This window comes from Toxorhynchites rutilus, chromosome 3 (genome assembly GCF_029784135.1).
Source record: "Toxorhynchites rutilus septentrionalis strain SRP chromosome 3, ASM2978413v1, whole genome shotgun sequence".
Taxonomy (NCBI): Eukaryota; Metazoa; Arthropoda; class Insecta; order Diptera; family Culicidae; genus Toxorhynchites; species Toxorhynchites rutilus.
The window spans coordinates 250,108,641-250,396,998 of NC_073746.1; the positions used below are offsets into that span (position 1 = coordinate 250,108,641).

Below are 288,358 nucleotides of genomic sequence, written 5' to 3' on the forward strand. Positions count from 1 at the left end.
CTGTCCTCAAATAATGACCAGTAGAGAGAGGCGATCTGTAATTAGATAATGTTGCCTCGTTCCGACGGCGTTGGGCTCGGATATGGTATGATTGGGGACGTTGATCGCGGTTGGTTACTTTTAATTGACCTCTTTCGCACCTACTCGACGCAACAATCAATCAATCGCCATAACTATCAAATGATATTTACCCGCAGACTGACCTCAAGTATACGCACAAATACCTGCGGCAAAGTACTCTCAAATTGCGCTTCCTCCGATTGTGATACAATTAAGTCGTAATGTGCGATGGACGGTGAACCAAAATTCATCGCATCGGGGCATAGAAACGATTGTTTACAAAATTTACCATAGTAATGCGGAATCAAAACCTGGACCAATTAACAGGCAATTTTTCAAATCTCCACATTCCCTGTACAGAATTTTGCAACGCTGTAAATATGTTCGTGATCCTTGGAACTGAGCTTCATGTTAATTGGCTGTAGACTAAGTGAAGGTACGCTAATTGACCAAAATTAGGGAAAATTATGCAAGTAACACTAAGAAAAACTTTCGTGAGAATGCAATCCCTTCTCAATGAAACTTTCCATGCAATTTAATGACACAGCAATTGATTTTGTCGAGCGAAAGCTGGCTAGTTAATTTTTCAAATTCATCAATCTCAATAATATTGCGAACGTAAAAAATTAATTCCCAAGTTGAGGTGGGAAACAAGACATTGCAATGGGAATGATATTATTTCATTATATTTATTTCGATTACGTGCAAAGGACCAAAATCCCCATTTTCGTAGAATTCAGGGGTGACATTGCGCATTTCAAAACGAGTGATTATTGTTCGTTTCGATCACTTTTGCCATCATGAATCTCGAAGCGAGCTCGAAACGAGCGAAATGAATAAGGCAGTAGTAGAGTTTCGAGCAAAATTTGACATTACGTAACATTGTGTTCGAGCATTTTTTAACTCGAAACGAGAACAAATGTCTCGACAAGAAATGGTTGATCGTCGTATGAGAAAATGCTAGTGAAACGTTGATTTTAATACTAAACCTTACATCTAAGAAAATTTCAATTGCATTTCCTGTGGTTTTGACGTATATTTGTACAAGTATGTGAGTATAAATACAATACTTTATTTCAGCACTATGGAATCACAAAGAAATACAATAAGCATCACATTTGCAGTACATTTGATCATTTTCCGTAGGCCTTAGAATGGGTAAATGAGTACCATTAATACACCGGGTATCTTGAATTTGTCGAAGAAATATTGCTTTGTTTTATTAAACGATGTTGTATCCGATTCGATCCATTTTTCGCATAAGCTTCTTCCCAGAAGTGGCATAATTTCATTGAACGCTGATGAAACTGTTGGTTGCGTCATATCAAGTAAAAAGTTTTCTCCTTCATTACATTAATTTGGTACTACCAGAAGCCAGAAGATTCAAAACGGCCGCTAATTTCAAAGCTGTAGGAGTAGAAGTGCTTCTGAAAGTTGTTTGGAACACGGTTGTATGCAAAATATTTTTAAATGCTTCTCGACTAAGTCTGATATACCGCCGAAACCTTGGTACAAAAGAATAATTATTATCATTTATATTGGAAACGTATATAAGACAAACTCACTCATTTTCACTCAGCGAAAGAGAGTCACTTTTATCCCTCAACCCCCGCCTCTGTGGAATAAGCGTGCTCTCTTCTTCACTATCACTGTCGTAAAAAAACATTTCGCGATCTTTTCTTTTTAATCACAATTCTAATATAATATCAAATTAAATTTGTTTTTCGGCATTGATATTTGCAATAGCCGTGAAGTTTGCTTTGTTTACAAAACCCAAAAATTTGACATTTCTCTTCGAAACAAATTTTGCTCGAAATCTAGTACACCCAGGTTTTTTTTTACGCGGTTTTTTTACGCGGTTTTTTTTACGAGGTTTTTTTTACGCGGATTTTCGAATTAATGCGGTTTTTTTTTACGCGGATTTTCCAATTAACGCGGTCACCGCGTAAAAAAAACTGAGCAATATCAAATCTGTCCGTCATGCTTCCTGAGACCATATGACGGAACTTAGTGCTATTGACGGATATTAGTGCCGCACATAGCCAGGTTCGATGCATCTGTAGCGAACACAGATTCAATTTGCCCGCGTTGTTCACCACCGCCTATGCCAGTTTCGATGGGAACGACCACGTCAAGTCGGAGGACAGATTTTGCAACGCAAATGCCTGACAGAACAGAAAGAATTAGACCAGAAGCAGTTAGAGTTGGAACAGAGGCAATTAGCGCTGCAGAGAAAGCATTTTCAGGAGAAATACAAGCTGGGTCGCTAGCTGATGAATCTGCAAGTGCAAGAAGAAGTATCTCGAGATAGCATAAAGCTTGTGCAAGAATGGGTTGATGAGCACACCACTGCGAAGCAGAAATCCTCCGTACGACCATCGTGTGCAACGAAGTTTCATCCAACCCCACATAACGGCTGGGGGAAGAAAGATTCATGTACATGTATTTAAGTCCGCTCGTCGAGAGCCACACACAATGAAATTCATGCATAGCATGTAATTATGCAAATATGCAATATTTTACCAAATTTTAAAGTTCAAATTTCAGCTTTGCTACGAATTCATAGAATAAATTGTATTGCTATCCGGAACGGTGTGGACCTGGTTGTTTCAATAACACAAACATTTAGGTAAGTACTTGTATTCCCTCGTTTACGCATTTGCAGTCCAAAATGGCTTTTTTCTTTATGCAGTCCGAAATGACATCTCCGCAGCAAACGAACAAAAAACAGCGAAAGTCCATCACGTTGGAAACAAAACTGGACGTACTGAAATGTTTGTCAGGTGGACAATCTATTGCCGCTGTCAGCAGAACGTTCCAGTTGAGCGAATCGACAGTACGTACTATAAAAAAAAGCGAGGAGACTATCAAGAGAGCTGTGGTGGGCAGTGCAGATTACACCGCCAAGCGTTCTTCGTACATTCGAGACCCAATAATGAACAAAATGGAAAAAGCGTTGCTTATATATATAGAAGACATGTCGCAGAAGCGTTGTCCCTTGGACCAAGGAACCATCATGGCTAAAGCTTTGCGGCTTTATGGGAAATTTCAGGAAGAAGAGCCGTCGAGCTTCTCTGAAAAGAAACTGGAGTTTTCCGCTAGCAAAGGTTGGTTCTACAGGTTCATTCGGAAGCACTCGATAAGGAATGTGCAGATTAAAGGCGAAAGTGTTTCAGCAGACTTCAAGGCAGCCAAATCATATCCAGCCGAGTTTAAACAGTTGATCGAAGATGGTAAGTACCACCCCGATCAGGTGTTTAATGCGGATGAAACTGGAGTGTTTTGGAAAAAAATGCCGAGTAGGACCTATGTGACAAAGGCGGAAAAGTCGGCATCTGGCTTCAAGGTTGCTAAAGACCGGATTACATTGCTTTTTTGTAGCAATGCCTCAGGAGATCGAATGCTGAAACCACTGCTTTTGCATAAATCTGTACGTCCAAGATCCATGAAGTGTTTAAACTTCAATGATCTACCAGTACATTGGATGTCGAATGCAAAAGCCTGTGTAACGCAGGAGATTTTCAGGAGATGGCTAGAAGAATACTTTGTGCCGGAAGTCAAACCTTATCTTGCTAAAAAAGGACTGGTGTTTCGAGTGCTTCTCGTAATTGACAACGCTCCTGGGCATCTGCGCGTCGAGCACCCGAATGTGCAAATTGTATTCCTTCCACCGAATACAACATCTTTATTCCAGCCGCTCGATCAGGGCATTATCGCCACGTTCAAGAGGCATTATATTAAAACTACCTTCCGCTACATCTTGGATGAAATCGATACAGGCAATGCATCGACCATAATAGAAGCGTGGAAGTATTTTACAATGCGTGAATGCGTAGAATCCATTGAAGTTGCAGTGAAACTGTTGAAGAGGTCAACGTTAAATGCCTGCTGGAAGCCATTGTGGCCTGACTGTGTACATTCTTCGATGCCAGCAGGTAACGAAGAGGGCGAAATACTTCTTCTAGCCCATGCTGTTTGCGGTGAAGGATTCGATGATTTTTCCACAGCAGATATTGCGGAAATGTTAAGGGAACCATTTTTCGAGGATGAAGATTTACTGGATTATGTGAATAATTCAGCAAATATTGATCATGACGAGGAAACGGAATTCACCGAGAGCAAGATTAAGGAAGGTTTGCAACTTGGTGAAACGCTTGCTGATTTTTTTGTGACAAACGATCCTTGTATCGAGCGAGCCATCTCCTTCCGTAACGATCTAAGGCACTGTTTACTACGATACACCGAGCTGGTAAAATACGAGAAGAAAACTACCGAAAATGCACAGCTAAACGGCGAGGAACCACAACCTGTCGATAGCCCGTTGAAACGCCGACGATGTGGTGTTATCTACGATAGCGATTAAGCATTGTACGATACATTCTATCAGTTTTTGGTTGAATCTGTGTTCTATTAATTTAAAAAACAAAGATATTAAACATTTGTTTTTTTTTAATTAATTTTTTATGTTATTTTTAATTTTGAGCATTTAAACCATAAAATTTACCTTAGGCTGGACAACTACTTTGTCACACTCCACCTCGCTTCGTCATACCCCCTAAAATCGCTCATCTAATGAGTTACAATAAATGTTTACTCGAATTCGGATTTTCCAATTAACGCGGTTTTTTTTCTCGGATTTTCCGATTTTTGCGCGTAAACCTGAGCAACATCACTTCTCTCTCTCAGTTCATATCTCTCCCTTTCAAGCTCCCCCAGAGCGTATGCCGCACCCCATCACGATTCTCAAGAGGATTTTTATGTGACCTTTTTTTCTTTACGGGGAGTTTCCAATTAACGCGGATTTTCCAATTAACACGGTTTTTTTACGCGGATTTTCGAATTAACGCGGTTTTTTTTACGCGGATTTTCCAATTAACGCGGTTTTTTTACGCGGATTTTCCAATTAACGCGGTTTTTTATACGAGGTACGTATCCCCCGCGTAAAAAAAACCTGGGTGTACACTGAAAATAAAAAAAAAATAAAAAACAAGATACATAATATTAAAATCAATTCGATTCGAGTTTGAATTATCTCGAAACGAGTTACTCGTTTCGGAATGCGCAATGTCACCCCAGTTTATGGGTAATTTCAGCATAAAGGGGTGTTCAATGATATAATACCAGAGACATTTTACGAGAATGCTACAAAAACATCAGATTCATGATTCCAATTGATTTAAAATTCGCATTATCTATTGCAAAGACGCAGTCCGGACTGGCCAAGGATTTCAATTTCAAATTCAACTATCCACTTTTAATTAAAAAAACATTTAATTCATATTGTGATTTCAGGTCCGAGATCCGAGGCACACGCAATTGATTTTTAATTTCAAATTCCTCAAGTGTTAAAATGAAGATATGGCATCCAAATAAAATATAATTGCCCACCATAATAATATGAGTCCGGCATGGAAGTGAGAAACTATGAGCGGTACTCGAAAAGAATCTTGACATTGAAACTACCAACACCTTTTGAACCATATTACAAACAATAATTATGCGCTCTGAAAGCGAACGATAGATTAATTGTCTTCAAAGTTCGAGGTAGTTCAACATTTACATCCACGACGTCTTCATACAATTACTGTTTACAATAGCTGCACATATATTCAAGCTCTCTTTTCTCGAGCCAAACTGTTCCACAATTTGCTCATTCATATGATATATGGTTTTTGTCACAATCACATCCGTCCAAACCTTCAAGAGCTAATTACTTAATTTATCTATTTCTTGAGACCTTAAAAATGGTTCAGTCGCTGCAGCTCTCTTCCCACAGTCTGAAATATTCTATGCAAGATGCAAAAACTGTTAGTGCGAAAAAAAATCTAAATTGACAAAAACAAATCCACAAAACAAACCGCAAGCTGTTGGTTTTTCACTCACGCGCATTTATGTTCGGCAACGGTTAAATTTCACGGCTGATTTTAGACAGAGAACACACATCGGAGAAGATCACACCATTGTGTACATTTGCCTCAGAACGATATGCGTGGGAGCAAATACGAATCCTCCTTGAACTTCCGACTGCAGCATGTATGGATTGATGCGCCGACGGTAAAAGGAAAGGCAAATATCGCGCGAAATGCGTTATGGACTCAATTAATGATTTATATTAAACGATACGATAGAATATTTGCAGAATAACAAAACACTTCACTCTGATGAAGCTAAGTCATGGCGAAGAAAAAATATTCTGTGGTGAATTTATAGAATGATTCACGCGTTTCAATGATGGTCGTGATCAATTCGTCAAAAGTATTCATTGAAATAGTGAAAATTGAACAGAACGTCTCCGAAACATCACTGTCACATTTGGACCGAACATTATCCTGTTATCCATTATCCTATCCATTATCCGAATATCCTGTTAACAAATTGACGACTACGATGGGACTACGACTTGGAGAATAAAAATCATCGCATATGTGAGGTCCAAACGCGTTTTTCTCGAAATCATGTTCTTTCCAGCTGACGGCTCATTTATTTCTAGTTATCTATACAACCGATGTGACTGATTTTTTGTTTAGTGTAGATTTGTTTCGATGTTTTGATTTTCCGATTCTATATGAACGTTTATAAAAAAAATTTGATAGCCAACATTAACACATTTTTACGTATTTTAGTCAAATTCCATGCTTTTGGTCTTCCAGACCCGAACTCCGAACCTACACATTTTGCTTCCTCTCACATTCAGGAAAAACGCCTTCAGTTATGCAATAGGAAACGTCTGCGATCTATTCCGCTTCACATACTTGTTGCATGACATTATTCAGCATGATACTTGTTTAGGTTGGTATTCACTAGCAAACAATCTTCAGTTTATTTATAACATAAAAAGTAGAAGAGTCTGAACCTATGGGCACGGACGGTAGTTTGACGTAGGACTGTGATCAGAACGGTTGTTTTTTTTAATGTAATTCTTTTCATTGTTCAGAGATCTGTTAGTTTAACTTAGACACATAACAGGGTGGAATGGTAGATGACGTATATGTGGATCAGCAAACAAAAAAAATATCGTCATTGATTACATCGAATGTGAATTTTATGGGGAAGAAACAAAAAACAATTTAAAAATACTTACGATTCCGTTGTATTTGAGGTAAAATATACACATGAGACGATTTCGTTATATTTTGAGGTGAAATGAAATTCGTTCGAATCAAATCTATCCATTCGAACATTCGAAAATTAAACAATTCAAACGAAACGCCTATTCCAGTTCTCGTATAAATGAAATTTTTCATCTGCCTATCAAACGCCACTTTTTTCTTGCGAATCCCGTTCGTTTGTTAAATCAGTATTCATGTTTTTCGGATAATTTGAGCTCAAGTCGTATTGATTCTTCTGCTCAATCAATCATAGAAGGAATTGAATCATTGAGAATAATGAATATAAGTCATAAAGATTATTAATATTCCATTTCGTTTCATTTTTGTGATGCGATGTAATGCCGGTCTCAAGAAGTCCTTGAATGATAATTGATGCCACCCTCCTAGTATTGATATCATTTTCGCTGTAAATTTGCCCATGTTGCCGCAGCCCGGAAGACACTCGCTTAAGATGTTCGTCACCCCGTCATATACAGAAGTCATTCACTAACTGGACTATCTTCAACTGGACTTATCTATAACTGGGCGTACGTTAGCCCAGTTAGCAAAGCAGTTATGTATCAATAATATGTCATCTTCAATTTGAAGTATAGCTTTCGCTGTTTTGCAGTCCAGTTAGCGATTGGAATTCGATAATTGTATTGATTTTTCGGCCCAATTAACCCCTTCACGTATAACGTCGAACCACACTCGTTACGATTAGACTGTGCCAGAACGTACAAAATCGAACCTCACTCGTGGTCTTTCGATGTGAAATGGATACATGCTTTAGGCGTGTGATGATGCGGGAATACTACGATCGTAAGTAAGATGCACACACTCAACAGAGTATCGGGACTATTCAATGTGCTCGTGTTTGGGCCCTGTTGTTGGAAATTAAATCATACGGCAAGGGGTTAACTAACGTTCACTGTATGGGCGACACTTTCCTCGTTGTATCGATGAAATCTTGCATGAAATTTGAGTGATGTATGAAATCTTGCATCTGATTTCTCATTAGATTCAAAAAAGGTCTTGCTAACTTGTTTGATAGAACGAACTATTGCACACAATTTTATGTTGCATACAACATTCATGAGAACGAAAGAAAAGTTGAAAGAAAATATGCATAACACATTATTCACCATCGCATTCGCTCGCAAAACATACCTCTGTTATTTGTTAAATTGCTCACTTGTTTAATTTTTTCCACTGTTGAGGCCTGAGGCGAAAAAAATGTTGGATAAATTTGCCGTCTAATGGTATATGTTATAACATATATTGAATAACGATTCTGCGTAGTATGCATTTGAAAACTCTTAATAAAACGTTACATTTTTCGTAGAGTATAGAAATCAAAGAAGTGTGCGTCGAAAACGCTCAACGTAGAATTGAATACACAAAAAAAATCGAATAGCTAAATATTAGGCTGTCAAAAAAGTCCTGCGGTATTTCCGCGAGGTGTCGTTGTAAGCGCGTAGTTCTAGTTGTATCCATTGTATCGAGTCATACTATAGCTTGTTGGAAACGTATTTTTGCGCGCTATAATATAGTCCTTGACAGTGTTTTGTTTGGTTAAGTCGTTCGTGAGTTATAGTGTCGCAAATATGGAGCAAAATAAAGAGAAAATCCGACATACTTTACAGTACTACTATGACAAAGGCAAAAATGCATCTCAAGCTGCCAATAAAATTTGTGCAGTTTATGGACCCGATACAGTTTCCATTTCCACCGCACAACGATGGTTTCAACGTTTTCGTTCTGGTGTAGAGGTCGTCGAAAATGCGCCACGCTCCGGAAGGCATGTCGTCGAAAATTGCGACAAAATCGCTGAATTAGCCGAGAAAGACCGGCATAATAGCAGTGACTGGCGATGAAAAGTGGGTCACTTACGACAACGTGAAGCGCAAACGGTCGTGGTCGAAGCCCGCTGAAGCGGCTCAGACGGTGGCCAAGCCCTCATTAACGGCCAGGAAGGTTCTGCTGTGTGTTTGGTGGGATTGTCAAGGAATAATCTATTATGAGCTGCTTCCCTATGGTCAAACGCTCAATTTCGACCTGTACTGCCAACAACTGGACCGCTTGAAGGTAGCACTCATGAAGAAGAGGCCATCTTCGATAAACAGAGGCCGCATTGTCTTCCATCAGGACAACGCCAGGCCACACACTTCTTTGGTGACGCGCCAGAAGCTCCGGGAGCTCGGATGGGAGGTTCTTTTGCATCCGCCGTATAGTTCGGACCTTGCACCAAGTGACTACCACCTGTTTTTGTCCATGGCGAACGAGCTAGGTAGTCAGAAGTTAGCCACAAAAGAGGCCTGTGAAAATTGGCTATCCGAGTTTTGACGTAGGACTACGTCTTTCATTTCTATACCGGGGTGTAAAATCTAAGTTTCGAAAACGAAAGCGTTACGCCGGACACCGAGATTTTGGGCGTTAATAGCTCTTAAACAACTGAACGAAATGGTATGATACACACTTCATTCGAAAGATAAAATGTCTACGCGTTATATACTTGTTACTTTTTCATCCAAAAACTTGTTTCAATAGCCTTAAAATTGCTTTCAAAACAGGCTATTGAAATCACCAATCGGTATATAAGCGAGCGCCGCTCGTAAACCCACTCAGTTATAATTGAACAGCGATTGGAGCATGTTGTGGCTGTTGTGGTGAAGCTCTTCGTTTATCATGAAAGCGCGGATGAACGGTGTCATCAAGAGCCTGTTTGTGCACCTTAGGCCAGAAGAGAATCCATCAGGAGGTGACTGATGCCACAAACGGTTCCCCGGGAAGAGATCGGAGCAGCCGCCACACACACACATACACGCGCGGAACTCTTCGTTTGGGTGCCATTCAGCATCGAGAAAATTCCGGAAAGATTCAATCGTTGCTGAAAAATAATCTGCCAGTTCCCCTGGGAATTGAAAAATACATTCATGCGAAAAAGTTTATTTTAATGTTTTCTAATCATATAACACAGCGACCAAATACATTTGGTTTTGTGATTTTTCAATCAAGTGCAATCAACAAGTGGTTATCAAGTTAGCATTAACCACTGGTGGTGGACTTCGAGAAAAATCGAGAATAATCCGGAAAGACGTTACTGCAAAATAATCTGCCAGTTCCCCTTGGAATTCAAAATTACATTCAAGCGTAAGAGTTTATTTTAACGTTTTCTATCCATGTTATACTGCGACCAAATACAATTGGTTTTGTGATTTTTCAATCAAGTGCTATTAACAGGTGGTTATCGAGTTAGCATTAACCACTGGTTGGCTTCGACTATCGAGGAAAATCTGGAAAGAACTAATCGTTGCTGAAAAATACTCTGCCAGTTCCCCTGGGAATTGAAAAATACATTGATGCGAAAAAGTTTATTCTAATGTTTTCTATCCATACAACACTGCAACCAAATACATTTGGTTTTGTGATTTTACAATCAATCGCAATTAACAGGAAAGCTTCTGAAAATTATTCTTCCCCATCAGTAAAAAATTTTCGTATCCAATATTGTATGCGCGCGCAACGGAAAATTTTTCGCATCGTGAAAATTATATAATTTTCAATCGATTATTGCTCAGTTGCCGAAAGTTTCAAACTCAGAGAGTGCATTCCCTTCTAGTTTGCCTTTCAAATTGCCATCGTAAACCACACCTTCTCTTAATTCAATCACGCACAAAAAGCATACTTAAGCGATATTCTGGTGGTGAAACGCACCATTCTTTGTGTGGACACCGACTGGACAACATCGTTGCTGGACGAGCTGGACGGCGAGGGATCGGGTGCCTTTCTCAAGGCAATGAGGGTGGAGATGTAATGCAGGAGTTAGAGTAGAGTTCCAAGGGCCTTTCTCAAGGCTAGAGACGAATGAACTGAGTCTCTATAATACAAAACCATTCTATCCATGAAACGCATTCATTTTTCGTGAGGACATCGACAAGACAACATCGTTACTGAACGAGTTGAACGAGCTGGACGAGCTGGATGGTGAGGGATCAAGGGATTCATTACCTGGCCTGACCTAACCTGAAACGCATTCAGTTTGTTTGGGACTGTGACGGAGCGCAGAAAAGCCGATCCATCAGAAGAAGAGAAGACGACCGAGAGAATACCAGCATCGAAAAATTGGTTCCGCATGAGACATCGGAGCAACCGCCACACACATACACGCGCGCCACTCTTTACGTTTGCTGGTTATCGAGAAGAATTCGGAAAGAAGTGATCGTTGCTGCAAAATAATCTGCCAGTTCCCCTTGGAATTGAAAATTACGTTCAAGCGAAAGAGTCTATTTTAACGTTTTCTGTCCATATAATACTGCGACCAAATACATTTGGTTTTGTGATTTTTCAATCGAGTGCAGTTAACAGGTGGTTATCGAGTTAGCATTACCCACTGGTGGTGGACTTCGTGGAGAATCCGGTAAGATACCGCTGCTGTAAAATAAGTTGCCAGTTCCCCTTGGCATTGAAAATAACATGCAAGCGAAAGAGTTTATTTTAATGTTTTCTAACCATATAACACTGCGACCAAATACATTTTGTTCTGTGATTGTTCAATCAAGTGTAGTTAGCAGGGAAGCTTCTGAAGATTATTCTTCCCCATCAGTAGGATATTTTCGTACCCAATAAAGGGTGTGTCACATCAAATTGCATCACGGAAAAAACGCTGTAGAAATTCGCCCAGTAGACCGATCCTTTTGAAAATTTTAGACAGTAAAATAAAAACTATTAAACAACTTTTGGCATTTTCTTTTTATTCATACTTCGAGCCCAAGCCCGTATGCTCGCACCTTCCTCTTTACCCCGTCCATAAGGTTCTGTACAACGTCAGGTTGTAGTTTTTTTTGAACAGAAATCCATTTTCTCTTGAAGTTCGCCTCCGATTTCACAACTTTTGGGTTCTTCCGGAGGGCCTGCTTCATAATCGCCCAATATTTCTCTGTTGGGCGAAGCTCCGGCGCGTTGGGTGTGTTCATTTCCTTTGGCACGAAGGTGTCCCCGTTGGCTTCGCACCACTCCAACACGTCCTTTGAATAGTGGCACGAAGCGAGATCCGGCCAGAAAATGGTCGGGCCCTCGTGCTGCTTCAATAGTGGTAGTAAGCGCTTCTGTAGGCACTCCTTAAGGTAAACCTGCCCGTTTACCGTGCCGGTCATCACGAAGGGGGCGCTCCGCTTTCCGCAAGAGCAGATCGCTTGCCACACCATGTACTTTTACCAAACTTGGATAGTTTCTGCTTGCGAATCTCCTCCGGAACGCTGAATTTGTCCTCTGCGGAGAAGAACAACAGGCCCGGCAGCTGAGGAAAGTCCTCTTTGACGTAGGTTTCGTCGTCCATTACCAGGCAATGCGGCTTCGTCAGCATTTCGGTGTACAGCTTCCGGGCTCGCGTCTTCCCCACCATGTTTTGCCTTTCGTCGCGGTTAGGAGCCTTCTGAACCTTGTATGTACGCAGGCCCTCCCGCTGCTTGGTCCGCTGGACGAATGAACTTGACATATTCAGCGACATCCCGGACCGAACTTCTCGGATCACGTCTAAACTGCTTAACTACGCGCTTGTGATCTTTTTCATTGACGGAGCATCCATTTTTGCCGTTCTTCACCTTCCGGTCGATGGTTAGGTTCTCGAAGTATCGTTTTAGTACTCTGCTGACCGTGGATTGGACGATTCCCAGCATCTTACCGATGTCCCGATGTGACAACTCCGGATTCTCGAAATGAGTGTACAGGATTAATTCACGACGCTCTTTTTCGTTCGACGACATTTTTCCAAATTTATAAAAAATTGACAGTGAAGCATGATCTATAACGTGATCTATACACTCTTATCTGATTTTAAAGCGAAAGCTGAAGATATAATTCCTAAAAATTAAATTTCTACAGCGTTTTTTCCGTGATGCAATTTGATGTGACACACCCTTTATTGGATGTATAAAACCTTGTACCTCCAATGTAACGCTCTCGTTTTCGAGGTTCCCCAAATATTCATTTATTCATTCATTCAGAATGGATTCAGATTCAACAACACTAAATCAACGATAGTCCTACGTCACCATTGCGGTTATACCATAGATATAACCAACTCCCTGTTTTTTGCCAATAAGGAAGCGAGCTTCTATAACAGGGGTATTATGAAGTTGACATCTCGTTGGGAACAAGCCATCGAACAAAACGGCTCATATTTGACTTAAAACAGATGATTGTAACTAATTTTATGAACAAATGAAAATTCAAAAAAAAACCGAAGGACTTTTTTGACAGCCTAATATATAGTGATGGTTCACTCAATAATCACACAAGGGTAAAAACAACTAGCCAATGGTGGAAAAATAAAGCAAAATAATTTTTAAAATATAAATTTATGTAGGGGCTGTCTACACACCACGTGGCCGGGGCGGTGGGGGGTACGAAAATGTCCACGCTTGTTCACGAAAAAAGAGAGATAATTTAGATAATGTCCACGTGGACAAGTGATTTTTTTTATTTAGGTTGAGGAAAAAGTAATACATTATTTCTGGGTGAAATTCAAAATCTTGTTTAATATGCTTCGGATTGTCGAATTTGGGTCAAATATACACCGTTTTGTTGGGAAATTTGTTGTTATTCTAAAGGTACCACCATAATGCCTCTTTCATAGAAGTCTTGGTCCTTATCGGAGAAAAACTCTAGCTATAGATTTTTACAATCTTCTTTTGATCCCAATTTCTTATCACTCAGGAAGTTTTACAATACAAGAAAAAGGTGGTAATCGCTCGATACCAGGTCCGGACTATATGGTGAATGCATTAGAACATCCCAATCAAGCTCCCGGAGTTGTGTGGCCTTGCGTTTTCCTGATGGAACACAACACCTCCTCTGTTGGACAATTCCGGACGTTTCTCCCCAACCGCTAGCTTCAAACGATTAATTTTTTCGCTGTAGAGATCTGAATTTAGTGTTACTTTACGCCCATACTCAGCACTCTTTATTTTCAATAAAATGGTCTGAGAGTTGCTGTCTCGTTGGTGAAAAATACGAGCTTGCCGCTTTCAAGTTGGACGACTAAATTTACAACCGCTGGGTCCCGGATTTCATGAGTTTGATCGAAATCGACTTGCATTCTGAAATCCTTTTGACATTAATTCAATCACGCTATGAAAAAAAATACAATCTTACACCCAAAATTGATTTTTAGCTCATGTTTTGTTATCCCGATTTATGACATTAAAAGAGACATAACATAACAGAAAATGTCATGACTCACAAATACTGGTATTTGTATAATATACATGGTACAGCAATATAAGATTAATACGAGCGAGCGAAACAAAAGACAAATAAGCTTTCCGCATACTTTGCCACATACACGGCCCAGAGCGAGATAAATATGTTCTCCTTCATGCGCTCTTTTTTTACTCTTAGAAAACATTTTTGAAATTTTAAAGAAAAAATACCAAAAAATTTTTTGGATAAAAATGTCGCTGAAAAAAAAATTATTTTAAAAATTTAAATTCATTTTTGTCAAAAACGTATTTTTTTTAAATTCCCAAAAATATAGATATGAATAGTCCTTAAAATTTCCAACAAGTCGTACATACATCGGAAGATGGGCACTTTTACTGGGAAAAAGTTTTTTTAACAACAACTTTTTTATATTTTCTTTGAAAAAAATACAACTAATCCTAATTTTGTTTAAAGTCAAGATAGCGATATAGTGTATTCGACAAAGTTTTAGATCTTATTAAAATGTGAACTTTTGTCGAAGACCTCAACTTTCTATATTTTATAGTTTTTGGAATACAGGCCTTTTTTTTTGAAGACTCCTGAAAAAAATAATGTATTGCTCGCTTAAAAATTATCAAAAAAATTTTTGAAAAAAAAAATTCATTAAAAAAAAATTTTTTGAAAATTAAAAAAATTGATATAAATAGCCCTTAAATTTCCTACAAGTTTTCCATACATCGGACGATGAGCACATTTACATGGAAAAAGGTTTTCGAACAACAACTTTTTCATGTTTTTCTCTAAAAAAATGCTATTAATGTTGAACTCGTAACATTTCTTGTATAAAATATCGCATTTTAAATGCTCTGCTAACTTTTCTCTATTTATAAACATGTCAAGAACATGTCAAACGTGCAAATTTACACACAAAAATGTTACGAGCAAAACATAATTTTTTTCAGGAATCTTCATACAAAAAGGACATATATTCCAAAAACTATAAAAGATAAAAAGTTGATGTCTTCGACAAAAGTTTATATTTTAACAAGGTCTAAAACTTTGTCGAATACACTATATCGCTATCTGGACTTTAAACAAAACTAGGATTAGTTGTATTTTTTTCAAAGAAAATATAAAAAAGTTGTTGTTAAAAAAACTTTTTCCCGTGCTCATCTTCCGATGTATGTACGACTTGTTGGAAATTTTAAGGGCTATTCATATATACATATATTTTGGGAACTAAAAAAAACGTTTCTAATTTCCAATAATTTCCTACATTTCATCCTTCGACAAGAATTTTGTAGGTATCATAGTTTTTAAGTTATAAATTTTTGTAAAAAATTGAGACAAAAAATTTGGCTTTTTCTAAAAAGTAGCCTAATGGTTTTTCGAATATTTCAAGTATGCTAAGTTGCTTAAATGACCCATGTCTTTACACCCACAACGTTTCACTACTATCTGAGATGGTGCTGCCAACTCCTAAGACGAGGCATGAAATTCGTCATGTGAAAAAATACGATCAACGAAGGAAAATATTAAGGAATTATCAACTTTAATCAACTGTTAGGTGGTCTGCTTTGGTCTCCTCAAACACCTTGGTTTTTTTAAGTTACTGATTACAATATTTTTAAATTTTAAATTTGTGACTTTCCGTGGCGTTACTACAAGATAAGATCGCAATTCTTTCCTTGCTTTTTTATTTCCTAGAACATTCTTTCAGTCTCAATGGCTAAAGTAAATACACTTCCGAAAGAGCCCCAATTCGCATGTGTTATAAATTTACACATGTTAAGCTCACGTATAATCAGAATTTTACTTCATATGCAAATACGCATTCTATATATACAGCCATTCCATGCCAAACCGATATAGTGGTCCGAAAAATCCATTTTTTCGCATTTGCCAAAAATGACTATTTTCAAAACTTCATAACTTTTGATCTACTTTACCGATTCAGATGATCAACATATCAAATTAAAGCCAATGAGCTAGTCTTGTTTGAAAAAATATCACATTCTGAATAAAAATGGATTTTGTTCTCGTAATTATTGATTATATTTGTTTTTTACAGCTTACATCGTTTCGGGACCAAGGGCGCCATATTTTTTTATATTTTTTCCTGAATGCTCATAATACATACACATAATATATCCGAATACCAGAGTGGTGTTGCTTTTCGTTTTTAAGTTATAATTTTTCAAAGTTAACATGTTTCCAGTTTTCGTTCAATATTTCTATGTGACTAGACTGGATGTATGTAACTATAATCCAATTAATTGGAAAGTGTGTTATTTTTTTCAGAAAAGGCTAGCTAGTAGGCTTTAATTTGGCATGCCGATCATCTGAATCGCTCCAGTAGTTCAAAAGTAATACATTTTTGACAAAAGTCATTTTTTGGGAAAAAGGGAAAAATTATTTTTTAAACCATCGGGTGACGTTGAAAAATCATAACTCAAAAACGAAAAAAAAAATTCCGAGATATGTTATGTGAAAAATTCTCATGTCCTTGGTCCCGAGACCATGAAAACTATAAAAAACGAATACAATCAATAATGACAACACCAAAACCTGGAATTTTTGCAAGCGTAGCATTTTTCCTAGAATTACTAGCTTTTAGTTTGATATGTCGACCGTCTAAATCGGTTCAGTAGTTCGCAAGTTATGAATTTTAGAAAAATGTCATTTTTGGAAAAAAAAAAAAGGGAAAAATTCGATATTTCGGATCACCCAAAAATACGGGTCTCATGTTTTGCGATAAAGAACAAAACTACCACTTTTCACGAAAATCTGAGAACCACTATATCGGTTTGCCATGGAATTGCTGGATATTTATATTTGCAATTGTTCATCGGAACACATCCTTTATACATTTTACTTCAGTACAGGCAAACCTTTTTTTGTGCGGGGGATAGGGACCGCACGATATTGCGATGGGACAGTTTGCCTTTTCGGTTGCGCGTGGCTGTTTTGTGCTTTTAGTTGCATGTCGAAACGTGTTGCTGTCACAAATCATGTCATGCAAACACTTAGAAAAACTTAGAGCATTTGATGGGAGGAGGGGAATGATTTCAGAAGTGACAATTGAGACGCAAATATGCTTTTTTTACACTGAAATTCATATAAACCATCGAAAAAACTAAATGAACGATAACTTCGTCAAATATGCTTCTTTTCATATACCGCACAAAATAAATCGCACAAAAAAAACCGCACAACAAAAGACCGCACAAAAAAAATCGCACAAAAAAAATCGCACAAAAAAACCGCACAAAAACAGGTTTTACTGTATTGAATTGTATTTATTTTTTTTTTCAAATGTTTTCTAAGACTCGTGTCAGTGAAGCGCTACACAGTCGGATAAGTGAATTGATCTATTTACATACCAAAACGGTGTGCTTTGCTCTTCTCTCACAAACACTATTAGTCCATGAAATACACGTGATTGTACCTCTACTACTACAATGGCTTCGTTCCACCTTCGCCCTAAATTTCTCTTCGCTACACAGAGTATATGGACATCACCGCTGGCCACTTCACCACCAATACCCCTAACGCCAAAAACGAAATCGTCAATATATCAAAGTGGTTTGTTTACCAAATGTGTAAACTAAGTTCATGATGTTTCGGATATGTCGAAACAGACTAGCACTTATTGACGGTGCCATCTATTGACAAACAGCGGGAACTTGCTGCGATAAATGATAAAAATATTAAAAAAATATATTGAGATATTAAAAATTATTTAATAATTTCATATACTACTAAGATCAGAAAAAAAACGAATTCTAAACGAACTAAAAATACCGACAGTAATATGAAAACCGACAACATTTCAAAATAAAACCAATTCCCTAATATTATTCATTTGATTATCGCTACATGATATCGTTTAAACAAAATAGGAAGTTAGGAATTTGAAAGTGAATATCTAAAATATCTATAATCAGTCAATCAGATCTAGTTTAAATTTAAATATTGCTGGCTTCCAAAATTGGTTTATTTGGCATTAACTTTTGGTGTTAGAATGAAATTGAATGTTGAAATGTAGCAGAAGTGTTACGGAACGATATTCTTCCGAAAACATTAGAGTTCGTCTTAGATAATCATTATCATTAGTCGTCGAAAACTTTTTTTTTTTTTTTTTTTGTTTGAATTGTACAGGGTTTTCCATTTCGGGCTTCCGAAAGTATACAGCCCTGCGCTGACAACCGTTTGACATAGCTGTCAACCAAAGCGTCATATCGTTAGTTGAATGTCTGCCATTTTACAATATGGATCGTTTTAGCATCGCACAACGTGTTAATTTTGTTAAATTATACTATAAAAATGATGAAAAACCGGCAAATGTTTTTCGAGCATTACGGACGGATTTTGGTCGTCATGGACGGCCTACAGAGCACACAATCGCTAATGTAGTGCGTAAATTCGAACAAACTGGATCCGTAGCGGATATTGTGAAACCTGTGCATCATCGTAATGTGCATTCGGCCGAAAATATTGCTACTGTTGCTGCCAGTGTGGAGAATGACGCGAATGTTTCGATTCCACGGCGTGCTCAGCAATTGGGCTTGTCAAACACATCATTGTGGCGAATTTTGCATTTGGAATTGCACCTACATCCATATAAAGTCCAACTGGTACAATAATTAGAGCGTGGTGACCATGGAATGCGTCGGGCATACGTCGATTGGGTGAACGAACAACAGCAGCAAAATGCTGAATTTTCGCATCAAATTTTCTTCAGCGATGAGGCACATTTCGAGCTCGGTGGCTATGTGAACACCCAAAATTTCCGTATATGGGGTTCAGAAAATCCACACGTGATTGTTGAGAGGCCATTGCATCCGCCAAAAGTCACTGTTTGGTGCGCATTATGGTCTGGTGGAGTCATCGGGCCGTATTTCTTTGAAAATGAGGACGGCGAGACGGTAACTGTGAATGGTGAGCGCTATGGCCGCATGTTAACCGATTTTTTTTGCCACAAATTGAAGATATGGATACGGATGACATGTGGTTTCAGCAGGACGGCGCCACGTGCCACACAACACGACCGAACATGGCCATATTGCGAACGAAATTTGAGGGACGCATAATTTCGCGTTTTGGTGATGCCAATTGGCCGTCCAGATCATGCGATTTGAACCCGCTAGACTTTTTTTTTGTGGGGTAATGCGAAAGACCGTGTCTATGCCAACTCTCCGCAAACTCTTGAACATTTGAAAGACAACATTCGTGAAGTTATGACCGAGATACCGCCCCATATGTGCCGAAAAGTCATCGAAAATTACCTGTTCTGGATCAAGGTGTGCGAGGAAGCCCTAGGTGGACATTTGAATGATGTTGTATTTCACACATAATGGCATAAACCAAACTTTGATTTGAAATAAAAGTTTCATCGAAATTCGAATTCTAAGTGTGTTTTATTTCAATTTACTTTCGGAATTTAAAGTTGGAAAACCCTGTATAACGCATTCAAAGACGGCCGAGAAGAGAAGAAACGATTTCCATCCACTTCTTCAACTGATGAAAACATCGACACAATAAAAAGTAATGGTACTCGGAAATCGTTATTAAGGTTTGAGAGGGCTAGTTCATGAATTAAACATCTCTCACGAGTTCGTTCGTATTATTTTGGTTGATGTTTTAGGCACGAGTAAAGTCGCAGTACGACTAGTGCCAAAAGAGCTCAATTTCCTTCGAAAATTTCATCGCAATCAAGTGACTGAAGATATGCTTGAACGGTAAAATTCTGATCAAACGTTCATCCAAAGCATAAAAACTCTTCAGATATGACTTTTTCCTATTTCCGAAACTCAAATTAGGGTAAATGATCTTGGTTGGTCCGATTTAGGGTGTTTTTTCGCAACTAGTAAATGCAAATCGATTTTTCTTCATGAAAATCACATATAATCGATACAAGTTTGGGTTTGTTGAAAAGCTCCAAGTCTCTAGTTGCTGATACTACCATAAGGCGTTGAAATTATTCAAATATTTATGTTTTGTAACGATGATCATGGTTTGACCACCTCTGATCATGGTTAGTCCAAAAAAAGATCATGGTTTGTCCGGCTTTAGAAATCACCATTTTTGAATGAAAACATTCGAATTCTCAAGTACCGTTTTGTCTCAAATTCCGAACACTTAAGCTTTGGTGGTCATTAAACAGTGTCTCATTACTCAATGGTACTCTTTCGCGAAGTTAAATTGCTTTTTGGTTACAATAGAGCCTTCTATTTAACTTGACTACAATAAAATTGTTTTACAAATGAATATTCATGGTGAAAAAGTAAAAATATGTTGAATCACTTTTGTCTCAAATTCCGAACACCATTTTTGTCACTGATTAATATTCCGAACAGCCAAGATGCATTTCTTAAAAAAATCATACTTTTTGAACTACTGGACCGATTCATATGATCGATATATCAAATTAAAGTCAATAAGCTTGTCTTTTCTGGAAAAATGTTATGTTCGCAAAAAAATTTGCTTTCGTAATTATAGATTGTATTTGATTTTTATAGTTCACATCGTTTCGGGACCAAGGGCGCTATATCGGTATCGATATCTGTAATTGATGTTAAAATGAAGTATATAACCAAAAAAAATGTCCAGGTTTTGATTATTAAATTATTTATAACATGAAAGTTCAGTAAATTCACACTGATAAATGAAATGTTCGCAATTTGAATCATGCGTCGAAACTTGATTCATATTCCGAACACTTATTTTAATGAAGATTTCTGCATTTTCTGTTTTTATCCATTTATTTTAGATTATTTTAGATACAAATTCTAGCACTTATCATAAAAACAACAAATAAAATAGTTGAAAAAACTACTAAAACTGAAAAATTAACGATTCTGTTTTTTTCAGAATTTGCCAACGTAAAAATTTAATCATTGGTTTTGACTGTCACTTTTTAGCAAATGCTCAATATTATAAATTATAGGCTGTATAGATACCTGTAAATAATGTTAAGATGAAGGCTATAACCCAAACAATTTCAGGGTTTTGATTATTCAATTATTTATAACATCAAAGTTCAGGAAATTTACATTTGAAATTAAGGGTTCGGAATTTGAGTCATGCGTAGAAATTTGATTCATATTCCGAACATTACTTCAATACTAATTTTAATGAAGATTTCTGCATAAAATATCATTCTTTTTCACCCAGTTAATGAAGGTTCTTACATTCTCTAGCACTTAACATGAAACAACTACAAAAACTGAAAAATGAACGATGCTAGTTTTTTACGGAATTTGATTTGATTAAATGTTTGCGTTTAATAATTGGTTTTGACTGTCACTTTTTTGCAAATGTCTAATATTATGAATTATAGGCTGTGTTGATACCTGTAAATGATGTCAGAATCAAGCCTATACCTTAAAGAATGTCTGTGTTTTCATTATTCGATTATTTATAACATAAAAGTTTAGTAAATTCATATTTAAAAATGCAGTGTTCGGAATATGAGACAAAACGGTAGATGTTGCATTTATCATTGCTTGAGTTTACTGTCATCATATTGATCCATTCATAATTTAGGCTTTCTTCAGAATATTGCATTTTCTTGGGCATTTTAAAAGTGTTCACCTCAATACAATCAACATGCGTTATAATCCAGGAATGGTCTGAATACGTGCGAAATAATAATCTGGTGATCGATTAAAAGTTAGCTCGAATGAGGGGCGCATTGACACCAATAGGTGGTGTATTTTATAATCCTTTAAAATATGTGATTCCGTAAAAATATACTATAAAACTACTGTAAATCATGAAAAAGACAATTTAATTTATATGTTTTGAAACATTCGAATAGCTGATTTGACAAAGGTGTGCTTGATTAGAGCATTCAAAAAAGTGGACAAACCATGATCATATTTTCGACTGGACAAACTAAAATCATTTACCTTACCACTTCGTGGGGTACGTTTCGACAGCATTGAAGACATACAAACGAATTCTCTTCGTTGTTCATTGGAACCAGTGTATTACTTAAAAAGCGGCCTAATTTGAAGGCGATAATATAAATTTAAACGAAAAATACATCATTTTCTTTAAAAACACGGATTCCCGGTACGATTAGTCCATTGATATGGTGAAATACAAAAACGGAAGACTTCTAACGTAACGATGTTTGATTCCAGCCAAAGAAAAATATTAGCTAGCGATGGACAATATTTTCAATGATTCATTTGTAACCATTTCATCACAGTGAAGTTATTTTTCATTGGAAAAACAGCGAAAACTTATAACATCCACGAGATTACCGAAAACAAAACAAATATCCACTCACGTAACGAATTTCCCCAAAAAAAAATAATATCGAAACAACATTCGGAAAAGCAAAGAACACTCACCAAAAATAGTACTATTATAATATTTTACTCATTCGTTATTTTATTCATTTTTTTACAAAATAAATAATTTATTTACATTAGACAATATTCTATTATACGATAAGACCTTATTCAATACAAATTGAGGGATATGAAACTACAGCACTAGGTATCTGAGCAAAGCTACAACTCAGGATGATTTTTTGCTCGAATGGAAGTTCTGAGTGGAATTAATGGTAATATCTAGAACGAACACGACTTGGAATGCTAGGAGACTGATGAAGGGGCTAGTAAGTCAAATTCGATGGGGAGTGGGGAAGAGGTGAGTATTAACCTAGAAGTTTGGATCATAATCTCGGTAGTATCGCCGCGAGTTTGTGTTGTAATGACTATTGGGTGGTGCCGGAGCTTGGTGATACGGAGGATACATGGCCATCACCGGTGGCGGAGGTTCATGCATCATGAAGGCCGCGTCGTGAAACCGATGGTGGCCCGATGGCGCGTATTGCGAACCTTTCATGGCGTAGTCGTCGTAGTAATAGTTGTCAGGATGACGCTGCGAACGCCAGCTGTCGTAGATATTCGACGCACTGCTACCATGCATGGAGTTGGAGAAGCGCTGGGGGGAAGAACAACATTCGATTAAAATGTAAAAGCTAAACATGGATGACCAAGTCCCAAACCTTAGGTTTTACATCGTGTCCGTTATCCTCCCAGGCGTCATCCAGATTGTACAGATCTTCTGAGCCAAAGTTGTCGATTCCACCCATGTGATTCTTATTCAGTTCATTCAGCATGTCAGCCGTCAAGGGCGTTGGAGCCTTCTTTTTGGCAGCTTTTTGACGATTGATGAGCTGGAAAAAAAGGAAAAATGTACAACCTTCTCCCAGTCGAACAAATTATTTCATTTACCACAGTGACACCGAATAGTATAACGAACAGAAGTGAAGCCAATCCAATGACGATAACGGCAATTGCCCACTGGGGTAGAAGCAAATCTTCCTCGTCGGGAGCTACCGTCGGATGATACTGTCTCGGGATGACTAAAAATGGAAGAGAAATTAGAAATTGTTGACATCATCGAAACGCATCATTTTCATACCGGTGAAATCAGTTGATACCGGATCCACCTTGAATCTACCTAGCAGGAAAACCTCCTTCACGCGAGGTACTGCCGACGCGTTCTCGTTCATCCGACTGTTTTGTACCTGTGAATTTTCTCCGTCCTCTTCGTCCTCCAGATCCGTGCTAGGTTCGATGGTGGTTGTCGGCATCGGGGCTGGTGTCAACGCGTCGTGGAACATTTTCTTAATCTCCAGCGTGTTAACATCTCGCGTAAGATCGGACAGTTCCACGAAATAATCCACCAGCACGCTACCCTTGCTGAAGCTGTCGATGCGTACCTTTTTGTACCAGGTGCTAAGATTCTGGGCTTTGCTGTAAACCTCATTCAGTTGAGCCTCTACGTCTCTGGCAAGCTGCTTCCATTCGGCGGTGTTGTGGTCCAGCAGCTCAGGCACCCACTTGACGCCATCAACGATGCGAATTGTACCGGCCAGGTCACATTCTGAGTGACACAAACCAGGCTCGGTTGGTCTGTGACAAAGAACAAGATGTAATAAATAAATCGAGGACCATAGATCAAGTAAAGGACCTGGTTGAATAAGAAAGCATAAAGTGCCCCCAAACCTAATCTAACTCTATGGAAAATATATGATGATGATGGTCCCACCTCATTCCCCTACAAAGGTTTGAGCAGGACGAGTTATCTTATTGATAATAATTGAGTTACTGTATTTCTTTATTACATCATACTAACCAGTGAGCACATCAAATTGAAAAGAAAACGGACTGGTTATCCCGCAGACATAGATTACTAATCGAAAAAACAATTCAAGCCTTTCTCTAAAGTATTCATTCCATGGCATGTCGAGAGAATTTCCAACCCGGGAAGACCCTAGACAGATCGGGAATTGAACCCAATGCCTATGTCAATATTAGCCATGAACTTACAAGGGAAATCCCGCTTTATCAGATCCCAGGCCACTGCCCCATAGGATCTATGGCGAAAAACGTACTTTTTACTTTTTTGCACGCCATTCTCAATAGCTTCGAGATAAAAATTTGAAATAATACTCATACATCTTACTATGATGTATCGAGAAATATCGTAAAAAATAATTTCATCAAAAAGTCAAGGACAAAAACTTGTTTTGATATTTGGAAAAAAATGGAGATTTTGAGATTCAATACTGCTTTAATTTACATTTAAATGTGTTTTTTGATTTGTGTGTTTTTTTTTCCTGAAAATTTCGAGCATTACGCGGTACGACAACATTTTTCCATGTCTGCAATTTATTTTAATTTTCCTAAAATCTATAATTTTATTGTGTTCGTGTATTCGTAAAACTGCTCCCAAACCTTATCACCAATGCTATGGTAAATGTTGTATCGGGTACCAAATTAGAAAACAAGGTAATTTTTCTGACGAATTTCATGCCAACTCGACTAGTCGTTGGCAGCACCATCTCATAGCAGTGAAACGTTGTGGGTGTAAAGACATGGGTCATGTCTTTGCATGCTGCAAATTTTCGAAAAAAATATAGACTACTTTTTGGAGTCAAATTTTTTTTTCTCAATTTTTTACAAAAAATTATAACTTAAAAACTATGATATCTACAAAATTATTGTCAAAGTATGAAATGTAGGAAATTGTTTAAATTTTTTTTCAACTTTTGAACAATTTAAACTTAATTTTCGTAGTGAATTTCGTTTAGTAAACATATTATTTTCACTACCATTTGTGCTTCTATACCTTTTTGGAACAAGATTTTCAATAATTTTGATCGAAATTTCAATACGCGCAGTCTACATCTTAGTGTTTACCCAACCTTAATGACAATATATTGACCACCTGTTTTAAATCATCCAGATAAGGTAGTACGTTTGTAAACTTATGCCTTAATCAATTTGCCGGTGTAGTGTTTCGGAAGATTTTTAAACACGATGCAGTAAGGAAAGTGCTTAAACGAAACTGAGCGTAAATTAAACTTTTCTGGACTACTATTTGGAGTTTCAAAAGAGTTAAGCTAACAGATTTCTGAACAATGAAAAGAATTTCATCCGAAAAAACAACTGTTCTGAACAATCACAGTCCTACGTCAAACTTTCGTCCGTGCCCCTAGGCTCAGAGCCTTCTACTTTTTTAACAGTGCATTTAAAATGTTATTTTTTTCTAAACACAGGGTGGCGCATAAGTCATGCAACCGATTTGCACAAAAAAAATTCGTATAAAAAAATGTCTCACGATACATAATTTTTATTCTCGAATAAAAAAAGATATAAAATCGACAACTGAATCGCTTAGGAACCAACATGCTCGATAGTTGCAGCGCGATCGTTATTTTTTTTCCTTCAGAGAGCGTTGCGTGACTTTTGCGCCACTCTGTAGTTCATTCATTTTCCAACAACTTTGCCAAACAACATGTTTTAATCAGGATTTAGAGTTAAGATTTCTCGTAAGAAAGTTCGATGATTTTGAAAACGCTCAGTCGCACTTTAAGTTGATCATATGATAATGACAATTATAATTTAGGTAGCTTCCATCATATGTACCAAGTTTCAATAACATCGATGAGGCTCGCGTCAAAATTTGCTGTTTTTCGGCTGATTTGGCGTGGAAATGCTCCATAATCTCTTAAAAAAACCATATAAGTATTCAGACACTTTCAATTCACCAGTACAATGAAATAATTTTATGAAAAATTGCAGACGGTCAAAAAATGGAATGATATTTTATTACCGTGCAAGACTAAACAATTTATAGAAAAATTCACAAACATAAAAAACACATACGAACACATTTGAATACAGTAGTACTGCGTTTCAAGAAAAAAAACATTATTTCGAAATAAAAAAAAAAATTGTGCCGCGCAACACCAAAATTCTGAAAAAAAAAATCACACAAATCTAGAAAAGCTGTAGGAACAAATATAAATACAAATTAAGGCAGCGCTGAATCTCAAAATCCCAAAAAGAATTACATAATTTAACTACTCAATTTCACAAAAAACACCACAACACTTGCTGCTGTTGTTGTATTATTGTAATCGGAATTCAATTCGGATTCTGATTTTGAAGAGTACATTCGCGTTAACGGCATTAAGCTTCGTCTGCTTTCATTGTGTTCGAAAATGATTATGGACTTTCAAGTGGAATAATCATGCCAAGTGGAATTTCAAGTGGAACAATCATGGAATAATGGAAGTTTACTTTTACGTATCAATATGTATTGTCTGTAATAAAGTAACACTTTTTTTCGGGAATTGGGAAAAATTTCCAAACGGAAATTTGTCTAATAATAACTTTGTATTATGATGGTGATTGTTCGGGAAATTAACAAAAAAAATATAGACAAATAGTTAGGTAAATGTCAGGACTATATTTGTAAAGTATTCAAATAACATGAAGTAGAAATTTTCATTCAAATTTCAACGATTTAAAACTGCCTTCGGCCCTGCTAATCTGGTAGAGTAACCGAATGTGAGCATATATAGACCGAATGTAAACAACTCGGTCTATATAACGCACACCAACAAATCATTCGTGAACCTGAAAACGTTTTTTATTACAGAGTCAGGTAGGAACTAACCCTGGTTCAAAAATGAATTCGCTATAAGCGTTGTTTAAACCAAGATAGAAAGTTCTTTTTTTCGTTCAAAATGACTGAAATTTTTCAAAATGCGGTTGGAAAAACTGATCTTAACTATTCATTGAAAAGAGGGTGCATGCCGATTCAAACTTATATGACCATATTGACGTGACATGATGATGTTCCGGATCAGGTTTCCGAAAAAAATTATGACTTTTTTATGATCAGAAACAAGTCCCATCATGCGACATATCGAACTTCACGAATTGTCACAACTAGCACATTGTTGACCATTCCAGGGGTTTTTGGCCATATTAGGATAATCTGGATGGTCACCGGATGACCTGCATAACAAACTTTAAATTGATATATGAAAAAGGCCCAAATTTGTCATTTGGTACCCTATTCAATATTCTCCATAGAGCTGGTGATTTGACTTGGGGCACTTTTTACTTCCTCACCCACCAGGGCCCTATCATCTTACCTCATCGTTGTTGTAGTTGTCGTTGTTGTACTGGTGGTACTGGTCGTGCTGGTTGAAGATGCAGCAAGTAATTTCTCCAAAAACTCCTGTTGCTTCTGTTGTTCCAGGAGCTTCTCGATGGACAGTGGGGTAGTCGATGGCGTTGGCCAGCCGGTGAACTCGGTTGTGGCACGTGTGGGTGGTCCCTTGTGAATGGTTATAACAGGTGCACCTGGTCCTTTTGCGACTACTGGTTTCGCAGTTGTTGGACGTCCTACGCCAGGTTTTTTAATGCCCGGTCGGCTGGGGAAAACTACTTTGAAATTGCTGTTTGCCGCATTGCTAGGAGTGGTTGATTCCGTGCTCGACTCTTTAGGAACCAATGCCGAAACATCGTTGAATTTGATTTTGCTCAGTAAACTGGTTGGATCGATGATTTCGGGTTCAGGTTTTTTATCCTCCTCGGAAGGTTTATATCCTGGGGGCAAGAATTTGCTTATGTCTTCACTGAACACAATCGGTGGTTTGGTGGATGATTCTTCCTTTGGTGGCTTGTATCCAGGAGGAAGTAATTTACTAACGTCGTCGAACACTATTTTAGGTTCATCCTTTGGTGGTTTATAACCCGGAGGAAGAAATTTACCAATATCGTCGTCTACTACAGATGACGACGGTGTCGTTGTTGGTTTTTTCGTTGTTTTGAATGTTTTATACCCAGGTGGTAATAGCTTACTGACATCGTCTTCCAGGACGACGACTTTAGGTGCCTTTGTAGTGGGACCGATTTCTGCCTGTGCATTAAATCCGGGCGGCAAGAATGAACTGACATCTACATTCTGAGCTTTTTTCAAGACGTCCAAGGTACCATTGGGCTTATCGTTTACCTTGACCTTACTTATCAGCTCCTTCAGATTATTCGTTGTCTTCACTTCCTCCTCCGTTCGGTTGACCCTGTAGTCTTTCGGCAGTAAAGAGCTCAGTTCCTGGATTGGTACATTACTCTTATATGATCGACTGATGTTCGCTGGTCGGAAACGTCCGCCAAGATCGGCCTTCAATGGTTCTTCGTTCAACGTGTCCTTCGAAGCAGCAGCGGACGTTGAACTGCTCGTTCCAAACTTTTTCTTATGTTTATAATCGGCTGGTAACAGCTGGTCGTCCACAGCGATATCGTCAAAATTGATCTTCTTGACTATATTTTCCGTTGCATTATTAGATTTCACAGGTGCAGCTGGCACTGGTTTCGATTTCTTAGTTGTTGTAGCTCTGCCATTAGGTTGGAACTTCCGAATAACGACAGGTGGTAGCGAAGTTGACCCAGGCAATCTTACGTCTTCGGTAGCCATTTCCTTCAGCACTGGGAATTTTCCCGTAAGAACCCCGCTCGAAAGTTCGGACTGTACTCGGTCTAACTTGTCGATGATACTCTCTGTAGACTGCAGCTGTGCATTCACCGTCTTCTCAGTGGTTGTTATTTCCGCCTCATCGGATAAAGATATTACCGTTTCTTGTGGAGAAATCGTACTCTTTTCTGCATCTTGGATCCTTGGTGTGGTAGCTTCAGGTTCATCATTCTCGTTACTGTTCTTGGAGTCGAGCTCAGACAAGCTCTGCTTCTTTTCCTCCTGTTCGACCTGTGGGAAGGGCAAGAATCTAGCTCCCGAAACACTCCTGCTCGTTTGAACCGAGGCAACAACAACCCAACTTTCCGTGGTTGCGTTCGAAGTAGTCTCCGTCTCCAGAGAACTGTTGGCAAGTCGTTCAGTTGTGGTGCTCAGCTCCTGAGAGGTCGATTCCGTTGTCGTGGTTGGTGTTTTACTAGTCGTGGAAGTTGTTTCAATTGGAGCTGCTTTTGTAGTTTCCGCTACCACCTCTTCTAAAGATGAAACAGTTCCAGACTGTCTCCTTGGATCTTCCTCCGAGAAGATCAACATGTCGATGTCGTCCTTTGAATCCTCCAGCTCTGGAGCTGGTGCAGGCTGAATCTCTGACTGGTCATCTGGTTTCACCGTGGTACTAATTGGAGGATCTTCTTCGTCATAAAGATATTCATCGTCATAAGCGGACTCAGTGTCCTTCTTATCACTTTGACCCGAGGCTTCTGAGGGGATATCCTTCCGCGGTTCCTCTGTATAATCCTCCCCCTCCTCTCCCTCCTCTTCGGAATCATCGTCGAAGGTCTCGGCGTCTCCATTTGGTAAATAGAAGTTATCGGTCAAAATCACTGTATGATCCTCGATTTTTTCCGCATTGCTTGGTCCAGTACCTTCCTGCAACACGTCGTAATACTCGTTTTCGTTGATGTTGTTCAAACTACCTCCGCGTTCCTCGTTTTCGTAATCTTTCCCCGTGGAGCTTGTGGGTGCACTGTGGGTCGTACTGGTGACCAGTTTCTTCTCGTCCTCGTTCGCACTGATCGAATTGTTCTTCTGTGACGTCGGTTTGAAGTCCTTAATTTCCTTGTTGTCATCCACGAACTCGTTGCTATCCTTAGCATCCTCTGCGTAGTCGTCGTAATCGTAGATCACCTCGGCCGACTTGGCGGACCCATTGTGGGTGATATTAATCGATGGGATCACTGGACGAGCCGGAAGATGAATGAAGCGAGAGTGCGACGGTGGCTTCGCCGTCGTTGTTGTCGATGTGGTGCTAGTGGTGCTAGTGCTTTTGGATTTGATGGAATTGATGAATGTCCCCCGGGCGGATGTGCCGGTGCTGTACGAGGGAACACGCTTCGAGTCGAAGGCCTGGCGGAATGTAGTCGGTGCCGGCGGTCTGTGGAAGAAAGGGAGAGGTATGAGTATCAACTAACAATAACGTCGATTCATAGTAAAAACAAAAAATGGCTTAGTAATCATTTGTTTGAAATTGCATCTGAATCAATTCTCAATGAATGAATGAATGGATATTTTGAAAGTTTGCCGAACATTCTTCTTGTAAGTGTGTCAACTCTTTTGAACTGGATGGTGGTCCTGAAAAGGATCGAATGGTTTGCGTAGCGATGTAGAAACAACTGAAGATGGTTCATATATGATTCATTCCTGTTGATTATTCAACTGGATCAATTTCAGACAGTGGTTCGATGTGGCTATTGGCCTTAGCTGTAGTTTTCCAGTGTCTGCGACGAGGTTTCGTATCACGGAAGGCATATTTTCGATCGTCCTAGGGTAGCAGCAATCTCTCGCTGAGTTTTTCTTTACCATTTTCCTAACCATTGACATTCCGTTCAGTTATAGCATCGATTAATTTTCTTTCAAATTACTCCTATAATTGACGTTTGAATACATCAGGATCGAAAGTTATCGAGATGTTGCACGATTTGACGCCATGTTCATTTTTCATGCCATTAAATGTTTCTTTGGGAGTTCGCATTGAGATTTTCTATTCCCATTGGCTTGGGGTTCTCGAATACTTCTTGCATTATGTCCCAAATCGAGAAACCCAAATCGAAAAGGATGGTCACAAGTCTTTAGGTAGAAAGAGTAGTAAATTTTCATTACATCATACTTATGCTACCTTTACTGCATGTAAGGTGGTAGAGTCCTGCTGAGCGTCCCATTTTCGGTTGCGATTGGCATTTATTTTAACATCTTTCTGTATAAAAAGACGCCCTACCGAAGATATGGCACCCCCAAACCATGGTATATTTTGAAACCGCGAAACTGTTGGGATTGATGCTGCGTATATTCAGTAATTTCTATGCCATTATCCACGTTGTTCAACAGCTCTATTCAATCCGGAAATTTCCCCAAAGCACGAAAACAATCATTTGTCATCTTTGTGTATTAAAAATATGTAAGAGAAATTTGAAAAATTATCGTAGAATCGCTTACTTATGTGCTAAAGGCTGCCCCGACTCAAATTGCATCATTTTCAAATGGATGTAACTTTTTCAACATTGGGTATTTTCCATTGAAAATTTTGTGTAAAATTAGCTCAATGCGTATTGTGTAGGTTCCATAAGGGGATGTGCGAAAATGGAGTCGAAAGAACAACAGCAGCGTAGAAGAATTTGCGCACGTACCTCCTAAATCTGGATCTCTCTCCTCGTACCATTAGCAGTAAGCTGGGAATGGTACAATCTACAGTGAGTCGTGTTTCAAATTGGTATAACGAACGCTTGACCATCGCTCGGAGGGAAAAAAGGTGGCCTAAATGGATTTCCGTATAGTGTAAAGCAGGGCTCGGGATAGTCAAGGTTCTATGGAGCCATCGGCCTTCGCATTCAATTGGAAATGAGTTGTTGCTTCTTCCAGCAATTTCTCTGTCAACATTAATCAAGAGCCACTTGGGCGTTTCCGTTGCTTTCTGCTCTACGATGGTCCGTGTTCATTTCATTTTTCGCCGTCAAATGAGTTTTACCGCATATTGAAATGGCTATCCCTCCTCCTCCCCCCAGACTGAATTCGTTTCTCTCTCTCATTTGCAAATTGTGGATGAACTCACGGTGGTTAAACAATGAAGCCATCCATTAATGGTGTAACTACTTTTTGCATCGGAAATCAAGCTTTCGTTCCACTTCATATGGGCGATAAAATAATTGTACACAACGCGGGCAACGAAGTACATTTCAGGGTGGAGTAATAGTGGTAAAGTAAAATCAGGTTGAATGGAGAGACTGATTTGTATTCACTCGGCACGTCAATTGGAACAAATATTTGCCTCAACTCATTTGACTCAGTAGCAAGAGAGAGGTGGACGTTTATGGAAGTAGTCCTACTCGAAGCAAAGCGACTGAGAGCAAAGTCGATTGTCATGTTTCGTCTTCGAAAATTGTGTACAAGATCACATGCGCGTAACTCAAGCTTTTGAGAGAAATCCGAACATTTCAGTTAGAGATGTGGCGAAGAAACTAAATGTAAGCAGAAGTTTCATGCAAAATATAAAAAGAAACGTGAAGGACGCGTACAAAGTCCAAAAGTCAACGAATCGCAATGAACGGCAGAATACGGTGGCAAAATCACGTACACGAAAGCTCTACACATAGAGGAAAACAGGGTAAAACCGACACCCCAAAGGTTTTCCAGACATTCCCAAGATCTGCCATGTGTCTTCGATTTCAAATCTTTACCGAACCTCTCTTCAACTGTTTATGAACCATTCTACAGTATCTGTTGATCATTTTTTGAATAGTTTCAAATTATTAAGAGATAAACATCTACGTGAAATATGCCGATGAACGATGATCGAAGGGATACTATGACCTCTGCCAGGCTTTTTGTTGACATGCCCGATTCAACGTTGGTTTTGGCTGTGTTATCAGTTCAGATCAGTCGTATTGTCTTTCGAATATAAACACGAGGCATCTACAGAAAAAATAAGAACACATTTTTCCTGTCTGTAAAACACAAACCAGGTGTCGGTTTTGCCCTGACTGAAAGTGTCGGTGCTACCCCGAATGGACTCCACATTTCAAAACAATGTTTTCGAGCATTGATAAACAACAACACCACCTACCATCTCACATACTATACTGAACAATGATCTACGATGAATGAAGCTCATAAAAGTATCGACTTTTCCAAAATTTTCCGACTTAAACACTTAAACTCCACGAGCGAAATTTTACATTGACTGTCTCCTGTTTGCTAATCTGTTTTGTTGTTTGTTTTGACAGCAAAGCGACTTCCGCAACTGTGGAATGACTCGAAACGTAAGAAATGACAAGTGCGTACTGGAGACATCGGAAAATTTTCAGAAAATTGCTTCTTTCAGAAAATATCCGGGGGTGTCGGTTTTACCCATATTGTCGGGTTTTCTCTGATTTCCCCTAGATACTCCCACATTGCCTCGTTATGGATGACGAGAAATATGTCAAAGCTGACCACCAGCAGCTCTCGGAGCTCCAGTTTTTTACTGCTCATCATAAGTTTGCTGTTCTTGAGGACGTTCGAAGGTAGAAGATATTGAAGTTTTCTACAAAAACAAATAAAAAGCAATTTGGCAAGCAGTTTTTTTTTGCTCGAATGGGAAGCGGAGCTCCCTATTCGTGACAACCGGTGCGATCAATGAATAGTTTTATCTTATGGAATGTCTCCGAAAGCGTCTACTAGTTAAACCGAGGAAAATATGAAGAAAACCTGGGTTTTCGCACAAAAAAGTAGGTCCAAACGTTGTGCAAGATATTATGAATAGTATGAAGAGGAAGGTTCGTGCATTTGGATATGGAAAGGAAGTTAAATAACAAAACATGGTAAAAGTTGAATAATATATTTAATTTGATTCCCTGAAACTTTGAAGATGATCGGTTGAATGGGTGAATTTGGTCAAACCTATTGAATTTTTCCAAACCTCGTGATGCAATTTGATTCGGGATAGCCTCTATGTAGGGGAGATGGGAGTAAGACGGAAATGTTTAAGAAAACTTTCGAAATAATTGTCCAAGTGTTTTATAAAAATGTGTTTTTTCATGGTTTTTACTGAAATTAAAACAAGTCGAAAAGTAGAACATTTTTATCGATGCGGGTATAACGGACATGTAGTGGGGGGGAATATGGACAGGTTAATAATATACGGAGCGTAGAAATTAATCGCTCGCGAGAGGAATAATTTCCATGATGCATTGGATGTGACTGTCCATTTCAACCCCAACAGTGCAATTACTTGAACAATTTAAATTTACCATTTACTTTTCCGTACATACCTAATATCGCTTCTCTGTCAACTCACAAACCGAAATATAACCATCAGCGAATTCAATTTTGCAATTGAACCACTCAAAATGCTTAATATCGAAGCCGCAAAAATTACATCCACACGCGGAATCATGTTTGATTTTCGGTTTTTGTTTCCCTATTTTAAACCGTCATAGGACGGTTTAAATATTCTAGAATAGCATGTAGAATGGGTTCCCATCAACAGAAATTTGAAATTCATAATGCAACTATACAAATCAACCTGTCCATCATACCCCCACTGTCCGTCTTACCCGCGGTTCCCCTACAAGCTCTTCGAGGTAATTGTGCTCGAATTCATGCACCATGCATGAACGAATTCCCAGATTCCTATATTTTCGAGCAGTTATGGACACCATGTCGGCCGAGCGACGAAAGGTGCTACAAAAATGCTGGAATATTACCTCACCTTGCCTCCCGCAGGCAACAATGTCTATAGTTTCAGCTATAATTCTACAAGATAACTTGAACAGAGCGATCACTGTAGCTTTGCTTTCTCTCTTTCTCGCTAAGCTGTCATTCAAAACACGAAAGCAAGTGCTACATTTAAAAACAAAACATTGAAGCAGTGGTTGAATGGTTGCAACAGTAAAAGGTAATTTCCCAAATCAAATGACTTGCTAACACGGTAGGCTTATATTTTCATTATTCTCAAAAGTAAACTTCATCTTATTTCAGCTGTTGCGGCACAAATGTCATGCACCAAACCCGTCCTGGAGAACATGCAGCTGGAACACTAGTGATTGAAGAATGATTAGCGAGGATGTGAATAAGATGAAACGATTAATTACGATATATTACGGCTAATCTGAGGAGGATAAATAGAATGGTATTACTAGCGAAGACGATAGAAGATTAGGCTTTAAAATTTATTTTATTTCAGCTGTTGCTGCCGCACTTTCTCCCTCATTATAACGTATGAAAATCCTGGCCGGTGATGTTAACGAATTGAATGAGGGGGATGCTTCGAATGATGATGGTATTACAAGAGTTGAATGATCAGCTTATCGTCTTATCGTCTTATGCGTTTAATAAAATGATTATAAAGAACGCTTTTCTGCACTTTTTATTTTAATTTTCTTAAACACAAACAAAGCTATAATAAGATTCAAGCAGTGCTGCGATTGGTCGACGTGGTGCCAGATTGGCACATCCTTGGCTCATAATTGGTTGTTGAATACGAAGGGTAGGTCGACAAAATCATTGCAAAATGGCACGATATCGGCATCGTTGTCGACACCATTTGTTGGGACCGATTCGACACAACAATGTAGAGTGGGTTGGTACGTATTCAGATTCGCACAGCACAGCGTTGGTTTGATCGATTTCGTTCTGGTGTAGTGGCTGTCGAAGATACACCCCATACTGGTAGGCCAATCGTCGTGGAAACCTATAAAATCGTTGAAATCATCCAAGTAGACCGGCATGTGAGCACTCGCTCGATTGGCCAGGAACTGGGTATAGACCATAAAACCGTTTCGAGCCATTTGCAGAAGATTGAATTCTAAAAAAAGCGAGATGTATGGGTGCCACACGAGTTGACGCAAATAAATCTTTTAGACCGAATCAACGCCTGCGATGCACTGCTGAAACGGAACGAACTCGACCCATTTTTGAAGAAGATGGTGACTGGTGATGAAAAGTGGATCACGTACGACAACCTAAAGCGAAAGAAGTCGTGGTCGAAGCGCGGTGAGCCGGCCCAAACCATCACCAAGCTCGGATTGACGGCCAGGAAGGTTTTGCTGTGTGTTTGGTGGGATTGGAAGGGAATCATCCACTATGATCTGCTCAACTATGGCCAGACCCTCAACTCGGTTCTCTACTGTGAGCAGCTTGACCGTTTGAAGCAGGCGATTGACCAGAAGCGGCCAGAAATGATCAATAGGAATGGTGTTGTTTTCCACTAGGACAACGCTTGGCCTCACACATATTTGATGACCCGCCAGAAGCTACGGGAGCTCGGATGGGATGTCCTATTGCACCCACCGTATAGTCCGGACCTGGCTCCAAGTGATTATCATCTCTTCCGGTCCATGCAAAACGCTCTTGGTGATACTAAGTTGGCCTCAAAAGAGGCTTGCGAAAATTGGCTGTCTGAGTTTTTTTGCAAATAAGGAGGGGGGTTTTATAAGGGGGGGATAATGAATTTGCCTTCTAAATGGCAACAAGTTTGCGAACAAAACGGCGCACATTTGACTTAAATTGGATAATTTGAGGTATGTTAAATAAAGAGTCAAATTTCGATCAAAAATACGACATTTTTTTCCCCAACCCTATATATTTGAATCATGTAACTAAGGCATCTCGATGACCTCAATTCTGATCAAGGTTTGTCCGATTCACTGATGTTTGTTTGTCCACATGATTACTATGGCAACCGCTTGGCGCGCTGCAGTTTGTTTGTTTTGTTTTGTTGTCCTACGTGCGAAGCAGAAATAACGTTTCTTTGTGTTGAGTGTTGTTCACCTTAAACCAGTTAACTGTGATTGACGAGTATACTCGTCATACGTATAAATCAGTGACCATTAGCTATTTAAATAGCATTTTTTGAGAAAAACTAAACATATTCTTAAATTGCATTATATTTAGAATATTTTGAGGCTATGCCGGAAAAAACTTACAAATAGAAAATATATAAAATTCTAGATGATGTCTTGCATCCCCGTATGCACTGGTTGAAAAAGTTCACCAGTTCGCATAATGAATTTATTTATGTGCAATAATAATGTTTTTTAGATGTTATTATTGCTACAACTTAAGATCAGGAAGGAATCGCGTTACTGGTGTTCGATTTGCAAAGTCCCGTTATGTATGTAAAATGGGTGGGTTATATCATAGATATAACCCACCCATTATTTAAATTCGATGATGAAATTTTTTTCCATACATCCATTGCCACCCTACCTTCCATGCACCATGAAGCACCAGAACCATACGAACTACACAAGGCAAATGATTCATATTCAGTTACTGCAACCGAATCTGACACAACTTTGTTGGTGAATGCTACCTAGGCGAACGAACAGCTAGCTAGATACTCAGAGAAGGGTTGCCAGATTATATTTTTATTTTTAACGCTTCTATCCCTTGCGTTTTTCTGCTCTCAGTTCAGAGCAGAATGTATTATATCTCGCTGGCGCCGAAAATATGTGTATGTTCAATAAACGCGAACAAAAACAAAAAATTCCATTAGAGTTTGTATGTCGCGAAAAAAAATGATTTTCACGTGTCAAGCTACTACCCACAACAGTTTCCCACTTGTGGCGCAATTTGCACTCATGTAGATCGAAAAGTGTTACCTGCAACACCGATCCAGTGAGAAACAAAACATTTCTCGTTTTAGCTCTTCTCCCATTCGTCGCTCGCCGCTAATAGTGACCGTATGATGTCGTAATTATTTACAGTAAAACCTGTTTTTGTGAGGTTTTTTTTGTGCGATTTTTTTTTGTGCGATTGTGTATGAAAAGAAGCATATTTAACGAAGTTATCGTCCATTTAGTTTTTTTCGATGGTTTATATGCATTTCAGTGCGAAAAAGCATATTTGAGTCTCAATTATCCACTTCTGAAATCATTCCCCTCCTCTCATCAAATGCTCTAAGTTTTTGCAGGACATCATTTCTAACAGCAACACGTTTCGACATGCAACTAAAAGCACAAAACAGCCACGCACAACCGAAAAGGCAAAGTGTCCCATCGCAAAGCAGGGAAACAAAAGGAAATTGAACTGTGAGTGGCGTGAATTTGAGTTATTTTCTTGGGGGAAACTTTTTTATGCGGTTCCTATCTACCACACAAAAAAAGTTTTTTTTTTCAAAATGTGTACCGAACACGATTTTTTAAAGCTGCTGGTGAAGTTTTGCATGATTTTTTATGCGACTTTTTGTGCGGTCCCTATCCCCCGCACAAAAAAAAGGTTTGCCTCTATGTATCATTCATCGTTTTGCACTTGTATGTCCAACTAAATATGTTCACTATAGCTAGAAAGAGAAGATGTATGCGGTTCAAACTTGTATGGAGGACTCGAGCGTTGTGTCCGTTAATAGGTACACCTCGGATATGCAATCAACAGACTTCATTCCTTGCTTCGGTTATTCATTTGGTGCGACAAAAGTGAATACTGTCATTCAGTATCTGAATCATCCACGCATGTTAGCTTATTTATTCGTAAATGGTAAGTAGCATGACACATTGTGGTTCATTGGATATTGATAGATTTCCAAACACTGCCCCTTTGCCCAGGATATAATTTTCAAAATAGAGAACCGATTGCAAACGATTCGATCGATCACATAATTTTGCAACCCTGCTGAGGGTCCTAGCACCCTATGATATGCAAGTGCACCACGAGTGAGACTCGATGTTAAAGTTTTTGGAACAGAACGTCACACTAGTACAAGCACCTGCCGAATGGTACCGCTGTAAAATACAGCCAATTGATTACATCAAATGAATGATTCGATTGCTTTAACAAGAAAATGAAATAGTATTTCATCTGCTGCATAACCTACAAAAATATCATTATTGAAAACTCCTCAAACTCACCGGCCTGCGAAGCGATTCCTCAGCACAACACTCTCTACCGTGGTACTCTTGGCTGTGACCGGCTCGACCGTTGTTGTAGATCGATATCGGCTCGGCCTCTGTGTACTTCTGTATCTGCCACCACTGCTGCTGCTACTACTGCCATTATTCGATTCTTGATGCTGATTGCCAGTGTTCGGTTCCTCGGTCTTGGATCTAATGCCGTTCCGGGCCGCCGAAGGTGGAATACGTTGTCTTTGTGGCACCGGTGCCGATCCCGGGAAGCCTCGCGATGGCGGCGAATCGTCGCTGCCAAAGGGACGCGCCCGTTGTGAGATGTACGAAAGCTGTCGGTCACGTGTTCCCGTTTCCGCCGCAGATGGACGCTGCGAAAATAAAGGCAAAAAAAGCACAATGAGAAAACCGAATTTATTCGAATGCTATCTGTTCTGATCCACAGGAAGGCGGTTTCCGATAGAAATTAATTTCACTTATTCATTTATTTTGGGCTGTCGGTACTCCGTTCGTGGGATGGTGGAAGTAATAAAAGCAATCAGTGTCATATGTACTCTGAATGGGGCAATCGAATGAAGTTTCATTGTTACTGCCACCACGATAATGCTAATGGTTTCGTGCATTGTAAATAATCATTAAACAATATTTGTTCGATGAAACGATTCTTCATTCTCGCAACCCGACTGCACTCCTACTACATTCCACAAAACCAACCCGCTGGGGTTGAAAATCGTGATAATGGAATAACCGTAAACATAATAAACAACTTATTTGGTATTGTTCGCTCAGCGTAAGCGTGCTTCCAAGTTTCCAATCGGTGCCATTTGTGACTCCGTATCGCAAAACCGATCATTACCGGTCGGGCCCAAATCCGTATGACACCATTTGATCACTGTTATTACGTTTAACCCCGTCGAAAGCGTCGCGCGGAGCACGCTCCTATGGATTGCAATAGGAATGGAATTAGAGGTCAAATTTGGAACGACCACGGGGTACTGAAGTACGGTGCACCTTCAGACCATGACACGTTTTATTTATTCGTTCCTCGAGGCGTGTGTAACTGTCCGTCCACATACGACCAATCTAGACCAGCAGCAGCCCTTCAATGTCATCGAGTTGGAACCAAAAAAAAACGTGCATTGTGCGGTAAAGTAGTAGCGCATATTTTATCTACGTGATATTTTCTGCACCGAATGTTTGTTTCGCATGGGCGGAGGAAAAAGGCTTCGGGGCAATCTCACCGAAAAAATATGAAGCGTTTCTAGATTTCAATCAAATCTAATCTAGTGGCATCAGTCGCACGATCTCGGCGACCAGACGCAAGTCGAATGACGGTTGAAAGCTGGCAGTATAGAGGGTGTATTTTTCGAACCACGAAATTGACAATTCTGTACATACAATTACACATCAGGAATCGCTGGCCATCAGGCAAAAAAAGAAAATTGTCTCATTGCCTGTTTCGTAATGTTTTACTTTCTTGCTATAATAGTCAAGCGATGTTGCCACATTTAAATATGTACCAGGGGGGTCAAATATCTTTCTTATCTGTCCTTTTTTCCCAAAAATCTGTACCATCGAAAATATTCGTTGTAGAGAGAAAAATTATGTATAAGCATCAAAAAATATTCATTTATTTACTACAAATACTACATTTACATTTTCAAGTCATTCGTGTGTTTGATGATGCTGATACATAGTTTTTTTTTAATCTAGATTGCACACTCTCATTTTTTTAAATTTTCGAGCTGCCACCACGATGCTTGATGAAATCCTTTAATCTCAAAATAGCGTTTATCGTATCGTTGCTGGACCGATTTCAGAACATATTTTGTTTATTATATTAAACTGATTATATTAAAAAAAATCGCTCGATAGTTGCCGAGGAGTGAGGCATAATGAGAACGTTACAAACAAGACATCGAAGTGCCGAACAGGCGAGCGAACCGTCAATTCTTTTTTGCATCCAATTTTTGTCCACCAACCCTGCACGTGCTCGTTTTCTGAAATTGTGATTTCCTTACATAGTAATTTTATCTTTAGGCTACAGAATTAATTCTCCACATCTTGTACATTCTCATTGTAGAATCTTGGGAACGCTTCTAACACAACGTTTTTTTTTTCCAAAATATATATTTTTATAAAGGCTCATATGGCGTTAGCCTCACGGGACCGGGAGTTCAATACAATTTTTCTTATTGTCTATGTTAGTAATATGTAACCGATTACTCGCGGTTGGCTCGAGGTTAGTATGTGTTAGTAAGTGTTTTCGTAATTGGGATGTTGCTGTCTCCAATGCTCTGTACGTGTGCCCAACACGGGATACTTCCTATTGGGATGCAGCTGACCATTAATCAGCAACGCCCCCCTAGTCTGTACCTCATATCTAGCGTGGTGCGTCTTTCTCGACTCGAGGAATCCAGGATAGAATGGTCACTAGCCGGCGCAATCATCAGTTCGTGTAGAGTTGTCATGAGCGGTACAACCTTTGGCTCTTGTTGAATGATCAGTGGACTGCACAACCTTTGGCCCGTGTATCTGTAAAGAGTGTGTGTATGTATTGCCGCGACTAAGTAAAAGTTCATCGATCGGATAGGAGGGATATGAAACGGGGACACAACGAAGGAAACATCATTAAACGTTGACATCGGCGTTTCTGAGGAACAGGTATAGATGAAGCAGAAGATCAGGATCACGGCTACCTAAGATATCCCGGACGGGGATATCCGATTGTCTGCCTTGTGCTCTCAGTACTCTAGAGAGCTGAGAGCGAGCAGCATGGAACCGGATACACGACCAGACAACATGCTCGATGTCGTGGTAGCCATCGCCACAATCACAAAGATTGTTTGCCGCGAGCCCAATGCGATAGAGATGCGCGTTTAGGTTGTAGTGATTGGACATAAGCCGAGATATCACGCGAATGAAATCACGACCTACATTCAATCCCTTGAACCATGCCCTCGTCGAGACCTTAGGGATAATCGTGTGTAACCAACGACCGAACTCATCTCCACTCCACATGCGCTGCCAACTTACTAGCGTATACTGACGAGGAATGTGGAAAAATTCATTATAAGCAATTTGCCTTTCAAAAAGAGTGCCTTCTAAAGCGCCCACCTTAGCTAGCGAGTCCGCTTTCTCATTCCCCGGAATCGAGCAATGAGAGGGAACCCATGCTAAGGTAATCTTGAATAATTTTTCGACCAAAACACTCAATAGTTGTCTTATTCTTGTTAGGAAATAAGATGAGCGTTTATCAACCTTCATTGAGCGGATTGCCTCTAATTAGCTGGGACTGTCTGAAAAAATAAAATAGTGGTCGATGGGCAATGTTTCAATGATCCCCAGTGCGTAGTATATCGCACCCAGTTCAGCAACATACACGGAACAAGGATCTTTGAGTTTGAAAGAGGCACTGGAATTTTCACACAACGTTAATGCTAGTCAAATTGGAAAAGTTTCTGGGATTTAACATTGCCGTGGGCTTAAGTGTCGAATCATCAATATCGAATCTTTTTCTCATTTGCTTGATCAGCTCCACGAAAAAACTGCGACAAATATCCTTTGAAATAATCTGCCTTTCGCTGTCCATTGTTCTGATAGTTTCTTCTGCTGATCTTCATATTTAACTAGCTGACCCGGCAAACTTCGTCCCGCCAGCATTTGTTTTTTGTTATCAATACCTTCAAACATTCACATTTTCTTACTATGAGCAAGTTCATGGGTCCAATCGCAGAACTGTTCATTGATTGATCTATTAATCGACCCCGTTGAATTTACCTTTTACTACAAAAATCCTAGTATTTGTAACAAAACTCTTCATTATAATATCAGATTATTTTCAGACACAATTCTCGTTCAAGATTTTTCAACCACTTGCAAATAACATGTTTATCCGTTACATGGAATAAATGTTTTATACAGAAAATATGATAGAATAAAGACAGCCCTAAATCGGACAATTCCTTCCTCGAGTTCTGCTCTTATCAACACATTCGGCGATCCTTTTTTTGGTATAGATAGAAGAAGATATAGGAGTGCGTTTCATCAACTTAAAATCCATTTCCAATTTCGCTAGCGCAAACATCAAATGGACTAACAGCACTTGTCACTATGTAATTGTAGAGTATATGGGAATTTAATTTTCCGAGTTTTCCCTTATTCCTTCAGAGTTTTCCGAAAATTTTCAATTGTCATCTTTGGAGGGGTGTCATACCATCATAGAAACATTTCTCATACCCAAAATCCCTCACATCCCAAATTGTGCTTGATTAGTTCTCGAGTTATGCAGAAATTTGTGTTTCATTTCTATGACAGCCTAAGGGAGGGAGAGCAGTGTCTATTCACCATGGAAACGTTTCGTGTCCCTTAAAACATTCGCATGACAAATTTGGCTCCATTTGCTTGGTTAGTTTTCGAATTATGCTGAAATTTGTCTTTCATTTGTATCGCAGTTCCCCCTTAGAGAGGGGAGTGGAGTGTCTAACCGCCATAGAAACATTTAGTGCACTCTAATACCTCAATATGCCCAATTTGATTTCATTTGCTTGAATAATTCTCGAGTAATGCAGAAATTCGTGTTTCAGTTGTATGGCAGCCCCTCCTTAGAGAGGGGGGTGGAGAGTCTAACCACCATAGAATCATTTATTGCACCCTAAAACCTCCATATGCCAAATTTCGTTTCATTTGCTTGATTAATTCCAGAGTAATGTAGAATTTTGTGTTTAATTTGTATGGACAAATGCACAAATGAGGAAAGGCGCGAAAAGGGACCGCACAAAAACAGGTTTGCCTGTAATACTAACTAGGGACCGCACAAAAACAGGTTTGCTGACGCCATATGAGCCTTAATAAAAATATATATTATGGATAAAACAAACATAAAATTCCTCGCAGATATTGGTGAGAATGATCAAATCAAAATCTTCCAGCTCTTCATGTAGCATCGTAAATTCAGGTTTTCAGCCTGGAACAAACGATTCAATATGTTGAACCGGGGCAAAACATATGTCGCACCGTTCGACGCGAATCCTTTCAGACGATCCTTGTACGGAATTTCGTGTCCCTATGAAACTGATCAATCATTGCATTATAAATGGTTTTATGATCAGCAGTACCTAGCGATACTGCGGCGTAAAAGTCGTCATGTACCTCAATGTTGCTTTGTTCCAATATAAGAAATTTCACAAATGGAAAAAATCTGTACCAACCTGTACTTTTTGACGAAAATCTGTACGTACGTACGTAACGTACAGAATTTGTACCAAGAATAACGAAAAAATCTGTACCATTCCAGATAAATCTGTACGTGTGGCAACACTGTAGTCAAGTGCTTGAATTTCAAATTATAGCGCAATATCATGAAATCTGATATTTTTATGACATTTCATAGACTGGTATACTGACGTTTTTCTGCAATTTTTTGAAAGAAAGTACATTACTTTGAAACGTTTGCAGCTTCAATGATAGCTCGGATTTTTTTTTTGTATCAACGGAAAAGTTGTTCGAAAAACTAAACAAAGCGCATCTCTTTCATTGGATACTGTAATTTTTTATCATAAAAAACAAAAAAAAAGATTTTTGTTACATGAAAAACTTAAGTAAAAATATAAGCTTTCAATTGAACACTGTTCGCTATTGCGCAAAACAGCGCAAATTAACGTTTTAATGAAAAAATCGATGGCAATCTTTTCACTATATTTTTTTAAAATTGAAATTTTATCTAGGATTTAACTTTTGCGCAACACTGATATGCTTGTAAAGTTACAATATCGGAGTTCTACGGAGTTCTGATTCATATTTCATATTCAAGCGCTAGCGAAAATCTAAACATAATCTGGGTTCAAAACACATGTCATGCCACAAAAAATATTCAGATAAGCACAAATCGGTGTTTCAGCCCAGCAATACCAATCAATGGTATTTTTGGAATTGAATTGATTTCAGTTCCATTTCAAAACATACAAATGAACATTCTCTTATGTTTTATCAACAATAGATGAACGTAGATCCCAGAATAAAGGGTATAATCTTATTTCGACCTCCGGTTTGCTGATAATAGTATTGAATGACAAAAAATATGGAAAACTCATACGATATTGGGTACAGGTGTCTTACCAGCGAAAGTAGAATATCGCATTCCGATGCCGATGGTGACTTCCGGTTCGATAAAACGGATCTAAAAGACCGGAACAGAGCTGCGATTTGTCGTGAGCATCAAATGATAGTACTCACACAATGATAATCCACAAATTTTGTACTTCGATTATACGATTATACCTTGATTTTGACCATACCAAAGCTAGTCGAAGTCGAAGGCATGAGAAGAGTATTACCACAACACTAGCAAATGGTGAGCTTCTACTTGACAGTATAAAATTGAGTTCCTTGGTGAGTGCCCTGTTGCTGAAATATCGGAATGGGGCGAGACTCGGAGGCCTGGTTGAATGGGTTGGTGTTTCGATACTCACGACATTCACTTCTTTGTGTTTGTTCTCTGCTACTAGGGAAGCCAGATGTGAAGCTGTGAGCTTCGTTTAGAATACTATTTTGTAGGGTTTGTTTTTTCGAACATGTATTTTCTATTCCTCTTTTGTGATTGTCTTATGGTTTTTAGAGGAATTTCTCAATTTTACTTTGACATCGTTTACTGTTTGGAAATCGTGTGATTTATACATGAAAACTAGAAAAAAAACCGTTTTCATTGAGTCAAAACGTTGTCACGTCACGCTGGACGCTTTCTATGACAATTGTTGAATCAGGAAAAAAAAAGATGATGAATCTGATAACAGTTATGAAGAAAAAGAATAAGAAGAAGAAGAATAAAAAGACGGAGATGATGATGATGATGATGATCGTTTAATTTGTAATCCAAAGATTTTTTTTTTAAATTTTTAGCTGAATTTGAATGATTTTATGGGTCATCCATAAACTATGTGATCTGTTTTTAAATAGATAGGACGTCCAATGGAGTTGCGTGTGATCAAAGATAATAAAATTTTATGAAAAAGTATGTAAGAAATACTGCGGGGGAGAGTGCCATGAAATCCCAAAAAATGGATCACGTGCTTTATGGACGGCCCCAAATAAAAAATGAATGCTAGATTTGTGCTCGGCATCCCGAAAATATATAAAAACCATGTTTTTTCGCATTTAATGAATTTTTTTTTTGCTTCGTCAGCCTTTGTATGAAGTCGCCCCACTGTGCACTGAGCTTCTATAATATTATAATCTTTAGTTCAATGTCAACCATTTGCTAGCCGCTCTAATATCCGCAAACAACTCTCAGTGCCCAACAAACCTACCTCCAATTAGTCTCTAACCGCCCACACACCTTGAGTTTCAGCCGATTATATTTACCGTAGTCGGCAGTAGCAACAGCTGTTACTTCGCTGCTCACCCGCACCCGGCAATCTAAAACGGCATTATTTGAAATGAATAACGAAAGCCAATGATATATCGGAGATCAGACGCTTTGTTCAAACGCACCGCGAGATACATATGACTCATTCCGGTTATGTTAAGATTTTTTATTCGGACATTCAGAATTCCACTGCGAGGACAGGACCTTACAAATTGACCGGGCGTTTAAGAGACGGGAGAAAACAAATGGTAATGAACCGACGCCTTCAGGCTTGTTGTTAGAGTAAATGTCAAAATCCTAAATCGCAATAATCGCACAAGGTGATTTATTATTGACCCTATTGATTGGAATTAAACACGATATTGTAACTGATTCATTTCTCGCATTCTATAACTCACACGGTTCGAACCTCCTTACGTCATCTGATTGAGTTGAATCAAACACAAGAACTATGGACTAACTGTTTTGTGTTTTGAACGAAAAGAGGGTATCCGTTAAAACTGTACCGAGATTTATTCGAATAGCTGACCGGCTTCGTATTTTACACCATCGCTGTCCAGGTGTGATACACCTACTCCAATGATTCTTTTGCTCTCATTCCCTACAAATTAGTTCACGCCTGTCTTCCAGCGTCACGTATGGACACTTAATATTCAGAACCCACATCGAACATTCTCAGCAATTTGTTCGATTCCCAGCCCGGTTGGTATAAATCGCTTTCGACACGTCTGATGAATTAGAAAGTGTGTCAACAAACAGTAAAAGAACGCTCAAACGATCGCGCGTAGCCAAATAAATCGTCGCTCTGATGGCGACTCATTTGTAGATAGGGAATAGCGCCACCCACGCGTCATGCGGGGAAAAAGTAATCACCACCCACAGCACGCTCTGTTCTAGTTTATCTTCTGTTTTTTTTATTCTTTTCCTACTTTCTCAATCAATTCTCAGACATCATGAGTAGCTGACTGTAATTCGCTCGCGAATGATTGGGGGGGTAATTGAAAGTGGTAATCTACGCAAATAAGTTCGCCTCATTAGCGCCATTCAACCTCCACTCCACTCCTGGCACCTATGATGAATACGGATATCCTTGGTTTAATTGACGACACAGATTGAATTTAAAATGGGTCGTAAATCGATACACGACACACCCTCGTGCCAATGGAATTTCTGTTTCGGCAATAGAACTGATTTGGGTTTGCTGACACCCGAAAGGCGAAAGGCGCGAGCCCGTGGTCTCCAACAGTGCGGCGACTGTTTATGACTTCCTATTGCTTAGCAATAATTCGTATTTTATGCGTACATGTGGAACTAATTGTGTCTGTGTGCTGTTGTACCCAGCGTTGAAAACATGAAACAAGCCCTAATGTCGTACCGTTCGAAAAGTGGCACTGAATAGACCAGGGATTCTTGCCATACGAATGAAGCACAAATTTCTGCATTATTCGAGAATTAATCAAGCAAATGAAACCAAATTAGGCATATGGAGGTTTTATGGTGCAATAAATAATTCTATGGTGGTTAAACACTCTACCCCCCTCTCTAAGAGGGGCTGCCATACAAATGAAACACAAATTTCTACATCACTCGAGAATTAATCAAGCAAATAAAACCGAATTTGGCATGTGTAGGTTATAGGGTGCAATAAATGTTTTTACGGTAGTGAGACACTCCATCCCCTCTCTAAAAGGGGGCTGCCATACAAATGAAACATAAATCTCTGCATTACTCGCGAATTAATCAAGCAAATGAAACCAAATTAGGCATATGGAAGTTTCAGGGTGCAATAAATGATTTTATGGTAGTTAGATACCCCTCCCCCCTCTCTTAGGGGGGGCTGCCATACAAATTTCTGCATTACTCGAGAATTCATCAAGCAAGTAAAACCAAATTTGGCATGTAACGTAACGGAGAAAGATGTTATTTGCAAGTGGTTGAAAAATCTTGAACGAGATTTGTGTCTGAAAATAATCTGATATAATGTTTTGAGTTTTGATAGAAGTGCTAGAAATTTTATAGTAAAAGGTAATTTTAAAAGGTAGATTAGAAGATCAATCAATGAATAATTCTGCGATTGGACCCATGAACAGCGCTTAGTGAGAAAACGTGGATGTGATAACGAAAATTAAATTTTGAGCGGGACGAAGTTTGCCAGGTACGCTAGTAGACGATAAGAAAACACGAACACAAAAAAATAATTGTTGAAAAACAAATAAATGGTCTGAAATGGCAGCGACAATATTACCAATAGTTGCCTTTAAATGATCTAAACACGGGATGTATCAATTTACGTAGCAAATGAACATAAAAACAACGGAAATTAGTTCAAAAGCAAACACGTGCTAGCTCGTGATAAATGGCCAATGCTATACAGAGTACAGAGTACATCAACAGAATGCAATCCACACAGAACGCAATTAAAAATTAGAGTGATACGATAGAATCCGCATAACAAAACAACTTCGATTGAGATCATAGCTCATTTAGATGATTATCATTTAGAAAAATAAGAGAAATTGCTATTAGAAAAACACTGCAACAAAAGTTTCGTTATATTGTGTGTTTTCACGAGTCCATGTGATAAATATTGTAATAAATAATGTTGAAATCGTACATATTGGAGAGGAAAAAAGATTTATTACTTTAAAAATATGTAATTCGAACATATCACGCAATTTTATTTTTTTTTTGAGCGTGATATAATCAGGACATTGATATATTACAAAAAAAAATATCTCAATACAGGCTGTCACCGTTAATGTGATATACTTAATTTATGTCATAAATTTAAAACACATAAATCTTTATTGTCTGGTTTTTTTACCATGGTAAAGTAGTAGAACTTCAGTGGAATTAGTTCAGTTCAAATCTTTCGTCTCTGTAATCGATCACGGCCAGCGCCAGCAAACGCTTTTCGATTATCACAGTCCGCAAGCACGATTCCGATGAGCATTTCGCCTCAGATCTTCACCAAACGATTTGTAAAAGTGAACTCATAAAGCATATTTCTTTCCTAGCATGTGTCCCCAAATTCTGAAGTCCAATTGATTCAAATCATGAGATGATGCGGCCCATTCAGAGATGCTGACTAAACGCGGAAAATTTTCCTTACATCCCTTCTGAACAATCGACGTCTTATGTGTCGGTGCTGAATCCTGATGAAATATTCTTTTCGAACTAATTCTTTGGCACAAGGTAACAAATGGTTTTTAATGACGGGTTATAAGTAGTACTCTCTGTTGATATTAATTGTTTTTAGTGGATAATGCTCCCCGAACCATAGCTGGAGTATTCTGAAATCGTTCCACTCCTCTTTTATCGGCTGAGATACATCAAAGTTATTCATTTTTTCTTGTTTAGATCTGTCAATATTGTCGGAAATATTTTTGCGAGACAATCCGTGAATCTTCTGTGTTTTAAAAGATCACTATCCAAAGTTAATTGATTATTTTATGCGTAAAGACTGGAACGCGCAAATATTGGTCGACTTCAAATTGGTGTATTTCTGTTAAAAATGTATTGAAAAAAAATTGAAATGCTGCATTCGGTAGTTGAATGTATATACAATGGTTGCTAACAAAGAGGTACATATGAGGTGGAGCAGTAGGCAAAATATATTTGTAACAAAATATAGTGTCGTCATTATTTGCGTTCAGTATGGAATGCATGTGGAAGAAACAAAACACTTTTAAATAACTCACGGTTTCACGATGTTATGACCCAAAATTGCTCATAAAATCTTGTTAATGATGTTTTTTAATAGATGACAATTGTATTGTGTGGGGGATCTCCGTAGCCACATTGATTGCGTGTTCGCTTAGTAAGCGATCGATCGTGAGTTCAAAACTCAGGGATAGAGATCGATTCATCCATACAACTGCTCTGTTCTGCGAGACACATCGGGCTGCTGTTCTATTAATAACTCAACAATGATCATATCAACTGTCTCCGCTGCCCGGTCTAACTGGATAATGGAAGAACAGAAAGAATACTCTTACGCCTAAATTGCTACTGTGTAAATGTGTACCATATGCAATGGTATAGAAGGAAATACTCTAACGCCGAAAAATGGCAACTGTGTAATGTGCTAATTATAGATATGATAACCATGTGACATGTATACGATTAAAATTCGACTCTGTTACAGCTAAAATGCTAATGAGCCTGAAATAAACAAATGGGTTAAAAAAAATTGTATTGTGTGTTATATTCATCCTTTAAGAGGTATTTTTAAACCTCTAGAATAGCAACATTTTCAATGAAATGTTGTTTAATTTATTTTTTTCCCAAATCACATATACCGACATGGTAAGCCTTGAAAATATCGTCAAGTTATCGCGAAAATAATGAAAATTTGTTTGTTTCTATGAAGATGAGAGAGTAAAAAATACACACAAAATATCACTTTTATTCATCTTCTTTAACATGATTCTACATGACACTACACAATGCCATATTATCCTCATATTCAGCGAGAGCTCCAATAAAATATATGTTTTTAACTGATGAGAAACTTACTGAAAATAGCGTTTTTACATGGATATGGAAGGCAATTGAATGTAAACACAAATATTGACGTCTAGATTCGAGAAGTAGCTGTGGCAGCGCATGCTATCACGCGCACTACGGTCGCAAATACTGCCATCTGCTACACCTATAATTCCTGCTCATGGGATTGCTATTATGAGTTATCGCTGCTCTTCAGTTTTCAAAATGACGTCCAAGCAAGAGGAGCAGCGCGCCAAAATTTTGCTCGCGCAGCAAGAGAATCCGACGTTCTCGCACGCCAAGTTGGCAAAATTGCTGGATGTGGCCAAATGGACCTTGACAAAGTGTTCGGGGAGCATCTGTCGACCGCCCCGAAGCCTGGAAGCGGCGGCAATCGTAATCCGGACGTGGCAGAGACGACGAAGAAGGTGGTGGTCAAATATGAGTGGAATCCTAACCTCTCCATCCAGGACGTCGCTGGCATGCTCAATGTCTCTCATACTACTGTGCAGAGAGCCAGAAAAAGGTGAAGGTGGCGAGCCGAGATTACAAACAAAACACGTCGGCAAAGCATCGGTCCCGAAAGCTGTATATAAATCTGCTCGCAAAGTTCGACTGTGCCGTCATGGACGACGAAACTTATGTGATTTCAAGCAGCTTCCGGGACAGGAGTTTTATGCCGCATTAGGAAAAGGTAAGGTGGCCGAGATTTTCAATACCATCAAACTATCGAAGTTCCCGAAAAAATACTTCGTCACATGCACATGTGGTCTAAAAAGCGGCATTTTCATCACTACGAGAATCATCAATCAAGAGATCTAGGTCCAGGAGTGCCCGGAAAAGCGGCTACTACCTTTCCTAAAGCAACATACACCCAGGTTTTTTTTACGCGGGGGATACGTACCTCGTAAAAAAAACCGCGTAAAAAAAACCGCGTAAAAAAAACCGCGTTAATAGGAAAATCCGCGTAAAAAATACCGCGGTAATTGGAAAATCCGCGTAAAAAAACCGCCTTAATTCGAAAATCCGCGTAAAAAAACCGTGTTAATTGGAAAATCCACGTTAATTGGAAACTCCCCGTAAAGAAAAAAAGGTCACATAAAAATCCTCTTGAGAATCGTGATGGGGTGCGGCCTACGCTCTGAGGGAGCTTGAAAGGGAGAGATATGAACTGAGAGAGAGAAGTGATGTTGCTCAGGTTTACGCGCAAAAATCGCGCTTATTTCATTCCTAAATGTGATTGATGCTATGCATGAATTTCATTGTGTGTGGCTCTCGACGAGCGGACTTAAATACATGTACATGAATCTTTCTTCCCCCAGCCGTTATGTGAGGTTGGATGAAACTTCGTTGCACACGAAGGTCGTACGGAGGATTTCTGCTTCGCAGTGGTGTGCTCATCAACCCATTCTTGCACAAGCTTTATGCTATCTCGAGATACTTCTTCTTGCACTTGCAGATTCATCAGCTAGCGACCCAGCTTGTATTTCTCCTGGAAATGCTTTCTCTGCAGCGCTAATTGCCTCTGTTCCAACTCTAACTGCTTCTGGTCTAATTCTTTCTGTTCTGTCAGGCATTTGCGTTGCAAAATCTGTCCTCCGACTTGACGTGGTCGTTCCCATCGAAACTGGCATAGGCGGTGGTGAACAACGCAGGCAAATTGAATCTGTGTTCGCTACAGATGCATCGAACCTGGCACATAGGTGCGGCACTAATATCCGTCAATAGCACTAAGTTCCGTCATATGGTCTCAGGAAGCATGAGGGACAGATTTGATATTGCTCAGTTTTTTTTACGCGGTGACCGCGTTAAAAAAACCGCGTTAATTGGAAAATCCGCGTAAAAAAAACCGCGTTAATTGGAAAATCCGCGTAAAAAAAACCGCGTTAATTCGAAAATCCGAGTAAAAAAAACCTCGTAAAAAAAACCGCGTAAAAAACCTGGATGTAATAGACCTGTGCTGTTCTGGCTGGACATTGTGAGCTGTCTCTATGGGAAAAGGCAATCGAGTGGTACGATGCGAACAACGTGAATATGGTACCCAAAGACCAAATAGCGCAGCGAGTAAAATTATGACGTCTTGTTTTAGAGCTGTTGAATTATAAGTGATTCGCAAAAGTGTTTTGAAAAATTATTTCTACATTAGAAAGGTTAGAAAAACAAAATTTCACATTGTGGTAAGTATATTACGAAAAATTTAATGATATAAATGTTGTAATTTACATTGTTTTACATGACAAACGATGATTGGCGGAAGAAACGAAAAAGGGCATCATTCCATCCTGTGCAAACATAAATGGTACGGCAACATTATCTAATGTTCTTTCGACCGGGAACAAGTTTATAATAAATGTCTTAATTATTATAAAAATTATAAAGCTAGCTGGTCACGGGGATGAAAAATTGTAAAGGGTTGTATCTAGGACACGACCGCATATTTTCGACGTAAAACTACGCAATAATATTATGCAATCCACTTGTTCACCACTTCGAACATTATTTTAGAATGCATCGAAATTTTTGTAATAGATTATGTTCATCGTTACAAATAAATTTGATGAACATACTTTTACGTTTGATATGATGCCTAGGACTACCAAAATATGTGAACGGATGAATTGTCAAACGATCATTGTATTCTACATTTCCCTCTGAAATTATTGCACATCTCATGTTTACGTAGTTCTCGAACCGTGAAAGTTCATTCACCTCTAGTATCTGAAATGCCGATTTTCCCAGGTTTCTCAATTTAAAAGTACGTTTTAGGGAAACATATTCCGATCTGCACAACGACAATCTAGTACAAAAGTACTCAACACCAAAAAATACCCTCGACATGTATTTGCAAAGTGCCCAGGCACATTAATTTTGAAGTCCGTGATAGGGAAACACAGCTCAGTGGAAAAAATACCCCTAACTTGCATGTTTAGACAAAGCAAATTCCCCAGGCACATTGATTTAGAAGTCCGTGTTAGGAAAACACAGCTCGGTGGAAACAAAAATACCCCCGACTTGCATGTATATTTGCAAAGCGGATTTCCACAGGTACATCGATTTTGAAGTTTGTGTTGGGGAAACCGTAAATCGGGCCAATCAAAACTTGGCGGTTAGGGCGTTTAGATAACGCTTGACATTTTACAATTATTCAATTGTTCATCTCATGAAAAATAAAATTTTATTAATTGTGATAGACGCGTAGAAATATTACCTATCATTTGATGCAAACATTTTTCCGATCTGTTAAAAAAATGTTCGAGTTATAAGCATTCGAAATACGGAATCGGAAAAAAGGAAGTTCATCCAGTTTTCATTAAATTAAACCGTTTAGAAATTAGCGAATTGTAATGTATAGCATAGCAAACAAATCTTAGAGAATTTCCGATTCGATTGGTATGCAAATCATGAGAATTCGTTCACAGTGAAAATAATTATTAACGTTAACTTTATTTCTTAAAAACGTGACCTGTTTTCTGATTTGGCACCCTTCCTGAAAGACGTAGTTCTACGTCAAAAAATTGCCGAGTTCATTTTCAATCGACTGATTTCATTGAAAGTATGAGTATAAAATTTTTAAAAGAATCTTATGTACACTGCTTTGATTGTATTTTTTTCCCATTTCATTTACAGAAGTGCAACGAATTCTCTCAAAAGCTGAAGTTCCATCACTTATCATTCGAGATAAATTTCCTGCTGTCAAAAGTGGTGTAGTACGTTACCTTGCGGATGCAGATCAAAGTCAAACCTTATGTCGTTTATGTCAAAAGGTAACCAGAAGCAAGTAATGTCTTGAAGAAAATCCTTGAGAATGGATGCTTGTGTTGCTTTTACCGGTCTGAAAATCTGCGAGCGTCATTTTAACGACACTGGTGTTGTTACAAGTAAGTTTCAAGTCACGCACTTCTTCCTCTTCTTCTTTTTGGCTTTAAGAGACTTAAGCTTTTCAGTTCATTCGTCTCTAGAAGACACGCACTGCTACATGAGACTCATTTTACTATTCCATTCAATTCTTCTAGTGAAACCGTTGTATCTTAGACCAAATGCTATATGCAGTCGCAGAGTGAAGAAACTCATTGAACATTCTTAGCAAAAACCTCAAGGACGGACTCCTTGCCGAGATTTCTGAAGAGTTTCTCTAGTAAAAGAGCATAATAAAAACTGAGATGAGACAAATGCATTATTGGAAATGTTGGAATTGAAACACAGAACCTCATTTCACGTTGGTCAATGTACGTTAGGGTGGCAATGGATGTATGGGAAAAATTTCATCATAGAATTTAAAAAACCGACCATGTACATTTTGTTCAATGGTCCAAAAAATGATCTGTGCAAAGTTTCAGCTCGATCGGTCAAGATTTAGGGGTGCCTCAAAGCGCCCAAAGTTTTGATTTTTTGATCCTCGAAAATCTTCCAAGGGGGGAGTAAAGAAACTTAAAAAGCATGAAACGTCGAGATCTGGTGTCATCTAAAAAAAATTTGGCCGAAAATCGACTTTCTGGGACTAACGGTGCTAATTATTCGTTCAGTTTTCCTGAATCCTGAATCTGAATCTGTTTTTTCAACGACAGTTTAATTTAGAATGTCGCATAACGCAAATAAAAATGGTTCCAACTCTTGATAACATTAACAGCCTGCTCAAAGTGTTTGTCAAAACTCTCATTCAAAGTGTCGTGACTGTTCTCGATACTGAAGTGAAAATTGAGTGCGATTTATGGCGTTTGTTTATGGTGTTAGATTTTGCCAGCTCATACGAAGTGCGACGAAGGGTTTGCCGAATTATTGAAAATGTTACATAAGCCTCCTGTAACATTTTCAACAATATGGCAAACGAAATTCAGGTTCCCATACAAAATTTACGACAAATGAGTGGCTGAATCAATTTTATCGAAAATACGAACATATGGCTAGTTCAGTGGTCTAGATATGCTACCTCGCTACCTCGATATATTGTAAACAAAATTTGATGTGGGTAACTAAACAGCTCTGCCACGTTCTATTCAATTTTAGTATTTCTTCAAACAGCTAATAACAGCGGATGTTTTATAAATTTATAAATTGATGCGTGCACTAAATAATGATATCAATTATAAAGAACTCTGATATTAATTGACGCTTATTTTCTTCAGAACAGATAAAAAGGTGTAGGGTAAATGATCTTGGTTGGTTGGTGTTTGACATATCATCGACACGAGTTAAAGTTTGTTGAAAAGCCCCAAGTCTCTAGTCGCTAATACTACCATAAGGTGTAGAAAATATTCAAATTTTTATGTTTTTAATGATTTTCATCAAAGAGGAATTATGACCATGGTTTGACCACCTCTGATCATGGTTTGACCAAAAAATGATCATGGTTTGTCCGGTTTCAGAAATCATCATTTTTGAATGAAAACATTCGAATTCTCAAGTAGATGTTGCATTTATCATTGCTTGAGTTTACTGTCATCATATTGATCCATTCATAATTTGGGCTTTCTTCAGAATATTGCCTTTATTGTGCATTTTAATAGTGTTCACCTCAACACAATCAACACAAAGAAACTTTATTTCTGTTCCACGCGACGGACAACATAAACAAACTGCAGCGCGCCAAGCGGTTGCCATAGTAAGTATGTGGACAAAACAACATTATTGTATTGGACAACTCATGATCAGAATTGAGTTCACAAAATGCGTTAATTTAATGATTTTTTTAATTAGAATCTTATACAAATGGCATAAAGTTTACAATATTTGTAAGTGTTATAGTCCAGAAAAGGTCTGAATACGTGCGAAATAATCATCTGTTGATCGATTAAAAGTTAGCTCAAATGAGGGGCGCATTGACACAAATAAAAGGTGTATGTTATAATCCTTAAAAAATATACTATAAACTACTGTAAATCATGAAAAGACAATTTTATTTATATGTTTTGAAACATTCGAATACCTAGTTTGACAAAGGTGTGTTCAATTTGAGCATTCAAAAAAGTGGACAAACCATGATCATATTTTCGACTGGACAAACCAAAATCATTTACCTTATTTTATTTGCCCAAAATTTTAGACGAAGCTCCCATTGCGCAATGGTCCTGGAGATGCATTTAAGTGGAAATTAGCAAATTAGCTTTAAGCTCGACAGCTATTCTCTAGACAAAAACTGTCTGAGACAAAATTGTTACATATGATAGAGCGCTCATTTTTATGTTATCAAAAAAAGGGTGACCAAAATTGTCGATAAAATAAAAAATATAACTTTCTTATTTTTATAGGTAGAGGCAAACATAGTTCGACAATGTTGTAGTCCCTGTTATTTGAGATATCTTTGAAGAACAAAGTTTTTATCTATCTCTTGAAATAACCGATATAGCGCCTTTTTTCTAAGTTACGTTAGGGTCACCATGAAAAAAAATTCTTGCTCTAACATTCATATTTCAAATTCTTCATACAAACTGTCTTCGAAAGACTTTCGGAACTTACTAATACAAACATTTTGCGATGCAGAATTTGTCAATATCTTAACTTAACTCAAAGTTATTGATATTTCTTCCCAAAAACACACTCTATTCGTTTTCGTTTGTTTGTCATTTGAAAGTACAAATCTCACTCTATATAATATGCGATTTTCAAAACTATGTTATTTTTCGTGTTTGAGTAAATTAAAATTGAAATCATAAGTTTTTTGATGAAAATCCATCAATAACATTGATCAGGATTAAGATATTGACAAATTCTGCATCGCAAAAAGTTGGTATTGATAAGCTCTAAAAGTCGTACGAAGACAGTTTTGATGTAGAATTTTAAATATAAAAGTTAGAGCGAAAAACCCGTTTTTTCATGGTCATCCTAATGTAACTTGCGATGCAGAACTTGTCAATATATTAATCTCACTCCAAGTTATTGATGTGTTTTTACCCAAAAAATCATGATTTCAATTTTAATTGGAAACTCAAACACGAAAAATAACATAGTTTTTGAAACACACACCATGTAGAGTGAAATATGCTCTTTCAAATGCCGCTAATAAAATTTGTTTATGTTTGCCACAGAAAGAATGACAAACAATTGAAGAGAGCGTATTTTTTGGGAAGAGATATCAAAAAAATTGAGTAAAGTTGAGATATTGACAAGTTTTGCACCGCAAAATGTTTGTATTAGTGAGCTCTAAAAGTCTTTCGAAGACAGTTTGCATGTAAAATTTGAATTATAAAAGTTATAGCAAGAAAACAGTTTTTTTCATGGTGACCCTAACGTCACTTAGAAAAAAGGCGCTTTATTTAACCAAGACCTGAACTCATCACGAATGTCCGTTAAATGATGAAAAAATCGAATTAATCTACTTAGAAGTGATATAGTGCATTTCAGCAGTATAAACGGACAGACCCTCAACTATTTTGATTTTGGTTCCAGTCAGCTTCTAAACAGTCCACATTTACATGTCATTTCGATTTATAGACGCAGGGCATTCCTTAGGAATAGATTAAACAGACTTTTCACAGTCCATCTCACTCCCACTGGCAACTGTTTTGCCTGAGAGACAATGGAGGTATACAAACTGTGCAACCTGTGCAAAATTTCACCTCAATCGGACATGATTCAGGGGTGCCTCAAAGCACTCTAAGTTTTGATTTTTGACCACTCAGGCTAAGTCCCAAAAAGTCGATTTTCGGCCAAAAATTTTTTTTCGTGATAACACCAGGGGTGGCATTGCGCATTTCGAAACGAGTAACTCGTTTCGAAAAAAATCGAACTCAAATCGAATTGGTTTTAGAATTATGTATATTTTTCAAGTTCATATTTTCGGTGTATTAGATTTAGAGCAAAATTTGTCTCGTAGAGAAATGTAAAATCTTTGGGTTCGTAAACAAAGCTGATCAAAGGCATGTCAAAATGGTCGGAACGAACAAAGATCACTCGTTTCGAAATGCGCAATGTCACCCCAGATCTCGACGTTTCACGCATTTTTAAGTCATTTGGCATCGAAAAAAAATCGAACAAATTTCCTTTAGAAGATTTTCGAGGATCAAAAAATCAAAACTTTGAGCGCTTTGAGGCACCTCTGAATCATGTCCGATCGAGCTGAAACTTTGCACCGATAATTTTTTTGGACCAATAAACAAAATGTGCATGGTCGGGTTTTGAAATTTGACATGACCATTTTCGCTGCCACCCTAATGTACGTGAACCAAATATGCAACATACCATTAATTATTATTCAGATGAAAATTAGTTGTCATAGAACACGTTCGGTTTTTTTAATCACGATTAGAAAACAAATTTTCGTGTTTCGATCAAACGATCACAATCAATTGAATGAAAAAGGTCTCTTATGCCGTCTTATTAAATTAATTGAGTTAAAACTTCTTTGACATTTTTTATCGATACAGAACTAAAAACGAGTTAAGAATATTCATTTTATACATGTAATTAATTTGAGATGATTAAAGTTTAGTAGTTATCACTTGGGAAAACCAAGGTATATTATCAGTACTCAATACAATACAATACAAGTACTTAATACAAACCCCGGATATGAGAATGACAATGTTCCCGCACTTAACTCTCATTATGAAATCTTACATCCACATATATAATACCGACACGAAGAGTACTGTTAGCATACAACAACCAAAATACACCATCTCAAAAACTCACCTGGGAACTCTCGGTGGTTACCGAATCGCTATTGCTCAGGCTGGTCCCAATGGCGTTGCTGCTGAAGGGGCTCTTTCTTTGAGACTGACGAAAGCTGTGGCTGCTCCCACTGGAACCGGTACCGGAACTGGTTCCGGAATTGCTGCTGCCAGAATTGCTGGTGCTGGCGCCGCCAAAGTTTCTGTTCGAGCTAAGCCCATTGCCGAAGTAATCATTTCTCAGCGAACCACGCGAGAACTGGAAGCCAGAATTGGGCTGGGGTGTCGCTGAGAAAGGGCGTGGCGATATTTCGTATAAGTCCGCGCTTCTCGGTGTCTACATCCGCGAGGAGAAAGGTTAGTGGAGAAAGAAAAACCCAGTCTTGAAACCAAACACGGCACACAAAAATCAAAACTTAAAACTAGTGAGTCGTTTTAGGTTGGACGGCATTTTGGAATTCGCTACCTATCAATAATGCAACAGATGACGCATCAACGAGGCAGCGAGAAGACGCAGGGGAATAGTTTCACCTGGTTCATCAATATGCGGCGCGCGCTGTTTTCGTTGAGCTGTAAGCTGCCAATGAAATGTTTACAGCGCTATACAAGCCCAGGAGAAATTCGCTCGATACTGTGTGTTCACGGTTGCACAACAAAAACGCATACCAACCGATCACTTTTCTGTAATAACTCACGAATCTTCGCTTGATTGATCGGAAACGTCTTATTCAGACGCATAAACCGAGCGACGTCAACATTACATCAGAGGAATCACATTCCTCGGAGAATTGATGAAATATTCGAGGGAGATATTATATAATTTGGATACCCCTATCTTTTTCCCCTGTTCAAAATACTGACATACGGTCGTGTGCTGCGATCGTTCCTACTAATTTATATTCATTTAACTTCCGACAAGTTCTCCATTTATCCTGGCAGAACCGACCACGCAACAAGCTCGAACTTATTGCGCCGATCGCGTGTTACATTCACTTCTGGGTTCACTTGAACCAACGGGAACAGTAATAGTTGGCGAACGCGCGACATCGAGTTAGTTTAAGAACAAGTTCTCACTCAATTCACATTTGTTTTCGTATGCAGGAATGTGATCTCGATTGCGAAACATGGTGCGCCGGGACCAAATTACACCGAGGCGTGGTGTGTCACAATATTAGATACTACGATACATGAGCCCGGAGTTTCAGGATAGGCTATCGACAAACACACTTTCACTCTTGCTGTGCGGCAGTTAATTGGATGGAATTTCGTAGCCAATCGATGTGCAGAGCTTAGGAATTTTCTGCTCTACATGTAGTTCACTTTGTGACCAGTGTGACCGTTACCACAACGATCAACGATGGGTTTTTAATTTATAGATTTCCTAGCTGACCCGGCAATCTTCGTCCCGATCAAAATTTATTTTTGGTTATCAATATCTTCAAACATTCACGTTTTTTTGCTATGTGCTCGTTCATGGGTCGAATCGCAGAACTGTTCATTGATTGATCCTCTAATCAACCCTAAATTACCTTCAACTATTAAATTCCTAATACTTCTAACAAAACTCCTCTTTATAATATCAGATTATTTTCAGACACATTTCTCGTTCAAGATTTTTCAAGCACTTACAAATAACATGTTTCTCCGTTACATGGAATAAATTTTTCATACAGAAAATATTATAGAATAAAGACAGTCCTAAATCGGACAATTCCTTCCTCGAGTTCTGCTCTTATCCATTCCATTTTTATTTATATAGATGGAAGAAGATGTAGGAGTGCGTTTTATCACATTAAAACCCATTTCCACTTTCGAGCAAAGATCAATTTCGTTAGCGCAAACATCAAATGAACTAACAACGCTTGTCACTATGTGATTGTAAAACATATGGGAATTGATTTTTCGAATTTTTACATTTTTCGTCAGATTTTCCGAAAATTTTCAATTGTCATGTTTGGTTGCAATATGGTTGATTGAAATATGTGTAATATTTTTCTGGGACCCCTCTCCAATCCAGAAGAGGGAGGGGTGTCATACCATCATAGAATCATAGAAACATTTCTCGTACCCAAAAGCCTTTACATCCCAAATTTGGCTCCATTTGCTTGATTATTTCTCAAGTTATGCAGAAGTTTGTGTTTCATTTGTATGGCAACCTTCTTCCCCTTAGAGAGGGGGTAGGTGTGTCAAACCACCATAGAAACATTTATTGCCATCCATATACCAAATTTGGATCCGTTTGCTTAATTAGTTCTTGAGTTATGCAGAAATTTGTGTTTCATTTGTATGGCAAACCAAATCTCCCAAAAATGACTTTCTTCAAAAATTTATTACTTTTGAACTACTGGACAGATTCAGATGATCGACATATAAAATTAAAGCCTACTAGCTAGCTTTATTTGAAAAAATAACACATTTGCCAATTAATTGGATTATAATCACATACATCCAGTCTAGTCATATAGAAATGTTGAACGAAAACTGAAAACATGTTAACTTTGAAAAATCATAACTTAAAAACGAAAAATAACACCTCTCTGGTATTCGGATATATTATGTAAAAACCTCAGATTTCAGGGAAAAATATAAAAAAATATGGCGCCCTTGGTACCGAAACGATGTAAGCTATAAAAAAACAAATATAATCAATAATTACGAAAACAAAATCCTTTTTATACAGAGTATAATAATTTTTCACACAAGACTAGGTCATTGACTTTAATTTGATATGTCGATCATCTGAATCGGTCCAGTAGATCAAAAGTTATGTTTTTTGTAGTGTAAAAAATGGGAAAAAATGATTTGTTGGACCATCGGTTAACTTTGAAAAATCATAACTCAAAAACGAAAAAAAACGCTTCCCTGGTTTCGAGATATGTTGTGTGAAAAATCCTGAGCTTTCCAGAAAAAACATAAAAAACTATAGCGCCTCTGGTCCCGACACTATGAAAACAATAAAAAACGAATACAATCAATTATAACGAGAGCAGCATTCAAATTTTCTGCAAGCATAGTATTTTTCAAAAAAGACCAGGTGATTGGCTTTAATTTGATATGTCGATTATCTTAATCGGTCTAGTAGTTCAAAAGTTATGATTTTTTGAAAAAAGTCATTTTTGGCAAAATGCGAAAAAAAGGTTTTTTTTTGGACCACCCTCAAATGGAAATGGTCACCCTACTGAAAAAATAAAAATACGGGTCTAATGTTTTGCGATAAAGAACAAAACTACCACTTTCCACAAAAATCTGAGAACCAGTATATCGGTTTGGCATGGAATGGCTGTATATAGTGCGATTCACATACAACATCCCCGTCACGTTCACGTTCCGTCACGTCACGTTGCGTCAATTATTCTTCCTTGGAATTCCTATTGAAGCATTCACATACACCAGCAACGGCAAGTCGAAGTTCCCGTTGCCGGTGTATGTGAATGTTTGCATAAGAGCTGCTTGGAAGAATAATTAACGCAACGTGACGGGACGGAACGTGAACGTGACGTGGATGTTGTATGTGAATCGCACTTATAACGTAATATAACGTTTCATCCGAGCGTTTAAAAAAACTGCTGCTATACGAGCAGCCCTGGAAAGTGATTTTGCACCATGACAACGCTCGGCTATATGTTCAAATAAATGGTAAGAAGTAAGTCATGTTCACCCAAAAAGTTTTGCCTGCTAGAGTGATAAACGTTCGTTTGACCGATTTTCGCAAATTTTAGAAATATTCGGAAAAAATATCAAAAACGTGTTTCTAATCCGGGTTTCTTTTGTCGTAGTGGTAGGGTAAATGATGATAGTTTGTCCGGTTTAAGGTATTTTCACGCAACTAGTAAATGTAAATCGATTTTTCTTCATTGAAATCACACATAATCAAGAAGAGTTTGGGTTTATTGAAGAGACCCAAGTCTCTAGTTGCTAATAATACCAAAAAGTATACAAGTTATCCAAAAAAATTTAACGTTTTTCTTCAAAGAGAAATTACGTCCACCTCTGATCATGGTTTATCCGAAAATTATCATAGTTTGTCCGGTTTAAGAAATCGGAGATCTTTAGAATTCAAAAAAATTTTAAATTTTTAAATGAAAAATGTTTAACTTTGAAGCAGATGTTACATTGCTTGAATTACTGCCACCATATTGATCAATTCATAATTTGGACTTTCTTCAGAATATTGTCTTTCCTTGAGCATAGTTAGAGTGAATAGCAATCAACACATCAACACATCAATCAACTGCCATAGTAACAAAGTGGACAAACCAACATCAAGACATCAAGACAAACCAAGATCAGAAATGAGCTCATCGAGATGCATTGATTACATGATTTGAATAAATAAATCTAATACAAATTTTGTGCAAGCATGATGTTTACAATATATCAGAGTGTTATAATGCAGGAGAGTTCTGAATACGTTCCAAATAATCACCTGCTGATAGATTAAAAGTTAGCTCAAATGAGGGGCGCATTGACGCAAATAGAAGGCGGATTTTATAGACCTTTAAAACATGTGAAGTTGTAAAAATATCCTATAAATCATGAAAAAGATCATTTTATTTATATGTTACCTGATTTGACATAGGCGCGCTGGACTAGAGCATTACAAAATTGGTCAAACCAACATCATTTTCCTTAGTACACCTGATATACTAGTGGTTTATGCAACAACATCGATTGAAAAACATTGAAAAGCGATTGTGGCGATCATCCTAATGCATCATTCACCCGCATGCGACATTCACCCGAATGCAACATTTACCCGAAGGTAACATCTACTCAAATGTACTATTTATAACTATTTTTGAGTAAAAGGTATTTATTTAATCCTGATAATGGTGATTAAAATGGTCACATTCATACATTAACTGGTATCCAAAAATTCGTATATTGCGTTGGTAAAGCAAAAACGAGAGAGAGAGAGAGAGAGAGAGAGAGAAAGAGAGAGAGAGGTTGCGTACGTTAATATTATGAAAAGGATAAATAGTTCACTTTTATATTAATTAAATTATTAGTTTTGTATGATTGATGGACTTTCAAATTCGATTATAAGCATTCCCGAATGAAAAAGAAAAAAAATATTTAAGAAACTTAAAATGTTGTTAATAATTCTGAAAATAAATTAAAAACAGTTGAACACCACCCGACAGAGAAGCTTATTTGTCAAAAAAGGGACAATTTTCTGTATTTATTGGAACATGAAATTTACGGTTTTCAAATCCAATTCAAATATTTCGAGCAAAAAAAACATGAAAAAACAACTCAGGTTTAAGATGGAAAAGGAAAGGAGACGGCACATTAATTGTACCTACATTAATTTAAAAAATGACATAGCGAAGTTTCCAGCATCATGTTCTACTTTTCCGTACTTTCAGAGTGATCCCAAACGATGACGGCTATACCAAATATTGATATGTTTGATGTATGCATGTCTTTTGTTGAAATTTGACAATTCAGCTAAACAGATTTCTAACCATTTTTCATAGTTTTTCATATCACTTGAAGAAATCTTCCAATCGCACACTAAACGAACCTGCACATCCCTCATTTTGTAGGAATATGCGTGCATAATTATGTCTCTATTTCGGTTTTGACACTTGGTCTTCAACTATCAAATGACATCCAGACTTGTGTTATTATATCTACAGAATAATCTGTATTTCTACAGATTTTTGAGTTCCATACAGAATTTACAGATTTTTTGAAATAACGTTCCAGTATCAGGCATGGCTTGATATCAATGATGCTTTTGACGTATGACTACGTCTTTCATTTCTATACCGAGGTGTAAAATCAAAGTTTCGAAAACGAAAGCGTTACGCCGGAGACCGAGATTTTGAGCGTTAATAGCTCCTAAACAACTGAACGAAATGGTATGATAAACACTTCATTCGAAAGATAAAATGTCTACGCGTTCTATACTTGTTACTTTCTGATCCAAAAACTTGTTTCAATAGCCTTAAAATTGCTTTCAAAACAGGCTATTGAAATCACCAATCGGTATATAAGCGAGTGCCGCTCGTAAACCCACTCAGTTATAATTGAACAGCGATTGGAGCATGTTGTCGCTGTTGTGGTGAAGCTCTTCATTTATCATGAAAGCGCGGATGAACAGTGTCACCAAGAGCCTGTTTGTGCACCTTAGGCCAGAAGGGAATCCATCAGGAGGAGAGTGATGCCACAAACGGTTCCCCGGGAAGATCTCGAAGCAGCCGCTGCACACATACATACACGAACGGAATTCTTTCCGTTTGGATGCCGTTCAGCATCGAGAAAGATCCGGAAAATAATCTGCCAGTTCCTCTAGGAATTTAAAAATACATTCATGTGAAAGAGATTATTTGAATGTTTTCTATCCATGTAACACTGTGACACTGTATGTTTCAATCAAGTGCTATTAACAGATGGTTATCGAGTTAGCATTAACCACTGGTGGGCCGATAGTCCTACGTCACCCTTGCGGTTATACCATAGATATAACCCACTTCCTGTTTTTTCATCTATGAGTCATCTATTTTTGACATTCACATGTAGCGTGAAACTGTAGGGGAAAAGACGCAAAAGTCTGCGTATACCAAAGGGGATAGCGTTACAAAAATAAATAACGCTGTCTGTCCTTCTCTCGCTCAAGCAAGTTGCGGAGTTCAAAAGTGCGCTCATGCTGTCGTGAAATTCCATTCTAAATAATTTCTTGATGGATTTATAACATTTTTGCAACAATCGATTCGGACACTGTTTAGTAACTTATTGCAATATCTGACACTGAAACACTGAACTTATTAAATATTTGCGTAGTTTTTCTATATTTTTTACAACACTCCCAAACGCATTATCCCTTACGAAATAATCCACAAATTATGGGTTCTATCCCAGAAAACGAGACGAACGATTATTTCGTCTCGTTTCGGCTTCAGTCACTGTCGAGTCAAGCAAAATATTTTATTCCAGTACACGAGTTTCATTGTTTTTATTCGGTAGACTGGATAGACTTCTTCCACTGTTTCTCGGTATGATCAGTGATGTCAGATGTTAAGACAAGTTTTTGTTTTGAGAAAAACAATAAACATTCCTCAAATTGATCAATCGAGACTCTTTTCTCAGTGCCAAAATACAAAATCATAACAAACAGAAATTAGTTTCATATAGCTCTTGGTTTTATTGATATTATTTTCAACCAGGACTATACAATAAAGTAGTCCAGTTGTTTTCACATTCATAAAAATAAACTACAAAACATCTAGGTACAACGAATGAAACGCATAAATCAGGTACAACGAATGAAATGTAAATCAGTAAAAAAAATTGGTATATAAAAAATGCTCAAAAATTGAGTCTTGAATTATCCATTTTCGTTTAATGTGGTGTGAAGACATTTTTCGTACCGTGATAATATAATCAAAACAGTCACATGGCATCCCTGGATATGAGTTCAATGTTCACATTTGATTGTGTTGTTTGGAAATGGCTCATTTGAAAATCTGTAAAATTTTCCAATCGCTGAATTGAGTTTGATGGCTGTATGGTTTGCATGGTTACATACATTGCTTATGCAAATCTAATTTAGCTGTGAAACAATTTCTGAAGATAAAAGCGGAACAAAGGAATACCGATGCTTTAAACCAACAAGGTCCTGATGCTGACGCCGAAGCATCTGAAGTTCGCGAAAGACCACTTCGATTGGATCGGTCCGAAGAAAGAAAAGCAGTGGCGAAATATACTGTGATCGGATAAGACGAAGGTAAACTTCATCGGCTCGGACGGAAAAGCTTGGGTCCATCGTCCGACAGGCTGCGCTTACATGCCACAGTATACCACGAAGACATCCAAGCATGGAGGAGGGAACATTATGATGTGGGGGTGATTCTCCCGGTTACTGGATGGATAAGATCATTGATCAGTATTTCTACGCCCAAATCCTGAGGGGATGTTATGCTGCCACAAGCCGAGTGGGAGATGTCCTGAAATAACAGTTCTTGCAGGATAACGATCCGAAGCACACCGCTAAGACCGTCAAAAAATGGTTCCAGGATTAAAAGTCGACGTCATGGAGTGGCCAGTGCCGTCACTGAATCTGAACCCTATACAGTGGTAGACATTCGTTTAGCCACACCCTATTTTTCCTCAATATTTTTTAAAAATAAGTCAATTCTTTGTACAGATTTCCTCATAAAAGACGATTATTGTTTATTTTCATCGAATTCATTCTAAAAAAAAAGTATAAATTCAATTTTTGTTTTCTAAGTAATTCAAATATGTGGAATCAAGGTGGACATTCGTTTAGCCGCATCCTAAAATTTCAATAAAAGAAAATTTGTGCGGCAAATTTCGAGTCCGATCGGTTGCTAATAATTAGTATGTCCACCTCCATTTCGGATCACTTTGAAAACTCGATTTGGCATCGAGTCAGACAGCTTTTAAAGTGTTGCCATATTGATTATAGCCCAACATTCCTGAATAACTGCCTTGAGACTGGAAATGTTGTCAAATTGTCATCCGTTAGCATAGACCATCTCGGCCAAGATTCTCCATAGGTTCTCTATGGGATTGCAATCGATGCCTTCGATTGCTTGGAAACGTGGATCTATGCATAATCCTGCTGAAAAAACGACATCCTCGGTAGCGTTATTCTCAATATGGTCAATAAAAACGTCCTCCAGTAATTTAAGATTCGGGTGAAAATGAAATAAATTAGAAGCTTGCTGTGATAGGAAACGGCTCCCCACACTGTCAAACTTCCGCCCCCAAAGTTTCGCTTCGATCTCACGACATGCCGTTGACTTAAATTGTACCAATAGCAACTGTAACAGTCCGGACCATCCAAATTGAACTTTTTTTGCCGGAAAAGACAACATTTCTCCATTCCAGTTTCCATTCCATGTATTGCCAGACGAAAATGAGATGATTCTGCTTATGGGTGGCGGTCAGTTTCGGCTTCCCTTGAGGTTTCTTCCACATGATGTTTGGTGACTCATTCAAGATGCGCGCAATATGCCTCTTCGTTACTGGAACAACAGATTCTGCATTAATGTATGAGCAGGACATCGTTTCCTGGTTGCTTCGTGTCTTATTCGACCTTCAAGACGCAAAGTAACTTTGGTGTTCCCATTTGTTGGTCGTTATATCCCATATTTCTGGCATTACCACTTTCTTAGATAAACCAATTTTTGTTTCGATCGAGCGATTAGAAAACTTTTGTTCACTGAATATCTTTATTATTTTCCGCCCCTCTTCCGTCAATAGAATACCTTTCACCATTTCTTTAAATTCTACGTAAATCACTAATCTGACCAACTTCTTACGTTGCACATCTAATATTATCTTGTAAATTGAACATTCCCAAGTATTTTTTCAAAAAAACACAGAAAAAGGCTTGATGATTATGCGAAAACTCGATTTTTATGCCCTGCGGCTGAACGTATGTCTCGGGAAAAAAACGACGTTTGAATGTTTATATCCAACGATGCCGATGCCAACCATATCAACTTACGCATTCACATTCGATGGTCTTATTCCTGATCGGAATTCTCCAACACCGAATCGTTTCGGTTACCGATACCCAATTATCGTATCAAGTCACTTCCTGCCTAAATAAAACAAATGAGTCTGCGCTCTCTTAGCTGCGCGATTAAGCTAGAATGCGAGTTGAACCATTACAATAAAGAGACAACGAACTTTGAAACGGTCATAAATTTGTTTTTGCTCATTTCTTGTTCTCCTTACTTTAGCTTCAGTTTTATCAAATCAGATCAACTTATTTTTTCCCTTCCCAACAGTGGACCTTCCTTCCATGGGGTCACCCTGGATTACGACAGCCATTAGAGCAGAAAAAAGACCAATCACTCCAGTCCAGCGTTCATCGGTTTTATGGCGATCTTTCGGGCGTTGTATCAGCGGCCAGTCCCATACACCGGTTAGTATAGTTTTTCCTTATTGGATCGGCTTCACTTTTTTTTTACTCTTGTCTCCTTTATACCGAACCAGATAGCCGGCTGTTGCCTCTCCCAGAGCCGCCAACTAGTAAACGTCCTTGAATAGTTGCTACTGCTGTCGCTTGTTTGGCAAGTTTATGCCAGTCGCTACCACACTGTGGGGTGTGTTGAAAATAAAACAGCATTTTAATTCTTCTGTTTCTGTTGTCACAGCAGCGGGAAAAATGAAAACAAGCACACAGAATAATCTGCACAAAAAAATATGTGCAAAAAAAGGTTCAGCACACTTCAAATCACTCTCGAGATCGGTGTTAAGTGGTTTCCTCAAGGACGCAATGTCACTGTGGAGCAGGATCTTCTGGCTGCAGCAGCGAAAACGACCGCACGATTCGACTTCCATGGATCAACCATCATAGAGGCAGTCGGACTGTCATAAAGTAACTCCACCCATGCTAATCTGAAGTCAGCATAATTAATACAATAAATCATCAACTAGAGGTTCTCATCCCACCGAAATTATCCCCTCCCCCCTGTTCATTTGACTTTTGTGATCCAGGAAATTCGAAGCCATAATCCCTCCTAATTGGGTACCTTGCCAATCTCGCCAACGCAGTACGACTCAAGCGGAATGAGATAATGGCGCGTGCAAATGGCAAGTGAAGGCAAGTATTTTTTTTTTACTTTTTCCGTTTTCGCTATGAGTTAATTAACAGGTAGGTTTGGTCGAATGAAAACAGTTTGCAATAATCTGAAAATACCGAATAGGGATGGGTTAATCCAGGAAACACAAAAGCTAGTTGCAAAAGTGTTACTCATGCTCATGCAAGACCGAATGTATCCGTATTAGGGTGCCAATGAAAATGGTCATCTCTAAATTCAAAAAAATGTTCACCACTTCGAAAAAATACCCTATGCCAAATATCTGCTCAATCGGACTTCAGGGAGAGTTGCGCAAAGCGGTCAAAGTTTGAGTTTTTTGAAAATCAAAAAATCACCCAAAGGAAGAGTGAAGGAAATCTGGGTTTTCGAAAAAAAAATTTTGATGCCAAATGTCTCAAAATTGCATGAAACGACGAGATCTAGTGTCATCTCGAAAAAATTTTTTTGTCAAAAATCGACACTCTGGGACTTGGTTTTTTTTTCGGAATACGAAACGAAAAGTATGGTTTTGGGTGCCAATAAAAATAGTTATCTCGATTTTTTATTCGCAACTTGTGACGAAATGTTGATTTGCACGATAATATACCCTATGCAAAATATTAGCTCATTCGGACTACATTTACTGGTATCACAAACGTAAAAATTTTAATTTTTTTTTTTAAATCACCGAAAATCGAGGTTTAAAAAAATTGTTGACGTAGGATTACGTCTTTCGGGAACATATTGGGGTACAAATTGAAAATCGAAAATCGAGCACATCGTGAAAATTGTCCTATTTCAAATGCTTATTGCTCAGTCATTTCATGATGAATTGATGAGATTTTTTCGTCAATCGATTTCGGCACTCAATAACATTTTTTTACACTAAATAAAATAATATATTTCATGAAACTAATTTGTTAAGATACCTGTAAATCTCATGCAATTTTAAGACATTTGGCATCAACTTTTTAATAACCCAGATTTCCGGTGATTTTGCGGTTTTCAAAAAACTCAAATTTTAACCCTCTACAGCCCAAGCCCGCCTTTAGACGGGCTTCGCGGATTCTCTTTTCGAATTATTCAGACATTATTTTCAATGTTCACCCCAACTAGAACGTCTTTAGAATATTTTCATCTATCACACATACACATTGTTTTTATGCTGGCAGCTTTCTGCTAGGAGTATTTTATGTTGAAAGTCAGAAATTCGAGATAGAAGTGGAGTAGGTGTAATAAAAAACTTGGGCGGTGAGGGTTAACGTCTGCGACACCAGTAAATGAAGTCCGAGTGAGCTAATATTTTGCATAGGGTATGTGATCGTGCAAATCAACATTTTGTAACAAGTTCCAAATGAAAAATCAAGATAGCTATTTTTATTGGCACCCTAAACTATACTTTTAGTTTCGCATGCCGAAAACTAAAAGAGTGCCGATTTTTGACAAAATTTTTTTTTCAAGATGATATCGACGGTTCATGCCATTTTAAGACATTTGGCATCAAAATTTTTTTTTTCGAAAACCCCGATTTCCTTTAATCCCCCTTGGGGTTTTTTTTTCGATTTTCAAAAAACTCAATTTTGACCGCTTTGCGCCACTCTTCCTTAAGTCCGATTTAGCTGAAATTTGGCATAGGGTATTTTTTCGAGGCTGCGAACTTTTTGAAATTTAAGGGTCGATTTTTTCCGATACATTCATTGCACCCTAACCCGTATGTATCGTTCGTTATTTTAATGATAAAATGTACAGTAGTCGATACGGGAGTCAATCTGCGAATTGTCTTTTTTAATTTATTCAAAAAAGTCAATGAGTTTTTTTTTATTTTACCTAAAATTGTCTCTAAAAATTGTTTTTAAAAACTGTTATTAGCCAAAATACACGAAGTAAATCTGTTTTTCGTGTGGGGTTCAACCAAACGGTGCCACATAACACAAAAGAAACGATAAACCTTTTACGCAATGAATTTGGTGAACCATCCATCTCTTGTTTTGGACCAGTGAATTGGCCGCTAGATCATGCGATATGACGCCGTTGGACAATTTTTTTGTGGGGGTATGTGAAATCATGAAATTCAAGTACTAGAAGACAACATCACACGTGTTATCGATGATATATTGAAAAAAATAAATGGCAATGATTGATTTTGAAGAAAAGGAAAATTTTAAACATCACACGTGTTATCGATGATATATTGAAAAAAATAAATGGCAATGATTGATTTTGAAGAAAAGGAAAATAAAAAACCAAGCGCTTCAAAAAAATGCTGAACAGCCTTTCCTAAAGCTTCTAGACACAAGTCTTGACAACACGTCTACATGAAATCTGTGCTTTGGTCTAAAAAATTTGGTTGTACTTCAATGAGAAAAATGTTACCTGAAAATCAATTAAAGTTATTGCATTACACTAGAAAAAACTATCGTTTTTTCAACAATTTGAACTTTTAAAATTAGTTGAAACGATAATCTCTGAGACAGTTTGAGCGTTTTTACTGTTCAGGGCACGTATCACGTCTCACTATTTTCTCGAGAAAGAATTTGTAGAACATGAAAAAATGGAAAAAATGGAAAATGGAGAAAATGAAAATATTGGTATGTACTTTTTTAAACAATCTGTAAATTCTGAGCAAAGACTACAGATTTCTGTAGAAATCTGTAGCTTTAGCTGTCAGCGTTTCTCAAAGTTTGGGAAGTTTTATACTTTGAACGTGCGAATCCTAGGTCTTCTTTTGACCGTCTTGTACACTTTGTAAAACATTAACTTTTTTGGTCAGAACACGCGTTGAAACATTAGAAATTAAGTAACGAACAGTAGATTCCAATCGATTCGATTTTCCAGATGTGACTCACGGTTTTCCTGCCTCATACCTATGGTCTAATGACAATTGGTTGTGCAACTTTTTGATAACTTTCGAAGTGGCTAAAATAATAGGAGTACCGATAAGTTTCTTGGTTTTTTTTTCAAAAACTAATGCTTTACTCTGTAAAAATGGTTACAAATTTAATATTCAAAGTATTGTCCATCGCTAGTCACAACTTTTTCCCATCTCTCTGGCAATTCACGAATCCCTTTGCGAAAATAATCGATCAGTTTGTCGGCTAACCACGAATCGATCTAATTTTTGACTTCATCAAAATTGGAGAAGTGCTGGTCAACCAGGCCATGTTGCATCGATTGAAAAAAGTAGTAAACGGACGGAGCAATGTCTGGAGAATACGGCGGGTGGGATAGGACCTCCCATTTCAGCGTTTCCAAGTATGTTTTGACTGGTTTCGTTACATGCGTCCGAGCATTGTCGTGCTGCAAAATAACTTTATCGTGTATTTGCTCGTATTGTGGCCATTTTTCCTTCAGTGCATGGCTCAAACGCATCAATTGTCGTCGGTAGAGGTCCCCCGTAATGGTTTCATTCGGTTTTAGCAGCTCATAGTACACCACACCTAGCTGGTCCCACCAAATAGACAGCATAACCTTCTCGCAGTGAATATTTCGTCGATGTTGATGCATGGCCGGGGTATCCATACGTTGCCCGACGTTTAGGATTGTCGTAATGGACCCACTTTTCATCGCCAGTAACGATTCGATGCAAGAAACCCTTTCCTTTATGCCGTTGGAGCAGTTGTTCGCACGTGAAAAAACGGCGTTCAATGTCTCGTTTTCTGAGCTACTCCAAGTGTATCTGCATGTTCTTGTTTCGTTTGTGACGAATCTTGATCGAGTAAGGCCTCCAATTCTTCATCTTCAAACTTTTTTGGCGGTCCGGAACGTTCTTCGTCTTCCAAGTCAAAATTACCACTTTTAAATCGTGTAAACCACGTATGACACGTTTGCTCAGTTGGAACATGATTACCATAAACTTCCACCAAAATGCGATGACTTTTTGCAGCTTTTTTCTTCATATTAAAGTAATGAAGTAACATTCCCCGCAAAAACACTCTCGTTGGTACGAAATTCGACATATTCGAAGTGGCAGAAAACTATGTTGTTTACGATTCAACTTTTTGACATATACTGAAAAAGACGCGCAATGACAGTAGCTTTCCAACGAATGTCTGGAAATTTGATTCAATAATCAACTTACGCCATCTGTTGTAAAACCGAAGAAACTTATCGGTACACCTTAAACCAAAAAATGATGAAGTTATTTTTATTAAGTTTTCCTCTATGAATCACATAAAAACAGGTTTACCCGTAAAATGCATTAGAATTCCCTAATATGTCAATAGTTTAAATTGAATATAGATTCTATAAATTTCTGAGCTCATCTTTCCGCGTCGTCTCTAATGAGCAACTAATACAGTTCCGAGGCACAGTTTTGATATACCACTATATATCGTCAGTAGCGTGAAAATCCGCTCGCTCAGAATACAAATATAATGCAAAGGAAGGAGTGAAAGAATGCAGCCAACAGCCACACACATAGGTTTTTCCCCACGTAAGGTCAGAGAGTGAAATCGCCTCGGATGGTATCTAGTATTTAGTAAATGGAAGATGTCACACGCAGTCCAAATTTGATCTTTCTTCAATTCCAAAAAATTCAAGGATTAGTCTTGATGAAAAGGTTCACCGCGTAGGTTTTTTTTTCAAGAGAAAGGTTCTGTAAAAAAGACAAAAACCTTATTTTCATCATTTAGAATTTGTTATATCTTATATTATATTTCCTGTGGCGAATTTTATTCATCAATTGATACAGTCACTATGGTCAGAAGGACTGCTATCGACGAAAAAATATTACAAAATGCAGTATCGGATTTTTTTCAGTGATTTTATAATCACTGTAACTTCGTTATAACTTTACGTACGGAGGTAGGATGTAAAAAAATAAAATAAATTCATTTTAGCCAAAGCAATAATTGGATCTTGTATATAACTTTTTCAAGTTTTTCAACTGCCTATCGATTTGTTATTTCTTTGAAATATTCATAATCAAAATAATGTTTCATTCAACCAAATCGTCTCTGTAGAAAAAGGTCATACTGTTACGTCCTCATCATCCCATTTATTTATTTGTTAGGCTCATTAGCATTTTAGCTGTAACAGAGCCGGGTTTTAATCGTGTACATGAACATATGTTTATGTTTCTATAAATTGTAAATTACACAGTAGTTGGAAGTAGCCATTTAGGCGTTAAGTTTTCTGTTCCATTAGATTATGGTAAATTACACAGTAGTAGCCATTTAGGAGTAAGGGTATTCTTTCTGTTCTTCCATTGTTCAGCAGACCGGACAGCGGAGACAGTTGATATTAATCATTGTTGGGTTATTTATAGAACAGCAGCCCGATGTTTCTTGCAGAGCAGAGCAGTTGTATGGATTAATCGATCTTTGTTCCACCGTGGATCGATTTCCATCGCTGATGATTGTTGCGTGGACGTAGTTATTCTATAACAACACAAAGATGGCCAATTGAGGGCCCTGAGTTTGAACTCATGATCGATCGCTTGGTAAGCGAACGCGTAAGAACGGCTACGAAGCTACGAAGACCTCCTGTTACGTCCTAGGAATTGAGTAGGGAGCTAACTAATTATGGGAACATATTTTTGAATTTGATCATTTCAAGAAGAAAAACGTCGATGTTGATGCGTATTAAGTAAAAAACAAAACAAGTCAACTTGTGTATGGTTCTCGCGAGGGCAATAATGAATCATGAATCAACCATACATAGCTGATTCTTCAAAATTACGCAAATCATGAGCTTTTTCCAGAGACACCAAAACTTTCTACTGGAGACTGAACTATAAAATTTCGATAAATTTTAAAGTAATATTCGAAGTGATAACCATGCGAATTTGATTAAAAAAATCAATAGCCCTATGTTTACAATACGGTCGTATCCTGTAAACCACCTTCTAGAATTTTGCAGTTTTTTTCTGAATCAATATGACTCAACAATTCAAGAGCAAAAATGCAACCCATAAATGACTTTTGGGAAATTCTTTTAATTTCCATAAAAAATATGAAAAACAAAATCACAATTGAAGTCCTGAACTGGACGAGGGGTTTAAAAAATTTAAAATTATATTTTCTCAAAACAGTATTAAAACAGTAATGGGCCATTATGACCGTTTTGATAAAAATAACATTCATTTGAACATTTTTGAAATACATTTTGGAGTTTGAGGCTTAATATTGCGTTTTTTCGGTATTTTTTATGAATTTCCAAAAGTCATTCGTGGATTACATTTTTGTTGGAGCAGTCTTGAGTATATCGATTTAGATTAAAATTGTGCTATGCGTGGAAGATTTTGAATCGAATATATTTTCTTCTTTTTGTTATATGGCACTAACGTTTCTAGAGGAAATTCGCCGTCTCAACGTAGTATTACTTGCGTCATTTTTATTAGTACTTAGTTGAGATTTCTATGCCAGATAACACACCTTGAATGCATTCTGTGGCAAGCTCTAGAATACGCGTGACCACAGTGCAAGACGGCGGAAATTTCTTAGACGAAAAATTCCCCCGAATAGAACGGGAATCGAACCCGAACCCCTGGCATGTTAGGTTTTGACGCTAACCACTCGGCCACGGGAGCACAAATTCGAATATATCATCTTGTTTGGAAGAAAGCTTAAGCCATTTCTGAAATAACCGTATAGTAGATGGAAATAAATTTTGTAAAATGTTTTTTTTTCAGTGTTACGTTTTAATTATATATTGTTTTAAATTTATGAAAATTGAGGCGATTTTCTATAATTCACTCAAAGAACACATTTTTATATGACCATGTCTAAAATACTGCAAAGAAAATTGCCGCCATTAGAACACAGTCTACAAAGCTTGCATACAACATTGCATACAACAAAGACCATACAACAATACTTAATTGGTAAAAATCTCCAAATTTTTAAAAGTTGAATGAATTCTAGAATGTTGTTAAACCTACAGACATTGGTGGTGGAGTTGGTTCGACGAAGTCCCTCATTTAACTTTCCATTGATATCATTAATGTATACTCGTATATCTATGATGAACGATTGAAATTCCAAATTCAAAGAAACATTTTGGACAGTATTGTCAATAGTTTTCCAGAATCTCCTGAAATAATTCAGGACGCGGACACAAATCATTGAATTTTGATTAATTGAAGCTTCTACTGACTGTGTAGAATAGCCTAGCAGTAGCAAAATCTGGATTAGAGTAAATTAAATTTGTTAATGTTAACCCATAAATTGCTTCAGGCTGTGATAAGGACACAGACATCCAGGTAAAGAAACAACATCTCACGAATATTTTTTATTATCAAAATTTATGAAGTTCCGCGACATATACTGCTTCCGACATGATCGTGGCCAGCAGCCTTGACGCTTGTTGAGCCTTCTCCGAGGAGAATTTCTTCTCTTAGATCCACAGAACTGATCAGGGCCTCTTCTAAGGAATCTTTTGACTTGGTTCCTCTCATTGGTTCGAACCGGACGTCTACTAGCCCAATTCGCCCGAACTCGATTTCTCCTGTTAAGTCGAGGCCTCCGATTGGCACTGAAGTACTCTTGCACGGGTACCGCAATGCATTGTTCCGGTAGAATTGGTGAGTTAGGTTCTTTGAGTACTGTATTGAGAAGGTAACACCATCTATTGCATGGTCTTATTCTCGGGGCCAGCGGAGCGAGGGTTGTACCAGGCGTACTTTTAGAGCTACCTATTGTTTTGTGCATCGTGTCAGCAGGTACCTTGATCGGGCTATAAGTGAACGATTTGTATTTAATAGCACTAGCAGTAGTGATAGCTTTGGGAGATTTACTAGGAACCGTTTTGACCGGCGAAGGTGATGTGGAACGATCGGTTGTGGAAGTGCTTGTGGTCGTCGAAGCAGTGGCCTCACTTGTCGTAACGACTGTGGTGGTTGTTACGCTTTCGGCAGTTGTACCACTTTCAGTATTTGCACTACTTTCTGTAGTCGTACCACGTTCAGTAGTTACATCTTCGTTTGCCACAACAGTCGTAGAACTACCTTCTGTAGTGGAGGATTCGTCCGAAGACACCATGCTCTGACTAGAGGTGACCGTTGTTGGTTCGACAGAACTAGATGTTGTAGAACTGTCTGTAATCATTGTCGACGAATCAATGGGTTCCGTTTCTTTCGACAAGGCCGATGAACTTGATGAACTCGCAGTCGTTGTATCAGTACTAGTGGTGGTTTCACGAATGTTTTCACCTGTCGTAGCAGTAGTAGTAATTATGACATCTGTAGTTTCAGTGGTTGTAGTCGTACTAGTAATCGTGTCTTCAACTGGTACACTTGTCGTAACACTACTAATAGTTACACTTCTAGAAGTTTTTGAAGCTTTTTTCGTAACCGAATTCGAACATTTCTGGTTGGTCGCTTTACCCAATATTTCAGTACACCTGTCAACACATTTTTTGCACTTATCCCAGCCATTCTCGCGTTCATCTATGTTTGCTTTCATCTTCAAACATTTTTTATTTTTACATATCCCTCTGTCGGTTCCGTGTCGTACGCTTTTGTTCAATCCTTCGTTTCTTTTTATTACATAATTATCACCGTTGATGTCATGGTTCGTCCCTTTGGTGGAATGTTCCTTTCTCCTATCCAATTTATTCTTGGATGTGGTCCGTGCGTGTCGGGTATTAGTATGTGAGTCTTTCTCATCGTGCACAAAATGCAGCATCAGTTTTTCCCACGATTCGGGAGAGTTCCCATCTTCATCCGTATCTACAGCTTTTCTCATTCCATCACTTTTCACTGAGTCATTGGAGTCGTCCGTTCCACTTTCCACCAAATTATTTTCTATGCTTTCCGTGTTGATATCTGCCATCTTCACTAGAGCACTATCCTTCCTTGGCATTTCGTTCTTTTCATCAGATTCTTCGTCTTCTCCAGAACCATATTCCCCTGATTGAGCACTTTTCACATCAAAATGGTTACTATTTTGGTCACGATTCAGCTGAAACTCCTTTATGAGTTTATCAATCAGCTCATCCTCCGTCAATAGAACTTCAGACGAGCGAGACTCTTCAACCCCAGCGCACACCGCACAGCTTAGCGTTAGTAGAACAACTACATGGTAGAACATCTTTACTTTTCTACAGAATGAACAAACGGTACGCAGAGGGACGTGACGCCGGCGAAATAAGCCGGACCATTTGATTTGGCCACAGCTTTATAGAGAAATCAGAGTGTTTTGATTCGCCGGTTCGGTACGTGAACTCACCCAGCCCATGCTTCAAACAAACAAATGCATTTGTTACCTTTCACCACATCATAATAATCTAGCCGGCTCGTTGACTGCGATCTCTCTTCCGTTATATTTGTCAGCAAGTGATGGTATCGCGGTAGTTGTTTGGTTCTGATGTCTTCCAATCGCCATAAAAACTGCCTTCTCGTCGTGGAAAGCTATGATTCCATCAAAATGTGCTGTTCTAGAGAAACTTATCAAACCCGTATGAAAAAAGTGATATACATTATGACTAAATGGGAACCTAATACAAGAATTATCGTAGCAATGATAGCTGGTGAATGTACGTTATATTCTCAGAAGATATTTTGTACGAATAGCGATGCCGGAAGAAGCAATTAGTTTGGAACAATATTTTGATTTTTGCCTTGCTTTGGCACGATGTGTATAAACACATCATGCGTTTATAAATATCTCGTGCTAAAAACATACACTCGTACCTACGAGAATTTCCGGCACGTATTTAACTGCAAATGTTTCCATTCCTGTGACAACAATGGTATAGAGGATTGAACGCCAAAATAAACAGCCGACGCTTGAATTAAATATTGAAATCTTGTATATCTCAGAACCCCCAACTGAAATATATATTTTATATATTTTAATTAGAATATACATAGTTTGAATTTTACAAAATTTTAAGCAGAGTGACACCGTGTCAGACTCACTAAAATTGAAATATAAATTTCAATAATTTGCGAAATTAAATCTTTGAAATCTTCTGTCATCATAATTTTTTTTGCAGAACCGCAAGTTCGCAAAGTATTGGAATTTCAACATTTTGTGATCCGTGTCCGTGTTATATTTATACACGGCACCACTATACGTCAAATGCTTTTTTAAGAAACTTTAACCTAAGAGTAATATATGGACTTAAAACATCTATGGAAATTAGAGATGGGCGAAACGGATAATTTCAGTGAGCGGCTCAGAGCCGTACACTCAATGGAATGAGCCGGCTCATTTGAGCGGCTCGACGCACAGTGGTCCCTGAGAAAATTTAGACGGCCAAAACAAAAAAAATTAAAATGCATTAAAACACAAAAAACCAACAATCCCTTATTTTAGGATGTTCAAGGCATCTACGATCACCTGTTTCACTCCATCATTGCTCGCGCGCGCTTCATTGCTCTGGATAAGATACCAATTTCGCATGCTCCCCGGTGCCACTATTTCGCGTGTGTTTTTCTAACATGTGTTTTGATGAAGTTTTTAAACGATTTTTTTTTTGGCTCATTATATTTCTTGAAACATTTTTAACGGAGAATTTACATTTGTTGTCAGTTTCAAAATTCGGTTGGTTGTAGTACGTGTTAACTCCACACAAAGTATGTACTATTTTGGAAGTTTAATTTTGCTTCGGATGGACTGATAAAACTTGCCCCGCATTTCCCCGCAAAACTTTTTCAATGAAAGTGTTACTCAAAGTGTCTTTTATCACTCCGCACTTTTCTCAATATTAACCCGAAATCAGCCATTCCATGCCAAACCGATACAGTGGTTCTCAGATTTTCCTGAAAAGTGGTAGTTTTATTCTTTATCGCAAAACATTAGACCCGTATTTTTTATTTTTTCAGTAGGGTGACCATTTCCATTTTAGGGATGTCCTAATAATCAACTTTTTCCTCTTTTTTCCAAAAATGACTTTTTTCAAAAATTTTTGAACTACTAAACCGATTCAGATGATCAACATATCGAATTAAAGCCAATCGCCTGGCCTTTTAAAAAAAATACAACACCTGCAGAAAATTCGAAATCTGTTCTCGTTATCATTGATTGTATTCGTTTTTTATTATCATAGTCTCGGGACCAAGGACGCTATATTTTTTCATATTTTTTTTCTGAAAAGCTGAGAATTTTTCACATAATATATGTTGATACCAGAGTGCCGTTTTATTTTCGTTTTTGAGTTATGCTTTTTCAAAGTTAACAGCAGCTTCTGGATCAAGTGAAACTCAAAGATTGCCAACCAATGTATCAAACTCCTCCCATACAGATGACCGCGCTTCATCATCAACGATTTGTGGTGTATTCTATGGATATAGTTCTTAACCGTCCTTATCAACGACTGGTGTGCATTGTTGTATTTTCTGTTATCCATAAATCCTTACTGCTTGAAGCGAGGATCTAGCAGTATTGATTGGGCAACTAATTCGTCTGACTCAAGATCTGTAAATCGCTTACCAGCTCCGAAATCAATCCATTACAGAGCTTTTTTATGATCACTGGAACTGATTTCTCTTGCTCCATATAATGTTGGACATGACGAATCACCAGTAGGAAGAGCACAGCAGTTCTCGCTAACGAATCAGTTTTCTCCTCGTCTTATATCCCAAAGACATGACAAATTATCAAAGTTGCTGTGAGATTTTTCGATCAGCTGGTCGACAGCTAGTTAATAAAGACGTTGTAACAAATGAGCTCTTGTAGTGGGCATATTATTGGAGCAATAAGTAAAAAACACTAAAGTTAAACGGTGATTCATTGAGATTAAACATAATAATAATCCAGATAATGTACTGAAAGCTAAAAAATTGTAAGGGTTTGTATCTAGGACACGACCGCATATTTTCGACGTAGAGCTATTACATTATGCTTGTTTACCACTTCGAATATTATTTTAGGATGCATCGAAATTTTTGTAATAGATTATGTTCTTCGTTACAAATAAATTTGATGACAAGCGAGTACAAAAATACTCAACACATTAATTTTGAAGTCCGTGTTAGGGGAACACAACTTAGTGGGAAAAAAATACCCCCGACTTGCACGTTTTGACAAAGCGGATTCCCCCGGGCACATTGATTTAGAAGTGCGTGTTAGGGAAACACAGCTCAAAAAAATACCCTCGACTTGCATGTATATTTGCAAAGCCGATTTCCACAGGTACATCGATTGTGAAATCTGTGTTGGGGAAACCGTAAATCGGACCAATCAAAACTTGGCAGTTCCAAATCCAAAGTTCCTTTCTTCGATGCCTTCAAAAATAGTGGTCCGAAACCGACCCCTCCATGGCCTTGAGCCGACCCTCTATTTTTCACAGCGACTGGATCGAGCGGTCGACTATACCTGTTCCTCAAAAACGCCGATGTCAACGTTTAATGATGTTTACTTCGTTGTGTCCCTATTTCATATCCCTCCTATCCGATCTATAAACTTTTACTTAGTCGCGGTAATACATACACACACTCTTTACAGATACACGGGCCAAAGGTTGTGCAGTCCACTGATCATTCAACAAGAGCCAAAGGTTGTACCGCTCATGACAACTCTACACGAGCTGATGATTGCGCCGGCTTTTTTTTTCCTTGTTGGATGTGAACCACTGCGTCCATTAGTTTGAACTATTGTGGTATGCCCCATATTTTGTACTACGCTTCAAGCTTATCTACTGCTTATTGATGAAGAAGTAGACTGAAAGCTATAGCGAGATAGGTGCCAATCAGGAATAATCTGTTTGATAAAATTTATAGTCCTGATCGGCGACACAGACCAAACTTCCTTGGGCTCCAGAATAGCCTTATCAAGGTGTTGAAGTCTGCGTCTTGTTGGTGCTCCGCATTTGCAGAGCAAATGTTCCGAGGTTTCGCTTTCGGCATTACAAAAGCGACAAATATCATCTTGCACTAAACCTATGTTTTTGAGATGGTATTTACTCGGACAGTGTCCTGTTATAAGACCAGTGAATGTGCTGAAGTCTTTCTTATTAAGACTCAGCAATTGTTGAGTAATTTTAATACTCGGCGTGATAAATTTTTTTGACTGGTTGAGTTGTACTGCCATCCAGTTGGCCATTACTTCCCGGTCTTCCCATTTCTTCAGCTCACTCTTCAACACACATTCAGAAATTCCACAGAATGGTTCTGGACCAGTGAAGGGTGAGCTTGAACCGCGTCTTGCGAGTTCATCTGCTTGTTCATTTCCCTCTATACCGCAATGGCCAGAAATCCAGTACAGTTGTACCGAACTTCTCTGACACAGTTGTCGTAAAAGGCAAATGCATTCCCAGACAATTTTTGAATAGCACTTGAAAGCATTGAGGGCTTTAAGTGCTGCTTGACTGTCTGAGAAGATGCAAATATTAGCATGTCTATAAAGGGTGTGTCACATCAAATTGCATCACGGAAAAAACGCTGTAGAAATTTTATTTTTAGGAATTATATCTTCAGCTTTCGCTTATAATCAGATAAGAGTGTACAGATCACGTTGAACATGCTTCACTGTCAATTTTTCGTAAATTTGGAAAAATGTCGTCGAACGAAAAAGAGCGTCGTGAATTAATCTTGTGCACTCATTTCGAGAATCCGGAGTTGTCACATCGGGACATCGGTAAGATGCTGGGAATCGTCCAATCCACGGTCAGCAGAGTACTAAAACGATACTTCGAGAACCTAACCATCGACCGGAAGGTGAAGAACGGCAAAAATGGATGCTCCGGTAGTGAAAAAGATCACAAGCGCGTAGTTAAGCAGTTTAGACGTGATCCGAGAAGTTCGGTCCGGGATGTCGCCAATAAGCTGAATTTGTCAAGTTCATTCGTCCAGCGGACCAAGCAGCGGGAGGGCCTGCGTACATACAAGGTTCAGAAGGCTCCTAACCGCGACGAAAGGCAAAACATGGTGGGGAAGACGCGAGCCCGGAAGCTGTACACCGAAATGCTGACGAAGCCGCATTGCCTGGTAATGGACGACGAAACCTACGTCAAAGCGGACTTTCGTCAGCTGCCGGGCATGTTGTTCTTCTCCACAGAAGACAAATTCAGCGTTCCGGAGGAGATTCGCAAGCAGAAACTATCCAAGTTTGCCAAAAAGTACATGGTGTGGCAAGCGATCTGCTCTTGCGGAAAGCGGAGCGCCCCCTTCGTGATGACCGGCACGGTAAACGGGCAGGTTTACCTTAAGGAGTGCCTACAGAAGCGCTTACTACCACTATTGAAGCAGCACGAGGGCCCGACCATCTTCTGGCCGGATCTCACTTCGTGCCACTATTCAAAGGACGTGTTGGAGTGGTACGAAGCCAACGGGGTCACCTTCGTGCCAAAGGAAATGAACCCGCCCAACGCGCCGGAGCTTCGCCCAACAGAGAAATATTGGGCGATTATGAAGCAGGCGCTCCGGAAGAACCCAAAAGTTGTCAAATCGGAGACGGACTTCAAGAGAAAATGGATTTCTGTTCAAAAAAAACTACAACCTGACGTTGTACAGAACCTTATGGACGGGGTAAAGAGGAAGGTGCGAGCATACGGGCTTGGGCTCGAAGTATGAATAAAAATTTCTTTTAAGGCAGACATTTATACATTCTATTATTGCAGCTACTTCTGCCTGGAAAACTGTTGGCCAGTTCCCCATAGCTACAGAAATTTTTATTCTGGAACCATACACTCCAGCACCTGTTCTGTTACCCATTTTCGACCCATCGGTATAGAACAGGATTGAACCATTACGAACATCGGGACCACCCTCATCCCATACTGAACGAGAAAGTTCGATCACTCTGTATGGAATGTCATAATTGGTCCTTGGTTCCATCCAATCGCTGTTCATCTCTGAGGTTGGTCCAACGGGTAAGAGATTCAGGATGCTCAAGTGACCAGTTTTGTCCCCGTCTAATATTTTTTTATATCTTTTTAGCTTTAGAGCGCTTCTATTAGCCTCCAGCTGAACAAAGGTAACAAGTGAAGGATAGCCTCCAATGCCTTTGAGGGTGTGCTTCGCATTGCTCCTGTTACAGCAACGCATGCCAGTCGTTGGAGTTTGTTTAGCTTTTTTGTAGCTACAGTCTCCTTAGTCTTTGACCACCATACTAATGAGGCATAGGTTATCCTAGGCCGCACAATTGCTGTATAGACCCACATAACCATTTTTGGTTTCAGTCCCCATGTTCTGCCTATCATTTTAGAACATTTTTTTTTTTCCAAAATATATTTTTTATTAAGGCACATGTGGCGTTAGCCTGACGGGGCCGGGAGTCCAATATTTTGACAATTTTTGTCTTACAACTATGTTAGTAATATGTAACCGATTACTCGCGGTTGGCTCGAGGTTAGTATTACAAGTGTTCTCATAATTGGTATGTTGCAGTCTTCGATGCTCTATACGTGTGCCCGACACGGGCTACTTCCTATTGGGATGCAGCTGACCATTAATCAGCAACGCTCCCTAGTCTGTACCCCATATCTAGCGTGGTGCGTCTTTCTCGACTCGAGGAATCCAGGATAGAATGGTCACTAGCCGGCGCAATCATCAGTTCGTGTAGAGTTGTCATGAGCGGTACAACCTTTCGCTCTTGTTGAATCATAAGTGGACTGCACAACCTTTGGCCCGTGCATCTGTAAAGAGTGTGTGTATGTATTGCCGCGACTAAGTAAAAGTTTATCGATCGGATAGGAGGGATATGAAACGGGGACACAACGAAGGAAACATCATTAAACGTTGACATCGGCGTTTCTGAGGAACAGGTATAGATGAAGCAGAAGATCAGGATCCCGGCTACCTAAGATATCCCGGACGGGGATATCCGATTGTCTGCCTTTTGCTCTCAGTGCTCTAGAGAGCTGAGAGCGAGCAGCATGGAACCGGATACACGACCAGACAACATGCTCGATGTCGTGGTAGCCATCGCCACAATCACAAAGATTGTTTGCTGCGAGCCCAATGCGATAGAGATGCGCGTTTAGGTTGTAGTGATTGGACATAAGCCGAGATATCACGCGAATGAAATCACGACCTACATTCAATCCCTTGAACCATGCACTCGTCGAGACCTTAGGGATAATCGTGTGTAACCAACGACCGAACTCATCTTCACTCCACATGCGCTGCCAACTAACGAGTGTGTCCTGACGAGGAATGTGAAAAAATTCATTATAGGCAATTTGCCTTTCAAAAAGTGTGCCTTCTGAAGCGCCCACCTTAGCTAGCGAGTCCGCTTTCTCATTCCCCGGAATCGAGCAATGAGAGGGAACCCATGCTAAGGTAATCTTGAATAATTTTTCGACCAAAACACTCAATAGATGTCTTATTCTTGTTAGGAAATAAGATGAGCGTTTATCAACTTTCATTGAGCGGATTGCCTCTATTGAGCTGAGACTGTCTGAAAAAATAAAATAATGGTCGATGGGCAGTGTTTCAATGATCCCTAGAGCATAGTATATCGCACCCATTTCTGCGACATACACGGAACAAGGATCTTTGAGTTTGAAAGAGGCACTGGAATTTTCATTGAAGATGCCGAAGCCAGTGGACCCGTTTATGTATGAACCGTCAGTAAAGAACATTTTATCAGATCCAACTTTCCCATATTTTTCCGAAAATATCGACGGAATAACATTGGAACGCAGGTGATCTGGTATTCCATGGATTTTTTGTCGCATGGACAGATCAAAAATGACAGAGGAATTGCAAAAGTATGGGAAGCAAACTTGGTTGGAGATGCCTGGTGAAGGGTGCACGTCGTGGGTAAGGTAATCATGGTATAAAGACATAAAACTTGACTGAGGAGTCAGTTGGAGTAGATTTTCGAAGTTATCAATCACCAATGGATTCATGGTCTTGCAACGGATGAGAAATCTGTAGGATAATTCTGTGAACCGAAGAGTAAGCGGGGGTAATCCTGCCAAAACTTCGAGACTCATCGTATGTGTCGAATGCAAACACCCCATGGCTATACGCAAGCAACGATATTGTATCCTCTCCAGCTTGAGAATATGAATCCTGGCAGCTGATCGGAAGCAAAAACTGCCATATTCTAACACTGACAATATCGTTGTTTTGTACAACTGAATGAGGTCTCCTGGATGGGCACCCCACCATGTTCCGGTTATTGTTTGGAGAAAATTGATTCTTTGCTGGCATTTCTGTTTCAAATACGCAATGTGTCTCCCCCAGGTACATTTAGAATCAAAATATACACCCAGGTATTTGAAAAACATAGAGTGTTGGATCGTTTTGCCGGATAGGTAAAGCTGGAATTGGGCGGGTTCGTGCTTCCTAGAAAAAACGACCATTTCAGTTTTCTCCGTAGAGAATTCGATACCCAGCTTGAGGGCCCACGTGAACAGATTGTTCATGGTATCTTGCAACGACTTTTGCAGAGCGACGGGATTAGTACCCGTGATGAAAATAACTCCATCGTCTGCAAGTTGTCTCAGCGTGCAGTCTCTAGTTAGACAATCATCCATATCATTGACGTAAAAACTGTACAAGAGAGGGCTTAGGCAGGAGCCTTGCGGTAGGCCCATAAAACTGTAACGAGAAGATTTTGAGTTGCCATGAGAGAAATCCATGTGCTTTTCTGACAGTAAATTGTACAGGAAATTATTCAGAATTGGTGAAAGTCCACGATTATGAAGCTTCTCTGAGAGAATTTCCATGGAAACTGAATCAAATGCCCCTTTGATATCGAGAAAAACGGAAGCCATTTGTTCTTTGCGAGCAAATGCAATTTGGATTTCAGAAGATAGCAGCGCGAGACAATCATTCGTCCCTTTACCTCGGCGGAAGCCAAACTGCGTATTTGACAGCAAATTGTTCGTTTCGACCCACTTGTCTAAACGAAGTAGAATTATTTTCTCTAACAATTTGCGAATACAGGATAACATTGCAATCGGCCTATACGAGTTGTGATCGCAAGCCGGCTTGTTGGGTTTCCGTATGGCTATCACTCTCACTTGTCTCCAGTCATGCGGGACAATATTCAGCTCCAGAAACTTGTTGAACAAGTTCAGCAAACGCTGTTTTGCCAAGTCGGGAAGATTCTTCAACAAGTTGAATTTAATCTTGTCCGACCCCGGAGCTGAATTGTTACATGAGAGGAGGGCAATTGAGAATTCTACCATCGAAAAATTCTCATAATCGCATTGGAGCGGAATATCGCGTACGACGCTTTGTGCAGGAACAGAATCGGGACAAACCTTCCTTACAAATTTGAAAATCCAACGGTCAGAGTATTCCTCACTTTCATTGGTATGGTTCCAGTCACGCATTCTCCTAGCCGTATTCCAAAGAGTACTCATAGCGGTCTCCCTTGACAAACCATTGACGAACTTCCGCCAATATCCACGCTTTTTTGCTTTAATCAGACCTTTTAGTTTGGCTTCTAGAGCTTGGTACTTTCGAAACCATTCCACTAATCCAGTTTTCCTGAATTTTTTGAAAGCGGATGATTTTTTAAGGTAGACCTTTGAACATTACTTGTCCCACCAAATTAATTTTAGAACATGCCCATAGGGAAATGTTGGCCTTACTGATAATTGCATCTAAGTGTGCGTTCCAGTTTAGTTTAGCGACTAGGATTACGCCTAGATATTTCACTGAAACGCTGAATTTTATTTCCTCTCCTCCAAGATTTAGAGTCTGCAGATGCAGTTTCTTCTTTTTGGTGAAAGGAACAATTGTTGTTTTTGAGGGATTTATGCTCAGATCTTCTTTGATACACCATGATTGTGTAAGGTTTAAGGCCATCTGCATCCTGCTCGATATCACATCGTCGAATTTGCCACGTACCAGTATGACTAAATCATCAGCAAAACCCACGGTTTCGAAACCATTCGCCTCCAAACTAATCAGAAGGTCGTCAACCACCAGTGACCAAAGTAGAGGTGATAGAACCCCTCTTTGTGGGCAACCTTTCGTTGCTATCACAGATGTCGACGACCCACCCAGCTCCGAGGTGATTTGTCTATTTGAGAGCATGCCTTTGATCCATTCGACTATGCAGTCATCGAAATGCCTTCTTCTCATAGCCTGTGCCATTGATACATAAGAAGCATTGTCGAAAGCCCCTTCGATATCAAGAAACGCACATAATGCAGTTTCTTTTGACGAAAGAGATTTTTCAATTTTAGTCACAAGCGTGTGTAACGCTGTGACTGTGGATTTGCCTGATTGATAGGCAAACTGGTATTTAGATAAAGGGCATTTGGACATGAATACAGACTTTATGTATTCATATATTACTTTTTCCATAGTTTTCAGCAGTATTGATGATAAACTAATTGGTCTGAATGATTTTGGGAGTGATTTATCACGTTTCCCAGCTTTTGGAATGAAGACCACTTTAACGAGTCTCCATGTGGAAGGCATGTGCTCTAGTATCAGACTTGCCTTAAAAATCTCGATTAGAGATGGAATCAGCTTAGATTCTCCTTTTTGAATCAGGGCTGGAAAAATTCCATCTGCACCTGCGTATTTGTACGGTTGAAAGGATCTCACCGCGCTTTCTACTCTGGCCCTCGTGAAAACCATTCCAGCAACTATCTTTGCGACATCCTTTGCACTTTGAGAATACCTTCGAGAGCATTTCATGTCGCGGTTGTAGCTAGGACTGGTATCAGAATGAACCGATGTAGATCCCGGGAAGTGAGTTTTCATCAGTAAGTCTAATACTTCTGAGGGAGATTTTGTGAACGAACCGTCGTCCTTTTTGAGGGAACCTGGCCCGTTCGAGTGGTCTTTTTCAAGAGTCTTGCTTAGTCTTGCAACGATTGGGGTACTTTCAATGCTTTCGCAGTTATTTACCCAAGATTTTCGTTTAGATCGTCTTAGTTCTCTGTTATATTCGGTTAGAGCGCTCCTATATTGAGACCAATCTTAATTAATTTTAGCTCTGTTGAACAGCTTCCGCGCTGTTTTACGTAGCCGCTCGAGCCTTTTGTTCCACCATGGAACGTTTCTTGTCGAAGAAACTCTCTTAAGTGGACAATTACTGTTGTAGACAGAAACTATCGTATCATTTAATCCTTTGAAGTTGATTCGAGATGTTGAATCGACCTTATTCTTATGTTAAGAGTTTCTGACTCGAGTTCAAGTGAATATCGTTCCCAGTTGGTTTTTCTTGGATCACGATATTCTCTCTGTACTGTCAAGCCACCATCCCATTCGAAAATAATGTGTCTGTGATCAGACAAAGACGCCTCTTCCGAAACGTGCCAGTTGTGTATTTTCGAAGAAATTACCGGACTGCACAGTGTTAGGTCCAGGACTTCTTGTCTGATAGCGTTGATAAACGTTGGTTCATTGCCTATTGGCAAATTCAATGTTGTTTGAAAAGAGAAATTCTAAAAGACAGTCACCTCGACTGTTTATATCAGTACTACCCCACAAAGTGTGATGAGCGTTGGCATCACAGCCGATGATGAAGTCTTTTTTGATTTCTCTGCAATAATTTACGAACGCCGCAACCTCTTGGGGAGGTGCCTCAGGTACGTCACCTGGGAAATAAGCCGACGCAATTATTATGTCGGATCTTCCCTTGGCGGTTGGTATCTCAACTCTGATCGCGACGATGTCCCTTTGAATGAACTCTGTTATAGGAAAGCATTTAATATTTACTTTTACTAGAACAGCAGTTCTTGGGGAGTCATGCTTGTCGTCGTAGAATAACTTGCATGAGCCAGTATGAATACCAAGTATTCTTCCTTTGTGGACCCAAGGCTCTTGAATTAAAGCTAAATCCATAGCGTCTTCAATAAACCTCTCAGACAGCACGCTAGACGCTGCTTTAGCGTGATGGAGATTTATTTGCAGAACCTTAGTGTTCTGCGTTATTTTCGACCGCTCGTTTTGTTCATTTAGATGTTGATTATTCATAGAATTCCCACGAGTCTCGCGGTAAAGAAGGTCCACTGCATCAGTGACCGGCTTAATGCAGCAAGGGCAGACGATACTGTGGAGAGTGCCCTGGTGCTCCACAGGCTCCGTTAACAGCAAGGTTTAAAACCCCCTACCTTGGTTTAGGGGTTTATCCATTACTTCCTTTCCATAATAACCATGGATAACAGCTATTACAACCATCCTCCTTTTCTGGGGCTTTGGACCCACTGCTCTGGTTTCTCAATAATTTCAGGTTCTTATTCGGACATGCTATTATTGAGATCCGTCATTCGCAGGCGGAGTTGCGCCGGATAGTGACCATTCTATCCTGGATTCCTCGAGTCGAGAAAACGCACCACGCTAGATATGGGGTACAGACTAGGAGGGCGTTGCTGATTAATGGTCAGCTGCATCCCAATAGGAAGTATCCCGTGTCGGGCACAGGTACAGAGCATTGGAGACAGCAACATCACAATTACGAAAACACTTGTAATACTAACCTCGAGCCAACCGCGAGTAATCGGTTACATATTACTAACATAGTTATAAGGCAGACATTGTCGAAATATTGAACTCCCGGCCCCGTTAGGTTGACGCCATATGAGCCTTAATAAAAATATATATTTTGGATAAAAAAAAAAAAAAAAAAACTTGGCAGTTAGAGCGTTTAGATAACGCCTGGCATTTTACAATTATTCAATTGTTTATCTCATGAAAAATAACATTTCATTAATTGTGATAGACGCGTAGAAATATTTCCTATCAATTGATCCAAACATATTTCCGATATGTTTTAGGAAATGTTCGAGTTATAAGCATTTGAAATACGGGTAGGGTTAGCACACAAATCGGCAGAACAAATGTATGGGAAAAAGGTAGTTCTTCCAGTTTTCATGAATTTAAACCGTTTAGAAAGTAGCGAATTGTAATGTATAGCATATCAAACAAATCTTAGAGAGTTTCCGATTCGATTGGTATGAGAATTCGTTCACAGTGAAAATAGTTATTAACTATCATTTTGTTTCATAAAAACGTGACCTGTTTTCTGATTTGGCACCCTTCCTGAAAGACGTAGTTCTACATCAAAAATAAATAATAAATAGACAGATAGAAAATAATAAATATCACACCCCTTCCTTAATTAACTCCTTGGCCTTGACCAAATGCAAACACTGCGATGGGTCACACATCGTAATTTCAGTACTCTGCTGAGCGTATTAGCGAACGAGCGAGTCATTTTACATCGAGGGAGCAACGATGTTGTAGGTCAAAGGGCTAATCTAGAACATTGATGAGACTCAAATGAAATCGTGGGGCATTTGATGAAACCACTAACATATCTTAAGAAGTTTATTTATTTATTTCATTTTCTAGTTTTTGTTTCACTATCTGTATCTGTGTTAACTCTACTAGTCAATCCCTTTAATTCAATACTCATATTTACGGGTTTTTGAGGAAATATGTATCCTCCCTTTTTTATCGATCGCCATCGTGGATTTCCAATTTTTATAAATAACTGTGTTCTACAAGTCAAGTCACTTCCATTAGATACCCATATTGATGGGGTTTTGAAAAAAAATATAAATATCGCTATTTTGGGGTGGTGACCATTTTGGATTTGCATTTTTCATAAATAACTATGTTCTACTAGTCAAGCCGTTTCATTTGATACCCATATTAATGGAGTTTTGAGAAAATATGTAGTCTGCCATTTTGTAACGGAGTTTTCATAAATAACTGTGTTCCATTAGGGCGTCATGCACAAATTACGTAACGCTGAAAATCCGGATTCTGGAACCCCTCCATTTATATCAAATTTCATCCGTCGTTTTTATTCTCTTTCCCAAAAATTGCAGCAAAGTTAAAGGACAATTATGACGAGACTTGGTACGTTCGAACGACATCAATCAAAGCGTTGAACGCCATTTCCCAAAAGTGAGCTAGATCACGCATTTGAATGGCTATTTAATAAATGTAGGAGAAGGTAGTCCTAATCCGATCGGTGAACCTGAACTGACCTGCCCTTGGATCTCAAGAATGGCGCCACCTACTGATTTTTAGTAGCGTCAAATGAAAGTTGTCATAACGCTGACAATTTGGTTGCATGGTGACCCTTTTCCTGCTCCCTTCAATCTAGCGCTTTGACGCCATTTTGTGTTTTCATTTTTTCAAAAAAGGAAAAGATAATTTTTTTTACATGTACAGGAAATGAGTTAATTTTTCAGGATTTCCCAAACTTTTTGGCTCGTATCCTGACATCCTAACAAACACTCGATTTTGCCTGATTTTTTTGAAATGATCCCGATTTTTCCTGATTTTTTAGTTTTTCCATTTTATCACAATGAAAAGGATCCGTATGATGTATACCGGGATTACTGTCAAAAAATTACTGGTTGGAAATGAGAGCTGTCAGAATAACCCACATAAAAAGCTCTCTTTGAATGCTTAAAAACGTAGTGCGTTTTATCCATCTGAAAATCCTTATATATATATATATGTAAATGTTCTGTTCGTTTGTGTACGCGTCAAAAACTTGAAAAGTACGGAACCGATTGAGCTAAAAGTTGTACACAATATACAATCCACTTCAAGGAGTGTTGTTGCGGCGTAAAAATTGGAAAATTAGAAAAAAAATATTTTCTATATGACCAGAGTGCGTTTCTGAAATTTAGCTTCTAATGAAAATCGACTATTCAGTGATGAATATGTGTTCTATGTGAAGGAAACATATTTTTTCCACGTGTTTGACCAAATTATGAACTGAAATTGTGTTTCGAAGTGATTAAAAATTTATCGATTTCCCTCATTTATCTCTATCTCTATATATATAAAATTGTTCTGTTCGTTTGTGTGCGCGTTAAAAACTCGAAAAGTACGGAACCGATTGAGCTCAAACTATGATACAATATACAAAACAACCAAGCACAACTAGGATTGTTGTTACAACATAAAAAAATGAAAAATTCAACTCAACCATGCAACCACAATGTGCCACAGCGAAACGTGGCAGTAAGGGAAAGTAAGGGAATAAGGGAAAAAATATTAGCCACTAAGAATTATGTAGAACTGAAAAAAGAAGATAAAGGTTCCTATATGTTTTCGCAGCAAATTCGGCCACAGTTGATGATGAATAAATCGAGATGTTAATCAAGAGTAATCCTCAGTATACTCCAAATGAATTAGCAAATTCAATACAGATATCTAAATCCACCGTTGGTGAGCATCTGCTGAAGCTTGTTTACGTATTTCGGGACCATATGTGGGTTCCACAAAATTTGCATGAAATGCCTTCAATGGATTGTGCTTTAATCTGCGGCTCGATTTATAAACATGGCGAAAGATTGTGGAACATAACTCTGTACATAAAATTGAATAAATGTATGTCTGTCTAAAAAAGTATGCCTTTGTTCTCCTAAAAATCGGCACAAGCTTTCCGGACATACCAAAATGACCTCTCCTGATTTATCCTGATTTTTACTTTAATTTTCCCTGATTTTTGAAAATAACAGTTGGCAACCCTGGTGATAACCATGCTCCGAGCTCCTTACAGGACTACCACGAAAACCGCGTCTAGATACTCTTGGACCTTTAGCTCCTGGACGTTCACTGTTGGGGATCATCGACCCCTACAGCCGTGATAAAGTCATTGAACTTTTGCGACAAACCGCAACTTCGAATTGACATAATGCGTCTCCTGTTCATGGGGCTATGCATTCCTACAGTATTGGGTACGAACAACTCAAATAACTTCACAAGCTACGGAAGTATATTGTGAAAAATTTGGAGTAACACTGTGACACCACGCCATATTGGCTAAAAATCCAATGGCGAGGTTTGGCATCAGAATAGTATCATTTTCAAAATGAATTGCAGAGCTGAACAAATCGTAGTCGAAGAAAAACTTGATGAAATACAAATGCCATTGGTGTAATTTTGATTATTGGCGTTACAGAAACCCAAATCTTCAAGAATTATTTTTTGACATAGAACTACGTCTTTCAGAAAGAGTGCCAAATCAGAAAACAGGTCACGTTTTTATGAAATAAAGTTAACGTTAATAACTATTTTCATTGTGAACGAATTCTCGTGTTTTGCATACCAATCGAATCGGAAATTCTCTAAGATTTGTTTGATATGCGAAACATTACAATTCAATAATCTCTAAATGGTTTAAATTCATGAAAACTGGATTAACTTCCTTTTTCCCATACATTTGTTCTGCCGATTTGTGTGCTAACCCTACCCGTATTTCTAATGCTTATAACTCGAACATTTCTTAACAGATCGGAAAGATGTTTGCATCAATCGATAGGAAATATTTCTACGCGTCTATCACAATTTATAAAATGTTATTTTTCATGAGATGAACAATTGAATAACTGTAAAATGTCAAGCGTTATCTAAATGCCCTAACTGCCAAGGGTTCATTGGCCCGATTTACGGTTTCCCCAACACAGACTCAAAAATCGATGTACCTGTGGAAATCCGCTTTGCAAATATACATGCAAGTCGGGGGTATTTTTCTGGTTTTGAGTACTTTTGTACTCGCTTGTCGTTGTGCAGACCGGAATATGTTTCCCTATAACGTAATTTTAAACTGAAAAGCCTGGGAAAATCGTCTTTTCAGATACTAGAGGTGAATGAACTTTCGCGATTCGAGAACTACGTAAACATGTTATTTCAGAGGGAAATGTAAAATACAGTAATATGTAAATTTTTCCGTTCACATATTTTGTTAGCCCTAGGCATCATATCAAACGTAAAAGGACGTTCATCAAATTTATTGGTAACGAAGAACAAAAATACAAAACAAAAATTTCGATGCATTTTAAAATAATATTCGAAGTGGTAAACAAGTGGATTGCATAATATAATTGCGTAGTTATACGTCGAAAATACGCGGTCGTGTCCTAGATACAACCGACTACAATTTTTTCCGTTCTTCCTTTTCCGGAAAATGACAAAAAATCGAAAAATTACCAAAAACATTGGCCAAAACCTACATTTTTGTTCCTATAGGAAATTCAATCCAATGGAGTGTTTCCTACATCACAATCTGTGATCTTTTATCAAAGTAATATTGTAGAAAATTTTACATATTTTTAATTTTTTCTATCCCTTTTTTATTTATTTAGACTCATTAGCATTCTTCAGCTGTAACAGAGCCGGGTTTTAATCGTGTACATGTACATGTACATTAGAGTGCCAATGAATGTATGGGAAAAAATCGAACCTAAAATTTCAAAAAGAAACCTTACACAAAATGTTCACCACCTCGGAAAACACCCTATGCCAAATATCAGCTCAATCGGATTTAAGGGACAGTGATGCAAAGCGGTCAAATTTTGAGTTTTTTGAAAATCGAAAAATCACCCAAGGGGGTAAAAAAAATCATGGTTTTTGAAAAAAAAAAATTATGTCAAATGTCTTAAAATTGCATTAAACGTCGGAATCTAGAGTTATCTCGAAAAAAAAAATGTCAAAAATCGACACTCTGGTACACGTCTGTGACACTAATAAATGAAGTTCGAATGAGCTAATATTTTGCATAGGGTATATTATCGTGCAAATCAACATTACGCAGCAAGTTCCGAATGAAAAATCGAAATAACTATTTTTATTGGTCCCCAAAACCATACGTTTCGTCTCAAATTCCAAAAAAAAACTGAATCACAGAGTGTCGATTTTTGACAATTTTTTCTTCGAAATCACACTAGATCTCGACGTTTCATGCAATTTTATGACATTTGGCATCAAAAATTTTTTTCAATAACTCCGATTTCCCTTACTCTCCCCTTGGGTGATTTTTCGATTTTCAAAAAACTCAAATGTTGACCGCTTTGCGCCACTCTCCCTTATATCCGAGTTCCGAGTGAAAAATCGAGATAACTATTTTTATCAGCATTGGTGTTTTTTCGAGGTGGTGAACATTTTTTATGAGGTAATTTTTTGAAATTAGAGATGACCATTTTCATTGGCACCCTAATGTACATGTTTATGGTTTTATAAATTGTAAATTACACAGTAGTAATAGCCTTTTAGGCGTAAGAGTTGTTTTTCTTCTGTTCCATTACATTATGGTAAATTACAAAGTAGTAATAGCCATTTAGGCGTAAGAGTATTCTTTCTGTTCTTCCATTGTTTATCAGACCGGACAGCGGAGACAGTTGATATTTATCATTATTGGGTTATTAATAGCACAACAGCCCGATTTTTCTTGCAGATCAGAGTAGTTGTATGGGTGAATCGATCTTCGTTCCACCGTGGATGGTTTCATTTGCTCATTTGACGCTTCAGAACACGAAAAGGCATGTTTTCTGCCGAAGATGAATTGCTTTCTGGCAACGCTAGTTTGCAGAAAATTATAGGACGAAACTGACCATGGATTAGTCCTACAAAACTTTGTACATTGTATTGTTTATGAAATTTTGTGTTATTTGATTTTGTGGAAATCCAGTCCAAACTCCAATGTAAACTTGGTAAATACATAAAAAAAGGCATCTTGTGCGTAGCGGCAGCAGTTACTTTGTATAAACCGCTCGTGGTACACGAATAATTACACACATTAAAGCAGAGAAACACTCGATACTCGAAAACTGCTCCGACAGCTGAGGTAAACGAATTATTCCAAGAGCCATTGAAGTGTCATTCGGCGAGGGAAAATGTTAATCTGAAATGCCAAGAACACCGGCTTGGATGGCTGGGTATTCAAAGCTCTCTGCTTCACCCCAAAAACAAAAAATTGAAGCATATCGCTCGTTGGGCCCCAGGAAGAGAGCAAAAAAAATTGATGGTTTGTTTGGTTCAATGCGAAAACTGGGTGAAAATCTACTCGCTGCTAATGATGCAATACACCACCAATGCACAATCTGGTTCGCTTCTTCCGTGGAAATCATGTTCACGGTTGAAGCTCTCTCTATGCTCTATTTGTTGGCGCGTGCGAAATGATGCACAACATAACTGCCATAGCTCGTCTTCCATGTTTAAACAGCTAACTTCTAAGAAATATCGAAGGCCGATTGATTCAATTGATGGTTACACCGCCAAGCGTTGCTTTGCCTTTTCCAAGATTCCTCTGTTTTTCACATCAGGGGGATTGCACTTTCACTCGATCGAGCATGTCGAAGAACGATGTCGTGTCGCTGAGTGACAGTCAATCTTATGCTGTTACGTATGTTTCGAAAAGAAGCGGGAACGGTGCTCATCCACTTCATCCTACCGCAAAGGGTGAAACGCATCAGTTTGGATACACTCTATTTAGTACATTATGACAAACAAACAGTCTTCATCGGACCGATGGGGAAAGCGTGTTATTTCGTCCATCTGATATGATAAGATACACATAAATGTTAAATTATCGGGAGGTTTCCCTTGCCATTGACTGTAATCAACAAACCTAAACTTGGTCAATAAGATCATTTAATTGATGTTCACGCGCGCACCGCTCCAAATATCCAAATATGTTGTACAATCTAACAGAATAGTTACTCTTGCTAGTTCCGTTCTCCCATTGCGATTCCAAATAGACAAAGTCTCACCTAGTTCGAGTCATCTGCTTCATTGAATACGAAATGTCATCACGATTTCTATTCTAAACGTTGCCTCACCTAATTAGAATAAACATTTACAGACAAGTAGGGAAGCTCATTCAGATTCTCGATGACAAAAAACACACTGGCAAAACCATTCGTCTTACTCCTCGTCAGCGAACATTCGCTTGGCCTCAGTTGAAAAAAAACAAACATTTTTATAAAGGGTGTGTCACATCAAATTGCATCACGGAAAAAACGCTGTAGAAATTTAATTTTTAGGAATTATATCTTATCAGATAAGATCACTCATCAGATAAGAGTGTATAGATCACGTTGGCCATGCTTCACTGTCAATTTTTCGTGAATTTGGAAAAATGTCGTCTAACGAAAAAGAGCGTCGTGAATTAATCCTGTGCACTCATTTCGAGAATCCGGAGTTGTCACATCGGGACATCGGTAAGATGCTGGGAATCGTCCAATCCACGGTCAGCAGAGTACTAAAACGATACTTCGAGAACCTAACCATCGACCGGAAGGTGAAGAACGGCAAAAATGGATGCTCCGTCAGTGAAAAAGATCACAAGCGCGTAGTTAAGCAGTTTAGACGTGATCCGAGAAGTTCGGTCCGGGATGTCGCCAATAAGCTGAATTTGTCAGGTTCATTCGTCCAGCGGACCAAGATACGGGAGGGCCTGCGTACATACAAGGTTCAGAAGGCTCCTAACCGCGACGAAAGGCAAAACATGGTGGGGAAGACGCGAGCCCGGAAGCTGTACACCGAAATGCTGACGAAGCCGCATTGCCTGGTAATGGACGACGAAACCTACGTCAAAGCGGACTTTCGTCAGCTGCCGGGCCTGTTGTTCTTCTCCGCAGAGGACAAATTCAGCGTTCCGGATGAGATTCGCAAGCAGAAACTATCCATTTTGCCAAAAAGTACATGGTGTGGCAAGCGATCTGCTCTTGCGGAAAGCGGAGCGCCCCCTTCGTGATGACCGGCACGGTAAACGGGCAGGTTTACCTTAAGGAGTGCCTACAGAAGCGCTTACTACCACTATTGAAGCAGCACGAGGGCCCGACCATCTTCTGGCCGGATCTCGCTTCGTGCCACTATTCAAAGGACGTGTTGGAGTGGTACGAAGCCCACGGGGTCACCTTCGTGCCAAAGGAAATGAACCCGCCCAACGCGCCGGAGCTTCGCCCAATAGAGAAATATTGGGCGAGTATGAAGCAGACCCTCCGGAAAAACCCAAAAGTTGTCAAATCGGAGGCGGACTTCAAGAGAAAATGGATTTCAAAAAAAACTACAACCTGACGTTGTACAGAACCTTATGGACGGGGTAAAGAGGAAGGTGCGAGCATACGGGCTTGGGCTCGAAGTATGAATAAAAAGAAAATGCCAAAAGTTGTTTAATAGTTTTATTTTACTGTCTAAAATTTTCAAAAGGATCGGTCTACTGGGCGAATTTCTACAGCGTTTTTTCCGTGATGCAATTTGATGTGACACACCCTTTAGTGTACAATCGTATCATTAAATTAGCACCAGGTACAACGGGATCCATTCAGTTGATTTCACTTTCATTCACCTAACACGAGAACCGTCGGCTAGGTAATTCGAACAAAAAATAAACTCCGCTAGCTGATAATGATGATGAGTTAACACATGCCACTATCAACACCTCCTCCTCTGTCTATCCACAGTTTACGCATGATAACGTTAGTTTGAAAGTGAATCTGGTTTGTTTAGAACCTGTAGTTGAGAAAACGAACAGAAACACATTACGATTGCGGAATTCGATGATGATGAAGCATAAAACTGATGGTAGGAAATCTTGGTTGCTGGGTCTGGGTCTGATGGTAGGAAATTTTGGTTGCTGCCATGACTTTTCAACTTCGAATGGAAGCTACGGTTAATGTTGTGTTGCAATGAAAACGCTGTTTCTAAGATCTAATTAAAATTAACGTGAAACTGATACTGGATGAATCTGCACATATAATTAATTGAACGAATGTAGACGTCTGCTTAGTTCTTGAGAGGATTGCTTTGAAGTTAAGCATAAATGTGTCATTTATTAAGTAAAATGAAAATCTAAACACTGAACATGTAAAAAATAATTAGAGATGTGGATCGCTTATAACTTGACCAATTCTTAATGGATCGCAAAGATTATTGCATCAATTGATAAGAAATATTTCTAAGCATCTATCACAATATTTTTTTTCCTAGAGAAACAATTGAACAATTGTAAAGTATCAAGCAGTATATTAGGCTGTCAAAAAAGTCCTGCGGTATTTCCGCGAGGTGTCGTTGTAAGCGCGTAGTTCTAGTTGTATTCATTGTATCGAGTCATACTATAGCTTGTTGGAAAGGTATTTTTGCGCGCTATAATATAGTCCTTGACAGTGTTTTGTTTGGTTAAGTCGTTTGTGAGTTATAGTGTCGCAAATATGGAGCAAAATAAAGAGAAAATCCGACATATTTTACAGTACTACTATGACAAAGGCAAAAATGCATCTCAAGTTGCCAATAAAATTTGTGCAGTTTATGGACCCGATACAGTTTCCATTGCGCCACGCTCCGGAAGGCCTGTCGTCGAAAATTGCGACAAAATCGCTGAATTAGCCGAGAAAGACCGGCATAGTAGCAGCCGTAGCATCGGCCAAGAGCTGGGGATAAGTCATCAAACCGTTATTAACCATTTGAAGAAGCTTGGATTCACAAAGAAACTCGATGTATGGGTGCCACACACGTTAACGCAAATTCAACATTCCTGCCGAACTCGAAAACTAATCAAGCAAATGGAGCCATATTTGTCATGTGGAGGTTTTAGGGGACAAAAAATGTTTCTATGGTGGTTCAGCACTACTCCTCCCTCTCTAATAGAGAGCTGAATAACTCTAGAACTAATCAAGCAAATGGAACAAAATTTGGCATGCGGAGGTTTTAAGAACAATAAAAGTTTCTATGGTGATTCGACATTCCTCTTCCGGCTCTAAGCCGTACAAATGAACCACAAATTTCTGCATAACTCGAGAGCTAAAGATCAATCAATGAATAGTTCGGCGATTGGACCAATGAAAGTTCGCTGTGAACGTGAATGTTTGAAAGTATTGATAACAAAAAATTCATTTTGGGCGGGACGAAGTTTGCCGAGTCAGCTAGTGTTGGGAACAATAATACTAAAAAGCAAATTGATTTTTTATGATTTGTTTGGAGGCGGAGAGCTTGTGTGAATTTAGGACTGTTTTTGGGCTTATTAGTCGGGGACTTTTCGATCGATCATTAAATTTTCACGAATTCGTGAATTAATTTCTGATTAAAATTGACTGATGGTTAAACTGAATGTTCGTTCCACTGCAATTGCTATAGTTGCGAAAGGGGCTGCATGAAATAATTTGTGTTTTTTTTTATTTGGCAATGATGTTTCTGGTAGCATTAGAGTTGTAAGAGATGCAGAAAAACTACTTGGATATTCGATAAGTTATTTAACACTTTCGACGCCCCGTCATCTGGGTGACACTTTCCTTGCTCGAATTGAGTAGGATTTTTAGAAGGTATTTGATAGAATAGGCGCCTAAATGTAACTATAGGATATGAATATGAAGAAAAATAATAAAATCACAACCATAATATTATACTGTTTATACTATACTTTTTATTAATTTATAGTACGGATGGTTTGTACTGCAGTTTTTTGCGAAACCCTTATACTATGACTTTGGCATGTGTTATTGTCATCAATTCGTCTTCAATTGAAAACAAACATTGCTAGATCATGTAAAAGTTATCTATAAACTAAGTTTGATCTTCATTTAACAATTTAATCGCAAGTTGGGCTCTGCAAGAAACTCATAAACGTCGCGTTGGGCGTCGAACGTGTTAAACTGATACCCCTTGGTGTTTAGTCCTATATGTCTACAGTTCACTCATTTCTATTAATAGAACGGCAGAGTCTCTCACTAAAGCGATTATTTCTGAATTAAAATTTCAATGTTTTGATGTCTTTTTCTACATAATTCAACAAATATAAATTTTCACGTTGTATTGAATCATTCTCATTTAAATCAAGAGAATTGACAAAAAACATCATCTTATATTTTGGATTTTATCTTTATTCTGGTAAACATTACGTGTGGATAACTGGAATTCAATGTGAGAAGCATTCGAGTCTTTGTTACATTGAATGATGTTGAGCTTAAAGCCCTCCATATTGTAAAATCTATGCAACAATCGACAAAAAAAACTTTATAGACACTTTAATGGAATATTATACCCCACCTAGCATATTCACTGACATTGCTCTGTCCAACTTCCTTCGGTTCCGGTCGATGCGTCATGGCCGGAACGATCAGCACGGTACTTCTTACAGAAGATGCCAGAAATAAGATCGCTTCTTGAATCGCAACGAAAGGCAATGAATTTCCTCAACACAGAAGCCGTTTACTGACAGAAATACAGGGAAAAATCGAAGGCAACAAAGTATATATATATATATAGTGAACCAACGATGCCCCAAAATCTATGTTTCACTTCTATATAAGTTATTATCACAATAGATATAACAAATGTTATAGCTATATCGAGGGTACATAAAAAATGTGTATTTATATTGATCACGTCCTCAAAAGAAGAAGAAAGGATGGACGAATCTACAATGTTCTATATATTTGGATACATGAGATTGGTGGTTTCAAAAATGATGCCAAATGTATCAAATTGCATGAATCGTCAAGATTTGTTGTCAAAAATCGACTCCCTGAGACTTTTATCCAGCAAGTATCGACGTTTTATCCAATTTTAAAATCTTCGGCGACAATTTTTTTTTATAAAACCCCGATTTCATGTTTTCTCCCTTTGGGTGATTTTTCGATTTTCCAAAAACTTAAATTTTGACATCTGCGACACTAGTAAATGAAATCCAAATGAGCTAATATTTTGCATAGGGTATATTATCGTGCAAATCAACTCTCCGCAGTAAGTTCCATATGAAAAATTGAGATAACTATTCCCATTGGCACCCTAAACCATACGTTTTGCTACGTATTCCGAAGAAGTCCCAGAGAGTCGATTTTTGAAAAAAAAAAATATTTGAGATGACAGTAGATCTCGGTGATTCACGCAATTTGAAGACATTTGACATCGAGAAAAAACCTTTTGAAAACCCCAATTTCATATAACCACCACCTTCAGCACCCCCCACCCCACTCCCGGGGGAAATTTTGGGCTTTCAAAAAACTCGAACTTTGGCAGCTATGCGACACTAGACAGAGAAAAAGAAAGAGAAAGAAAGAAAAAGAGTGGAGTGAGGGAAAGAGAATGATGAGAAAGATACAATGACTGGCACTAAGAAAAATCCCTCCAATATAAATCAAAATTTGAACAATTTGATTTTATTTGATACTACTGAAAAATAAAAGCTCTTTTGACGTAGGATTACGTCTTTCGGGAACATATTGGGGTACAAGTTGAAAATCGAAAATCGAGCACATTGTGAAAATTGTCCAATTTAAAACCCTTATTGCTCAGTCATTTCATGATGGATTGATGAAATTGTTGCGTCAATCGATTCCAGCACTCCATAACAATTTTTTACATTGAATAAAATAATGTATGTCATGAAACTAACTATCGAACAATTGAAAAATCTCAACCCCTATCCTAACGGAAATATCCACTTCTGATTGGTCGAAATTGACGACACATGCGGCGAGTCCCTAACAGAGACATCAAAACCAAGCTGCCTGGGGGAAATCGGCATTGGAAATACATGAAAGTAGGGGGAACTGTTGTTCCTACCGAAATGTGTCCCCTAACAGAGGCATCAAATCCAAGGTGCCCTGGGGAAATCGGCATTCCAAATATATGCAAGTCGGGGGCATTTTTATATTGCATGTAAGGTGAGTGATACGATTAATTCTAGCAAATAAAATTGAAATTTGGAACTTTAATATTGGTTGCTTCGTGAAAGTTCATATCAATGACTGATAGTGTATTGTGAAAAATTTAGCACAAGTGTAAGTGTAAAATTGTATATGGTAGCAATTGTGTTAAAAATAACTTGAAATTAGAAACGAGTCATTGAAATGTTCATAAATTAAAATCAAGGTGTGTTCTCAGTCGAGAACGGGTGGTTCGGTTTCAGCTGTCTGTTTTTTGTGTTCGTCTCCACCCAAGGAATGTTCATTCGGTGAGAAAAATTGGAAAAGTGAAGAAATATACGAAAAAGTGATTTCCCATATGCTCTACATATAATATAAGGTGTTGTTAGTCCAATTAAAATTCGCATTGGGTTGAATAAAAGGTTGAATAAACACCCAGAAAATAAATATTATAAAAGAAAATTACCTTTTCCATTTCGAATATGTTTTCTCTATGCAGTAGAACCCCGATTATCCGCGGAATAGTCGGAATAGCTCACCGCGATTACGAAAATCGCGGATAACGCAATAAATGGCTTAAAATTAGGTGCAGACACAAAAAAAGAGATATTTAAGCATGAAAACTATGTTTCATCAATACAGAAATCATTAAACTATCCATCTGTAAGGTCGTTTACACCAGTGACCGTTTACACCGCTCACTGGCAAATTCCGATAAGCTCTATAGAATTACAAGTGAACTCACTTTCGCGGATTATCGAGTAACATGTTTTTACTGATGACAAAAATTGATAATTGTGTTCGGTATTGATAATTATCTTATATTACATTGGTGAGTTTTTCTTTTTCTTTATTTCATCCATACATAACACAGGGGACATCTCGTCTAGGGTTACAGAGGGCGGTTATCATCATGTCTCATTCGGCATCTTTTTCAGGGTCACCAAATCATTATCAAAGAGTTTAACGATGTAATTCTTCAAGTATATCCAAAATCAACAGATAGTCTAACGGAATCCTACGTCAACTATGCGGTCGTGTCTCGGACACAACATTCCTGTGACTTTTTCCATACAAAAATCCATAATTGCCTTTTCAAATACAAAATAATTAATTTTGTCTTGAAATCGAAATTCGACATACAAAAATCAATCACATTAAAAATATTTTATGGTATATTTTTCATCGGTACACTCCTCGGTTTTGACGCTTCATTGTTTACATCTATCACAAACATAATTTGTAGAGCTCTTAAGCAAACTTCTTGTTACCAAGTGGATTGTTTTTGAAACTGTGGAATGTTTGGAAAAATGAGCGGACCCAACATTAAATACAGGTGTAAATTCTTATGGTGCGTGACTTCAAACGAAATGAATCTGAGAAAAAACGACTTCTCTTCGCAAGAAATCATACCAGCTGGAGCCGCTGAAGTTCTGAAAGTGTGTCATCTGGTCAGATTAGTCAAAGTTCAAACTTTTCAATAATTAAGGGCGACTAAAAATTGAACGAAAGGGCGTTGAGCGGCTCCAGGACACACATCTTCAACATAATCTCACCTTGCAGCAGGATGAAGATCAAAAATATATGGTGAAAAAAAATTGAACATATTACTTACTCTAATTTGCCCATAACTTGGACGAACATCACCTTACAAACAGCGAAGAATTTTTTATGTTATTATTTATTCGATAAAATGTCCTAAACTTTGGAAACATTCTCTTACCAAATAGACTCAACTGAATAATATGGTAATATTGATCCACCTCGAAAGTATCCGCGGTTCTTTGTCACTAGATGGTGTTGATGGTCATACATCGGGAAACACTAATTTAAATGTGTCAAAAGAACACGCACCTAAGAGTTGACATTCAAATTTACAAACAAAGTTAGTTCACCAATCATGTCAAAATTTACATTGATTTGAAAATAGATTAAATTACATACAGCAAATACGCAGAAAAAGTGTTCCAAAAAATTTGTGAAGGATACTTTAAGTGAACGCAGGACTCTGAAGTGGTTTGTTCGATTTCTTTCTGGAACTTTTGATATCAAAGATTGAAAAAGTCAATCCACTGAGAATCAATCACTTGTCAGTGTGGAATACTCTGTAAAAAGTTTGGGTGCCACATGAGCAACTTGACTACTGCAGTATCTATTATTGATTAAACATTAGCAAAAGCATAAATTCAAAATGTCTTTCTGTTTTGACCGTGATACTTGTTATAACTACTAAAGCAAGAACATTTGTGACAGGTTTCCATTCATTAATTCATTAGGAAGAATACTAATTATGTCTGAGTTGAGAATTACAAACAACGGAATAATCTAAGTCGATCATTAACATCGACTGCGAAACCAAATCGATTATGAACAAAATCGGTATTAAAGGTTAACGATTTGAAAAAGGAGAGTCTGGCTACATTTGTCACAGAGAAACAAAGAGTTAACTATATACGAAGATTTTGATACCTTCATTTCAAGCCTTTGAAAGATCTCAAACGATAAAAAACAAGTTTTTCCCATGAACGTTTACCCACCATAACAGTTAAAAATTGCACTCCCAGAGTGCAAGACCTCACATTCCGTCACATTCGGTGCATAAAAACATCAACTAAAGCAGGACAACCACCTGAAAAAAAACTCCATCATTCTCACGAGCTACCAACCTGTCATCGCGACACCACAAAGCAAAGGTCATCAGCACGAGGTGTGCGCGCGCGGTTGTAATAGCTCGTCAAAACATCCACTTTTCCGGTAACTACAGGATGAAACATCGCCGCTAATATAATAGCATCCGCCTCAGCTGGATGTCCAAAGCGTCTATTCTAATGACCGCGAAGAGGTCAATGGCCACAGCAATGCTTTAGCATCATGAGGCCAATAATATGCCCACCTTTGGATCACATATAGATAGAAACTTGGCGATCTTTTCTAACAATAACAATAATGGCGCAACCACCTACGGTTACAAGCTTCATCAATTACCAGAGCGAATCTTTGTTTTACCATCACCATTATCGAATGTGAACCGAGAGAAGAACATTCGCTTAGGTGCAAAACAGAGCCCTCCGGGCGCAAGAAGCAAGTTTGTGAAAATATTCCTCCGTGCAATCTCGCACATAATTGGCTACCAACAAAACGACGAGAAATTCGTTTCGGCACTGCCCTCGGATGCTGCTGGTGTTGATACAATCTGTGGTAGGCTTCGTTTTTTTTTCTTACTGTGAACAACCTTCATCCATCACCTGAGGCAGCGATTCGCGCACAATTGTGCGCCAAAATCCTATCATTTTCCCAGCCTAGGTTATGATTTATTACATGGCGTCGCTTCATCGGCAAGTGCCACGGTGTGCATCTTGTCTGATGCATTGAATATGTTCTCATTTCAGTTAACTTGGAATAAACATATTATTTATACCGTAAGTAATGGGGATCATTTTTAACACCTTCTGCTCCTTCCACCTGGCACTTACGATCCTAGAGGAACACTGAGTACATTTTTGAGTGACAAGTTCAGAGTATATCAGTGAAAAACGAAAAAAAATCATGACGCCTTAATTGAAATTACAGCGCCTCTCGTGGTTGGTTCTGAAATGTTTTGACAGCAGTTTGTTTTGAAAGTATGCTGTGATCAATCTTGGGTAGCTTCCAAACCATAAATAAAATGAGGTCTTCGATTTGAAGAGGCTTCCCCAGTAAACTCAAGTTTGTTTTTGTTAATATATTAACTTAGATGATAAAATTACTGAATTAAATGCATTTCCAGGAAATCAACGCATTATCTATGTTCCAAAGGCGTATGCCACATTTGATGCACATTTGAAGTTATTTTCGGTAGCAGATATATTTTTATATTCCAAAATACCGTAACCAGAGTTAGATTTCGACGAGTAGAGAAAACAGGACAGTTCCAATTTGGGAGGTTAGCTACCGCACGATACCGGACATTTTTTACACGTACACATAACCCTCAACAATAACTGTACAGTTTTTGTTTTCCAGGTCGCAGTGTTCGCACTTACCGTGTAGGTGAATTGGAAGTAGGTAGGTGTTACGCCACTTCGGGCCGCCAGAGGACCATCCTCGCTCGGGTCTACGTTGCTACGATCGACGATGTTATTAGTGCGGCGGCCAGGGCTGCCCACGAACAGTGTCTGCTCCTGGTACGAATCAGGAGGTTGACTCCGCTGGATGGACGAAGGAAAAAAACTGTTGCGGCTGCTCTCGAACGATGGCACGAACCGAGTCTGTGGCTGGGAGAAGTAGAAACTACCTGGAAAGAATGAAAGGCGAATAAATTGTAAGAAATTTGTATTTGTATTTAGCGAAATGATGATAATCATATAATTGGAACGTCTAATAATAACCAACCAATTGGCAGCTGTTTGAAAACACGAACAGAACAGAACAAAACAATAAGTTCGGTTCAAAGCAAGTATGTGCGGGAAGTGTTTGAAACATACAAAAATGTGTGAACCTTTCTAGAGTATTAATTTGATAAAACAACATACATTGTGGTGTAAAAAAAACCATTCGTAATGAACAATTTTCAAACTTTCGAACAGTCATTTCCTGGAAAAATATAATTCATGAACTTTGGGGTACATTTGGCGTCAAAATTATACCAACGGCCTTCGCCAAAAAATATTTTTACAGCTTGGCTGCTAATGGGTAAGGCCTGTTCCTCTGATATTCTTATTCGAATTAACTTGAGTGCGATGGCTAGCTTCGACTCTGGATAATCGATTACAACTTCAACTTGCTACAGAAAAATGTAATCTCCCGCTGTTTGTCAATAGATGGCAACATCATGAACCAAGCTAAGACCTATGGTGAACGAATCACTTCACCACATTAGTGATTTTTTTGGCGCATATACTTTTCGTAGTGGGAAAATGTCTGAATGCCAAATGTGTCAAATAATCGTCAATTGCAGGACCTCAAAAATAACTTGATTAAAATGACAAAGGATAACGAGTTTTATCGTAGATGGTAATCGAGCTATGCAAACACAAAAGGGGAAAATTTAGCGATGGACATTATTTTAAATGATTAATTTGTAACTTTTTTTCACAATAATAATGAATCAAAAAAATAATACGAAAACAAAACTGTTTATCACCAATATACAGTTTGTCGAATAATATCGTTCACTGTTGTTCATTTGTGTTCTAAATAAGTTAATTTCCATAGGAAAAAAGGGTATTGTTGGCAGGAAATGCAGATTCAGGATAATCGAATGTTTTCATCAACCATTTTCAGGAACAGAATAATTTCATAGCCTTGCTTTTGACAACATACATTTTAAAGGAACAATTTACTGAATTTAATATCACAGCAATTTTATGACACAAGTGAGTTAGTACTGTCTCAATTCGACGAGATTCCTTCGACGTCGTCATGTCCGTTCCTCATTTGTTTGTTAATATCCGTTTCATGGAACCTAAATTTTGGTAAACTGGTAAACAAAAACCTCAGATCATTATTAAACCATTTTGGGCAGGCTGGATGTAAAAAAAATCGTTCAAAAAATCTATGGATTTACAAATAAACGCTTTTCAAAAACACCGTAAAAAAATCAAAATCCCATATCACAAAAAAAAAATCATGCCTGAAGAACAATTTTCTTTGAACGAAGAAATAATAGCAGCAGTTTCCGGATTCTTACTTCAGATACAGAGTCCGGAAGCTAGAAGATCACTGCAACTAGTGTCAACAAGTAAACAAGTGCAAATACCCTGTTTTGTAGTTATTTTCAAATTCATACAATCCAACGTAAATTATCCAATGTACAAACGTGGTCAGTAACATTCTAATGTCTAATGTAATATTTTTCGCTCCGAGGTTTCAATCTTAAACACAGTTACAGTTACGACCAGAAATGCCAACCCTCCTGATTTTTCAGGATTTCCCAGACTTCTTGGCACTCTCCCTGATATCCTTACGAACACTCAATTTATCCAGATTTTTCTGAAATGATCCTGATTTTTCCTGATTTTTGTACTCTTTACATTATTCGTAATAAATATACTGGTTTCCATGTCAAAGTTTTCTGTCATGATAGTTCTCCGGTTCGCACTTGTATATATCTTACATTAAGTTATATTCTCTAGACGCAAAGCTGTACTTAACTTTGTTTATTTCTACCCTCAATTGTTTCGTGGCTTTCCAAAACACTGCTAGAAAATTTTATGAAATCAGGTTGTCTGACGAATTTATGAAATTACAACGAGATTAAGTTTGAGGAACAACATTGCTTTATTGAGGATAATGTGTATGTAGATCTTTCCCCAGAGTTATTAGTGTAGTAATACATTTCAAAGTGTAAAATTACTCAAGAGAAAAATTTTAAATCCACATTCAATATAAAAAGATTTTAAATGTCATTTGTTCGTCTGATTCAAAGAGGAATCAACTTTAATGATGGGACTATGGTAAATCCCTCGTCGTTCAAAAAATAAGTTTCAGTGCCTCAGAAATCGCGGAAAAATAAGGCGTTCGGCGGTCAACGATTCGATAACACATCAAATTGCATCACGGAAAAAACGCTATAGAAATTTTATTTTTAAGAATTATATCTTCAGCTTTCGCTTATAATCAGATAAGAGTGTATAGATCACGTTGGCCATGCTTCACTGTCAATTTTTCGTAAATTTGGAAAAATGTCGTCGAACGAAAAAGAGCGTCGTGAATTAATCATGTACACTCATTTCGAGAATCCGGAGTTGTCACATCGGGACATCGGTAAGATGCTGGGAATCGTCCAATCCACGGTCAGCAGAGTACTAAAACGATACTTCGAGAACCTAACCATCGACCGGAAGGTGAAGAACGGCAAAAATGGATGCTCCGTCAGTGAAAAAGATCACAAGCGCGTAGTTAAGCAGTTTAGACGTGATTCGAGAAGTTCGGTCCGGGATGTCGCCAATAAGCTGAATTTGTCAAGTTCATTCGTCCAGCGGACCAAGCAGTGGGAGGGCCTGCGTTCATACAAGGTTCAGAAGGCTCCTAACCGCGACGAAAGGCAAAACATGGTGGGGAAGACGTGAGCCCGGAAGCTGTACACCGAAATGCTGACGAAGCCGCATTGCCTGGTAATGGACGACGAAACCTACGTCAAAGCGGACTTTCGTCAGCTGCCGGGCCTGTTGTTCTTCTCCGCAGAGGACAAATTAAGCGTTCCGGAGGAGATTCGCAAGCAGAAACTATCCAAGTTTGCTAAAAAGTACATGGTGTGGCAAGCGATCTGCTCTTGCGGAAAGCGGAGCGCCCCTTTCGTGATGACTGGCACGGTAAACGGGCAGGTTTACCTTAAGGAGTGCCTACAGAAGCGCTTACTACCACTATTGAAGCAGCACGAGGGCCCGATCTTCGCTGGCCGGATCTCGCTTCGTGCCACTATTCAAAGGACGTGTTGGAGTAGTACGAAGCCAACGGGGTCACCTTCGTGCCAAAGGGAATGACGCGCCGGAGCTTCGCCCAATAGAGAAATATTGGGCGATTATGAAGCAGGCCCTCCGGAAGAACCCAAAAGTTGTCAAATCGGAGGCGGACTTCAAGAGAAAATGGATTTCTGTTCGAAAAAAACTACAACCTGACGTTGTACAGAACCTTATGGACGGGGTAAAGAGGAAGGTGCGAGCATACGGGCTTGGGCTCGAAGTATGAATAAAAAGAAAATGCCAAAAGTTGTTTAATAGTTTTTATTTTACTGTCTAAAATATTCAAAAGGATCGGTCTACTGGGCGAATTTCTACAGCGTTTTTTCCGTGATGCAATTTGATGTGACACACCCTTTACTCTGTTTCTGGTGGGATTTGGAATGGATTCTGTATTATGAGCTGCAACCAAGCAATCTGCTTCTCACATATATGGCTCGCAGCAGTTTTCGACGAGGAATCAAACATGTTCTGGGAGGATATAATATTAATGCTGTTTGAAAGATGGCGAGAGATTGTGAAATAGAACTATGGATATAAATTTAAATTATAATGCTTTGATTGAAAATTATATTTTTGTTTTACCAAAAACCGACAATAACTTTCCGAACAACCCATTATGAGCTATCCTGATTTATCTTGATTTTTATTTTCATTCTTCCTGATTTTTTAAAATTATAGTTGGCAACCCTGGTTACAACTGGTTTTTCAGAGTTATTATTGACTGCTAGTGGTGAAGGTAGTGATAAATATGGATTCTTTATAGGCCAATTCACGAAACAATGTTCCTGAAGGGGCTAAAAGGAGCGATGACCAGGGTCACCATATCTACAGAATAATCTGTACTTCTAAGATTTTTCAGACATTTTCAAACCAAGAATCTGTACTCACAGATTACAATTTTTTGAGGTTCATACATGTTTTACTGATTTGAAAACAAAAACGTTGCCATGCTGGTTACGCTTTTTCCCATCTCACCTATTTTATTCATACAGCATTTGAATCAATTTGAATAATCATTCGATTTGGACAATCATAACAATCTAATGCAATATATTTATGAAATTTCCAGTAGTTAAAATGTTGAAATAGAGTTGGAAATAACTTCTAATTTTCCATATGTTTGTCCCTTGAAAATTCTAAACTCGTCAGCAAAGAGATGGCTCTCACTGGAATTCGTCATCAAACGAAACCTAGAGAGGTTCAACTACGACAAAAACCAAACAGTGAAAAGAACTTTGAATCATTAAAACGACCGATGGCCCATTTTTCAAATTGTTACCTCACTATGCTGATCAATTCAATACAACCATTACATTGTTACGAGTACCAGAAATATTAGGTTGGGGAAAAAGTAATCCATTATTTTTGGGTGAAATTCAAAACTATTTTTAATATGCTTCGGATTGTCCGATTTGGGTCAAAGATGCACAGTTTTGTTGCAAAATGTATATTCTAAAGGTATATTCATAATCTCTATCATAGAGGCTTTGGTCCTTATTGGCAATAAACTCTAGCCAAAGATTTTTACAATCTACTCTCCATCTCAATATCTTATCACTCTGGCAAATTTTGCAATGCGTGGAAAAGGTGGTAATCGCTTGGTGCCGGCTCCGGACTAAATGGTGGATGCATAAAAACATCCCAATCAAGCTCTCGTACATCTGTGGCCTTGCGTTGTCCTGATAGAACACAAAACCTCTTCTGTTAGCCAGTTTTGAACGTTTCTGGTCAATCGCTGGCTTCAAACGATCCATTTGTTGACAGTAGCGATCTCAATTTAGTATATTACACTGAAATAAAAATTAAAAAATAAACTAAAAAAATTAGAAAAATAAAAAACTTTCCTCAACGCGGGGAACAAGGTACGCGCGATCAACACATTCGCGGTTCCCCTGCTGACCTTCAGTTTTGGTGTAGTCAAATGGAGCAAAACTGACCTAGAGGACCTTGAGAGGTGGATGAGGAAAGCATTCAAAGAGGCCGGAATGCACCATCCTCAATCGGTACTGGAGAGAGTTTCACTACCACGCAAAGAAGGGGGTCTTGGAATCGTCGACATTTCTGCACTGTGTTGCCCAGGTACGACAACTGCGCGAGTACTTCGCAGAACGCGCCAACCAAAACGCGCTATACCGGGCTGTCTGCGCCGCTGACAGAGGATACAGCGCTCTGAACTTGGCACAAGCGGAGTACCAACTAAACTGCAATCTGCAGACAGTGGAGGAGAAGATTGCAGCTTGGAAGCAGAAGGCAGTGCATGGTGCCCACCCCCATCAACTGGACCGGCCACACGTCGACAAGGCCGCATCTAATCTGTGGCTAACGCGTGGTGAACTCTCTTCAGTAGTGGAAGCCGACATGATAGCCATTCAGGACAGGATAATGCCGACGAGAAACTGCAGGCGGTACGTCTGGCATCAAGACGTTGATGACATTTGCCGGATGTGTCATCGGCCAGGTGAAAACATAGAGCACATCATAGGAGGCTGTCCCGTTTTGGCCAACGCAGCCTACACCGAGCGTCACAACAACGTGGCCCGTATTGTTCATCGACAACTGGCGCTCCAATGTGCTCTACTGGAAGACAACGTACCAAACTACCGGTACCTGCCTGCACCTGTCCTGGAAAATGACCGTTTCAAGCTGTACTGGGATCGCACTGTTCTGACCGACCTCTCGATCCACCACAACCACCCAGATATAATGGTTTACGACAAGAGCGACCGCAAAGTCACCATCATCGATGTCGCTATTCCACTGAACCAGAATCTGGAGGAGACCCACGGTCGCAAAATCTGCAAGTACCGACCATTGGCCGTGGAGCTCAAGGAACTGTGGGGGCTAAGGGAGGTCCCAAGAATTGTTCCAGTCGTTCTCTCTGGAACTGGAATTATCCCGAAGACACTTCTGGAAGCGCTAAAGGTGTTGAACATCGAGAAGGAATTGGCCGGCATCCAAAAGTCGGTCATCCTTAGCACCTGCGCGATTGTCCGACAATTCCTCGGACAGGACTAAAACAGCACGAACATGCAGATACGTGCATTTCGCAGAGCCCCCTTTGGCATTCAGAAGCCCGGGGGCAGGTGAAAATTCTGGCTAGGTTCGCCTAGTTAAGAAGTGAGATAAGTCTGCCAAAAAAAATTAAAATAAATTAAGTTGAACGTATTTTACTGTTGCATTATCGACACCATACACACTAATCGCAATTTCAGCGGCCTGTCTTGCATTAATAAAAACGAAAATGGAAAATGTACCGAATTTTCTCTTTGTTGACCTCTATTGTTAACACCCTGTAACTCACAACTGAATGGAACAAACGAAAAACAGCAAAAGATTAGTGTGAAACGTCTCCTTTACAAGAGCTATACCTGACATTGTATGATCGATATTACGCGAGATATTGATCACTAAAGCCAGCTGTCGAGAAAATAATAGATAACTTCACACGGCATATGGAAGTGTCTTCTCATTTCTTAACACATGGATGATATATGTTCTTGTTGTATAAGCACTGATTGCCGCAGTAAACTTTCAATAATTGCGGCACCTTCTTTTCCGGTTTTTTACCACTTTTGGAGCGTGGAGCAGACTGGGAGATGATGGGAGAAACGGCTTGCAACACTCGAGCGTAATTCTGGAGGTAATTGACCATGGGAATGTATGAAGGCATTGATCGTTGATATGGTCGACATCTCGGGCGGAACCTCCTAGAACAGCGGCGATGTTATCGGCGTCGAGCTTGGCACAGTGATTCTCCCATTCTCGTAGCGTACTTGGATCAAGGCGGATAGTCAACAGGCAAACAAGAAGTGAACTCCAACGATCGGCCGGTTCTCCCAAGCTCTTGAGGACGGAAATTTGCTGTTCAAAACGGTCCACCAAGGCCAGAAGTTCTTCAGCGCTCTCCTTGTGCATCGTTGGAGTATCGAAAAGTGCACTGATATTGCATTTGATCAGCTGTCGTTTGTTCTCGAACCACAGACGCAACGATCGCCAGGCGTCCTTGTATCCCTGCTCACTGATTCTTATCGGGTCGAGGATGCGTGCTGCTTCTCCTTGCACCAGGCCCTTCAAATAGTGCATCTTCTCGACCGCGCTGATATCGTCGCAAGAACCAACCACTGACTCAAACGTATCTTGGAAAACACACCAGTCATCCAATCTTCCGCTAAACTTTGGCAAAATCAACTCCGGTAGCCGTATGTTAATAGGTCTCACCGGAGGCGGAGGATTTACGGACGCTGAACCACTGGATACCTTCAATTTGCTCATGTAAAATGCCCGCAGCGAATAATAACTGGTGTCAAATTCGATACGAATTCCTGCACGTTATACTACAGCAACCCCAAGGAATCGGCGATGTTGTCCTTGGTATGCTCCAGCTCGCTTATCACATTCTCACTATTTTCTACTTCGGTGGCTCCGGCCATCCTCTTTTTCGCACTATTCGCTTCCGCCATTTTCTTTTTTCGGTAGTGTCACTCCCGGTTCGCGCACTGATTAAACCTCAAAGAATCACTGCTACACAATCGAAATAAATTTCGAACGTTTTCCGAAACTTTTGTCCGTATATTTTTTTTCGATTTTATCGCCTATCGGGCACACCGTCTTGCTGCAACCGTTTGTTGCTGTTGTTTGTTCACTGCACAATGCTGAACTTACGATGGCGATTTTTTTTCCCGATGGCGGATTCTTGGAAAGAACACTTTCACGATTACGAATTATCACTTGGGGACACTACCGACGGTGATTTTAGCGCACTTTTAGTCACCACTTTCTTATTAAAACTATCTTTTCGTGATCAATCCGCTTGTTTGTAAACACAATGTTTATAATGTTCACACACCTTGCGGCACACTGATCCGGTTCGAAGGACCAAAATTTATGTATAAGCACTGATTGCCTCACTGCCCATGATTGCATAGGAGACGTAATCGACAAAACCATTAGTGTTGGGAAAACGCATTTCTGTTTGTTTTGGCCTACAAGCATAGCCATGCAAATTTCCGATGAAATGATCTGTCCAGTTGAAGGATATTGTCGGCAAAAAGAGGGCCTAGGTGATGCGGATTATAACATATTTTTTCCATTTGGAAAACGCTTGCGTCTATTTATGCGAACAATCAATCGTTTCAATGAACATTTGTCCGCATAGCTAGACGTAATCACCAGGTTGCTCTGTTTGTAGCGTTGGTATTTACAGTTCCGATAATAGTCAAAACGTCTCCGTCGGTAGTTTCAGTTGTTATTGGATAAAATCAAAAGGGTTTGGAAGAAATTTAGTGAAATGTCTGGAAGAGGTGCCCTTGATTCGTTGTGAGTCTGTGATAGTACTTTTTTCCTGAAGAATACTCTGGGATATGATAAGAACAGCAGGTTCGGGCAATTAATTGAATTTGTAAAGGCAATCTGCAATGTTGGTAATTAAAGCAACATGATTTATCGATATCACGATCAATCGCATAAAGATGGTGGAGTGACTTACTCCAACGGTATGAGTAAATGCTGAGTATGTGGAATGATTCAATGTTGGATCCGAGGAGTTATAATGCTAAGAACCAATATCATTTCAATTTTACTACTGATCTGATTGTTTAATTGTCTACTTGAAGATTCTGTTTAAGCCTTAGCCCAAAGTTTTATAGCAACTTAGGAAATGAATTTCTGATATTCGCATGGCATGAACCCACCGTGCAATTACTACAATCGTTAGCAGCTAGGATACGAAAGATCAGCCCATAAACGATCGATCGCTTTCACGATCGTCGATAGGGCCGAAGATAAGCAATAGAGAACTGTAGATTAAATATCTATAGCGATAGATAGACTTAAGTCAGTTGAAAATAAAATCTCGAACGAAGTAGTCACCTATTGGAATCAAATCAACTGTTTAAAATAAACCGTTAGTGACAAATTCACAAGCCGCGTTTTCTGATTGAAACCGGAAAATAGAAGTGCATGTTCAAACAGATTCAAATGCAGAAATTTAGGTAATTATGAAATTAAATAACACAATTGCTTCTCTTTGTTCATCGTATACAGAAAATAGTAATTATATGAGCAGCGTTTCAATGCTTTCTTATATTCATCTATTAGGAAACACTAAGTAATAAGACACTATCGTGACAGACATGTTTGGACTCTACAAAGAATGCGATTCAAATGTAGATTTAGATTATAGCACATAATAATACTGACAATTGTTGATTTCGAACGATGTATGAAAGCTGTATGGAACTACGTCTGTTATGCGGACAAACAATGATTTTTCGGAAAAGTTTTTTCAAAATTGCTCAAATGTTTTCGAACAAACAATGTTTTTTTGCATGTTGAGCAAACGTATTACATTGTGTAGGATGCGAAACAGCGAAAAAGTCGATTTTGTTCATTCTGTCGTTTACGTCTCCTATACAAACATGAGCAGCGCAGTAAACTTTCAATAATTGCGGCACCTTCTTTTCCGGTATTTTAACCACTGTAGCATACACGAAACACCTCCACAGATTTTTACCAATAAATTTCTTTCGCGATATTTAAAAAAAATTACTCAACACCTTCCGTTCGTTATTTGTAATCCAACTTAGTTCACATCTATTTGTCTACTACTTTCTCTTGTGTTCTATATACAATTGATTTTTGTTGTGTTGTTTGTGTATTGTCAGTACGGCGTGTTTCACCGCCTGTCATGGTCTCGCGCAGTGGGTACGGTGTGTAAAAATGGTAAGTATTAATGTTAATGTGTTCTTAATTTCTATGTGTATGGTGATTGCATCGTGTAGGTGAGTATATACATATTTTACATATTTAATTTAAATTTCATTTCAGGTTTTTGGTTGAGCATTGAACACTTGTTTTCAAGAAAAATATCTTTAAAAAAATGTGTGTTAAATAAACATGATTTAGTTTAAAAAATATGTGATGATAATTAGGATAAAACATGATGCTTTTATTAGTTTTTCCCATTAACTTTCGAATGTTTATAGAAATCTTCACACATTTTTACAAAATGGAGACATCTGGCATCCCTGATGCAAACGCTAAATACTGTTTAAGACGTTTTCGGGAGATGCGAGTGCGCGTAAAGTCAAAAAAAAACTGCGGAGTAACTCGTACGCCAGATCACGCATGACACTAACTGGTATGATGTGTTCACACGGTGTGAGAAGCTGCACTGATGTAACTTAAGGCCCATTTATACGTTGCTAGTAGCTGACTTGACAGTGAGCAGCTACTGGACCGGTGAACTCGCTTGACAATTGATTGACTTGCCTTGTCCGTTCACACAGTATGAGCTGCTGACAAGAAACTAGATACTACAGCATTGGCTTACCAGGGATTTTTTTTTTCCCAAAATTTATTTTTTATTAAGGCACATGTGGCGTTAGCCTGACGGGGCCGGGAGTCCAATATTTTGACATATTTTGTCTTACAACTATGTTAGTAATATGTAACCGATTACTCGCGGTTGGCTCGAGGTTAGTATTACAAGTGTTCTCATAATTGGTATGTTGCAGTCTTCGATGCTCTATACGTGTGCCCGACACGGGCTACTTCCTATTGGGATGCAGCTGACCATTAATCAGCAACGCTCCCTAGTCTGTACCCCATATCTAGCGTGGTGCGTCTTTCTCGACTCGAGGAATCCAGGATAGAATGGTCACTAGCCGGCGCAATCATCAGTTCGTGTAGAGTTGTCATGAGCGGTACAACCTTTGGCTCTTGTTGAATCATCAGTGGACTGCACAACCTTTGGCCCGTGCATCTGTAAAGAGTGTGTGTATGTATTGCCGCGACTAAGTAAAAGTTTATCGATCGCTAGGAGGGATATGAAACGGGGACACAACGAAGGAAACATCATTAAACGTTGACATATTGTATCCCGGGATGCCAGATAATTTTTAAAATGTCTATCAAATAGTCAGAAACAGCAATCAGGTCCGAATTTGACAGATGATTGATCCGAAATCGACTTCTCATTGGCAGTTTTTGTCTCAGATTTTCAGTTGCATTTATCATTACACAATTTTATCGCGAAATACACGCTGACAGTGTATAAAAATACTGCTGAATTTCTTCGAACTGAAGGTACTATCCGAAAAAGCAGAAAGGCAAAAGGATTTGGGCCAGGAATTGGATGCTAGGAAAAGGTGCAACAAATACAATATTCAAGGAACTCTACGATAATGGACCCCTAGAGCAGGGTTTTTCAGATTTTTTTTCATGGCAGAGCACTTTTTATAGCAGAAACATTTTACGGAGCACCTGCATTTTTAATAAAAAAAAAGAAATCCCTTTTCCATTAACATTACCCAAATGGGAACAACTCCATTACGGTTGCGTGTCGCGGCTACACGACAGTGTTGAGAAAAACACCTGAATAAGTGGAAACACTGTTGGATTTCATTGGTCCAAAAATACAACGCCAAAATACACTCATGAGGGATGCTAGACCTGCAAGAGTGAAATTAAAAAACCACATTGATGTGCCTTTCATCTGGAATATCGTTCAAATTGTTGTCGATATTTTTTAGAATCTCGGAAGCATCCATAACTAAGTAATGCCGGAAGTATGTGATGCTATAAATAGCAGTCTATATTTTTTTTAAATTTTATTTATTTTGCCTTGCCAGCAGCTTCGTGTACCAATTTGTGAAATGAAAATGATAGTAGGTTTACAGGTAGAATAAATACACGTCAAAAATTAAAATAATGAATGAAAATGTACTTTTTTAAATCGAATATGTATTCTGTTTCTTAGAACAATACTTTTTCGCAAATTGTGAGTGAATTTTGAGTGAAAATTGTGCCTGATAATGATTCTATATTATTAATTCTCAAGAAAACTACAAAGCGTGCAAAACAAAATAACAATGATTTCGTTTAGAAATTATGAGGGTTTGTTTTTCCAATAATTTTCAAGTCTATTAATATCTTACATATTTATAATATCTTTGAAATAGCTCGCACGCCGGATCACACATGACACTAACTGGCATGATGTGTTCACAAGGTGTGAGTAGCTGCACTGCAGTAACTGACTAGATCGACTATTATGCTTACTCGCACCTTCTGAATCCGGCTTTACTAGGCCGACTCGTATGCTTACTCGCACCGTCTAAACTAGGCTTTAGATTTCAAAAAAAAATTTCACACCGAAAAATTCTCCCGTTGTGCATTCTTGATCTGGTTCCATTCGCTTTAATTTTTTATGTTTCAAATCCTCCCTTGTGGCGCCATGAAACATCTACATGGGTCTTCATGATGGATGCTGAGGCGTGTCGTTAGACTACGGTTACTCGGTCCTATAATGGGTATTAGAATTATCCTCAACGATGCGCCAAATTCAATTTTCGCCCACAGTGTAGTGCGGTTCAAAGTAGCCCTTAATTGGCATCGGTGTTGTCAGTTGATCGTTAGCACGGTCACGACGGTGGTGGTTTCGATCGTGTTTTAGTGCAACTACCAGCAGAGCAGTTTCCAGGTTTAATCTCGATTCAAGAGCGGCGATGGGAACGTTTGTGTGTAGGTTGTTACCGTTTTTCTTGTGACAATGCTTCTTACCTGTCAAATCATCATTGAAAACACAACATACTCTTCGGATTTGAATGGATTTGGGCTTTTCAAATTCCATTAGAGAGATGTTCGGCGTTACTGCAGCAGGCAAAATGATGCAATTGCAGTACTTTCAAAAAGTGTTTTCACCCCTGATTATTTCACCCGAATCATCATTTTAACATCATTTTTTCTTGTTGACCAGCAGTTTTAAGCTCACACTGATCCTACCATCTAGGATTTGATGACCATTGATGTTGAATACTCATCTTCATGGCAAATAATAATCCATCATTAGACATCACAACTGTGTGACCAATCTTTTCGCACCATTTTCGGCTGCCCTGTAGATGAGTGTAAATAGCTGAAATAATAAGCCCAATTCACAGACTTCGACAAGAAAAACTTCGAGAACACCTTACATTTGACGAGCCATCAATTAAAAACCACAAACAAATAATTCGCAATCGCGAGCCGTGCTCCGAGAGTCAAAATGACCGACAGAATCCGATTTGCCATTGCATCCATCCACCCATACCCCACTCGACGGAACGACGGTCACGAACGTCCACCCAAACCGTGTTAAGGTTAACGGTTGGAAATGCGAAAATCAAACCCGAAGCAGAACTGGTTTCTTGCGAGTGCATGTTTTGCATGCAGTCGTGGCAACGTCTGATCGACTTTGGATCGCTCACTCCCTCGGTGAAACACGATGGAGGCGTCGCGCTGAATCGGCCATCCAAATTTTAGATGCTTCCGCTTCAGCACCGGATTTGCGAATCTCCTTGCTGTGGCTATAATCTTAGAATCGTAGTTTGCTGGAAAGGCAATTAATGGGGTAAAACCTTTAATTTCGAGCATTTGTTCCAAGAGCAACGTGTTTCAAATTATACAACCGGGATTGCGGGAATTATGCATGCTTGGTAATTTTACGACTGTTACTTCGTTGCGTAGGAATTCTTCACTCGACATATAGAAAATGTCAGGATCAGTCTAAAATACACTTGGATAGCAATTATTTAAGGAAATTATGCGTGTCGTTCGATTTGAGTGCTTTTGGAACTTTTGGAATTCTTGAAAAAGTTTCGCATTTTCATTACTCGGGTCTGAAGCCGGCCTCTCGTCCACGAGGCAAAACCAGCCGCGGTTAAGCGGCTGTTTCTGTTGAATTAAAATTAAAATCGAACAATGTAAGTAGCCCGAAAAAAGTCAAAAAACCGGAATTGATGGTTTCACATTTACCAAGAATACATCTCGCAGAACGCAGGGATAGCATTTCAGTGCGAGCATTCATCTTTTTTTTCTCGCCTGCGATTAAGGTCAAGACACAAAAGCATGCGATGTTCGCATCGCGCAGCATCCGGGTTGGGGCTTTGATTCACGCGTGAGTAAGCCTCCGCGCATGGAGAATGGAGAGCATCAAGAAGATTCTGTGCCACGACAAACACAAACACATCCACTATAAAAGGTGGCGTTCTTTGTGCTGTCGCTGTCGATCTGCGTCTTCGCAAGAGATTCGCAAGTAAGCGGTGGTATGCGGTATGCAAACGTGACTCACCCGCTGAGAGTGCACAAATGTGCGATGCGTTGAGACAAGCCTAAAAGTCAACTACGACTAATTGGCGAAGCTTAGCGAGTGCAAACGTTGCATGAGTCCGAAAATCCCATATTAGCACTAAGGCTTCAACACAATAAACCCAACTCGGAACTTTTTGGGAAGTACAAATGGGAAGAAAAACCAACCGATGTCCGTTGTGTGGAATCCACCCACTTTTTGTGTCTGTTTGCGTAGAGTTGACACGAAGGGAGTAATGAACTTATAAAACCGTGGCCGCGTTTCGGACACGGTCGTAAGATCAAACGTGACTGGATTCCTCTCCCGCCGGTCGGATGCTACCCGCATCGTGATCGTTCACAATAAGAAGAGAAATATAAAAATATAGACTAACCCGATTTGATCGTTAAAACCCAGGCTTGGGGTTCGTCGCTCGCGAATTCAATCGATGGGAATCGGCCATTTTTTTTCGCATAGGGCATTTCAGAACGATAGCCGCGCCGCATGCGCAAGTTCTGAATACGCAATGACTTGGCTTCTAAAGAAATCTCGCGTCGCAACATGAATGGGTAATTAATTGTCACACAACAGTTTGTTGTTATCTGGCTGGATGGAATTTCTGGATGTTCGCACTGTGACTCGTCTATGTGTGGGAAAATATTTATGGGGGCGCATTAAAAGGAAAGATATCGATACTCAACCGGGTACGTGTGGAAATGCAGCACCAACGTTCAATTTATGAGGGTCGTTAAATTTGATTAGCTTTTAAGTGGATTGATAGTGGATTTTAATGCAAGTTTTTACACCCCGTGTTGTACTTGTAGGACATGAAATAATTGGACTTTCTGAGGATTGAATTACACGTACTTTATGGACGATAATTACATTACGAGGGTCTTGAGAGTCATTCTGACATTGGAGTTGAGGGCCTTTTTACCTGATTAAACCTGAACTGCAAGATTGGCTTAAGCAGTGGACATAACAATCGCCCGCACTCTGAGCGGACTTATGGATGATTTTGTACATTATTATAAATTCCAATAGAGTAATGTCTAAAATATCGACACTATATCTCAAAGCAAACTGCCTGTTTGAAACATGACGTTCGACAAAGTTGTTGGAAAGTCAATGGACTTTCGATGGAAAATGTTTAAAAAACTTATTCAGAAATTGAATTTCAAATTAGAAAGTATGAGTGATTTGAAAAACATGAACAAGCAGTATCTTCTGCGTAGAACGAGATACAGTCAATCGCCAAATTGAGTGTACAAATGCTACTTGACGATACGATACGATTGATTTCCATTTATTTGGTATAAAATATTTTGAATACATTGATTCTTTTGATGCATATTAATTACTCACACATTTAACTAACTGTACGTGCAATTAAATTCCGCGAAAAGTTTGCTAATTGTTTATTCCTAAAAATTGCAAACAATCTCATAATTGAGTATACACCTTTAATTTCTCCGAACAAATTAGCCTTGTAAATAAGATCTTTGCGAATAAGCGTACTTTTTTGTCGTCAGTGATCGGTGTCAACACTTAACCACTGCTTGGGCAGTGTTGATTTTTGTTTTTCTATGGATGTTTGAAAAAGTTTTTATCAAAATGGCAAGTTAGAGGAAAGAAATATTGTTACACGTCTTCTTGAATGCCACTAACGTTCTTAGAGGAACTTCGCCTCTCAACGTAGTATTACTTGCGTCATGTTGCATTAGTACTTAGTTGAGATTTCTATGCCAAATAACACGCCTTGAATGCATTCTGAGTGGCAAGCTCTAGAATACACGTGACCCCTGTGCAAGTCGGAGAAAATTTATTTGACGAAAAATTTCCCCGACCAGAACGGAAATCGAACCGGAACCCCCGGAATGTTAGGTGTGACGCGAACCACTCGACCAAGAGAGCCACATTGTTACACGTACAATGAAAATAAATATGAATTGTCGTGGAAAGACATTGCAGAAAATAGCAGATATAGTCGGAAGAACCCACTATACAGCAAAGCATAAATAAGCGGAATTATGAAGGAACCATGGAAAATCTCCCGAGTAGAAGGCACAAACGTATCCTGTTTTCTGATGATGAACGAGTAATTGTGCGAACATTTCGAAAGAACTCTTTCATTCCTAACATTCCTAAATTGATTACCGAAATAGCCGGCGCCATTGGAAAACCTGTCAGCACAGACACTGTTTAGAGAGTAGCATACAGGAACACTCTGAGAGGTCGTGTTGGCCGTGAAAAGTCTTTCATCTCAAAGGTGAACATTGAATAACGACTACAGTTTGCTAAGGCATATGTTAACAGACCTAAGGAGTTCTGGGTCCTTTATACAGATGAGATGAAAACCAATCTCTTTGAATTAGATGGAGGACAGATGGTGTGAAGGAAACCAGGATCGGTGCTCCAGGTTCAACATTTGGTTCCAACAGTAAAACACGGCGACGGTGATCAGATGATGAATGGTACATTGGCGGCTTCTGGATCCGGAACCATAGAGTTTATCGATTTGGCGATGGATAAGATGGGATCATTGAACATTCTGAAACGTAACCTTCAGTGTCGCGTGCAAAAAATGGCTCTCTTTCGTGATTACTACTTCCAACAGGATAATGACCCGAAGCAAACTGACCTCATCTTGCGGGTGTGCCAATTCTATAATGTCCCAATCAACTCAAAACACCTCCGCAATCACCGGATTTGAACACTATTGAGCATCTATAGTGGGGAATCAAGAAATGTCTGAAGAATAAAAATCCAGGGAAAGAAGCAGAACTCGAAACGACGATTAAGGAGATCTGGGAGAGCATTCCGTTTACAGTGACCAAAAATCTCGCCTCGGCGCTTGCAGACAGTGCTGGACGCCGAAGGGGGCCATACCAAATACAGGGTGGGCCATTTAAAGTGGAAGCATCTGGCAACCCCATAACTTTTGACAGAGATGTCAGATTAACAAATGTCATACCGCGTTGGCAAACAACGCGCTGGAATTGTTCAGCTGTACATTCAAAATAACTTCTCAATTGTGTTAACTAAACGTGCGTGGAAAAATAAAAATAAAGTTAAAAAATCGCCTGGAGACAACACTATACGTCGATTATATGCCAAATTTATATCGTCTGGTAGTGTTGGTAATGCCAGTTTCGACGAGAATATTGATGCCGTTCGAGCCAGTGTTGCAGAGACTCCATCGACATCAGGTCGCCATCGTTCGCAAGAGTTAGGCATCTTTTTATTGCCATTTGTTCGTGAAAATGAATTGGACAATTACTGGTTCCAACAGGACGGCGCTACATGCCATACAGCGGCTGCCACGACCAAATTATTGCGCGAAATGTTCCCCGGAAGATTAATATCGAAAAACGGCGATTATGACCGGCCACCGAGATCACCTGATTTGACGCCTCCTGACTTTTTTTTATGGGGATATTTAAAATCCAAGGTATACACTGGTAAACCAAGACAATATCCGACTGCGCTGAAAGACAATATCCGACAAGAAATTGCTGCCATATCGGCCGAAACATTGGGCAAAGTGATGGAAAATGCCGAAAAACGGGCACATTTTGCGGTCAAGGCCAGAGGCGGTCATTTACGAGATATCATAATCAAAAAGTAGTTAGAACAAATCTCCTTGGACCAAAATAAATGAATTTCAAAAAAAAAATTTAAAATTCCACTTCTTTACTTTGCTATTGCAAAAACAAATCCTTCCACTTTAAATGGCCCACCCTGTACTAGAAGATTGATTTTTGTTATCTGTTAACAATTCTGAACTGATTTCAATTTTCTTTTTAAGAAAAACTTGAACTGAACTAGTCCTAATTTTGTTTAAAGTCAAGATAGCGATATAGTGTACTCGACAAAGTTTGAGACATTATTAAAATATGAACTTTTGTCCAAGACATCAACTTTCTATGTTTTATAGCTTCCGGAATATATCGCATTTTTGTTTGGAGACTCCTGAAAAAGTAATGTTTTACTCGTAACATTTTTGTATGTAAATTGTCGCGTTTGACATGTTTCTAATTTTTGTATTTTTTTTAAATTTTAAGTTTTTTTCTTTTTTTTTAAAAAAAATCATAACTCAAAAACTATAAGACCTACAACATATTGCTTAGAGAATGAAATGTAGGAAATTATTTATGTTTTCATAAAAAAAATGCTAACAAATTTTTAAAACAAAATTTCATGAAAAAAAATATTGTAGTATTTTTTATGAAAATTAAAACCATTTCCTACATTTTATCATTTGACCAGAGTTTTGCAGACATCTTAGTTTTTGTGTTATTATTTTTTTGTTGTAAAAAATAGAGAAAAAAGATTGTAACGGGTTGTGCCTAGGACACGACCGCATTTTCGACGTAGAACTACGGGATTTTATTATTCAATCCACTTGTTTGTCACTTTGAATATTCTTCTAGAATGCATCGAAATTTTTTAAATAACTTTCTAGAAGAATATTTTAGTGGTGTGATTAGAGTCGTAGTTGCATAGAATCAGCTGAAGATGGGTAAGTCATGATCCATTCTTTCCTTCGCGAGAACAATACGACGAGCACGAAAATAATAAGCAAGCATGAGTTATTTTTATTTTTAATGTTATAGCTTTAACAGTTATCGTGGTGATCTTTTTCCAGTTGACATATACACACTCACAGTCGATTATATGTTTGTTCTATCACCACCATCAGCACCATCATGCTTCGTTTCCCGATTTTGAGAAGCAACAAAACAATAATGGATTTTCAGGTAGAACAAACACACAATTATACAATACAAACATACAATTTGATAATGTATTGTAATAGATACGTAGTAATATTTCCTCCTTCAGTTTTTACATAATTTTACACCGTTTAGAGATTAGCCAATTGTAATGTATAGCATATCAATCAAATCTTAGAAAATTTCCGATTCGATTGGTATGCATATCTTCAGAGTTCGTTGGTAGTGAAACTAGTTATGAACATTAACTTTATTTCATAAAAACGTGACCTGTTTTTTCTGATTTGGCACCCGTCCTGAGACGTGAGCCTCCATGGCGAAGGAGATTAGAACAACGGATCCTAAACAAGCGCGCCGCAATTGGAAGGCTGATAGCGTACAAATGAGGCAGCAAATCGGCGAAATTATGTCGCCAAGATACTGTGATCGTTCGGCCTACTGAACTTCGCCAGTTGGGAGGAAACTAAAATCATAAAAATTGTTAATGAGGTGGTCTTCATTTGCGAGACTGCTGACGTGAGCACATCTTCCCCTCATATGCATCTTTTAGTTAGCGGCCACAGAATGCAATCAGATTGGAACGCGGAATAAAAACAGAACATATACGAACATACGTTCGATGGCTCATCAATTTTTGTCCGAATCGACAGCAAAAAAAACTTGAACTTGAGCAATAATTTAAACTGAGTGTGTGATTCAGACTGCAGCGTCAGGAACCGCCAAATTACCAATTAGAGCGAAAATAGAAGCTCCAGTGAAGCATCACACCGCACTGAGTCGACACATGACATGCGTGAGTGTATTTCCGGGGTATTTCTAACGCCAGGCTTGATTTGACATTGAGCAAGAATACAGACGGTGCCAAGTCATTATTCAGTTACACCTCGTTCGCGGTTGGATGGGTACTCAAAGTACGTTTGATTGGCTAGTTCTATCGATTGTAGTTTGGCAGTCGTTCGAGAAATGATGTTGCTTTAACGTGAAAGAGTTATTATACTTTTAATTCCAGTCTCAAAGCACTTAACAATACGGAAGTCAACCTTGAGCTGAAAATAAAATTTGACTCGGGCCATGCCCATCTTGTTATTGACTTGTCTTCTGTTTAGTGCAAAATATTAATATAGTAATATAGTATATAGTAATGCACTGCCGTCCAAACATTTTCTGATCGGTTATACGAACCTGCAGCTCCCTACGATGTCATAATCTCGAAATTCCACAGCGAAAGCGAAAGTGAGCTATGAGGTAATCTTTTACATCTTCCTGAGCGCCCAGGTCCCAGCTGCCCATTCCAAATATGTGGGCCTCGAATGGCATGTTGACGAACGGTGTGCGTCGTGACATACAGACCGGTTTTCTTCCCCAAAAATGATCGGCAGATCAGTCAAAAAAAAAAATACGGCGCGTTATTGCTTTTCTTGTCAACCATCTGAAGCGGAGGCCGCTGTTTCATAACGGTGCGAGGTGTGTTTGTTTTTGTTATTTGGTTGAACACTGACAGTCAAGATGTTATTACTCTTCCGGGAACATCATGATTTATGTCAAACATGTTGGTTAAGCTTAGGGCACATCATAAAGGTCAAACGCGCAGTACGTAACCGTTGACAAACATTTTGGTGGCTTATGCTCACTGTCCGATGGTTGTTAAACGAGACGAAAATGGCTATAAAACAATTCTCAATGCTGCAAATTCATGCTGCTCAGCAATTATGAAAATTAATTTCTCATTGGCATAATAAAACGTATTACGTCCTCAAAACATCTCGGAAGTCTCTTCTCCCGAAGCCATTGCAAATGGCGATCCCAACGAATCATGAATAGGCGTCAGACAAATAAAATAATTAAATTAGACTAACATAAAAACTAACGATACTAAAATTTTCCAAAATTTTCCGAATAAGAACAATTACCTACAGCCAAAAGGGACATATAAATTTAAAATGGTTGTGTATTTCCAAACAATCGAGCTTGGTTGAAAGATCACATTCACACAAATCCAAATCCATTCGCCGTTAATGGGGGTGACCGGTTGCCCGAATGCAACCGAATCCAATCGGCTTGATTGAATGAAAAATTACGCCTGTGTTCCGCGACGAAATCAATGGCAGAAAATGGCTCTTTACAGTGTTATGTTGTTGCACATGGGCATCTATCGCATGAAAGCATGAATGAGTAGAAGGTAGAGCGAGGGACCAACTGTCAACTACCACGAGTGTTGCGATTTTGCGATGGAAAGATTGAAGTTTTTCGATTTAAAATATTAATTGCTGCTGTCTATTGAGGGCCTTCGACCTTTCGAGTCAACGAAGTCAACGAATGACATTGAATTATTAATCTTTTAACGGCCAGCTGTTCGCAAAATCGAACAACAACTTTGATAACCTTTCATTACCATACAGCCATTCCATGCCAAACCGATGTATAAGTTCTCAGATTATCGTTATTTTTTCATTAGGGTGCCCATTCCCATTTTAGGGTGGTCCGAAAAACAATTTGTTTCCTTTTTTTCCAAAAATATTATTTTCAAAAATTCATAACTTTGAAAAATAATAACGCAAAATGTAAAAAATACCTTTCGATTTTTGGACATTTTACGTAAAAACCGTAGCTTTCCAGAAAAGATATAATAAAATATATCATTAACCATGTAAACTATAAAAAATAATAACACAATCAATAAATACGAAAATAAAATCCAATTTTACCGCAAGTCTGATATTTTTTCATGGACTTACTCATTAGCATATACTCGCGAGTAAATACCCACTTCATTGACGGCCGCCACGATTAGAAGTTTGTCTCCACCACATTCTCCGAGATAATTGAAATATTTATCTATTCGAGCGGTTTGTATTCAAGTGAACGTTTCGTTGTAGTATTCAAATTGTTCTCACTGAAACAAATGAATCCGGTGAGATAAAAGATTGTGCTGTAGGCCAGCAGGAGCAATCAGTTGATATAGTGGTAAGCGTGACTGCTATACCCTAAAATTCGAAACAATACTATTGCTATAACCCTTGGCTTTTTCTCAGACGGTTCTTGTTTCCGAAACAGACCCGCTGTCGTCGCCTTCCCGTTGCCATCGATTAAATGAGTGATTCAACTGCTGATATCCAGTTTCGCTAACGTGTATTTGCATCGTCAATATTACACGAATAAGGCTGGTATTTGGCTTGGCTGATATTTCCGATAGCATGCATCTTCTATTGCCACTTTATTGGAAGATGCTCCGGGACAAACCATTTTGGTTAAATGAAACGGATGAAGTCTTCAGTTGAATAGCTGTGAGGGTCCTTTTGCATGCGACATGACACACTTTGACGATGATAATGAACACAATCCATTCCAGCAGATTCAATCTCAAAATAAAACTTCAGCTGTCCAAAGAAATGAACCAAACATAAAAAGAAGAATCAATGTTTCAACATGCGTAGGGAATATAGCGATTTCACTTCATCCCGATAGATTGAAATAAATCATTCGTAAATGATTAGAAGGGAACAAGTAAAACATAGTTTAAATTTTTTTAGTTTCGAAAATGACAAGTTCTGTTCCATACTAAACCAGAGAAGATATAACGCGAATCAGTCACACTTAAATCGATCACTCAGAATGCAAACGCATGGAACAAACACTCAATATATGACCGGATACTATGGAGTGAAGAAAAATTGCAATTGAGGCTCCGCCCGTTGGTAACTTATTGGAACAATCAGAGGGTAAAACCAGAGCATTTGCAATTTAATTACATTCATGATTCTGCAGTCATCCATCTAACAACCAGTTTGCGGCGGCGGCGAGAGCGTCCAAAAAGGTCTTTCTCAAGGCCGTGAGTTTAGGTTAAGTTTTCACAATTTGACATTTTCAAGGCTGCCGACGAATAAACTAAAAAAAAAGTTCAAAGTCTCTGTAATTCAAGAATATTTTCTCTCTCTCTTTTCTATTACATAGTCCTGCCAGCGAGTAGTCAACTTCAAATCGAAGTGCGATTTTGTTTGCATCTTAAAATTCAAGGTGTAACTGAAACTAAAGGTTACAAAATGTTACATATCGCAACATGGTTTGCGATACGTTATTAAGTGATTTACTGGTCATTCCAAATCGAATTATCAACGACATTGCGATGCTGGCGAAATAAGAGAATAACACTGGTAATTATGTAATCCCTTGACTAAGGGACGGAAGCTCGTTAATGTTGATGGCGAATCTGATTTTCAATCATTCCAAGATTTTCAGATAGTTTTTGAGGGATGAATTTTTCGGATGGATTCAGTACTATAACTCTCCTACAAGGCTCGATAATAATGGGTCCAAATTCCGAATTTCAGATCTCAGATCACAAAGAAAATTCCTTTCTCGAGAGTTTAGATTATATATATATATATATATATATATATATATATATATATATATATATATATATATATATATATATATATATATATAACGCCACAATCCTTTTTGATGTTAGTTTTTCCACCACTGTAACTGTCAATTCCGTAGATTTATTATTATACGCACACTAGTATACATACCTAAATAATGGAAACACTTTTAGCTATGACTGTGTGTGAGTGAGCAAATCGCACTTGTTTTATGTATGGTATGTATTCAGATATAGAATTAATTATGACGCCATTAGGTAAGTCGTTAGCTTACGCTTATCGTTTGTATCATTCAAAATAACTGTGAGCAGAGTCAATTAAAGTTTATTGCATAGGCACATTTCCCAATTTTCAAAAACCATGACGAAGGGAACGATTTAAACGGAGAAGGTCTGTTGAGCTGTTATGCGCGGTAAAACCGTTATTTTGAATGATGTAAAGTTTTCACTCTGCGCGATAGTGCGTAGGATTGAAAGAAGCACAGATGCTGTTGCCAATTATATCCAGTTGGGTGATCGAACGCTACAAAGAAGCATCCTGGACGACGTCCGTACATAACAAATATCGACAAACGACAGATCAAGGGCCTCGCTGTTAAGTTCAAGCTTTCGATAGCAAACATAAAAACTGAAATGATCATTCCAGTAACCAGTCGTCGATGCGACAAATTCTACGCTCCGACGACGCGAATCTTTCCGTATCTGAATCGCGAAGTCCACGGAGGTTCGTGGAGCGTGGCCCACGGCACGGCTGAATTCCTCCGCAAAGTAATATTCAACTGAGGATAGTCAGGGGACTCTGAATAAATTCGACTCCGTATTTGATTGGAAATGAGTTTTGGCTTCTTCCAGTAGTTTCTCCGTCAACATGACTGAACAGCCATTCGGGTGTTTAGTTGCTATCTCGATCTACGAATTGACTATCTCATTTCATTCTTCATTGCATATTGAAGTGACTCCCCCCAAATTGAATTCGTTTCTCTCTCTCATGTATTCATTTATGAGTTCAACGTGGTTTGACATATACTACAGGTGAGCTAGATTTTTTGTATCGTACACGAAAATTGCTCATACATATAAAAAAGCGTTCAGCGTTGAGTTCAGAAACACTGACAAGTTTGTGAGTTTTGTTGATATAAACCGGTGTTTCTGTGTTTTTTTCACAAAATTGAACTCGGAGACAAAGCAAACTAAAATTTTGTTTAGAACTCCTCCTAAACTGCACGCTATTTACTAATACTAACCTCTATAGTATACCTGGTAACTGTCTAAGTTCGTTGGTTCAAGTTCACGGTGGGTAAACAATAAACTGTCCATTAATGGTGTAACACCTTTTTTGCATTAGAAATCAAGTTTTCGTTTCACTCTATATGGACGTTAAAAACAGATTGTGTACTCGGATAACGAGATTCGTGTCAGGGGGATTAGTAGTATGGATTAAAGTCAGGTTGAATGAAGAGGCAGATTTATATTCATTAGTCACGTCAATTAGAATACCCATTTGTTAGAATAGTTCATCAGTCATCCTCGCTCTTAACATTCGTCAATTCATTTTCTAGTCAATTCAATCATGTTGACGGCGAATGCCGAAGTAGTCCTAGTTGAAGCAAAGCTACTGAGAGGAGAGGCGATTTTCATTTTTCATCTTCGAAGATTTCGGACCCTGCTACCGAGAAAAGATAAACGGAAGAAAAAACCTACAAGAGAATCTCACTACTTCGGAGCAGGGACAGTAAAGATTGGGGTAATCATCAGTGACGCTGGAAAAACTCCAGTATGATTCCGAAACAGATTCTTCATATTCTGCATAGTACTTTTATAAAGACACTAGCAGACCCGGCATACTTCGTCCCGCCCAAAATGTGTGATTTGTTATCAATACCTTCAAACATCCACGTTTTCTTACTATGAGCAAGTTCATGGGTCCAATCGCAGAACTGTTCATTGATTGATCTTCTAATTGACCCCGTTGAATTTACCTTTTACTATAAAATTCCTAGTATTTCTAACAAAACTGTTTCATTTCTATGGCAGACCTCCCCCCTCCCCTTTTCAGAAAGGTAGGAGGAGTGTTGAATCACCTTAGAAATTTTTCCTGCTCCCTAAAACCTCCACATGCCAAATGAGGCTGTGTGCAGAAGTATGTTTCATTTGTATGGCAGTACCAGAGCGCCACAACCCCCCCCCCCCCCTTAGAGAGAAGGGAGGAGTGTCTAACCACCATAGAAACATTTATTGCACTCTCAAACCTTCAGATGCCTAATTTCGTTTCCATTTCATTTGCTTGGATAATTCTCGAGTAATACAAAAATTTGTGTTTCATTTGTATGGCAGCCCCTTCTTAGAGAGGGGGCGGAGAGTCTAACCACCATAGAAACATTTATTGCACCCTTAAACCTTCAGATGCCTAATTTGGTTTCATTTGATTGAATAATTCTCGAGTAATGCAGAAATTTGTGTTTCGTTTGCTTGGCAGACCCCCCCCCCCTCTTATAGAGGGTGGTGGAGAGTCTAACAACCATAGAAAAATTTATTGCACCCTTAAACCTTCAGATGGCTAATTTGGTTTCATTTGATTGAAAAATTCTCGAGTAATGCAGAAATTTGTGTTTCGTTTGCTTGGCAGCCCCCCCCCCCCCCCTTAGAGAGGGGGGCGGAGAGTCTAACAACCATAGAAAAATTTATTGCACCCTTAAACCTTCAGATGGCTAATTTGGTTTCATTTACTTGATTAATTCTCGTGTAATGCAGAAATTTGTGTTTCGTTTTAGCAAAGCTTTTTAGTAATATATTGTTTATATCATACTGATATATATCTCTTGATATGGCTAATTAAAAAATATTACATCAAACTAATTCAGTCGTTTGATAACCATTTGCATTGATATATTTGAATCTATTTGAAGCATGCAAACGTTTCGAAACATTCAAAAAAAACTCAACCCTGTGTACAAACCCTGTGATTTGAGGCAAAACAATGAAACCCGTTACCTTGCATTGACAGCCACGCCAAGTGAGCATTCAATACCTTTACCACAGCTAAACACGCAAAACGAATGTGTGAAACTTTTGGGTCTGCCGTTCGTCTGTTGAGCAGTCATATTAGTCCGAAATTTCACAACGTCAATTCGGTCAATTAGTGCGCCCAAAGACGACAACAACGAAAGGCTAGCCTCATTTGCCAGCGTCGCACACTTGAATAGACCCGCGCAACTAGTGAGCTCCTTATTGCCACAATTGCTCGATTTGCATCATACACCTTCTGTGTGCTTACGTGGGAAATGTGGCGTGATTAGAGCCACTTCGTCGTCGGCGGCGTCCAACAATGCGACTTATAGTATCAAAGGTTATGTATAAGCACAAATAAATGGTGCATATGTGAGCAGAATGTCAGCAATAGCCGAAACAATGCAAGGTGATACACTTATTAGAAGTCTGAACGGATAATTATTAGAGTGGGCAACTGAAACTATAGCGGGAGGATTGAATAACCGAGTAAAATCGCGCTAAGTCATATAACACAGCGCTAAGTAATTACCCGATCGTGGCTCAATTGGTCTTTGGATAACAGACGGTAAAACGTCCATACAACGAAGGGCTCTGCGAACTTCTACCGAAAAAAAGTCTGATCTGCTTTTGTTTGTTTGTAAACACAATCGTTCTCACGAACAGTTACGATCAACAGTACAATATTAAATCAATGAACTTTTTACTATTTCTGTTAGGTCTAATCGATCGACACCAAGTGAGCCAGCACTTAACCATGCTGGCACCGTTGGAAGGTAATTCAACGCAATAGAACATGATGCGGTCCGCTAATTACGCACTCCTACGGAATTTAACCTTCCGGCTGAAGAGTCCGCGCAAAAGCCACCACCTGTAAAGTACTTACTCTCTCGAGAGCTACTCGAATATTAAACAACCGTTCAACGCCACTAAAAACCCCGCTGAACTCACCTGCGAATAAAAAGAGAAAACAAGAAATTAGCTACAGAGAGAGAAAAATAGCGGCAATCGGCTAAAAATAAAACATCAACATATTGCACAAAATCCACGCGTAATTGAACCTTAACAAACTAACGAACGCACGCAATCACATTTCAATTTTTATCGCTTTCTCGCACCGCGAACCGAGAGATGTGATTTGACTTCTCGAAATGGATCCAATTAGTAACGGCAGCGGACCGACGACAATCAACGTGGTAAACCACATCATTATCATCATCGTCATCATCATCATTATCATCTTCGCGATCGTGATGATTAGGGAAAAAATGGTTCAAAATTGAGAATGACAGCTCAGCTCAGGCAATCAGTCGCCGGTGACAATGCCCAGAGGGAGGTAAACTATCGTTAAATGACAAATGACAACTTATGTGTTGAATCAGGAATGCATCAGACTCATGGCACTTCGTTTGAAACATTGGGTACCTTTTAACAGTTCGGCTGAAAGTAAAGCTATTTTTTTTTTGCAAAATTCAACTTTATTATTCAAAATAATTGCCTTCGAGAGCGATATAGCGATTATAGCGATCATGCAACTTTCCGTTACCATTTTTATAGTACTCTTTCGGTTTTTCCAAAATAGGCCTCAGTTTCGGTAATCACTTCATAATCGGTCTTGAATGTCTTGCTAGCGAGCATTCTCTGCGAACAGAAAATAGTCGCTGTGGGCTAGATCTGGAGAATACGGTGGATGCGGAACCAATTCATGCAATTTTGCCATCATTTTCATTGATTTGTGATTTTTCCAATTGTTTCACAATAACAAAAAGTTGCTTCACTCTCAATGCTGTAACTCACGAACCAATAGACCGATTGCTGTCAAATTTTGACACGTATCCATTGAAAGATGGTGCTTTGTGATAGTCATGTAGATTTTTGCAAGAGGCGCCATTTAGACGTCAACATTATGAACTTTTCAGCCGAAATGTTATGTAAATGAAAATATTTGATTTTTAAATTTAATTATGGAATTACTTAACTTTACCTTGTGTGAACCTGCTCCACAAACCATGAACTGACGAACGTTAAATATTCCGGTCAATTTTTTTTTTTCGTGTTCGATGTTTCACATTGTTCGTCACTGTTGAAAGTTAAAAAGTTACAAAGTAAGCGGGAGTACCGGTGACTTTCTTCGTTTTCTTCAATAATTAATGCTTTATTCTGAAAAAAATGGTTGCAAATTTAATATTCAAAGTATTGCCCATCGCTAGTCACAACTTTTTCCCATTTTTCTGGCAATTCACGGATCCCTTTGTGGAAATAATCGGCCGGTTTAGCCGACAAATCGATCCAATTTTTGACTTCATCAAAATTGGAAAAGTGCTGATCAACTAAGCCATGTTGCATCGATCGTTTTCTTCAATAATTAATGCTTTATTCTGAAAAAAATGGTTGCAAATTTAATATTCAAAGTATTGCCCATCGCTGGTCACAACTTTTTCCCATTTTTCTGGCAATTCACGGATCCCTTTGTGGAAATAATCGGCCGGTTTAGCCGACAAATCGATCCAATTTTTGACTTCATCAAAATTGGAAAAGTGCTGATCAACTAAGCCATGTTGCATCGATCGAAAAATGTAGTAATCGAACGGTGCAATTTCTGAAGAATACGGTGGGTGGGATAGCACCGCTCATTTCAGCGTTTCCAAGTATGTTTTGACCGGTTTCGCGACATGCGGCCGAACATTGTCGTGCAGCAAAATAACTTTATCGTGTCTTTGCTCGTATTGTGACCATTTTTCCTTCAGTGCACGGCTCACACGCATCAATTGTCGTCGGTAGAGATCCCCCGTAATGGTTTCGTTCGGTTTTAGCAGCTCATAGTACACCACAACCAGCTGGTCCCACCAAATAGACAACATAACCTTCTGGCCGTGAATATTCCGCGCGGCCGTCGATGTTGATGCATGGCCGAGGTGTCCAGGCATTGCCCGACGTTTAGAATTGTCGTAATGGACCCACTTTTCATCGCCAGTAACGGTTCGATGCAAAAAACGCTTTCTTTTATGCCGTTGGAGCAGTTGTTCGCACGTGAAAAAACGGCGTTCGTCGTCTCGTGACTTCAATTCATACGGCACCCAATTTCCTATCTTTTGGATCATTCCCATTACTTTTAAGGTGAAGGTGGAAGCTAGCCATTGTAGTAGTATAGGTAAACCCACGTGTAAAAATGGGGTAATAGTGTTTGTGAGAGAAGAGCGAAGCACATGTAAATTGTCAATTCACTTATCAGACTGTGTGGCGCTTCATTGACACTGACAATACTGATTATACGCGAGCGTAACATGAGCAAATTTATAACACATGCGAATTGGGCCTCTTTTGATATTAACAAGTTCTTCCGCATGCTGATAATTCCTTCATATTTTCCTTCGTTGGTCGTATTGTTTTCACATATTCACGTTGGAGAGCCTTAACTCTTCTCTTCGTTGGCCGAGACATTTTGATTGAATGTAGTACTTTTCCGTTTATTGTTTTTGAAAGCATAGGCAGCCGTGGCAGTGTTCCGAGCTCTGCAATACAATTTTCTTACCCAATGTTGAAGTTGCTAAAACTTACATTATAGACCCATTAAACGTAAAAATAATGATTGTATTGATATCAACACAATTTTATTCTATTGATTTTCATGATATGAAACGCTATGACTCAGGAATAACATTTTATTGAGTGGTTTTGATAGATGTTTCGATGATGTTGTCTGGCATCAGTGTCGAAAAAATAACGATGCTTTCACCAATACAAACAAAACCATTGTCGAAGATTGAAAAATGAAAATTTAAATTTCAGAGCACTTGCCCGAGTTTTCCGACGTTGTTCACTATACAGTGCGACAGCAGATGAAAATTTAATATCTTGTGAGTAATCGATTAGAGTTTGGCTGATATTACTTCATGGGAAGTGTGCGAAAATGATCATTTTCTCCACACTGTTTCGCAAAATTATTGATTTTCGGGCGAAGGGTGAGGGAGGGAGATGAGCACCATTGTGGCAGCCATTTGTGGCTAGCTTCCACCTTCACCTTTAAACGATCGGATATGGCTTGCTGAGCTACTCCAAGTGTGTCTGCAAGTTCGTGTTGCGTTAGTGACGAATCTTGATCGAGTAAAGCCTCCAATTCTTCATCTTCAAACTTTATTGGCGGTCCGGAACGTTCTTCGTCTTCCATGTCAACATTACCACCTTTAAAAAGCGTGCAAACCACGTCTGACACGTTCGCTCAGTTGAAGCATGGTCTCCATAGACTTCCACCAAAATGCGATGACTTTCCGCAGCTTTTTTCTTCGTATTGAAGTAATAAAGTAACATACCCCGCAAAAACACTCTCGTTGGTACGAAATTCGACATTTTCGAAGTGGCAAAAACTATGTTGTTTACGCTTCAACTTTTTGACATATACTGAGAAAAACGTGCAATGACCCCAGGTTTTCAACGAATGTCTGGAAATTTGATTCACTGAAATAATAATCGAGTTACGCCATCTGTTGTAAAACCGAAGAAACTTGCCGGTACACCTAATAGTATTTGTACCAAATTTCAACCAATTTTTATATGCAAAAAAAATATCAAATATCTGATCGCCAGTCAAACAGTGTAGAGTAGTGTTGTCGTCCAATAACTTTCGAGAGAAAAGAAAATTAGTTTCAGTCTGCTTACCAAATAGTAACTTGATATATTACCTTCGAAACGTTATACAAGAATTATTCAAGTTTTGTTGGAAGCTGAACAAATATACATGAAATGTGCTACACTCCCGTACCGGTATACCCTTTGTATAATATATATGCTAGAGCAATACAAGAGCAATATGAGCGAGCGAATCAAGAGACACATTACAAATAAGAACGCATTAAAGCTTTTCCCATACTTTCCCACATACACAGCCCAGATCGAAATGGATATAGATTCACGTTAATGCTCTCTTTTTACTCTTAGAAAACATTTTCTAACTTCATTTTATAATGAGGTGTAATATTATCACGCATTTATGCAACAGCACCAGAGGCTATGTGGATAACATGGTCGTAGTTTCAAATAGCCTTGCATTCCATCCGGTCTTGGTTCGATCCCCGTTGACATCGTTTGGACTTTGTTTTGGGTACAATATCAAGCTGACGTTCAGTCTAAGAGAAAGAGATGTCTGCATACATACAAACATTTAAAAGATTTTGAAAAAGATGCTTTATTTGTTTCAGCACACGTAAAAGTATTTTTTTCTGTCGAAGACGAAATGTTCCCTGCCGACGCTAGTTTGGGTGTCATTTACAAATGTTGGATTCTGACGTCTTCGGTTGACAATTTCGATCCGTGTGGAATCTTATAATTTTGGACAGGCTAATTTGTTGTGAGGTTCGAAGAGACAGCCGAAGCTTCCTCATGAAAATAGATGTTCAAACTATTCCTGCAAGTTTTGCAGCTTGGTTGTATCCGTGCTGGATGCTGTTTGCTTCCGCAAAATCAATAGCCGCAAATCTTTGATGCTTTGTCCAATGATCTGCAATAGTTGACTAGTTTCTCAGACTCCTCACTCGTAATACTTGAAATGAAAAATCGTAGAATACGTAAAACCGTAGAACCACTTACTAATATGAACCTCTTTCTCAGAGTTGCTTCAGAAATACCAAGGTTCGCCACAATCCAACGCTTAACAGGCTAACAGTCTTCTGATATTCGGAACAAATATGACGAATGCTCCAAAAACTCCGTTCCAGTTACCGTAAGGACAGGTGGACAATCACTGTATATGTATTTGCAAGCTGTGTGTCGAAAACATTTTCAACCACGGCTCTGGTTTATACTGAACAAGAAATGTGTTCCGTCTTATGTTTATGACAGCCACCTGTGATCATTTGTTTCATTCCTAACGATACTTTCAACACTGATTACACACTGAATAAACTTTAGTTGAGGAACAGAAATCACAACAAATGATAAGAGAAAAAAACAACCCATTAACTTTCCCCCGTGCAGGAATGAATGAATGTATTATGAATTTCATTCGACTGCATTTGAACGTATCCACGTGGTCGTAAAGCGGCGCTCAAAGCGCACGGAATTGATTATCTCCTGTAGAGAGCTGCATCATCGGTGTTTAGGTACTCCCTCGAGTAGTGGGAGTGTGGCGCGGTTTTCGCGGCTTCCGATGCAAGCAGATATTTGCACGCACTGAAAAGCAATCGAAAAATTGCTTGAATTAGATAATCGAAATCACACGAATCGGACGAAGGAGAGAGATTTAGAAACGATATAAGTACCGCATTGTCGTTTGGGGGTGGGTAGCAGGAAAATGATGCGTTGCGGCAGGAAAAAGGAGAAATTGCTCAAGAAATGAGATAATTATATACAGGAAAACGTGCTGTTTTTCGTTGTTGTGGTCTCTACTAGCCATACAAGAGGGAATTATGCCGTATGTAGTATGTAAACAAGTGCATAAATATTATAGATAAGTATTCATTTTCAGTCATATCCGTCTTATGCCAATTATTTATCTCTTCAAAACTGACATATTGAGCATTGCCTTGGTACGTGACGTAGGTTCCAGGCCCAATTGTTTATCCTATAAATTATTTTCTACTAATCTTTCAGTCCAGCTTCAACACATCTTCAGTGTCTACCCTTCTCTCGATGGAAAAAGCAAACGAAGTGAGTTCAATTATCAATATTCAACATCAATTCTTGTTGACAAACGTGTATACTAGGGTGCCAATGAAAATGGTCATCTCTAATTTCAAAAAGTTACCTCATAAAAAATGTTCACCACCTCGATAAAACACCCTATTCCAAATATCAACTCAAACGGACATAAGGGGAAAAGGCGCAAAGCGGTCAAAATTTGAGTTTTTTGAAAATCGAAAAATCACCCAAGGGTAAAGGAAATCGGGGTTTTCGAAAAAAAGATGTTGATGCCAAATGTCTTAAAATTGCATGAAACGTCGAGATCTAGTGTCATCTCGAAAACAAATTTTTGTCAAAAATCGACACTGGGACTTTTTCGGTATACGAGACGTGTGGTTTTGGGTACCAATAAAAATAGTTATCTCGATTTTTCATTCGGAACATGCTACAAAATGTTGGTTTGCACGATAGTATACCCTATGCAAAATATTAGCTCATTCGAACTTCATTTATTAGTGTCACAGACGTTAATATTTGAATTTTTTTGAAAAACGAAGGATCACCGAAAATCGGGGTTTTCAAAAAAAATTGTTGATGCCAAATGTCTTAAAATTGCATTGCATTTGCGTCGAGATTTACCGTCACCTTGAAAAAAAAATTTCGTCAAAAAAAAATTTTAAGTCTCTCGCCACTCTCCGTTAAGTCTGATTGAGCTGATATTTTGCATAGGGTGTTTTTTAGAAGTGGTGAACACTTTGTATAGGGTAACTTTTGGAAATTTTAGGGTCGATTGTTCCCCATACATTCATTGGCACCCTGGTGTACACCTATCAATACTAAACGAAACAAACTAAACATTTCGAAAGCTGCCTTGAAAAAATTGCCCTACTTATTTTACCCAAATGATTAATTGTTTTCAGTATCATTTTGCACTAAAACTGGAAGTGAGCGCGTCAAAAGTGATGAAGGATTTCACGACTGGATTTATTTTGGTATCATGTTTGTTTTCTGAAGGAGAACACTGATGAGATGAACGAAATGGAATGTTTTTTTTTATCTGTATTATAGTGATTTTCAACTCATTTGGCTGGTTCGTCACTTGTACTTCCATTTTTGGAAGAATATCGGGAGTGAGAATTGAACTCGTGGCCTTCAGCGTGAGAGGCATGGATGTTACCACTACGCCAGATCGCCTCCTCTAAATGGAATGTTGTTATCCTTACTAAAAATATATAAATAACGACACATTCTCCCCATAAGTAATCGTAACTTAATAACAGTTTGCTTAATGCGATTCGGTATCTACACCCTAACTAGTGTTGACAGAAAACATTTTATCTTTGGCAGAAATGATGCCATTCCGTGTGCTGGAGAGTCAAATGCGCAAATAATGAGCTGTTTTAAAAGCTTAAAAATGGTTTATATGTATGCGAGCAGACATTTCTTTCTGTTTTCTTTTCTCATTTCATTTGTGCCAAAAAAAATGTCCATGCGACGTCAATGGGGATCGAACCAAGGCCGGCTGGAATGCAAAGCTATTTCACACGATCACGTTATCCACATGGCTAATAATGCTTCAGCAGTTCTGCAAATACGTGATAATATTGCACCTGATTATATAATAAAGTTGGAAAGTGTTTTCTAAGAGTAAAAAAGGAGCGCATAAAGGAGAACAATATCTATCTCGGTCTGCGCCGTGTATGTGGCAGGGTATGCGGAAAGCTTATTTGTCTTTTGTTTCGCTCACTCGTATTAATCTTATATTGCTGTAACATGTTTTCTTGAATGGCGTTAACGTTACCTGTGGAACTTTTGCCGTCTCAACGTACGCATTAACTAGCGTCATTTATTAATACTTAGTTGAGATTTTCTAAGCCAAATAACACGCCTTGAATGTATTCCGAGGGGCAAGCTCTAGAATACGCGTGATCACAGTGCAAGTCGAAGGAAATTTCTTTGACGAAAAAATCCCCCGGCCAGAACGGGAATCGAACCCGAACACCCGGCATGATAATGTGAGACGCTAACCACTCGGCCACGGGTGCTGTAACATGTATATTATGCAAATGCTTACCAGTATTTGTGAGTCATAACATTTTCTGTTATGTTATGTCTCATTTAATGTTATAAATCGGGATGACAAAACATGAGCTAAAAATCAATTTTGGGTGTATTATCGCTTAGGAGTAGGGAGATGGAGGTAATACGGACATGTTAAGAAGAACTTCAATCTTCAAACTTATGTTTACCAAAACTTAAATTCAGTTACAAAATTACACTTACAATTAAATATACTGTTTTTCAAAATAATCAGCCAAATATTTAACGAAAAAATGTTTTCAATGTTTTTTACAGAAATTTAAATAGACCGAAAAGTAGAACTTTTTTTCGATGCGACTAATATACGATACAACAATTATTCCGTCAAATTGAGGTTGACCAATTTTTGATCGTTCATCCCTTTAATTTAATTTTTTTAATTTAGAAAGAAAATGACCAAAATTATTTGTTATGCCAACTCACCCAGGCATAACAAATTCATTTTTCAACATGACTGCAAATGTCGTGACAACCTATTAAAATTGACAGTAGTGGCAAGGGCTACTCCATTCGCCACATTCACCCAACGTAGAGATGGGCGCTCATTTGAGCCGGCTCGGGGTTCACGACATTTGTAGTATGCGGTAAGTATTTGTCATGTTAAATGCGGTAATTTGTCATGGTTAAAAATTAGTCAACCTCAATTTGACGGATTAATTATTGTATCTTATATTAACCGCATCGAAAAAAAGTTCTGCTTTTCGGTCTTTTTGAATTGTGAAATTGTGAAAAAAACATTGAAAAACACTTTTTTGTAAAACATTTGGCCGATTATTTCGAAAAACAATATATTTAATTGTACACCCAAACAAACGTTGACAGGAAACATTTCATCTTCGGCAGAAAAATTAGTGTATCGTGTGCAAAAGATGAAATGAACAAATAAAAGCACCTTTATCAAAAGTTATGAAATGCTTGTATGTATGAGAGCAGACATCTCTTTCTCCCAGACTGAACGTCAGCTTGGGAAACTCCAAACGATTTCAAGCGCGGATCGAACCGAAGCCGGCTGGAATGCAATGCTGTTTTACAAGAATACGCTATCCACATAGCAACTGGTGCCGTTGCATAAATGCTTGATAATATTACACCTCATTCTATACAGAGACGAATGACCATCGGGTTAAAGTCCCTTAAAACCAAAAAATTAACTGAACTGATTCTGATTCTGAACTCATTCTAAAATAAAGTTGGAAAGCGTTTTCAAAGAGTAAAAGGAGAGCATAAACGTGAATCTATATCCTTTTCGGTCTGGGCCGTGTATGTGGCAAAGTACGTGAGAAGCTTTAATGCGTACTTATTTGCAATGTGTCCCTTGCTTCGCTCGCTCATATTGCTTTTATATTACTAGCTGACCCGGCAAAGTTCGTCCCGCTCAAATTTTTTTTTTCGTTATCACGTCCACGCTTTCTTACTTAGCGCTGTTCATGGCTCCAATCGCAGAATTGTTCATTGATTGATCTTCTAATCTACCCTTTAAAGTTACCAAAACTCGTCATTATAATATCAGATTATTGTCAGACAAAATTTTCGTTCAAGATTTTTCAACAACTTGCAAATAACATGTTTCTCCGTTACATTGATTAAATGTTTGATACAAAAAATATGATAGAATAAAGACAGCCCTAAATCGGACAATTCCTTTCTCGAGTTTTGCTCTTATCAACACATTTGGCGATCCATTTTTATTTATATAGGTAGAAGACGATATAGGAGTGCGTTTATCACATTAAAACCAATTTCCATTTTCGAACGAAGATCAATTTCGTTAGCGCAAACATCAAATGGACTAAAAACGCTTGTCAATATGTAATTGTAGAACATATGCGAATTGAATTTTCCGAATTTTCCCATTTTCCTTCAGAGTTTTCCGAAAATTTTCAATTGCCGTGTTTGGTTGAAATATGTGTATTATTTTTATAGGACCCACTCATCATTTCAGAGGAGGAAGGGGGTCATACCATGATAGAAAAGTTTCTCGTACATAAAAATCCTCATATCCCAAATTTGGCTCCATTTGCTTGATTAGTTATTGAGTTATGCAGATATTCATGCTTCATTTGTATGGTAGCCCCTCTAAATCCTAAATGGTTCATTTATTTTCTAACGACTGTGTCGAACATCATATTTTAATCGGGCATCTGGATTTTAGTAACGATTTTTTGAAAAAAAGTTCAATGATTTTGATTACGCTCTTTTAAAAAATCAGTCGTAATTAAAATTGGTTATATGATAATGAAAATTGTAATTTTGGTATTAAAATCGAGGAGTATCGCGTCAAAATTGGCTGTTTTTCTGCTGATATGGGATGGAATTGGAAGACAAATGGAGCATAAATTTCTGCATAACTCAAGAGCTAATCAAGCAAACGGAACCAAATTTGGCATGTGGAGGTTTTAGGAGGCGAGAAACGTTGCTAAGGTGCTTCAACACTCCTCCCACCTTTCTAAGGGGGCTGCCATACGAATGAAACACAAATTTCTGTATAACTCCAAAACTAATCAAGCAAATGGAATCAAATTTGGCATGTGGAGGTTTTAGGAGGCGAGAAACGTTTCTAAGGTGCTTCAATACTCCTCCCACCTCTCTAAGGGGGCTGCCATACGAATAAAACACAAATTTCTGTATAACTCCAAAACTAATCAAGCAAATGGAACCAAATTTGGAATGTGGAGGTTTTAGGGTGCAATAAATTTTTCTATGGTGGTTTGAGAAATCTTCCCCCTCTCTAAGGGGAAGGGGAGGGGGCGAATAACTCGAGAACTAATCAAGCAAATGGAATCAAACTTGGCATATTGAGGTTTTGAGGATCGATAAACGTTTCTATGGTGCGACACACCTACCCCCTCCCTAAGGGCAAGGGGGCTGCCATACAAATGAAACACAAACTTCTGCATAGTTCGAGAACCAATCAAGCAAATGGAGCCAAATTTGCAAATGGAGCCAAAATTGGGATGTGGGGGTTTTTGGGTACGAGAAATGTTTCTATGATGGTATGACACCCCTCCCTACTCTGGAATGGAGAGAGGGTCCCGTAAAAATAATACACATATTTCAACCAAACATAAAAATTGAAAATTTTCGGAAAACTCTGAAGGAAAATGGGAAAATTCGCATATGTTCTACAATTACATAGTGACAAGCGTTGTTAGTCCATTTGATGTTTGCACTATCGAAATTGATCTTTGTTCGAAAATGGAAATGGATTTTAATGTGATAAAAGGCACTTCTATATCTTCTTCTATCTATATAAATAAAAATGGATTGCCGAATGTGTTGATAAGAGCAAAACTCGAGAAAAGAACTGTCCGATTCAGGACTGTCTTTATTCTATCATATTTTCTGTATCAAACATTCATTCCATGTAACGGAGAAACATGTTATTTGCAAGTGGTTGGAAAATCTTAAACGAGAATTGTGTCTGAAAATATTCTGATATAATAATGACGGTAGAAGTACTAGGAGTTTTATAGTAAAAGGTAATTTTAAAGGGTAGATTAGAAGATCAATCGATGCACATGCGGAGGCGATCTGGCGTAGTGGTAACATCCATACCTCTCACGCAGAGTTCACGAGTTCAATTCTCACTCCCGACATTCTTCCAAAAATGGAAGTAAAAGTGACGAACCAGCCGTAATGTGTTGAAAGTCACTATAATAAAGAAAAAAATATCTATCGATGAACATTTGGATTGGATTGGACGATCGATTGGACCCATGAACGTGCGCATAGTAAGAAAACATGAATGTGATAAAGAAAAATAAATTTTGGACAGGACGAAGTTTGCCGGGTCAGCTAGCATATTATACAATTGATATACCAATATTGGAGAGTAGCACATTTTCTGTTATTTTTAAGTTTTTTGTGTTTTTGTAATAATTCAATGTATTACATCCATCGAGATGCCTTAACTAAAAATGAAGCCTAAGGCTCAAAATAATTTTGACTGTATGATCAAGCTCATAGTTGTACTTGCGTGTGTAAACAAAACCGGGACAACATTGACGGACATACTCGTCAGCAGTGTCTTAGAATATCCACAAATATTCACGAGTAACGAATATGATTTTGTTTCAGTGTAAATGACTTTTTTCAGCTTGAAACACACTGCTCTCATTATATTGATGACAATAACAAACGAGTTCATTTTGTATATATCGGTGATGCATGAACAAATTTGCTATAATGAATGAATGCGGCATTGAGTGGGGTTCATAACTTCGCTGTTATTTACACTTTGAATATCAAAGTGTTGAATATCAAAAGCAAGTGCTCCCTTGGCCGAGTGGTTAGCGTCATAACTAACATGCCGGGTGTTCGGGTTCGATTCCTGTGATTCACTGTGATCACGCGTATTCTAGAGCTTGCCACTCAGAATGCATTCAAGGCGTGTTATTTGGCATAGAAATCTCAACTAAGTACTAATAAAAATGACGCAAGTAATACTACGTTGAGACGGTGAAGTTCCTCTAGGAACGTTAGTGCCATTGAAGAAGAAAGAAGAAGAAGATATCAAAAGCAACAAATTGATATTCATCGCATTCGAAACGATATTCGATCTGGCAGTGAATTTGAGTTTGAAAAAAAATAGACAGGCTGGACCATTTAGAGAACAAAAACAGAGTTCGATGAAACGCGCAGGATTTCATTTGGCGAGGCGGTAACAACGGCATATGCAGAACGGATGCAACGAATGGTTGTAGCTACCGTCAAGTGATTTGCGACATCGGGAGCCGCTGATATTCATTTGGCTAAAATGAACGTCGACTTCTTCAATGATCAAAACAAAAATGACACTGGGTGGAACAACAAAGCTCAAAACATATTGAAGAACAAAAGTACATTTGCTCATATTCACTGGTTATCCGGATTTTTCATTTTGATTTTCGTTTGGAATATATAGGTTTTCGATGCAACCTTGCCCGAAAATCTATGCATTTAAGCTTAGTGAAGATGATTTTTTTCAATACTGCTCGTCAGTAAGCAGGACTGTATCAATGCGATCAGAGTATTCTCTTATGATTCTGAGATTGCGTCCTGCATACGAGTCCCAATATCTTGTTAGAAATTCTCATTGTTTTATTAATTCTGCAACAATCATCCCAGTGTTAATTTTTGTATTTTTTCATTTGTTTTACCCTTTTGTAGGAACACAAAGATATGTTAAAGCTTATTAACTGTAAAGAATGTACTAAATACTCTTTCTGATGGCAACATCTGTCAGCCAAATTAAAAAAATCTTGTTAGGTTTTGGCCTAACATTCTATAGGAACTAACAATCTCCATTGCATTATTTATTTCACTAATGTCAACGCGTACTACCATTACTTGACATGCGCATATAGTGAACAAGGAACGACTATGTGCAATGTCATTGGAATAGCTTTAGAAGAATTCCTCATAGTTTTTGTTCCGTTTAGCAATGATTCAAATTTCAACCGCTGCATTCACACATGTAGCGCATATAACCCGATTACAAATTACCACACGTAATGTGAACGAGTCCACGCTGTTATAATATGCACAACTAATTTCACCTCTACGCGATATTCAAATTATTCAATCCGGACTTGTCAATCGCCCGCCTAGTCATTCTTCTAGTTCCGCAATTCAGCTGAAAGCTGGTTCGAGATGTGTGTGGTGCTTGAATGAGAGAACCTGAACTTGGCACAAGTGGGTGACCTTAAAGGACGCGTTTGCGCGTTTGTTCAACCACTTGTCGTACCAACTCGATTGCTCACCATTCTCTTCTGATTTCACGATGAAGAATTACCACAAAGCAAATTTTCCCGATCCGTGTGTTCTGTGACATGGTTCTTCTATGGAGAGTTGAATCACGCAGAAATAGTAAGTTTACTATATCCGCAACGGAACTGTGGCCTTATGGTGTGTCTTCATTATACAGTTTAATTTCGCGCGATGAAAATGTGTGGGTGAACGAGATGAGTGGAAGGGAAGATTTTTTGCATCCTCAAGAAGATCTGCAAAGACCATGTTTGATGTCGATACAAACATTCCGTACACATGTATGCTGTCAGTGGATGGTATGATTTATGCACTTTTATTGCACTGCCTCAGCCATAGGGTTTAGAATAGCTGTCCTTGGGCTTCGGAAGCGCCTGGAGATCGTACGGTTGTTCGCATCGTCATGTAATATAGTGGAGGTGATTTGTCATCATCTCGTGGATTATAAATCAGTAAATTAAGGAAAAAATGTGAACACACAATTCTTGGATTGCAAGCAGAGCAACAACTACGTTTCTATCAGTTTCTACTTATAAATTCCCGTACAAGGTGGCTCACTGCAGCGTAGACAAGTAGATCGTTGAAACATTCAATATTCAATCATGAATTCAAGAGAATACTGGTCTTACGGATCTGAACTTCAATCCCAAATGAGTGCAATTTAGCGTATAGTGAAATAGTTCACGTAATTTCCGGTTCAATGACTAAATATTCACGCTCACGAAAATGATCGGTTGCCAATTCTAACCAAATTGGAACCGAAACCATTTTGAGACGTGCAAATCGAATGTTGCAGCCATTTTTGCATGAAAAGCCTGTGGACCATAAAACAACAGCCCAAAACAAATCGCGAGCAAACGTGCACAAAATCAGAAATTTACTGGCCAAACGAGACCCAACACAACCTGTCGCAACATAATTTAACATTGGAATTTTGCATAATTCAAGCATGGAAAGCATCCATCGCTAGAAGATAAATCTGTCACTGGATCGTCGATCGAGAGCACTTGCATCGGTGTGCGTGGAACGGCAATCAGCATCAGCATGGCGAAATGGCATGATTAGTGATGGATACCCTCAATACACGGTTGCTTCTGGTGTACGTGTGCAATTACAATGTGTACATCGATCACCGAGCTGAATCATGCGAGGAAGGAAAAACGGAACCCAAATGTAGCGGCCGCGCTGGAAGTCCCCGCAAGTTGTTGTGCTGCCGTTGTTGTTGTACCTGCGCCGCCATTGGCGGGGCGTGGATGCGAATGGTGTGGTGAGGTGTATCGAATCGCGCGCCATGCTTTCGATTTTTCTTCAAGGTCTACCACATCGGGCTCGAAAGCGAATACCGCAAAGGTAGCACTCGAGAGGGCGATAGACGCAGAGAGAAACATTTATATTGGTTTGTTTCATATTTCTGCAGTTCTACGCCCTGAGCATGTGATTGCTTTTTTTGCGCCAGTTTGTTACCGTTTATTTCACAGAACGTAAGATTTTTGCATGTTCAAATTGCACTCTTCTGGGTTGGTTCTTGAACCTCGATAAGCTCTCCTCAACACTTCTGGATTGTTTCGGAATAAAGATAGATGTAGAGGTGCCACCTACTCAACTGTGAAGTTACTGGTTCGAAATATGTCATTTAACCCTTTCTCTACGGTAGTGTGCTCCGTCGGAGTGCTACCGCTGAACGAAGCATTGCGCCGAAAAGTATGCACATCGCGCTGGTGTGATCGATGTGCAGTATTACCCTCATGCTGGTAGCGAAAAGGCTAAAGTTGTTCAATATCATTATTATTTCAAAATTCTGATAATGTTCAACAAATTTCCGATATATTCCGAGGCAGATTACTTTGCAACGAATGTCCAACTCATACACTGTGCCCAGACACAATTAAACACAATACTGGGAGATAATTAGGATCAGAAATAGTTCCTCAATTCAACGCGCCATGGTAATTAAAAGCATCCGCTAGACGAGATAATTCCTGCAACATCAACGCCAATATAAACAATGCGGAATTTGCTGTCCTTCGCGAGTTCATAAAGTGGATCAGTGTCAGTCATGAAGCTCAGAATATAGCGGATTTTGGGATTTTCAATTCCTAGTGGTAAATAACAATTGATAGAAGAGTGTGCATCTTGCTCATATTCAATAGAATTGAGCAATTCCAAATGAAATCGACAAATGACAAAACATGAATATTTTTGATTCGAATGAATGTTTGTATTCCGTTTGGGTTTGAAATTGGGAATTTCTTGACTCAAGTATAACTTGAGTCAAAACTGCCATACAAATAAAACACAAATTTTTGCATAATTCGAGCAAATGAAACCAAATTTGGCATGTGGAGGTATTAGAGTGCAATAAATGTTTTTACGGTGGCTAGACACTCCACCCCCCCTCTCTAAAGGGAAGCTATAATACAAATGAAACACAAATTTCTGCATTACTCGAGAATTGATCAAGCAAATGGAGCCAAATTTTGGCATGCGAAGGTTTTAGGGGACACGAAACGTTTCTATGGTGAATAGGCACTCCTTCCTCATCTCTGAGGGGGGAGAGGGGGACTGCCATACAAATGAAGCATACATTTCTGCATAATTCAAAAACAAATCAATCAAACGGAACTAAATTTGGCTGCTGGAGGTTTGAGGGAGCAATAAATGTTTTTATAGTGGTTTGACACTCCTCCCCCTCTCTGAAAGGGGGCTCCCATACAAATGAAATACAAATTTCTGCATAACTCGAAAACTGGCATAACTTCTGCATAACTTCTGCACAACTCGAAAATTCGAAAAATGGAGCCAAATTTGGGATGTGAGCGTTTTTGGGTACCAGGAATGTTTCTATGATGGTATGACACCCCTTCCTCCTCTGCAAAGGAGAGGGGATCCCATAAAAAAAATGCACATATTTCAACCAAACGTTCCAAACAAACATGACAATTGAAAATTTTCGGAGAACTCTGAAGAAAAATCGAGTTTTTTGTATCAAACATTTATTCCATGAAATGGAGAAACATGTTATTTGCAAGTGGATGAGAAATCTTGCACGAGATTGTGTCTGAAAATAAGCTATTGTTATAATGTCGAGTTTTGGTAGAAGTACTGAAATTTTATAGCAAAAAATTATTTTAAAGGGTAGATTAGAAGATCAATCAATGGACAGTTCTGTGATTGGACCTCTGAACTTGCGCTTAGTAACAAAACGTGGATGTAATAACGAAAAATAAATCTCGGGCGGACGAAGTTTGCCGTGTCAGCCAGTCTACTATAAAAAAGACAATAAATTAGATTTTTTTTAATATCTCGAAAATGGCTGCATTTAGAAGGAGATTGATTATGGGATTTTTTTGTATTAAATCACATTAGGATTCAAAATTTGTGGCTAAAAATGATTGTTAACATACAAAAATTCCAGACTTCGAATACAGTAAAACCTGTTTTTGTGCGTTTTTTTTGTGCGAATTTTTTTTTTGTGCGATTTTCTATTCTTGTGCGGTTTTTTGTGCGATTTTTTTGTGCGGTGTATGAAAAGAAGCATATTTAACGAAGTTATCGTCCATTTAGTTTTTTTCGATGGCTTAAAGTGCGAAAAAAGCTCATTTGCGTCTAAATTATCCACTTCTGAAATCATTCCCTTCCTCTCATCAAATGCAAAAGTTTTTCTAAGTTTTTGCATGAAATGATTTCTAACAGCAACACGTTTCGACATGCAACTAAAAGCACAAAACAGTCACGCGCAACCGAAAAGGCAAAGTGTCCCATCACAACGCAAACCAAAGGAAATTGAACGGTGAATAGCGTGGATTTGAGTTATTTTCTTGGGGGAAACTTTTTTTATGCGTTCCCTATCTACCGCACAAAAAAAGTTTTTTCAAAATGTGTACCGAATACGATTTTTTAAAGCTGCTGGTGAAGTTTTGCACTTTTTTTTTATGCGACTTTTTTGTGCGGTCCCTTTCCCCCGCCCAAAAAAAAGGTTTGCCTGTATTCATAAAAATTCGATGTTCCACAAAGTTCGTCAAAAATAAAAGATCCCTCGTTTAGAATCAGTAACTGTAGCTAACATGATGTGCTACCTGTGACGGGAGATCCAAGAACTAAATATATCAACTTGTGAATTGTAAACAAATAAAGGGAAAAAATGTAAACAAACATTACAAATGAAAACTAGTGGACTGTCGGATTGCGAGATAAATAAGTGAATTGTTTGAATTAAATAAAAATTCTGTTTGTGATAAGAGAACTGTAACGATACTGAAATGTGAGTTCTAAATTGAATTTATAATGAATTTTATGTCACAATAAATATAATTTACAGCTTTAAGCTGATCAAACCAAAAATACGATTGTGTAAAGTGTAAAGACTAGAGTTTTAACACCAATACTCTCTAATTCTTCCGAAGATACTATTCCGGTACGACTCATTTTGAGATATAAATTACCTAAGATTTCTCTTAATAAAATCGATACGCCCTTTTCAAAAGTTACACTTGAGTCAAAAACATCCCAGTTGCTGAGTAAAACTCATATTACTCATATTACTCATTCATTCGAATCAAAAATACATGTTTTTGAAATCTGCATTTTTAGGACGATTTCATTTGGAATTGCTTAGTTCCAACTAAGCTACTGTCCGAAGGATCTATCTGCGAGAATCGATTGTCACTATTTTCGTGTTAACAAACAATCTCATCGGGCGCGGATGCTGAAGCTAGTGGTCAAATTGCGCTTATGGAAGAATTGTAAACAGTAAACTATAAACTAATCGGTGGCTTATGGTTATTTTTTACAGATACAGTCTCAGGGATGTTTTTTTATTATGAACAATATCGGCAAGAAAACAAGAAAAAGAAAAGTAAGTTCCTAGATATCCTGTTATATCATCTTTTTATGTCCAATCTAAAAAAAGGCATTAATTCTTAGTTTACCAAAAATACAGAATATTTCAAAACCTTTATCATCTGGTATCTAGAAGGTCGTTATACATTCTTCTTCCATAAAAGACCCGAAAAACACGCTACAACTGTATAAAATGTAAAAAATATGTTTGTTTCGAACATGCAGTTATGGTATGTTCTGATTCTTACTCCAATGAAACCACTATCGGTTAATACGTTTTTATGTTATTTTATAGCTCTTTATACTTTCATGAATTATATTAAGTTGCATACTTTTAATTAATAACAGGAAAAAGTCGAATTTTGTTATTTGTGTTGGAATATAAAAAAATACTCTGTTTGAGGAGGCTGAATTAGATGACTATTAAAACTGAATGCATATCATACCTGTTTTAACCAAAAATTACCAAATTTGCATAAAACTTTAAAAATTGCGAATTAAATTGGAATTATTCAATGCTGTTCAATAATGGCTGATATGAAGCTCCATTCGAGAGATTACTGTAATTATCAACCACATATTTTTAATCATTCAGTTATGAGTCCTGGTGGAATTTTTTCGTTGTTGGACACTGTATGTAAATGGATACAAATTATGTTTCTTCGATAGTTGCCCTCGGATTCATCGATTATTCCTAGATTTTCCCATCAAAAATGGGTATTCATTCTAGTGTTCTCCGTTGAAATCAAAATAAACTTAATTTGAAAGCAATGCTGAAACAAAGTGTTCCAATGAACGAGCAATTATTTAACCGTGAACAGTTCAACATTAATCTAACCCAATTGAAAGAGTGATAGATCTGAACCAGCGTTGTCAGTCAAAACACCAATAACCACTAAATGTTCTTAGCGTTTACAAACCGCTCTAAGTACAGTTTCTAATGATTATGTTTTTTTTTTCGAAAGTTCACATACCTAATTACCACCACTTGCGCTGGCCAAGTTCCTCCCGCGGCCGGGTTTACAAACAACGGTTGTAAACGAACAAACAAAAACTAGCTCACTTGGAGTATCGCAAGTATCGCTGCTTCACACTTCAATGGAGTTTGTGACTTCAGCAGTACACACACACACACACTTTCAGAGCCTCGAACATAAACTCATGCACAGGCAGAGACCCCGTATTTGGTATGCAGTGTTCCGCGTTGAAGTTACTGCCTATCACTCGCGCGCAATGTTGCATCGATTGGTGCCGATTTCTATTTCATGCTTGCAATGATTAGCCCACACAGCAGCGCCGCATTGAAACTTGGGATTGAACCTTCTAAAATAAATGGAAAATGCTGCAGACAACGTGGTATGTGAGCAATGAGGGAGTGGCTTCGTGCTGCTAGGAGGCGACGGCATCGATTCGAGGTTGCCGTGGAACCAATCCTTAATCCGTTCTCGGAGCGTCGATATGCTGGCGCGATGGAAGTGAATTCTTATTACGTGATAGATCATTTGGTGAGCCAAATGTTTCGTTAGAAACACAAAATTAAGGAGCGTGACAACGTAGAATGTGAATCGTCACCACCAATTATTGACGATAGCTTGATTTGGATCATTTTTGCAGAGGAATGGTCTGCTGTGTCGATAGTCACGATGAGAACATTGTGAAAAACAAAGTCTCAAGGTGCATGGCAGACTCACACTAGCACTTAATTGCTCCAGCGGCTTCCGATGCACGCCGGTCTAAGTTCGCACACTTCAAAATAGCCGGTGGCGTTGAGTAACATGCGCCCGGAGTCGAGAGCATAACAAACCTGCCTGGCTGAATAGTTCTTTGTTCGCGAGTAACTTTTTACATAACAAAACACAACTATTAGAGAAGAAAAACAAATTCGAACCAGGAGAACCAGTTCGCCCAATCGGATCTTTTTTTTCGCACGATCCAAATTTCCGTCCACCTACCAACTAGTTGTCGCGTCGTTGAACAATTTCATCAGAAACTGGTCCTTCGATTACATGTCACACGCATCTGGATGTGTGGGTACCCCTCGGTGATACAACGCATGGTAACTTGCTTTTATTTTTTGCTTTCTTCAGAGCTACTTGTCTAGTCGGGCTGAGACCGGTCCGATCTTGGTCTTGCTGATTAGAGAATCATTCTTTTTTGCAGGCGAGCAGAAAACGGTGTAGAGAACTGAGAATAAGATGGAAGGGATAGGATTGAAACTGGTTTTTATTACAATCTACTCGGGCATATTGTGCATGTTTATTGTGTGCTTTTCTCGTTATTGCCGCGTACTGACTGGTCAAATGACGCGATCATGCGGTCAGCAACGTTTGTCAATACGCTCAATTTCATTTCGATTTTGAGAGAAAAATTCACCAAAAACTGTAATTTGAACAGCGCTGCTATTCCGAGCGGCATAAGAATCTACACCTTCATTCAGGAAGGGAGAAACCTTTGAATAGATCATGTTTCATTGAAGTTTGCCCCAGATTCGAAGTAAAGATAGCAATCTGAAAGCGTTACATCACACAATTTACCCCAAAGCTCCCATTATGAGCCCACAAGAATGATCATTTTCAAAATGTCAAACGTCCGCACCCATTATAACTGACATCTCGTTAGTATAACCATCATTATTCCTCAAAATTTTGACTGAGGGGGTAACGATTTCTGATCGTACGCATAAAAACCAGAAATGTAAAAAATTATAATCAAACGGACAGTGTTACAGCTCATGACACATGACATTTTAGAATTGACATTTCAAACTTGTACACATAAAGTTAACTACAGTTTGATCTGTGCAAATATGAAAAGACGGAGAAGAGACAAAAACCGCTCGGCATGCGAAGAGAGAGAGAATGAGAATTACTGTCGGTTATTCTTGTTTGTTGGATGCCCCATCATTCCGCGTGCGCTCTTCGGCACTGCTGTGCCGAGAGCTTGATTTTCGGGATGGCTTCTCGCGATCTCGCGCGAGAAGATTGTTTGCGGATGTGCTGAAGCAACTTTGTAGCGCACGATCGTGAAGCGCGGTGAAGATGCATTTGGTAAGTAATTGGTAAGTCGGAAAGGTCAAATTGCGAGTTTGAGTATTTTTAATGAGATGCTTCTCTGCTCATTCGTTTGTCGCTGAATTATGTTTCTATGAGAACTGTTTTCATGGTGGCATAGTATGAATTGTAAATTGTTCTGCACGTGAAAAATTTGGGTATTTCGACGGCTACACACAACTGAAGTGCAGCTTCATACGGTTCAAACCCCAAAAAGTGGCTCCTTTCAGATGTAGATTTCAATAACAAGTATAGCACATCAGTAATCAGTATCTTGAATTACTGTGTTTATTTATTTATTTCTAATCATTAACATGAGGCTTCAGTCTCTTTTCAATATTGCATTATGTATTGCGTGACACTACTTTTGAAGGATTTGATTTATTATGATTTCTATTAAGTACTGATTTCTATTTAGCACTAACATAGATGTGATACGACTGAAAATTTACGTTACGTTTAAAGCGTTTATCTCACCTAGTGCAACTAATAGGAATGACGCAAGTAATTCATACGTCGAGAAGGCAAAAGTTCCACTAGGAACGCAAGTGCCATTCAAAAAGAACATTTACGTCAACTCATGAAAAACAAAACTGAGAACGAAGCATTGTTCCGCGAATTGTTATAAAACGAATCGATCTTTATCCCTGCCTTCACCACTAGAAGTCAATAATACCTTTGGAAACACAATCCTAACTATTATTTCGTGATTAGAAGACTCGCAGCGACAAATGTTACATTGGACCTTTTGACTAACCGCATTTGTACGTTGGACAAATTAAGCTGTACAATAAAAAATTAGAAAAGGCACATGGTGTTAAAGGTACAGTAGTCGTTCGGTAATTGTGCGAGAAAGGAAGTCCAGAAGCAGAGAAGAGAAGTAGAACTTGAGAGAAAAAAGTGACAACGATTTGTGGTACGAAAATGTAAATAGTGATAAAATTGACAGATGGTGGGAGACACAATATATAAGGTGGGATGATCGTACAGTAAGTTACATTTAATGCGACATTTTGCTAATTGGACAGACCTGTAAAGCGATACGTTTAAATGAACATTTTTATCTCTAATTGGACATTCTGGTAAACATCGAGTTCGGGGCCCAAATTATGGCCCCACATTGAAAGTCGCCACCAGACGTCTACACTGTACCACTCTCATTGCCAATGTCCAATTACAGGTCAAAATCGCCTCCAATGCGACACTGAGTAGTGACTCGGCATGTTACATTAAATGTAAATTATTGTATATAATGTTATTGATGTTAGCATCATCATGATAAACGCAATAAATTGAATGATTAAATAATTATACGAATGAATAAGGTATGTACGTCTAAAATATAACATAAAAATTTGATTTCTGAATAAATTTCTTTTTTTTTCAGTTTCGAACACACTCCGCAAAAAGCCAATTTATAGCGCTCTCTAGTCCGAATACAATAAAACAACAAAAATTGTAAGGGTATTTAACATTTCCCTCGGAGATTATTGCACATCTCATGTTTACAGTTCTCGAACCGCGAAAGTTCATTCACCTCTAGTATCTGAAATGACGATTTTCCCAGGCTTCTCAGTTTAAAAGTACGTTTTTGGGAAACATATTCCGCTTGCTTGCAAGCTTGCACAACGACAAAGGAGTACAAAAGTACTCAACACCAAAAAAAACTCGACTTGCATGTGTTTCCCCCTGACACATTAATTTAGAAATCCGTGTTAGGGAAACACAACGCAGTGGTAAAAAATACCCCCGACTTGCATGTTTTGACTAAGCGGATTCCCCAAGGCACATTGGTTTAGAAGTCCGTGTTAGGGAAACACAGCTCGGTGGGATCAAAAATACGCTCAACTTGCATGTATATTTGCAAAGCGGATTTCCACAGGTACATGGATTTTAAAGTATGTGTTGGGGAAACCGTAAATCGGGCCAATCAAAACTTGGCAGTTATGGCGTTTATATAACGCTTCACATTTTACAGTTATTCAACTGTTCATCTCATGAAAAATAACATTTTATTGATTGTGATAGACGAGTAGAAATGTTTCCTATCAATTGATGCAAACATCTTTCCGATCTGTTAAGAAATGTTCGAGTTATAAGCAATCGAAATACGGGTAGGGTTAGCGCACAAATCGGCAGAACAAATGTATGGGAAAAAAGAAGATCTTCCAATTTTCATGAATTTAAACTGTTTAGAGATTTGCTAGTTGTAATGTATAACATATCAAACAAATCTAAGAGAATTTCCGATTCGATTGGTATACAAATCATGAGAATTCTTTCACAGTGAAAATAGTTATTAACGTTAATTTTATTCCATAAAAACGTGACCTGTTTTCTGATTTGGCACCCTTCCTGAAAGACGTAGTTCTACGACAAGAAACGACTACAATCAATAATTACGGAGATAAAATCCAGTTTTTGTGAGTTGAATATTCAATAATATATCTTGATAAAAGACTAGCTCATTGGCTTCAATTTGATATGTCGATCATCTAAATTAGTTCAGTGCTTCAAATGTTATGAATTTTTGAAAAAAGCAATTTTTGGGAAAAAAAAAGATTTTTCGGGCCACTCAAGATGGAAATGGCACCCTAATAAAAAGAAAATACAGGTCTAATGTTTTACAATAAAGAACAAAATTACCACTTTTGACAAAAATCTGAGAACCACTATATCAGTTTGGCATGGAATAGCTGTAATATAATAATAATAATATAATATAAGTATTATTAACTTTTTAATTATGTGTGTGATATAATTTACTTTATATATTTATATATATATATTTAAATGAAAACATTTGTCAAACAAACTGCAAAACTAAAAAAATTTTAATTGTGCTTTTATTTTTCAGTTTAACATTCAAAACCCTCCAATAAAAATGGCATTGAAACAACAGAGTAAAACTGACATACGAAGGATGATTGCTTTTTGATTGGCGCATGTTCCACTCAAACTAGCGAACCGCCAATTAAAAAGCACTCCAACTAAAAAAATGCCAATAAGCGAATGTGTACTGTATGCATATTTATATATATATATTTTTTTTTTTTCAAATATGTTTTCGGATATCATCATCGTAAGTGTATTATTTTTTATATATAATTAAATTTTTTCATATAATATTTTTATATAATATTACGTATCCTACAATCGAAGACACTTGTTGTCGTTTTTAATTATGTTTTTTAAGTTATTACAAGGCATGTTTGCGGATTCACAGAAAGATAAGATTCCATTTGATATGTCGATCCTTCAAATAAGCTCAATGGTTTGAAAGTTAAGAATTGAGAAAAAAAACACATAAAACTCATGATTTCTCTAAAAAAATTCATAACTTTTCAACCATTGTGCCGATTTTAAAAATGAACATATAAAATTATATCTTATTCTTTTATTAATCAACTTCAATCTGTCATTCAACAAACTCAGAACTTTAATTATAAAGCTGAGAAAATTTGCCACTTCTTTTTCCACAATTCATTCATTCAAAACAAATTTCTATCTTGTCGCAATTTTTTCGCAGTTCTCAATCTCTCAAATGGTACCGTCAAAATGATAGATCAAAGAACGAAAAGCAGGAAAAATTGACAAATGATGGGGGGGTGTAAATTATAAAGCAAAGGTGATTATGGATTTTTAATAACCATATCGGAAAAATTATTGAAAAACACATTCCTTTTTTAATTTCTCTTTCAAATTTTGATAAAATTTCACTGAATAGTTAATATAAGGGCAATAATAATATTTGAATAAACTTATGTAATTATGAACATGTTTATATAAACCTTCCCATCTTATCATTCTTCATTAAAGACCTTGCGTCAAGACAGCTATCGATACACTCTCAAATCAAGTATGCCTGAAAAAAAATTAATCTTCATGTAAACAAGGATTGAAAATGTGGACACTTTTTAGCCAGTGAATTGTATGGAGTTCCACTGCTGTGCCAGAAGCATGTAAAACGTCAAATAAAATCGAGGGAAACTGTGATGAATTCTCGCGTAACTTTTGAAAAGGACCTATCTACATTGATCGATTCTCTTCATTGGCTTTCTCATTCGATAATCACGACCTTGCATTCAAGTTTGGCGCCAGTTTGTCACATAGTTTACTAAACGAGATTTTCTTTTACACTCCTGACCTTCGAACACATCAGGAAATTCTTTAATCGATTAATCATTAACGAAAGAGAATGTCGATTAAGAGAATCGATCAATGTAGATAGGTCGTTTTCAAAAGTTACGCGAGAATAATTGTTTGATTCGCGCTGACGGCATCGAGTTTGTGTTCCGAATTGTTGAGGGACATTGACAATAATGAATTTTTAGGTGGAATGAATACACTTCTGAAATAAAAATTATGAATGTAAATTCACTTTTCCTAGTCAAATTTGTATTCTATGTAAATGGAAAGCAAGTGATAGCTTTTTTCTGCGAGTGGTGAAAAAATCATCTACGTAAATTTATCTTAACTAAGATGATTTCGTATTTGAGTTTCAGTACGAATAACAGAATATTTAGAGAAAATAGGTTAGGGTCAGGACTACGTGCTTTAACCCTTTCTCTACGAGCGTCGTCTTTAGACGACATCAGATTGATACTGCACATCGATCACACCAGCTCGATCTGCATACTTTTTGGCGCAGTGCTCCGTTCAGCGGTATCACTCCGGCGGAGCACACTGCCGTAGAGAAAGGGTTAAGTAATCGAATAACACCAAGTAAAAATTTTCATTTAAATTCTCGCAATTTAAAACTGTCTGAATAATTTGGATCCCAAACTCGAATGTTGCGTGAAATATAATTTGTGCATATTATTTTTCTGTAATTCAATCAATTTTTTCGTCATGCGAAAATAATGTGAATTTCAATAACATCCCAAATTACATTCGAATACCCCTCACAGCAATGTTTCACATTGAATATGACGTCAATTATTTACACATTGCTGCGTTCGCCCAGCTAAAAAGCAGTCCAGTTAAAGCAGGTCCAGAACAACTTGAGAGGATTGATTTGGTTGAGAAAAATAGTCCGCTATGTATTTGTGACTTCTGAAATGTTACTTAATTCTTCCAACTGCATAATCTAAGGGCACTGTTCCGTGATATCCATGTTTCGGAACAATGTGCCTTGATAACCTTGATAACCTGAAATACAGTTTGTACCTAAATGTACACCCAAACTAGCGTTGGCAGAAAAAATTTCATCTTTGGCCGAAATGATGCCATTCCGTGAGCTGGAGGGTCAAATGCGCAAATAATGAGATGTTTTAAAAGCGTCTCTTTTTTTCTCATTTCATTTGGGATTGTGCCAAAAAAAAGAAAGTCCAGACGACGTCAATGGGGATCGAACCAAGGCCGGCTGGAATGCAAAGCTATTTTACACGACCACGTTATCCACGTAACTAATGGTGCGTCAGCAGTTGTTTAGCAAATACGTGATAATATTGCACCTGATTATATAATGAAGTTGGAAAGTGTTTTCTAAGAGTAAAAAAGGAGCGCATGAAGGAGAACATTATCTATCTCGGTCCGGGCCGTGTATGTGGCAAAGTATGCGGAAAGCTTATTTGTCTTTTGTTTCGCTCGCTCGTATTAATTTTATATTGCTATATCATGTATATTATACAAATGCTTACCAGTATTTGTGAATCATGACATTTACTGTTTTGTTATGTCTCATTTAATGTCATAAATCGGGATGATAAAACATGAGCTAAAAATCAATTTTGGGTGTAGTTTGGTGTAAATTTCTCTTGTGATAATTCTTGGCGACGAACTTTACTGAACTGTTAAACAGACGATAACCGGGAATTGCTTATCGCGAAAGGCTGCTACGGTTCGTCACCTCTGATCTGCCACAAAGTTCAACTACCAAATGTCAAATCAATAAGAACGTAGGTTCTAGGTCTTACACAAACCGAATTTCTGTTTAGTTGGTATGATTTGGAATATCCGTTGCCATTGAGCATAGGTAACGAATGGTCCGTTGTTCACACGTGAGGCCATCGCTCAATATTTATTCTCGCGTTAATTATCGTACTATGAGTCGCACTTCAAAGAAGCCGTTGCACCTTAGTACAGAACGTCGCGAAAGGTATCGCGGCATGTGCCATCCGTAAAATCAAAACAACCAACGCATCACTTGGCGCTATACGCGCCGAGTTAAGGTCAAAGCCGCACTAAATATAAGTATGACCCTTCACTGCGCTCACTCGGGTGTCCACCGACGCCGCGCAAGTGTACATTTGTCGGATTTTTGTATTGGCCAATTGTTGGTTTCCTTTCACCCGGCTTCTGGTATAATTTTATGGAACAACACATCGGCTACGTGTACACAAGATATTCGTCTTCGTGAGGTGGTCCAACTAGGTATGACCTAATAGCCTCGTTGATGTAACATCAATTGCGACACCTTTTTTCCACTGCTTTCTTTGTCGTTGGTCACGAAAAGTGAATAAACCAGCCGAAATAATGAACGGTGATATGGTACGAAACACAGGGAAAGGTTGTTTCTGAAAGAAGATCCCACGCTACTTTACCTCTGGCACCACTACTTAACTTCTTCACGTTGGATGATCTGTGTGCGTTGTTTTCATTGAATTTGTTTTGATCGTGCAGTCTGAAGCCCTTCCTTCGAGGGAGCGACCACTCGACTCGTGTTCCGCTCGAGTCGTGAGTAGTGATGATATGCCACACGTAGAGACTAGGGAGACGGGCACTCATCACAATACTATGGGGCTACATAACCGGCGAATTGGAACGAGGTGAGTTTGTATATAAAATTTTTGCTACAAACTCATGACATTATTGGCAATTCATATGGAATATTTCTTTTTTTGGGAACGGCCCCAGCCAACATGCTGCCATTCTTCGAGCGAATTCTCGATTCACACCCAAAACCGGAGATGCTGAATATCGTATAACTTCCAAGGCCGTGCGCTTGAACAAAAGTGCTGTCATCTATTCCATTCAGCTTGTGAGAAACTGAACTTGAATCGTGGCGGTTTTTTTGTTAATTCCTCGTCATCGCGAATCGTAAACATTTAATTAGAACTGATTCATAATTCATACCATCAAGAGCAACCGAGGCAGCCGGGGTGCGCTTTTGGAACTGATGTTGGTTTGGTCAACTGTCGCACAAAGCGGCTGCTACAATTCAACCACTATTGGGGACCATTTTAACGATGCAAGTTACTTCCCAGCGTACAGGTACAAGGATATGAATTGTCAGTGGAAGTTATTACCAGGAGACATTAATACATGTAATTCTATTGGCACAGCATGGTTTGTTTTAATTGAAATCTCAATTGGCATATATACCTGTTTATGAAACTATAAAGTACGCTTTGCTGTGAAACATTGCGGTTGCATTGTTGATTTGAGTTTTTCATGTTTTAACAACAATCCTAGATGTGTTTGGTTGTTTTGTATATTGTTTCATAATTTGAGCTCAATCGGTTCCGAACGAGTTTTTGGCGCGTACACAAACGACCCGAACATTTTTTATATGTATAGATGAGGGAAATAGATAAATTTTAAATCATTTTGGAACACCATTTTAGTTCACGATTTTCTCAAACACTTGGAAAAAATATGTTTCCATCACATAGAACACACACCGTTTTGTCTTATATTCCGAACACTTCATTTTTGAATGTAAATTTACTAAACTTTCATGTTATAAATAATTGGATAATGAAAACACAGACATTGTTTGGGGTATAGGCTTCATTTTGCCATCATTTACAGGTATCGATACAGCCTATAATTTATAATATTAGACATTTTCAAAAAAGTGACAGTCAAATCCAGTGATAAAATGTTTGCGTTAGCAAATTCCGTAAAAATCGAGCATCGTTCATTTTTCAGCTTTTTTGTAGCTGTGTCAACTATTTTGTTTGTTGTTTTCATGTTAAGTGATAGAGAATGTATGAACCTACAATAAAGGGGTGAAAAAAATGATATTTTATGCAGAAATCTTCATTAAAATTAATATTGAAGTAGTGTTCGGAATATGAATCAAGTTTCTACGAATGATTCAAATTCCGAACACTTCACTTTCAAATGTAAATTTACTGAACTTTAATTTAATGAACTAATTGAATAATCACAACCCTGAAATTCTTTGGGTTATAGCCTTTATTTTAACATCATTTACAGGTATCGAAACGGTTATAAAGGGTGTGTCACATCAAGTTGCATCACGGAAAAAACGCTGTAGAAATTTAATTTTTAGGAATTATATCTTCAGCTTTCGCTTATAATCAGATAAGAGTGTATAGATTACGTTGGCCATGCTTCACTGTCAATTTTTCGTAAATTTGGAAAAATGTCGTCGAACGAAAAAGAGCGTCGTGAATTAATCCTGTGCATTCTTCGCCGATTGCCCGAAGTAACCAGACGAAGGAAAGTCGCGTCTAAGTTTCGTTATCGGTTACCGCGTGATTGTTGTTTTTTTTTTGCCGCTGAAGAGTTCATTTCGCTATCTGGATAGTGAGTGGAGTACCCTGAATGAAAGCGGATAGAGGCTTTCATCATCGGAAAACCAAGGATTGGTTTTTATTTTGTCGCTGCTTCGCCGACATTGGAGTTTTCGCCGAATCATCGTGCCAACAGTACCAGTGCGGGTAAGCTTTTACCGACGACTGTGTGTAATGGTGTCGTAAGCACATTCTCACCACCAACGAGCTTCCAGCGCGCTCCTGTTCATCTGCACTGGAGTGCGTTCATAGGTGAATAAGATTAAATATACTCAGAGAAAATATTTATTAATTATAAGTTTTTTTTTTGTTTTTGTGAATTATTTTATTGTGAAATATACCTTCGGATATGGAGGTCTCTGACTCCAGTTCCCTCCTAAGTGATAAAAAAAAGTCACTCAAACGCGTACCAAATACGGAAGATACTTCTTCTGGGGACGAGTCAGCTAACCCTACCAAGCCTCCCTCCAAAAAACTAGCAAATCTCCCATCTGCCCTTAACGATCCCACTTTACCTTCAACCTCGTCTTCTCCCTCTGTTCTCCTCGCTCCTTCTCAACCTTCACCTTCCCACCCTACTGTCCCTGATCCCTCTCAATCCCCGTCCTCGCCTTCCTCCCCTGTTATTCCCACCCCGCGTGTGAAGGTCTATCCAGAAGATGCGCCCGGAATTGGTCCCTGGGTTGTTTTCTTCAGGCCTAAGCCTAATGGAAAAGCGTTGAGAGTCATGCAGATCGCCAAAGATCTGGCAAGGTATACCTCCGTTTCGGAAATTTCGAAGGTTAGACCAAACAAATTACGAGTTGTCGTGACTGACCGGAAAGACGCAAACAAGATTGTTGTCGATCAGCATTTTACAATTGAGTATCGGGTTTACATTCCCTCTCACATAGTCGAAATTGAGGGTGTGATAACCGAAACGGGATTGACGTGCGAATACATTACGAGTGAAGGTACTGGCCGTTTTAAAAAACTGCCCTCGACGACTGTTAAGATCTTGGGTTGCCGCCAGCTCGGAACAGTCTCCCATGAAGGAAATGACACTAAATTTACGCCGTCCAACTCGTTTCGAGTCACCTTCGCTGGTTCAGCTCTACCTGACTACGTGATGGTAGATAAATTGAGGTTAGCCGTGCGACTTTTTATTCCAAAGCCAATGACTTGTCTAAAGTGCAAGTCAGTTGGTCACACGGCTGCTTATTGTGCCAATAAAGAACGATGTGCCACTTGCGGAGAACAACATGAGGGGAAATTCTGCAGTGCGACTGAGCATAAGTGTCCATATTGCGGGGGATCCCCACACGTGCTCTCAGCTTGTGAAACATACAAGACTCGCTGGGAGAAACAGAAGCGCTCTTTGAGGGAACGCTCTAAACGCACTTTCGCAGAAATTTTGAAGGGCGCTTCTCCACTGGCTCAAGAACAACAACAAATCAATACACACAATGTCTTCGCTACGTTGCCAGTTGACGAAATGGAAGCGGATACAGCTAACGGGGGCACGCCGTTTATTTCTCAAGGGAATCCCCGGCGCAAAAATGTGACCACTCCCAAAGTTCAAGGACAAGTCCCTCCGGTGATACCCCCTGTTAGCTTGCCCAAAAAATCGAGTGCAGCGGATAAGCAAAATCAGGTCCCTCCTGGCCTCCGTGGTAATAGTTCACCTTCGAACAACCCAGCACTCGAGGGGACATCAAAAACCCCAACTGTCCCTGTTTTTCCGTCCAGTTCAACTTCCCAATCGGAATTTATAAAGTTGTCTGACCTTGTGGATCAAATCTTCACGTGTTTTAATGCTTCCGACTCCATCAGAACCATTGTCACCGCAATGCTTCCAGTACTAAAGACAATTTTGCAGCAATTGATGCAAACATGGCCCCTCCTTGCAATGATTATCTCTCTTGATGTCTAATTTAAATAGAGAGGTCGGAGATATCACTGTTTTACAGTGGAATTGTCGTAGTCTTATCCCTAAATTGGATACATTCAAATTTCTAATTCATAAACTCAATTGTGATGTTTTTGCTCTGTCCGAAACCTGGCTCTCTTCTCAAAATGATCTCTCTTTCCACGATTTTAATATAATACGCTTGGACCGCGATGACAGATACGGAGGGGTACTATTGGGGATCAATAAGTGTCACTCATTTTTTAGAATTGACCTTCCACCTATTGGAGGGATCGAAGCTGTTGCTTGTCATGCAAACATCAGAGGCAAAGACCTCTGTATAGTCACCTTGTATTGGCCTCCGAGAGCTGCGGTTAGCCGCAAGCAACTTGTTGACATGTGCTCACTCCTTCCTGAGGCACGATTAATCTTGGGAGACTTCAACTCTCACGGAACTGCCTGGGGGGAACCTTTGTAACAGCTTCAATATGACCGTTTTGAACACTGGGGAAACAACACGTGTACCTAAACCTCCTGCTAACCCAAGTGCTCTTGACCTCTCGCTTTGCTCGAATTCACTATCGTTAGATTGCGAGTGGAATGTAATCCAGGACCCCAACGGTAGTGATCACTTGCCAATCAAAATTTCCATCACCATTGGGTCGAATTCTTCGGAATCTATAAACATGGCATATGACCTCACAAGACACATTGACTGGAAAAAATATGCGGACGCGATTACTCTAGCCATCAATTCCAGAGATGGTTTACCTCCATTGGAGGAGTATAACTTCCTTTCTCGTTTGATCTATGACAGCGCGGTTCGCGCTCAAACGAAACCCATCCCAGGTTCCACTCTTCGCCGAAGACCTCCCAATCCATGGTGGGATAGCCAATGTTCCAAGCTTTATCAGGATAAATCGAACGCATTCAAAGCTTTTCGGAAACGTGGAACCATTGAAAATTTTCAGTCGTATTTGGACCTTGAAAATCAATTTAAAAACTTGATCAAAGGAAAAAAACGTGCTTATTGGCGAAATTTCGTGGAAGGTTTGTCACGAGAAACGTCAATGAAAAAATTATGGAAAGTGGCTCGAAACATGAAAAATCGCTCTTCAACGAATGAAAGCGAAGAATATTCACATCGATGGATTTTTAATTTTGCACGGAAGGTTTGTCCCGATTCCGCTCCCGTGCAAAAAATTGTTCGAGTTATACCACAAGATAGGTGCGATCTTGATTCCGAGTTTTCGATGGTAGAATTCTCTCTTGCTCTCCTTTCTTGTAACAATTCGGCTCCGGGAACGGATAGAATTAAGTTCAACTTGTTGAAAAACCTCCCTGATGTGGCGAAACATCGCTTGTTGAATTTATTCAATCGGTTTCTGGAACATAATATTGTTCCGGATGATTGGAGACAAATACGAGTTATAGCTATTCAAAAACCCGGAAAACCCGCGTCCGACTTCAATTCGTACCGCCCAATAGCAATGCTGTCTTGTATACGGAAATTGTTGGAGAAAATGATCTTGTTTCGCCTTGATCGATGGGTTGAAACGAATGGCTTACTCTCAGATACACAATATGGGTTCCGCAGGGGCAAGGGGACGAATGATTGTCTTGCGTTGCTTTCTTCAGAAATTCAAATGGCTTACGCCGAAAAAAAACAAATGGCTTCAGTATTCTTGGACATAAAGGGGGCCTTTGATTCTGTTTCAATAGAGGTTTTGTCAGACAAATTACACTCTCGGGGTCTGCCGCCTCTATTGAATAATATGTTATATAACTTGCTTTGTGAGAAACATTTGAACTTTTCTCACGGAGATTCGGCAGTAAGTCGGGTCTCTTGCATGGGCCTCCCCCAGGGCTCATGTTTAAGCCTCCTTTTGTACAACTTCTACGTAAGCGACATTGACAATTGCCTTACACAAAATTGCAGCCTAAGACAACTTGCAGATGATGGAGTGGTGTCTGTTGTAGGATCAAACGAATCCGACCTGCAAGAACCCTTACAAGATACATTGAACAATTTTTCAACCTGGGCCATTGGGCTAGGGATGGAATTCTCCACGGAGAAAACAGAGATGGTGGTTTTTTCTAGGAAGCATAAACCAGCAAAACCAAAGCTTCAACTTTTGGGTAAACCGATCACTCATGCTATGTCATTCAAGTATCTTGGGGTCTGGTTCGACTCCAAATGTACTTGGGGGGCCCATATTAGGTATCTGAGTAAAAAATGTCAACAAAGAATAAACTTTCTCCGTACAATTACCGGCACATGGTGGAGAGCCCATCCAGAAGATCTTATAATGTTGTATAGAACAACTATTCTCTCAGTGATGGAGTGGCTCCACTCGATTATCCCTAAGGTTAGCCTCAAACAATGGTTCAAAAGTTTGGACTTGAGTCGGGACTTTATTCGCACCTTCTCCCGACTCATGTCCAATCACTGTTCGTTAGATGCGCTACTCTTTCGTATTAATCTTGCCGACAACAATCTTTGTGTTTGTGGCCAAGGTTACCACGACATCGAGCACGTTGTTTGGTCGTGCGAGCTGTATCTTGTCGCCAGATCGAATTTAGAAGACACCCTTCGGGCCCGAGGAAGGCAGCCCATGATGCCGGTGAGAGACGTGTTGGCTCGGTTAGACCTTGATTACATGTCCCAAATATATGTATTCCTTAAAGCTATCGATCTTCGTGTGTGATTGTCCTTATACCCTTAGTTTTTCCTTTTCCTTTGTGAGAGATCGGATCCCTTCTTAAGAATCGTTAGATGCGCTACTCTTTCGTATTAATCTTGCCGACAACAAGGGCGAATAAGATGAAATGTAAATACATATTAGATATAAGATAGGTTTAAGAATTGAGTGTGATGAGTGTGATTGAGTGTGTGAGTGTGATACCCTCATACCCTCATACCCTCATACCCCCTCCTTTTTTGCTTACCGAATGGTGATGGCGAAGCTCAGGGGCCCAACGACACCTTCCGAAATGTGTCCCGAAAAATTAAAAATTATCGTGGAAGGGTTATTTCCGCAGCACGACCCAACGACCTGGCCACCCACGCCATATGGAGAGGATGAGGATAGCATCGAACGCAGAGATGTGACGAACGATGAGCTAGTTGCAGCTATCAAACGCCTAAAAACGAAGAAAGCGCCTGGCCCAGATGGAATCCCCAACGTAGCTTTGAAAGCGGCAGTCCTAGCATTCCCTGATATGTTCAGGACAGCCATGCAGAAGTGTCTAGACGAATGCTACTTTCCGGATCGATGGAAGGTACAACAGCTAGTACTACTGCCCAAGCCAGGAAAGACGCCGGGTGGTCCAGCATCGTATAGACCCATATGCCTGTTGGACACTCTTGGGAAACTTTTGGAGAGAATCATCCTTAATAGGCTGACGGAATGCACGGAGGGAGTTCGTGGACTGTCCGATAATCAATTCGGATTTCGGAAAGGGAGATCCACGGTAGATGCCATTCGCATAGTGGTCGAAAGAGCCAACAGAGCATCCAAACAGAAGCTCAGAGGAAATCGATACTGCGCAGTGATAACGATCGACGTTAAGAACGCGTTCAATAGTGCCAGCTGGGAGGCCATCGCGACTGCGCTCCACACGATGAAAGTCCCAGACTACCTGTGTAGAATACTGAGAAGCTACTTCGAGAACCGTGTGCTGGTGTACGAGACAAACACGGGTCAGGCGCAGATTAAAACTACGGCGGGAGTTCCGCAGGGCTCTATCCTGGGCCCATCGCTCTGGAACAGTATGTACGATGGTGTACTAAAACTGAATCTGCCCAGAGGTGTGGAGATCATTGGCTTCGCGGATGACATCGTTATTCTCGCGACAGGGGAATCTTTGGAACGGGTCGAAATGCTCGCGACCGAGTCGATAGACATGATCGGAAGGTGGATGCAAAGTGTGAAACTGCAGATAGCCCACCACAAGACGGAAATGCTGATTGTCAGCAACCGCAGGGCGGTGCAACGTGCAGAAATCACAATTGGAGAGCACTCGATAACCTCGAAGCGAGACCTAAAATACCTGGGGGTGCAGATCGACGATCGACTGAACTTCAACAGTCACGTCGACTACGCTTGTAAAAAAGCAACGAAGGCAATCAATGCACTGACACGAATCATGCCCAACAACTTTGGCCCAAGCAGCAGCAAGAGGCACCTCTTGGCTAGTGTCTCCTCATCGACACTACGTAACGGTGGTCCAGCCTGGATCGCGGCGTTAGAAACTCAGCGGAACACGAAGAGGCTGAATAGTACGTACCGGCTCATGGCGATGCGAGTCGCGAGTGCGTACAGAACCGTGTCAACAGAAGCGGTCTACGTCATAGCCAGGTTGGTCCCCATAGACATCATCTTGGCGGAGGACAGCGAGTGCTATAGGAGGAGGGGAACCAGAGGAATCCGGAAGCTAATGAGGGCGGAGTCGATGGCTAGGTGGCAGCAAGAGTGGAGTGCCGCGCAAAACGGCAGGTGGACGCACAGGCTCATACCGACACTAATGGGCTGGGTGAACAGGAAACACGGAGAGGTAAATTTCCATCTAACGCAGTTTTTGTCTGGTCATGGCTGCTTCAGGCAGTATCTGCACCGGTTCGGACACGCAAGATCGCCTCTTTGTCCGGAGTGTGGAAATGTGGAGGAAACACCGGAACACATCGTATTCGAATGTCCCAGATTCACCACAGTGCGTGAGGGGCTGCCTACCCTTCATGCTGGGAACATCGTGGAGGAAATGTGTCGTGACGAGGGCACCTGGAACGCAGTAAACAGTGCAATCGTACATATCATGTCCGAGCTACAGCGGAAGTGGAGGACCGACCAGCATGCGGATAACGCCTGACCATAAGAGATGAATAATCGAGACGGCTGTAGTACCGGATAGTCCCCCCCGAGAGCCGCCGTGACGGAGTGCGCGTCATGTTGGAGGGCACTACCTAATCGGCGCTCCGCTGGGAAGAGAAATCCTGCGAGGGTGACTGTGACGGGGCGCGCGTCAAGTTGGAGGGCGCTTCCTAATCGGTGCACGTCTCGACAGGTAACCGGATACTGCCACGGAGAAGAGCAAAAATGCCTGCCTGGCAACGCCTGATCGTGGCCTGGATGGAGAAACACTGCGAACGTTTCGAAGGAGCGAGCATCAAGGATGAAACCATGATCAAAATGGTGCATACCCCACGAGAGTAGCTGTGACGGAGTGCGCGTCATGTTGGAGGGCACTACCTAATCGGCGCTCCGCTGGGAGAGAAATCCTGCGAGGGTGACTGTGACGGGGCGCGCGTCAAGTTGGAGGGCGCTTCCTAATCGGTGCACGTCTCGACAGGTAACCGGATACTACCGCGGAGAACAGCAAAAATGCCTGCCTGGCAACGCCTGATCGTGGCCTGGATGGAGAAACACCGCGAAGGATGAAGCCGTGATCAAAATGGTGTATACCCCACGAGAGTAGCTGTGACGGAGTGCGCGTCATGTAGGAGGGCACTACCTAATCGGCACTCCGCTGGGAAGAGAAATCCTGCGAGGGTGATTGTGACGGGGCGCGCGTCAAGTTGGAGGGCGCTTCCTAATCGGTGCACGTCTCGACAGGTGAGAAATCCCGCGAGGGTGACTGTGACGGGTTGCGCGTCAAGTTGGAGGGCAATTCCTAATCGGTACACGTCTCGACGGGTAAATGGATGCCTGCGAAGAGGACATAAGCGCAGTGGAATGAAAAGCGAATAGAGAGAAAAAATGTTGAGAAAAAGGGAAGGACAACGCTAGTCAGCGTTGAAAACTCGAAGAGTGCATGAGCACAGCCGCCCCCTGAAGTAGTCGCCTAGATGTGGTCCCAGGGGGAATAAGGCAACGAGTAGAGGGCTTGGTTTTTGTGGGTGCGATCCCCACTCGACGTCTGGGTTAACCCTTCCCAGATAAGGCTGGTAGAGCGTTCCTCACCTCTATAAAAAAAAAAAAAAAAAAAATATGTCACCCTTCTTCTTCTTCTTCTTCAATGGCACTAACGTTCCTAGAGAAACTTCGCCGTCTCAACGTAGTATTACTTGCGTCATTTTTATTAGTACTTAGTTGAGATTTCTATGCCAAATAACACGCCTTGCAATGCATTCTGAGTGGCAAGCTCTAGTATACGCGTGATCACAGTGCAAGTCGGAGGAAATTTCTTTGACGAAAAATTCCCCCGACCAGAACGGGAATCGAACCCGAACACCCGGCATGTTAGTTATGACGCTAACCACTCGGCCACGTGTCACCCTTCTAAACTCGAGTCGACCGCGAGTAATCGGTTTCCTATATTATTAACATTAGAATTAAGGAAAAATGTATATATACTAGTAACAATACAGTAAGGAGTTCGGCTCCTTTAAACCTATGTAACTGAGCCTGTAAAAATAAACGATTTAAATAAAAAAAAAAAATTAATCCTGTGCACTCATTTCGAGAATCCGGAGTTGTCACATCGGGACATCGGTAAGATGCTGGAAATCGTCCAATCCACGGTCAGTAGAGTACTAAAACAATACTTAGAGAACCTAACCATCGACCGGAAGGTGAAGAACGGCAAAAATGGATGCTCCGTCAGTGAAAAAGATCACAAGCGCGTAGTTAAGCTGTTCAGACGTGATCCGAGAAGTTCGGTCCGGGATGTCACCAATAAGCTGAATTTGTCAAGTTCATTCGTCCAGCGGACCAAGCAGCGGGAGGGCCTGCGTACATACAAGGTTCAGAAGACTCCTAACCGCGACGAAAGGCAAAACATAGTGGGGAAGACGCGAGCCCGGAAGCTGTACACCGAAATGCTGACGAAGCCGCATTGCCTGGTAATGGACGACGAAACCTACGTCAAAGCGGACTTTCGTCAGCTGCCGGGCCTGTTGTTCTTCTCCGCAGAGGACAAATTCAGCGTTCCGGAGGAGATTCGCAAGCAGAAACTATCTAAGTTTGCCAAAAAGTACACGGTGTGGCAAGCTATCTGCTCTTGCGGAAAGCGGAGCGCCCCCTTCGTGATGACCGGCACGGTAAACGGACAGGTTTACCTTAAGGAGTGCCTACAGAAGCGCTTACTACCACTATTGAAGCAGCACTCATTAATATTAGTGTTCGGAATTTGGAATATGAATCAAGTTTCTACGAATGATTCCTACTGCGAACACTTTGTTTTTAAATGTGAATTTACTGAATTTTAATGTATTAAATAATTTAATATTCAAAACACTGACATTCTTTGAGTTATAGACTTCATTTAAATTTTAATTATTTACAGGTTTCGATACCGACATAGAGCCCTTGGTCCCGAAACTATGTAAACTATAAGAAACAAATAGAATCAATAATTAAAAAAGCAAAATCCAAATTTTTTGCGAGCATAGTATTTTTTTCCAAAAAGACTAGCGAATTGACTTTAATTAGATATATCGATCATATGAATCAATCCAGTAGTTTGAAAGTCATGATTTTTTTTAAATTGCATTTTTGCTGTTCAGAATTTGAGACAAAAGTGTTCGAAATATGAGACACAAAGGTATTTAAAACGGAATAGTCGATTTTCATTAGAAGCTCTAGAAACTTTCAGAAATGCATTATGGCCACAAAAAATAATTTTTCTCCATTTTTTTCTGTTTCAATTTTTTATGGCGTAACAACATTCCCAACATTCCTCAAAAACGAGAAAGAACACCTCTCTGGTTTCGATATATGGTATGTGAAAAATCATCTTTTCAGAAAAAACCAAATAATATACCGCCCTTGGTCCCGAGACTATGAAAACAATAAAAAACGAATACAATCGATAATAACGAGAACAGAAAAAGAGGTTTGGTTTTAATTTGATATGTCGATCATCTGAATCGGAAAAAAAAAGCATTTTTAGAAAAAAAAAAAAAAAGGTTGATTTTGACAACCCTAAAATGGAAATGGTCACCCTACTGAAACAAATATAAAAATACGGGTCTAATGTTTTGCGATAAACAAACAAAACTACCTAAAATCTGAGAACCGTGCAACTTTGAGGAAGAAATTAATAACATGCAGCTTGAATTCAGCAAAGTGTTTGATTCATTCCTCGTCGATACTGATCGCCCTGCTGATGTCATCGCTAGCAATCGTAATAGAACGAGCAGCAGCTCTCCTGCTCATTTTGCACCTACCAGGATAAGTAAAAGGATCAGAACTGATGCCTCTGTCAACACATCGAATCAGACCATCGTAAATCGAGCTTCTGCGAACTTTACATCTAGTAGAGCCGAGTCTGGCAAACATCAACCTACCGGTTCTTCAATACACAAGAGGCTCTCCAATTCAGCTCCTGTTCTATTTCCATCACGTACAAAAACCACCACGCCTAGAACTCGGGATAACAACTCAGTTCAGCCGATTTTGTCCACTGTCAATGGTAAGGCTCCTGCTAGTATATGTCCGGCCGTAGCCAGGCAAGATACTACACCACTGATTTGTCCACAACTTATATTTACACCATCCCATTCACTAGGCTGAGAGTGTAAATTGTGAGGAAATTGGATGATCATATCAGTTCCAGCTGAAACATTTTTTACTAATAATAATTTTCAATTAATTAAATAATTTAATAATTCCATGACGGTACAAGATGGACTTCATACTGGGAAACAAAATAAAATGCCTTTGATGTTTGCATAGAAGTGTGGAATTTGTATTTCCTGTTCAAAAAAAATCGGTTCGCATATAGAATAAATAAACAAATTGTATTTGATTTTTCAAAGATACATCCGGCAAAGATCGATTCTTTAATAGCGATTCAATCGGTGGATCGATCACTACGCCATTTAGGAAATCGATTCGTCAAGATCGATTTTTTTCTAAAGATCGCCCAATCCTAGCTCGGCGACACCACAGTGGTTACGTGCGCATAGTATATCAGTGGCCGGCGACAGCACTTAAGTATCGTTTTCATTCTGTTGGGGTTTTGTTTAGGTAACAATAACTTACACACGCCAACAAGTTTTGTGTTTTTATAAGTAGGGAAGGTGCGGAAATACGGACATAAAGTCTGCTTCATTTAATATTGGAACAAATTCTTTTGCTCATTGTGGCGCTCCTAGTGGACGGATTTGGAAACTTTTTCACCCACGTGTCGGGAAATTCATTACCTTTCACCATGTATTTATGTCATAACACCAAACGATAGCATTTTGTATACAACCGCCATGGAAGCCGAACGGAGAGATAAAATTGTGCACAGTTTTCTTGAAAATCCATTGTTGTCGGCATCTAAGCTAGCTAAACAGCTTAAAATGCCCAGAAATACCGTATGGCGTGTTATCAAGCAGTACAGGGAAACATTGACGACGGCTCGGAAGCCGCATTCGAAGCGTCGGAGTGGAACTGTCGACCGGAAACTGCGTGGGAAAGTCATCAAGGCCGTCAAGAGGAATCCCAATCTTTGAGACCGCGATTTGGCCAATAAGTTCCAGGCCGCTCACAGTACGGTGCGACGAATTCGTCTCCGGGAAGGAATAAGGTCATTCCGAGCCAGCAAACACCCAAATCGGACGCTGAAGCAGAACAATGTGGCCAGAATCCGTGCTCGAAAGCTGTACGACCAAGTGCTGACCAAGTTCGACGGATGTATTCTGATGGACGATGAGACCTACGTGAAGGCGGACTTTGGTCAAATCCCAGGTCAAAAATTTTATTTGGCGACGGCTCGGGGGGATGTACCTGCAAAATTGAAGTTCGTGTTTGCGGATAAATTCGCCCGCAAGTACATGATTTGGCAGGGGATATGCAGTTGTGGACAGAAAACCAAAGTCTTTCTCACTGACAAGACAAGGACATCAGAAGTCTACAAAAAAGAGTGCCTACAGAAACGGATTCTGCCGTTTATTCGTGCCCACGACCGTCCAGTAATGTTTTGGCCGGACCTCGCAAGCTGCCATTACAACAAAACGGTTATGGAATGGTACGCAACGAACGGGGTCAGCGTAATACCGAAGGACCTCAACCCCCCAAACTGCCCCCAGTTCCGGCCGATAGAGAAATACTGGGCAATCACGAAACGGAGGCTTAAGGCAAAGGGAAAACTTGTTAGGAACATGACTCAAATGAAGAACTGGTGGAATCAAATCGCCAAAACGGTGGACGAAAAGGGTGTGCGCCGCCTAATGTGCCGTATTACGGGAAAAGTACGAGAATTTCTTTGAAACAGCAATGAATTTTTTTTTTATTTTTTTTTTATGAAAGAGTAAAGAAAATGCTACATTTGTATGAAAAACAAATTATGAATTCGTTAATAAATGACTGAACTACACGCAATTGTTTGTGTTCCAATATTAAATGAAGCAGACTTTATTAAGAAGAACTTCAATTATATCTGTCGAAACTCATGTTTTTTTCAATTATAATTGCAGTTTCTTTCATTTCAATATACTGTTTTCCGAATCAATCAGCCGAATGTTTTTCAATGTTTTTAATAAAATTAAAACAGACCGAAAAGTACAACATTTTCTCGATGGTCACCCGCATGGACAGATAGTGGGGGGAATATGGACAGGTTTGTAATATTTACGTATGTATATCTTCGATATTTCATGAAGGTAGGGAAACAAGGTTGAGAACTTATGAAAACTTACTATGAGATTAGTAAAACTTAACAATTTATAATTTCCCGATAATGTCAAGAACGGGCGGCTACAATTTAAGAAATCCGAATTAGCACTGCCGGCGCCAAGCGAATATTTTTTTACCAAACGTGCGGACTTCAAAGTGTTCATTAATAATGTACCGGGCTCTCGTTATTTAAGGTTTATACAATTATTTCTTATTCCGTCTTGTTCCTTCAGAACGAGTGGTGGATTTTTCTTCAAAGAAACCATCCTGACTTGTACTATACTACCGACCATTCTAAAGTTTATCATCTAGCATAGAAATCTTAACTGAGTTCTGAAAAAAATTACGCAAGTAATACTGCGTTGAGAAGACAAACATTGCGAACATTACTGCCATTGTAGATGAACATGGAGAGAGTCATACACTGCGTTTCACAACTATAGAACTAGGGCAAAAGAGGGGAATTTGGACCACCTAAGCAAATCGCCTAATATTTCCAAACCAATACAATCTAAATAAAAAATGTCACATTGTATACTAAGCTACACTTGTTTTCTCACAATCAATAATGTTTAATCATTATATCAAGTTTCAAACTACCAGATATATCATAAAATAAAAGAGATGATTTTTAGACATTAAAAATTGAAGCGGGGGGATTTGGACCATCTGTGGGGTGATCTGGTCCAGTGTGTGTTTCATAGGAAAAAACATACTAATGTTCATGTAAAGTATTTTGGAATAATGTTACAATCAGTAACAGTGTTCTGGGATCGATACCAGGTGTCTTGGCCAGAAAAATTGGATTGAAACCATCTCGAATTCTGCATGGATTTTTTCACTGTTGCTCGAGCATTTTCAAACACTTTTGATGCTTGGTCAAAGAAAATCCGTTTTTGATGGCCTGCGTTGCTCTTTCAAGCTCCTCCTTCTTCCAACGTTGTCTGCCCATCCTCTTTTTGTAATTCAGCGGCATCTGGAATCAACTTGCCCAAAGAAAATCCTCAAATCTGTAGGACCAATTCACCCCACAGAAACGTGTCCATGTCACCTCACACAAAAATCGCAAAAATTAAAATGCTATTAATTTCATTTATTGTTATCAAATTAACAGTTTCGCAGCATCAAATTGTTCCTCTTCTGTAGGCGGACAGAACTTCTTTGCACAATACACGAAAAGTTTGTTTAATCAGCGGGAAAAACCTTAAAACCACGATCGGAAAATACTCATTTTTTGACGATCAAAGTGCTTGCTGTGTTCATGCTACCATTTCCTTCCACCTGTCGAATTTTACCAAAGTTTTTTTACGTTAGTTACATACAGTTCATTAATAGAAGAAGATGACATTATAAAAAATCCAAGTTGAGCCGTACTTTTTGTGATAATGGGGTGGTCCAAATCACCCCGTATGTCCAACTCACCCCGTGTTACCCTACTCATTTTTTCTGAGTTTCCAGAGATATGTAAGAAGTCGGATGAATTGAAGTATATAGTGTAGGACACAACAGCCATCTTCATTTAAAAGACTGGCCGTTTGAACTTTATTGTTGTGTTCAGGCGCGAAACATCCAAAAACCTAAAATTCCAGTGTTTCATAACTATAGAACCAGATGGGAAAACTCTCACTCCTTTACAAAATTAACGCCAATTTCAAATAAATTACAATGAGTTCCAAATTCGTAGGACATCTTTAGTTTTCAATCACCCCGAATGGGTTATTTAAACTGATTGAGAACTAAAGATGACCTACGAATTTGGAACTTATTGTAATTTATTTGAAATTGGCGTTAATTTTGTAAAGGAGTGAGAGTTTTGCTATCTGGTTCTATAGTTATGAAACACTGGAATTTTAGGTTTTTGAATGTTTCGCGCCTGAACACAACAATAAAGTTCAAACGGCCAGTCTTTTAAATGAAGATAGTTGTTATGTCCTACACTAAATACTTCAATTCATCCAACTTCTTACATATCTCTGGAAACTCAGAAAAAATGAGTGGTTCTATAGTTGTGAAACGCAGTGTATGAACGGTGTGTGTCAACGGTGAATTCCAGATTATTGTTTTTTCTTCGCATCACAATTTCTCGCGTCACTGTGGAGTCGCCTACCATAATTCCGCCAACGCTTGCGCATTGAATCTACACACGTTGCTCTCCAGCTGGTCTTTCATCAGGATTGTCATTTTGTAATTCGAGCAAGTGTGAACTAAAGAATTTCAATAATTCATTGAGCTCATCCAAAAAGGCTCCCAGCTCGCCGGTGGTGGGTTCAGACGAATTGAAGTTACTTGCGCATGTGTGGATGAAAATTCTATGAAGCGGACAAAGCGCCATCTGTCAATTAACAGCGTCAATTAATTAGTTCTGTTTAAAAAACGAACAACGGTTATACTATTTGAACATTGTTTATACAGACATACTAAAATCGCTATGAAAAGTAGGAGATCGAGGTTAAAATTTGGGGTTATATATATTTGTTTCTGCACCCAAACCGCCACCCTAATTGGTATTAAATATATGGTAATCGAATACATGTTTGATACAGATAATATAATAAAATAAAGACAGCTCAAAATTATAATAAGCGTCAATTAACTTCAATGTTCCAAAATCCTGACTGTCGTTCTTCAGCAATCTTCATTTGTGCCACAAGATATCTTAAGTAATCAGCTGCTTTATGACAGCACATGGACACATTTTTGTTGACAAGCACCATTTTGCGTTGATCAAAACAAGTGTAATTTCATTTTTCATTGTTTGCAATTTTCACAACTCAAGTGCTACATTTTACGTGTTTACATAAAAACATCCTGTATACAAAAAATAGTAATAGTTTATAGAAATAGTATAGAAATAGTTTTTTGAGTATTATTTTACTATACGACAAAATAAATACTCATGAATATTTTCAAGCGCTGACGCCAAAATTTCTAATTTTACCACAAGTCCCGAGCTTCCTCCAAAAGCTTCCATTTATCGCATTCATCACTCGAAACAAGGTGAGATGCTCTGCTATCTCTCCCCATCCCACTTGTCCTCCTATTATTCAGCTTTAATCAGCCGTTTATCTTGTTGGCCATCTTCAATATTTGTCAATCTTCTTCGCCGGCGATTATTATGTTGAAACTTGGATGCTGAATGCTCGCATGGGCTGTTAGCGGCCGCGTCAAAGTCCGCCTGTTCCGCTTACGAAAGCGTTGATTTATGCAACATGCGCTATTGTTATGTCACCCATTCGAAATCCCCGACGTGGATTCCGATAGATTATCACGGCGACATCGTTTCGACTCATCTCTTCGGGCTGTGCCATGCGTGCAGATATTGAGTGTACATCATTTGCTTGATTGTTTCTAATAATTATTGACCGTATTGAAGTTGATGAACTTCGAGCATGAAATTGTTATTTAATTTTTCCATTCATTTCACTTATCGTGACTTCGATTATGCTTATTGGTTATTATATGATAACAGTTCGAACGCATTCGCAAAAATAACATGTTGGACAACAGTACTGTTTCGGTATTTAAAAGCTTGTGGTCGTTTGACTTGCGCTCCCAATCAAATCATTACAAAAGTGCTAGCCATTACGGTCGTGTAAGTCAATAATTAAGTTAAGTCCTACATAACATAACAACGGCCACGCCCATCCGATCGTTCGCTATTAGCTTATCGTTGAATCGAATCGAATGCTCTTTTTTCAGACAAACATTTTTTATGATCGTTTCACCCTTTCGAATGTTTCCTATGACACTAATCCCAAACAGTGGTGAATTATGGCTGAGGCAAAAGCTTTTTTGTTACACACTGATTTTCAATTAGAATTCCACTGTCGGGAAGGTTTATTGGAACTCATCTCGAATCGTAGGGAGTATGACTTTCATGAATGTATCATAACTGCGATAAAAACCAACAATCGAGCATACATTCACTTTCTCTGGCGCCGAAAGCATTGACAACGAAGAACAAATGATTTTTTAACGGTATGTCTTCCATCGTCACTTTTAATTATCGAAACTTTCACTGATGGTTGAACGAATTTGGTGTATCATCAAATAGTGCGGCGTGACAACATAAAAGTTTTGCGCCCTAAACTAGTAGTAAAAATGAAGCTGTATAGCGTTTGTTTTTATGGTTACGTTCATTGAAGCCAAATTCCTGGACTTTCACAGACATTCCGATAAAAATTTTTGAAGATTTACAGTTTTACCACGAGTAACATAAATAAGAGCTATAGATTTATCAGCAAATTGCATTAATTAGGCTAACTCTTGATATAATCACCGAATCCGATTTTTTTTCTATTATGGTGACTTGCAACACATTTTAGCTGGTTCGTCACTCTTACTTCCAATTTTGGAATAATGTCGGGAGTGAGAATTGAACTCGTGACCTTTAGCGTGAGAGGTATGAACGTTACCACTACGCCAGATCGCCTCCCTCGAATACGATTGAATTTTGAAACTTTACAAACCGATCGAGATTTGCATTTTGCAATCCGTTCGAGGTTGACTTTTGCAAGCGTGGCGAACTTGCCTTGACGCAGAACAAACGTCAAAATATTTGTGAAGCAATTTAGTTTATTGTTGTGATTTTAATGAAAGTTATTATTTGAACCTATTTCACGAGGTTACGACCAAAAAACCAATCAAGTTTAAGGAGAAAATTTTCAAATTTAATTTTGAATAAACAATAATTGTAATATGAAGTTTTTGAAACAAATTTAATTTTTATACACCAAGCTTTAAGAAGCGGGTGTTTAAATAACTACATAATTATATTTAAAATACTTTGAGTTTTCGCTATTTTATGTTTCTTGAGATATTTCTGCATTTACTTAACCAAACTTCAATATCTATATACACCATTAAATGTACAATTAAACAATTGTTTGAAGAGCAGAGGGTAGACATAGGTTTCATTTTGTAATATAAGAAAACAAGCCTTCGGAAAACAGGTATTTTAAAGCGTTGTCACGTCACAAAGATAGAGCTTTTTTTTAGTGTATCAGATGAATATAAGTTCAAAATTTTTTATACTTGGGTTTCTCTTTGAAAACAATGAGGATCAACAATCCCCTGAATTTGATTAAAATCGGTGTACAAGTAGAGAAATATGAACTGTCTCAAGAAGTTGTTGTCACGTCGCGAAAAGTGAATTATCCATTCCAGCGTGACGTGACACTACAAACACATTTTTTCGCGTTTTCGTGTATAAATCACACAACGATGTTATAGTTAAATTGAGAGAATATCCTACAAGAATCATAAGTAGGAGAATATTGCATAGTTAGATTAGCTTGTTGTCAGTCAAGTACTTTTGTGACGTGCCATCATCTCTTTTGCTACTGTTTTGGAGTGCGTGGAGTTCGAAAACAATAGCACTGATAGATTCAATATGTTTGATTATACTGTGTAAATGATTCTTGCGATCAGGTGGTAAGTATAGCGCACCAATACTGATTCTAATGTTAGATAGCCTCAGAGTCACCCAAAGATGCTCAAAACAAACGTCGACTGAAGTACGACCAAGACAGCAGTTTGGCGAAACTGAGACGGCGGTTACGATCTCTCCTGAATACATTGTAAGAGTTACCGAAGAGCTAAGCTGAGCACATCCTATCGTCGAGCCATGTCTCGGTAAGGAAAATCACGCCGTAGCGCGTTTCAGAGACTGCCAGAAAAAATCGTCAATTTTGGTAGACCTCTCACATTCTGGTAGTAGATCTGCAGGATTTCAGGCAACCACGTATTGAAGGAAATCCTACGATACTCGGAGACAGGTTCGGAAAAAAAAACTCAGCCAACCGGTCAATGTTGATACGATTTAACAGATATGGACTGTACGAGGGAACCTCCGTAGAGTCATCGATGGGATTCAGTTTAAGACTTGTCTGAGATGATTGAGTACTACTGAGGGGAGGTGCGGTATCCACAGAAGCTTCAGTAGAACATATACTTAATAGTACATTACCTGGACCAGTTCAGTTCGCTGGTAGATAGAGTCCAACAAAAATAAAGCGCACGATGTTATCTCACCAGGGCTGTTTTCCTCTGGAGTAAGTATGAGAAATGATTCACCGTTATCGCCGTCCATTTGAGCCCGGAAATTCCTCGAGCGGTCCATAGAGCCACTCCCCCTTGGTGGGGACGAACAGAAGTCACGAACTGTCTGTAAATCATTCATATCCGAATGAGGTGCAGTATCGTTTTGGTCTTCGGTAACAACAGAAACAACTGCTATATAAAATCCTGAGGGTATACATGCAAAAGTTGTCAACGATTCATAGAGGATTTGTTCATCAGCAACATCGGGGATCAGAAAGCGTATAAGTGTTTGCTACGAATCCTTTGTCTGGATCTTTGTCTTCTTTGTCTAGGAATTATTTGTCGGAATTTTTTGACCCGCTTCTACACTCTGTCCAACTTTTATAAGACCACCCTGATTCTATTTCGTTGCAACACAAACAGTTAGAATTTCAACAAGATACATTCATACATTGTTGAATGCTTAGAATGAAGTATATTTCACGTCAATTTCGTTCAAAAAAGTTGTTTGTTTATTTATTGTGTTTAAATATGATAATTTCAGCTGTCCAGTTTCTATAAGACCACTTCAAAATTCATAAGTATTATCAATGAAAAATTCAAAACGATCGGCTGATTTACATATCAATAATTATTAACCGTGCCATTTAGACTAATAATCTTGAAAATTCGTGTTGGAATACTATTTACCAAATTCTGTTGAACGGATTTCTCGATATTTTTCCATTTTTCCGATGTGAGATGGTATAAGATGAGAAGTTTTAGCCTTTTAAGCCGTCTCTATGTGAGGATTTTTTACCAAAATTTGACGAATTGTCACCCGAGCAGTTAAGTATTTGAAATATTGCTTTATTTGCACATGCAATTTTGAGGTACCTGTTCTAGCTATTTCCCACTTATCCCGGTCAGAGAGCTTCGATTTACGTGGAGCTCTCTCCTCCTTACCGTATCCTTGAGGATTCGCCAAACAATTGAGCACTACTTGATGGGATCGTCTAATCCGACAAGAAATTTCTCTGATACCAACATTTTCTTGGTGAAATGCATTGATTTGTTTTTCTTGTCTCTCCGAGAGGACTTTTCCCTTCGACATTTGCCAGATTTAATTGATCAAAACAACTAAAACAACGAAAAATGTAACTTATAGACTTATAGAAACTTGACAATTGAAAATACGAAAATGTTCGTTTACGCTCAGCGCTTGCACACACACATATGAAAATCATGAAGTGTATGGTAGTCACCAATACCTACACACTAGAATATAAATTGAAGCATTTCTTGTTTACAATGACACAAAGCAGCAAGATCATCACCTGGTCTTATAGAAGTTGTACAGACTGTAGTACAAAGGACATTCCAGACTCCACGACAAATGACATACATCCAATTGCAAATTGACAGGAAGGTTTTTCTCCTTGATTCATGACTCACTTTTCGTGATCAGATGTGATCATTGCCGTGTGCCCAAATTCTGAACAGTTGAAACATCGAAGAACGTTGATACATTCGAAGACAGCGCAACGTTCCCATCCAAGGTAAACTCGTTTAAGACTTATAAGAAGTGCAAATGTTCAAAAATTAACGGCTTTAGAATCTCATATTGAATATTAAATGTTAGTCAGATAGATGCGCATGAGCTGTTTGCAGTAAGCTCACCACCGGCGATGGAGAGCTGCATTGAATGTCGATAATTGCAAGGTTCTTGCGAGTTTTTTGAATAACTGAATATATACTGGAATATTTGTTTATCTTTTGTTGACAAATCATAGAACAAAGTTCATTTGTATGTTTTGAAACGGAACAATTGTAATCAACAGTCTGAAACCGCCGTCAGGTATTATCACGTCTCAAAAGTATTGGACTAGCAACAAGCAAATTCAACTATAAAATATTCTTCAACTAATGATTCTTGTAGAAAATTCTCTCAATTTTGCATTGACAGCGTTTTTTAAATCGTGTGATTTATACATTAAAACAAAACAAACAAAAAAACTTGTTTTTAATGTCAAAACGTTGTCACGTCACATTGGAATGGGTTTTTAACATTGTTTGAATACTTAAGAAGGCGGCACACTGTTTATCCGGAGGGCAAATATTTAACACTTTTTGACAGATAAAGTTCTTCAATTTTCAACAGTGGCAAATAATGTCAAACTTCGAACACGGAGTAAAATTACTGAAATATTTAAGTTAACCTAACCATGTACCGAAAGGTTTGACGAACAGACCGAAAAAATATTTTAGGCATCCAATATGAGCACCCTTAAAACAGGTCGTCCTGACCATCACACGGGACTTTTTGACGGCACGCACCTGACGGAAAATTCAGTGTCAGTCCCCAACGGCCAACGCAGGCCTCAACGTGTTAATGAAAAACAACATCTGAGTTGCCGAATATGCATTAAAGTGAGCATATGAAGTAAAATGTGCACACTTGTCACTCATTGTAGGTGATGTTTTCCGCATGACTCAGTGTGTGTTGAGTAATTTGACATCCACTTACAGTTTCAATCATTGTGTTTCGATAAGCGTTTCGATTACGACATTGCCGCCAGATCAGACGAAAAAATACTTTCTTCTAATGGGCATTTTATTTGCACATTGCAATGAAAGAGAGCGTTAATTACCGCGCACTTGTCTCATCCACATCTGGATGCCAAATCAGATGTACACATCGATTATCACACACTTTTTTTCGCAAGAGCAATGCTCCCCATTTGAAACGCTTAACGAAATGGCGACCACGAAAAAGTGCAGGCGAGATTATAGGAAAATGTGAATCAATGATGCAAATGTTTTCGTCTGTTGTTTTTCTGCATGGCCATAATTGCATATGCACATAATTTTTTTTGAGGTTAGATCATTTGTTCTTCTACTGGTGTTAATGTAGAAGATTGAAGTTTCATTGAGAATTTAACAAGTGAGCAAGTTTGGTCGCAAAATTTGTGTTGCATATTGTCTAGTGTGTGTTTTGGTTGAAAAAGTTACCTGAAAAATTGAGACGAGATCAGGCAAGCGATCGATTCCATACCAGATAACTGTCAAAATCAGACCTGCAGATTGGTCAGTTGTAGAGGGTTGCCAATAATATTTGATAACACACTTCTTCATAATGTACTCATGATATATACTGTCGAAATTATTTTCATGGCAAAGAATAACATTTTCAAATTCTCTGAAAGGCATTTAAATCTTAATACCTCGAAAAAAACCATGCACACAATGAATTTATTGATTAGTGGGAGGAATTTCCACTAATTTTGATTTCGACTGAACAATCCGATCGGATTCTGAAATGTAGATGATTGATAACATATTTCAGAATCCAATCAAATTCCACGATTCGATAGAATTCGACTTTTGCATTCTCCCATTCATTTGATACAATAAAATTTAATCGAACTACCCAGCAAACATTAAATCGTATAACTTGGTATATTCTAAGTCGTATATAATGTCGATCACAGCATACATCGTGAAGTTTGGTTTTCATATAAAATTCTTTGTAAAAAAGTCGGATATAATGGCTTCATTACATGCATAAGTACATATTTACATAAAAAAGGCTTTTTTCACAAAACGCTTTGCATGACGTCCGCTTATAATGACCTCCTTTCGATATCATTATAAACGGATTCCACTGTATTCGCATATCAGGCAAATGTATTTCGAAGGTCACATAAATGTATAATTCGAATCAACTGCGAAAAATCGTGTCTCATACTGTGGATTATCATTCAACAGTAAATCATACAAAATCGTAATTTAGAACATATTACATTATATTATGAATTTGACACATCATGATTGTCGATGTTTATTTCAAAACAGACCTGTTGTACAAGGTGTGGTCGTTTGGACACTGAGTCGGTTAGGGGAGCGGTGTATGGAAGCAGTACGAAAGAAAGCGTTTAACTGAAGCATGAAAGAGAGAGGTTAATCACAAGCGTTTGAAAATCGGTCTTCTTTGTATAAGTTCAGTGATATCCAGCTGCTACTAGTACTAGTATTTTTGTTTAAAAACAAAACACAGTAAAATTTCAAGATGGCTGCAGAGTAGTATTATCGTATTGTCCAACCTAGTAGTATACTTCAAAGCGCCTTGGTTTATTTGGATTTGGATTTGCCATGTTGTTTTACAAGTAGTATCCAATTATGTAAAACTACAACCAAAATTAATTTTAGCGCATGTTTTGGCATCCCGTTTTATTACATTAAATGAGTTTCAAAATAACAGAGAATGTGATACTCTCCCACACTGGTATAGCATTTGTAAAATAAATATGCTATAGCAATATAAGTGCAATATGAGCGAGCGAAACAAGAGACACATTGCAAATAAGCACATACTAAAGCTGTTCGCAAACTTTGCCAAATACACTGCCCAGACCGAAAAGAATATAGTTTCACGTTCATGCTCTCAATTTTACTCTTAGAAAACACTTTCCAACTTCATTTTATAATTAAGTGTAACATTATCACGCATTTATGCAACAGCACCAGCAGCTATGTGGATAGCGTGGTCGTGTAAAACAGCATTGCATTCCAGCCGGCCTTGGTTCGATCCCCATTGACATCGGTTGGACCTTTTTGCAATCACAGCTGAAGTTCAGTCTTAGAGAAAGAGATGCTCCCATACATACAAACATTTTAAAGTATTTGAAAAAGGACACAAAAAAGAATTTTTTGACGAAGATGAAATGTTTTCTGCCAACGCTGGTTTGGGTGTATATTCTGAATAACCTGAGATAGCAAATTGTTCTCAGATTATTATTCCGAATAAACGAAACTAAATATTTAGTTTGTTTGATTTAGATGGCTTTTCCTTTTCCTTAGGACACAGTTAAATGAGTAAAATCGGCAACCAAGAATAACGTATTGACGACTGTATCTCTTTCGTACCATATGTACGAGTTATAACTGTACCAGCATTATATTTCAGATAGCCGTGCGAGATAGCTGCACCTTGATATCCCGAACAACCGGATTTCGAATCCCATCGCAGCAATTTTCTCTTTTCATCATGAGTGGTGCAATTTAAACATTTATATCCCCCTCCCACTTAATAAAAATCAATTGAATAGTTTCTATTTCTACAAACATAAACATTCTCATATATGAAAATGGCGATTCGAGAGGTTATAGAAGTAATTATAACCTCACAAATATTTTTGTATATATCGGATTTTTGCACCGATTTGCACGTTTTTCTCAAAATAAAAACCTCTCTTCACATCTTACAACCCTGATCATATCTACAAAAAGTGACAGAATCTTTTAAGTCTTTTTCACAAAACACTTGAACTAAACTCGTATGCTGGAATAAGATTTTTTGCTCGACTTGTCAATGACTGGAGCCGAGACGAGACGAATTGCTGGTCTCGTTATCTAGAATAGAACCCTTGAAATCTCATATCTATTCAAACTAATTCATAAGCATTTGCCATGAACGTATATTGCCTACACTTTTGCATGTACAGTGGAACCTCGATTATCCACGAGCGGATGATCCGCGGTGCGAGTTATCCGCGAAAGCGAGTTCCATAGTAATTCTTTAGAGCGTCCCTTAATTTGTCAGTGAGATGTAGGCACTTGCTCTTTTGTTTTGATCATGGCTTTCACATTATCTGATCACTGGTGTACACGACCTTACAGATGGATAGTTTAATGATTTCTGTATTGATAAAACATAGTTTTAATGCTGAAAATATCTTTTTTTCGAGTTTGCACCTCATTTTCAGTCGTTTATCGCGTTATCCGCGATTTTCGTCATTCGCGCTGGCCTAGCCAGACTATTTCGCGGATAATGGGGGTCCTACTGCATTGGCTAGTTAGGCGCATCATATACTACCCAAAATATGAAGTACAAGATGCTGTATATACGCTAGTTATACGATTTAATGTTTGCTGGGTCGGCAAATACTATCACTTAATCGTTTTTCTGTATATAAATTTTGATATAAAATCATTTACAGAAACAATTTTCGTTGAAAATTCATCATCACATGCAGAAAATACGCAACTCTATTATATAGGACCTATATTTAATACGGAAGAGTCTATTATATAGGACCTATATTTAATACGGAAGAGTTGATTTTCACTCATTTTCTTCTTTCTTCCTTTCTTTGTTTTTAAGAGGCTTTAAACTTTGCAGTTCATTCGCCTCTAAACTCATTTTCTTCTTATAAATGGATGAATGCGACAGGATTTCCGAGCTTAACTATGTGCGCGTTTCTGACAAGTCCCCAAAGATGTGGATATAATGGCTCAGCTATTAAATTTTTTTGCACTTAATTCGAGTAGCACAAGAAAGCTGTTATTAGCAAAGACTGTGTTGTCTGCATAGTTATACACTGTTATCTCACCACGTAAATCCAGCTATCGATGCTAGTTCTTATGTCACACCATTGCATATCATACCGATTCTAGAATTCGTGAAAATTGAACATTCTTGGTGCAGATCAACATAATTTTGAAGTACTAGAAAGAAAAATCGCTCTTAGCTTCAACTGAATGCATTCAAATGTAACGTAGAAAATCATCAAGGGGCTAATATTCGCAACATTCGCATTAACTCCTCCGAATCGCACCATAGCGATGCATACATACACATACACAAACAAGAGTCTGCAATGCGGCGGACATTTCATCGGGTTCGTCGCTTCCAAACAAAGCAGGACTTCAACAGACTGAAATCATTTTATTTCGCTTTCGGTTAGCTAGAAAACGCTGCTGCTTCTTCTGCTCAATTGCATCATTAGCAGCTGACTGACGTGCAAAACTGATAACCCCTTCTGTGATGCCCTCCCACATGATCCGCGGTTTGTTGTTTGGTGAGAAAAATGATAATGCGGTATTATCTTCGGCTGAAGAGGGCGGAATGTGTACTCACTTTGTTGTGCTGACGATCGCTGTAATAGTAATCCAACATTCAGCATAAGTAGGAAAATGTACGCAACTGATTTGCATACATTACGCCCCATCTCGAGTGATTATTCGGCTTCTCCGCACTCAGTTCAGCGACAAAAAGCGAGGCTACACAATGTGTCTAAACCGGATAGGATGTACCGTCTTCTGCCCTATGCACTTGTGACTTTTTTTTCCTATTATATTTTTCCGCACTTCCGCTTATTTGAAAATTTCTTAGCTTTCAGTGGCACGCGTTATTAGGCACCTATTTGCAACATTTTGTTTTCCGTCGTCATGAAAACACCGATAAAAAATACTAATCACGAAGCGCAATTTTCACATTTTCCTCATTTGCCAGCCAGATAAAGTACACAAAATAACGAGCAGCATACAACCACCAAGCGGTTGCACAATACCGATTTCACCACCTTATTTCGACCCGCTGCCCCCTTTTTGCGACTCAACAGCGGACCCGAAATCACAACAACACTGGTATATCGAAGCGATGGCGACAACACATTCGAGACTGCATTTGATTCGCGATTGAGACACTGTATCCCGCGATTCCACCCGTTATCCTCGGCGAACGCAAACGGAACTGCGAATATTTCCGTTCTCATCCACTAAAACCGATCACTGCTCCTGTCCATGGTCATGTAGCGAGCAAGAAAACAAGAAACGCACCAAACAGCTGACGATTACCGAATTCCACCTTGCCGGATGATACCTCTCACACGACCGAAATAGTATTGCACAACTGCCTCACCAATCCCACCGAATCGCAGAAAAACAAGAAAGAAAAAAAGCTGCCGTCTGAGGTTCGTCGTTTATGCGCTCGATCCGCAAGTGTTTCGAAAGCCCTCGGAAGTCAACCAACCATTCGCGCACCAATCCAACAATAAGCCACTGAACACTTCGTCTTGACGGTACGAGTGAAACTTCTGAACTGAGAGAAGCATGTCCGGCGGAGTTTCTTGGAGCCGACAGTGCGCGTACCAAAGAAACAGCTGGGGGCAGCAAGGGAGCTCAGTCCCCAAAACCGCCCCGATGTAGGTGTGCGTGTTCGCGATAGTTCAACAAAGCGAAAGAAAAAACACGCTCTTCGCCGTGAAGACCCGACATGTATTATTGATCGTGCTTGAACCGTTCACAGAGACAAATGCGAACTTAAACTGTAGTTGGAATTTGTTCTTGGTCGTATTATCGGAAATCATTTTAAAATTGCGAGTTTTTTCAGCATTACAAACAGGACAAAACATTAAGACCACTGCTCAAGCAAAAAAAAGAAAGTGATAAAACTTAAAAAAAAAATAATCCGATCCAGTGCTTCAACCCATTTATAATACAGGGTCTTTCAGATTAAACGCTCACGCAACAAATTTTAATAACTTCTACAAAAGTGAACTGATTTTTATTTTAAAAAAATTATAGGAGGTTGTGTTCAAGACACGACCGCATTGTTTACGTAGAACTAAGCTGTATTTTAATTCAAGTCGCTTGTTTATAACTCCGGATACTATTTTATAATGCTACGAAAATTTTGAAATAACCATTCTACCAGTTTGGTCGCCCTGAAATGTTTTTTTTATTGTATAATCATTTGACGATAATTGTTTGATGATTTATTCATGTGCTCGTAGAACAATACATGTTCGAGGTAAGCGTAGCTGTCATCCTCAGTGGAGAAAGTTTTGCTGCTGGCAGGCGAAACCAAATCACATACAAATTTTCAGACCGACATTTACTTTCTTGGTGACTAAATAAACGAAATAAACTCTATCTGTTACTCTCAACAACCTCGAAAAGAGTAGCACTGCTACATTATGATCAAGATTAGCGCAAATGCATCCTAGTTGAAAGCAGCATTAATAACTTAATATAACTTATTGAATAACTTGGTATTCCTCAAATAATTTTTTGGTGCACAACCTTAACACCTACTTCACCATAGCGTCAGTTCAATGCATTGATGACAGAAAACAAACAATGTTAATTGCTTGAAAAAAAGGCTGAATATTTGCCTCAGCAGAGATTCATTGCAAATACCCTAGCGTGAATATTTCCCTCCCGCTATCTCCCCTCCTTGTTTATATTTATCATTAAGACTGCATAATTTGCAACACCAAACAATCGTCAATCATAGCATACAAAAATTTAACGATTGTTGCATCGTTAGAGGGCCAATGCACACGGGAGCAGATACAAATGGGGTTTCAGCGTAGCGAAGATGAACTATTTTTACGTACGGGTTATGAAGCACGCACGTACGCATACAAGTATCCATATATCGATGGCTTGAAGCACCTAAATATACACACAATTATCTCCGTTTTGCGCTCTTCTCAACAGAAGCCCTTTCTGTTAATATTTCCAGTCTAGATTAGCTTAGCTGTCATCCTTTGTGGAGAGAGTTTTTCCACCGTCAAGTGAAACCAAATCACTGACAAAATTCCACAACATTTATTTTCTTGGTGAGCTGATGATAGCCTAACTTGATGATTCCCCACACGATTGTATAGCTCAGAACGTTAATGCAATGGCGTCAGGTTGATGCAATGATTGCAATGCCAGAGACATCAGCGAGTGAGTAATTTGGTCGCGTCCACAGCTAAATCCGAAACGAAGACATGTGATCAGCAGCGTAGTGAGGGTAGACAGCGCCCCTGGAAAACTATGAAAATGGCGCCCAAAAAATACCACTTCTTTCAAATTTATCATTATAATTAAACTTATGTGTCTACTCCATCAAATTTCTTTTGAAAATCTTTTTTAATTTGAACGAGGAAAGTGTCATCCATATCTAGGCGACAGGCGACGAACGTGTTATTGCTTAAATAACTGTAAAACATCGCATAGCACGGAGGGGCGCCCAGGCATGCGTAGCGAAAAAATCAAAAGGGTATTGGTGTAATATGATGTTGAGTGTTTCAATTTTTCGAAAATCAAAGAGAGGTTCTTGGTTTCATGTACGGAAAGAAGCAACTACTCATGATGGATATCTTTTTACTCAATTGAAAGATGAAATATAATTCGGGAAAAAATTGCTTTTGAATTTTTTTGGATTTTGGTGCCTCAAAGGGTCAGCGCTCCCGGCAAATTCCGGGTTCACCACCCGCACACTACGCCGCTGCAAGTGATGACGCAAAACAAGGAAGAACAAGCGATATTCATTGCTTTGAATACAGAACGATACTGAAAGTTTGTCTTCCTTGCTTGCTTGAGACTTTAAACTTCTTCAGTTCATTCGTCTCTAACCTTCAAAAATATCCTTGGAAAACTTTACTTTTTCCATATTACTCCTCCACCCCCATTGCCTTGTCCAGCTCGCCCAGCAACGATGTTGTTCAGTCGATTTCCTCACGAAGAATGAAAGGTTGCCTCAGCAAGATCCACTTTTTATACTCTAGGAAAATATTCCCCTTCTTTCTTCTTCTTTTCCTTTGTTCACGGAGACTTTATGTCTGACAATTTCCGCTTCGTTGCTCGTTATTGACAGCTCTGTTCGGGAAAGCACACAAATTGACATAACAAATGTATGAGAAAATGGGAATGCTTCCAATTTTCATCAATTCAAACCATATATAGACTATGGGATTGTAATGTATAACATATCAAACAAATCTTAGGGAATTTCCGATTCGTTTGGTATGTAAATCGCCAAAATCCGTTCGCGGTAAAAATAGTTATTAACGTTTACTTTATTTCATAAAAACATAACCTGTTTTCTGATTTGGCACCATTAATGAAAGACCTAGTTCTACGTCAAAAACACGCTCTTCGCCGTGAAGACCCGACATGTATTACTGATCGTGCTTGAACCGTTCACAGAGACAAATCCGAACTTAAACTGTTGTTGGTATTTGCTCTTGGTCGTATTATCGGAAATCAATTTAAAATTGCGTGTTCTTTTCAGCATTACAAACAGGACAAAACATTAAGACCATTGCTCAAGCAAAAAAAAAAAAGAAAGTGATAAAACTTAAAAAAAAGGGTAGGTTATATCTATGACATAACCGCAAGGTTGACGTGGATATACCTTAGCTTAGCAATCATTTGTTTGTATTGATTAAAATTTTGATTGAATGAAACAATTTTCGAATTCAAATTAATTCAATATATTTGCTTTGTGAGTAAAAAGATTGTATAATGCAATGTGAGGTCAATTCATGCAATAGATTATGTTCTTCGTTACAAGTAAATTTAATGACAGTCCTTTTACGTTTGGTATGATGATATCTTGGTTTTGATGTCTGTGTTAGGCAAACACATTTCAGTCAGAACAAAAATGAACCCGTTTTTCATGTATTTGCAATGCCATTTTCCCCAGACACCTTGGTTTAGAAGTCTTTATTAGGTAAACACATTTCAGTCGAAACCAAGATATTATCATACTAAACATAAAAGGACTGTCATTAAATTTACTTGTAACGAAGAACATAATATATTGCATGAATTGACCTCACATGGCATTATACAATCTTTTTACTCACAAAGCAAATATATTGAATTCAATTGAATTCGGAAATTGTTTCATTCAATCAAAATTTTAATCAATACAAACAAATGATTGCTAAGCTAAGGTAGTCCCACGTCGACCTTGCGCTTATGTCATAGATATAACCTACCCATTTTTTTTTTTGCCGCGCTTTGAATATTATTTCAATGTTTTGCTCAACCACTACTAAAAGTATCTGGCAATACTTCAACTTTTTTAGGGCTGCTAAAAATGTACAATGTTAATTAGGGAATCTATTTTATGTAAAAAAATGCGATCACAGAGCGCTGGCAAAAAATCTACTTAAATTCGTTGAAAATGCAACGATTTGATAAGTTTTTCATTGTAAGCGCGCTATTTAGGATCTACTGTGTAAGTTCATGCATTTCTCTAATCATATAAGGATTGTTGGAGTCGATTCCTTGCCTAGTTTCCACGGCCTTAGAAAGGGTTAAGCCAGGTCTGCATGGTGTGCACAGGAATCTGGAAGTTGAAAAATCAAAAGTCTGGATTTTTTTATATTTAATTGCGAATTTTATTGAATATTTTCACGATAACGTCGTTTGATGTTTTTTCCTCAGACACCTTGGTTCTGAAGTGTGTGTTGGGGGAAACACATTTCAACCGGAACAAAAATGTACCCGACTTAAATGTATTTGCACTGTCAATTTCCCCACGCACCTTGGATTCAAAGTCTGTGTTAGGGAAACACATTTCAGTCGAAAGACAAATAGCCCCAATCTGCATGAGTTTGCAATGCCAATATCCTCAGACATCTTGGTTCTGAAGTCTGTGCTGGGGAAATACATTTCAGTCGGAACAAAAATGCTCCCGATTTGCATGTATTTGCAATGCCAATTTCCCCACGCTCCATGGATTTGAAGTCTGTGTTAGGGAAACACATTTCAGTCGGAACAAAAAAAAACCCGACTTTCATGTATTTGCAATGTCGATTTCTCTAACGCTGCTTGGTTTTGAAGTCTGTGTTAGGGAGCACATTTCGATGCGAACATAAGTCACCATACTTTCATGTGTTTGCAATGCCGATTTCCCCAAGGCTGATTGGTTTTGATGGCTGTGTTGGGGAAACCGTAACACAGCCATCAAGACGGTTAGACGTAGTCCCACGTCAAAAAAATTATCCAATCCAGTGCTTCAACTCATTTATAATACAGGATCTTCCAGATTAAACGCTCACGCAACAAATTTTAATAACTTCTACAAAAGTGAACTGATTTTTATTTTTAAAAAACGAGAATAAAGCTCATTTTAGGACATTCTCGATGTGACCACCTCTTTTTTCGATAACGCGATATAAACGGTGAACAAAATTCTTCATGCACAACTCTAACATTACGACTACGATACTGTTGAAAATGTTCCTCCAAATTATGTGGCTTATTAACCATCAGTTAAAACCATTAACCATTATTAAAACCATCCGAACGGTCCTTCACGTACCCCCAGAAGAAGTTATCGTCGACGAGAAATGTTGAAATTATTACCATAAGAGAACAAAGTTTCATTAAGGCTTCGGTTGCTCGAGTAATACAATATCACTAAAAATACACGTACATCGTGACACTAAAAACCATCCGATCAGACTGGACGAGTAGCCGAATATTATCGTCCCGAAGTTGGGGAATGCAGTGTTACCATCGACGGAGCGAATAAAAATTTTATCAGAAGCTATTCGTTTTTTTGCGTGAGCGTTTAATCTTACAGATCCTGTAATTTATTAGCATTGTTCGAAGAAATTTATAACATCTGCAGTTAAAAAATGGGTGGGTTATATCTATGATATAACCGCAAGGTTGACGTGGGACTACCTTTAGCAATCATTTGTTTGCATTGATTGAATTTTTGATTGAATGAACCAATTTCAGAATTCAATATATTCGGTTTGGAAGTAAAAAGATTGAATAAATGCCACGCATTGTGATAGATTATGTTCTTCGTTTGTTTGAATGCAATCGGGAAGCCCATCGTACTTTTTATCGGCCGATACTGAATCGGTGAAGTGTGCGCATATGCAAATGCCTGCAGTCTGCGGGGGCTTTTAGGGAAACACATTTCAGTCGGAACAAAAATACCCTCGAATTACATGAATTTGCAATGCCAATTTCCCCACGCTCCATGGATTTGAAGTCTGTGTTAGGGAAACATATTCCAGCCAAAACAAAAATACTCCCGAATTGCATGAATTTGTAATGCAAATTTCCCCACGCTCCATTGATTTGAAGTCTATGTTAAGGAAACACATAATAGTCGGAACAAAAATGACCACGACTTACATGTATGCCAATACCAATTTCCCCTCGCTCAATGATTTTAAAGTCCGTGTTAGGGAAACACATTTCAGTCGGAACAAAAATACCCCCGACTTTCATGTATTGACAAAGCCGATTTCTCCAACACTGCTTGGTTTTGAAGTCTGTGTTAGGGAACACGTTTCGATGAAAACAAAAATCCCCATACTTTCATGTATTTGCAATGCCGATTTCCCCAATGCTGGTTGGTTTTGATGGCTGTGTTGGGGAAACCGTTAACCGAGCCAATCAAAACGAGGTAGTTAGGGCGTTTATATAACGCTTAACGATTTACAGTAATTCAATTGTTTGTCTAATGAAAAATAACATTTTATTAATTGCGATAGATGCGTAGAAATATTCCCTATCAGTTGATGCAAACATCTTTCAGATCCAGTAAGAAATGTTCGAGTTATAAGCATTCGGAATCTTTTTCCTGCATGTTCTGTGTTTAGGTTTTCATTTTACCCCTCATATACTCCGGTTAGACGTAGTCCCACGTCAAAACAATAGTCATCCATTGAAAAATACATTTTAAGAATACTTAGCAACTGAAATGACGCGACTATAAAGGGTGTGTCACATCAAATTGCATCACGGAAAAAACGCTGTAGAAATTCGTCCAGTAGACCGATCCTTTTGAAAATTTTAGACAGTAAAATAAAAACTATTAAACAACTTTTGGCATTTTCTTTTTATTCATACTTCGAGCCCAAGCCCGTATGCTCGCACCTTCCTCTTTACCCCGTCCATAAGGTTCTGTACAACGTCAAGTTGTAGTTTTTTTTTGAACAGAAATCCATTTTCTCCGCCTCCGATTTGACAACTTTTGGGTTCTTCCGGAGGGCCTGCTTCATAATCGCCCAATATTTCTCTATTGGGCGAAGCTCCGGCGCGTTGGGCGGGTTCATTTCCTTTGGCACGAAGGTGACCCCGTTGTATTCGTACCACTCCAACACGTCCTTTGAATAGTGGCACGAAGCGAGATCCGGCCAGATGATGGTCGGGCCCTCGTGCTGCTTCAATAGTGGTAGTAAGCGCTTCTGTAGGCACTCCTTAAGGTAAACCTGCCCGTTTATCGTGCCGGTCATCACGAAGGGGGCGCTTCGCTTTCCGCAAGAGCAGATCGCTTGCCACACCATGTACTTTTTGGCAAACTTGGATAGTTTCTGCTTGCGAATCTCCTCCGGAACGCTGAATTTGTCCTCTGCGGAGAAGAACAACAGGCCCGGCAGCTGACGAAAGTCCGCTTTGACGTAGGTTTCGTCGTCCATTACCAGGCAATGCGGCTTCGTCAGCATTTCGGTGTACAGCTTCCGGGTTCGCGTCTTCCCCACCATGTTTTGCCTTTCGTCGCGGTTTGGAGCCTTCTGAACCTTGTATGTACGCAGGCCCTCCCGCTGCTTGGTCCGCTGGACGAATGAACTTGACAAATTCAGCTTATTGGCGACATCCCGGACCGAACTTCTCGGATCACGTCTAAACTGCTTAACTACGCGCTTGTGATCTTTTTCACTGACGGAGCATCCATTTTTGTCGTTCTTTACCTTCCGGTCGATGGTTAGGATCTCGAAGTATCGTTTTAGTACTCTGCTGACCGTGGATTGGAAGATTCCCAGCATCTTACCGATGTCCCGATGTGACAACTCCGGATTCTCGAAATGAGTGCGCAGGATTAATTCACGACGCTCTTTTTCGTTCGACGACATTTTTCCAAATTTACGAAAAATTGACAGTGAAGCATGGCCAACGTGATCTATACACTCTTATCTGATTATAAGCGAAAGCTGAAGATATAATTCCTAAAAATTAAATTTCTACAGCGTTTTTTCCGTGATGCAATTTGATGTGACACACCCTTTAATTAAGACCGGTTTTAAAATTCATGGTGAAAAAAATTAAAACAAGATAATTCATGCCATGAAAAACTTCTAGGGCTAGTATTTGGCCGTGTAACCTTTGTTACGCATCACTTCACACACCCGGTTCGGCATGGATTCCACCAATGGATTCAATCTTGGATCCTATCCATCAGTTGCGATTTATTCTTCGACTTCTCCGTGTACACCGTCCTTTTCACGATCTCCCATAGGTTCTCTATAGAGTTCCGATCCGATGACTGCGCTGGCCACTCCTTGACGTCGACTTTGTTATCCTGGAACCATTTTTTGACGGTCTTGACGGTGTGCTTAGGATCGTTATCCTGCATGAACTGCCATTTCAGGGTCAAAAAAAGGTAGTTTTCGAACTTTTTGTTGAAAAACTATCGTAAATTAGAGTAAAACGCAATTCTGGTTTCGTAGATATGTTCTCTAAAGACGCCTCGAAACAAAGACTCTAAAGACTCTAAAGACGACTCGAAACAAACCGAACCCAACCCGAAACAAGTGGGTCCGGTTCGAGAAAGTCGAACCAAAACAAAACGAAGTAAATTAGCGTTGACGATATTGTGCTTCGTGTGTTCGTAACGGCTTCGTGCATCCGATGGGGCTTCGGCTTCGTGCACCCAATGGGGCGTCCACATTACATAACGAACCGAATGTAACGCCTGATACAGGCCGATCGGCATCATTCGACATAATGTAGACGCGCCTTAATGATGAACTTACGAACAGTAGCGTAGTGAGGTAAATAGCGCCCCCGGCAAACAATAAAAATGGCGCCCCAAAAAGTACCACTTTTTTCGATTTTTTCACTAGTTTTGAGATTGTGATTTTTTGTATAAATATGAGGTAAACTACTCACTTATACCAATGTTCACTTTGAGCAGTTTATTCGTATTTAGAAGACTACAAATATCATTACCAGCTTCGCCTTGCGTGCTTTAGCTGAAGCAAAGTGGTCCAAAATTGCATCAAAATGGAAGTCTTAACGATTCTTCCTCATTCGAATGAATTGCCAAACCATTAAGTCTGCGTTGGCTTATTATTAGAAGGCAGATAATTTTCAATCAATTTAAGCTTGCTGAAAGTGCGTTCGCACGGCGTTCGTAGAACCGTCTCGATGTTAGGATAAAATGCATCAAAAGAATATCTGAGAATAATGTTAAAGATGCCTAAGAGCATTGAAGAGTTCATACCAGGGAATTGGTCCTTCATCAGCGTCTTAAACACTTCCACCTCTGATACAAATTCCTCTGTTTCAACATCTGATCCATGATCCTGATCCAATTGATCCATGATCATAGATGTTACTATTTCTTCTTTGTTTTTAAGAGGCTTTAAACTTTGCAGTTCATTCGCCTCTAATATATCATAGATGTTAGTCAGTCTCTCGTTATAAATGAAAAATCTGATGCTATATCCGCTTTAGCAGGGGTGGCCAAACTTCTCACCACCCTTCCTACCAATACAATATGTTTTTGAAGTCATCGTTAATAAGGCGTCGTGCACAAATTACATAACGCTAAAAATCCGGATTTTGGATCACCACCCCCCCCCCCCTACATAACGCACTTTCTAATCTCTAATACACAGAAAGTAACGCAACCTCGACCCCACTCCCCCCCCCCCCTTATCGCGTTACGTAATTTGTGCACGACGCCTAAGTAGTAGTTTGATCATAAAATGTTGTTTTAGGTAGCGAAAAAAATTATTTCTTCTCAAGAACTAGTTAGTTATAATAACAATAGGCTCTTTTATTTTTTTATGTTTTTATTTTTATTGTGAATAATTTTGTTTCAAACTCATCTTATCCTGAATGTTTGTTTTGTATCTGATATGGCGCTGGACACATTGGGTTGTATATTTTCGACATGTTTTTCATATTTTTATTCAAATGCACTCAAATCTATTTGCAAACAGGCTGCCAAATAGTAGTCTGTCAAAGGAGAACGATGTTTTGTTTCGATTGCATCCATAGTACAAAATATTGTTTTCGGGTATAAGTATAACCGAAAAAAGTTATCAACAACACATTTCCTCGCAAAGTAAATTCCAATAAGTACAGTAAATATATTTCTGGAATTGAAATACTTTTGAAATCAAGAGCTTCATCTTTCTTGATTTTGAAAATATATCGCCATAAAAATTGAAGATTTCATTTTTTAATTTCATTGACATTTCTTCTATGTTGATTCCATCATTGAATGGAAATGACATGAATTATATTATAAATTATATTATTTTTGAAATATCTTCAAATCTTCTGTCGAACTTATTTTGTTACAAAGAAATTTTATTTACATAACGATCGTATTCATGTGTTTTAATCTGTTGATTTAGTCGCAATATTTTCGAAATTCTTTAAATCTCGTCTCCTAAATTGTGCTTTTAAGAGTATTTTCAGTTTTTTTTCCTTGATGTTTCAAATTAAATTCATTTTGATTCGCTATGATGATCCAAGCACTTAAAGGTCGCCGTAAATTTGCAACGGTTTCTTTTGTTAATGACCTAATTTCGCAACGAGTACAATCAGCTAAATTACTAGAAAGATTAAATTTCTGTGTACCTGGGCGCAACTAAAAACACGCAATTTGTTTCTAAAAAAACATCCAGAACAAATTATGCAAACAACGCTTCTATCAATCGCATGATGCGTATATACAATCAGCACTGCGGATTAATTGACACAACAATGAATAAAAAAACAGCTAAAAAGAAACATGTACCGTAGGAATAATATTTAACTTAAGAAAACATTGTAACAGTATTATATAAGCATGTAGTCTACATTTGTTTGACGAAAATGAATAAATAAATAAATTTCCAAAAACGAGATCATGCATCCACCTATTGAGGATATAAATTATTGGCATTAATTCTTTTAAAAAAAAATTGGCACCTCGGGGTGTAATAATAATTCTCCGATATTTGATCCACAACTCTCTTGCCCTGAATTTGCGTTTCTGCAAACTGCTTTTTATACGTAGTTAACTATTTTAACTAACTATATTGACGGATTTCAATATTTTTGCGCACAGTATTTGCTGCTAAAATTTGGAATATTACCATCAATTTTGCAGTGATTCATAAATCCATTATGACTTCCAACCGAGCTCCATAAGTCGTTATCGATACCAATTTTTTGACGTAGGACTACGTCTAACCGGAAGATATAGGGGGTGAAATGGAAATCTAGGCACTGAACAAGTAGGAAAAAATGCATGATTTGGAACGCTTATAACTCGAGCATTTCTCAATAGATCGCAAAGGTTTTTGCATCAATTGATAGGAAATATATCTACGCATCTATCATAACGAATAACATTTCATTTTTCTTGAGATAAATAATTTAATAATTGTGAAATATCAAGCATTGCCAAAATGCACTATGTGTCCATTTTTGATTGGTCCATTTTGTGCTCCTCAAATCGTACCGACTAAAACGGGCAACCAGAGCAGCAGCGAAATAGAATGAAGCACGATTGGAAAGGAAAAAGAAAAAAATGAACGAAACATTGGTCGCAGTCTCACACATGCGTAACTCTCGAGCCAGCCAGTCAGCTTAAAAATCCCCGCTCCGCTGCCGTAACGATCATTCTCATTCAAACCGTACACCACATCGGTTCGCATCACAACACATCAACAAACCAACCCAAGCAGCCATGTCTGGACATGGTAAAAGAGGAAAAGTGAAGGGAAATGCAAAATCCCGCTCGAACCGTGTTGATCTGGAGTTCCCCGCAAGGGTAGCTAGGCCGAGCGCGTTAGTACCAGTGCACCAGTCCACCTAGCCGGCGTTATATAGTTTCGGCCGCCGAAGTGATCGAGTTAGCTGGCAAAGCTGCTCGCGACGATAAGAAAACCCGCATTCGGAACAGAACACATTCGGTTCGGAGGACCTCAAGACAACAGGCAGTTGCAGCGAGTGGCTAGTGGCAAACGCAATCGCAAAACGGCATCAGGTAGCAGAAGAAAAAAGTTTGTTCTTTATACAAACTGCTTTGGTGGCAAATCCAGAAAATCGAGGGCGTTCGGAATGGTTTTTTTCAAAACCACGATTACTAAGTTTTCTAAATTGGAACCATTCCATAAAACAAGGCGCTTTTCAGGGCCACTAAACCTTCCAAAAAAGAGTTTAGGAAATACAGTTCAATGCTTTCTAAAACAATATCCAAAATAATAATAAAACACAAATTGATTTTTTCATAATTTGTTTGCCAGGATATGATGAGTATGTGAATTTGGCAGTTGTTCTGAGCTTATTGATTTTCACCAATTCTTAAATTGCTTCTAGATTGAAAGTACAGTAATTTACACTTATCTCGACATTTAGCCAATTGGACGGACCTGTAATGCGACATATTTAGTTGGACATTTTTGTAAACATAGAGTTCGGGGTCCAAATTATGACCCCACATTGAAAGTCGACACTATACCACTGTCATCGCAAATGTTCAATTACAAGTTAAAATCGCCTCCAATGCGACACTGAGTGGTGGTAATGCGACGTGCCATTGAATGTAATTTACTGTACAATATGACACAAGCTGGATGGGAAGAAATTTTTCAACTGTGAAAGCTGTGGCGAGTGGCAAACGCAATCGCTAAACAGAAAGGTTTAGCCGAACAAGATGGGGATATCGAGTGATAACAAAACAATAAACTCTTTAGATTGAAGATAATTTTGTGATCCTGAAAAGGACCCTTTTTAGCCTGCATGTGAATCCAACGAGCGAACAAATCGTAATTAATGTATTTTTTTGCCATCGCTGCCTTTTAACGCTCATTCGTTCGTCTCGTTGGACTCGCCCCTTTGGCTGAGTCTGCCGATTTGTCTCTATCCTGTGAGTGTGTACCGCTAGAGTATAAAACACGCAGACCCCAAAACAATATCTTATTTTCTTTCAAACCGTAAACCCGTGTGGTTGTACGGCATCGGCATCGTGGACGTAACAAGGGAGGACAAGTTAAGGGAAAGGCAAAGTCTCACTCGAACCGTGCAGGTCTCCAGTTCCCTGTTGGTCGCATTCACTGATTGCTCCGCAAGGGTAACTAGGCCGAACGGATTGGTGCCGGAGCACCAGTATACCTAACAGCGATTATAGAGTTTCGGCCGTCGGAGTGCTCGAGTTGGCTTGCAAAGCATCTCACGACAATCAGAAAACTCGCATCAAGAACAGAGCAGCTTCGGTTCGGCGCTCATCAAGGCAACAATTAGTTTCAGTGAGTGGCAAAGTGTTTCTCCGGCACGTCGCATTAAATGTTATTTACTGAACAACATGTCATAAGCTGGATGGGAAGAAATTTTCCAACTGTGAAAGCTGTGGCGAGTGGCAAACGCAATAGCTAAACAGGAAGGTTTAATCGAACAAGATGGGAATATCGAGTGATAACAAAAACACAACACCAAAGGTTCTTTTCAGATCCATCAACATATTCATAAAGAGTAAACAGTAAACTAATCCAATTTTCAGGTAGATAGGTAGGTATTCACGTAGGAGAAGAAAATAAAACAATATATTTAAAATATATATTTAACAAAAGCTGTCCCCTTTGTATAGTCCTACGTCACTCCGGTTATGTCCCCGACATTACCCACCCGTCTTTTTGTATTGGAAATCATGCTTCAGTGATGAAGGACTTGAACGAGTTGTATATGTAGTTTGTTCCTTCATTGATAAAAATTTGTTAAAAATACATCTTTATTAGATATATCCTGCAAACCTAAGTGGTGCGGACTCAATCCACTTCATTCCCAAGCAAATTCATGCATGTTTTCAAGCGATTTCTTGCAATAAATTTTCAGACCACTAGCGATGCCAGATTTACAAATATGTTTGAAAATTTACAGACATATCTGTAAAACATTCATCACATCTATTCATCACATCAAAAATATTTGACTCACCATATGACATTTTTCCATAGTTTTAATGCAGAAAAGTTATTATATTTAGTACATATCAATACACATGACGTTAGACCAGCGATACTCAACCTGCGGCCCGGCAGTCCTTCTGGTTGGCCAATCTGGTGTGTATGAAGTTTGGAACTCATACACATAAGTACTTTTGCCTTGACATCATTGCAGACGAAAGAGAGGATACGGTTATTCACAATTAATGAAAAATTGCATTCTCTGCAGGTAAGGAAAAATCTTGAACGAAATTGTCTCTGATAATTATTTTCTGTTCTAGATAAGATTGTTTTGCTGATATGCAAGGAGATTTATTGAAAAATAGTTAAGTTAGGGTCAGGACTATGTCTTCTAAGTATTTAAACAACATCGATTAAAAATTTTCATTCTATTTTCAACAACTTACATTTGCTTTCGGGTCTGCTTATGACGAAATATGGGTTACTGTTCGATATTGTTACGACAGACATGGTTCATGGCCGTGTGGTGATCTAAAACTTGTATAGCCTTGCATGGCGGATGGAAAATATACACTGCATTTTTTTATAAATTTCATCAACGACAAGACCGCAAGCCTTGGTGGATGTCCAATGTATCAACGGAGAAATACTGTTTTTTTATAAAAAATTAAAAACGCGTATGTATGTGTAGATCGTTGAAACATTTAAACACACTTACAGCACATAAGTTATTAAGTGGTCCGAAAAATCATTTTTTCCACTTTTTCCCAAAAATGACAAATGAAAATTAATAACTTTTGAATCACTGAATCGATTTAGATGATCGACATATAAAATTGACCTAGCCTTTTATTAAAAAATATTTAACTTGCGAAAAAAATAATTATATTTTAGTAATTATTGAATGTAGTCGTTTTTTATTTTTTTATGACTTTGGACTAGAAGGCGCTATATTTTTTTATATTTTTTCTTGAAAGCTGAGGATTTTTTACACAACATATCTCGATATCAGGGTTGCTATTTTTTCGTTTTTTAGATATGATTTTTAAAAAAATCATTTTTCCCCATTTACCCAAAAATAACTTTCTGAAAAAAATCATAACATTTGAACTACTGAACCGATTTAGATGATCGATATATTAAATTGAAGCCAATAAGCAAAATTCACACTTGCGGGAAGATTGGATTCTAGTAGCATAGGTCTAGTTTAGTCACATATGAATATTGATCGAAGACTTAGAACATGTTAAATTTACAAAATTCTAACTTAAAAACGATAATTATAGAATCTCCGATATCGAGATATGTTAGGTGAATAATGCTCAGCTTTCCATAAAAAATATAAAAAAATATAGCGCTCCTATCTTTAACCGAGAAAACTATGAAAAACTATCTCAATCAATAATTACAAAAACAAAATTCAATTTTTTCGCAAAAGTAATATTTTTTCAAAGAAAAATAACTCGTAAGCTTCAATTTGATATGTCGATGATATTAATCGGTCCAATAGTTCGAAAGTTATGACTTTTTGTAGTGGGAATAATGGGGAAAAATTGTTTTTCGAACCATCGATTAGTTTTGAAAAATCATATTTCAAAAACGAAAAAAATAGCATCTCTGATATCGAGATATTTTATGTAAAAAATTCTCAGCTTTCAATCCATATTAAAAATAGGATCCATATTATATGCAAGTTAAATATTTCTCAATTAAAGCTCATTGGCTTAAATTTGATATGTCGATCATCTAAATCGGTTGAGTGGTTCGAAAGTTATAAATTTTTGAAAAAAGTCATTTTGGGAAAAAGTGGAAAAAAATGATTTTTGGGATCACCCTAAAATGGAAATGGGCACCCTAATGACAAATTAAAAAAATACGAGTTTAACGTTTTGCGATAAAGAACAAAATTACCACTTTTGACGAAGATCTGAGAACCACTATATTAGTTTGGCATGGAATGGCTGTATATATATACAGAATACAATCTTACGTGCATCGTGATGTACAAAGTATTAATGAATATGTGAAAATTAACGTTAAAAGACATTTCTATAGATCTGCACACTTTTACAGACTTTTCCACATTTTTAACAGACATTCACATGTTTTTACAGACTTTTTTTAAAAATCATCTGGCAGCTCTTCCTTCCACTTTTTATCGAATATTTCCAAATCGTAGGAGTAAACATTAACGTGACTCTGATTTTGTTTGTTTTTATTACGTTCGGAAAAACGTTATGACAAAGAGAGGGGACATTAACAATGCGTTGCTCAGTGAAAGGCTGAGATGCTCTTTCAGAGATGCAATGGTTAATTAAACAATTGACGGAAAAATGTAGTTCGTTCATTTTATAATTTTACTTATTTTTACCCTTGACAACAATACCTCTTTTATAGTGTTGATTATCATAAGAAAAATAACACTCCTGATCGTTGGATCTCTTTTGACATTTCAATTGGATCTTTTTTGACAGCCGTTTTGATTCAGTCCGCACTACCTAGCTGCAAACACATCCTTTTGAATACACATAACTATGTGGTATCAGTTGATTCGTCGAGTTGTAAGAATGCAATCGAAAATCATCAATACTTCCATTAGCATCTCATCCAAAATATAACTTTTAGCTTCTGTTCTACGTATAACCGTATTTCAAAACAGCGACTTTTTCTAATCAAACAATAATTCTCCTGATGCAAAAAAAATTTCACCGTCTTCAAGAGGCTTCTTATGCTTTAATAAAATTTCATTAACTTCAAACGATGCAATTGTGGCTGTTCGATCCCAAGGAAACTTAAGAATAAAAAAACCCTGCAAAACATTCATTTGGAGCCAACGATAGTTTCTTTTTATTTCTATATTTTTTGGAAACGACTCCTTTTGTGACGGATTTTAGTAACGTGTGAATATCAGACAGGCGGGCGACTAGGAAAAGCTACACGGACGACCAGTCACCAGCGGTCTACGCTTTGGCCACTCCAGCGCTATAGCTTCTCCATGGTGTTCCAACTGTATGCACAGTATGCGTTCTTATAATTCAGCTTAAGGAGGAATCCGAAAAACACAAAATACCACCAGGAAACAGCTAATTTTCTTCAAAAATCGGTCGAAACAACACTCGAAACAACCGAAGCGAGGAACTGGTCCTAAATTTTGTCGCGTCTTTTTAGTTATTGAGTATGATTGATCAATTTTCTTTTTTAATTAATGACTATTGTTTTAGCTACATTTTTTCCCCCGAAGTTTTGTCGCTTCCTTTCTTTTTTTGCTTGAACATGCGTCTTAATGTTTTGTCCAACACTGTAGGAATATGATGGACTTTTTCTTTACTACATCGTAACATATATATTGTGTATGCCCACAATTTGTTTGCGATCTAAAATTTTCGACTATACGGGATACTGAAAATCTGTCTCAAAACGTTTGACCAAGACGGGTCTATGGTACTAGGTGAGGCCGTTTCGTCACTAAGTTGGGTAGGGGAGCGGTATATGAAAGCAGTACGGAAGAAAGCAGAAGGGGAATTATTTGCTTGTAGCGTGAAAGAGACAGACTGATCAGGAGCGAGCTTCGGTACTAGCGTATTGTGTTTTGTTTACAAACAAAACACAGTAGACTTCCAAGATGGCTGAAGAGTGGTTTTAGCAAGTTGGCCCACCTTAGGATATACTTCTACACGCCTTGGGTTTGACTACATTTCTGCTGTTCCCAGCCGAGATGAAAAATGGGAGGTGGGAAGATTTTTTAAATCTGTGACGTCACAGATTTTGTTTATGTTTGTTACTTTTCTTATAATAATCCACGACATAGGAAAAGTGTTGTTATTAAACGTTCAGTATTTTTGAAGTGTTTTAAACTTAATTTCAATTCAATTTTACTTCTCGTTACGTTGACAAAAAAACGTAAACGAATAAAGTCAGAGTCACACAATCTTTTGTTCCTTTGACGGATAAACATTTCACAGTGCATGGGAAAAAAGGTTGCAAGTTTTTGACGTGGGACTACGTCTAACCGGAATATATGGAGGGTAAAATGAAAACCTAAACACAGAACATGCAAGAAAAAATGAAAGATTTCGAATGCTTATAGCTCGAACATTTCGTACTGGATAGGAGAGATGTTTGCATCACTTGATAGGGAATATTTCTACGCATCTATCGCAACTAACAAAATGTTGTTTTTCATTAGATAAACAATTGAATAACTGTAAAATATTAGGCGTTATCTAAACGCCCTAACTGCATCGTTTTGATTGGCCCGATTTACGGTTTCCCTAACACAGCCATCAAAACCAAGCAGCCTAGGGGAAATCGGCATTGCAAATTCATACAAATCGGGGGTATTTTTGTTCCGTTTGAAATGTGTTTCCCTAACACAGACTTCAAAACCGAGGTTTTCTGGGGAAATCGGCTCTGCAAATAAATGCAAACTGCGAGTACTTTTGTCCTCGCTTGCCTTTGTGCAGAGTGGAATATGTCTGTCCTAACATGATCTTCTAAACTTAGGAACCTGGGAAAATCGTGCAGACACTAGAAGCGAATGAACTTCCCAGTTTCAAGCAAATTCGAGATTCGAGAAGTATGTACACTTTTGGGATGTAAACTTCAGAGGGAAATGTAAAATAAAATAATCGTTTGATAATTTTTTTTTGTCTTTATTGGAAAGATTTTCAGCCTTAGGCTGATTCATCAAACGTTTGATAATTCTTCCGTACATATATTTTGTTCTAGTCATCATACCAAACGTAAAAGGTCCGTCATTAAATTTACTTGTAACGAAGAACAATCAATCACAATAAATGAATTGACTTTACACGGCATTTGTTCATTTTTTTCACTCACAGAGCAAATATATTGAACTCAATTGAATTTGGAAACTGTTTCATTCAATCAAGAATTTAATCAATACAAACGAATGATTGCTAAGCTAAGGTAGTTCCACGTGAACCTTGCGGTTATATCATAGATATAACCCACTATTTTTTTTTATGTAAAATCAACTTGAAAATAAATTTTATTGACTCCGTATGACTTAGATTGAAACGAAAAGTTTTCCGCTTAAGTCTTAGTTTTAGACGACTGAAGTTTTCTGCACCCTAATTGTGAAAAAAGTAATTCCATTTGCTGACACAAGTCAAAATTCCTCTAGAATCCAAACATAGTAGACATTAGAATACTATTTCTGAAATCAATGAAAAAATTAAACATTTTAATTCGTGATATGTTCTGTTTTTTTTCATAATGCAAAAAAATATGATTTGGAAATCTGTAATTAGCTTTTGTATATCCTTTTTAACGTTATTCATTGACACATTCAATTTTGTATCATTTGAGTAACTGACTGGTATGCCTGGTATGTGAACTTCCTATCTTTCTGGCTACTAACACAATCAAAGTTCAACATAACCAAACCCCGTGAATCTTCGTACCTTCTATTCTTCATCTCGGTTCCCAGCTGACACGCATACATAGTCTTACCCAAGGCGCCTCTATATATACCAGGTGAAACAATCATATGAAATGCACTTTCAGCCATATTGGAATTGCTGTCGGTATTGTTTACAAACAGCTGCCGGCGGCTCTCTACAAATTGCCACGACGCTCATTCGAACGATGCCTACTATGTTCGACTTTCGCAAATTTATGTGAAAAAGGTGGGATGATTTTGTAGAATTTCATTCTCATCCAGTTCATCCACTTCTCTCGCGTGTGAAAATGCAATAATGGCGTATCCTAGCAATAACAAAACAACCCCCGCTCCACAAACCGTAATCCCCTTCTTATTGAAGTGATGATGTTGCTTCACCTGTTATACATTTATACAAGCGCCTTGGTCTTACCCAAGGCGCGTAGAAGTATATCCTAAGGTGGGCCAACTTGCTAGATCCACTCTTCAGCCTTCTTGGAAGTCTACTGTGTTTTGTTTGTAAACAAAACACAATACGCTTGTGCCCAAGCTCGCTCGTGATCAGTCTGTCTCTTTCACGCTTTAAGGAAATAATTCCCCTTCTGCTTTCTTCCGTACTGTTTTCATATACCGCTCCCCTAATCAACTTAGTGACGATACGGCCTCACCTAGTACCATAGACCCGTCTTGGTCTTACCCAATGCGCCTAGAAGTATATCCTAAGGTGAGGCCGTATCGTCACTAAGCGTAAGAACACACGCTCTCCCGCGCGGGTTTCGACAACCGCCGTGGGGCCTCGATAATGGAATATGAATGATATAAAACACAAAGAAATGTTTTAGGATGAATAATTTCTTTCCGCGCATGAAAAGAAACGAAACGAAAGCAATGAATACTGCGACATCGGGTGATATGTTTGTACATGATTAGCATTAGCATTGAGCAAGTTGCACAATATCGTAGGTGGTACGAATTCAGAACTGTTAAGTCAAAAACTAGCCCACATCCGTTGCTGATGATTGGTAATATCTCTTAGATGAAAGCATGCTTTCTCCAACAGTTAAGAATTGTCCTGGCCACGTCCTTGCAACTGCTGAGGAAAGGGGAGGAATGTTAGTTCGACATTTACTTAAGAGAGATGCAGAGAACTCTACGACCTCTCATAAATGCCTCGGGAATTTAGGAATGTGTTAGTAGGGAAGGTGAGCCATAGGATACACTCAGCCGGTACTACTGGCGCAAGTTATTATTACTATTACTATTACTATTACTATTACTATTACTATTACTATTACTATTACTATTACTATTACTATTACTATTACTATTACTATTACTATTACTATTACTATTACTATTACTATTACTATTACTATTACTATTACTATTACTATTACTATTACTATTACTATTACTATTACTATTACTATTACTATTACTATTACTATTACTATTACTATTACTAGTACTACAGTCAACCCTCTCTAACTCGATATCCAATGGACCGTCGAGTTAGGGAGGTATCGAGTTCTGGAGAGAAAAATGCTTGTAAAATCAATCGAATGTGCCATGAAATCCATCGAGTTAGGGCAAATATCGAGATACAGAACATCGGGTTAGGCAGAGTTGACTGCATTACTATTACTAGAAAAATATGATACTAAATGTTATAAATGAACTTCAGCCTTCCGATTACCGTCACGTTGATAGCTGTGGAAAAAGAAAAGGTTTATTAAATTTTCAGATTTCTACATTTTTAGATTTTTAAATTTTTAGATTTTTATATTAAGATTTTTGAATATTTGGATTTTTAGATTTTTTGATTATTAGATTTCTATATTTCTAGATTTTTAGATTTGTAGATTTTTAGACTTTTTCAGATTTTTAGAGTTTTTAATTTTTAGATATTTGGATTTTTAGACATTTGATTTTTGGATTTTCGGATTTTTAGATTTTTAGATTTTTAGATTTTTGTTTAGATCATTAGATTCCTAGATTTTTAGATCTTCAGATTTTTGGATTTTTATATTTTTAGATTTTTAAATTTTTAGATTTTTAGATATTTGTATTTTAAGATTTCTATATCTTAGATTTTCAAATTTTTAGATTTTTAGATTTCTAGATTTTTAGATCTTTAGATTTTTAGATTTTTGGATGTTCAGATTTTTAGAATTTCAGTTTTCAAATTTTTTGGGTTTTTAGATTTCTATATCTATATATATTAATCTAAAGAGCAAAAATCTAGAAATCTTAAAAAATCTAAAAATTGAATTAGATTTTTCAAGATTTCTAGATTTTTGCTCTTTAGATTTCTAGATTTTTAGATTTTTTAGATTCTTAGATTTTTTAGATTATTAGATTTTTAGATCTTCAGATTTTTGGGTTTATAGATTTTTAGATTTTTATATTCATATTATTTGCTTAGAACTTTGCTTTCCGGGATCGTTCTAACAATCGTTTCCGGAATAGCACCGACACCGAGATTGCTACATCGGTGAGTGGAAAAACACCATCACTATCTCGCATCATCAGCGAGCAAGGAGAAGTTAACTTCTGTAGCATCCGATCTGTTTATGAGTTCATGAGAGAGAGTAGCGTCAATAGATTGTCAAATTATAAACATGCAAGTTCAAGGAATGTTTACTATGATGTGAGAAGTGTACTTAAACAAATCAACATTCCAACTCTTTAGAAATGTATACAATTTAGTATGAAAAAAGCTGTATGTGTATATGGTAAAAGAAAACTTAGCTGGCATTGCTGCATGTTCAGCCCATCCGTGTCGGTGATTCCTTCAATTGTGATACACTCACTACGACATAATAACTCCGCACTCGATGTATTAGACGAAGGCAAACAAATCGTTCGTCATGATGAAATATGTCCGTGTCTGAGAGAGAGAGCACTATAATACAGAACCGAACATGCGACGAATTGAAAGTGCAACAAAAACGATCTCTTTACTACCACAAACGCGATATAAAAATGGCTTCCCAGAAAACTTCACTTCACCAAACCATCTCAAAAACATCTTCGAAGAATTGAAAAATCTAATGGTTTCGAAATCACATGCACTATTTTTTGCCCATTCAAAATAAAATAATCAACACAGCACTAACGCGCACATATTTTTCAGTATGCTGCCTCCTGCTCAACACAATGAAAACACAAGAACTCGCAAACGAAATACGCGGAGCACAAGAAATACACGTCCGCACCCGACGGCCGCTCGATTAAAACTCCGGGTGATATGTTTGTACATGATATTCTTGAATTATAAACATGGTGTTTGATTACACATGTTTATGTTTGTATCCATCCAAGACATCCAACACTAGCGGAAATTTTGTTCGAGTTCGAACAAAAACATGGAATTTTCACATCGCGTGGACATGTGTAAGCGTTTTTCGGAAGACTGGTGAAGAGCTGAAAAACAAGCTTCATTCGTCGTCGCGAATTAAGAACGAATTCAACAATTTTATCTCAATTCCCATCTTTGCTGTTATATAATCACCTCCAAGGTATTGGCTAAAGTAACGTCGCGTAACTCGTAATCAGCCGTTATGGCTAGAGAAATCGAAAAAAAGCAAATGTAAATATGAGCAGCTCTGATTTGAAATCACTGTTTCAGTTGGCGAAGTTTGTTTTCAAATGGTCTCACATATCAAGTTTATTAGTATTATTTTATCATCATTCCAGGTCGGTTAACGCGGTTGAAACTATTTATGTTGGCACTAATCAGAATGCGCACGGGAGCAGCAAGTATTCTACCCAATCATTCCGTTATATCATTGCGATGGACTTTGAAGCCACTTGCTGGCCCAAAGAGACTCAGCAGTGGAAAGCTAACGAAATAATAGAATTTCCGGCAGTGTTACTCAATTTTGGCAATGGGAAAATTGAGTCCGAATTCCGGCAGTATGTCATGCCGATCGAGAATCCTCGACTAAGCGACTTCTGCCGCGCGCTCACCGGAATTCGACAGGAAGATGTTAACGCAGGGGTTCCACTGCATACCTGCTTGTTTCTGTTCGATAAATGGTTAAAACAAATCCTATCCGAGCGGAAATTAGTTCTGCCAAAAACGGATGCGAACAATCAACATGGTGATGTGGCTTTTGCCACCTGGTCCGATTGGGATTTTGGTACATGTCTTCATAATGAATGTACCAGGAAGCAAACAAAGAAGCCCAGCTATTTCGAGCAATGGGTTGATGTGAGAGCAATGGTGACCGGAATAAATCGCCACAGTAAACAACTGCAACAGAAACAACCGCTTAGAAAAAGTGTAGTAGGCTAGAAATATTTGGCGCGGGAAAAACATCATGTGCCTCACATTTCTATTATAAATTTATTCTCTTGTTCTCGTTTTTCGAAATTTATTCTGAGGACAATGTAATGGGGACGAAGTCCCCATTTGGCGAGGATAAGGAATCGAGGCGGCCCATGCCGCCAAGATGACGCAATCCGAGTCCACCGCCGACCCGCCGTCGGAAGCGGCGGTGTCTCGCACGCAAACCTGGGATCCACTGATTGCCCGGTTAGTTTGAAACATAGGATACGATCCTTTAGCAATGTCCGACCGAGCTCTAGCGAGCGTCGGACGGTATACGTCTGCCCGGGGCGTTACGTTTGCCTGGGGCGATACGTTTGCCCGGTTAATTCTTGTTTTGAAATACAATACCGCGCCACAATATTTATAGCCTACTACACATTTTATAAGCGGTGGTTTCTGTTGCAGTCGTTTTCTGTGGCGATTTATTCCGGGAACCGAGAGCAATATACAAGGTTTTTTAATTATTCATGAAATATAGATACACTTACTAGAAGTTTTATTCTTCCAGAAGTTCTACCAGTACCGACCGCAAAGTTTCCAGGACGCATTGAATAAATTAGGGCTAAGATTTGAAGGTCGACCGCATAGTGGACTTGATGATGCGAGGAACCTCTCAAAGTTAATTGCACGGATGTGTAAAGACGGTGCTAGTTTTGCTATTACGAAAGATTTACGGCCATTTGAAATGATCAGCAAATGAACTTCGTGAATGTTTTGCCTCGTTTCAAGCTGACTAAGGCTCTCAATAAATGGTTTTTAATAAATTATTAGGACTCGTACTAAATGTTCGCAGATCACATGGATTGCAAATGTTAGAACCGGAACCGGTAACCATATCTTTAGAGAAATATTATCTTTGTCAGTTTCATCACGAGCAGATCAAGTCACTGTGTTTTGTGGAAAACTATTTGATAAATTGTTCAATAGATTGTTTTACTGCCATTGCTAAGAAGTCATTTTAGACACGGATAATTACGAAGGCCTGTACTTTTGATCACAACTGACACCGAATAAAGCTTCAGTAGAAACATATTTGTTTCGATTCATTTCTACGATTGCCGAAAATACCATGTAAAATATATGATGGGCCCTATTATAGAAATCGAGGCGATAAGAATTTTGCTCGTTAACTCTATTTTACTATTATAGAAATCGAACAATTCGATAGCACCGAGCGAGTGATAACTATCGATGCAAGTGTCAACAACTTTTCGAGTTGTTTGGTTCACTTGTTGCATATCTTCAGAGAATTATTTTGTTTTGGCTTGAATCCCTTTGGGAAACATTTCAGAAACGCTTCAATATATGCAATTTGCAACACATGTTCGTTTGTTTTGATCAGCATTTGTTTTACGGTGCTGCCAGAATAGTCTATAAAAGGTAAGTGTTCAATCCAGCATTATTTATATTAATCATGTTATAACTTACAATGCAGAATCTAATTCCAGCGCATATTTCAGTGGCGGAAGAAAAAAACCAAATCACCACCAGTTTGAACGGCTCCTTAAACAATGGAAGCGAGATTGCTCGAGGTTCTCATATAGGTTCGTCATATATTCCCGGTGTAGGAAAAGTTGGTGGAATTCAGAGAGGAGCTTAATGCACTGAGACCACCTAGGTTCAGAATGGCAGAAAGTAAGTATTTCTTTTACGATACACATAACTTTCATAAGTAAATTTTATCATACTCTTTGAATTTCTTTCAACCGAATTTCCTACCTAAAAATTGCTTACTTCTACTAGCATACATTAGTACGTTATTTTTGGCAGCAATTTTCTTTTTTATTGCTATACTATGCCAAACTATACCACTTTCACTACAATAGATCAAACTAATGGTCGGAGTGTTATAATGCTCTATACCATATGCTAAAGCTATCCTGCAAAACAATAATGATTTTATTTCAATTACTGGTTTGGATTGACATGAGGGGAAAAGTAAAGAAAACACTAGCACGCAACATGCGAGAATTTAGAGCAACAGGTGGTTGCCCCAATACAATAAAGCTATCGACGCCGCTACAACAAGAAATCGACGCTAAAACAGAATCACATGAATAACAAAAATTGTTTTGCTAAAAAAAAGTGATATTCGTGCATGACTCTTTACGGAATTCCATAGATTTCCTAATAATTATATTTTTGTACAACAAATTGTTCCACGCTGTCGTTTTTATTACACATGCATACGTGCCTTACGCCTATTAAGCTTTATTCTTTGAGGGAATATCAATTTACTCCAAAACATAACCATATCAACACTTTTGGAAATACATTTTCATAGCAGATGCCTCAAAAATAGATTTGGCATCCTTTATATAGCGCTTCATGAAACATTTCAAAATTGTTTCAAAATATTTCATCACAACCGCTGACATTCGAGCTTGCTAACGAATCGAGCAGTTTTCCTCGATTTCTATAATTCCAGATTTTAATCGGTGTGATAGTGATAGTGATTGTATCGAATCCTCGATTCGATTTCTATAATAGGGCCCGATGTTTATCTTACTTAGTCTATTCAAAATGTTACAATGTGGTATTCGATAATTTCGCAAGACGATTAAACCTAACACATTTACTCCCAAATTTGTAAGGATACGTTTGTATGAGAGAAGTTATAATTCGTGATTTATGATTAGAGGCGAATAAACATTTAAGCTTGAAGCATTTTCAATACAAACAAGGAAAGAATTTATATTATTTTATATTTGACCTCGTCACAGTAACCATGACTGCTTGTGATGAAACTGACAAAGATCAAATTTTCTAGGGATACGGTTCCTCACTCATATTTTCTCAATACGTTAGCAGCTTCAATATAAAAAGTTGCAGGGATGGGAATCGGCACCTTTCTTTTAATGTAAATGTGCGTATAAAACTGTAGAAATAAAGCGATGTTTAATCAAAACGAATTTTAAAATTAAACAAAACCGAATCCAACATTTTAACCCATTTTAGTCTTACATGTTTTCATTTTGATGAAATTATTTTTTTGTTATTATTTCAATGATCAATCATTTTTTACAAATCATGTTAGATAACATCTCAAATAAATTCCTTGTTCGAGGGCTACTACCCGAATATCTTATGATAAAAGTTCATTCCCAACGTGCCGCTTTTACTGATGTTGCCTAAATGGAAGACATTAATATAACGGATTCAAATCCTTGGTAATGTAAAATTTGGCTCCATCTCTGGCCATTCGTGCAATCATTTCAGATAGGTTTCTTGCATCGTCAATTCCACTGTGTTGTTTACCTTGGAACGCAATTCCTAGTTGGTTTAACGATTGTATGAAGTTGCCAGAACGACGATTATAACACTCCTAGGGAATAAAGTATGTTGCACATAAATTATCGGCAGATAAATTTAATTTCTACCCCGTAAATTCTTCTTATGTCGATCCATCGGTTGAAATAATTTTGCCTTTGTATTCCTTTTCTGCTGCATTCGTCTTTGAGATAAGTACTCAAATCCCAGTCAGTCCACGTGGCGAAAGCTACGCTCCCTTTAGGATTGGATGGATCTGTTTTTGGCAAAACAAGATTCTTCTCTGAAAGTATTCGTTTCAGCCATTGGTCGAAGAGAGTTAAACATGTATTCAGAGAAATGCCAGCGTCCACAACTTGCTGACGAATTCCGGTAAGTTTTAGACAAAACTCGCTAAGCTGAGGTATTTCCGTCGGTTTAATGTAATAATGGAATTCCGACTCGATTTTACCGCTTTTAAGATTAACTAAAACTGCCGGAAACTCGATGATTTCTTGAGAGCTTTTAAATTGTCTTGGCGATCCCGGCCAACAGGTAGCCTCGAAGTCCAGCGCGATAATATAACTGAAATTTGTGTTACATCTTGCACCACTAAAATATAAAGACTCATGAGTAACATCACAATGTTTTCCGTCACTTTATTATTATACTAACCCCATTGGTAATGGTTTCAAATAAAAATTATTCATCGCGATTTTTTATTTCTGCAATTTTTGATCCAGTCAAACGTAATAAGCGGAAATGTTAATTGCGTAATGGTGATATCCGTTTAATGAGGCAAAGGTGGAGCGATCTGTGAGAATAGCTGTTCAGTCATTAGGGGCCGTCCACATACCACGTGGACAATTTTAGGTAGGTTAGGGCAAGGCGCCTAGAAGTAAATCCTAAGGTGGGCCAACTTGCTAAGGCCACTCTTCAGCCATCTTGGAAGTCTACTGTGTTTTGTTTGTAAACAAAACACAATACGCTTGTGCCCAAGCTCGAACGTCATCAATCCGTCTCTTTCACGCTTCAAGCAAATAATTCCCCTTCTGCTTTCTTCCGTACTATTTTCATGTACCGCTCCCCTAACAAACTTAGTGATGAAACGGCCTCACCTTAGGATATACTTCTAGGCGCCTTGGGTTAGGGGTTACGAAAATGTCCACGACGAGAAGTGAGAGGACGTACTGATAGGGCCTGATCACGAACATTACTTCCACATACGTGTTTACTTCACTTAGGCCGAGGTGACACTGGATGGGAGTACGCACGCACTTGATTGTGCGATAACTGACGAAGAGAAACAAACAATTTTGTTTAATGGAAGCTGGCGAATTCGAACGAAGCAAGGGGGAAGCAATGTTGTGGTTTACTTCTCACGATTTTATGCGTTTCGTGCAGCCACATTTCGTAAGAAGCTGCAAGCAGTGTCACCGTGGTCTTACACTTTACATAGTCTTTTTGTGTCTATCTCCATTGTCACGGACAGTTACATGTAAAAATGAACTCCGTGAAGTTAATATGTTCATTCCCGTTTAAAATAAAAATGTCGGTTGCATAATTTCGAAGGTCAAGGCGGTATAATAAGGTGCAACGATCTGTCAAAATTGCTGTTCAGCCATTACTTGAGTTCGAAATGACAGCGGCCAAGCGTATTTACAAACAAACGGCTAGAGTTTTCCGAGGAAGAAGACAACAAGTGGCATGCAGTAAATGGACAATGGGAAGTGCATATTGCTATTTGTTTGCTGCGCAAAACCGTTGTTTTTGTTTACGCTTCTGGTATCATTGTTGTGATTCAGTTACTGCTGCAAGTTATTGTTTCCATTGCTATCCGGTATCCAGCCAATATTTGCTATCCGGCCGGATACTGAATATTGGAAAAATATGAATAATTTCTCATTAACACAAGATAAATATTTTTTTAAATTAATATTAACTCATAACATAAATTTATTAGCACTACGACTTTTATTATACTTTTTTTACGATTACGCTTTGCTTCGTACACTGTAAATACTACTGCAAGGAGCTGAATGATGAACTCTAGCAAACCTTGTCAATTGGGATACTGCTTAGAGTTCAATGACCACCAAATATAAGAATCATGATTGCAGTTGATTCGAAATCTTTTCGCATAACAGTCGATTGCGTTAGCAATGGGATTTTTTTTTCGCGATGTTGACTTTAATTTTTGTTTGACTCATCGTTGAAACAGATCCAAAAAGTTGTTGTGAGCATCACGTGTACGGATTAATTCAGTTTCGTCTCTTTTGTTTCCTTTAACCCTCCTGTACTAGCGTGCAAAATCATAACACGTATACTCGCGCACGGTGTCACAGACCGAAAACTGAACTTCTCTGTAATGTTGCCATTGTGTATTTTTCAGGCTTTATTGGCATTTATTTAAAGAAGAGGGTATGATTGAATGAAAAAACTCAAAAAAATATGTTTTCTTCGTCCTTATTATGTTTTAATAGTCAGCTAATCCAGCCTCCTCAAAACAGAGTAATTTTCGATACTCCAACACAAATAACGAAATTCAAATTTTTCACTGTTATTAATTGAAAGTAAGCAACTGAATATAATTAATGAAAGTATAAAGAGTTATAAAATAACATAAAAACGTATTATTCGATTGTGGTTTCATTGGAGTAAGAATCAGAACATAGCATAACTGCATGCTCGAAACCAACATATTTTTTACATTTCATGCAGTTGTTGCGTATTTTTCGAGTCTTGCATCGAAGAGAAGTATTATAACGACCTTCTAGATAATTACCAGATGATAAAGATTCTGGAATATGAAGTTTGCACATTCTTTGTCTCTGTATTCTTGGTAAACCAAGAATTAATGCCTTTTTATAGACGGGGCATAAAAAGATGATATAAAATGATTTCTAGGAACTTCCTTTTCCTTTTCTTGTTTCCTTGTTGATATTGTCCATTATAAAAAAATATCCCCGAAACTGTAACTGTTAAAAATTACCATAAGCCACCGTTTAATTTACAGTTTACTGTTTACAATTCTTCCACAAGTGAAATTCTTTCACAAGTGTGTATATGTATGACCATTATACTTAGCGAATAACTATACGAAAGTCAAACATTTATATTTTGCTTTTGAACGTATGAATCTAACGACGAATAGTTAATATATGGATCCGTTCAATCCAATTACAAAAGGGACTGAAATCAAATAGGAATAGTCCGGTAATGGTCTTATGCATTATATTCAACAAATATTCCAGGCCACTAACATTAATTTATACATTTCATTCAACAATATTCTAGAATATGAAAAAAGGCACCTGTCCAAAAAAGTTACTCCTATACTCGCGTCGGTGTGTCAGACCGAAAGTGTGAAAAAAGTGGCGCACGTCCCCTTTGTACCAACACATGCGATACGCTAAACGAAGACGAACGATGAATAACGAAGCTAGAGAGAATCGCAAAGTCGTAGTGATTAGTGATCCCCGATAATCGTTCGATTAATCGATTAATCGAATACTTCCTACAGAAATCGATTATTAATCGAACGAATACTGCACAATCAATAATCGAAGCGAACGAATAATTTACGTCGATTAATCGATTCAAACTCAGAGAGAAAAAAACGTACGGCCGCTGCAGTTTTATCCTGCAAACAAATCAGTATCTTTGACGCTCCCCTAAGTTCGTAAACGAAGCTCAATGCCGTCAACGTGAATTGAGCTTTGTTTACGACTTTAGGAATGAGTAAAAGATAATAATTGATTTTCAGGCGGAATGAACACTTTTTTGATTCCATATGGCTTTCTAGCAAATGAGAAATATTAATCTAACTAATTATTTCTCTCAGTGTGACGATTAATCGATTAATCGATTATTTGGGCCGATTAATCGTATCGAATAACAAACTACTGAAAACTATTCGATTAGCTGATGAACGATTAATTTCAAAAATCGGGGATCACTAGTAGTGATGATATTTTCTGAGAAATGAACGAATTATTGATTTATCGGTCTGACAGACCAATGCGCGAGTATAGGAGTGTTAATTTGATTTGTGGTGAAGTAAGTGTACCCTCTTTCAGATTATCGTCCCTGAAGATAGTTCCAGGTTTTGTAATCTTGAATGAAAATAATTGATTGATGTCCTTTGCTTATTGACGAAGGATTACGTCTTTCGGGAACATATTGGGGGTACAAATTGGAAAACGAAAATCAATCGCATCGTGAAAAATGTCCAATTTCAAACGCTTATTGTTATCATTTCATGATGGATTGATGAGATTTTTGCGTCAATCGATTCTGGCACTTCATACCAATTTTTTTAATTGAATTTTTTTTGCTCAGTTATTTTCTAATGGATTTACGAGATTTTAGCATCAACCGATCTGAGCACTCCATAACAATTCATCACAAAGAATAGGATAATCACCCTCATTCCGTTTCACTATCGGCGATTGGATTGATTGGATTTCACAATCCGATCGAGTTCGAAAATTTTTCATTCTACCCGTTCTCCTCAAATCCTGAAGGCGGTGAATTTCGAATGTCGAACTTTCATCGCGGCAGTCAGACAACTGTGAAACCAAAACAAAAACAAAAGGAGACATACAGGAAGTTTGTATGGGTAATGTGAACGCTGCTGGATTGGGCCAGGTTCCTGTTAGGCAAGCAGTCACTTTCGCATGGCTTCAAACTGGTACAACTGTTGATAAAGTGTGCTCATCCGGAATGAAAAGCATTATGCTGGGAACGCAAGCGTTGATGCTGGGCCAACAAGATGTTGTACCAGCGGGAGGAATGGAGTCAATATCGAATGCACCATACAGGACGGTATTGTGTTCTACGGACTGATCGATGTTTACAACAAATTTCACATGGGGAATTGGGCGGAAAATACAGCGAAAAAATATGCCAGGATCAGTATGAATTCGCTTTGAACAGCTACAAACGAAGTACTGCAACTTGGTTTGCAAAGATTTTTGATGAATAATAACGCCTGTGACAATCCCTGGACAGTGCGGCAAGCCGGATGTTGTTAGCGGTGATGAGGGATATAAACGAATTAATTTCTACAAATTCAGTCAATTGGCTACTGTATTTCAGGTGAGAGTGAAAACGTTATCGCTGGAAATGCATCTACTCTGAATAATGGTGCTTCGGCTACGATTTTTATGACAGCTGAAGTGGCCGAAAAGCTCAAGTGCAAATGATTGGCTCGCATTATTGGATTTGCCGATGCCGAAATCGATCCAATTTATTTTCCAATAGCGCCTGCTGGCAATTCATAAATTACTCCAGCAGACCGGTGTTTGCAAAGAGGATGTCGCCATGTGGGAATTTAACGATGCCTTCTCGGTTGTCGTAGTCGCCAATCATCCTATCGGAATGTCGGCTGCTTGTTTGGACACTCATTTGGCGTACAATCTCAGGACTGGCCAGACTGTCCATCGATCTGCAACGAAGGTGGTGGCACTTCTTTCATCCTGATTGAAAAACTGTAAGGTTTAGTTGTAAAATGTAGTAAAAATTGCTACCAGGTTTTGAGTACCACAGAGTATGTGTCTTATGGAATCAGGAATTGATCAAGACAAAAGAGCATTTATTAGGTTTTTATTATCAACTTTTTGTAAAGAAAAAAACACATTAAAAGTGGAGAAAGGGGTTGAGCGACGGTGCGGACTGGTCGTGTTCGTTCGCGCTCCGCGTTTTTAGCTTCTAGTGTCGCTAGTGTTTAGATAAAATTGTTCGCGTTTCGATCAAAAGAAGCACTAGTTTGCTATAAAAGTGTGCTATCTGTATAGGTTCATTGAAGTCCAGTGGAATTTCTTTAAATTCCTTGAATAATTGCGAAAAAATGGCGATCCAAAAGTGAATTGTTCGTCGGATTGGTTTCGTTTCGTGTTGCGACACGTTTCTCGGTTTGTCGTGTTATTGCCGTGTGTGTGTGCTCTTGTGTATACAAAATTGAGTTTTCGCACGGTGAATATAGAAACGTGTTCTGAGTGAAAGTATCACTATTATGAGAGAGAGAGAGAGAGGGAGCGGGAGAGAGCCGAAGCCGCTCAATACCATGCTCGCACTCGATTAGAATGAAACGCAGCGATGTTGGATGTTTCCGGGGGTTCGAAAATATCTATGTGGCAGATTTTTGTGTTTCTCAATTTTGCCGCTGTGTTGGAATGTATGATGTATTTGATAGTGTATGTATGTGTGTGTGTAGTGTACGGTTGCATGGGATTAGTGATCCCCGATAATCGTTCGATTAATCGATTAATCGAATACTTCCCACATTCCGTTTTGCCTACCAAGATCGGGTCGATGAAATGTCAACAATCGACCTCAAATGCTGCCACCTTGCAATCGAGTTATCGACCTTTCATATGCATTCATCGAACAACTTGACGCCACTTTTTCGCCAACATGTGCAAGGCGTCGACCTGCTTGCAGCGCTGCTTCCAGCACTGCTTGCCGCTTGTTTGGATTGGTTTGTTATTGAAAATGAAAAGGAAATACATTGATCGTTTTTAATCATTTTATTGAAGAAAAATAATAAAAAACCATGTATAATAAAAATAAGGTATATAATGGAATCGGTGCATCCGGGTTGTCTGGATTGACGATTCAAATCCGACTGAGTACATTGATGAATACCTCCTTGCCCTTGATGACACAGATATGTGGCTGAGGAGGATTCTTCAATGTGCGTGAAGCACGGGATCTCCGATGAGGAAAATTGCTCGAAATACTATCGATGGCCAGGTCCTGCTGCTGTTGCTCTTGATGCTGTTCCCCGGAATAACACCCTGGACTTAAAGGATACTGCTGCAGGAAAGCTGATGCTGTTGGCTGGTGTGACAGAAGAGGAAATAAGCAATGTGGTGATGAGGGAAATCATCTTTCTCACTCGCCGATTGATTGAGTCGGATGTATTCATAGCTGAAACAAAATAAAATGATTAGTAAGTGAAAAGCAGAAATGAATTCCCTACTCACCAGTTGTATGATCCGGATAAAAATGCGAAAATTAAAATTTCATGCGATTACGTTCGCTTACCTCGCCTATTTTCATTCTACTATACTACGGAATCAGTGCATTCGGGTTCCTCCGGGGTGGTAATTCAGCTGAGCAAGTTGATAAATACCTCCTTGTCGTTGAGTTTTCGTGTCTGAAGAGGATTTTTGAATGTGCGCGAAGCACGGAACCTCTAATGGGGAAAGTTCTTCGCAATACCATACCATGGTCAAATTCTGCTGCTGCTGCTGTTGATGCTGTCCCCCGGCGTTGCCAACAGGGGTTGGAGGTTACTGCTGCAGGAAAATGGATGTTGTTGGCTGCTGTGATAGAAGTGGGAATCCGCACTGTGGTGATGGGAGAAATCATCTTTCTCACTTACCGATTGATGGAAGCAAACGAGTCGAATGTATTCATAGCTGATAAGACAAGATAAAATAATTAATAATTAAAAAGCCGAAATATATTTCATACTCACCAGTTGTATGATCCATTTGTTTTTGTTTGAGATGACAGTTTAGCGGAGTGGAAAAAAGAACCACCAGTGATGCCATTTGGTTTGTTTTATTATTCAGTATTTTCGACTAACGAACTATCCGCGTTGACGATATTGGGAAATAGGCATGACAGTATGAATTTGCAGAAGGAATGAATACACTTTTAAAATGAAAATTATGAATGAACATGATTTTTACTTAATCAAATTAGTACTCTATGTAAGTGAAAATCACCATTGCCTGCAAGTGGTAAAAAACGTCATAAAAAATATGTTTTGAGATAATTTTATATTATAATAACAAGTTTTTTTTGAGAATGAACGTCTATGGAAAATAATTCAAATTAGGGTCATGACAACGTACTTTAAGTAGAAAAAATTATGCCAAGAAAAAAATTTCATGCAAATTTTAGCAAATATAAACTGATTCGGGCTGACTAATATGATAGAGAATAGTTTGCCTCATACAAACTAATGCCGTAACCAGATGTCGATACCTCATCGTCGTCATCGTGAATAGGTAACAGCGTTACGGTCGTTGTTAGGTCGATGTTTTTTTCGTCGATTGGATTGTGGGTTCCTACAGAAATCGATTATTAATCGAACGAATACTGCACAACCAATAATCGAAGCGAACGAATAATTTACGTCGATTAATCGATCCAAACTCAGAGAGAAAAAAACGTACGGCCGCTGCAGTTTTATCGTGAAAACAAATCATTATCTTTGACGCTCCCCTAAGTTCGTAAACGAAGCTCAATGCCGTCAACGTGAATTGAGCTTCGTTTACGACTTTTGGGGTGAGTAAAAGATAATAATTGATTTTCAGGCGGAATGAACACTTTTTTGATTCCATATGGCTTTCTAGCAAATGGGAAATATTGATCTCACTAATTATTTCTCTCAGTGTGGCGATTAATCGATTAATCGATTATTTGGGTCGATTAATCGTATCGAATAACAAACTGCTGAAAACTATTCGATTAGCTGATGAACGATTAATTTCAAAAATCGGGGATCACTACATGGGATATTCAAACATCAATGCGAGAATAATGATCGACAGTGTTGGCCACATAACACATTTTCGGTAAAGGCATTTTTATGTGTGGTAGAAAAGTAAGTGACAAGAAAATCGCTTGACGAATTTTAAGATGACCCAACCATGTCGAGGAACATCAATACCGCAGCTAAGTTTTTTTTCTAAAGTATAGTTTGCTTTCTTCTTCAATAGTATTCATGATTCACAATTTCAAATACCGATCCGAAAGCTCTCCGAAGTTCACTTCACATAAAGACTCTCTCAGTGTTGGGAGAGGGAGAGATGACGGTGAATGCGGCTGACACTGGCGGCCACACCAGTGTAGTTTATTTCTCGTGATTGCGTACGATTCGTGCGATTACATTTTCGCACATAGATGCATCAAATCTAACTTAATGAGTCCAGTTTATGTATGAACATAGTAGCTTCAGTGTTGACAGCAGTCTTCAATGTTTGTTCTTCAGTCTTTCGCATCATATTATACCTATTAGTCAGAAAAGCACTTTAACTTTGAAAATATGCAATAGTTGATTCAGTACGTTAATTTATATTATAATGTAGTATTTGTAAATAGTTTCGTCTCACTATAAATTTTCTTGTTTCTCATTAGAGTATGTTCTTCACGTTTTCAATTAATGGAAAGTGTTTTTGATAATTTAGTTCAGTCAGTTTAGCTCTATAATCAATACGCCGGAAGCATTTCAGATTGATTAGTATATTTTTAGTATTGTATTAGTTTATAGTTTAACATATGTTCAACGGTTCAATAAAGCTTCGATGATTAACGAAATACATCGCAGGTCCGATTGGTTTTTGAGGAGTTCTTACGATAACCTTCTAAGATTTTTTCCTAAAATAACTTTCCGTCGTCGCCATTGTAGTTCGTTAAAGAATAAGCATGATGAATGATGGGATTTATTGTCAGAGCGATTGGATTGGATTTCCGATTGTTTTTAAAGGAGTTTTCTTCTCAGGTTCCCAAGTTTCCCCGGTTACCTTCTTAGCTTTCCCTAAAATAATTCTCAGTCATCGCGATTAATAATAGAATATATAGTCGGTCCAATCAACTTTAAAAGTTTTACTTCTTTTCTGCCTAATGTTGTAATATATGAGATTTTCGGAATTTGATTGAGTGGTCGATAGTTCGCGCTTACATAATCACATCACTTACCTCAGTGAATCCTGATTTTTCTTAACCATTCCCACTAACAACTATCCCTTCCATGATAAACGCTAGGGAACCACGCTATAGAGGCGACCCTTCTGGCCTTCGGGCGGCGAATATCATACTAACATTCCTTCCCTTCCCCTGGTGACTGTAAGGACGTGGCCGGCGTCGTTATTGACCGTTTAAAGCTCGAATCACCGAAAATTGCACAACGAGAATGATTTGCTAGTCCCAAGCGTCATTCTGGGTGTTCTTTGTGCAATTTGGTTGGTTCAGGTCAATCACGGAGAGCAACTACGAATTGTACAGTCTACCCAAGCTCAAGCTCAAGCTCAAGAAAAAAACACATTAAAAGTGCCTCGCGAAGCTGATTTATTTTTAATAAAATTTGAAATAAATTGTATCCATATAATAAATAACATTGGATTTTTTGTTTTTCTCTCACGTTCTTAAGGTGGCCGTACACTGTTTGCCCGGAGGTCAAATATTTGATATTTTTTGACAGATAAGGTTTGATTTGATATTTGTACAAATACTATTATGTTTGCCACTCTTCAATTTTAAACAGTAGTAAACAATATCAAACACCGAACATGGAAAAAAATCAACTGAAATATCCAAGGTAACCTAACCATATACCGACAGGTTCGAAGAACAGACTGAAAAAATATTTTAGGCATCCAATAATTGAATATTTGCTTGTCGTGTTTTGTGTAGAATATATTTGATCAGTACACGTTGACCAAATTTTATCTGTCAAAAAGAGTCAAATATTTGGCTTCGGTCAAACAGTGTATGAGCACCCTTACAGCTATGGATAATCATTTAAAATCACGGTTTTTCTCGAATGTTGACAAGTCTGATTCAGGCAATAATGAACGGTATGCGATGCACATATGACAGGGTGGCGATCCGTCGGAATCATTTGAGACTCACATGTCGGCTCCGGCTTGCTGTTTCCATAAATGTTTTCGTTTCGGACTTGTTAATCGTACCAAGCTTATTGACCAGATCGGCTTTGGTCATTCCAATACCAGTATCGATGATAGTCAGAGCCAGCATTGTTGTATTCATAACGAATTTTGTCGAGAATATCCGAAGAGTTCAATCAATTCCGAAGAGATTATTTCACGCATATCAGCGATTTCAGCCTGGAAAGCAAAGGTTTCCACATCTCCGGTTGGTTCTGACATCTGAAAAATTGAAAGTTTTAAACAATAAAATCATAACCAAAATTGCACAGTGCTTTACATTTTCAAATATAACATTTTACACTTCACATTGCAAGTTATCGATATTTAAGAAAACCCATATACATACCTTCGAGCCTTTTTGATCTATTTGTAAAACATTCAGAAATTTTACTGCAAAAGTCGCCATTGCAAAAGTCTAGAACTATCAGCTAATGAAAACCGTTCACAAAGTGTTGTTTTGGCCTTTGTCAAAGTAAATGTCGTCACCTCCAGAGAAGCCAGATGACGTTTTTGAAGGTCTGCAACGAAAATCTGGAATGTCGATGTGTATAAATATCTGCCAGCTACCTTTGTAACCACGAGAATCGCTGAAAAAAAAGCGCGGAGAACTGACCCAACCCATAAAGAAAAGAAATACCATATCCCTGCAGGCTGCAACTGAAAATAGTCTACAGTCTACAACAGAATAGAGTTTGCAACAAGAATAAAATATCAGTAACATTGCGATCATGTTTGCAAATATGGCATCCTTGTATTGATGAAAAACAAATTTCGAAATAATTCGAAGTAGAACACCAAGAAAACATTAAATCGCATAACAAGCGTATATATAACATCATATGCCCTAAAATTTGGTTGGCATATAATGCGCCTAACTGGCATATGCATGCAAAAGTGGAGGTCATATACATACATGGCAAATGCTTACCGAATTTGTTTGGATGAATATGCAGCTTTGACCGGCTATAATAGCGATTATGTTGGAATTGAATTGCGATCTAATATGAATATATTCATGAATTGTCAAAGCACCAAATACGACTTTTGCCATACTCATATACGATTTATTACAGACATAGAAAAAAAAACAAATGGCGCAAAATATTTTCGTGAAATGTTTATTATAACCTCTCGAATCGCCATTTTTATATATGAGTATTTATGTTCGTAGAAATAATAATTGATTGATTGACTTATGTTGAGTGTGGAATATGAATGTTTAAAATGACAAAGATTGATGTTTGGTGGAAACTGCTCCGATGTGGGTTCGAACTCCGGTCGTCTGGATTATCATCCACCAGCTATCTCGCGCGGCTATCTGAAATTTAATTCAACAGCGGTTAAAACTTTCGAGTGCATCAGCATTTCATTGACATTTCAATATGATGTAATATGTTCTTTATTAGGATCTAATATGATTACTGTTTCATGATTTTCTTCAGCATGCAACACTATTTACTACAGTACTGAATCGATTTAAATTATACGCTTATACGACACATAAACTGCATCAGCGTAATATACGCATATGATGCGGATTAAATAAATTTTACGACAATATACATCATAAAATTTATGTTTATTATACCGAATTGCGACTTGATTTGATAATGATATATAAAATCGAGTTTATACATTTTATGCAATTTCAAATATACACGATACATACTTTGATTGATATTATATGCGATTCTGATTTATTCGGATTTCTTGTAAGACTTGGCACGTGCAAAATTATACGATTTAATGTTTGCTGGGACGGATTGATAAATGTGCTTAATCGAAGTCGAACGGGTTACAATATGCATCTTTTTGCTAATTTCAAACCCGAACGGGATCCCGAATAATGGTGAATATATTATATGAAACTGACTATTCAACAATACAAAAATCTCCATACGGAAATACCTCGTTCTGATTGGTCGAAATTGAAGATACAAGCTTTCTCTTGTATTACAACTATTGCTCAGTCATTTTCTGATAGATTTACAAGAGTTTTGCATCAATCATTTTGAGCACTCCATAACAATTCATTACAGTGAAAATGAAACAAATTATATATTTTATGAAACTACAAACTTTCAAAAACCAAGGTATCTGGGGGAAATAGGCATTGCAATTACATGAAAGTAGAGAGAACTTTTGTTTCCAACGACATGTATTCACTAACAGAGATTTCAAATTCAAGGTGCCCGGGGGAAATCAGCATGTAAATACCCTCGTGATCGACAGTTCAACAAGCAACACGCACAAATGGATTGCGCTCATTGTAACTAGCTTGGGCATTGTTGGTTGCATACATGCTGGCGAATAAGTTGGGAGCGATGAATGAGTGCAGACCAAAGCAATTGATTTTTTTTTATTTTCGTTGCAATAAGAATCTTTCAATGGATTGGTTGAAGAATGGTGTTTCAATGAACTGAATCGAATTTATGTTTGATAGAATATAAATAAAACTAAATTTGGAGCTTTAATGTTGGTTGTTTCGTGAAATTTCATATCAATGACTGGATCATGCATTGTTAAAACCTTTAGCACAAGTATAATTGTATCTGGTAACGGTTGTATTAAAATGACTTGAAATATAAAACGATTTTTTTCACCCAAAAAAGTTCATGCGACGAGAAAAATTGGAAAGGTGAAGGAATATTTGAAAAAGTGATTTCCAATATACTTTACATATTTATTAAATGCTGTTAGTCCTATTGAAATTCGCGTTGAGGCATATAGCATCGTGTTTCATTGAGTTCAAAACGAAAATGTGAAAATTCAGAAACTCAGAAAGTGAAAATTATAAATGAAAATAACCTTTTCCACTTCAAAGATGTTTTCTCTATAATAAAGTAACATGAAATTTGGTAATTGTGTTCGGTATTGATAATTATCTTATATTACATTGGTGAGTTTTTTTTCTTTATTTCATCCATGCAGAACACAGGAGGCATCTTATCTAGGGTCGCAGAGGGCGGTTTTCATATCTCGTTCCACTTCGGCAACTTTGATCGTGATATATCCTATATTAGAATCCTACGTCAACAATGCGGTCGGACACAACCGTCCTGTGACTTTTTTTGAATTCGTAATACTTATTGGTGATTATTCATTTTATTTCAATTTAGATTCATTTCAGCCATTGAATGTCGTCAGTATATGGTAAGAAAGTTTGAGTTTTGTATATTTACGATGGTTTCAACATGTGATAATCTTCGAAAATTTTAAGTTCGATAATGCATACCGGTTATTGATACTATGGATAATTGCGATGAAATCGATATCATATCAAATTGGCTGATATCATTGATTATGTAGGGGCCGATACGAGAAGGATTTGCAGTATTTTTAGCGCAAAACACCCTATTCATCGTTTACATAGTTTAAAAAAATAAAATTGAAATACTTATAACAAGCCATTCTTAGTTTTAAAAAAATAAAATTAAAATACTTATAACAAGCCATTCCTCGTAATACACATATCACATTGTAAAATGATAATTTTCTAACCTTTTCAGCGTGGAAAGAATACATGAAACCGGGAAATTTGAAGATAAATTCTAATTTTCCAGAAAATTTGAACGAATTTCATACCAAAAAAACAAAACATCCTCATTTTACTCGCTGCGCCATCTGGTTGTAAATCCAACGTAAATTCGTCAATTGAGGGATATTCATTATTGACGAATTTACGTTGGATTTACATCCAGATAGCGCAGCGAGTAAAATGAGGATGTTTTGTTTTTTTGGTATGAACTTCGTTCAAATTTTTTAGAAAAATCAGAATTTATCATTTTACAATGTGCTACGTATATTACGAGGAATGGCTTGTTATAAGTATTGTAACTTTAATTTTTTTCAACTAAGTAAACGATGAATAGGGTGTTTTGCGCTAAAAATACTGCAAATCCTTCTCGTATCGGCCCCTACATAATCAATGATATCAGCCAATTTGATATGATATCGATTTCATCGCAATTATCCATAGTATCAATAACCGGTATGCATCATCAAACCCAAAATTTCCGAAGATTATCTATGACTTTGGTAAAATCGCTTGTTGAAACCATCGGCAATATACAAAACAATAATTTTCTAACCATATACTGACGACATTTAGTGGCTGAAATGAATCTGAATAAAAATAAAATTAATAATTACGACCGAATCGCGCTTTTCAGTGTGTGAAATAAACAAACACCCTCACTTTTGTGGTTCTGAGCTCTAATGTAGATGTCGCATGAGCTGATTCAGCTTTGCGTAAATTCGTCAATAGGGTAAATTATCTTGGTTTGTCCAATTTGGGGTGTTTTTACGTAACTACACTGAGAGGAAAATTTAGTATATATGACCAATTTTTTGGTAAATATTACCAATTCGCTAGTCATTTTCTACCCTACTAATCATTGGTACATCCTACGAAAAAAAATTGGTAGACACAAATGTCAAACAAAACTATGATTTGTATATCCAGTGTTGGCTTAATTTTGGTTTCAGTAATAGCTGATTTGTTCAATATAATTGAGTAATATAATTTTTATTTCAAATATTGTTATTCTTATTAATATTCTTATTTTTATAAAATATTGAAAAGCTTTTCGTGCAGGCTTTTAGCGAGCGAGTTGAGTATCACAGTACTTAAAAGTGTGCTTTTTCGGACACTTGAGAAATTTTGCTGGATCGCAAATTGTATCAACTCGTTCTCATCTTCGAAGATTATTTGACGCCGGAAATCGGCACCACGTCGTACGTACTCGAACGGGACATTGAAACAGTAACCCTCGATAGTGCATCTCGTACGCTATTCGCTTTCTTTGATGGGGCTCACGCTGGTCACAGTTGTCTCTTATTCGAATACGTTGCCAAATATGATAACCGCGTTCAACACATGAAACAGCGTTATTTCTACAAAATAGAACGAATTGCGTAACACAGTGCCAAATATTCTAAAAATAATTGAGCATCTACCTATTTTTACTGGAAATCCCAATGGAAGCTGCATAGTGAAAAAATCTCTCAGTTTAGTCACATGCGGATTGATAATTGTGGATCAATATTGGTATTACTTGTTCTTTAAATTTAATAAGAAATTCTCCACTCAGCCACATGCCGAGCCGGAAGTCAGCAGCACCTGCTCGTCGTTTTAATCTTGTGACAGCGGAACATCAAATCTGCCGGAAGAAAACCATAATTATTAATAATATTCCGAACATCTTTCACATATCTAACTACGAAATTTATCTAAAATAGCCAAGGTTCGTAGCGCTGTCGACCGGTTTCGAAACCGGCACCAAATCGTCATTATTGCCACTACTGACCGCCTTCACCAATGACCAATGGATCTTTACCTTTGTCTACGTCCTTCCTTTGGCGGATTGCTTGATTGCCGATCGAATGCTCCAACCACGCTTCTAATGATTACCTCCGCGCTGACAATACGACCAGAATTAAAGATGTTACTGTTTGATGTGACGCTCCAAGTTCGAGCGGAGGCAGCATGTACCGATCCAGCAACGAAGCGTCTTGAAGCAAATTTACCACGCAAACTGACTCTCCCAGGCATCCTCAGACGCGGATTTTCTGTTGTTGAGCTCCGTGAAGTCGTGATTTGTGGAGGAAATTGTGTGGCAAATAGGACACATATCGCTCCGATCCTTCGATGGATGGATTAGTGGGCTGCTGTCGGTGGTAGTGATGGTAATGGTTTCCGCTGGGTTCCGTCGCCAAGTACTGCTGTAGAATTAATGTTGTCGTGACGCTGTGTTTGAAATTTTGGAACTTTCTCCGTAGCATATCGTTCATCAGCTAGTGGAGTTTTTGCTACAGACAGTATATTATTGGAATAACACCGACAATCTGCGCTGTTGCTGCTGCTTCTCATCCGAGTCGATGTTGTCCGAATCGGTGCTGGTAGTCTTTTTAGCTGTTGATTGCTCAGTGTGAAATGGTTGTTGGTTTCCTCGCTGCTGACGGTACGATTGGCCCAACTGATATCCATCGTTTCCTGGAACAACGAATCCATCGAGAGGCGGTCCATTGCTGCTGTTGGTTGCTATCTGCGGACAATAGAATGAGGGGAAAAATCAAACAATAATCGGATCATCAATCAAGTGTGTACGGCGACATCCGCCGTTTTGGCCTCTAAACGCTTGGTTACATGAAACTTTTGCTATGGATTCTACGATTTTAGGCTGGAAAAGGAAAATATTTAGGTAAAATGAATCATAATAAAAACCGAATGTTTACCTCCAAATCGCTTCGCTTCCATTAGAGAAATGGCGGTTGTGCACACACACAGTTGTTAGAAATAAAAATACTCAAGGTTACACATGCTATGAAGTAAAATGTACGGATCACTGGTAGGGATGTACATTGCATCTGACATCAGTTTTACAAAGTTTTGGTAATATTCACAAAAAATGTGTACATTTTACAAATGTTTCGACTACTAAAGATTTGGTAGCTGCATTTACTAAAGTTTTTCTCCAGTGTAGTAAATGCAAATCGATTTTTCTTCATGAAAATCACATATAATCGATACGAGTTTGGGTTTGTTGAAAAGCCCCAAGTCTCTAGTTGCTAATACTACCATAAGGCGTTGAAATTATTCAAATTTTTATGTTTTTTAACGATTTTCCTCAAAGAGGAATTATGATTATGGATTGACCATCTCTGATCATGGTTTGTCCAAAAAATGATCATGGTTTGTCCGGGCTTTAGAAATCGCCATTTTTGAATGAAAACATTCGAATTCTCAAGTAGATGTTGCATTTATCATTGCTTGAGTATACTGTCATCATATTGATCCATTCATAATTTAGGCTTTCTTCACAATATAGCATTTTCTTGGGCATTTTAAAAGTGTTCACCTCAAGACACGCAACATAGAAAAACTTTATTTCTGCTATACGCGAAGCACACAACAAACAAACTGCAGCGCTCCAATCGGTTGCCATAGAAATCATGTGGACAAAACAAGATTATTGAATTGGACAACTCATGATCAGAATTGAGTTCATTGAAATGCGTTAATTTAATGGTTTAGCTATGTAAATCTGATACAAATAATGTGCAAGAATAATGTTTACAATATTTGTAAGTGTTATAATTCAGAAATGGTCTGAATACGTGCCAAATAATCATCTGTTGGTTGATTAAAAGTTAGTTCAAGTGAGGGGCGCATTGAAACCAATAGAATGTGGATCCTCTAATCCTTTAAAACATGTGAATCCGTAAAAATATACTATAGAACTACTGTAAATCACGAAGAAGACAATATTATTCATATGTTTTGAGATATTCGAATACCTAATTTGACACAGCCCAGCAAACATTAAATCGCATAACAAGCGTATATATAACATCATATGCCCTAAAATTTGGTTCGCATATAATGCGCCTAACTGGCATATGCATGCAAAAGTGGAGGCCATATACATACATGGCAAATGCTTACCGAATTTGTTTGGATGAATATGCAACTTTGACCGGCTATAATAGCGATTATGTTGGAATTGAATTGCGATCTAATATGAATATATTCATGAATTGTCAAAGCACCAAATACGACTTTTGCCATACTCATATACGATTTATTACAGACATAGAAAAAAAAACAAATGGCGCAAAATATTTTCGTAAAATGTTTTTTATAACCTCACGAATCGCCATTTTTATATATAAGTATTTATGTTCGTAGAAATAATAATTGATTGATTGACTTATGTTGGGAGTGGAATATGAATGTTTAAAATACCACAGATTGATGTTTGGTGAAAACTGCTGCGATGTTCGAACTCCGGTCGTCTGGATTATCATCCACCAGCTATCTCGCGCGGCTATCTGAAATTTAATTCAACAACAGTTAAAACTTTCGAGTGCATCAGCATTTCATTGACATTTCAATATGATGTAATATGTTCTTTACTAGGATCTAATATGATTTACTGTTTCATGATTTTCTTCAACATGCAACACGATTTATTGCAGTACTCAATCGATTTAAATTATACGCTTTTACGACACACAAACTGCATCAGTGTAATATACGCATATGATGCGAATTAAATATATTTTACGACAATGTACATCATAAAACTGATGTTTATTATACCGAATTGCGACTTAATTTGATAATGGTATATAAAATCATGTTTTTACATTTCGTGCGATTTCAAATATACACGACACATACTTTAATTGATATTATATGCGATTATGATTTATTCGGATTTCTTGTAAGACTTGGCACGTGCAAAATTATACGATTTAATGTTTGCTGGGAGGTGCGCTGAACTAGAACATTCAAAACAGTGGACAAACCATGATCACATTTTCTACTGGACAAACCAAAATCATTTACCTTATACGGAAAATTTAATCATAGTTCATTATTGTTATAAAATGGTTTTGCTATTTGCTGAAATGTGATCCTTTATTTGCTTCATACACACATGCAGTTTCTCACAGACTCGTATTTGCAAATAAAGAGCCAAATATCCGACCGCCGGATATTCGGCTATCCGGCCGAATATCCGGTGTCCGGCCGGATATCCGATATACGGCCAAACTACTATTCGTTTCATCACTAGTGTACGCTCGTAACCGCGATGTCCGTGTCCCGTGATCGGGTCCCAATGGCAGAGTCCGTCCAATAACGAAAGTGTTCAGAGATGAGAAAGAACGTCCGTTTTATCACAAGTTTATATCACTAATTGCAGGAAAAACTGGGTTCCCCAGTTGAAAATAATCTGCATCTTTTCATACACTCTTCTTTATGTACATTTCACTGTTTTAAATTGTAGTGTGAGTTCATTCCCAGCAAACATTAAATAGTATAATTTTGCACGTGCCAAGTCTTACAAGGAATTCAAATAAATCATAATCGCATATGATATCAATCAAAGTATGTATCGTGTATATTTGAAATCGCATAAAATGTAAAAATTCGATTTTATATACCATTATCAAATTAAGTCGCAATAATCGGTATAATAAAAATCAATTTTATGATGCACATTGTCGTAAAATATATTTAATCCGCATCAAATGCGTATATTACGCTGATGCAGTTTGTGTGTCGCATAAGCGTATAATTTAAATCGATTCAGTACTGTAGTAATGTAGTAGCATGCAACACGCTGGAGAAAATCATGGAACAGTAAATCATATTAGATCCTAATAAAGATCATATTGAAATGTCAATGAAATGCTGATGCACTCGAAAATTTTAACTGCTGTTGAATAGCTGGTGGATGATAATCCAGACGACCGGAGTTTGAACCCACATCGCAGCAGTTTTCACCAAACATCAATATATGCCATTTTAAACATTCATATTCCACTTCCAACACAAGTCAATCAAACAATTATTATTTCTACAAACATAAATATTCATATATAAAAATGGCGATTCGTGAGGCTATAATAAACATTTCACGAAAATATTTTCCGCCATTTGTTTTTTTCTATGTCTGTAATAAATCGTATATGAGTATGGCAAAAGTCGTATTTGGTGCTTCGACAATTCATGAATATATTCATATAAGATCGCAATTCAATTCAACATAATCGCTATTATAGCCGGTCAAAGTTGCATATTCATCCAAACAAATTCGGTAAGCATTTGCCATGTATGTATATGGCCTCCACTTTTGCATGCATATGCTAGTTAGGCGCATTATATGCCAACCAAATTTTAGGGCATATGATGTTATACAGGGTTTTCCATTTCGAGCTTCCGAAAGTATACAGCCCTGCGCTGACAACCGTTTGACATAGCTGTCAACCAAAGCGTCATATCGTTAGTTGAATGTCTGCCATTTTACAATATGGATCATTTTAGCATCGCAATGATGAAAAACCGGCAAATGTTTTTCGAGCATTACGGACGGATTTTGGTCGTCATGGACGGCCTACAGAGCACACAATCGCTAATGTAGTGCGTAAATTCGAACAAACTGGATTCGTAGCGGATATTGTGAAACCTGTGCATCATCGTAATGTGCGTTCGGCCGGAAATATTGCTGCTGTTGCTGCCAGTGTGTTTCGATTCCACGGCGTGCTCAGCAATTGGGCTTGTCAAACACATCATTGTGGCGAATTTTGCATTTGGACTTGCACCTACATCCATATAAAGTCCAACTGGTACAAAAATTAGAGCGTGGTGACCATGGAATGCGTCGGGCATACGTCGATTGGGTGAACGAACAACAGCAGCAAAATGCTGAATTTTCGCATCAAACTTTCTTCAGCGATGAGGCACATTTCGAGCTCGGTGGCTATGTGAACACCCAAAATTTCCGTATATGGGGCTCGGAAAATCCACACGTGATTGTTGAGAGGCCATTGCATCCGCCAAAAGTCACTGTTGGGTGCGCATTATGGTCTGGTGAAGTCATCGGGCCGTATTTCTTTGAAAATGAGAACAGCGAGACGGTAACTGTGAATGGTGAGCACTATGGCCGCATGTTAACCGATTTTTTTTGCCACAAATTGAAGACCGAACATGGCCATATTGCGAACGAAATATGAGGGACGCATAATTTCGCGTTTTGGTGATGCCAATTGGCCGTCCAGATCATGCGATTTGAACCCGCTAGACTTTTTTTTGTAGGGTTATGCGAAAGACCGTGTCTATGCCAACTCTCCGCGAACTCTTGAACATTTGAAAGACAACATTCGTGAAGTTATGACCGAGATACCGCCCCATATGTGCCGAAAAGTCATTGAAAATTACCTGTTCCGGATCAAGGTGTGCGAGGAATCCCTAGGTGGACATTTGAATGATTTTGTATTTCACACATAATGGCATAAACCAAACTTTAATTTGAAATAAAAGTTTCATCGAAATTCGAATTTTAAGTGTGTTTTATTTCAATTTACTTTCGGAATTTAAAGTTGGAAAACCCTGTATATTAATTTATAATCAGTAACGGCTATACAAATCGAGCGACAGTTAGGTTCAGCGCTGCGGTCATATTTTTCAGTATAACTAATAACAGCAATATTCTTATTGTTAGGGCAATTCGTCCAACTTTTGGCGTCCACTTTTGAATGGTTCTGGTGAAAAGATTAAGGAGTTCTTTTAGTAATGATTATATACGGATCCGGACTATGTCACCTGACCATGCAAACAACATTTAATAATAATTTTCATTCAATGTTTTAAAATTTACAACTGCCTTTGAGTAGGCTAATCCCAATGAAGGTACTTTTATTAGATTCTGTATTGTGTTTCAACGGAATAAATAAACGGCTTCTGAAGTGAAAACTGCTTAACAAAGCTCCACTCTGTCATTACGTAGTCGTTTTTTTATAAACTACAAAAGAATTCGAGAAAAAATAGCACTCAAAGTATAGTTGAAAAACACACGGTTTGTTTACTTATTCCTCATACATCCATAAAATTCGCTAGACGGCGACACCATACCTTCTATGTCGCGAATGGACATCAAATGCAAACCGCCCGGACCTGACATAGTAAACGCGATTTCAATGCGGCGAAACTGTGTGTGGAGTGTTTTGCCCCGAGTGAACGCATGTGGTGGTTGCCAGACGATTTTTGTAAATATCTTCACAATCGAACTCATCGAACGAAAATAAAGATTGAGTTGTTAAATTATTATTTCCGTTTTTTTCAATGAATTATACAACTTTATTCTAATTTACATAATGCATATAATGAAAACGTTACGTTAAGGGCTTTCCATTTACCATTTTCACAAATAAAAACGATCTCACAATTCAACTCCACACACAGTTTCGCCGCATAGAAATCGCGTTTACTATGTCAGGTCCGGGCGGTTTGCATCTGATTTCCGCATTCGTGAACGACATCGCATCGCGCTCACTATGTCCTCGGCCTAATGCGACACTGAGTGGTGTCTCGGTATGTCAATTAAGAGGCAAATCTCCGTATTATGTATTTATCCTAATTTTTACCTTCCGATTGAACTCGAATAAAATAAATATTGTATCTTGTGTAATTCGTGTTTTTTAGTTGTTTAATGAAACAAAAATGTTAAAATAATATAATTCTAGCGTTCAGAATCATAGAAGCCTAAGGTCAAGGGAATAGTGAACACGATACGATGTGAAGCTATCCGATGTGAAGCTATCCGATGTGAAGCGATCTATTGGAATTCATCGTGCGCTATGACGTAGTGAAGCCAGATATGAAAATATGTCTTCATTTTGTAAAGAGTTGAATTGTTGTGAGATATTTAATTTAGTAAGCTTGCGATATGTTTCTCAAAACAACTTCAACCGAAATTGAAAGTATGTATAGCAAATGAAACATTTTCCCCAGTGGTATTTGGTTACTTTCTCTCCAGTGTCTTATAGTGTTTTTTATTCACTCAATCAACGGCAATCATCATTTTCATGTGCATGTATAAGCCTGAAAGCCACGCTCAACGATAGTGAAGATATTTTTTTTTTGTAAAAATGGTAAATGGAAAGCCCGTAGCTTTATATCATGTTTGTTGGAACTCATTGCAATATATATAAAAACATCAAGAGTGGTCTCCTTGATATGCATTATCGAAAAAAAACGAAAATAACAATTTAATAACTCAATTTTCATTATCGTTCGATAAGTTTGATTGTGAAGATATTAATAAAAATCATCTTTTTTTTATCCCAATAATTTATTTTATTAGCCTCATTTAGCAATTCAGCTGTAACAGAACCGAATTCTTTCGTGTACATTTTTTATTATAAGATAACTTTTGTTGTATACTACACTGTTACCATTTTGAGACGTAAGATTATCGCTATCTATCGATAAACACTTGTTTTTATCTATAACACAGTAGTCGTTTGGACGTAAGAGAATTCCTATTCTATCGATGCACAACACATGTCGCCTTTTTCGGCGTAAGAATATTGCTATTGTTCGAATGTTTACAGTTGGGCTGTTCACAGTGGGACTGTTGATATAAGGCTTCCTTTGTTGGGTTATTAATAGTTCCAATAACCGATGCAGCAGACCGAAAATGTGAATGGTAAGGGACTGGGATTACCTTCACATGATGATTGTTGCGTGGACATAGTAGCTAGAATAACACACAAAGATGGTCAGTTTAGGGGCCCTGAGTTATGAGCTAATGATCGTTCGCTTAGTAGCGGACACGCAACCAATCATCTGGCAACCACGCGACAAAACACTCCACCAACAGTTTTGCTGCATCGCTTTTACTCCGCATCGCATCGCGTATACTATGTCCTCGGCCTAACTTTTGGTGGAAAGTAAAATTTAACTGTAATTGAGTTTAGAACATCTCAATAATACTGAAATTTTAGTTCCTGCCAAAATGTCCGTTGGGTCCTCATGATTTTGAACGGTAGCATAAATTGTAGTTCATTCAGTTTGATTAATTTTATTATTTTTACCTTTGATAACAATATTTTCTCTATATAGTGGATTGTTATAAGGAAAGTAACACTTTTTCCTCCATCTAATCGTTGGATCTTCTTTGGGGTTTCTCATTGGATTCTTTTTGACAATCAATTTGAATCTATCCGCATGACCCAGATTGAAACAAATGGTTCTCTTTTCCCCCAAGATGTGTAGAATAAAGGTGTGACCGTGTCGTCAATAAGTGCGCGAGGGGAAACGATATAAACATACAGAGGACTGTGGAAAGGGATTTGACTGCAAAGCGGGGGAAAAATATTGCTGACAAGTTTGGCTCTGATGAACATTCCACGAACGAGAATATTTCTGGATTATAAAAATCATTTAACATCAATTAACATCGAATAACATTACAATTGTTTGTTATCAAAACATTTGAATTGTGCCAAGAAATAAGGATAGTTTATTTGGGCGGAGGAATCACCTGTGAGGAATTTCGAGGTAAGTGTATTTTTATCTTTTAAATGGTGCAATATATAATAAGATATAATTTCGTTTTCTTGCAGATGGCTAATTTCTGTGCCGTTAAGGGCTGCGAAATAACTCGTTCTCGATACAAAAATAAAGCTGAATGTATTACCGTGCATAGATTTCCCAAAAGAGAGGATCTGCTCTTGAAATGGATCGCTTATTGTGGACAACAAAAACAGTGGAAACCTCTAGGTAACCAAGGAATTTGTTCGAAACATTTCGATTCCTCTTGCTATAAAAGGAATGAAGAGTGCGAAAATGTCTCATACTCGGTTGAGCGGCGTCGAAGAATCAATGCTGATGGTGAGTGTATCGTATTGAATAAAAACCGTGTAATAAACTGTTTTCACTTCTAGCATTACCAGGGAATCCTGAACACTGGACTCAATAGGGAGAAGTTGAAAATCAACCCGCCGACAGCGCAAGAAGTAGTAGTGATGAAATAGAAAATGTCGAGATATCTTGTGAGTTTTTCTTCTTCATTTCGTTACACAAATATGTTGTTCATATGTTTTATGTTGTACTGAGATGCAACATATTATGAATTCTTTTATTACATATTGTTGAAATGTGTTTTTTTTTCTGAACAGCTGTTCAATTTTAACAAGTTGATCTATAGAAATCATATCCATATGTTTCAAAATTGACGTGTTGCATACTGTTGATTAATGAAAAATGAGTATCAATAGTTCAATAGAGTTGTAATAATCTCATTGAGTATAAGTTTAAAACCAATTCATTACCGATTGATAAAAATCTGTAAGGCTTTTCTGTTCAGATTAGTATAGAAAACCTGTCGTTGTTGTTGTTGTTGAATTATAGAGGCTTTAAACTCGTAGAGTTCATTCGCCTCTAAGTTGTACCTGTCGCAACCCATATTCATTTTTATACGCAAATAAACAATCGCCAGTTTCAGATTTGTGAACAATTTTAAATCTTTTTCGTAGGTATCCTGAATGCAGCTGGAATACTGCCTCTCGGCATGATCAGACTGCCAGATATTGTGTATAACCCCATCAAGCAGTGTAACAGATCAGAACGCTCTTTAAGAAGAATTTTATTTGGGGGCTTTCAACAAATGTCTCTTGCTGTCATCGCTGTCGATCAAATTTGCCCAGAATGATCTGCATGTTGTCGAGAGTTTGAAAATTCCTACAGATGATCCACTATATCTAAAGGATTTGGCTCATGAGTGAGCATGGGGACCGTCAGTTTTGTTCATCGATAGCAGCGATACTATGCCGAAGAATATCACCGCTGGGGCGGATGCAGTCGAATATATGAATCTGATGCACGTTTATAGACTGAATGTCTACTCAATGCTTAAACTCAATACTCTGGTTCTGACTAGAAGCGCAGCGCAGGAAATTGAATCGAAATTAAGCGAACATTCACATCGCAACGATGCGAAGTCATTTATGACGAAATTCCATGTCGATCGGTAAATCATTAGCATCATGAAATAAAATCGAATTTTGTTTGATTCAAATTTACTTTACAGTTTGTTTCACACTTTCCATCTATGCTCTGAATGGTTGTTTTCTCCTGGTAGACGATATTTGAACCGTTTCCATTCTTTTTTATCTGCATGATAAGTGCAACAGGGACATTTTTCCGACAACCCATCGCGCTTGTGCTTGTCCCTGTGAACAAAGTCGTTAATATTGTCAATCCAATGTGTTTGGTCGATTACTTACACATTTTATTCGGAGTAGATTCCTATTCCTTCGAAAGTAAAATCCCGCGTTCATGCTGATTTTCCTTATCGGCACTGCTCCCCCGTGGCTGCTCAGTTTTCGCCTCATTGTCTGGTTCCGATCCTATTTCCGATGGAGCAGCGGAAGGTGCCTTTGCAATACCTTCCTTCGCGTGCTTCGCATAATAGCTAACGGTAGTACGAGTGTGCAATTGCTGGAATGTGTTCATTGAATGCGCCAGCTGAAACATAAGATAAGAGTATATTACAAACTTAGTTTTAACTGTAAAATACTTACCTTTCAACTTTTTAATGCTCTTATTGCCACAGTTCCAGTCATTTTAAAATAACAACTTTGCCCATATCCATCAACACTCTCTCCCTGCAGAAATTCAGAATAACCAAAACAATTCTACACACAGAGAGCAAAAAAAAATATTGCAAAATATTGCAGATTGTTTACAAACACTGCAGAAAAAATCCAAGATGGCTGATATGCCTTTTTCATAAGTCGCGCTACCGTATTGTATTTATCGTGCTTTTCCCCCAAACTAACAATGTCACTCCTCGTAATAATTATCATTGATGTGCCCCTCGTCAATCTTTTTTTTTATGCTTCTTCGTACTGCCAACATGACAGTCTAAATAGCATAACTGATATCAGTGGGCACGCACACAAATCGGAGCGTAGCATTTTAGTGAATGGCGTCTTTTTGACGCTTGGTTATGATCGTTTCTGTGTTGTTGATCGATAATTGTGGTATAATTTCGAAAATTAAAGCGAATTTTTGTTCAAGTGGAAGTTATTTGAAGGGTTAGTACCATAAACTCTTAGAAAATGTGTATCTGTGGGTGGTAAAATCTGTTTGTGAATGTTTCGTGCGGTACGCGCGTTTTTTTTTCTTGTTTCTGTGCCTGTAAGCAATTCAAATTCGACAAGTGATGTGGTTATTTACGAACATACCAACACAGCTAATGTTAGACATTTAAAAAAAATCTAGCGCAAAACCGGGGATACCTCGCATGATTCTATTTTTGGTTCCCTTTCTAATCAGGGTTTTTTTTTCCTGACTTGTACAGGTTGAAAAATGGAAAGCCGTCGCTCAACGAGAGGTGGCGGTCCAATTCCTTCGGCGGCAGTGATCTCCGTTCCAGGTCCTGCAGAAACAGCCAAACGGGGTCGAAAGTCTACCGCCCGCAACAGATCACCTTCGCCACCACCCGCGCGAAGGCCTTCTCCTGGAAGGGCAACAAGAAAAGCATCTCCCGCCCGAAAATCATCCCCCGCACGTAAAGCTTCTCCAGCGCGTAAAAAATCTCCCGCACGAAAAGCATCTCCAGTGCGTAAGGCATCCCCAGCTAGAAAAGCGTCGCCAGGTCGAAAAACGACTCGTACGACCAACACCGTGGTTATCACGAAGATCTCACCAGAAACGAAAGAAGAACCGAGAAGATCAGCGCGGATAAGGACCTCCGAACAACGGGACAAAAGTCCTGTGATTAAGAAACTTCTTCCCGATAAAGTTCTGTCAGCGATTTTGGACGAAACGGAGGAAGCTTCTCAGAAAGCGTCTCCAGCGAAGAGTTTAACTCCAAACACGAGTCAACGATCCGCGCCTACTACCGAACGGAGCCGAGCATCCGCCTCACATTCTGTAAGTGTGGCCAATGAATCACAGGAATTTTCCGACCAAGAAGATGTGGATTATCAAAGTTTTCGAAGGGACGATAATGGAATTATGGGGGGCGACAATAAATCGTACGCCAGACGAAGTACGGCAAAACAGCTTCAAGAACTTCGAGAATTCGGCGGGAACTTGGGCGCTTTGAGTTTGTTGCTTCTTGTACCCACTTTCGTCATGTTCGTTAATCATTTTTGCTCCGGTGCCGCTCATCGTGATTGCACGTTTAAGATTCCGACTAATTTCGACGAGTTTAAAATGCTGTCGACTTATTTCAACCGGGAAGTTGGAGCAATTTTTCTGCTCTTCAGTTGGGGAGTTGCCATTTTTACAGCACTTCCCATTGGAAAGAGTGTGAAAATTGTGGATGAAATCCGTGGCCAGCAGTCTTACACGTTTACCGGTCTATCGTGTGCGGTTTTCACTGGGCTGGCCGTATCCGTCGCTGAATATTGCTACAAATATCCGCTGATTTCAACTATCAGCAAAGGATACAATCAGCTGCTCATTATCAGCTTGGTTTACGCTCTCTTAACGGCTTGTCTGGCATTCATAAAATCGCGATATGTTCCACAGATCAACTGGAACCCGTATGCCAAGTCGGGCCGTCTTCTGTCAGACTTCCTGGTCGGCCGTGAAATAAATCCTCTCACATTCAATATCATCAACCTGAAGCTCGTGCATTATCACATCTCCGTTATTTTGGCGCTCGTGTTCAATTGTATCATCATTTATCGTAATCTTCATTTCTCTGCACTGCCGGCCGAACCAGAGTTGATAACCTTGGTAGAAAAAGTGACGTTCGCGCTTAAAAACCTCGAATTTGAAGTAACTCCAGTTTTTGCCGCATCGCTGACAGTTCTGTATCTGCTGGATCTGCTAGTGTACGAACATCATCTGACGTTTTCGTTTGATCTGCAAGGGGAAGGATTCGGTGCCATGCTGCTGCTACGATATGCGGTTTTCCCCTTCACTGTCACTCTGCTGCCGAAGTACGTCGCGGCACACAAACTGCCGGAAGTGCCGTACTGGGGACTCGCTTTGATGGCCACAGTTGCGCTCATCGGACTTTTAATCAAACGTTCCAGCAATCGACTGAAGCACCAGTACCGACTTAATCCACTCAGCGAGAAGTTTATAGGTGAGTAGTGCCGCAAGGTGAATGGCTTTTTCACGCTCGCATACGTAAAGACACAAAATCATCTTACGCTTTGTTTTTTATACGCTTCGCGCGATGTCACCTGTTTTGGTTAGTTTTATGCTCACATGTACAGATACAAAAGCAACACTGGAGTTGCTCTCGAATAATTCAGAACATGTTTCGATGCCCAGTTACATCGGTTTAAAGGGTTATATTTTTACTAGTATATATGGATATTGTTTCTTAATTTGAAGGTTTATAGGGGAATTATCGACCGGTTAATCGCGGTCGACTCGAGGTTGGAAGGGTGACATAAAAAATCACACTGATGATCACACCGAACTCTTAAAGCTATACTTTTATGTATACGATATACGATATATCGTACATTTTACCTAACGTAACGTACACATTTCCAAAGTGTAAAGGAAAAAAAAATCAATTTTTTTTTCTTGATAGAACAATGAATTATCTGTATTGTGATGCTAAAACAAGTCTTGTACCTTCAATCTATCCCGAAATACAGCTGGTTTTGTGATTCCGGATTCTAAATGAATCAAGCTTCAATCAACAGTTCGAAGGGAAACATCGTGAGAAAGGCTGGCTGCGTCTACTGATTGATGTTATTCATTAACTTTACTAAAACAGCAACACATTAATGTATTATAGACTACGTTTGTGAGTACTTTATTATGCTTCGATATAACGTACAATTCGATACAACGTACAATTTTGAAAGTGAAATGTACGTTATATCGAAGTTTACCTGTATCACTCTGACGATGCTATCGGCTCGCTCGGTTTCTATTATAGCAAAATGGGGCTAGCGAGCAAAATTCTTATCGCCTCGATTTCTATAATAGGGCCCAATATCGTTAGTGTGCATCCGGTCAGCCACGACAACACGCAATTTAGAATCTTAGAAATTTTAACCACGGAGGAATATTTTACCAGATCTTTCATAATCTGAATGACTTGAGACCAGAGTTGCCTACTATTTTTTTTTTTGAAAAATCAGGGAGAATGAAAAAAAAACAGGGAAAATCAGGATACCTCATATTGGGTTGTCCGGAAAGTTCGTACCCATTTTTGAGAAAACAAAAGTATTATTTTTTTAAATTTTATATGCACAGTGTTGTTTTGCAAACAACTCAGGATGTTCTGAAATCTTTCAGGTAGCCTAACAATTCTGAACATTAACTAATTACGGAAACTAATTTGTCCAGTTACGAGAAGTATTTGTGGGAATGTATCGACTGGTTGCTTGGTAGAAGCCCACAATACAGGATTCCTCTCCAATACCACCTGAACCAGAACATAATTTTTTTTCAGGTGAAGACCGGGTCAGTCGAATGGTTTCAAATGACCTGTTTCAACTGATGCACATGAATGGAAATTTTAAACATATGTAGTGAACCTGCTAATTCATTTGTCGTGTCTCACGGATCATTCTTGCAACTTCTTGCTTCACAAACAATTTAATATATATTCTTCGAGAAATAAAACACTTTTTAATAATAATTAAAGTTTAATAAAAAAAAGATGTTATACTTGGATGTTATTTGCTGCGAAAATATAAATATCGTTTTTATTTTACTGTACATAATTTTTGGTCGCTGATATTCCTTTCATCGTTTCCGTTCCTATTCTGTTTCTAATCTTCGTTTTATTGAGATTGAATTACGAGAACCTTCGGGCATATGATTCTTATAGATTATATTTCTTTCACGTTAACTTCAAAATTTAAAAAATGTCGACACTGTACCTTCGAAAATGCGAACAGATAGAGTATAATCGAAAAAGCATTATATAAGTGCGGACCGGGAAGCTTTTTAATGTAGACTATTATGACAGTTCTCATGAACAACCAGCAAAACCGCCAGTATATTCATGTGGATTTTTTTTCTGATTTAGCAAAAAGTAAAAAATCAGGATCATTTTATAAAAATCAGGGAAAATTGAGTGTTTGTCAGGATGTCAGGGAGCGTGCCAAAAAGTCTGGGAAATCCTGAAAAATCAGGAAGGTTGGCATCTCTGCTTGAGACCTTTCCCATTAAGTTTAGACCGGAAGAAAACAACCCATGTGCCAGTTCCAGGTGCATCTTCTGGATAGACTTTCACACGGACAGGCGACACAACAGAAGAGGAAGGCGAGGTCGATAGTTGAGATCGGGGTTTGAGGGGGTGAGAAGGTAAGGTTTGCAAATTTTCTTGAGAGGGGCTTGTTGAGGTGGGTTGAATCTTCCTCTGACGAGACATCTTCGAGGTGGGAAAGCATTTAAGCGACTTCTCAGCTCCCGTAGCTAGAGAGGGGCAGAGAGTGGATTTAATCTTCATGTTAACGGCTCCTACCCTTCTGCCATTCTTCAATGTGGCAGATATCCGCTTTATCGTAATTTTTCTATCTAGAGGCGAATGAACTGAGAAGCTTAAAGCAGTGCTTGGAAATATCTGTTCACATCAATCTTTTCAGTTGAATTTCATGACCACATTCGATCATTACACCATTGTATTCGGGATACCGAAAATGAATCAACGCCAAGCCTCACAATCACAACAAGCAACTCACAGTTGATTCATTCAGTTTCGTTAATTCTCTCTTTCGTTCTGCTATGCGTTCACGGAATGTGCATAATTTTGTCATTCATTGACATTAATATACCAGTTCATTCAATATCAACCTCGTTCTCGGACACTGACGAAACGGTGAAATTCGTTGAGGAAGATAAGGAAGTACAGAAAATTCATAATAGTGGCAACAAATTAGTATAGCGTTGCGGAGTGTGATGGAGTCGACAATGTAAGCCGAGGACGAGGCGTTTTTAAACTGTTCAAGCAAGCAGGTATCCGTCTCAGTAGAAATGCTTTAATTTTACACAATGAATATGAAACTCCAATTCCACATGTCAGAAAAGCTTCAAAAGACTCAAATTTGGATGTGAAGAAGTACCGTTTTGACTCAAATTTCGATCAATTAATTTTTATTCAAATTCTGAACACTTCATTTTAAAAACTAAATTTATTGACCATCAATGTTGTTTTGATACCTATAAATGTTGTTATAATGAAGGGTATATCCTAAAGAATATCGGGGTTTTCATTATTCAATTATTTATAACATTGATGTTCAATAAATTTGGTGTTCGGAATATGAGCTTCTTTTGATATCTTTTTTACGCGATTTTTTTTGTGATTTTTTACGCGATTTGCTCTAAATTACACGATTTTTTTACGCGATTTTCGACCAGGTCCGAAAATTTTTCTGCGTGTACAGGCAGGAACGCAAGCGCACGCACAAATGTACAAGCAAACGCGCACACATGCACAAAAAACCGCGCACACACAGGCGCACATGCTCTCATACATGCTTAAACTCCAGCACGCATGCACACAAACATGCACAAACACACGCGCACACATGTACACAAAAGCACGCACACGCACGCACATGCGCACACCCCCAAACAAACACGCGCGGATACAAACGCACGCACGCAAGAACACAAACGATGCGCGTGTTGCCTTGTCCACACAACGAACAATAACATTTTGGGCCTGATCACGAAATTCACTGTCACAAACGCTTTCACGTCACTTATTCTTTTTGTGTCTATCATCATTGTCACGGACAGTTGCGTGTAAAAATAAACTCCGTGAAGTGAAAGTGTTCATTCCCGTTTATAAGAGACATGTCAGTTGCATAATTTCGGACGTTTGAACGTTATGTCGGTTGCATAATTTCGGACGTTTGAACGTTATGTCGGTTGCATAATTTCGGACGTTTGAACGTTATGTAGGTAAAATTAATAAGTGTATGAGATAATATTCCATTTAATAGAACGTATGTTCTAAAATGATAAGTTTGCGATTATACCTCGATGATTCGGTATTTCAATGCCAACTATTCGAACTCATTCCATGAATCATTTGCTTTATGCGCTAGTTTGCTGAATCAAACGTTGGTTCAAAGATGAGGAGGAATACTTGGTTGCTCTTGAATAATGTAGTTGTTGAACATATGTAATTTGTAATGTAATAAATGTAATTTTATGTAATGAAATTTTATTTCCTCTTTCTATAAATTACTCTAGAGATAAAGCATGACTATTGGGCACCTTACACGATCAACCGGATTGACAATAAGTGTCTTCAATATCGTGACAGCTAGGCTTTCAACATCTGATCTAACCTCAATCAATATTTTTCCACCTTACACGGTCAATATCGCCCTCAACCCGAGACAACGAAAACATCCGCGATGGCTAGTGGCGACATTCGAGTTTGGGATCCAAACTATTCTCTATCAGATTAGAAGGCTAAAAGGCAATTTTCAATTGGTAAAATTTGAATGAAAATATCTACTTGGTATTATTCAATTAGTTGAAGCGCGTAGTCCTAACCTTAACTTAACCTACTTCCTCTAAATTTTCAGATATTCCTACTAAACAGTATTATTATAATATAACGTCAATTTCAGACACAATTTTTGTATGGGATTTTTTCATCACTTGCAGAAAAAAAGTGATTTGCATTCACATAGAATAATAATTTGATTCGTAAAAGTTAATTTTCATTCATAATTTACACTTTAGAATTTGGTTTTTCTTCTCAAAAATACATCATAATACTCGTTTCACAAATACAGACTGTTCCTTTCAGTTTCAGAGATGCCAGATTATTTTAGTTTGCGAAAATATATGCAAGTTATTTTATCTGCAAGCAAATGTTTTTATTCCATAAATGAGACTATGACAGTAGAACCCCGATTATCCGCGAGCGGGTGATCCGCCCTGCGGATTATTCGTGACTGCGAGTTCCAAAGTAAATCAATAGGCCTTTCCGGAATTTGTTAGTGAGTGGTAGGCCCATGCTCTTTTGTTGTGGTCATGGCTTTTACATTATTTAACCACTGGTGTACACGACCTTATAGATGGATAGTTGATTGATTTCTGTATTGATAGAACATAGTTTTTATGTTGAAACATCTCTTTTCGTGTTTGCATTTTTTTATCCTTTAATGGGTCATCCGCGATTTTCTTTAATCGCGGTGAGTTTACCCTACTATTCCGCGGATAATCGGGATTCTACTGTAGCTTGAATTAACACATGATGTTTTTTCGTCTGTGATTTTCCCAGATCTTCTCATTCTCCAAATTTTATAGCGGTGTTCGAAGAAACACACAACCCGCTCACTAGCGCAAAGAATGACCGAGTTCAACGTTAAAAAATTCCTAAAACGTTGTTAAGTTTCATCCACTCTCTCACCATCACATTGTCAGTTTACTTTGAAGTTTTGATTTGTATCGTGAAAAGTACCGTATTTTGCTATTCAAAGTATCGGTTTTCCAAACCAAAAGCTTCCATTTATGATTCCTACAATTTCAGTAGTTTATAAATTTTAATTGCAATCGCAAAAAAGACTAACAAAAATTAAATGTGCGCTTGCATATCTGGCAACTCAGTCTGGAAGTCCGTGAGGTAAAACGTCAACATCATGCATCCATATGAAATGTCACGATATTGATGCTCGAAAATCAGAAAATCCGGATTTCTGCGTCGTCGGCCATGTTCAGCTGTCATTATGCTCCCAAATGTCATCATATTGTCAATAAAGTTGACCGTGTAAGGTCCGCTTATCATGAGTTTAATAATCGATATCTCACATACTCTTGTTCTCAGCTTGTCTTATTCGTTTGAATAGTGAGAAGTATTTAGTATAGGTCTACGTTAAAATATTTTTTTAACAACCGTTTCTACAATTTTGATGAATAATAATATCTTCTATATCTCAGAATAAACCCGAATTTATCCATCTCATGATCAGTATAATCTAAGCTACTCCCATATGGAATTCTGAAGTTTAATCCTCTTATCCTTCCTATTCTCGTGTAATTTGATATACGGGACATGAAGTTTGATTTAATTATTTAAACTGAAACTGGTCAGCAGCGTCGGTGAGGAGCATAATTTTCATATGAAACATCTGATGAGTTTCAAGGAATTTGCCAAAAGCAGAAAATGATCCATATTTTCTTTAAACAGATATTATGGAAAAAGAACTAGAGAATAATTTAAAAATTATTAATTTAAAAGCTTTGCAACGATAGATTTTTTTTTCTTATTTGAAACTTAAATATTCTTTCATTCAAAGAATGTCTTCAAAACAATATCGTTGAAAATATCAATTACGTAAAAAACAAAAGATCAATGGTCTTATTCGATGTAACTATCGTCCTGATTCGGGTCTTGTCCACCAATTGCAAATGTCTGAATTACTAAAATCAGCTCTGCAATGTTGGAAAAACATTACAGTTATGATTTTATATTCAAAATATCAAGAAATCAATATTATACATATCAATCATAATGATCGTTTTAGGCCAGTGGCCTCCATTGCCATTTCATGGGGTTGCAACTCTCTGTGAGTCTAATCCTTAAAATAGAAACAAAAAATTTCTATTCATTTAGGACAATCGAAATTAGACCTTTCGCCAAGTTTCAATCGGTCTACGGGAGCTACATTTTTAGTTCTCAATTACATCCCATAGCGCAATTATCGAATCCAAATAAACAAATTTACGTCCTATGGATACATCAGGATTTCGTTCTAAAAATGCCACCAAGTGGGTAAATTGCTGTTTGTTTGCTGTTGTCTTTCTTAAAAAGCAAGACAAGATTCAAAACGTTAGCAAAAAAGCTAAATAAATCCGAAATTAAACTTACTCCATTCCGCGTGACTAGCTTTCACCATCTAAAACACAAGTGCCAAATATACTTGTTTTTCCCCGTGACGTGACAGTTTAATTTCGGATTTATTCAGCTTTTTTGCTAACATTTTGAATCTTGTCTTGCTTTTTAAGAAAGAAGAGATAAACAAATAGAAATTTACCCGCTTGGTGGCATTTTTAGAACGAAATCCTGATGTATCCAGAGGACGTAAATTTGTTTATTTGGATTCGATAAATGCGCTATGGGATGTAATTGAGGACTAAAAATGTAGCTCCCGTAGACCGATTGAAACATGGCGAAAGGTCTAATTTTTTGTTTTTATTTTAAGGATTAGACTAACAGAGAGTTGCAACCCCATGAAATAGCAATGGAGGCCACCGGCCCAAAACGATCATTATGATTGATATGTATAATATTGATTTGTTGATGTAACTGTTGTAACTGTAATGTTTTCCCAACATTGCAGAGCTAGTTTTTGAAATTCAAACATTCGCAATTGGTGGACAAGGCCCGAATCAGGACGATAGTTACATCGAATGAGGCCATTGATCTTTTGTTTTTACGTAATTGATAATTTCAACGATATTGTTTTGAAGACATACTTTGAATGAAAGAATTTTTAAGTTTCAAATAAGGAAAAAATTAATCTATCTTTGCAATGCTTTTAAGTTAATAATTTTTAAATTATTCTTTAGTTCTTTTCCCATAATTTTGATATCCGTCTAAAGCAAATCTAAATCATTCTGCTTCTGGCAATTTTCTTGAAACTCATCAGATGTTTCATATGAAAATTATGCTACTGACCAGTTTTTGTTTAAATAATTATGTCAAACCTCATGTCCCGTATATCAAATTACACGAGAATGGGAAGGATAAGAGGATTAAACATCAGAATCCCATATGGAAGTAGCTCAGATTATACTGATCATGAGATGGATAAATTCGGGTTTATTCTGAGATATAGAAGATATTATTGTTCATCAAAATTGTAGAAACGGTCCTTAAAAAATGATTTTAACGTTGACCTATACTAAATACTTCTCACTATTCAAACTAGTAAGACAGAGCTGAGTACAAGAGTATGCGAAATATCGATTATTAAACTCATGATAGTCATGCTTCATCTCTAGAGTAATTTATAGAAAGAGGAAATAAAATTACATTCCCATATGTTCAACAACTACATTATTCAAGAGCAACCAAGTATTCCTCCTCATCTTTGAACCAACGTTTGATTCAGCAAACAAACGCATCAAGCAAATGATTCATGGAATGAGTCCGAATAGTTGGCATTGAAATACCGAATCATCGAGATATAATCGCAAACTTGTCATTCTAAAACAGTTCAATTAAATGGAATATTATCTCATACACTTATTAATTTTACCTACATAACGTTCAAACGTCCGAAATTATGCAACCGACATAACATTCAAACGCCCGAAATTATGCAACTGACATGTCTCTTATAAACGGGAATGAACACTTTCACTTCACGGAGTTCATTTTTACACGCAACTGTCCGTGACAATGATGATAGACACAAAAAGATTAAGTGAAGTGTCAGTGACGTGAAAGCGTTTGTGACAGTGATGTTCGTGATCAGGCCCAATAACACCGAGTTTATCAAAATTGTCACGACGGATGAACTCTTCCGGATTCTACACACACGGTGGCAGCCGTAATAACGTTGTATACAATTCACTTCGTTTTCACCGTGAAGTGACGTTCGTGATCAGACCCTTTGTCAAAATACACAAAACTTTTTTTACGCGATTTGCTTAAAATTACGTGTTTTTTTGCGCGCACGCATCTATCGCGTAAAAAAGAATCCAGTGTATTTTGTTCTATGATGAAAATTAAACAGCAAATATGGTAAAAAAACCCAAAGCGTCAAGATCGTGTACCTAAAAAAAATTTAATAGAAGGGTGGTGTCCAAGACACGACCGCATTGGGAATAATTCGAGCTTTTTCCTTATTTTGTAACTGTCGCTCCCAGTGATTAACGTTTTTCTAACGAAAAGCTTGTTTATGAAACATTTTCCAGCCGCGCTTTATTTTACAAAATTTCGTTCACTTTTGTGGTTTAATTTTTCTAAACCTTAATTCACTTTATTTAATTGCAGATCTGGACACTCTACCCACCTTCCAGGGCCGACGTTTGCTGGTCGCAAAATGGTGGGGTCGCGTTCGGCAACCCAACTACACTGGAGACATTTTGCAGAATGTCGCCCTCCTGCCGCTGCTGTATTGGCGCTTCGCCTGGCCCCCGCTACTCTTCACGCTGTTTACCGTCGCACTCTTAGTGCACCGCGCCCGGCGGGTTAACGACAGAAACGCAAAGAAGTACAACTCCGCGTGGCAACGCTACAGCTCAATGGTGCGGTACATGCTAGTGCCCAAGGTTTTCTAATAGAACGAGGTGCCCTTTTTGCCCCTCTAACACACGTTCAGAAGCAACATATTTTTGTATAAAGCGTTACATGTTTTTTGTGCTTCTTATTATTTCTCAACGCTGTTCCGGACCAGATAGCACCCACTCAGTCTATCTTGCATGCGAACACAGAACACACGAAATAAAGGGAATCGGACTTTTTCTGAAATCGATTCTATTTCTGTCTATGTTTATCTTAGTGAAATGACCTTCTAGGTTTATAGCAATTTTCGTACAATTTTTACAACTTTTTTTAGAGCTAGGATGTTTAGCAGAATCCCTCGAATATATCGAAATTTACACAATAGGATAATTGTAAGGGAAAATTAACGTTTTGGAAGATTAGTATTGCGTAGAACGGATAATGTAAGCAAAAACAAACAACAATACATTGTGATTGTACAAATCGAATATACTTAAGTTATAAGAAGCAGGTTGCAGTACTTTTCTTCAGTTCTCAGTTTCCCGCCTCAAAGAGACGAGAAGCAGTTCTGTGCACTAAGTATTGGAAGCATCTGAACTCTCATTGTACAGATTTTTAAATATTTGATCTTGGAATCGTCGAAGATTTGTTATACAAAACGATTTTTTTCATTGATTTTGCTATTAGTTTTAAGTATAGAATTAGACTTGAATGAAATAAAGCTCTATTGAAACATGGCGCAACTAATGTTTTTTTTTTCGAGTGGGGAGATATCCAACAATTTCACATTAAATAAACCAGGTAGATGGGTAATGAATTATGGAGACTTTAATTTTTTTTCAGTTTATTCGTCTCTAATCAAATAAACCAGTATCCGAAGTAAACCTGATGAGTCTCTTGTGAAGTTTATGCTTCGTTGCCACAAACAGTCCAACATGTGATTTTAGACAAAAAAAAAACATTGTTGCAGGAGGATAGTCTGAATATTGATGAGGACACGAAAGTAGTGCACTCTTGTGAGTCAGTGAAGTATCAGGCCCGAATAACTGGCTACTCAACTAGTGGTTTTTATTAGCAGAGTTGTCACACTTCTTGGCTAGACGAACCTACCCAGAATACTCACCCGCCTGGGGCTTCTTAATGCCAAAGGGGGACTAAGCTCTGCGGAATGCACGTATCTACATGCTCGTGCTTTTTAGTCCTGACCGAGGAATTGTCAGACATCCGCGCATGATGACCGACTTTTGGATGCCGGTCATAGGTTCCAGCAGCATGCGATGAGGCAGTGGAGCACGTCTCTACACCTTAGTGATGGGGAAAATGTGTTGCAGTCTAGAACGCTGCAGATAAAGAGGGGGATATTCCAAGGCGGCTCTTTCAGCCCGCTTTGGTTTTGCCTGGCACTGAACCCCTTCAGTAGGACGCTCAATAGAAACGGTCATGGCTATAAAATAAGGTATGGCGACGGCGCCCACGAAGAAGTGACCCATACCTTTTACATGGACGACCTTAAGGTCTACGCTGATTCACGTCAGCGTCTAGGTGTAGCTATCCGGATTGTCGAAGAAATAAGCAGGGACATCTGCATGGGGTTTGGCCTCGACAAGTGCCGCTGTGTCCATCTGCTGAAAAGACAACTCACCGAACCCGGAGGCTACGAGGTCTATGACGACGGGTTTATACAAGACATGGCTCGTGGCGAATCTTAGAAATACCTTGAATTCCGACAGCTCACTAGGATTCGCCACTCCGACATCAAGACGGAGCTGCGAGACAAGTTCTTGAGTCGAGTGAACTGTGTCCTGAGGACTTTCCTCATCGCGGGGAACATGGCACGCGCGATCAACACATTCGCCGTTGCCCTGCTGACCTTCAGTTTTGGTGTAGTCAAATGGAGCAAAACTGACCTAGAAGACCTTGAGAGAAGGATGAGGAAAGCATTCGAAGAGGCCAGAATGCACCATCCTCAATCGGCACTGGAGAGAGTTTCACTACCACGCAAAGAAGGGGGACTTGGAATCGTCGACATTTCAGCACTGTGTTGCCCAGGTACGACAACTGCGCGAGTACTTCACAGAACGCGCCAACCAAAACCCGATATACCGGGCTATCTGCGCCGCTGACAGAGGATTCAGCGCTCAGCACTTGGTGCAAGCGAAGTACCATCTCAACTGCAATCTGCAGACAGTGGAGGAGAAGATTGCAAGTTGGAAGCAGAATGCAGTGCATGGTGCCCACCCTCAACTGGACCGGCCACAAGTCTACAAGGCCGAATCTAATCTGTGGCTAACGCGTGGTAAACTCTTCTCAGTAGTAGAAGCCGACAAGATAGACATCCAGGACAGGATAATGTCGACGAGAAACTGCAGGTGGTACGTCTGGCATCAAGACGTTGATGACATTTGCCGAATGTGCATTCAACCAGGTGAAAACATAGAGCACATTATGGTAGGCTGTCTCGTTTTGGCCAACGCAGCCTACACCGAGCGCCACAACAACGTGGCCCGTATTGGTCATCGATAACTGGCGCTGCAATGTGCTCTACTGGAAGACAACGAACCAAACTACCGGTACCTGCCTGCACCTGTCCTCGGAAATGACCGTTTCAAGCTGTACTGGGATCGCACAGTTCTGACCGACCTCTCGATCCACCACAACCGCCCAGGTATAATGGTTTACGACAAGAGCTTGAGCTTGGGTAGACTGTACAATTCGTAGTTGCTCTCCGTGATTGACCTGAACCATCCAAGTTGCACAAAGAACACACAGAATGACGCTTGGGACTAGCAAATCATTCTCGTTGATTCGTTGATTTTCGGTGATTCGAGCTTTAAATGATCAATGAAGACGCCGGCCACGTCCTTACAGTCACCAGGGGAAGGGAAGGAATTTTAGTATGATATTCGCCGCCTGAAGACCAGAAGGGTCGCCTCTATAGCGTGGTTAAGAAAAATCAGGATTCACTGCGGTGTGTGATGTGATTATATAAATGCGAGCTATTGACTACTCGACGAAATAAAAACCTTAAAATCTGATGTGTTACAACACGCGGCAGAGATTATCTTTAGGTATCCTGAGAAGGAAAACTTGTAAAATTGATACATTTTATATAATATATTATATTAATCCTTTGCGGTCGGAATTAATTTCCGTTGGAAGGGATTCTTTTATATTTCCACGCTACTAATATTTTGCTCATACCGAGTACCGTTACCTATTATTCATAGAAATTTCCTATACATTCATAAAAAAGTTCACTAGGCATTGAAATTCGTTTGGAAAAAATGTAAACTATTACACCGTTGAATAAAGTATTTAGTATGATTCCTTGCTATGGTGACTGAGATAATGGTTTACGACAAGAGCGACCGCAAAGTCACCATCATCGATGTCGCTATTCCACTGAACCAGAATCTGGAGGAGACCAACGGTCGCAAAATTTGTAAGTATCGACCATTGGCCTGTGGGGGCTAAGGGAGGTCCCAAGAATTATTCCGATCGTTCTTTCTGGAACTGGAATTGTCCCGAAGACGCTTCTGGAAGCGCTAAAGATGTTGAACATCGAGAAGGATGGCTGGCATCCAAAAGTCGGTGATCCTTAGCACCCGCGAGATTGTCCGACAATTGCTCGGTCAGGATTAAAACAGCACGAGCATGCAGATACGTGCATTCCGCAGAGCCTAGTCCCCCTTTGGCATTCAGAAGCCCGGAGGCAGGTGAATATTCTAGCTAGGTTCGCCTAGTTAAGAAGTAAGATAAGTCTGCCAAAAATTTTCATACAAATTTTAGCAATTTAAAACTGCCTTAGGGCCGGCTTATCTGATAGAGAAAAGTTGGCCTCATACAAACTAATGTCGTATCCAGATGTCGACACGAAGCTTGCCAATTTGACAATTTCTGGGCCAAGCGGTAGCAACTCAGCGGCTACCGCAAGAGGTTTAGTAACTTTGAACAAGCTTTTTGAAAAAGATGGGACTCTTATTTACTGATGAAGACTCGTTTCCTGGGATCTACATTTGTTCATTCTGATACTAGTCCTAGCTATAACGGTGACGTAAAATGCTCTCGAAGGGGTCTCACAGGACCTGAAAATGCAAAAGTAGGTCGCAAACCTAGTTGCTGGATTGGTTTTCACAAGGGCCATAATATAAAACGCGGTGAGATCCTTTCAACCATACAAATCCGTAGTTGCAGATTGTATTTTTACAGCCCTGATTCAAGTAGGAGAATCAAAGCTAATTCCACATCTAATCGAGATTTTTAAGGTAAGTCTGGTACTAGAACACATTCCTTATTATTCACTTTGGACCATATTGGAAACGAAAGGGGAGCCATTTCGAATAATTTTGCTAAAATTATTCATTTTAGATTTCGCATTTCGTTCTCGAGTTATGAAACTTTCAACAACTGAAAGCAGTTATGTATAGACTAGAGAATGTTAACCGGTTTTACCGGTTCATTTTTCATTACCGAATTACCGGTAATTTTACAATCAGTAACCGGTAATTTCAGTAATTTTCATTTTTACTCAAGAAATAATATCTGCCTTTAAGTCGTTTTGAAATATTGCTCGAGAATCAACATAAGATCAAAAAAACACAACTGGCAGTGTTGCGCCGTTTCTACGACCTCCGAACTTCAGTTCAAAAATCGCTGCTCGATCTGAAAACAAAACACAAGGTAAGCTTCAGCGATGAAGAACTGACAGCTATAAAATAATTGATTGATGCCCTCGGATCAGTTCTGGTAGCTGCTGAACTGCTATTGCGGAAGAAATGCACCCTTTATGAATAATCATTTTGCTCATGGTTATGACCAAGATGGTGGAGTTAACAAGTGGCTTGTAATTTACACTATTTAGAAAAGACGTATGAGGGATGGCAAGACGAAAAGTTTGGACTTGTTTATGTTATTAATTACGTTGGTATGGTTACATTTGATTTCGTCGAAGGTATTCGAAGCAGTATAATAAATAAACAGTTGTCGTTGAAAATAGTAACCTAGTAACCTTAATGCATATGCTTCTGTGAGCTGGCTCGGCTAATGTGATTCAGGGAATGCTTTGATCGTGGTACCGCCTCTGGCGCATAATTTGCAGCTTTGTTTTTTGTGCTGGTTCATAACGGCAATCAACCTTGCCGGCAAAACTGTAGTCAATGTTCAGTATTGTTTGGATACCAACGGCAATTCTGACATTACGTTTTACCTTCCACTTCACTTTCCTTGGTTATGACTCTCAGGTTATGACACAATAAATGTAGACTTTGGCGTCTTCTATCAAACGATACGGACTGCATTGATCAAGTAGGCATTTGAAATTGTTCCTGACTTGATCAAATTTGACGATGATGACGAACTGGACAACAGGAGGAAAAAAATCTACTGGACGATGCAAAACCTGCAGAACAGGTGCACATCAGGAAAAAACTTGAACGACGATTGAAACAATCAAATGTATCAACGTCCAGCCTAAGCTCAACGTCTAAAAACGGATTGATGAAAACCATCGGACAAGAGTTTTCGCACAGAGGGCATCAGAGACAAACACATGACATTAGTGTTCGATGCTCTTCGTACTGTACGCCCAACATAATTGGACTCTCTATTAGAGCCCCCGCACACTACAGACTTTTTTCAGTCGACAGTTTGGTCGAATCGGCCTACTGGTGCAAAAACCGACCCAACTGAATCGGTGTAATCTGCGCACATGCATACCTCTCCGTACTGATTAAGAAGCCGACCGAACTATCGGTCGACAAGTCAGTCTGCAGTCTGCGGGGGCTCTTATAGTGACTTTCAACACATTTCGGCTGGTTCGTCACTTTTACTTCCATTTTTGGAAGAATGTCGGGAGTGAGAATTGAACTTGTGATCTCTGCGTGAGAGGTATGGGTGTTACCGCTACGCCATATCGCCTCCAATTGGACTCTGAACGGGCTTTTTCTTATTCTGGAAACTTTGTTAATGAGATCCGATCTAGATTAGAAGACGACAAAATTAACATTCTCTGTGTCTTTATGTATTACTTTAACCAACAAACTAAGTAGCAACTTGTAAAAACTTGTAAAATGTTTTTTTTTGTAAACTAATCATTATCAATAAAGGCCGTTTCTTTAAGAAAATGGTTGGAAAATGGAAAATGGTTACCGGTTTTACCGGTAGTGACATTTCCATTACCGAATAACCGGTTATTGAAATTTGGCACGGTAATGCAATCGCTAGTATAGACATAGGTATACCGAGGATAACATTTGATCAGCATCTCGATTTAGTTGTCATCAGTAGCGATACGAACTTTCTATTTAGCCTCAAAGAACCTCACTTCAAAAATGGATAGAGGAACTAGTATAAATTCGGTACCCCATTTTTTTTGGACTTAGCTCTTGGCCAATGCTCGGAATTTCTTCATATTACGTCAGCTTATGAAGGGATCTATTGCGGACAAGTGATCTTTTGTTGTTCCAGTGTGATTCACCGCTTCCTGACGATAATGGGATATATTCCGAGAGCCGCTTTACGACTCGACGATACTTTAATGCTTGATATTCCGATAGGCGATGTAAGCGCCAAATATTCCGCGCGATGAACTCTGTTCATTTGTCGTTGTATTCCCAGAGTCGTTTTTTGGCTACAGTCGTTACAAACGCGAAACGGTTTGTGTCGGTATCATTTTTCCTCCTGACGCTGTTTTGTTTGCATTACAAAAGATGAAAGAAGGTCATTTCAAAGGACATCCGCGAGTGTAATGGCAGAAAACAAGTTAGTTGAGTGCTGCAGCGAATATAAGATGGGAAGAAATGATGCAGATTCCACGCATGGTATAGCACCATACGCCCCAACATTTTCAATTAGTTAACGAAGAGGTTTTTCCTACCTCTAGAATATAAGCTTTTTATGATTATAATTGGTTAACAAGGATAAGTACTGGCTCTTAACCAGAAAAGAATGAAATTAGAATCAAAAATTATCATGGTGATACTAACTGATTATTCAAAGACTTTATGGATTGGAGCGATCTCTCACGTGCTTGGAAAGTCTTCTTCACTATCCGAATCGAGATACTTAATTCCGGAGCAGATTCTACAGACACTAACCGTTTAGCTGCCACTTAACATCTGTAAAATCATTCAATACCTCGTAGCTAATGTAAATTGTTTCATAGTTTAGTTCCCGAACAACTTTCTCTTAAAATTGTAACAGATGTATCAATGGAATATTGTTAGGAAACTTTGCCCGCGTCTATTTGAGATTTATTTGTGATAACATTTAAATTTTATTCGATCGTAACGCATAAACATGAACAGATAACATTAAAATACACTTTATAGCGGTGCAGTAAATCCTTTCATTTCCTACAACAAATAAAACGAGAATCCTAAAACCAATCAATCTAATATGAAATAAGAAAATCAACACCTGTTCCCAACTATTATTATTATAATTCTATCGATTGCCATTAGATAAATTTGCTCCGTCACTAGTTTCAAAGTATGCCGTCGATCAGGTACCGATGCGGTTCCAGCTACTTAAGCCATAATTCTAGCCCAGATTGTTTTTTTTTGTCTTCCTCCGTTGAGTCGCTGGGTAACTTCTGTTGTACTAACTACAGTTATTCGATCCCAACAGTGGTTCGTGTTCTATTAGCGTGTCGGAATGGTAATACTACATCCAAATCCTGCGCAGTTTACCCCTCTTTACGGTTTATTCCTGATCTAACGGTGACGGTTTTTTGGCGGTTTATGACGAGCTTCATCGTCGTTGCCACCCAGAGGTTCCTGGCAACGGAGCTTCACAAACGAGATGAGAGAAGTCGACCCAAATTTGACTTGGGCATGGGTCAAGGCGAGAACTGCGGTTCGCCCAGGATGGAAGCTTCCAACGAAGGTACTATGCTCCCAGTGTGGAGCACAGCAACAATAAGTAAAGTAAGCACCTGACACTGGTCTATGGTTGGTTTTGTTCCGGCTTAAACCTAATGTAAAAACCCTGAATTCAGATCGTGAAAGATCTCACAAGATATCCTTCCGTAACAGAAGTTTGTAAGAATATATCGAACAAACTGCGATATTGTTACCCCTAGGCGTTTTGCGTTGGAGTATCGCATCTACAGTTCAATGGCGTAAAAGTCGAGGGAGTGATAATTGAAACGGGTCTGACGTGCGAAACCAAGGAAAGTTGACAAAAGTTGGAGTTGATAAGTACAAAAAGCTCCTCTCAAAGGACGAGTCAATAGGCATACATTTTAAATTATACCTCGAAACAGTCTCTCATAAAAAGGAAAAGACGAGTTTTTTCCCCTTTTGGGTGTGAACCACTGCGTCCATTATTTTGAACTATTGTGGTATACCCCATTTTTTTACTGCATTTCAAGCTTATCTACTGCTAATTAATGATGGAGTAGACTGAATGCTATGGCGAGATAGGTGCTGTTCGCGCCACGTGTAGCAAACGCTTACGTGTTCTGGCATGCCAGGACGAGTCAATTGAAAAACTCCACTTGTCTGCAATGCACATTTCCGATCATCACTCGAACCAATTGTTGTTCATTCCATTCCACCCAGCAACGTGCGAGAGCGAGATGAATGGAGTAGCAACTTAACAACGAACAGCACCCGAGCGAGCCGATCGAAACCGACAGGACAAACACCCTATCAACTTTCCGTCAAATGCAAAAGGAGCGCAGAACAGAACATTCATCTTTCCCAGTTTTTTCCTTACCACCAACGTGAAAGTGACTTACCGAGTGATGCGTAATAAGTGAAATATATAGAAAAATTGAACTATAACATTTTGTGTTTTTTACTTCACCAGTGTGCTTTTTTTTATCCCATTTATTTATTTAAGGCTTATTAGCATTTTAGCAGTAACAGCCGAATTTTAATCGTGTACATGTCACATGGTTATCATATCTATAATTAGCACATTACACAGTTGCCATTTTGCCAGTATTCCTTCTATACCATTACATATGGTATATTCACACAGTAGCCATTTAGGCGTAAGGGTATTCTTTCTGTTCTTCCATTATCCAGTTGGACCACCGGACAGCGGAGACAGTTGATTGATCATTGTTGAGTTATTTATAGAACAGCAGCCCGATGTGTCTGGCAGAGCAGAGCAGTTGTATGGATGAAACGATCTTATTTCGACCGTGGATCGATCTCCATCGCTGATGATTGTTGCGTGGACGTAGCTATTCTGTAACAACATAAAGATGGTCAATGAGGGCCCTGAGTTTTGAACTCACGATCGATCGCTTACTAAGCGAACGCGCAACCAATGTAGCTACGGAGACCCCCTTTCCCACCAGTGTGCTTAGCCAGAACCATTCCAACCGCAGTTATCCCGGTTTATACGTTAACAGGTGCTAATCAGAAATGCTCTGTTTGATAAAATATATAATCCTGATCGACGACGCTGACCAAATTTCCTTGGGCTCCAGAATAGCTTTATCAAGGTGTTGAAGTCTGCGTCTTGTTAGAGCTCCAAAGTTACAGATCAAATGCTCCAGGGTTTCGCTTTCGGCATTACAAAAGCGACAAATATCATCTTCTGCTAAACCTATGTTCTTAAGATGGTATTTGCTCGGACAGTGTCCTATTATAAGACCAGTGAATGTGCTGAAGTCTTTCTTATTAAGGCTCAGCAGTTGTTGAGCAATTTTAATACTCGGCGTGATAATTTTTTTGCCTGGTTAAATTGTACAGTCATCCAATTGGCTGTCACTTCCCGGTCTTCCCATTTCTTTACCTCACTTTCCAACACACAGTCAGAAATTCCACAAAATGGTTCTGGACCAGTGAAGGGTGAGCTTGAGCCGCGTCTTGCGAGTTCATCTGCTTGTTCATTTCCCTCCATACCGCAATGGCCAGGAATCCAGTACAGTTGTACCGAACTTCTCTGGCTTAATTGCCGTAAAAGGAAGATGCATTTCCAGACAATTTTTGAAGAGCATTTAAAGGCGTTTAGAGCTTTAAGTGCCGCTTGATTGTCTGGGAATATGCAGATATTATCATGTCTATATTTTCTTTTGAGACAGAAATTTAAACATTCTATTAATGCAGCTATTTCTGCCTGAAAAACTTTTGCCCAGTTTCATATAGCCACAGAGATTTTTGTTCTGGGACCATACAGTTCGGCACCTGTTCTGATTTTCATTTTTGACCCATCAGTGTAGAACATGATTGAACCATTACGAACATTGGGACCACCCTCATCCCATACTAGAGCTTGCCTCTCGGAATACATTCAAGGTGTGTTATTTGACTTAAGAAATCTCAACCAAGTGTTAATAAATGACGCTAATTGTTGTATACGTTGAGACGGTAAACGTTCCACGGAACGTTAACGCCATCCAAGAAGAAGAATTGCAACGCATCCTAGTCGTTGGAGTTTGTTCAGTTTTTTTGTAGCTACAGTCTCCTTAGTCTTTGGCCATCATACTATCCATCACCATCACTTTTTCCATAGTTGGTCTGAATGCCTTTGGGAGTGATTTGTCACGTTTTCCCCCTTTTGGAATGAAAACTACAATGAACTGTCATTTTGAATCAGGGCTGGGAAAAATCCATCTACACCTGCAGATTTGTAAGGTGAAAACTAATCCAGTAACTATGTTTGCGATATCCTTTGCACTTTCAGGTCCTGCGAGACACTTTCGAGAACATTTTGTGTCGCCATTACAGTCAGGATTTTTATCCGAGTAGACAGATCCCGGAAAGTGAATCTTCATCAGTAAGTCTAGTACTTCAGAACGGTTTTTTGTGAACAAACCGTCGTCCTTTTTAAGAGGACCAAGCCCGTCTGAGTGGTCCTTTACCAGAGTCTTAAAGAGTCTAGCAACGATTGGGGTATTTTCAATGCAATGTTATATACCCAGGATTTTCGTTTTGCTGTACTCAGTTAGAGCTCTCTTATACTGAGACCAGTCCAAGGTAATTTTTGCTCTGTTGAATAGTTTCCACGCTGTTTTGCGAAGCCGTTCGAGTCTTTTATTCCACCAAGGAACATTTCTTGTTGAAGAAACTCTTCTTAGTGGCCAATTATTGTTGTAGGTAGAGACTATCGTTTCGTTTAATTCTTCTGAAGCTGATTGAAGCTGCTGAATCGACCTTATTTTTGCAGTAAAATTTTTGACTCGAGTTCAAGAAATACCGATCCCAGTTGGTTTTTATGGGATCTCGATATTCTTTCTGAACTGTCATGCCACCATCCCATTCAAAGATAATGTGTGTATCATCAGACAAAGACACCTCTTTGGAAACGTGCCAGTTATGAATTTTGTCTGGAATAATAAAGACGAGTTTTACACGACCCGGCTCGTTCAGAATCACTTTTCCTGCTTCCGCTCTCCCTGACTAAGTCATGGTGGACAAATTGAAGCTACCTGTATTTGTGCTCATGTTTAAGTCCCCTATTGTACAACTTCTTCGTGAGTGACATTGACAATTGCCCCACATGAATTTGCAGCCTTTTCGTTGGATATACCTGACCAAAATTTCAATGAAAGACATGGCTCAGAGCCGTCTTGAAGATGGTAACTTTTTTGGTTTTCCGGATGAGAACGGAATACTGCGATGAAACGCAGCATCACAGAAAAAAACAAAGGCAAATAAATGCATAATTGCGCGGAGAAGGTGAAGTTTCTGTTGGGATCTTTGTAACATTGAGAAGAACAAGCGTTGGACACCACGAATATTTACCGTTTGTTGTTTTCAACCTCCTGCTAATCGTAAAAGTAGCAAAACAAAGACGTAATTTGAAGAAAAAAAAACGTGAATAAAGAAGTTGGAGAATCTAGCAGTGGTTGTTAAAGTTGTTGGTAAATATGCTACTATTCCCTGACCAACGTATGGTAACTGAACCTGCTAGAACAGTAAACCACGATGACAAATTAACAGCGGTGTAATATGATATCACGAAATAAGAGAGGATTTTAAACATAAATTTGATGCAAATGCTACGAAAATAGAAGTAAAATTTTATTTCATATGTTGTTGTACTGGTTATCGGTGATGGTCAATGTTATAAAAATGTTATCATTATGCATCTAATTCCTATTCATTCAAAACTAGATAGTCGTGTTGCTAAACAACAAGTTTACTTAAAACAGTCGATAACTATAGGCCACTGGAGACAAAATACGAATTCTACCAGCATTCAATGCCGTCATCAATCTTTTTGTATCGAATACTACATGATCCTGATTGAAATGATTGCTCCTAATAGTAAGAGTAGTTCAATATTTCACTGGCGTTTTCGTTTTCATTATATGACAATTTCAATCAAAATCTGTTAGAATACCGTCGCTTACGTTAAAGAGATCTTCATCGAGAGTTTCCGCAGGTACAGCCGCCGGCTTTATCGTATCCGTTGTGTCGTCGTCGCTCACGCCGCCATTCAGCGTTAGCTTACTCAAGTTAAGCGCAACCAGAGTTGTCGATAAATCTAGCGACGACTGCTTCTCCTAGTAGGTTTGGAGCCGGAGAATATTTGAGAAAATATCGAATTGAGTTTGTTTTCTATAATATATCAATTTGCAGTTTACCTCCAGTTCCAAGCTTTCTGTCGTATTCTGTTCTTGTGTTGTCCCTTCGGGATCTATAACAGACAAATCTCCTTTAGTACGATTGTCTTCACATATACCAGAATCGAGTTCATTAAGGGGTGATATTCGTATTCGTGGCACTTCGCCGAACTCTCCAATGGCTCCATTAATTCTAGTACTAGTCCTGACGAGTGATTTTGCCACGAGCGGATCCAATTTTCCAGACGGCGATGTTTGCAGTTGGTCAAGCTGGAGAAGTGAGCTTCTCCGTCTGCCACCTTTGGTACTTTGATTGAATAAAAATAGCGCATCTGGTGACATGACCGACTTGATCGTCGTTGGCTCCTGAGCTTCACTGTAGATTGTTTTGTACCGTGAAGATGACTGTGATGGCAAGGAGGGCGTTGATGGAACGGGCGTCGATTCAACTGTTAGTGTTTCGTTGGCGTTAATACTGCGGCGATTGTGGGTAACCTTTTCGGGAGTTCCAAGCAACGTGGATGAGAATTCAGGACGAAGAGAAATATCTCCTAAACTGGACAATGAGGAAATGTTCATAGTGCTGTTAGCAGGTTGTGCTAACTTTGATTTTGTTTCTCCTTGAGCTGTGATTTTTTTCAACATCGAAAGTGGATTCATCTTTTCCTTCCGGGCAGGTCTTGGAACGGCGAAGACATTACCTGGGCTTTGTTGGATGACTTTTGGTTTCTTCGCAGAACGAGGTGTCCTAGGCACAGTTGGACAAGTGCTGGTTGCCAATACACGCATTCTGAGATTCATATTATGAATGTGATCATCGTCGAAAAGAGCAATACGATTTCGTTTCACCGTCCCAATTTCGGCATCTTCCTGGAAGTTGATAGTGATTGGAGGAGTGTTGAATATTTTATTCCTGATCCCAAAATCATTAATGAGATCACCGGTTTTATCATGGTTAGTCAGTTCCTGGAATTTCATATCTAGAAAGGGCAAACTTCTTCGAAGACATGCCAGTTCATTACATATGTTGTCCGATTTTACTGCAACTTTTGACAGTTCCTTCAGCTCAAACTTAAGCGACTCGGTACTCCTCACGGAAAAACTAGTTAAATATTTGTCAACTTTCGGTAGCAGAAATACTAGGATCTCAAACAACTTAACCGCATCAATTTTACCATTTTCATCGAACACTTGTCGAAAAATATCCGCGTTGTCTGCATACAGGACCTCTAATTGGTACAGAGTTTGTTTCAAGTCATCCTCATTTATTCCCAATTTAATTTCTCTCGGTTCTAGTTTTCTTCTCGCAGAAACAATCACTTTATCATATTCCTCCGCAATCTTTTTTATTTTCCGCTGTTTGTCCTCACTTTCCTCAAAATGTTTCCTATTGATAGTTCCCCACAGCTGCATTAGCTTTTCGGTGCTCATGAGTGTGGCCGGACCTTGGCTATTCGCAAACAACTCCTCGAGCCGTTCATCGATCGTTTGAATTCTACTCTGAATAATTTCCAAGTCTTTTTGAACGATTTGTCTCATTTTCGTTCCTATATCTTCCCACTCTTGGTGGTGCGCTACTACTTTTTCCACATCACCCTTGGTAATTACCTTCGCTCCTGTTCCGCCACCAGCCTTCCGCAGGTCTTCGCTGAGCACAAATTTGATCAACACCAGCAGAAACTTCATAAATTTGGCCCCGCCTGGAAGCACAACTGTGTGGGCCTTAATCTTCTCCATTTCGAGCTTGCCTCGATCAACCAGACTGTTCACGTACTCAACGGTAGAGCTACGGAAAGCACTCTCCGCATTCTTATCGAAGATTGGCCAGTAGAATCGCTTCCGAAATTCCTTCGCATCGTATATATTAAACAGAAAGTGCAGCACATGGATGAAGGCCTTCGTGTTCGGCTTCAGAAACATACCCTAGATAAAAGTAAAATAATATTATCCAGTTACAGAGTCGACCACAAATAGCAAATACCTTAACGAAAACCGCTCGAAACTGATCCGATGGGGAATAACGTTTGCTGAGGGCATTGAGACAGTAGAAAATTGCTGCATCTAACTGCTCTTCAGAGGAGCTAACGTTTGCCGCATTCGATAGAGTACGCTTGAAAAACACAGTCTTGTTCATCGTTCAGGAATCACGCGAGCAAAGGAAATCATTTAAACAACAAAAACTTGAGAACAACGGAGTGCAACAGTTTCGTTTTGTATATACGGCTGAAAAAATAACGATGTTGTTCACTTTTTCTTGCCAACAATCATTGGTTTGAATTTCAAACTGTCAATACGAAACAAAGGAGAATGTATTTATTTGTGTGTCTCTGGTAAAAACTGCCAGCATAATCAGGGGCATCCATAAATAACGATGCAATCGACTCCTCATCTGCGAGGTGAAATAACAGTTAGGTGAAGTAACTTGTTCAACACCCTGAAATGATACAATTTTGTATCGATTTTGTCATTAGTCGTTTATATCGCTGTTTGCCAAATTCACGCTCGATTTTGTCACGGTTATCGTTTCAACCTTAGCTTCTCCCAAAACGTTATAAATCCAGCATTAACACTCCTAGTTGCGTTTAACAAATGTAATTTTTGTTTCCTCTTAAATGTTTCATTCTCAAATCCTATAAAATGTAATTTCAATTATGTTCATGAACTGAGCGCTACAGAACATTGATTTTTCGTTATTCAAGTCATCTCATTGATGATTGATCATTGATGATTTTTTTTTCTGTAAACTTTCGGCTATCGAGAACTCCGCATTCGTGGAATCAATGACGATTGGTTTTAATTGAGGGAGGATCCCGGTTTGGAAAGCGGAAAAAATCGATTTTTTTATGTCTTATGATTTTTGATTTCGTTAGAAAGTTATAGCCAAAAGTATGAGGTCACCTCAAGGACTCTGTCCAACTTCTATAATACCACCCTGTTTATATTTCGTTGCAACACAAACAGTTCGAATTTCTATTTACCAAATTCTGTTTGTTTTGTTTACATGTTTTTGGTCTCTAATCCATTGCTTAGTTTCTTTGCTGGTATGAATAGTAGCATTGTTTTGCTGAGAGAGGCATCCAAAATATGTATGGAATCCTTGAATGATGCGAAAGCTATCTTGAGCTTTCCGGTTGCACAGAATCCCACCATCAACCATCAGGACCATCTCAATTGAACTTTTTTCCGAACGTGCGAACGACTGGAGGTTCCCAACTGTTCTCGTCGAGAACGGTATTAGGGACAACTTTCGAGCCAGGGTGAGCTCGATCGGTCTGCTAGAATATTTCAAGGCCATCATAGCAGAAAAATACCGTCTCCACGAGATCAGATACTCGGACGGCTCAAAAGGACCATCGGGAGTTGGATTTGGGGTAAGCGATAATAATAATAGTCTGATTTCCAGCAAGAAACTCGCGGACATCTGCCAGGTCTTCTCGGCCGAAGTGGCCGGCATCTTCGAGGCAACTACAACTTCATCTTCCAAGCCGTTGTTGGTCGTCTCCGACTCGGCAAGCGCCATTGATGCCATCGGTGCGACCAGGTCCAAACATCCATGGGTACAGGCCATCAGGAAGAACATATTGCCCGACACTGTGCTCATGTGGGTCCCCGGACACAACGGCATCGCAGGGAATGAAGCGGCCGACCAGTTTGCCGGAATCGGTCACACCAGACCGTTCTTCACTCGGGATGTGCCGCTTGACGATGTGAAGTTGTGGAACTCTTTCCGCACCTTTTGGACCGAAAGGTGGTTTGCAGAGAGGGGGCAGTTCCTCAGAAAAGTCAAGGGCACGATTGTCAGGTTTGACGATGTTAAAGGAATGAGAGAACAACGAATCCTGTCCAGATTGAGGACCGGTCACTGCTCGGTCTCACACGGATTCAATAGAGGACCCTTCCATCTACTCTGCGACCTCTGCCAAATCCACAACTCCGTCGAGCACTTCTTTTGTGGTTGCCCGAAATTCGATGATCTACGAAACCTGCATGGAATCAACGGGAGTGTAAGGGACATCTTGAAGGACGATCCAGCAATGGTAGCAGCGCTTGTCTGCTACCTAAAAGATGCCGAGTGCCCACGTGTTACTTCCGTGTTATTTATGTTATTTTACGTGTTATACAATTTCCGTTTTCTTTTCAATGCATCAATTGCGTTCGTTTCCACACAGTCGGGTTGCTTGGCAACTGATGCAATTGTATAGTTCCTTTGTTCATGACTTGATCGTTTCATCCATATTCCAGTGTGTGCGCTTTGCTGATTAATTTGTTTGCGTCATTATTTTGTACAAAAAAGGGTACTAAAAAGCGTGTTCCATTGACGTTGGAGCAGAAATTACGGGGAATCCTTGCTGGAGATCAACCGAAAGCTCAAATTGTTCACAATTTTAATATTCATAAAACGACTGTCGCGAAGATAATGAACCAAAAAGATGCAATCATTGAAGCATCGACGTAGCGGACTTCGAAAGGAAAGAAAACATTGAAATATGTTGCATCAGGTACATTTTAATAACTCACTGCTTTTCAAATGTGCATTTATGAACTGTGCAATATTTGTAGGCAAGCGCGAAAATTTGGAAAATGATTCAAGCTTTTCCCGTACAACATCACTCGTGTTACTTGAATAACATAGGGCGATAGAACGCTCAGCAGACTAGTGAAATCACTTGATGTGTGACATATTAAATAATACGGGAAGGGGTTAATATTAATGGTTTTTGAAGCAATGTGAACTTAAACAGAGTTTCGACACAAACGCTCATCATACAGGCTAGAACATTTGCGGTTGATTATAACATTCCTAAATCGTTTAGGTTCAGCGACACACAGTGTTTCAAATTCAAAAATAGATTCGCTATTCGGAAAGTGAAAGTGCATTCATCATCGTGGATCGCGTAGTGCCTAGATGGATCGTAAATTGTTCAGAGAGTGATTTCACCAATGTTTCATTGCTGAAGTAATGCAGTTTTCATCAAAGATGGGTATAGCTCCAAATGTTTTACTTTTGAAGGATAACTGTAGTGCCCATCATTGTCGAGATAAGATGTTTTCAAATTATGGGTTTTAGGTTGTTTTTTTTTCCTCCAAATGTGACGGCCATCACACAAGTTATAGATCAAAATATTATATAAAACACTAGCTGACCCGGCAAACTTTGTCCCACCCAAAATTTATTTTTCGTTATCACATCCACGTTTTCTTACTAAGCGCATGTTCATGGGTCCAATCGCAGAACTGTTTATTGATTGATCCTCTAATCGACTCTTTGAAATTGCCTTTTACTATAAAATTTGTAGTACTTCTACCAAAACTCGTCATTATATCAGTTTATGTTCATGAAACCACAAAATCCGTTACATGGAATAAATGCTTGATACAGAAAATATGATAGAATAAAGACAGCCCTAAAACGGACAATTCCTTTCTCGAGTTTTGCTCTTATCAACACATTCTGCGACCCATTTTTATTCATATAGATAGAAGACGTTATAGGAGTGCGTTTTATCACATTAAAACCCATTTCCACTTTCGAACGAAGATCAATTTCATCAGCATAATCAAATGGTATAACAACGCTTGTCAATATGTAATTATGGAACATATGCGAATTTTTTTTTATCTGTATTATAGTGATTTTCTCATTTGGCTGGTTCGCACTTTTACTTCCATTTTTGGAAGAATGTCGGGAGTGAGAATTGAACTCGTGACCTTCAGCGTGAGAGGCATGGATGTTACCACTACGCCAGATCGCCTCCACATATGCGAATTGAATTTTTCGAATTTTCCTTCAGAGTTATCCGAAAGTTTTCAATTGTCATGTTTGGTTGGAATATGTGTATTATTTTTATGGGACCCCCTCTCCATTCCAGATGAGGGAGGGGTGTCATACCACCATAGAAACATTTCTCGTACTCAAAAACCCTAACATCCCAAATTGGGCTCCATTTGTTTGATTAGTTCCCGAGTTATGCAGAAGTTTGTGTTTCGTTTGTATGGCAGCCCCTTGCCTTTAGAGAGCCAATTTTTAGTTAGACGTCCTCTGGGATTTTCCCTGTTTGTGGTACCGCATATCATTTATTATATAATAATATACTACTGAAAAATGTGTAGCTGTTGGTTTTTTTCCTTTTTGCATTAATTTTTGAAATGATAAAAATTACTTTTTTATTTTGCTGGCGGGGTAAGAAGGACCACCCGCGGGGTAAAACGGACTATAACGACGGAAGACGAACCAAGACTATTTTCAAACAGTTTAGTCTAGTAGAAATAACAGGAACAGTGTTGTCTAAGGTACAGCATGTTCCTTAAGGAGTTGTTCATCAACTACACAACAACTTCTGTAAAGGTCATTCATATTCCACGTGCAGAGTTCAGAAAATATTCATGAAAAAATTACCAAATTTTTGGAATCTATAAGGATGGTTGTCTACGCAGGAAGAAACGGAACAATCTACCGAAGGACTGGGACACTGGCAACTAACGGAATATACAGTTTTTGCTGGAAAAATCCTTATTTTGGCTGCCTTGAAAATTAGTTCACTTGCAATCGCATTGGACGAAAGCTTTGTTTTATTTACAGTTTTGATATTCCGTGCGCTTAGATGTTGCAAGATGTTTCGAAATGAGAAAAATATGCTATTAATGCTTCTCGCGTAGCATATTTATCAAAATACTGAGCATTTCTTATAAAACTAGAAGTGATCCGTCTTACCCCGCCGGGCGTTCTCACCCCGTCTTCCCCTATATGAAAATGAGATAAAAATTCATATGAGGTTGCAAGCAAGGCGCGTAGAAGTATATCCTAAGGTGGGCCAACTTGCTAAAACCACTCTTCAGCCATCTTGGAAATCTACTGTGTTTTGTTTGTAAACAAAACACAATACGCTAGTGCCGAAGCTCGCTCCTGATCAGTCTGTCTCTTTCACGCTTCAAGGAAATAATTCCCCTTCTGCTTTCTTCCGTACTGTTTTCATATACCGCTCCCCTCACCAACTTAGTGACGAAACGGCCTCACCTAGTACCATAGACCCGTCTTGGTTGCAAGGTGAAGCCAATTTATGCTGTCAGTTTCGAAAAACAACGCCGAGCTAAAGCAAACGTCACAAAAGAGCTAAGGGAAATACATCAAAACAAATACTTCCCAATGCAGAAACTCGTTTCCTATCTTCTCCAAATTTCAATGGTTTATTTGCTGCTGATTGTTTGCTTTTGCGTAGAGAAGAGTCCTTAGAATGGATCACCGGCAGCCAGAGGATGTGGGAATAGGAAGCGCCTTCTCTCGCCAGCGCAAACCAAGAGTTGATCCATTGTGTTGTCCAATATGTGGAGTAACTCTTCGTTCAAACGAAATTGATCGACACTTTGCACTGGAAGTCGAAAGGCTTGATCGGATTCTTAAACCTAGAAAGAATCCTTCCAATGTTGGGTTCAGAGTGCCTACCGAAGGAGCCGTCACTATTCCCGGACCAAGTGGAAGCAGTTTTGGTCTAGCGACCGGCAGTGGATCCAGTATTGACAAGTTAACGAATGGACAACATAACACTGACGAATCAACTACTTCAATAAATCCCGATGAATGCTGGGGGACCTATCAAAAGATAAAGAACAATAGACAAGCAAGATTGAAGGTTAGAATTTATTGTTATATACGTTCACAGAAGCACTCATTGTTTTGAACATTTCTCTCTTGTTGTAGTTGAAATCAAGAAAAAGAAAGACCGAAGATAATATTTGCCCTGTGTGCAATAAAGCTGTTTCCGAAGAAATACTAGTGCATGTTGAAGCTTGTCTTCGTAAACCCGAAATGAGCAAATGTGGTAATAACGCTCTAAACCCTAGGGCGGAAAACTCAGATGATGACGCGACTATTGATGTGGAAGGTGAAACTAGTGATTCACTATCAGGCACCGGTTCAAGCATGGCATTCCCGAACCCATCTGCAGTCGGTGTGACGAGAACAAGGGGTACGGAAGATACAGATGATGAGCTTAACGTGGAAGTTGATGATAAAATAATTTATGGACCGTCCCAGTATTCTGAGCTGAACGTGGTGTACCCAAGCGCTGAGAGCCAAATTAAGGATTCTTACCTTCGAAATTACTTACTGATGGTCCCTGAGCAACCAGTAACCAGTCGTCCTGAGGTGGAGAATCCAGGCGAAGGACCCAGTTGGGTGTCAACCCCACAAGTACCACAGAATATCGCAGGAATCTGCACGGAAGCACGAAATATAGAAAATGCAAAACAAATAATAGAATCACTCAAGGCAAAAATTGGCGAATACGAAGGATACATTCAAAACAGATCCAAATGTTTGATTTGCATGGACGACTACAAAAATCCCGTGGTTTCGATTTGTTGTTGGCATGTGTACTGTGAAGAATGCTGGCTCTCTACTCTCGGAGCGAAGAAAATATGCCCTCAGTGCAGCATGATAACATCACCGGGGGACTTAAGGCGGATTTATTTATAAAATATCGTCTGCTATGGTAGAAGAGGTGTGCCAATGTGATTTTCGAAAACAGGTTGATTCCGGGATTTCTTGATCCTGAATAAAACAACATTATTGCGAAAAACAATTTTACGAATAATTTTGCACATTTTCGCTGCGTAAGGTAATCTTGGAACGAATGTTCAAATTACAGCATAACTAATGAAGACAATAAATGAACAGAAGGAAAACTAATTGTAAGCGACCATAAAATAGGCACACGATGCAAACCTTATTTCCCAATAGGTAAAATTTAATTGTATTCTATAATGACGAGAACAAATTCACAGTATATTATAACCCAAAATCACCACAAACTACAGTCTGAAAAACGTTTAAAGTAGAATTTTAATTAAATAAACATTTGTATGTTCTTACATAGTAATTGTTTTTTTATTCGGTCTTATGCAACGACAACAACTATGTATTCAATTTTTTTATCCTTTTTGTTTATTTTAGGCTCATTAGCATTTTTTAGCTGTAACAGAGCCGAATTTTAATCGTGTACATGTCACATGTTTATCATATCTATAATTAGCACATTACACAGTTGTCTTTCCCTTCTATACTATTGCATATGGTACACACTTACACAGTAGCCATTTAGGCATAAGAGTTTTCTATCTGTTCTTCCATTATCCAGTTAGACCGGACAGCGGAGACAGTTGATTGATCATTGTTGAGTTATTTATAGAACAGCAGCCCGATGTGTCTTGCAGAGCAGAGCAGTTGTATGGATGAATCGATCTTATTTCGACCGTGGATCGATCCCCATCGCGGAGAATACCTACTTTAGCCTCTTCTCGTTCAAGATTCTTTGTGTCAACATGCATTCCATTCGAGCTTTGCAGTATTAGAATCTTAACATATGGCCCTATTATAAAAATCGAGTCGAGATTTGCCGAGAGCCGAGTGAAAACTATCGGTGCAATTGTCATAAGGCGTGGTACACAAAATACGTAACGCTAAAAATGCTATTTGGACGGAAGATTAATGCTTACATGGTACTTTCAGACCATTTGGCGTTTAGCAGAGAGGATCTGGTATAAATTGATGTTGATTTATATAAAAGTAACTACTGCTTGGTTCAATGCAGAAATTCCTGTCGTTACATTTCACTACTTGCAAACTACGTGATGAGTAAACCGCTCGTCTGAATATCGTACTAATTCCGCTTCGTCGATTTTCGGAGTTTGCGGACACAATATGTTCTGCTTTGACGGGATCACTAGACTGTTCCACACATCAACTTACGATTCCCCTGCATACTCAAAATGTTGCTAGTTCCGGGTCCATTGTTTTGAGTTTTTCGTCCAAATGACATCCGTTCATGAGGAAGTATGAAACCGTTGTATGGTTATCGTTGTTAATTAACGATTTGCACGCATTAAGAGCGGCAATCGTACTGTTTAACTTTTCCCCCTCACCATTATAATGGGGAACTAGTATCGGAATCGTTTTGATTATTTCTAAAGCTTGCGCCATTTTTGATATCTTCTCTAGTTTCTTAGTAAATAGAACTGCTGTGGCAGCTGCTTTGAATGATAAAATTTCGTGTTTGCGTTTCTGCTCCACTAGCTGCTTAATGGCTTGATGGAGTTCTTTCCCTTTTTCTAAAATCAAATGGCCCTCGACTGTGTCTTCTATTTTTGATAGCTTATTGATTAACTTGTTTGCTTTGTCTATCTGTTTGTTCAATATTCTTTTCGAAGATCTATGTTGATCCTTTGCTTTTAAATCGTTGTAAGTTTTCCTTAGCTCGTCGAGTAGTAGTTTCATTTGATCTATTTTTGTTTGTATCTTATGGTACGTTTACATTAGGGGTCCCTATAGTTATAAATGCACTAATTGATGCAAACGTGTGGGATTCTTTTTCGAGTTGTTATTATGAATAGCGTAGGTTGAGGCATACGTAAATAAATTTACCGATAATAGAAATATATATATATAATTTCACGCTAGTGTGGACGGTTGATACGGTATCTACAAATTTCGTCATATTTCTTTACGTGACATTTAACGTTAAAAAAAAATTTACTTTCCTTAATTAATCGTCTAAGTTTTATGAAGACTTACGCCGTATCGTTCAGTTTCCTTGCTGGGTCCACTGCTCCTTCATTTCCGGGATGTTCTACTGCGGGGCTCCGGGGCGCTGAAACTCATTCCGTCAAACGTAGGCACACATATTAAAAACTGAGCTTCCAATTCACAGTCACAATGGTGCGGGTTCAAGTTCAGCTTCCAATTCACAGTCACGATGGTGCGGGTTCAAGTTTAGCTTCGCGGTTCGCACATATTAAAACTGAGTTTCCAATTCATAAACGCAATGGTGCGATTTCAGGTTTAGATTCACGATTCACACATATTAAAACTGAGTTTCCAATTCATAAGCACAGTGGTTTATCAAGTTTATCGCCATTCGGCAATTGGTAGCACTCATTATTTTCGGCTACGCTGCACTGCTTAGTGCTGCTCGTAAACGTTTTTCATCGAGACGCACTTTAATCACTTACACCGTGTTCATTGCTGCTACTGAACGGGCCGCGCTCAGGGCAATTCTTTTCTCACGTTTTTTATACGCTTTGTACAGGGTGATCGCCAATTGGATCACCACTAATGTCAGGATTAGCCACAGTTTTAGACTGTGGGCCTCGTGGTCCAGGCTGTGTTGCTCCTGGTTTTGTATGACGGTGACCTGCGGGTCGCCGTTCTGATTCGTATTTTTCGAATCGAGTACCATCACTGCCACGTCGCAAATTTTTGCACTTTTTGCTTAATACTTTATACGCAGGTTTTTATCGTGGTACTAAGTCTTTTCCCGAAGACTTAGACTCCGTACGCGGTCGCCATATCCTGTTTGGTGAATCGAATTGGGCAGAGAGGGTTTCGGACAACACCAGACTCAACGCGTTTAAGGTTTTTACTAGACTCCTTTTATTTCCGTCGTTTTGTTTGCAAGAAAGTTCTTAGCCTAGTGTATATAATGAATAGTTCAATACTTCCAAAAGGGAGATAGCTATAGTTACGCTATGCTATGTGCCATTCGTTAATAGTGAACAGATGTGGGTCAGGTCGCAATGCGATGCGGAGAGCTGAGCATTGCACTTTGTGTGAATGGTAAACAGATGTGGGTTAGTGAGTCATGTCGCTTAGCGCTAGGGGCGCTTGGGACTTCTCACGTTACAAATAATGAGTATGGATTCGGGGAAGGAGAGTGTGTCACATTGGGTGGTTTATGACATGGAAATGGAAGAATGAATGGATTGGAGTTTTATTGGCAACATACGGTCTAGTGTGGGAATGAGGATATCGGCACAGCACACTGCTATCTCCCGAGAAAGGGGAGCCATCCGACGTTCAACTCGGTTGAAAGCACTGCGTTTTGGAGCATCTGCGACAACAAATATTGCATCGAGATTCACGAGAGTGTCGAGAAGGGGTGGAGAGGCGATTTCTTTCTGTTTTTTTCAGGACTTTTGTGGGCTAAATCGATTTTTTTCCGGACGAAGCCAACATCAAATCCAAATAACCTTATCAACCAGTTTCTAGCAGTTTCTAGCGAGTGTATCTAGCAGACATATATGGATCTCCCGGGGGCTTCCTGATCTCGGCAACAACATTAGCTTTTGTATCTTCCATTTTTCAGGAAAGTAATCATCATCCAGACATTTCTGTAGCACTGTTCTGAATGACCAGGGACGCCTGCATTGCCACTTTCAAGGCCACATTGGGGATTCCGTCGGGGTCGGGCGCTTGCTTCATCTGCAATCTTATCGCCACTACTACCAGTTCCTCGTTGGAGACTCGTGAACGCTCAGCAGAATTCTCTTCGTACGGTGTGGGTGGTCAAGTCGTTGGATCATGCCTACGGAATAATCCCTCGACAATGACTTTCAGATTCTCGGGACAAGATTCGACGGGTGTCACTGCACCTCTCTGTCAGCACTGTTTCTTGCTCGCTGGACCCTTCTTCTAACTCGGAGACAACTAGCGCGAAGACTGCGGTGTGTTTCATTCCACCAGTAAACGGGGCGTCGTTTACTTCTTAGTTCTATTTTTCTCGGCATGATAGTTTGGCAAGCTCTCACCAATAGATCTGTGAACTTTACTGTCTTCCAGTCTGCAGCTCCGCTATCTAGACGAAGTGCTTCTACGAAAAGATCCTTTTCGAACGCATTCGTCTTCCACTTCCGCTCACAGCTTGCTGTCCTCCGTACTATCGCGCGCATTATTTTTTGCATAAATTCATTTTTATTTCTTATACGTTTTTGAGTAATACATATAATACATATATATAATTGTTATAATTAAACTACCTACTTAACCTAAGACCTTAAACTACTATATACCTCTGTTGTTCTCGTCGAGGGTGGCAAATTTAGTATGATTTTAAGAATCTTGTTTTGAACGCGTTGGAGTTTTTGTATCCAGGCACAGCCTTCCAAACAGGAACGACATTTTCAATGACAGGATAGAGTATATGTTTATAGACAGTTTCGAGTTCCTGCAAATTAAGGGGTACAAGGACCGAAGTAATATGTTACATTTCTTGACGGTTTTATCAACGTTAGATCTGAAAATTAGATGACTGTCCAATGTGAGTCCTAAATAGGTGACTTCTTTATACCATTCAATAGGGGAGTCGTCGAACCGAATTCTCACGTTGTTGTGTTTAATATTCTGTTAGAGCATCCAGGCCGCCCTGTAATTTGCGAGTCAAAGCGTTGATTACGCGACCCTTAAGCATTGTCGTGGTGTCATCAGCGAATTGAGACAGTGTTCCATCACCGGGAAGCGGTGGAATATTTGCAGTGTATATGTTATTTAAAATGCGCCCAAGAATGCTTCCTTGGGGTACACCATCATTTATGTTGAATTGCTCTGAACACACATTATACAGGGACACCCGGAATGCTCTATCAGAGAGATAGTTTTTGATTATTTTAATCAGATACATCGGAAAATTGTATTGATGTAGCTTGAACACCAGACCATCGTGCCATACATTGAGCCCTATTATAGAAATCGAGGCGATAAGAATTTTGCTCGTTAGACCTATTTTACTATTATAGAAATCGAGCAATTCGATAGCACCGAGCGAGTGATAGCTATCGATGCAAGTGTCAGAACTTTTCGAATTGTTTGGTTCACTTGTTACATATCTTCAGAGAATTATTTTGTTTTGGTTTGCGTCCCTGATATTTACCTTTAGGAAACATTTCAGAAACGCTTGAATATATGCAATTTTCAACACATGTTCGTTTGATTTGATCAGTATTTGTTTTACGGTGCTGCCAGAATAGTCTATACAAGGTAATTGTTCAATCCAACATTATTCATATTAATTATGTTATAATTTACAATGCAGAATTTACTTCCAGCACATATTTCAGTGGCTGAAAACGAGTGGACAGACAAATCACCACCTGTTTGAACGACTCGTTGAACCAATGGAAGCGAATGTAAACATTGCTCGAGGTATTTGTGGAGGAAGTTCAAATAAAATCCCGGTTAAGGAAACGTGGGAGGAATTCAGTGAGGAGCTTAATGCGCTGATACCATCAATGCGTCTTGGTTCAGAATTCCAGAAAGTAAGTGTTTCTTCTACGATACATACAACTTCATAAGTAAATTTTATCATATTATTTGAATTACTATCAAACGAATTTCCTACCTAAAAATGTCTTATTCCTGCTAGCGTATGTTAGTACGTTTTACTTTTGTCAGCAATTTTCTTTTTTATTGCTATACTATACCGAACTTTCTATACCATATGCTAAAGCTGAAATGTCTTGCAAAACAATAATGATTTTTTTAAATTACAGATTTGGATTGACATGAGGTGAAAAGAAAATAAACACTAGCACACAACGAGCGAGAATTCAGGGCCAAAGGTGGTGGCCCAATACAATAATGCTATTGACGCCGCTACAACAAGAAATCGACACTAAAAGAGAATTACATAAAAAAAAATGTTTTCCTTAAAAAAGTGGAATTTATGTGTGACCTTACGGAATTCCATAGATTGCAGTTGTGAAAATAAATGAGAAGATTCATTTTCTAATAATTATATTTTTGTAAAGCAAATTGTTCCATGATATCGTTTTTATTACACATCCATGCATGCATTACGCCTATTAAGCTTCATTCGTTGAAGGAATATCAGTTTTCTCCAAAACATAACCATATTAACACTTTTGGAAATACATTTTCATAGCAGATACCTCAAAAAAAGATTTGGCATCCTTTCTATAGTGCTTCGTGAAACATTTCAAGCTTGTTTCAAAATATTTCATCACAACCGCTGACATTCGAGCTTGCTAACGAATCGAGCAGTTTTCCTCGATTTCTATAATTCCAGATTTTACTCGGTGTGATAGTGATAGTGATTGTATCGAATCCTCGATTCGATTTCTATAATAGGGCCCATTGTCGAAGCCCTTTTCAGTGTCCAAAAGCGTCATTTCTGTCGTCCTGGATATCGACCTATTCCGCTGAATGATGTTAACAACTCTAGAGAGTTGATGTATGGTGGATCTTCCTTTACGGAACCCACACAGGAAAGCAAAAGCGACGAAACTGAATTAAACCTGATACGCGGAGCTCACGACACCTTTTGGGCAGTTTCAACGAAGTGGCAAATGAAACTGATAGTCATCATCGCGTTCAGTGAAAAAATCCCATTACTATCGAAATTGACTGTTATTGTAAAATTTTCGCTACCAAAACAAATGAGCCGCGGCTCAAATGCCTGAGCACGATGTTGAAAGTGTTGTCAAAACCGGGGGCCTTCAAGTTCTTAGATCCTATGATAAGTCCTATCAGCTCATCAGCAGTGACTCGTGACCCCTCCGGAATAAAGCTTTCCGATCATTCGACCTCAGAGACTCCCTCAATGATGGCATGTTCGTGAGCACTGATGTTGTGCCCATGATTGTGAGACGACACAAACTGTTGCCCCAGAGCGTTCGTTTTTTCAATGGGTATTAATAGTATGTTACCCTCATGATTACCATCTGACGAGAAGAGCGGAGGGAAAGGCTTTTGTTTATTTTTTAAAACTTTAGTCAAGAATCAGAAAGGTTTCGAATGAGGCAGAACGAAGTTTATTACGAAATTCTCTATTTCGAAGCTCTTGAATCCTTTCCTGGATTATGCTAGAAAGATTGGTAGAACTAATCTTTTTGTTCCGATCGCCAGTACGCTGGGCCTGACGTCGATACACATTTCTTAAACGAATAAGATGTTTGGTGGTGCTATCTATTTGGAGAGATATACTTACCTGATAATGTAGGACCGGAACCGAGCTGTGGCAATCGCTCGTTGAAAGGATTTCACCGCCAGGTCGATATTCTTTGGAGAATCTAAAGGCTGATCGGGGGTGATGTTGATATCAACAACGCGCTGGAACTCGCACCAGTTTGCACGGTGATAGTTTTGTCGGGAATGATTGGCCACCGTTTCAGCAGTGGCACTCAACTTAAGCACCACCGGGTAGCGGTCGGATGACATTTCCTCGAAGATGAGTGGATCCTCGGAGATGACCATTTTGGTCAGGAAAATGTCCAGAATGGAGTGAACTGTTGATCAGAAGATTCTTGTTGCACCAAGATGTTGTAATAGCTAGTGTCCAAGTCCTCCGCAAGGATGATACCGTTCCGGTTTTGCCTTCGGTTACCCCAAATCTCATGCCGTGCATTCAGATCTCCTGCGATGATGTACTTCGCCCGCTGCCGAGCCAGCTTAGCCAAGTCGTTACGTAGAAGTGCGGCTGAACCGTCCTTGATGTTGACTTGCTTAGGATAGTATGCCGCAATGATGATAATTGGTCCGAGCGATGTGCGAACCTCGATACCGATGGCTTCGATGGTTTTGAGGTGCGTCTCATTATGGTGATGACTTCTACCACAGGAGTGAATGTCTCCTGTGTGGTAAATATCGAACTGTCCGTGTTTATACCAGCGGCTACATCAGCGTATGACATACGAGGGGTGGAAGAGTGCCCTTGATTCGGTTGAGTGGCAGCAGCTGCGAGGCGGGGCTATGCTGAACGGCGATTGCGGGCTGCTTCATCTATTTGGTTAGTAGCAGGAGATGTATAGGTGTTACGCTGACTGTTGACTGTTGAGGTTGTTGAGGTTACGCTGACGGTTTTAAATTCGGGACCTGATGGCGTTGCTGGAAAGCAGGATACTCTGCATCCGAGATAAACGGTGGGGGACGAACGTTACGCTTGCGTCGACCAGGCTGGTTAGATGTTGTCGCCTTCTGTCGGATGGTGATGAATTCAGTTCTCTTAGAGCACGATCGGTTGGATGCTTGGTGTTCACCGTCACAATTAGCACACTTCGGTTTTGGTCATCAACTAGACCACAGGACGCAGTGGAATGATCCCCAGCACATTTACCACAGTAAGCCTGCATGTAGCAATTTTTGGTACCGTGTCCGAAACTTTGCGTATGCACATGTGTAATTATCATCACTTCTTGAAATCGTCATGCCGACAAAAGCGTGAGGGCGCGGATTGCGAGTTGTTCAGTTTAGGAATGCGCATAGCGTTTTGTATTTCTGGTGCAGTTTGCGAAATTTTTCGGGACTTTGGTTGATCGGTTGGGGCATGTGGTTGAGCGTATCAATATGAAACGTTCACAAGGGGATACTTCGGGTTAAAAATTTCTCTTTGGGCTAAAAAAAACAGTGGTCAGAAAATGTGAAAGCCATGACCAAACCAAAAGGAAAAAAATCCTACCAATCACTGACGAAGTTCGGAAAGGCCTATATATCTCGCTTTTGCGAATAACCCGCACAGCGATAATCGGATAATCGAGATTCTACTGTAATTCGGTGTACCTCCTGATAGTCTATTTCCTCTACGATACAGGCCTTTAGTTTACTAAATGCTCAGCCTTGCTCGAATACGATAAAGAAATCGACAGATATTTGGGGTAGTAATCGATTAAAATTTGAAGGACTCCTGAAAAAACTACCACCAATAAATTGATGCTAGAACACTTTGTCATAATCGGGAAGATGTATTCCCTCAGGTAAACCAAAGCATTGCTAATTTTAACACCCCAGGAATTTTTCGTACTTGACACAATTGTTTCTATACTAAGAAGACGTGTTTTTGAAATAGAACGTAAAAGTGAACCTTTAGAACACAAAACAAAAATTAATGTGCTTTACCCACCAGGATTTGGCAACAACTAATCATTCCTTTCATCAAAATTCTTTAATAAACAAAAATATTGCGAGTTATTATTCTTTAGTACCAGCTTTCATAATAAATCTTGTTTAAAAATACGAATGATAATAATATAAGATATGGCACAGGTAAACATTGATATTAACGGTAAATACATAATCACATGATATCTTTACTTGAATACTTTATCCTCATTGGGTATCAGAAAAAATATCGTGAGCCATCCCAGCTTCACGCTGAGGAACTTTTCATTGCATTGTTATCTAGTACTCCCCCATGCGATAGCTGGCGCTATTATTCCAACTGTTCTGCCTCATGCGCTCGATTGGCTGTCTCCCTTGTATACGCTTTCGTTTGGCTACCGGGCTAGAGCTGACACGCACCGTAGCTGCATTCCCAATCGTATCGTAAGGCTTCGCATAGACCGATGTTGTACGACGCCTTTTTCCTCCTTTCTGTACAATCAACGAGAAATCGTCGGATTCGGAGGATGATTTTTGTTCGGCGGATCGGTGCGATCGACTACCGGGCAGATGATTCTTCAAGAAACCCGCAAACGATGCAGCTTTCTGTACAAGTGTAGTCGAAAGTTTTGTATCACTCTCGGAACCATTTGAATTGCTGGGGTTAATTCTGGTGCGTGTTTCTTCGATCTCATCTGTCCGTGAAGCCAGCCGTATGACGTTCGATACAATGGTCCAGAGTTTTCCGGTATTCGGTGGTGCCGGGGAGTCCAGTTTCAGTTGCTTACATGATTTGGATTGTTTCAGAGGAGGTAAGAATACGTCATCTGATGTGTCACTGGTATCATCTGTCATGAGGGAATCGAAACGAGAATTCCCAACTGCAGAGCAGCTGTAACTGCGCGGTGGAATCGAAGAAGGTGTTGACCAAACATCGCTGGTATCGTCCGGATCTGAGTCGTCTTTCTTGCGATGGCCTGTCGTCTCGGGTGATGTGAAAGAAATCACTTTTTTCAGCATTCCACCCGTCGTCTTTGGAGTGTCATGATAGGAGCTCGGAATTGGTTTTAGTTTCTTGCTTTCGCTGCGATTGGTTGCGATTTCTTCGACTATTTTATGATTATCACGATTTTCCTGGTCCACATTGCTGCTGTCGTTTAGTGAATCAGAATTTTGATGCGTGTCATAGAAGACGGAACTCATCTGACTTGTTTCATCAAGCGTTGTACAACTAGAGTCTTCACTCTTTG

General features: G+C 38.7%; 8 protein-coding genes, 2 long non-coding RNA genes and 1 pseudogene across 12 annotated transcripts in view; 6 read left to right on the plus strand and 5 right to left on the minus strand.

Annotated features, from left to right (window-relative positions):
- Positions 1 to 2,758: 2,758 nt before the first annotated feature.
- Positions 2,759 to 4,423, plus strand: LOC129774125 (tigger transposable element-derived protein 1-like). Its single transcript, XM_055777825.1, has one exon. It carries the CDS (start codon positions 2,759 to 2,761, stop codon positions 4,421 to 4,423), a length of 1,665 nt encoding a protein of 554 aa, XP_055633800.1.
- An 18,297-nt stretch (positions 4,424 to 22,720) lies between these two features.
- Positions 22,721 to 192,127, minus strand: LOC129777737 (mucin-2). Of its 2 annotated transcripts, XM_055784193.1 has the most exons (9): positions 191,178 to 192,127; positions 108,258 to 108,508; positions 59,502 to 59,816; positions 39,029 to 39,393; positions 27,829 to 30,582; positions 23,796 to 24,289; positions 23,606 to 23,736; positions 23,377 to 23,547; positions 22,721 to 23,312 (listed from the first exon to the last, which is right to left on the minus strand). In XM_055784193.1, exons 1-9 carry the CDS (start codon positions 191,266 to 191,268, stop codon positions 23,028 to 23,030), a joined length of 4,857 nt encoding a protein of 1,618 aa, XP_055640168.1. In that variant the 5' UTR covers positions 191,269 to 192,127; the 3' UTR covers positions 22,721 to 23,027. The 2 variants fall into 2 exon arrangements, with proteins under 2 accessions (XP_055640168.1, XP_055640169.1); XM_055784194.1 differs by lacking the exon at positions 59,502 to 59,816.
- Positions 192,128 to 214,715: 22,588 nt separating this feature from the next.
- Positions 214,716 to 216,144, plus strand: LOC129778208 (ERI1 exoribonuclease 2-like). Of its 2 annotated transcripts, XR_008743399.1 has the most exons (3): positions 214,716 to 214,801; positions 214,862 to 215,950; positions 216,007 to 216,144. XR_008743399.1 is itself a non-coding variant. In XM_055784951.1 (2 exons), exons 1-2 carry the CDS (start codon positions 214,761 to 214,763, stop codon positions 215,460 to 215,462), a joined length of 642 nt encoding a protein of 213 aa, XP_055640926.1. In that variant the 5' UTR covers positions 214,716 to 214,760; the 3' UTR covers positions 215,463 to 216,095. The 2 variants fall into 2 exon arrangements, 1 of the variants encoding a protein (XP_055640926.1); XM_055784951.1 differs by having other exon boundaries at positions 214,862 to 216,095.
- Positions 216,145 to 218,465: 2,321 nt separating this feature from the next.
- LOC129779961 (ERI1 exoribonuclease 2) lies at positions 218,466 to 219,537 on the minus strand. Its single transcript, XM_055787770.1, has 3 exons — positions 219,423 to 219,537; positions 218,879 to 219,359; positions 218,466 to 218,823 (listed from the first exon to the last, which is right to left on the minus strand). Exons 1-3 carry the CDS (start codon positions 219,455 to 219,457, stop codon positions 218,644 to 218,646), a joined length of 696 nt encoding a protein of 231 aa, XP_055643745.1. The 5' UTR covers positions 219,458 to 219,537; the 3' UTR covers positions 218,466 to 218,643.
- Positions 219,538 to 219,908: 371 nt separating this feature from the next.
- Positions 219,909 to 224,245, plus strand: LOC129774127 (acetyl-CoA acetyltransferase B, mitochondrial-like; annotated as a pseudogene).
- A 1,017-nt stretch (positions 224,246 to 225,262) lies between these two features.
- Positions 225,263 to 226,329, minus strand: LOC129774787 (uncharacterized). Its single transcript, XR_008742769.1, has 3 exons — positions 226,234 to 226,329; positions 225,737 to 226,174; positions 225,263 to 225,680 (listed from the first exon to the last, which is right to left on the minus strand). It is a non-coding gene; the product is annotated as an uncharacterized LOC129774787 (long non-coding RNA).
- An 8,065-nt stretch (positions 226,330 to 234,394) lies between these two features.
- The window catches only part of LOC129774783 (mitosis initiation protein fs(1)Ya), a 55,406-nt gene continuing 1,442 nt past the window's right edge, over positions 234,395 to 288,358 (minus strand). Inside the window, exons 3-5 of the mRNA XM_055778744.1 lie at positions 280,017 to 288,358; positions 234,775 to 235,482; positions 234,395 to 234,597 (exon numbers count right to left, since the gene is read on the minus strand). The exon at positions 280,017 to 288,358 is cut by the window's right edge and continues 946 nt beyond it. Coding sequence (XP_055634719.1) covers positions 287,409 to 288,358 — 950 coding nt within the window. The 3' untranslated portion in view covers positions 234,395 to 234,597; positions 234,775 to 235,482; positions 280,017 to 287,408. The remainder of the gene's footprint in view (positions 234,598 to 234,774; positions 235,483 to 280,016) is intronic.
- LOC129774789 (uncharacterized) lies at positions 242,997 to 243,805 on the plus strand. The gene is made up of 3 exons (XR_008742771.1): positions 242,997 to 243,287; positions 243,353 to 243,620; positions 243,674 to 243,805. It is a non-coding gene; the product is annotated as an uncharacterized LOC129774789 (long non-coding RNA).
- On the plus strand, positions 245,656 to 257,659 carry LOC129774784 (lamin-B receptor). Its single transcript, XM_055778745.1, has 3 exons — positions 245,656 to 245,827; positions 246,094 to 247,836; positions 256,693 to 257,659. The coding sequence occupies exons 2-3, from the start codon at positions 246,102 to 246,104 to the stop codon at positions 256,977 to 256,979; spliced, it is 2,022 nt and encodes a 673-aa protein (XP_055634720.1). The 5' UTR covers positions 245,656 to 245,827; positions 246,094 to 246,101; the 3' UTR covers positions 256,980 to 257,659.
- On the minus strand, positions 268,870 to 271,738 carry LOC129774782 (augmin complex subunit dgt6). Its single transcript, XM_055778743.1, has 3 exons — positions 271,431 to 271,738; positions 269,471 to 271,372; positions 268,870 to 269,389 (listed from the first exon to the last, which is right to left on the minus strand). Exons 1-3 carry the CDS (start codon positions 271,581 to 271,583, stop codon positions 269,204 to 269,206), a joined length of 2,241 nt encoding a protein of 746 aa, XP_055634718.1. The 5' UTR covers positions 271,584 to 271,738; the 3' UTR covers positions 268,870 to 269,203.
- On the plus strand, positions 276,519 to 278,325 carry LOC129774785 (E3 ubiquitin-protein ligase RNF220). The gene is made up of 2 exons (XM_055778747.1): positions 276,519 to 277,077; positions 277,146 to 278,325. Exons 1-2 carry the CDS (start codon positions 276,682 to 276,684, stop codon positions 277,920 to 277,922), a joined length of 1,173 nt encoding a protein of 390 aa, XP_055634722.1. The 5' UTR covers positions 276,519 to 276,681; the 3' UTR covers positions 277,923 to 278,325.

Excerpts from the sequence above, each read along its gene's own strand:
- LOC129778208 (XM_055784951.1), top strand. The coding sequence starts at position 214,761 with ATGAGCAGCTCTGATTTGAAATCACTGTTTCAGTTGGCGAA. Across the intron at positions 214,802-214,861 it reads TCACTGTTTCAGTTGGCGAA|GTCGGTTAACGCGGTTGAAA; the intron begins GTTTGTTTTCAA and ends TCATCATTCCAG.
- LOC129774785 (XM_055778747.1), top strand. The coding sequence starts at position 276,682 with ATGGATCACCGGCAGCCAGAGGATGTGGGAATAGGAAGCGCCTTCTCT. Across the intron at positions 277,078-277,145 it reads ATAGACAAGCAAGATTGAAG|TTGAAATCAAGAAAAAGAAA; the intron begins GTTAGAATTTAT and ends CTCTTGTTGTAG.
- LOC129774125 (XM_055777825.1), top strand. The coding sequence starts at position 2,759 with ATGACATCTCCGCAGCAAACGAACAAAAAACAGCGAAAGTCCATCACG.
- LOC129779961 (XM_055787770.1), bottom strand. The coding sequence starts at position 219,457 with ATGAATAATTTTTATTTGAAACCATTACCAATGGG. Across the intron at positions 219,360-219,422 it reads TTGAAACCATTACCAATGGG|TGGTGCAAGATGTAACACAA; the intron begins GTTAGTATAATA and ends TTTATATTTTAG. Across the intron at positions 218,824-218,878 it reads ACATAAGAAGAATTTACGGG|GAGTGTTATAATCGTCGTTC; the intron begins GTAGAAATTAAA and ends TTTATTCCCTAG.
- LOC129774784 (XM_055778745.1), top strand. The coding sequence starts at position 246,102 with ATGGAAAGCCGTCGCTCAACGAGAGGTGGCGGTCCAATTCCTTCGGCG. Across the intron at positions 247,837-256,692 it reads ACTCAGCGAGAAGTTTATAG|ATCTGGACACTCTACCCACC; the intron begins GTGAGTAGTGCC and ends ATTTAATTGCAG.
- LOC129774782 (XM_055778743.1), bottom strand. The coding sequence starts at position 271,583 with ATGAACAAGACTGTGTTTTTCAAGCGTACTCTATCGAATGCGGCAAAC. Across the intron at positions 271,373-271,430 it reads TTCGAGCGGTTTTCGTTAAG|GGTATGTTTCTGAAGCCGAA; the intron begins GTATTTGCTATT and ends ACTTTTATCTAG. Across the intron at positions 269,390-269,470 it reads CAGAAAGCTTGGAACTGGAG|GAGAAGCAGTCGTCGCTAGA; the intron begins GTAAACTGCAAA and ends CAAACCTACTAG.
- LOC129777737 (XM_055784193.1), bottom strand. The coding sequence starts at position 191,268 with ATGGGGCGTAATGTATGCAAATCAGTTGCGTACATTTTCCTACTTATG. Across the intron at positions 59,817-108,257 it reads ACTTCCAATTCACCTACACG|ACACCGAGAAGCGCGGACTT; the intron begins GTAAGTGCGAAC and ends TCGCGGATGTAG. Across the intron at positions 23,313-23,376 it reads GACACGATGTAAAACCTAAG|CGCTTCTCCAACTCCATGCA; the intron begins GTTTGGGACTTG and ends TCTTCCCCCCAG.